The following is a 218,406-nucleotide window of genomic DNA, read 5'->3' on the forward strand; positions in this document are numbered from 1 at the left end:
TCTCGATAGGTGCTCTTGACAGAAATGACGTCTGTAAACATATGAAGATACAAATATTAAGAGAAGGAGATGGGAGATTTTTTAAAAAAGACACCGGGAAGAGATTTGCAATAAAGTTTTATATATCAATATATAGATATTTAAGAACAACTTCATGAAATAATCAAAAGGTGAGCGAGACCGTTTTTGTCAATTCTGCGTGCAGATGTTCTTATTTGCATGTTACAGAAGTTGCTTGAAGAGAACCCATCTCCCACAGCAAAACAGCAGTACAACAAAAAAAGAGAGAGAAAAAAAAGGCACCAGAAACCAATAGTTCATATTATAAAACGCTGGGGTTGAGAAACAATGAGATACGGGAAGATATTGAGGAGGAACCACGTTGTATTACTTGTACTTGTAAAGAAGTACACATTTTGGAAAGAGAAAAGGTTATCAACTGAAGCAAGACCAAGTAACAACACAAAACACTTGGGCGGATAATTCATATTTCGTACAATCAGGGAATGCAGTGCTCTTTTATACAAATAAATTAATATACTGTCATCAACACTTTATTCTTATCTAAAATCTTATGTACATATTTTTCTTTTACAGAATTGTATAATACTTTATCAAAAACTGGTTTGCAATATGAAAATGTATTTACAAATCATGATTTCAAAAAACACCCTCGCAGCTACTCCGGTCCCAAAAACATACATACTCACATGCACTCATTCTGACAAACATGCACACACACACACAATACAGAAGGCATTCTGAGAGGGCTGGGCAACAAAGTGTACAAAACGTTTCCAATATGGCTGTGAAATGAACACAAATACTCGCACACACACAGGCACACACACATATACACCCCCACTACACACACCTATTCAATCTGGCTCTTACCAAATCCTATTTCATCCCATCACCGTGATCGACAATACTACAATGGAGGGGACTCAGAAATTTCTATTTTCTGAGCGGATCACCAAGGTGCGGGAAAGGACAAAAGGAGAGGTGGACAAAAGACAGTTGTGTTTACTGACAGGAGAATCCAACCTGACTGAACCTCATTACTGTTTAAGGCCGTGTCCCAAATTACATCCTTTCCCCTACATTGTGCACTACTTTTGACCAGAGCCCTATGGGTCCTGGTGTAAAAAAAAAAGAGAGAGGAAAAAAAGAGTAGTGTACTATAAAGGGAATAGGGTGCCATTTAGGAAGCACCCCAAAAAATCTGCCACAGTGATGTCGGCCACCAAAATAGCTGACAGGGGCCTTTTGTCAGCAGTCGACCTCCCACTGACTGAGTGCCTCCTATATGAAAGCTCACATTGACATCTTCTCAAAGAATGAAGACAGGGGCATGGATGTTTGTGTTCGCGTGTCTGGTGTGTGTGTGTGTGTGTGTGTGTGTGTGTGTGTGTGTGTGTGTGTGTGTGTGTGTGTGTGTGTGTGTGTGTGTGTGTGTGTGTGTGTGTGTGTGTGTGTGTGTGTGTGTGTGTGTGTGTGTGTGTGTGTGTGTGTGTGTCTGTCTGTCTTTGGGGTGAGTGTAATGCTTGTGTTTGTGAAGGGCTAGTGAGTATGCATGCTGTGTGTAAATAGTATCTTCCTAGTGCAAGTGAATGTTTCTGTAGTTTCGTCCAATTTATGGAGTTCTGCCCTTGAGCTGTTCTTGTCTATTAATGTTCTGTATTATGTCATGCTTCATGTTCTGTGTGGACCCCAGGAATAGTAGCTGCTGCTATCTCGACAGCTAATGGGGATACTAATAGAATACCCCCTGTGTGTGATCTCTTGAGGGTGAGTGACTCTGTGTGTGTGTTGTACTGACAAAGAGAGTAGATAAAGGGGAAATAAAATCAACAATAACAGATGACAAATTCACCTGTGGCCATGGAAAACAGCTAAAAAGAGGAGAGGAGAATAATAGCCTAAACGATTCACCTCAGTACAACAACCCTCTAATTGCTTTTCTCAAACTGTTAGCTAAGCATTAGCCTGGTAGCCATTAGCCATATCTGGTTCTGCTTTAGCCTAGTTAAACATTAGCCTGGTAGCCATTAGCCATATCTGGTTCTGCTTTAGCCTAGTTAAACATTAGCCTGGTAGCCATTAGCCATATCTGGTTCTGCTTTAGCCTAGTTAAAGATTAGCCTGGTAGCCATATCTGGTTCTGCTTTAGCCTAGTTAAACATTAGCCTGGTAGCCATTAGCCATATCTGGTTCTGCTTTAGCCTAGTTAAGCATTAGCCTGGTAGCCATTAGCCATATCTGGTTCTGCTTTAGCCTAGTTAAACATTAGCCTTCTAGCTAGCTAATTCTGCTCTAGCCAACTCTGTTCTCATTATCATACCTAAAGGCTGGTTTTTAGTCCATCTATTGACATGTTGTTGCAGTGATATCATGAAAATTATATTTACAAACTTGGTTTGTTTGTATAAACACAAAGTTGACATCATGAGCATTATATTGTCACGTGATAGTGACTTAATTTCTATCTAAGCTGCCTTTCTCCCGAGGAGAGATTAATATTTGTTTGTTTGATTTGTCATACTCACACCTAGTCTGGAATTAGATTGACTAGATAGTCAGCTCAGCTAAAGTCATTTTAATTACAGGTTGAATTAAGCTGGCTACCAATTGCTAAACAGGATTTTTGTTGTTGTTGAGAATCTTTGGAGTCTTCACTCCCAACGGCAAAGAGACAAGGGTGCTCCATAACTCAACTTAACATATGCTCTACAAAAAAATACAGTCGTCCATAATATTAAATGTATATATATTCTGTATGCTAATGCAAGCTAGCTAGCTGTCAATCAGGCATTTGGAATTTATTGTCATGGCTGTGTAGCGCCATTGGCTCTATCTACTCGTGACAATGGACACTGTGGCAGGGTCAAAGTACAACTGTTTTCACCGTAGTGATGATCTACAGACAGTCAGCCTGAGTATAAATGAAATGTAGATTTGACCAGCAATACTTGCCGCATCCTAATTGTCTAGAGACATGTCGTAGACACACACAAAAGCCTTAACACGGATACTGTTAGCCACTAGCTAGACGTCTTCACTGGGCCTAAAAATCCAGCCTACCGTTAATTACTACAAAGGCTTCTCTCGCTAAGCCTTACGCTTTCTTTTGGATCCCAAAGCTGCCACAAAACTTTCTCAACGACCCTTTGCCCTGCTTGCCCTCTTGTAGCCTTTTAGGTTCAATAAGGATAACGTCAAAGAAGAACTGTAGAGAGTAGGCACACACACACACACACACACACACACACACACACACACACACACACACACACACACACACACACACACACACACACACACACACACACACACACACACACACACACACACACACACACACACACACACACACACACACACACACACACACACACACAACAACCTCTCTCAAACCTTTCACTCCACTCCAAGACAAAAGCCCTGACCAGAATAACAAAACACCATGACATCTTTAGTAATCGTGAGGTGAACGATAAAACGTGTTGAATGAATAGCTTAAAACTATACAGATTGTCCCATCAACTAAGGTGCTGCCCTCATTTTAAACCTCCCCCTAAAAAGCCAGAGAATGAGGATCTACCAGGGATATAAAATGGAGAGCATAGATTTATAACGTCAAGGGCAAAATGACTCTCTTGGAACTCCTCTCGGCCTTAAACGTGAGACAGATAGCACAGCTCAATACTGCTGAAATTGATCAAAAGTGGATGAAAACCAAACAACGAATTGGTGTCGACTCAGTTGCAACTCAAGTCCAGTGATCTAAATTCAATTGATTCAAAGAGAATTCAAGAACTGAATTGACAGGAATTCAAACTGAACCAACCCCAACTCTGACATAACATAAATAAACCTTAGAAAGTGTCAAACTGTCAATTTTGTGTGATGAATTGGCACAGCATGGTCCCGAATGGCTGGATGTGACGAGAACATAATTTGTCCATCCCTTGAACAAACTCAGTGAGTGACCCCTGACCTTGGTTCTGTGTGTGTGTGCATGTGGGTGCACCTGAGCAGCGGCCATCTTGAAAATTAACCCCCTGAGCAGCCATTTAGTCTAGTCTCCATCCTCCCACTTTTCCCACCTCACTTAGCCGTAGTGGCCAGCATAGGCTGCTCCGTGTACCAGTGAGTCCCCGGGTCGGGCATACTGCCACCTAGTGGTAGAGCGATAAACTGAGGGCATGTATTTCCGCCCCCGCCGACTACGCCACACCCCACTCCAACTGGGTACGGGTGATGCCCGTGCTGGCCGCTCATGCCACTGTCTGTCCGTCCGATGTGAATCTCGTCCTCTTCGCCCTCGCCTGTGGTCTTGCGGTAAACGGGGTTGTCAAAGTTCATACTCTTGGTAGAGTTTACACGATAGTTCCGCCAAACCAGGTAGACGCCAGTGCAGAGCAGACCGAAGACCACTGTGGCAACAATAGGAACTGCATGCGTTTAACACACAGTGGCAGGGGAAAGGGATGGGGGGACACGGGGAAGATGGAGGAGTGTTAATGTTGTCGGACCATGAGCATCGTGAGATGACAGGCACAGAGCGGAAGTATAGCAAATCAAGACATGCGGGTGGACAGAGGGGGAGGGAGTGAACTGGCCTTTTGCTGGGGATTTCTGTGCTAGGCTTGGTGGATCAATTGACATTATCATCAAGGAATAATCTCATAACTTCGAAGAGCATGGTTTGTAGGCAGGTAGCCATATAGTTGTCACAGAACTTCTGGAGCCAACTAGGGTATGTGTACCCGTGACCCCAAGCCAAGCCAGATGGGAAATTTCTGAGATCATGGCAAAACTGAGCTTGAGGCAGTATTCATGAAAAACAGTGGGAATTTGGACTTTTGGGCAGTGAAGTACGGTTTGTAACAGAGGAACCACAACTGTCCAGCACGCTTCCAGCAAGCTCATAAAACTGAGAATTTACTATAATCTTTTGGTGTTGTATATTTGACTAATACATTTAAGTAAGTATTGAGCGAGAAGTGTGTCTGGAAGCTAACATGACTTAATTTGCTACTTCAATATAATCTTTAGATTATATTTATATACTTAATGCAGAGGAGAGGCGTTGCCAGGTGAAGGGGGGCAACCCAAAAATTGCTGGGTTATTTAGACTGATTGGCTAATTCCCCGCTGACCTGTGTGCCCATCACCCTTGTCATTAGAAGGGCAGGAGAGACTGGCATTTCCCAAATGCCGTCAATATGCGGTCAGCGCCCCAGAAAAGAAGAGTAGCATAGGGTTGTGTTAAAAAAGAAATAAGTGTTTCTTATTGGACAAATCCATGTACTCCCCCACTGTTTCAGTCAGTATTATGCCATTTGGAATGCGTGTTTTCTGACTGCCTGCAATAATATATCCAAACAAACCCGCCTGCCACCATGGTTGTTTTGGTTGGAACGCACCCAACACACAATAAATGAATGGATATGCTGTGGCAGAATGTCAAGACACAGACACACAATGGTTTCTGAGTGGCCATGTCTCTAGGCATGGTCCCTCTGGTCCAAAATGAACCAGGATCAGTGGATAGTGTAGACAATAGACTAAATATAGCAAGCTTGGGTTCAAATACTATTTGAAATAATTGTAACTACTTTTATCTATGCCTGATTGAACATATATGGCTTAATGGACCCTCCATCTGGCACTCTAGGCAGGCTAGGGCAAACACTCAACGGTATTTGAAAGATTTAAAATACTATTTGAACCCAGGCATAGTAGGGAGTAGACTAAATATAGCTGGTCAGACAGGAGAAGCAGCCCCTGTGGGGGTACAGATAGAGGACATGTACTTACCTATAGGGATGACTACTCCCAGAACTGCCACTGTCAGGTTCTCTCCCAGGAGAAAATGCTCACTTCCAGCTACAGAGGAGGCGGCATGGAGGCAAGAAAAAGAGAGAGGGACATAGGAGAGAGAGGGCCATAAGATAGAGAGAGGGGAGAGAGAGAGGAGTGGGGGAGACAAGATGGTTAAAAAAAGAGTAAGGATGACAAAGGAGAGAGAGAGAGTGAGAAAAACCGATAGGGAGTGTCAGAGAAGAAAATAAAAGTGGGAGAGAGAGAGAGAGAGCGTGGTTAGCCCTGCTATTAGGTGTGTGTGCGTTTGGAACAGGGTTTCCATTAGGAAAATGTGGCACCAGACAACGTGACCGGGAAGATTGTAATTTACCGGCCATTTGAGAAATTTACCAGACCCATATGGATTGGGTTTGTAACCCATTAGGGTGTCCACCCACGGTGCTCAGGAATCCCATTTTGATTATGGTAATTCATCTTAACAGAACATGCAACTCCCTGTAATGAAATAGCCGATAAAACGTCAGTTTCTAACATTTGCCAAATTGAAATTTGCAGGAAAACACCATTCTAAACAGCGCACCTGATGAGAGCGGTTTCATATGTGAGAGAGATGAAAATCTCTGTTAAAAATGTAGAAAGAGTGGGAATCTAAAGATGAAACAACTTAGGAAAGGGACCATTTGGGGATGTTGAATTTCTGATTATCTTAATTCACCACGTCACCCCCACTAATAAGCTTGAGCTTCTAAGTCATTTTTTCTTCACCTCACGCAGTAAGTCAGCGAAGTCTGTTTTAATAACATCCATTGCGAATTATATTATATTAAAACTATAGTTCCCCAGAGTAGGCTATTGAATTTTCTTTCAACAATCTCCCCCTCAATAGTCACCCATCCTCGGTGTGAAAGAGCAATGGAAGTTATAGGCCTACTGCTGCATTGGCCAATAGGCTGTGAGTTCCATGCTCTCGTTTCTTTAGCTGCCAATGAATCACGGCGTATCAATGTGTCCATATGGCAGAGAGGCTGGAGATCTCAAATGAGTTGCATTTTTTAAACTTTTAGATTGGTATCAATTTAATTCAGATTTTTTTTACAATTAACCACATGACAATGATTTTGAGAAACGAAAAATGCGCATATGAAAATCATAAATGGCACGCAGATCGGTAGCAATGGTAGGATAATTGTAAGCTTCCCGGAGCTTGAAATTCACGTGTCGCCAATGAGGTCTTAATAAAAATAATTGCCTCCACGTTTCTATGATCGGATTTTTGGCAATAAGCAACTTTGAAGCAAGGCAAGACATCATCATAATATGAAAAAAAAAAACATTCAGGTTTCAAAGTAAGTATGTTTTCAGAACGCATACTGTCTCCAGCTCACATTACAAAGCGGTGGATGACTCTCTGATAGCCTGTCGCCTGCACTTGAATGGTGAATGGGGAGGCGAGCTTCAATTACCAGTTCAGAAAACAAAATAGTAGCTCTTTTTAATTGTGCACCAAAACTGTTTTTAACAGGCGATTGCATTTAGAATTGTTGCGCAATGAATGGGCTTATAAAAGCCCATGTTGAGGAGCTGCAGGAGAAATCCCACTCAAAATAGGCTCTATATGCTGTGCGTGTGTGATTGTTGTGTTGAATAAATAACATACATGACAACTAGCGAAAATACACACACAGGCCAATTGAATTATAAAAAAGTATGCAAATTAACCTATAGATCAAACGTATTTCCATCGACTGGTATTTCTATAAATTAATAAAAAGCATTATTTTGCATTGGGCAACACTTTTTGGGGGGGGCTTTTGCCAGGTAACAGAAACCCTGGTTTGGAAATTAAGCAGTATTTGGCAGGAGACAAAGAGGTGGTGGAAGAGGCTAAGCTTCATCAGATAACACTCTGGCTGTGCCCAAAATGTCACCATATTCCCTATATAGTGCGCTATATGCCCTGGTTAAAAGTAGTGCATATAGGGAATAGAGTGCCATTTGCTCCCATAATGTCCAGGAAATAGATGGTTTCTGAAATATGATCATGTAAAATTCAGGTGAACTGATCATTGTATCGCTGTAAACTGCTGGAAATCACACTTCCATGCTAATAGCTGTAGGTAATTATTTCAAATAATGTTCCCCTCTCCCTCATTGTCCTAACCAGTTCCAAATCTGACAGGAGGGCTAGAACATCAACAGGTCTACAAAGAGCTGGTTTCTGAAATATTAAATATTGCGATCTTGCTCAAGAACTGTAGGTAATTACTACAAATTCATGTCAATTAAACATAGTACACACACACACACACACACACACACACACACACACACACACACACACACACACACACACACACACACACACACACACACACACACACACACACACACACACACACACACACACACACACACACACACACACACACACACACACACACATTGATGGCCACTTGATGGCACTTACAGTGGTGAGAGAGGTTGCTGTCCTCCTTGATGACATTAGTGTCCCCAGACCCTACTGTAGTGGAGGTGGTGTGATCCAAACTCCGGCCATCTTTCTCCTTCACCTCTGCCCCAGGTTTGGCGACGAGGAGGAGTTCTGGGGTGCTGGAGGGGGCAGGGGTGAGGTGGCGGACCCCGGCATCTGCCTGAGACAACCCAGAAGTGGAATGGGAGTCCTCTTTGTCCTCCTCGATACTTGCCGTGATGATGGCTACCGAGCCGGTGGGGAATGGCGACGGTGTGGTAATAGTCTCATTTGCTAAAAGAACAAGGAAATAAAATTAGTTACATTACATCCTTGTAGGTATGCCATATCAACTATATGTAGCTGTTTTACAAGATTAGAACAGTAAGATCATCATAATAGAGTTTTACTCAATCAAACCTCAACTATGGAAAACTCCCGATGGCGCCGGAAGTACACTACATGACCAAAAGTCATGCTCGTCCAACATCTCATTCCAAAATTATGGGCATTAATATGGAGTTTGTCCCCCCTTTGCTGCTATAACAGCCTCCACTCTTCTGAGAAGGCTTTCCACTAGATGTTGGAACATTGCTACGGGGACTTCCTTCCATTCAGCCACAAGAGCATAAGTGAGGTCGGGCACTGATGTTGGGCGATTAGGCCTGGGTCGCAGTCGGCATTCCAATTCATCCCAAAGGCGTTTGATAGAGTTGAGGTCAGGGCTCTGTGTCGTTCAGTCAAGTTCTTCCACACCAATCTCGACAAACCATTTTTGTATGGACCCCGCTTTGTCATGCTGAAACAGGAAGAGCCTTCCCCAAACTTACCACAAGGTTGGAAGCACAAAATTGTCTAGAATGTCATAGTATGCTGTAGCGTTAAGAATTCCATTCACTGGAACTAAGGGGCCTAGGCCAAACAATGAAAAACAGCCCCAGAACATTATTTTTCCTCCACCAAACTTTACAGTTGGCACTATGCATTGGGGCAGGTAGCGTTCTCCTGGCATCCGCCAAACCCACATTTCTCTGTCGGACTGCCAGACGGTGAAGTGTGATTCATCACTCCAGAGAACGTGTTTCCACTGCTCCAGAGTCCAATGGCGGTGAGCTTTACACCACTCCAGCCGACACTTGCCATTGCACATGGTGATCTTAGTCTTGTGTGCGGCTGCACGGCTATGGAAACCCATTTCATGAACCTCCCGACAAACAGTTATTGTGCTGACGTTGCTACCGAGGCAGTTTGGAACTGTGAGTGTTGCAACCTGAGGACAGCCAATTTTTAATATGCAACGTGCTTCAGCACTCTGTGAGCTTGTGTGGCCTACCACTTCACGGCTGAGCTGTTGTTGCTCCCAGACGTTTCCACTTTACAATAACAGCGCTTAACAGCTGACCAGGGCAGAACGAGCAGGGCAGAAATTTGACGAACTAACTTATTGGAAAAGTGGCATCCTATGACGGTGCCATGTTGAAAGTCAATGTCTGTCTATGGAGATTGCATGGCTGTGTGCTCGATTTTATACAACTGTCAGCAACGTGTGTGGTTGAAATAGCCGAATCCACTAATTTGAGTATGTCCACATACTTTTGTATTTGAAGCGCGCCATATTGCTGTATGGGGCTGAATGGCACCACAAAATTGATTTTGTGATTGGTCTGTCAGCATGTGGTTCTGTGTTACGACAAATGTAGTAGTCAGAATGGATCAATATTTAAATTAAATATTGTAGCGAACTTAAAAATAATTCACAGTGGGGATCGAACTTGATCATAATAAACCAAAATGGGCGTCTTAAATATACATTTTCGCCTTTCTGGCAATCGTAATTTACATAGGCTTTCTAGGGCAGACCAAGGCTTTTGGCACTGAAAGGTTGCTACGCAGTAGCCGACCAGCAGAGGTCGTGACTCCTCACTCCAGATCGTATACCGGGGGTCTGCAAATCACACACATCAGTGGAAGCTGGTGTCACTTTGAAATGGAGGACAGGCTCATGGTAATGGTTGGAATGAATGGATGGTACCAAATGAGCCCATCACCCCTTTTCTCCCTCCACTAGCCTCCACTAACAGCCACCCACTGACACACACATTCTCACCTTGCACACAGCCCCGCATGTCGGGCCCCAGGTCCTGTCCTGTGGGACAGGCGCAGGTGTACTTGGGAGAGTGCTCTGTGATCTGGGGGGCTTTGAGACACAGGTACTCACAGCCACCGTTGGCCTCACTGCCCAAGTTACAGCTGTCTGGGCCTTAGAGAGGGAAATAGAGAAACACACAGTCAGAGACAGAAATACAAAAGGCCGTGTTTACACACGCATTGGGGTAAGGAGAGTCTCTCTAGCTAACTTTGACACCAAGCTAGATAAGCTAATAACCAACGTGCCAGGGGAGATCTGAGGAATTCCTTGCTAGTCGGCCTATGCATTGTTTGCTCTTTGGGGTTTTAAGCTGGGTATCTGTAAATCACTTTGCGGCTGCTGATGTAAAAAGGGACATAAAATACATTTGAAAGATTGATAATCCTGGCGAACTGTTCACTTATTCATATAATAAAAACATGAGACTACATAGTAGTTTCTGGTGTAACTGCACTGTTAAGATACACATGGCACATTTGATCTTTGTAAATTCTAGCTTCTTAATGTAATAATGTGATGGGTCTGTTACATGAGACCAGGGATTAATCTGTGAAGACCAGGTTGAACTAGTGTAGTTTGTGTGTTATATGGCATTTTAGTCATTTAGCAGACACTCTTATCCAGAGCAACTTACGGGAGCAATTAGGGTTAAGTGTCTTGCTCAAGGGGACATCAACAGTCGGCTCAGGGATTCGAACCATCAACCCAACACTCTTAACCACTAGGCTTCGTGCCGTGTGTGTGTGTGTGTCTCAAAGGATCACAGAGGAAGAACGACTCACACCTTGTGTACTCAGGTAAGGACATGTGTACAGTCATAGGGAGAAGTGTACTAGAAGCATTGCATAACACACACACTAGGGACACAGATAAACAACCAGAGACAACAAGCTCTTTCTTGTTCTTTCTCTTTCTCACTCTCAAACACACACACACACAAAGGTACACCGACAGAACAGAGAAAACAAGTTATTTTTTGTTCTCTTACTTGCTCACACACACACACACACACACACACACACACACACACACACACACACACACACACACACACACACACACACACACACACACACACACACACACACACACACACACACACACACACACACACACACACACACACACACACACCTTGGGGCTGTCGGAGTGGGTGGAAGACCACTATGTCGTGGGGGTCGTTGAGGTGCTCGGCCAGTGTGCTGACATCTTGGCCGGTTAGCCTGTTAGCGCTGTACACCGCCTCCCTCTCCCTGTCTGTCCAGTAGATACGGTCCTGACAGGGGGGAGAGAGATGGAAAGAGGGAATAAGAAAGACAAAAAAGGAGGAGAGGGAAGGAGGGAGGGAGGGATAAAGAGTAAGAGGAGGTGGATAGATAAGAGGCAGGAGAAAGGGAGGGGAGGCAATGAAAGCACAGTCAATTTTTTACGTCAATTAGCATTGTGTATAGGCATCTGTAAAAAAGAATGCAGAGTAGACAGACAGCAGTTTGTCGTCTCTCTCGCCTGATTTACAAAAGGCTGAGCTCGCTAGTACAAGACTTTTAGAGCGGCAAGCCAGAGTAAGGACTTCTGGAACATGCTGTTGTAAAAACACATTTGATTGTCAGACAAAACAGAACGACAGACAGACAGACTTCTCAAGCGATGTTACGTGAACAAGCGGTACTTTTACAGTTAACTGTCTAGCTATCGCCCTCTCTGCAGAAATCAGTGCTACCGTAAAGGGTGAGCATTCTCACTGCTCCTCCGTTGGGAGGTTAAACAAACTCTGACTGCAACCAGACGTCACCCTGTGGTTGTTTATTTCATTATATCCTGTCTGTTTACCGGAATGTTCCCCTAACGTTATCAGCCTTCGGGAAGATGCTGTGCGGAGGGGAGCTGGCATCGTTCCACGGTTGCTGTGGAAACCATGGGCTTAATCCCCATTAGAGTGCGGCGGCGAGACAGCACATCCTGTGGTACAGAAGTGTGTATAGGGTGAATGTGCGTGAGAGTGTGTCTGCATGTGCGCGTGTGTGTGTGTTACAATCCACTTAATAAAACTGAAGTAGAGCATGTTTAACAAAAAGCTAACATTGTCAAACAAGGTCAGTTAGAGTAGAAAGACATTTCCTCCTCTCACAAAATGGACAATAAGGACTGTATTATTAACCACCTTCCCGCAGAAGCTTTTTCTTACTGGTCTTACATTTGTAGCAGCTTTCAATAAGAACATATTTTCCCTTTTAGCTACTTACTGTACCAATGCAACAGAGGATTTGCACTTTTAAAAGTAGAGCTCTACTGTGGATTCAATTGTGCTGTGAAAAGCTCCGTTCCAATCCACCAGCAATGTTAGGAGAGTTAGGAGTCTCTTTAGGAATTTGCACAGTGGAATAGGCAGCAGGGTATATGTCATTACCACAGTGGAATAAGGCAGCTGGGTATATGTCATTACCACAGCGGAATAAGGCAGCGGGGTATAATGTCATTACCACAGCGGAATTAGGCAGCGGGGTATAATGTCATTACCACAGTGGAATAAGGCAGCTGGGTATAATGTCATTACCACAGAGGAATAAGGCAGCTGGGTATAATGTCATTACCACAGTGGAATAAGGCAGCTGGGTATAATGTCATTACCACAGTGGAATAAGGCAGCTGGGTATAATGTCATTACCACAGTGGAATAAGGCAGTGGGGTATATGTCATTACCACAGTGGAATTAGGCAGCTGGGTATATGTCATTACCACAGTGAAATAAGGCAGCTGGGTATATGTCATTACCACAGTGGAATAAGGCAGCGGGGTATATGTCATTCCCACAGTGGAATAAGGCAGCAGTGTATATGTCATTACCACAGTGGAATAAGGCAGCGGGGTATATGTCATTACCACAGTGGAATAAGGCAGCTGTGTATATGTCATTACCACAGTGGAATAAGGCAGCTGGGTATATGTCATTACCACAGTGGAATAAGGCAGCTGGGTATATGTCATTACCACAGTGGAATAAGGCAGCGGGGTATATGTCATTACCACAGTGGAATAAGGCAGCGGGGTATATGTCATTACCACAGTGGAATAAGGCAGCAGTGTATATGTCATTACCACAGTGGAATAAGGCAGCGGGGTATATGTCATTACCACAGTGGAATAAGGCAGCTGTGTATATGTCATTACCACAGTGGAATAAGGCAGCAGTGTATATGTCATTACCACAGTGGAATAAGGCAGCGGGGTATATGTCATTACCACAGTGGAATAAGGCAGCAGTGTATATGTCATTACCACAGTGGAATAAGGCAGCAGTGTATATGTCATTACCACAGTGGAATAAGGCAGCGGGGTATATGTCATTACCACAGTGGAATAAGGCAGCAGTGTATATGTCATTACCACAGTGGAATAAGGCAGCGGCGTATATGTCATTACCACAGTGGAATAAGGCAGCAGTGTATATGTCATTACCACAGTGGAATAAGGCAGATGGGGTATATGTCATTACTACAGTGGAATAAGGCAGCGGGGTATATGTCATTACCACAGTGGAATAAGGCAGCTGGGTATATGTCATTACCACAGTGGAATAAGGCAGCGGGGTATATGTCATTACCACAGCGGAATTAGGCAGCGGGGTATAATGTCATTACCACAGTGGAATAAGGCAGCTGGGTATAATGTCATTACCACAGAGGAATAAGGCAGCTGGGTATAATGTCATTACCACAGTGGAATAAGGCAGCTGGGTATAATGTCATTACCACAGTGGAATAAGGCAGCAGTGTATATGTCATTACCACAGCAGAATAAGGCAGATGGGTTATATGTCATTACCACAGTGGAATAAGGCAGCGGGGTATATGTCATTACCACAGTGGAATAAGGCAGCTGGGTATAATGTCATTACCACAGAGGAATAAGGCAGCTGGGTATAATGTCATTACCACAGTGGAATAAGGCAGCTGGGTATAATGTCATTACCACAGTGGAATAAGGCAGCGGGGTATAATGTCATTACCACAGAGGAATTAGGCAGCTGGGTATATGTCATTACCACAGTGGAATAAGGCAGCAGTGTATATGTCATTACCACAGTGGAATTAGGCAGCTGGGTATATGTCATTACCACAGTGAAATAAGGCAGCTGGGTATATTTCATTACCACAGTGGAGTAAGGCAGCTGGGTATATGTCATTACCACAGTGGAATAAGGCAGCAGTGTATATGTCATTACCACAGTGGAATTAGGCAGCTGGGTATATGTCATTACCACAGTGAAATAAGGCAGCTGGGTATATTTCATTACCACAGTGGAGTAAGGCAGCTGGGTATATGTCATTACCACAGTGGAATAAGGCAGCGTGGTATAATGTCATTACCACAGCAGAATTAGGCAGCGGGGTATAATGTCATTACCACAGCGGAATAAGGCAGCGGGGTATAATGTCATTACCACAGCGGAATTAGGCAGCGGGGTATAATGTCATTACCACAGTGGAATAAGGCAGATGGGGTATATGTCATTACCACAGTGGAATAAGGCAGCGGGGTATATGTCATTACCACAGTGGAATAAGGCAGCTGGGTATATGTCATTACAACAGCGGAATAAGGCAGCTGGGTATATGTCATTACCACAGTGGAATAAGGCAGCGGGGTATATGTCATTACCACAGCGGAATAAGGCAGCGGGGTATAATGTCATTACCACAGCGGAATTAGGCAGCGGGGTATAATGTCATTCCCACAGCAGAATAAGGCAGATGGGGTATATGTCATTACCACAGTGGAATAAGGCAGCGGGGTATATGTCATTACCACAGTGGAATAAGGCAGCTGGGTATATGTCATTACAACAGCGGAATAAGGCAGCTGGGTATATGTCATTACCACAGTGGAATAAGGCAGCTGGGTATATGTCATTACCACAGTGGAATAAGGCAGATGGGGTATATGTCATTACCACAGTGGAATAAGGCAGCGGGGTATATGTCATTACCACAGTGGAATAAGGCAGCGGGGTATATATCATTACCACAGTGGAATAAGGCAGCAGTGTATGTCATTACCACAGTGGAATAAGGCAGCAGTGTATATGTCATTACCACAGTGGAATAAGGCAGATGGGGTATATGTCATTACCACAGTGGAATAAGGCAGATGGGGTATATGTCATTACCACAGTGGAATAAGGCAGCGGGGTATATGTCATTACCACAGTGGAATAAGGCAGCGGGGTATATATCATTACCACAGTGGAATAAGGCAGCAGTGTATGTCATTACCACAGTGGAATAAGGCAGCAGTGTATATGTCATTACCACAGTGGAATAAGGCAGATGGGGTATATGTCATTACCACAGTGGAATAAGGCAGCTGGGTATATGTCATTACCACAGTGGAATAAGGCAGCAGGGTATATGTCATTACCACAGTGGAATAAGGCAGCAGGCTATATGTCATTACCACAGTGGAATAAGGCAGCTGGGTATATGTCATTACCACAGTGGAATAAGGCAGCAGTGTATATGTCATTACCACAGTGGAATAAGGCAGTGGGGTATGTGTTATTAACCACAATGGCTAAACAGGTTAGTAACATCTGAGGTTGGAGCAAAAACCTTCAGGAGGGTAGTTCTCTGGGAACAGGGCATCATCACCTGTCGCATAGCGAGAGCCAGTTCTTCAAATAGCTGGTCAATGCGTGGAATGAATTACGTTTTCTTATAAACCCAGGAATTGCGCAACATTTCTATATGCAATCCCGTGTGAAAAAAATATGTTTTAATTGCCTCTTTTCAAAAGAGGAGGATCCCAGCTATATTGCTAGGCTACTATATTTATTTCTCAATTTGGCATATGAGCACACAGATTACATGTCCCGTTTGATAATGGCCCATTGTATATCGAAACAAATTCCACACATATTATTTTGTATATGTAAAGACAAGATTCAATTGATGAATAGTCTGATAGGTGAAAATAGTATCGCTTGTGAATGAGAGACTGATGCCCAACCGTGTGCAGTCTACGGAGGCAATAAACAGAGCCCATACATTTTTTGTTGTTGACTTTTTCAAATTAGTTGCATCATGCAGCCCATATATGTTTTGATTTATAATAGGTTTGTATCACAACTAAAGTAGCTGAATAACTTTATATTAAGCATATAGGACCTGTTTACATTTACATTTACATTTAAGTCATTTAGCAGACGCTCTTATCCAAATGATCACTTTTTACAACCACTCAACAGCTGCTCAATGTGCACAATCGCTCAGAAATCCTTTGGGGAACAATATCCTTTATTTAATTTAGCTATGTTCAAATTGTATTCTTCTTACTCTAAAATAATATGAAATAATGGCATAAGCAAATCTTGTCTGCTGAATGAACGAGCCTACAGCCTAGGCCAGTGGCAAGGCATATAGCCAGATCAGTAACACAAGCCCAACTCCAGAATATGCTCTTCTGAAATATATATTCTTCATATCATAATATTTCTTAAGACCTGCCTAAAATAAATCATGGATTTTTTTGTGATGGCTTTATTATTGTGATGGTGTTTATTAAATGGATTTATTACACTTTTTAAAATGGTTCCTCAACTGGTGGCCTGCAGGATTTGATTTAACCCCCCAAGATTTCTGCACATTTTTTGTAATCAATTATTTTTTATTTTTTATTGTTGGACATAAAATAATATAAAAATCCCAGCATATCAACTCCAAGTGATTTTAATTTTGGAAATCTGTTCCAAAGTATTCCCGCATAATAGAGAGATATACTGAACAAAAATATGCAACATGCAACTATTTCAAAAATGTTACTGAGTTACAGTACATTTTTTTTAAACGGTATTGAAAATCATATCGGCGGTATTTCATAATACCCCGGTATACGGTATGAACAGTATATTGCCCAAACCGAGCGTCCACCTACGGGTCTCAGAATGAAAGAAAATGCACAGTGCATATAAGGAAATCAGTCAATTGAAATAAATGAATTAGGCCCTTATCTATGGATTTCACATGACTGGGCAGCGGCGCAGTCTGAGCCTGAGAGCCTGAGGCTGGGCCTGAGAGCCTGAGGATGGGCCTGAGAGGGCATAGGCCCACCCACTGGGGAGCTAGGCCCAGCCAATCAGAATGAGTTTTTCTCCACAAAAGGGCTTTATTACAGACAGATATACTCAGTTTCATCAGCTGTCCGGGTGGCTGGTGAAGAAGCTGGATGTGAAGGTCCTGGGTTGGCGCGGTTACACGTGGTCTGCGGTTGTGAGGCTGTTTGTGAGGCTATTCTCTGAAGCGACAATGGAGGCAGCTTATGGTAGAGAAATGAACATAACATTCTCTGGCAACAACTCTGGTGGACATTCCTGCAGTCAGCATGCCAATTGCACACTCCCTCAAAACTTGAGACATCTGTGGCATTGTGTTATGTGACTAAACTGCACATTTTAGAGTGGCATTTTATTGTCTCCCGCACAAGGTGCACCTGTGTAATGATCATGCTGTTTAATCAGCTTCTTGATATGCCACACCTGTCAGGTGGATGGATTATCTTGGCAAAGGAAAAATGCTCACGAACAGGGATGTATCTTGGCAAAATTTGAGAGAAATAATATTTTTGTGCATATGGAACATTTCTGGAATTGCTTATTTCAGCTCATGAAACATGGAACAAACACTTGACACGTTGGGTTTATATTTTTGTTCAGTATATGTGATGGTATACAAATGTAAGCAAGGTATAAAATTGTTATGTTTTAGTCTAATATTATATCTGTTTGGGCTTCTTGCCGTCAATTTTCAGTCCCCAAATTATTAGTAAATATGTTCCGGCCCCCTGACCATCCGCAAAATAGAAAGTTGTGCCACAGCTGAATTTAGTTAATGATCCCCGATGTAGACGTTCCAAAGTTTCATGACCACCGCAGCCCTACATGGGAGCAAGCAATTGCACCACGCACAAACACATGCTGTGTATGCATAAGCACACACACATCACATAGACAGACACTTCCCTCTGGCCCACCCGTTACCCAGCTGCCAGCCTGTCTGTGTGCGATATGACTAGGGCCAGCAGTAAAACTTTAATCTGGGCGGATGCCAGTGTGTCAAAGCTGTGCCTGCAGTGTGTGTGTGCATACGAGCATCTGTGTGTACGTGCAATAATCTGTATGTGTGTACATCAATATGCATGTGTGTGCCAGTGTTGTGGCCCTGACTGCAGTGTGTGTGTGTGTGTGTGTGTGTGTGTGTGTATATATGTGCCCACGCACTTGCATCTGTGTGTGCCAATGTTGTGGCCCTTGCCTACAGTGTGTGTGTCACTAACAAAAACAGAGCTCTGTGGGCAGCTCTCAGCTCCCTCTCCTCTCCACTAACTCCTCTGTTTATTCCGCACAGTCTGTCGTCCCAGAGGGGAAGACAAAACAAACACAGCAGTCATAGACTAAACACACACCCGCGCACACAGCAGTGGGAGACGAAACACAGACATCAAGCGCTGCGCGACACAGCGCGGCTAATGATAGCTCCGTCAGTCAGCGTTACACCATTCAATGACTTGATTGTCTTTCCGCCTGGGGTCCCTAGTCTGCATAGGTCAATAAGGACAGTCAAGCAATGAAAGACGTACACAGTAAAAAAATAAAAATAAATCTAACGTGTGTTGATATTTGTTTAGGAGAAGATAGCATCCCAGGGTAACGATCACTCCGTCTGTGTAGCGCCATTAATTACTTAATGGCTGTCTCTACTTCTGTCTCAGGAGGGTAATGGGGAGGGTAATGGGGACAGTCAAGTCGGAAATTAATGATATTTGAAAGACATTAAAAAAATGTGTCTAGATATTGAATTAGGAGGACATGGTACCTACAGTATATTAGCATGTTTGAGCTTCATGTCAAAATCATCCTTAAGGCCTCCCGAGTGGCGCAGTGGTCTAAGGCACTGCATTGCTATGCTAGCTGTGCCACTAGAGAACCTGGTTCGAGTCCAGGCTCTGTTGAAGCCGGCCGTGACCGGGAGACCCATGGGGCGGCGCACAATTGGCCCTGCGTCGTCCTGGTTAGGGGAGGGTTTGGCCGGCAGGGATGTTCCTGTCCCATCGCACACTAGCGACTCCTGTGGCTGGACCGGGCGCAATGCACACTGACATGGCCGCCAGGTGTGTACGGTGTTTCCTCTGACACATTGGTGCGGCTGGCTTCCTGTTTGAGTGGGTGTTGTGTCAAGAAGCAGCGTGGCTTGGCTGGGTTGTGTTTCGGAGGATGTACGGGAGTTGCAGCGATGGGACAGGACTATAACTACCAATTGGATACCTCAAAATAGGGGTAAAAAAAATCACAAGTTGATTGTATAGCTCAATGAAGTTACTTATGGATGATTTAGACATGATACGCAAAAATGCTAATAATGCTAATATATTTGTGCAACAAACACAAAAAAGTTAGCATTTGAAACAGTGGCTTGGTAAACAAAACCAAAGCATGGATTGCTGTCATGCATTGTCCATAGATTGCTTCAAAGTTCAATGCAGATGTTTTTATATCAATATCAAATCCTTTCTGGGTAACAATTAAGTGCTTTACTGTGATTCTACAACAACAAAAACCACACAACAACAAAAATAGCTTCTTGGCAAAGCTTAATTTCTCAATAAATAATTTAGCTAGGAATGTCTGAGCGGGGATGGGGAAAACTGAAAACTAGCTGTTATTGGCAGAGAGGTTTGGAACATTCTTTCTTATTTGTCTATTAATAACACCATACCAAAGCGCCATCCCACCAAAACAGGCTGAATTTTCAGCTTTTACAATTTCACAGTATTATTCCAACCTCATAGTATGGAAATGTATATAAAACTAGTTGACTGCACTGGGCCTTTAAGGAAACCGATGTGTTATTTTGTAATTTGGGGGAACTACCCCTTTAACTTTTGTAGCTTGTATAATAACTATTGGCGTTACACAAATAGTTATTGTGTACCCTGGCTGATCCTAGGATAAATGGGACAAGGGTTGCAAAATTCTGGTAACTTTACAAAAATTCTCAGGTTTTCCAGAAATCCTGGTTGTAGGATTTTGATTTCCTGCTCTTTCCTTCCTAATTCCGGTAATCTTCCAACTGGGAAACATGGGAATTTTGGGAAAGTTACGATAATATGCAACCCTAACTGAAAGTATATAATTGAATAGACAATTAATTGTCAGGCCTTCATTTCCCATCTTAACCCACATAGATCATTTTTTATGACTTTATTTTTCCAGAATAAAGTTCTCTCTGCCCCTTCCCCTCTCTTTTCACCTCTCTCCTACCCTTCCACCCTCTATCTGTGTCTACAACTTCTCATCAGCCTTTATTTCAGCTCATTAAAAGCATTTCCACAGACACCTAGCTTATTCCTCTGCTCGCTCAACCCTTCACTCGCAAGATGTTCCCATTAGAGCGGCACACACCGGCAAAACCACACACACACACTCTCTCACCTCAAACACGGCCAGTGCGTAGGGGTGTCCCAGTCTCTCTGAAGAGGACAGGTGTGTCCGGCGGTGAGCCCCGTTCAGGTCCACGCTGGAGATGAGGTGCAGCTTGGAGTCCACCCAGTACAGACGTCTGTTGGCTACATCTGATACACACACACACACACACACACACACACACACACACACACACACACACACACACACACACACACACACACACACACACACACACACACACACACACACACACACACACACACACACACACACACACACACACACACACACACACACACACACACACACACACACACACACACACACACATTGATGGCCACTTGGGCAGACATAAAGCTCTGAAAACACTGTTCATTATAATATTTAGTCAAACAATCAATTGGGGTTATATCAAGAAGTTTCAACTCGAAGGAGATGAGTTATCAACTGTAAAAGTCTAAGTTCACTATGTAACAAAACTAGTGAAAACCAAACCAAAACAAAGCAAGAAACTAAGGAAAATCACTTTACAGATGGACTGTATTATCATTGTTGACATTGGAACTGCTAAACGCAGTTATTTTGACTGCTACTTTTCCAAAATAAATCTATATAACACATCGTCAGTGTTAGAATCTTAATATCACACACAGAACTGGAGTTATAACCTTCCATTTTTTGAACGGTTTTCCCCCATTGACCCTCCTTTTCCCAACAGTTCGGCCTGCTCCGCTCCTTCTCCCCAGCTGATAATCACGCCCATAACTGCCTCGATACTGATCCTAAAGTATCCCAAAACTCATTTGAACCAATATAACAACAGATGAAATAAACGAGGTCAAGTATGATGTGGGAGAAAGGGAGAATGGGTGAGTTGTTGAGCGAGGGGAAGCGAACGATGCCTAATGATGTAATCACCAATTGTGAATGAAGAACAGGGCGGGCCATTCTATTGCATTGGTATACTCTAATCATAATCTCTAAATGGCATGTACCCTATATCAGTCCACCAATCCAAGTAGTCTTATCAGTCTACTCTGACCTACTTGGAGTAGGCTACACAGTGAGAGCATGCGTAACTGTACATGCCGAACAGCTTTCAACACCTGGGAAAAGATTCACATCGGGCAGAAGGTGAGCGAGTATAGGAGAATGCCGGTGATGAGGCTTGTAGAACCTGATGTTGTTGGCAAGGGGAGAAATGTCACCATGGGCAATTTCTTCACCTCATTGTCATTGGCGAACAACTACTGCAAAGAAAACAAGCCCAGTCGGGCACCATGAACAACGTGAGATGGGAGAACCCTCCCTCTGCAAAATAAGGCACCTGCACAGCGGAAAACTGGAGACTATTAAGTAAAACAAGCAAACAAAGGTCTGTTAAAGTGCCAAGCAAGTGACAGTTACAAAGAATGTATCAACTGTTAGGACAAGGGATAACAGATCAATTTAATCCAACTGATTCCATTGCGCAAAGATGCACTCAATGTAAGCACGAGCTGACAATAACAATAATTGACAGTTTTTTACTACTGTCATATTGACACATTCAATATAATTCATTATAATGCCAGAGCATGTGCAGACCAGCTGGTTGGTATGTTTATAGACACATTCAATCGCTCCCTATCCCAGTCTGCTGTTCCCACATGCTTCATGATGGCCACCATTATTTTATCCCCCCAAGAAGGCAAAGATAACTGAACTAAATGACTACTACACTCACTTCTGTAATCATGAAGTGCTTTGAGAGACTAGTCAAGGATCATGTCACCTCCTTACCGGCCACCATACCACCCCGTAGCACCTCCTTACCGGCCACCATACCACCCCGTAGCACCTCCGTACCGGCCACCATACCACCCAGTAGCACCTCATTACCGGCCACCATACCACCCCGTAGCACCTCCGTACCGGCCACCATACCACCCCGTAGCACCTCTTTACCGGCCACCTCCTTACCGGCCACCATACCATCCCGTAGCACCTCCTTACCGGCCACCTCCTTACCGGCCACCATACCATCCCGTAGCACCTCCTTAACCGGCCACCTCCTTACCGACCACCATACCACCACGTAGCACCTCCTTACCGGCCACCTCCTTACCGGCCACCAGACCATCCCGTAGCACCTCCTTACCGGCCACCTCCTTACCTACCGGCCACTACACCACCCTGTAGCACCTCCTTACCGGCCACCTTCTTACCGGCCACCATACCATCCCGTAGCAACTCCTTACCGGCCACCTCCTTACCGGCCACCATAGACCCACTTCAATTTGCATAAAGCCCTAACAGGCCCACAGACGACGCAATTGCCACCACACTGCCCTATCCCATCATGTACAACAGGAATACCTATGTAAGAATGCTGTTCATTGACTACAGCTCAGCATTCAACACCATAGTACCCACCAAGCTTAACATCAAGCTGGAGGCCCTGGGCCTCATCCCCACCCTGTGCAATTGGGTCCTGGACTTTGACGGACCGTCCCCAGGTGGTGAAAGTAGGAAACAACATCTCCACCTCACTTACCATCAACACTAGGGCCCCACAAGGGTGCGTGCTCAGCCCACTCCTGTACTCCCTGTTCACCCATGACTGCGTGGCCATGCATGCCTCCAACTCAATCATCAAATTCGCAGACGACACAACAGTATGGGGCTTGATTGCCAAAAATGACGAGACAGCCTACAGGGAGGAGGTGAGGGCACTCGGAGTGTGGTGTCAGGAAAACAACCTCTCACTCAACGTCAATTACCAAAAATGACGAGACAGCCTACAGGGAGGAGGTGAGGGCACTCAGAGTGTGGTGTCAGGAAAACAACCTCACACTCAACGTCAACAAAACAAAGGAGACGATCGTGGACTTAGGAAGCAGCAGAGGGAGCACCCCCCTATCCACATTGAAGGGACAGCAGTGGAGAAGGTGGAAAGTTTTAAGTTCCTCTGTGTACACATCAACGACAAACTGAAATGGTCCACCTACACAGACAGTGTGGTGAAGAAGGCGCAACAGCACCTCTTCAACCTCAGGGGGCTGATGACATTTGGCTTGTTACCTAAAACCCTGACTAACATTTACAGATCCACAATCAAGAGCATCCTGTTGGGCTGTATCACAGCCTGGTACGGCAACTGCTCCGCCCTCAACCGCAAGGCCCTCCATAGGGTGGTGCGGTCTGCACAACGCGATCACTGGGGGAAAACTACCTGCCCTCCATGACTCCTATAGCACCCGATGTCACAGGAAGGCAAAAAATATAATCAAAGACAACAGCTACCCGAGCCACTGCCTGTTCACATCGCTACCATCCAGAAGTAGAGGTCAGTACAGGTGCATCAAAGCTGGGCCATCTATTTTGTGAAGTGCACCAGTCCCTCCTGCAGCACCCCCACAACATGATGCTGCCACCCCTGTGCATCATGATTGGGATGGTGTTCTTCAGCTTGCAAGCCTCCTCCTTTTTCCTCCAAACATAATGATGGTCATTATGGCCAAACAGTTCTATTTTTGTTTCATCAGACCAGAGGACTTTTCTCCAAAAAGTACAATCTTTGTCCCCATGTGCAGTTGCAAATTGTAGTCTGTCTTTTTTAGGCGGTTTTGGAGCAGAGGCTTCTTCCTTGCTGAGCGGCCTCTCGGGTTATGTCGATATAGGACTCGATTTACTGTGGATATAGACACTTTTGTACCTGTTTCCTCCAGCATCTTCACAAGGTCCTGTTGTTTTGGGATTGATTTGCACTTTTTGCGCAAAAGTATGTTCATCTCTAGGAGACAAAACGCGTCTCCTTCCTGAGCGGTATGACAGCTGCGTGGTCCCATGGTGTTTATACAAGCGTACTATTGTTTGTACAGATGAACGTGGAACCTTCGGGCATTTGGAAATTGCTCCCAAGGATGAACCAGATTTGTGGAGGTCTTGGCTGATTTCCTTTGATTTTCTCACGATGTCAAGCAAAGATGCACTGAGTTTGAAGGTAGGCCTTGAAATACATCCACAGGTACACCTCCAATTGACTCAAATGATGTCAATTAGCCTAACAGAAGCTTCTAAAGCCATGACATCATTTTTATGGCACAGTCAACTTAGTGTATGTAAACCTCTGACCTAGTGGAATTGTGATACAGTGAATTATAAGTGAAATAATGTGTCTACAAACAATTAGAAAAATTACTTGTGTCATGCACAAAGTAGATGTCCTAACCGACTTGCTAAAACTATAGTTTGTTAAGAAGAAATTTGTGGAGTGGTTGAAAAACACGCTTTAATGACTCCAACCTAAGTGTATGTAAACGTCCGACTTCAACTGTATTTTATACCATCTATCGCACCTTGCTGTCGCGTGTGCTCCCTCTCCGGCGTCTAGGTCACCAGGCTGCTCGTTAGGGCTCCCACCTGTCACCAGCGTTACGTGCATAATGACACTCACCTGGACTCCATCACCTCCTCGATTACCTGCCCTTTAAATGTCACCCCCTTTGGTTTCTTCCCCAGTCATCATTGTAGCTGTCTCATGTCGGTGTGCTGTTTGTGTTACTTGTTTTGTTAATTCATTCATTCAATGTATTCACTCTCGGAACTTGCTTCCCGACTCTCAGCGTACATCGTTACCCTTGCCTATGAAGCTCGGCCATCGCTCATCCATATATTTTTTTGTACATATTCTCATTCACCCCTTTTAGATTTCTGTGTATTTAGGTAGATTTTGGGGAACTGTTAGATTACTTGTTAGATATTCCTGCACTGTCAGAACCAGAAGCACAAGCATTTCGCTACCCTCACATTAACATCTGCTAACCATGTCTATGTGTCCAATACATTTTTTATTTGAATATCTTTGTGCTGATTTTCACTATTTATCAAGGTCACTTGGCACTCATAATGTTTAGGCTACTGATATTTTCATCATTCGACCATGCGTCCCGGTGATTTTTATTTTGTCGTAATAAGAAGCTGTTACCGTGTTCCAACACATATGCATTCTGTTTCATCGTTGTAACAAAGGCACGCCATGAATAAAATTGATTGAACACTTGAATGTTGTGTTTTTACAAAAAGCCCTCATAACACAATGAAAATTCTGTTGCGTTATAAAATAATAATATTAGTATTCTAATGTTACCCAAGGCCTTATTATTTTTGCGATAGCATATATGAAATGTATTAATTACACTGTTAGAGTGTTGCAGTCACAATGACTGCTCATTAGGTTGAGGCCCAAGGGTTCTGGTGTTAAAAGGTTTCTAAGGCGCACAGATATCGAGGAAAAAAATATTTTTAAGCTCGCTTGAAAAAAACATATTTTATTGTTAAAACCAAAGCATTTCAGCAAAGGCTTTCAACAGGGTAAATCTCACGCGGCGCCTCCTCTTGACAACGCTTCGTTCCAACCCAACGCTTCGCGTGAAATTTGCATAAAGTAGAGCAGAGCTGAACTTTTTCGACCACTCCACTAGCAGGATTCTCACCGCTTTACCTTCCTACAAGCCCCCGCATATCTCGCTGGGGGCAGAACTTCTAATGCCGAATTTGTTGTTGGTGAAAACCCACTGTAAGGCGCTCACCTAAAAGTGGTGTTGTGTAAACCCCCCCCCCCTCCCTGTGTGTGCGTGCGTGTGTGCGTCTGGGTCTGCCTGGATCTGTTTGTGTTTGTGTGTGTGTGTGTGTGTGTGTGTGTGTGTGTGTGTGTGTGTGTGTGTGTGTGTGTGTGTGTGTGTGTGTGTGTGTGTGTGTGTGTGTGTGTGTGTGTGTGTGTGTGTGTGTGTGTGTATATGTGACCATATATGCGAGTCTGTGTGAGAGTGTGCGCGCCGCGCCCTCTTACCTAGGGTGATGCCGTTGGGCCACTCAATGTTGTCGGACACCAAGACCTGTCGGTCCACCCCATTCATCCCAGCCTTCTCAATCTTGGCCCGGGTGCCCCAGTCAGACCAGTACATGAACCTGGGGAGAGGAATGGTGGTCCTCTGTAGATCAGTTGGTAGAGCGCTTGCAAAGCCAGGATAGTGGGCTGATCCCCGTGACCACCATTAGGTAAAATGTATGCCTGCATGACTAAGTCGGCTTGGAAAAAAGCATCTGCTAAATGGCCTATATTATGATAGTCTAGGGAAACCAACACGAAATCAAGCTGTTTACTGCTGTATGCTTGTTTACACAGACATACATAATCTCTACATATTGACAAACATTCACATCGGTGTCCAACTCATGTTCGTTCGTCCTCATTGACGACAATGACAATGTTAAAACATATCACAAGTACAGTGACTGTGCTGACCACTGGTGAGGTCATATCTGTGCCTGTAACACTCTGTGGCGCAGTGGACATTATATATTACTGGTGGAAGTTCTGCCAGAGCAGGAGCTCGTTTTTCACCTGTGCTCTTGTCTTTTCAACATGGCATTGTTGGCCTTCTTGATTCACGAGGTGGTTGCACCAACATGACCACAAACCAACACACAACCCCCCACACTTACCCGTGCTGGGGGTCCAGGGCTATGGCTCTGGGCTCGCTGAGTTCCGTGTCCACCAGCACCCTCCTCTTGAGGCCGTCGTAGGCCGAGGCCACCGAGACGGTCTTGTGGCCCGAGTCGGTCCAGTAGAGGTTGTGCTGGACCCAGTCTAGGGCCAGGCCCTCGGGGGAGAGGAGAGAGCCAGAGTCCACCAGGGTCATCTGCTGGGACGGGACACTGGCCTCCGGGATCAGAGCACTGTGGGAGAGAGTGTGTGGGAGAGAGTGTGGGAGAGAGTGTAAAAAGAAAAGCTTGTGAATCACACTCAAAGACTTGCACCAGCTACCTCGAAAGTAAGAGCCAGGATTCAACGCAGATAGATAACCTGTGCACTGTGAATCAATTTTAAAGGAGATTTAAACTTGAGAAAACGTCAGACTGGTAACGGTCTGCCAGAGGAGGTTTATATCCCTGCTGAAGACACTTTTATAAAGGTTATTTTACATGTGTGATTTTAATTAGCCATCTTTTATTCAAATCAGTTCTTTAAATATGCAACAAGTATTTTGTTTCATTATGTTGAGCGATTTTCTTCGAACAAATTAAGTTCCAACTGTAATGTTGTGTTTGCCGAAACATAATAGATTTACCGGTAGGGTTACTAGGGCTACTCGCTCTCAAAACATGAAAAGGAAAAACCAATTAAACTTCATTTAATGCCACAATATAATAACCTGTTTATGTTTTCCCTATAAACAATAACTTACTTTTTGTTTCAAATATTTTTATTAAACACACACAAGAATGGTGTATAGGTATACATGACAGGTATACAATTCTTATCTAAACATAAAAGAGCATACAGGAACAACAAGACCCAGAGTTCTGGGTGCAGAACAAATAATACAGAACACGACATACAAAACAAGGACACGTAGAAAGAAAGAGGGAAGATGTCCCCCCTATCCCCTATTTCCCCCCTCCCAACTGCTCGGGTGGTAGGGCCAGCACACGCTGCCCAAAGGTAGATAAAAATTTTACCATTGAGAGTGCGTTAATAAGTACAAATTCACAGCGCCGACTCGTCCAAGTAGGAGAGGAAAGGCTGCCAGATTTTATCAAATGTAGATAATTTATTGTTCAGAATATATCTAATTCTTTCTAAGTGTACAGTGTTTGCCAATTCACTGAGCCATAATTTGGTAGAGGGCGCTTCCCTCCTTTTCCAAAACAACAAGATTAGTTTTTTTGCCGAGATGAGACCATACGAGATTAGTTGTTTTTGGGGGTTGGTTAATCTGTTTAGGGACTCAGATACTCCCAGGATTATCAGAAGCGGGTCTGGATCTATTGAAGTCTCCAAAACTTCAGAGAGGATCCTAAAAATTCCACACCAATAACCATGCAAGCTAGAGCATAGGGCAAAGCAGTGGAGTAGTGTACCCTGCGTGGCCTGACATTTATCACATGTAGGGGATGTATCAGGAAATATCCTATGCAGTTTAGTTTTGGAATAGTGTAATCTGTGTAATACCTTGAATTGTATGAGACGATGTCTGGAATTAATGGAGCATGTGTGGATATACTCCAAGCTCTCTTCCCAGTCTGCCACTGAGATGTCAGTCCCTAGTTCTTCCTCCCATTTTGCCTTGATGGCATCAGTAGAAGGTGTGCTAACAGATTGAAAAGCATCATATAGACGCGATATCAGTTTATCTGAGGTGGGGCATATTTTCATGCATCCGTCAAACATGGAAGGTTTAGCATTCTCAAATGTTGGGAGGTGTTTTCTAACGTAGTCTCTAATTTGTAGGTATCTGAAAAAATTACTTCTGGGAAGATTATAAGTTTCCCTCAGCAGCTCAAAGGAAGCAAAGGTCCCTTCTATGTATAAATCCCCTATGGTGCTTATCCCCAACTCTCCCCATCTCTCAAAGGTGTTATCAAGGTTAGAAGGGGCAAAGGACGGATTCCTGGCGATAGGGAGCATGAATGACATTGGTCTGAGCTCAAAGTGGACTTTAATTTGCTTCCAGATTCGGACTGTGCTATGTATTATAGGATTGTTACAATAAAGTGACATCTCCAGATTGACAGGCGACAAAATCACAGCACCAATAGAGAAGGGGTGACACTCCTCCCGCTCCATACTAAGCCAGCTGGATGCCGGGAGTACGTCATCCAACAGAAACGTAACAATGCGGAGGTTAGCGGCCCAGTAATAAAATATAAAATTTGGGAGAGACAATCCTCCTTCCATCTTGGATTTACAGAGGTGTTTTTTACCTATCCTGTGTGTTTTATAATCCCAGATGAAAGGGTTGATAATTGAGTCCAGTTGTTTATGAAAGGATTTAGGTATGAATACTGGGATGTTCTGATATAGGTAGAGCAGTTGTGGAACAATAACTTACTTTTGATACTACCCTAATAAAGTTGTCAAGGTTTGACGTGGTGTGGCTATTAGTAGGATTAGCTACTGCAGGCCTATGGAGGCAGAACGCATCAGCCCTCCAACTGGCTCCGACAGTTGAACTTCAGGTGAGGAGGAATGTTTTAGGCCTACCAGAGTTACTCCTTTAATCTAACAATATAATATATCAAAAACAAGTTAGCTTCCTTTTGGATGTTTTAGCTGTATAGCGGACGCTTGTTGGTATTGGGAACATATTGCTGGCACATCTCGATCTTTCTCTTGGTCTTTCTAGGGCGAGGAGTAAGCTTCTCTTCCTTTATATATTGCAATATTAATATCATACAGCGGATGCCTTAGCTTATAGGCCTACATGCAAGCAATGCCCTGATGAATAAAGCGCTTAAATCTCCGAGGGGGGCAATTCATGTTTCAGGAAAGTAAAAACCAATAAAACAATAGGCTATAAAGTTTTGAATATGCTACACACATCGAAACACAACACATACTTTTGTTGTTGTTATACGCAATTTTTAAGGACATGTAACTGTGGATCATTTGGACAATATTGCTTGTTTATTGACGGCACTGGCAGCACCCAGTCGGCGGTTTATTTCGCTCTTTCGTTCTTCTCTCAGATCTGAAAGGGTCTCTGGGATCCGAAACCAGCACGGGTCTGTTTGTGTCTTATTATCAACAGCCCTCTTCAGAACGGGCCTGACTGTCCTCGGGTTCATTCTGAGCGGGTCAGAATGAATATCGGGTCAGGTGGGAAAGCCAACGATCCAATTCAGAACAGACTTAACTTTTTGGACCCGTGAAGACCTCTAGTGCACAGGTCAGTAATCTGTGTTGGTTTGAATCTCTGCTTCAATTGCTGATGGTCCTAGTGGTGCCAGTAACAGTGACACTTGTGGCTGGCCATGGCTTAACAAAATAAATTAACCTTGCGTTAATTTCAAAGGGTTCATCTCACAGTCAGTCTCTGTAGGTGAGACACTGTATCCAGAATAGCAGCTGTCCACACAGGGAGCTGTCCTACAAGCTAATGACTGGGCACTTTTACAACAGGGGAGATGAGTATAGGTAATGCATATAGATTCCAGTTCTCTGATATACTGTCCCAATTAGCACACTCCCATGTGGGATAAGAGACACCAGGTAGAGGTTAGAGAGGTATGAGTTCATTAAATGTGACTGGCTCCCACCCAAGTAGGAAAAAAATGATAATATAAGAATTTACATAATCCACTAGATGAATCCATATTAATCCAATCCATCTGTGTTGAAATGCGTTCAGATGAACAACTTTTGAAATATATTTATTTTTCAAGACGAAACAGTTTCAAAAACAAAGCAATCCTAAGAGGTGATTGCATAAGGACATTAGTGAGTGAGGGAGCGAGTGATTGTCCTTCCCAAAGTTCATAGGTTAACTATCCGGAAAGGGGTCAGATTTTTTCCCCTCAAAGTTCCCAGGTGGGAATCAGGAGGCAATGCTTCAATTGGAAATCCGCCAAGTAGAATCTCTGAAAAACCTGTGAACTTGGGGAAAGTTTCAGGAAATGTAAATTGCAACCCTAAGGTCAAGTGTCAGAACCAGTACCTGTAGATGTTGCGGTGGAAGCGGTCGCACCAGAACAGGCGGTTATTGGCCACGTCTATGTCAAGCGCCACAGCGTTTTTCTGGGTTGCCAGCACCTGGCTGTAATCCTTCTTCACTGGGTCCACCCGACGGATCTCATGGCGGTTGGTGAACATCAGGTAGGGAGACTTCCCTGTAGAAGGGAAAGTGGAGAGGTCAACTTATTTCAGCCATTTTCTATGGCCAGAATTCAAATTCTATGGCCCATCTTCCTGGGCTCTTTCTACGGAAGGGGTAAGAAAGTATTCACACCCCTTGACTTTTCCAATCAAATCTCCTTTTATTTATCACATGCGCCGAATACAACAGGTGTAGAACTTACAGTGAAATGCTTACTTACAAGCCCTTAACCAACAATGCAGTTTTAATGAAATAAGAGTTAATAAAATATTTACTAGATAAACAAGTAAAAAAGTAACAATAACCGAGTCAATGTGTGGGGGTACAGGTTAGTCAAGGTAAATGAGGTAATATGTACATGTAGGTAGGGGTAAACAGTGAGTAGCAGCAGTGTAAAATACAAATAGTCAAATTGATTAATTACGGCTCAGGGGTAGCAGCTGTTAAGTAGCGTTACCCAGAAAGACTTACCCAGAAAGACTCACAGCTGTAAACCATTCTACTGCCAATGTTTGTCTATGGAGATTGCAAGGCTGTGTGTTAGATCTTATACACCTGTCAGCAACGGGTGTGGCTGAAATAGCCTAGTCCACATGGCGTACATGATACGCAAGTGCACACTGTATAGACGCTTGCCAACAAAAAACCTCAAAAGTTAGTGGAGCAGGATAAAGAAACATCATCTAATTAAACCACACTACTTTCCTATCTAGCTTTAGCGACAGAGAGACGTATTTACATTCGGAATCAATCTAATTACGCTCACATGCCCTCAGGGTACCAAGGTGAGTCACAGCAGTTTAGCTCATTACAACAAATTATTTCTAATAGCGTGACATGAGTACCTCCCCAAAATAACAATGCCAAGAGGGTCATTTCTGTCATTCCTGTCTCCTCAGAAAATAATCTCCAAAAGCTTGAAGAGAGAGAGGAATTGAGAGAAGAGGCCATGTTTCCTTTCCTAATTGGAAGGAGTGGGAGAGTTACACACAGCGCTGATTCACCGACTAAAGACGCAGCGGTGTGTGTGTGTGTGTGTCAGTGAGTGCGTGAATGAGTGAGTTTGTGAATGAGTGAGTGAGGGAGTGTGACTAAAGTAGCAGCGGGTCCCTCAAGCCTGTCGACTGCTGTGATATTACTCTCATTAAAATGCACTAATATCATTCAGCATGGCTGGGCTGTGTGTGTGTAAGTATGAGAGTGTGTGTGTGTGTGTGTGTGTGTGTGTGTGTGTGTGTGTGTGTGTGTGTGTGTGTGTGTGTGTGTGTGTGTGTGTGTGTGTGTGTGTGTGTGTGTGTGTGTGTGTGTGTGTGTGTGTGTGTGTGTGTGTGTGTGTGTGTGAATCAGTAGTCATACTGACACTAGTTAGGTGTTTTAGATGACGTTCGAACCCAGGTGCATGAAAAGACAATGAGGAGCAACAAGATAATTCCGAGGAAAACGTAAGTGCTTCTTTGTTATCAAAAAAACAATATGGCATTAAAACCTTTATATGGGTGCTAAGGGTGTCGTTTCTTTCCTGAAATACAGAAACACCTAATTGAACCTCTTGGGTGCTTGTTGATGCAGCAAACAGAGAGCGGATATAACCTTATGATCTTTCTGTATAAATATTCAATTTTTTTCTCCAGCTCCTGTGCCACACATCCATAGGCACTAGATCTCAGGAGAATGGATATGAACAACGCTGAAAGCTCCACCTTGCTATCTGACAGTCTAGGTGGAATTTGAACCATACTGCTTACACCTATCCAATTCTACATGAGTGCTTAAGGGGTATGGGCTAGGGATCGGTTTGGGGTTCATCTCTTTTCCTCCTCCCTCCCTCCCTATCCCCCTTCCCTCCCGCTGTCACTCACCCTCTGCCTTGCCGGTCTTGGTGACGGGGTCCATCTCATAGCCTTCGTAGCACTCATACTTGATGTCTCTACCTCCCTCTCTCTCTCTCTCTCTCTCTCTCTCTCTCTCTCTCTCTCTGTCTCTGTCTCTGTCCTTCCCTTCATTCCTTCCTCCCTCTGCTTCAACCCTCACTCTCTCCCTTCCCTCCCGCTGTCACTCACCCTCTGCCTTGCAGGTCTTGGTGACGGGGTCCATCTCATAGCCTTGGTAGCATTCACACTTGAAGTCTCCCTTGTAGTTGATGCAGATCTGGCTGCAGGCGTTGGGGCTCTCGCACTCATCAATGTCTGGGGTGGAATGGAAGAGGGGGTTATCAATCACACAGGACTCTAATGGTGGAGGTGTGTATGTTGGTTGGTTGGTTCTTATATCCTTGTGAGGACCTAAAATCCCCCAAAGTCCCCATAAGGATAGAAAAAAAAACAAGCACAATCCTCCCTCGTGGGGACATTTCCCATGTCCCCATGAGGACAAAGGCTATTTTAAGCTTAGGGGTTGGGTTCAGGGTTACAATTAGTGTTGGGGTAAGGAGTTAGTGGTTAGGTTTAGGGTTATGGGTTAGAGATGGAAACACATTTTAGGTCTCCACGAGGACAGAATAACATAATGTGTGTGTTTGTATGTGGGTGCAGTTCTGAATTTAATGTGGGGGGTCAAAGAGCTGTCACCTTGGACCGACCAGATCTCGCTTGGTAAAATAAAAGGTGATCAATCAATTGTGTGGCTTAAAAGCTGTACTTTGAAGAGAGAAATTGAAATTCAAAAAGGGAGGTGAAAACACGAGACCGTATCTGTGGGTTCAAGTATTCACATTTAACAGATAACAGTCCAACTTAGAGTGAGATGGAGAAACGATACTGATAAAAAAGGAATGGAATTTCAAGAAGGGGGTATGAAGGTCACGGTACTATTTATGTGCGTGTGTTTATACTGTGCTGTGTGTGTCTATACTGTACTGTGTGTGTCTCTCTGTGTGTGTGTGTGTTGACATCTGTATTCTGTCGTATGTGTGTGTGCACGCTCTCAATATTCACCTCCACATGTCCTCTTGTCCAGTAGCTGGTACCCGGTGGGACAATGGCACTCGTAGCCGATTGGTCGATCCAGGCAGATGTGAGAGCAGCCGCCATTGTTGAGCGCGCACTCGTTGAGTCCTGGGAGACAGAGGTCAGATATAACCACTAAGAGAGGCCTTTTAGCACCTGGGTCATGTCCATTCAGCACCAAACGATAGAAAACGGACTGAAACAGCGATGGACTACTTGGACTTAACACTTTTTCTGGTGTGTGCCCAAGCGAACACAACCATGACAGTAACTGAGAGAGTGGCCCAATTCCATTTCTCAGTCTCCGTGCAGTCGCTCAGCCCACTTGCTCAGTTCTACTCCACGGAATCTCCCTCGAGTTCCGAAGGAGTTAACACCATCCTATGGAGTGCCCTTAAAATAATTTGTTTGGAAGCTTCTCAGCATCTCTGATCCTCCACAATGCCCAGCTTTCTCCTCTCCTCTTCGGTAAAAACCCAATCAAATAGCTGCCAGTCAAGTTGCGCTCACATGTTCCCGCACTGTTTTGAAGTAGGACTGAGCGAGAGAAGGAAGCGAATGAATGAAAGCATTCAGGAAGTGAATTAGGCATAATTCAATAAAACATATTAAATTTATCACCAATTAAACAATCAAGGATGGCTGAAAAATACTTTCCACCAATAACGGCAGATCAGTGAATAACAGCGTATCCCAGCGGTTTCCAAACTAGGGGTCGCGTGATCTGAAAATGGGGTTGAGGGAGAATTTCCAAAATCATGATATCATATATATATATATATATATATATATATATACACACATACATACATACATACATACATATACATACATATATATACATATATATACATATATATATACAGTGCCTTGCAAAAGTATTCGGCCCCCCATTTCAGGCTTCAAACATAAAGATATAAAACTGTATTTTTTTGTGAAGAATCAACAACAAGTGGGACACAATCATGAAGTGGAACGACATTTATTGGATATTTGAAAAAAAAAATACAAATCAAAAACTGAAAAATTGGGCGTGCAAAATTATTCAGCCCCTTTACTTTCAGTTCAGCAAACTCTCTCCAGAAGTTCAGTGAGGATCTCTGAATGATCCAATGTTGACCTAAATGACTAATGATGATAAATACAATCCACCTGTGTGTAATCAAGTCTCCGTATAAATGCACCTGCACTGTGATAGTCTCAGAGGTCCGTTAAAAGCGCAGAGAGCATCATGAAGAACAAGGAACACACCAGGCAGGTCCGAGATACTGTTGTGAATAAGTTTAAAGCCGGATTTGGATACAAAAAGATTTCCCAAGCTTTAAACATCCCAAGGAGCACTGTGCAAGCGATAATATTGAAATGGAAGGAGTATCAGACCACTGCAAATCTACCAAGACCTGGCCATCCCTCTAAACTTTCAGCTCATACAAGGAGAAGACTGATCAGAGATGCAGCCAAGAGGCCCATGATCACTCTGGATGAACTGCAGAGATCTACATCAGTCGTATATTGCACAAATCTGGCCTTTATGGATGAGTGGCAAGAAGAAAGCCATTTCTTAAAATTATCCATAAAAAGTGTTGTTTAAAGTTTGCCACAAGCCACCTGGGAGACACACCAAACATGTGGAAGAAGGTGCTCTGGTCAGACGAAACCAAAATTGAACTTTTTTGGCAACAATGCAAAACGTTATGTTTGGCGTAAAAGCAACACAGCTCATCACCCTGAACACACCATCCCCACTGTCAAACATGGTGGTGGCAGCATCATGGTTTGGGCTTGCTTTTCTTCAGCAGGGACAGGGAGGATGGTTAAAGTTGATGGGAAGATGGATGGAGCCAAATACAGGACCATTCTGGAAGAAAACCTGATGGAGTCTGCAAAAGACCTGAGACTGGGACGGAGATTTGTCTTCCAACAAGACAATGATCCAAAACATAAAGCAAAATCTACAATGGAATGGTTCAAAAATAAACATATCCAGGTGTTAGAATGGCCAAGTCAAAGTCCAGACCTGAATCCAATCGAGAATCTGTGGAAAGAACTGAAAACTGCTGTTCACAAATGCTCTCCATCCAACCTCACTGAGCTCGAGCTGTTTTGCAAGGAGGAATGGGAAAAAAATTCAGTCTCTCGATGTGCAAAACTGATAGAGACATACCCCAAGCGACTTATAGCTGTAATCGCAGCAAAAGGTGGCGCTACAAAGTATTAACTTAAGGGGGCTGAATAATTTTGCACGCCCAATTTTTCAGTTTTTGATTTGTTAAAAAAGTTTGAAATATCCAATAAATGTCGTTCCACTTCATGATTGTGTCCCACTTGTTGTTGATTCTTCACAAAAAAATACAGTTTTATATCTTTATGTTTGAAGTCTGAAATGTGGCAAAAGGTCGCAAAGTTCAAGGGGGCCGAATACTTTCGCAAGGCACTGTATATATATATATATATATACAGTACATACACTACATGACCAAAAGTATGTGGACTTCGAATGTGTCATTCCAAAATCATGGGCATTAATATGGAGTTGGTCCCCCCTTTGCTGCTAGAACAGCCTCCACTCTTCTGGAAAGATTTTCCACTAGATGTTGGAACATTGCTGAGGGGACTTGCTTCCATTCGGCCACAAGAGCATTCGTGAGGTCAGGCACTGATGTTGGGCGATTAGGCCTGGCTCGCAGTCGGTGTTCCAATTTATCCCAAAGGTGTTCGATGGGGTTGAGGTCAGGGCTCTGCACAGAATCGTCTAAATGTCATTGTATGCTGTAGCATTAAGATTTCCCTTCACTGGAACTAAGGGGCCTACCACTGTGCTGCGAGGCCTACCACTTTGCAGCTGAACCGTTGTTGCTCCTAGACATTTCCAATTCCCAATAACAGCACAGTTGACCGGTGCAGCTCTGGCAGGGCAGAATTCTATGAAACGACTCGTTGGAAAGGTGGCATCCTATGACGGTGACACTTTGAAAGTCACTGAGCTCTTCAGTAAGGCCATTCTGCTGCCGTGTCTATGGAGATTGCATGGCTGTGTGCTCGACTTTATACACCTGTCAGCAACGGGTGTGGCTGAAATAGCCAAATCCACTAATTTGAAGGGGTGTCCACATACTTTTTTTTATATATGGTGTATCATAATATCGTACTTGTATCTCAAAATCATTGTAATTTGGTTAACCTTAAAAATCTAAATTGAAAATAATTCAAATCTAAAAGACAAAATTCAACCACAGAGCCACCTTGCATAATGGGAAATACTAATAATAATAATGGGAAACTTTGACCCTCCCACGGTGAATGGCTACACTATGAAACCACAGACTACTGCAGAGACTTTGAATTTACCAGCCGCAATTGACATGTGTTACGGCCGCCGTCGGAATGAGACCAAGGCGCAGGATACATCTTTCTTTATTTTAGATGAACACCAAAAAAAAACGATAAACGACCGTAACGTTCTGCAGGCTACACAGTAACTGAACAAAAACAAGATCTCACAAACACAGGTGGAAAACATGCTGCCTAAGTAAGATTCCCAATCAGAGACAACAGTAGACAGCTGCCTCTGATTGAGAACCATACCTACGCCAACAAAGAAATAGAAAACTAGAATGCCCACCAAAATCACACCCTGACCTAATGAAATAGAGAAATAAAAAGGCTCTATAAGGTCAGGGCGTGACAATATGGTGAAAAAATTGTGCGGGGAGAAACTCAGATCAGTACCGTAGTCAGATAACACTGTTAAACGAAGAATTGACGCTATTGCTAGCAATCAAGAGGAAACTCTGAGTGAATTGACTCAAAAACCTCCCCAGCTCATGCTCTCCAAATGGTGAGGGCCTAAATGTCCTTGAATTTGTTGACGATAAACAGATTCCATATGGGATCGAATGCTTTTTCACAGATGGGGCTCCATCTATCACGGCCTCTGCACTCTAGTTATGAATGAGCCTCCCTCTGCCATATGGACGCACTGTATGATACCCATACAATTGGCGGCAAAAGAGCTGGGCACAGAACTCCGAGATACTGCAGCAGGTAACTTCGACTGTAAACTACATCTAACTACATCCACTGCGCTAGAGGTGTTTGTTTGCAATACTATGTGGAGGTATGACGCCAGAGAGCATGATGATGTTTTATTTCACACAGGCTTGGTGGTTATCGAGGGTGGTGGGGTAGGGGGGGGGTTGAATAAAAGATCTGGTTGACTTTCTGAGTAAAGAAAATAAAAGTACAGAAAACAGCATCAGTAAGTGTCCCACACGAGTGATGACTGCTCACCTCCAACGCTTGGGAAAGCACTTTGGGACGGACCTACTGTGATTCTGGATCAGTTGACATGCCAGTGAGTGGAATCAAACAGCTGACCGGGCTGTGGTGACCGAATGCTACAGACAACGCATTCATGGGTCACTACAGTGGAGTTTTGGTTCCTGACTCAAAAGGGAATACCCTGCCGTCTCCCTCTGAGCATAAAAACAACTGGGAACTCAGAACTGGGAAATCGGGAATCTCAAGACTTCAGTGCGTTCACTGAACTGATCACTTTGAAAGGCAATCCAACTCGGGAACTCAGGCCTCTTTCTGGAGCTCTGACTTTCCGACCTAAAGGTCACTGACGTCATGAGTTGACCTCGTTCCCGGTTGTTTTGAAAGCACCATACAACTCATGGTAGGCTACTCTTTTGCCGGCTCTTATCTGTGTGAAGCTGGATTCAGTACTCTGGTCTGCATTAAAACCAAAAAATAAATCACGATCCAGGTTGGATGTGACAGCGGAGATGAGGAGCACACTGTCGACCATCTCATGAGTGGCGGTGAGACAAAAGACATTGACTGCCAGAGCCCCAAATAAAATAAAAAGTAAAAATTAGCTGTTAATTACATACTTTGTTTTTCATATGGATGGGTTCGCGAGAATTTTCATATATCAAAATGGAGTCGTGGGCCAAAAAGGTTTGGGAGGCCCTGGGCTATAGCTCAAGGAAAAGAAGAAAGACACATCACAATCAATTTGTGAGAAGCCAGTCTCCACCTAGTGTGTGTGAAAGGTGTTCAATTTGGGAGGTGACCACTAAATCACTCCTCTCTATCCACGAGAGCTGGTTTGGAAAGCTGTCACAGTTTTCACACTCAAGTAGCCTCAAAAGGACCATCCTGTCACACACACACACACACACACACACACACACACACACACACACACACACACACACACACACACACACACACACACACACACACACACACACACACACACACACACACACACACACACACACACACACACACACACACACACACACACACACACACAACAGAAACACCGCTACAAAGTGTCTTAATAAGGTGTTGGGACACCACGATCCAGAACAGCTCCAATGTACCTTGGCATAAATTCCACAAGTGTCTGGAACTCTATGGGACAGATGTGACACCATTCTTCAACGAGAAATACCCTCATTTGTTGATTTGTTTGATGGTGGTGGAAAACACTGTCTCAAGCACCACTCCAGAATCTCCCATAAGTGTTCAGCTGGGTTTAGATCGACTGAGCATATGGTTTACATCATTTTCATTCTCATCAAACCATTCAGTGACCACCCGTGCCCTGTGGATGGGGGAATTGCCATCCTATGGGGGGCATAGCCATGGTAGCCAAAATAATGGCCTGCCCAACATTTTTATACATGACCCTAAGCATGATGGGACGTTAATTAACTTGAGAATCACACCTGTTTGGAAGCCAGTGCTTCCAATACACTTTGTATCCCTCATCAAGTGTTTCCATTATTTTGGCAGTTACCTGTATGTGCACACACACACACACACACACACACACACACACACACACACACACACACACACACACACACACACACACACACACACACACACACACACACACACACACACACACACACACACACACACACACACACACGCACACGCACACGCACACACACACACACACGCACACTTTCTCTCTCTATCCCTTTTTTTTTTTATCTCCCTCCCTCCATCGGCGCTCCTCATAAGTTCACCCCGGAGATAAAAGCAGCATCTGCCCGTGTTCAAATGAGAAAGGCTGTATCAGGAAACAGCATTCAATCAATATTTGTGGTTAATAGGCTTTTCTTTCTAATGGAACGGTAAAATATCAAATACATAAAAACACACGCCTGAGCGCACCGAGAAATACACTCCGCTTTATTTTTTCAGCGTTAAGGTTGAGGGGAGTAAATTGGAGTAAATTGGGGCCCATTATCCTGGCCGCTGTGTGTGTGTTTGTGTATGTGTGCTTATAAATATGCGTATAAATGTGTGTGCGTGTGTGTCATGTCTGTGTATACATGTTTGTGTGAGTATATAGGTGTGTGCGTGTGTGTGGTTTACGGCATCTGTGTTTTGGTGTGTCTACCGTATGCTGTATAAACGTGAGTGTGTTTGCTGGGCTGCTCCGCTTTAAGGGGAACATCTTGCCAGTGAAGGGTTGAGCGAGCACAGGGATGAGCTAGGTGTTTGTGGACACGCTTTTAATGAGCTGCAATAAAGGCTGATGAGACCCTGAGTCGGAGAGACAGAGAGGGAGAGATGGAGAGAGAGGAAAAGGAGAAGAGAGAGGGGGAGGGGCAGAGAAAGAGAGAGATGGGGCAGGAGAGGGGGAGAGATGGAGAAAGGGAGAGGGGGAGGAAGGGAAGAGAAAAAAAAGAAGAGAAAAGGAGTTAAAAAGAGACGAGACAGACGGAGAGACAGAAAAAAGAAAGAGAGAAGGAGAGAAGGGAGAGGAGCTCCCTTTGGGATTTCTGTTTCGGTTTCATACTTTCTCCTTCCTTGCCCTTCCATTGTTAACTCCCCTTAACCTCTACCTCTACCTCCCCTTCCCCCTCTCCTTCCCCCTCTACCTCCCCTTCCCCCTCTACCTCCCCTTCCCCCTTTACCTCCCCTTCCCCCTTTACCTCCCCTTCCCCCTCTACCTCCCTTTCCCCTTTAACTCCCCTTTAACCTCTACCTCTCCTTCCCCCTCTACCTCCCCTTCCCCCTCTACCTCTCCTTCCCCCTTTAACCTCTACCTCCCCTTCCCCTCTACCTCCCCTTCCCCTCTACCTCCCGTTCCCACTTCACCTCCCCTTCCCCCTCTACCTCTCCTTCCCCCTTCACCTCTCCTTCCCCCTTCACCTCTCCTTCCCCCTCTACCTCTCCTTCCCCCTTCACCTCCCTCACTTCCCCTCCCTCTCCTTCCCCCTTCTCTCCTTCCCCTTCACCTCTCCTTCCCCCTTCACCTCTCCTTCCCCTCTACCTCTCCTTCCCCCATCACCTCTCCTTCCCCTCTACCTCCCCTTCCCACTTCACCTCCCCTTCCCCCTTCACCTCTCCTTCCCCCTCTACCTCTCCTTCCCCCTTTACCTCCCTCTCTTCCTCCCCTTCCCCCTTTGCCTCCCCTTCCCCCTCTACCTCCCCTTCCCCTCTACCTCCCTCTCTTCATCCCCTTCCCCCTTTACCTCCCCTTCCCCCTTTACCTCCCCTTCCCCCTCTACCTCCCCTTCCCTCTACCTCCCTCTCTTCCTCCCCTTCCCCCTTCACCTCTCCTTCCCCCTTCACCTCCCCTTCCCTCTCTACCTCCCCTTCCCCCTCTACCCTCCCTTACCCTACCTCCCCTTCCCACTTCACCTCCCCCTTTACCTCTCCTTCCCCCTCTACCTCCCCTTCCCCCTTTACCTCCCCTTCCCCTCTACCTCCCTCTCTTCCTCCCCTTCCCCCTTCACCTCTCCTTCCCCCTTCACCTCCCCTTCCCTCTCTACCTCCCCTTACCCTCTACCTCCACTTCCCCCTCTACCCCCCTTACCCTCTACCTCCCCTTCCCACTTCACCTCCCCCTTTACCTCTCCTTCCCCCTTCACCTCTCCTCCCCCTTCATCCCCTTCATCTCTCCTTCCGCCTCTACTTCCCCTTCCCCCTCTACTTCCCCTTCCCCCTCCTCCCCTTCCCCCTTCCTCCCCTTCCCCCTCCCCTTCCCCCCTTCCCTCTCCTTCCCCCTTCACCTCCCCTTCCCTCTCTACCCCCCTTACCCTCTACCTCCCCTTCCCACTTCACCTCCCCCTTTACCTCTCCTTCCCCCTTCACCTCTCCTCCCCCTTCATCTCTCCTTCCGCCTCTACTTCCCCTTCCCCTCTACTTCCCCTTCCCCCTCTACCTCCCCTTCCCCCTCTACCTCCCCTTCCCCCTCTACCTCCCTCCTTCCTCCCCTTCCCCCTTCACCTCTCCTTCCCCCTTCACCTCTCCTTCCCCCCTCCCTCTACCTCTCCTTCCCCCTTCACCTCCCTCTCTTCCTCTACCTCTCCTTCCCCCTTCCCTCTCCTTCCCCCTTCACACCTCTTCCTTCCCCCTCTACCTCTCCTTGCCCCTTCACCTCCCCCTCTTCCTCTACCTCTCCTTCCCCCTTCCCCCTTCACCTCTCCTTCCCCCTCTACCTCTCCTTCCCCCATCACCTCTCCTTCCCCTCTACCTCCCCTCCCACTTCACCTCCCCTTCCCCCTTCACCTCCCTTCCCCCTTCACCTCCCCTTCCCTCTCTACCTCCCCCTTACCCTCCTACCTCCACTTCCCCCTCTACCCCCCTTACCCTCTACCTCCCCTTCCCACTTCACCTCCCCCCTTTACCTCTCCTTCCCCCTTCACCTCTCCTCCCCCTTCATCTCTCCCTTCCCCCTCTACTTCCCCTTCCCCCTCTACTTCCCCTTCCTCCCTCCCTCTTCCTCCCCTTCCCCCTCTACCTCCCCTTCCCTCCCCTTCCCCTCCCTCTCCTTCCCCCTCTACTCTTCCCCCCTTCCCTTCCCTCCCTTCCCCCTTCACCTCCCCCCTTCCCTCCTCTACCCCCTTACCCTTCTACCTCCCCTTCCCACTTCACCTCCCCCCCTTTTACCTCTCCTTCCCCCCCACCTCTCCTCCCCCTTTATCTCTCCTTCCGCCTCTACTTCCCCTTCCCCTCTCTTCCCCTTCCCCCTCCCCTACCTCCCCCCCTTCCCCCCTTCCCTCTCTACCTCCCTCCCTTCCCTCCCTTCCCCTTCCTCCCTTCCCCCTCCCCCCTTCACCTCTCCTCCCCTTCCCTCTACCTCTCCTTCCCCCTTCACCTCCCTCTCTTCCTCTACCTCTCCTTCCCCCTTCACCTCCCCTCCCCTTCCCCCTCTTCACCTCTTCCCCCTTTACCTTCCCCCCCTAACTCTCCTTCCCCCTTCACCTCCCCCTCTTCCTCTACCTCTCCTTCCCCCCTCACCTCTCCTTCCCCCTCTACCTCTCCCCTTCCCCCCTCTCCCTCCCCTTCCCCCTTTACCTCCCCTTCCCCCTTTACCTCCCCTTCCCCTCTACCTCCCTCTCTTCCTCCCCTTCCCCCTTCACCTCTCCTTCCCCCTTCACCTCCCCTTCCCTCTCTACCTCCCCCTTACCCTCTACCTCCCCTTCCCCCCTCTACCCCCCCCTTACCCTCTACCTCCCCTTCCCACTTCACCTCCCCCCCTTTACCTCTCCTTCCCCCTTCACCTCTCCTCCCCCCCCTTCATCTCTCCTTCCCCCTCTACTTCCCCTTCCCCCTCTACCTCCCCTTCCCCCTCTACCTCCCCTTCCCCCTTCACCTCTCCTTCCCTCTCACCTCCCCCTTTACCCTCTACCTCCCCCCTCCCACTTCCCTCTACCTCCCCTTCCCACTTCACCTCCCCCTCCTTCCCCCTTCATCTCTCCTTCCGCCTCTACTTCCCCTTCCCCCTTTACCTCCACCTCTACCTCCCCTTCCCCCTCTACCTCCCCTTCCCCCTCTACCTCTCCTTCCGCCTTCACCTCTCCTTCCCCCTTCACCTCCCCTTCTGCCTTCATCTCTCCTTCCCCCTCCACCTCTCCTTCCCCCTCTACCTCTCCTTCCCCCTCTACCTCTCCTTCCGCCTTCACCTCTCCTTCCCCCTTCACCTCCCCTTCTGCCTTCACCTCTCCTTCCCCCTCCACCTCTCCTTCCCCCTCCACCTCTCCTTCCCCCTCTACCTCTCCTTCCCCTCTACCTCTCCTTCCCCCTCTACCTCTCCTTCCCCCTCTACCTCTCCTTCCGCCTTCACCTCTCCTTCCCCCTTCACCTCCCCTTCTGCCTTCACCTCTCCTTCCCCCTCTACCTCTCCTTCCCCTCTACCTCTCCTTCCCCCTCTACCTCTCCTTCCCCCTCTACCTCTCCTTCCGCCTTCACCTCTCCTTCCCCCTTCACCTCCCCTTCCCCCTCTACCTCTCCTTCCCCCTCTACCTCTCCTTCCCCCTCTACCTCCCCTTCCCCCTTCACCTCCCCTTCTGCCTTCACCTCTCCTTCCCCCTCCACCTCTCCTTCCCCCTCTACCTCTCCTTCCCCCTCTACCTCTCCTTCCCCCTCTACCTCTCCTTCCCCCTCTACCTCCCCTTCCCCCTTCACCTCCCCTTCCTCTCTCCCCTGTCTCCAGGGATTTGGAGGTGTGTAGTCCGTGAGAAATCCGTGGCCCAGCAATTTACAGACTTTCAAAATTCGATCTATGAATCCTATCAGTCTGGTTTTGACCTCACCACCCGTATACCTCACCACCCGTATACCTCACCACCCGTATAAAAGTCACTAATGCCTCATTACTTGTTATTACTTATTACCACGACACTCTCTCTATACTAATGCTTCTCAATTTAAGCTCAGCCTTTGACTATCACATTCTCATCAGGCGCCTAGAGACAAATGTTGCTCTTCAAGGTCAGGCGCACTCTTGGTTTCCCTCCCATCTGTCAGACAGACTCCAATTTGTGCAATTAGATAATGAATCCTCGCCCATAACCAGTGTCAGATTCGGCGTACCTGAAGGGTCGGTTTAGGGAGCGTTATAGTTTTCATTGCACATGTTACCCCTAGGAGATGTAATTTACAAAATCAAAATCCATTTTCATTGTTATGCTGATGATACTCAACTATGAAATATGAAACTTGCAGAACCTAAATTTCATACAAAACATAAATGACTATTATTTAACAACCCCATTGTTAAAATAGACGGCCCGCACTTACACTTGACTCTGACCGCTCTCTCCTTCAACACCCACACGAAAAACATTTCCAGAGGAACCTACTTTAATTTACCGATGCCGTACTGGCCACCCACACCAGCGGTGGGTTTGGCACCGAAACGAGACCGCATAAGCTGAAAAGAGCCCCATTACGGACTGTAAAATAGGGTGGCGGATCTTTGATGTTATGGAGCTGTTTTGTTTCCACTGGTCCCGGGGCCCTTTTTTTATACCCAGTACAAGGACATTTTAGCCAAAAACCTTGCTAGCACAACTAGGCTTGGGTCGCTATACCGTTTATACCGTACGCCGGGGTATATCGGAATACAGACAGTATGATTTTCAAAACAGGGGTGCGTGCTACACCACTGCTTATGACTAACGATAAGTTAAGTAGAACTATAGTAAATCTAAGATGTGTCAAATGAATTGTGTCCACCTCAGGGCTCCAGCTATGCATTTGATTTGCTAACTTGCTAGCTAAGTGGCGAGATGTCAAGATCAAGCTTCTTGACGACAGCAGAGGCATTCAATCCCATCATGTATCAAGGTTCCTGTTGCCTAAATTGTTTTGTCCCCCCCCCAAGAAATACAAAATAACAATTATAATACTTCATTATTTTCTAAATAAATAGCGGCCCTAGTGTGTACTTCCGGTTATACCGTATACCCTGGTATAATACTGAAACGGTATGACGGTATGAAAATCTAGATACTGCCCAAACCCTAAGCACTATTACTAAGCACAACCATTCAACAACTTTGGGAGGGCAAACATGCCAAATAAGTTAAAGAAATGCAATTGAAGCCAAAAAAGCACAGTCAAAGAGGAGAATAATTACTCTGTCAAGGAAACTTTTTTTTTTTTGTTCTTAAGAATTAGAGGCATAATAAGACAAAATAAACCTTGGTCAAAAGCAGTGCACTATATATAGTAGAGAATAGGGTGCCGTAAGCTCTACAACAATCAGGGAAATTAATAATTAGGCCAGGCGCTACACCACGAGGCACAATTAGGCCAGGCGCTACACCACGTGGCACAATTAGGCCAGGCGCTACACCACGTGGCACAATTAGGCCAGGCGCTACACCACGTGGCACAATTAGGCCAGGCGCTACACCACGTGGCACAATTAGGCCAGGCGCTACACCACGAGGCACAATTAGGCCAGGCGCTACACCACGTGGCACAATTAGGCCAGGCGCTACACCACGTGGCACAATTAGGCCAGGCGCTACACCACGAGGCACAATTAGGCCAGGCGCTACACCACGAGGCACAATTAGACCAGGCGCTACACCACGAGGCACAATTAGGCCAGGCGCTACACCACGAGGCACAATTAGGCCAGGCGCTACACCACGAGGCACAATTAGGCCAGGCGCTACACCACGAGGCACAATTAGGCCAGGCGCTACACCACGTGGCACAATTAGGCCAGGCACTACACCACGAGGCACAATTAGGCCAGGCGCTACACCACGAGGCACAATTAGGCCAGGCGCTACACCACGAGCGCCTGTATTTTATTCCTTACCCAGAGAGAGGTGAGATACAGGGAGCGTTACAAAAGGAAGAGACAGAAGACAGTATCTTTGCTTCTCTCACATGTACCTCTATTCTCCCTACAGCAAGGCTGACACAGAGCAGTCAGTACCTTGCTAGCTGCTTTGCCTTTGTCTTATGCAGGCCTGTCATCTGAAGGCCATGTACTGTCAAGGAAACTTTTTTGTTGTTGAAAGAATTAGAGGCAATAATAAGACAAAATAAACCTCTGACGTGTTTGAATCCTTTGACTGTAATGTGATTTGTGGATTCAAACAACGTATTTACAATGTGTGTGTGTGTGCATGTGTCCTTACCACACTCCTTCTTGGGCTCATCGGAGCGGTCCTTGCAGTCCTTGACGTTGTCACACACCTTAGCGCTGTCGATACACTCTCCGTTCCTACACAGGAACTTCAGGGGCCCCTCACACTTCGTGGCTGTTGCAGGAAGAGAGACAGGGAAATAGTTTTACGACAGACAGGTAGCCAGGAAGACATACACAAAGAAGCAGTCAGACAGGCACAGACAGACAGACAAAAGGTCAGCCAGACATAAATCCAGCCAGTCAGGAAGTTGGCCAAGCAGCCAGCCAGCCAGTCAAACAACCAGACAGATAACCAGCCAAACAGACAGCCATCCACACATCCAGCCCGAAATCCAGCCAGCCAGCCAACCAGCCACACACACACAGCCAGCCAGCTATCCAGTCATCCACCCAGCCAGCGAGACATTCAGTCATCCATCCAGCCAGCCACAGACAGACATATGACCGATATCCTGCCCCGAGATGGAAGCCAGAGTAGAACCCCCCAGTCGCCATTAATTCCCTAGCCCAGACATGAAACTGCGTTCCTACCGTTGACACAGCCTGACTCGTCACTCTGGTCAGGACAGTCATGGACCTTGTTACACTGCTTGGTGCCGTGGATACAGGAGCCATCCCCACACTGGAATTCATCTGGGCGGCACGTCAGCAGAGCTATAGCACACACACATCCACACACATGGACATACCCACACAAAAGGACATACCCACACATGGACATACCCATACACACACAGACGGACACACACACGCACGCACGCACGCACGCACGCACGCACGCACACACACGCACGCACACACGCACACACACACACACACACACACACACACACACACACACACACACACACACACACACACACACACGGACATACCCATACACACACAGACATACCCACACACACGGACATACCCACGCACACACGGACATACCCACGCACACACGGACATACCCACGCACACATGCACATACCCACATGCATTCATGCGCACAGATACACACACGGACCCACACACACAGGATGGAGAGAGAGTTGGATGAAAATGAGCATTGAAACGAGGCTACAGGGAAAGAGGAGAAGATCTAAAACAACATACAGTTTCTCCTATATTCATGTATATTCATTATGTAAATGTATGCACTCAATACTACTGTAAGTCGCCCTGGATAAGAGCGTCTGCTAAATGACGTTAATGTAAATTTAGCAGCGGTGGGATCTGATTAAGGCCCACTAATCTAGTGCTGCACCACCACGAAAACACACTCTCATACACAGGCCAGACTGCGGCCGGGGGATGCCTCTCCACATTATTTAATCATACTGTAGATACTGTACCAATAGTAGAATCCGATAGCTCAGAGTGGCTTTGCAACACAACAACAGAGTTGTGGGTGGCTGTTTTTCTCCTATCATTGTTTAATCTTCATTTGTCTTTCCTTGAAAAGGTTGGTTGAACAGGACCTAGATGTAACATCCTGCATGGAAAAGAATCGAGCCTAGGGGAAACACTGCATTGTGGGTTGGATTCCTGTATATGGGCAACACACAGAGAATACAGTTTACACATACAGTACACTGTCCTACTACAAGTAACTCAATGGATATGTGTGCTACATCGTAATATAACAACAGTGTAGCTTGAACTCGTTCTGACAGGACTTACTTTTGGAATATGTGCGTATTGGTATTGAATAGCTAGATATCGCTGCACTGTTGGAGCGTGAAACATAACCATTTCGCTGCACCTGCGACAACATCCGCAAAACTGTGTACGCTAAACCACTAAACTTGCTGTGGCCAAAAGGGACACACGGAGACAAAGCGATGTCATTCGCCCTAGCTCTGGCTTTCTTGTCAAAACTGAAGACCTCATTATTATTCAAAAGCCTGGGCCACATAACAGTGAATAGTATATATATGTGTGTGAGTTACCAGTCACTTTGAATAATGCTACAAGCCAGTGATTGTGTGGTGGGCCAAAAGCGCCACAGAGACACAGCGAGCGTTATGATCGTTCTCCCCAGCCCTGGCTTTCTTGTCAAACCCGAGACCTCGATATTATTCAAGGGCTTTTAAACGCTCAAGGACATTCATGGGTTGCCTAGCAACCAGGGCCGGTCATAGCTGCGTGAAGTAAGGGTCCTGAGGGTACTGCAGCACCCCCTGAAAAAGCTGGGTTAAATATAAATATGATTTTTTTTTAAGTCCTGAATTAGCGGAACGATATACAGTAGTTGTCTGTAGCGCAGGCAACATACACTTTCTGCCACTAGATGTGAAATGATACGATGACTTTGAGGTTAAAGTGCAGACTGTCAGCTTTAATTTGAGGGTATTTTTGAGGTATATTTTCAATCATATCGGGTGAACCGTTTAGAAATTACAACACTTTTTCTGCATAGTCCTCCTCATTTTAAGGGACCAAAAGTATTGGGATCAAATTCACTTATATGTGTATGTATATGTGTAAAGTAGTCAAAAATGTATTCCTAGCACACAAGGATTACATCAAGATTGTGACTCTACAAACTTTTTGGATGCATTTGCTGTTTGGTTTGGATGTATTTTCATATTACATGGTTCCCAATAGAAATGAATGGTAAATAATGTATTGTGTCATTTTAGAGTCACTTTTATTGTAAATAAGAATAGAATATGTTTCTAAACACTGCTACGTTAATTTGGATGCTACCAGGATTACGGATCATCCTGAACTAATTGTTAATAATGATGAGGGAGAAAGTTACAGGTGCACAAAAATCATACCCCCCTAAAATTGCGAACCACCCCTGTTATTGTAATTGCGAGAATTTAGTCATCTGGTATTGCCCCCTTCTAGCTTGTTTCTGGTCACAGTGGCTTAAAAATCACAATAGTCACTTAAAACAAACCCTACAAAGAGCACCGCTGGACGATTTGCAGAGCCATAGTCAATAAATGAATGTAATAATAATCTTAGCAAAAATATTTGTCTTAATTTACAATCTGTGAACACCATTAGAAATCAGAATTGATGCAAGACATCCCAGCACAGTTGAAAAATCTAAAGAAAATGTTAATAAAGAGGGGGGTCTGTGGACATAGGTGGGATTGGCTGAGATTAGCTGAGGGATGGGATTAAAACGTCATGATCTGTAATAGTTAAGACCGAAAACACCATGTATACCATGTAAAGTGCCTCCGTAAAGTATTCAGACCCCTTGACTGTTTCCACATATTGTTAGGTTACTGCCTTATTCTAAAATGTACTACATAGTTTTCCCCCTCATCTATTGACATAATGACAAAGCAGAAACTGATTTTTAGACATTTTTGCTAATTTATGATTTTTACATTTATTTTTATAATATCACATTTACGTAAGTATTCAGACCCTTTACTCAGTGCTTTTTTGAAGCACCTTTGGCAGCGATTACAGCCTTGAGTCTTCTTAGGTATGACGCGACAAGCTTGGCACACCCGTATTTGGGGAGTTATTCCCATTCTTCTCTGCAGATCCTCTCCAGCTTTGTCAAATTGGATGGTGAATGTTGCTACACAGCTATTTTCAGGTCTCTCTAGAGACGTTCGATCGGGTTCAAGTCTGGCTCTGGCTGGGTCACTCAAGGACATTCAGAGACTTGTCCCAAAGCCAGTCCTGCGTTGTCTTGGCTGTGTGCTTAGGGTCGTTGTCCTGTTGGAAGGTAAACCTTCGCCCCGGTCTAAGGTCCTGAGCACACTAGAGCAGGTTTTCATCAAGGATCTCTCTGTACTTTGCTCCGTTCATCTTTGCCTCAACCCTGATGTTGCCACCACCATGCTTCACCACTGGGATGGTGCCAAGTTTCCTCCAGAAATGACGCTTGGCATTTAGGCCAAAGAGTTCAATCTTGGTTTCATCAGACCAGAGAATCTGGTTTCTCATGGTCTGAGAGTCTTTAGGTACATTTTGGCAAACTCAAAGCAGGCTGTTATGTGCCTTTTACTGAGGAGGGGCTACCGTCTGGCCGCTCTACCATAAAGGCCTGATTGGTGGAGTGCTGTAGAGATTGTTGTCCTTCTTGAAGGTTCTCCCATCTCCACAGAGGAACTCTAGAGCTCTGTCAGAGTGAGCATTTGTTTCTTGGGTCACCTCACTGACCAAGGCACTTCTCCCCTGATTGCTCAGTCTGATTGCCAGCTCTAGGAATAGTCTTGGTGGTTCCAAAATGATTCCATTTAAGAATGATGGAGGCCACTGTGTTCTTGGGGACCTTTAATGCTGCAGAATTGTTTTGTACCCTTCCCCAGGTCTGTGCCTCGACACAATCCTGTCTCGGAGCTCTACTGACAATTCCTTCAACCTCATGGCTTGGGTTTTGCTCTGACATGCACTGTCAATTGTGGGACCTTATATAGACAGGTGTGTGCCTTTCCAAATCATGTCCCATTAATTGAATTAACCACAGGTGGACTCCAATTAAGTTGTAGAAACATCTGAAGGATGATCAATGGAAACAGAATGTACCTGAGCTCAATTTCGAGTCACATAGCAAATGGTCTGAACACTTGTGTAAATACGGTATTTATGTTTTTTATTTTTTATAAATTTGTATAAAAACCTGTTTTCACTTGGTCATTATGGGGTAGTGTGTGTAGATCTCGGATTATTTTTTTGTATTTAATCCATTTTTGAACAAGGCTGTAACGTAACAAAATGTGGAAAAAGTCTAGGGGTCTGAATACTTTCCAAAGGCACTGTACCTTTTAATGTATATATCAAACTATATTTCTGTCATGTAATACTGTGTATGAAAGTATCATGTATGTAAAATGTATGAATAATGTATAAAAAACACAAATAAATAAAATGTTACTTTTGTCCTCTGAAAAGTGTGGATGGGCCAATAATAATAATAATTAATACATAAATAAAAATGTAAACACGTGACTGCCTGCTTGACAATGTCTTAGCCAGTTGTGCCACCGAAAAGGTACCAATTCGATAGCGTAGAGGAAAGTGAGGTTACGGTTAGGGAGTGAGGTTACGGTACCATTTCGTTCTGTTACACATGTCTGTATATGAGTTTTGCTCTGAATTGTAGTGTTTTTGCATGCATGTATGTGTATGTACAGGCGTGTTCACACTGTACTTAGCTTGAGGAGCAGCACAAAACTGAGCCGTTGCTATGGTTACCCAAACAGGCAGAGCAGGGGCAGTGAGGAGCGGGAGACAGACAGAGACAAGCAGCTAACTAATGGAGGAAGTTACTGCAGTGAGGAGCGGGAGACAGACAGAGACAAGCAGCTAACTAATGGAGGAAGTTACTGCAGTGAGGAGCGGAGACAGACAGAGACAAGCAGCTAACTAACGGAGGAAGTTACTGCAGTGAGGAGCGGGAGACAGACAGAGACAAGCAGCTAACTAATGGAGGAAGTTACTGCAGTGAGGAGCGGGAGACAGACAGAGACAAGCAGCTAACTAATGGAGGAAGTTACTGCAGTGAGGAGCGGGAGACAGACAGAGACAATCAGCTAACTAATGGAGGAAGTTACTGCAGTGAGGAGCGGGAGACAGACAGAGACAAGCAGCTAACTAATGGAGGAAGATACTGCAGTGAGGAGCGGTAGACAGACAGAGACAAGCAGCTAACTAATGGGGGAAGATACTGCAGTGAGGAGCGGTAGACAGACAGAGACAAGCAGCTAACTAATGGGGGAAGTTACTGCAGTGAGGAGCGGGAGACAGACAGAGACAAGCAGCTAACTAATGGAGGAAGTTACTGCAGTGAGGAGCGGGAGACAGACAGAGACAAGCAGCTAACTAATGGAGGAAGTTACTGCAGTGAGGAGCGGGAGACAGACAGAGACAAGCAGCTAACTAATGGAGGAAGTTACTGCAGCGAGGAGCGGGAGACAGACAGAGACAAGCAGCTAACTAACGGAGGAAGTTACTGCAGTGAGGAGCGGGAGACAGACAGAGACAAGCAGCTAACTAATGGAGGAAGTTACTGCAGTGAGGAGCGGTAGACAGACAGAGACAAGCAGCTAACTAATGGAGGAAGTTACTGCAGTGAGGAGCGGTAGACAGACAGAGACAATCAGCTAACTAATGGAGGAAGTTACTGCAGTGAGGAGCGGGAGACAGACAGAGACAAGCAGCTAACTAATGGAGGAAGATACTGCAGTGAGGAGCGGTAGACAGACAGAGACAAGCAGCTAACTAATGGGGGAAGTTACTGCAGTGAGGAGCGGGAGACAGACAGAGACAAGCAGCTAACTAATGGAGGAAGTTACTGCAGCGAGGAGCGGGAGACAGACAGAGACAAGCAGCTAACTAATGGGGGAAGTTACTGCAGTGAGGAGCGGGAGACAGACAGAGACAAGCAGCTAACTAATGGAGGAAGTTACTGCAGTGAGGAGCGGGAGACAGACAGAGACAAGCAGCTAACTAATGGAGGAAGTTACTGCAGTGAGGAGCGGGAGACAGACAGAGACAAGCAGCTAACTAATGGAGGAAGTTACTGCAGTGAGGAGCGGGAGACAGACAGAGACAAGCAGCTAACTAATGGAGGAAGTTACTGCAGTGAGGAGCGGGAGACAGACAGAGACAAGCAGCTAACTAATGGAGGAAGTTACTGCAGCGAGGACAGGGCTTGAACGTCGGTCGTGGGTGTGTGTAGGACTTGGGCTTTAAATGTAATGCCCATGCAGGACTCTACATAGATTGAATGTCACATTGGTTGCGTGTTGTGTTTGTCTGTTAGCCCATGGTTTAGAAATGCTCGCGTGAATATGGGATAAGTCTGAGGCTGGAGCATAGGAGAGCCTGAGGCTAAGAATAATGCAGTGTAATAATGCTTAATATGTATCTAAGCGAGAAGAAAATAACATTTCCATTGACTTACGACAATCCGCCTCGTCCGATTTATCCTTGCAGTCCGGATCCCCGTCACATTTCCACGCCAGCTTCACACACTCCCCGTTGGCGCACCGAAACTCCTCCATCGTACAGTTCATCCTGCGTCGCGATTGCGACCCTTCACTCCCACAACGCTCCGGCCACTCGTCAGAGCCGTCTGGGCAGTCTGGGTCGCCGTCACAGCTCCACATGACAGGCACGCACTCTGAGGTGTTGCAGCGGAACTCGTGCGGACCACAGGTGGTCGTCGGCGAGTAGCGGGAGGAGCATTTTAGTTCGTCAGAGCCGTCGTCGCAGTCGTCATCGCCGTCGCACACGTAGACAGGTGCCAGGCACTTGCGGTTGGCGCACTGGAATTCGCTTTTCGGGCAGGACTTGGCGTCTAGATGAGAAGAGGGGAGGGAGATATGGAGAGAGAGGTCAGCTAGAGGTCAGCTAGAGTGAGAAAATCAACTGCTGATCGTGATATAAGGCACACAACAAGACAGAAATACCTAGCGCACACACCTCCGCTCCATGGTAGACCTCTATCTCTCTATTCTCTCGCTCTCTCACAGTCAAGAGTCAGAGAATTACAGACATCCCATCACTCCTACAGTCTCTGGTTGTGTCCCAAATGACACCCTATTCCCTATGTAGTGCACTACTTTTAACCAGAGCCCTAGGGGCTGTTGTCAAAAGTAGTGCAGTACATAATAGGGTGTCACTTGGGACACACTTCTTTATCTCAGAAAACTCACTGAGAGCCCGAGCTTTGATATTCATATAGGCTACAGGGAGTTTCTCCCTGCTGCTGCTGTCGGCCTGGGTTTATTCTTAAAGGGGATTTAGGTCTGGGCTATGTTCATTAGGGCCCATCTTAGGGTCCAATATTTGATTTGAAAATTAGCCTTTTTTTATTGAACAAGGTCAGAAAATACCTCCCTGTTTCACTTCGGTTTGGATAATTGTTTCCCGTTTCATCCCTAATGAACACGACTCTGGGCTGCTGTCTTAAGCATTCTGTTCTGTGTGACAAATGACAGGGGGGAGAATACAGCATGCAAATAAAATGTCATTCGTCAAATGGAGACATTATATTTAGGATTTTAGTGACTCATTTCCACCCGCAGAGTTTAAACAGTGTGTGAGTGTGTTTGTGTGTATGTGCGTGTGTCCGCCCACTGGTACATCCGTACGTATGTTGACTCAACGTTGTTTCCACATTATTTCAATGGTGCACTGTATCAATGTCGATAACATTGATAACATTGAGCATTTTTTAAATCTTGCCTTTAACCAAGCATTTAAAGGCATGGCTTCAACGTTGAGTTAATCCCACATCGAATTAATGTTCATTCACAACTGTATCTCAACCATTAACACGAGAACTGCTAAAAGCAGTCAGTTTCACTACTCATCAAAGTCATTTTTTTATTACTCTGACATTTTAAAGACATGCCCCCCAGTAGGGCCTGCTCTGCTCCTCCTCCCGACAGTAGGGCCTGCTCTGCTCCTCCTCCCGACAGTAGGGCCTGCTCTGCTCCTCCTCCCGACAGTAGGGCCTGCTCTGCGCCTCCTCCCGACAGTAGGGCCTGCTCTGCTCCTCCTCCCGACAGTAGGGCCTGCTCTGCTCCTCCTCCCGACAGTAGGGCCTGCTCTGCTCCTCTTCCCGACAGTAGGGCCTGCTCTGCTCCTCTTCCTGACAGTAGGGCCTGCTCTGCTCCTCTTCCCGACAGTAGGGCCTGCTCTGCTCCTCTTCCCGACAGTAGGGCCTGCTCTGCTCCTCTTCCCGACAGTAGGGCCTGCTCTGCTCCTCTTCCCGACAGTAGGGCCTGCTCTGCTCCTCTTCCCGACAGTAGGGCCTGCTCTGCTCCTCTTCCCGACAGTAGGGCCTGCTCTGCTCCTCTTCCCGACAGTAGGGCCTGCTCTGCTCCTCTTCCCGACAGTAGGGCCTGCTCTGCTCCTCTTCCCGACAGTAGGGCCTGCTCTGCTCCTCCTCCCGACAGTAGGGCCTGCTCTGCTCCTACTCCCGACAGTAGGGCCTGCACTGCTCCTCTTCCTGACAGTAGGGCCTGCTCTGGTCCTCCTCCCGACAGTAGGGCCTGCTCTGCTCCTCCTCCCGACAGTAGGGCCTGCTTTGCTCCTCCTCCCGACAGTAGGGCCTGCTCTGCTCCTCCTACCGACAGTAGGGGAAGAGGAGCAGTAGGGGATGCGAACGATGCCTAATGATGTAATCACCAATTATGAATGAAGAACAGGGCGGGCCATTCTATTGCATTGGTATACTCTAATCATAATCTCGAAATGGTATGTACCCTATATCAGTCCACCAATCCAAGTAGTCTACTCTGGCCTACTTGGATGGCACGGCTGTACTCTGTGAAAGGAGGCTCCCGTCGCTGTGTACTTGGCTGCTATCAACGCACACATGTTGTTCAAGCAGTGCATCGAGAACACCGTGCCCAGTCTGGCATATGGGCTATTTAAGAGACATATGAGGGCCAAGGCAGCAGCAAAGATTCCAGGCGAGCCTTTGCTCGAGCCAAATTGCACACAGCTCCCAAGGAGGAGACAGTGCCAGGTGGCCAGATGCACAAAGAACAGAACCCACAACATCTGTGTAACCTGCAAGCGACATGTTTGTGGGAAGTGTGTCAGGCAAGTCAGAGTGGCGAAGATTTCTGTCAGCTGTTAGGGCAAGGGGATAACCGCTAAATGAAATGCCACTGATGCCATTGCGTGAATACGCAGACCATGTAAGCACGAGCTGACAACAATTGACTATTTTTGACTGCTGTCATATTGACACTTACAGTTGAAGTTGGAAGTGCCCATACACCTTAGCCAAATACATTTAAACTCAGTTTTTCACCATTCCTGACATTTAATCCAAGTAAAATTTCCCTGTCTTAGGTCAGTTAGGATCACCACTTTATTTTAAGAATGTGAAATGTCAGAATAATAGTAGAGGGAATGATTTATTTCAGCTTTGATTTCTTTCATCACATTCCCAGTGGGTCAGAAGTTTACATACACACAATTAGTATTTGGTAGCATTTCCTTTAAATTGTTTAACTTGGATCAAATGTTTCAGGTAGCCTTCCACAATCTTCCCACAATAAGTTGGGTGAATTTTGGCCCATTCCTCCTGACAGAGCTGGTGTAACTGAGTCAGGTTTGTAGGCCTCCTTGCTCGCACACACTTTTATAGTTCTGCCCACAAATTTTCTATGGGATTGAGGTCAAGGCTTTGTGATGGCTACTCCAATACCTTGACTTTGGTGTCCTTAAGCCATTTTTTCACAACTTTGGAAGTATGCTTGGAGTCACTGTCCATTTGCAAGACCAATTTGCGACCAAGCTTTCACTTAAAGGGTAAAAAAAAACACGCCCTGTTAAGAACTATTTTTTAAATTGTTTTTATGTTTTATATATATTGACTTTCAATGTTCATGTATGCATAAATAAGACCTTATAGATGCCAAGTCTTGGACATGATATGGATTCAGTTTTTTATTTTTGTATTTTTATATATATTGACTTTCAATGTGGTTTCAGTTTTTGCATACATTGAAAGTCAATATATATATATAAAAAAATTAAAAACTGAAACCATATCATGACCAAGACTTGGCATCTATAAGGTCTTATTTATGCATACATGTAAGCATTGTGTTTACTTGATAGCTACCTACACAAATAGCTAGCTAGAACAAAGTGTTAATAAGATAAAGTCATTAAAAACATTAAAAGTAATACAAATAAGTTCTCCAGTACTGACGTCTTGAGATGTTGCTTCAATATATCCACATAATTTTCATCCTCATGATGCTATCTATTTTGTGAAGTGCACAAGTCTCTCCTGTAGCAAAGCAACCGCACAACATGATGCTGCCATCCCCATGCATCACGGTTAGGATGGTGTTCTTCGGCTTGCAAGCAATCCCCTTTTTCCTCCAAACATAATAATGGTCATTATGGCCAAACAGTTCTGTTTTTGTCTCATCAGACCAGAGGACATTTCTCCAAAAAGTACGATCTTTGTCCCAATGTGCAGTTGCAAACCGTAGTCTGGCTTTTTTATGGCAGTTTTGGAGCAGTGGCTTCTTCCTTGCTGAGCGACCTTTCAGGTTATGTCAATATAGGACTCGTTTTACTGTGGATATAGAAACTTTGCACCTGTTTCCTCCAGCATCTTCACAAGGTCCTTTGCTGTTGTTCTGGGATTGATTTGCACTATTCGCACCAAAGCACGTTCATCTCTAGGAGATAAAAGCGTGTCTCCTTCCTGAGTGGTATGACGGCTGCGTGGTCCCATGGTGTTTATACTTGTGTACTATTGTTTGTACAGGTGAACTTGGTACCTTCAGGCATTTGGAAATTGTTCCCAAGGATGAACCAGACTTGTGGAGGTCTACAATGTTTTTTCTGAGGTCTTGGCTGATTTCTTTTGATTTGCCCATGATGTCAAGCAAAGAGGCACTGAGTGTGAAGGTAGGCCTTGAAATACATCCACAGGTACATCTCCAATTGACTCAAATTATGTCAATTAGCCATTCAGAAGCTTCTAAAGCCATGACATAATTTTCTGGAATTTTCCAAGCTATTTAAAGGCACAGTCAATTTAGTGTATGTAAACTGCTGACCCACTGGAATTGTGATACAGTGAATTATAAGTGAAATAATCTGTCTGTAAACAATTGTTGGAAAAATGACTTGTGTCATGCACAAAGTAGATGTCCTAACCGACATGCCAAAACTAAAGTTTGTTAGCAAGACATTTGTGGAGTGGTTGAAAAATGAGTTTTAATGGCTCCAACCGATGTGCATGTAAACTTCTGACTTCAACTGTATATTCATTATAATGCCCTTATTGCTATTGTGCTGATTTTCACTATTTATCTAGCATACTTGGCGCTTATAGTGATGTTTAGGCTACTGATGTTTTCATCTTTTTACTTTGCGTTTTGCCGACCATACGTCTTTGTGGTTGGGGTATTTTGTCAAAAATTGTTTTCCAAAAAATAAGCTGTTTACGTGTTCCAACACATATTCTTTCGGTTTCATAGTTGTAACAAAGGCAATCCACTAATATAGAACGCCGCAGCCCGTCTGGTGTTCAACCTTCCCAAGTTCTCTCACGTCACCCCGCTCCTCCGTTCTCTCCACTGGCTTCCAGTTGAAGCTCGCATCCGCTACAAGACCATGGTGCTTGCCTACGGAGCTGTGAGGGGAACGGCACCTCAGTACCTCCAGGCTCTGATCAGGCCCTACACCCAAACAAGGGCACTGCGTTCATCCACCTCTGCCCTGCTCGCAGACGACACCAGTGGTAGGCAGTGGTAGACTGATCACTGACAACGACGAGACAGCCTATGACGGGGCTGTAGTGGAGCAGGTTGAGATCTTCAAGAGCCTTGGTGTCCACATCACCAACAAACTAGAATGGTCCAAACACACCAAGACAGTCGTGAAGAGGGCACAACAAAGCCTATTCCCCCTCAGGACACTAAAAATATTTGGCATGGGTCCTGAGATCCTCAAAAGGTTCTACAGCTGCAACATCGAGAGCATCTTGACTGGTTGCATCACTACCTGGTATGGCAACTGCTCGGCCTCTGACCGCAAGGCACTACAGAGGGTAGTGCGTAAGGCCTAGTACATCACTGGGGCTAAGCTGCCTGCCATCCAGGAACTCTACACCAGGCGGTTTCAGAGGAAGGCCCTAAAAACCCCATCCACCCCAGTCATAGACTGTTCTCTCTACTATCACATGGCAAGCGGTACTGGAGTGCCAAGTCTAGGACAAAAAGGCTTCTCAACAGTTTTTATCCCCAAGCAATAACACTCCTGAACAGGTAACCAAATGGTTACCTGGACTATTTGCATTGTGTGCCCCCCCTCTTTTACGCTGCTGCTACTCTCTGTTTATCATATATGCATAGTCACTTTAACTATACATTCATGTACATACTACCTCAATTGGGCCGACCAACCAGTGCTCCCCGCACATTGGCTAACCGGGCTATCTGCATTGTGTCCCGCCACCCACCCACCATCCGCCAACCCCTCTTTTAAATTACTGCTACTCTCTGTTCATCATATATGTATAGTCACTTTAACCATATCTACAGTACATGTACATACTACCTCAATCAGCCCGACTAACCGGTGTCTGTATGTAGCCTCGCTACTTTTATAGCTACTTTTATAGCCTCGCTACTTTTATTTTTCACTGGTCTTTTTACTGTTGTTTTTATTTCTTTACTAACCTATTGTTCCCCTAATACCTTTTTTGCACTATTGGTTAGTCAGCATTTCACTGTAAGGTTGTATTCGGCGCACGTGACAAATAAACGTTGATTTGATTTGATGAACTGTATTAATTACACTATTAGAATGTCAGTCAGAATGACTGCTGGTTAGCTTGAAGAGTGGTCCCTCGAGGCCCAGCGGTTCTAGTGTTAGAGAACATTGAAATAACATCTGTTCCCATTGAGTTAAGTCTGGTTAAGGGCCTACTTTATCATGACAATCTCAGTGATACTGGCAAGAGCAGTGTGCAGGTTTTTCATTCCTCAAAGATTTCATTGGATTATTCCCACGCACCTGCAACAAGCCAATTCAGTTTGTGCGAGTGCTGTTATTTTCTCACGCATTTATTGACTGAGAATCATTACAGTACATGACTTGCTTTTTCAGAGTAGGCTTACCAGGCCATACCAGTAGCTAAAGAAGAGAGAATCAAAGAGAGACTTATTTTTTCATTCTAATAACCGCTTATTATCAAGCTGACTGCTGTAAATGAACCTCCTCTCGCGGAATGTGGGAACAGAACACCATGATCATCCTGTATATTATACCCATATGTGCAAATCACCATGTGTGTTCCATTACACACACACACACACACACACACCCACACACACACACACACACACACACACACTGCTTAATGAATTAATTTAGCTAAGGCCACAGATGAGGATTATCACACATTAAACTACACCCACTGCACCACTGATAGAAACAGGAAAATCAAATCATATTTTGGGATTCGGCTGAGCTGCAGGCTTCATCTAATCTTCATCGATATTAAACCACAGCGTTCCATTTGAATTTGCCGTGTCTTATCAGTACAAATACACACATGTACGTGCGTGCGCGCACACACTGAATCAGTACACACAGACACATCATGCGCAACCTAGCCCCACTTATCAACTAATTTGCAGTTAAATTATTAAGGAGACTCGATAAACATGCATATTACACATGGGGAGGCCCATTAGTGAAATACATTAGCATTTCCTGCTACATCGGTAGAGACATAATTTCAGTTGGGGCCTGTGGTAAAAACATTTAAAGACTTCTGACAGACTTCCCTTGGCTTTTGCCTATGGGCTCAGAGTAACTTTAATACCTGTACATGTTCTTGACTTTGAAGGATCATGATCCAATCGGAATGTGACATCATCCCCAGCCAAACGTGAAGGGCGTGTCTGTGGTGTGACCCGGTTCTCTATTTCTGATTGGACGAGGAGCCACAGTGATGGGGGGGGGGTAGACGGCTGCCTCCATCCATCCACCTTACCCCTACGCACATCAATCCATGTCACGAGGTTAAGCGACGTTTGTAACAGATGGCATTCATAGATACTAGAATCCTAAGCACAATTGTCACACTATTACTCATGGAAATACTAACTCCCCAAGGACCATAGAGCAAAGTGCTACCCATCGAGTCCTCCATAGGCCTTCTCTACAGGAAGGTCAAGTTACATCCTGAATGGCAGCCTAGTTTCTTGGTAGTGCATGGGGCTCTGGTCAAAAGTAGTACACTCTATAGGGAATAGGACACAGCCCAGCCATATGGGACACAGCCCACATCTCAGGCGGTTTAGAGAGGCCAGCCCTTCACCGGGGAACGACTCAGCAGATGACCTTTCGACTAATGCCACAGACACATTTACACAGCAAAACAGTGTGATAATGGAGAGGGAGAAGTGGACGCTGGGGAGAGGAGGATGAGAATGAAGGGGGAGATTGAGGAGAGAGAAAAAGAGAGATAATAGACGAGATGGGAGAGAGATAATACAGGGGGAGAGAGAGAGAGACAGAGAAAGGATATAGAATACAGTAGAGGAAGAGAGGAAAGAGTGGAAGGATTTTTTTCCACAGTGATGTCAGTATTATTATGACCACACGTACAACTTGCTACCAGGAGTATGATGGATGGAGTGAGAGATAGAGGAGAGAGATAGAGGAGAGAGATAGAGGGGTTTTTTCAGCTTCGTGATTTGTTGGGAGAATTTTCTTGAGAGAAACTTCCCTGGAACCATTTATTTTCCATTTTTTAAGTTACCAAGAGAGTCCGTCATTAATCCCAGACCCAAATCACTGCTGTTGTCAGGGATTGGGAGACTATTTGACTGTGTACTGTAGGGTTGCAACAAATAAATCCCCGGGTTTTACAGAAATCCTGGTTGATAAATTCCTGGTTCAAGACGGAATAAGCAGGAATTGGAATTAATAGGGAATATTAAGTTACTAGAACTTTCCAATTTATGTAACACGAAGTCAGATAAATTGGCTAAACTAACTCCTAGATATGATCAGGGACAATGCTAGACAAGATTGTTGAGATAAAAAAGCATACTACAATGGTTCCTCCTTTCAAAGTTGCGAGCTTATGCCACGGGACTTAGAAGTCATTTGTGGTTTAGTACGGTACCCTGCATCACCGCTTCATTGCTCCAGACCAGCGCAAGGGGGAGTTAGAGCCTTGATTATGCTTTTGGGTCCCAAGGCGCTACTGTGTCTCTAACTGACAATGAATGGGCGACATAAACCTAAATAGAAACTGATAATTGTGCACGACTTCAGTATTACTTACTAAAACTGTTGTTACACTAACATTGTTATTCTTTTATTTTGCTAGGATTATTTTGCTCTCACTTTATTTAGTACTGTAGGCCACTCCCAACCAGTCACATTGTACAGCGCCTGAGTGGCGCAACGGTCTAAGACACTGCATAGCAGCGAAAGCTGTGTTGGCTGTCCATTCAGCCACAAGAGCATTAGTGAGGTCCGGGCACTGATCTTGGGTGATTAGGCCTGGCACGCAGTCGGCCTTCCAATTCATCGCAAAGGTGTTTGATGGGGTTGAGGTCAGGGCTCTGTGCAGGCCAGTCAAGTTCTTCAACACAGATCTCGACAAACTATTACTGTATGGACCTCGCTTTGTGCACGGGGGCATTGTAATACTGAAACAGGGCCTTCCTCAAACTGTTGCCACAAAGTTGGAAACACAGAATCGTCGAGAATGTCATTGTATGCTTTAGCATTAAGATTTCCCTTCACTGGAATTAAGGGGCCTAGGTCAAACCATAAAAACAGCCCCAGACCATTATTCCACCTCCACCAAACATTACAGTTGGCACTAATCATTGGGGCAGGTAGCCCAGATTACTTCGTCAAACCCAGATTAGTCCGTTAGACTGCCAGATGGTGAAGCGTGATTCATCACTCCAGAGCGCATTTCCACTGCTCCAGAGTTCAATGGTGGCGAGCTTTACACCCCCCCACTCCTGTTACGTCTGCTGCCGCTCCCCCTCTCTGGCTCTTGAGGTTGGGAGAGAGATAATACAGGTGGGAGAGAGAGAGAGAGAGAGAGAGAGAGATAGAGAAAGGATATAGAATACAGTAGAGGAAGAGAGGAAAGAGTGGAGGGATTTTTTTCCACAGTGATGTCAGTATTATTTTGACCACATGTACAACTTGCTACCAGGAGTATGATGGATAGGGTGCTTATCATTACACATCAGCGCTTCATTGGACTCACCTGGACTCCATCACATCACGTTAATGGTGACTCTTTCCCGAATCAGCATTAACGTCGTTATGTGTCCCTTGTCCAGACGCTGTTCATGTTTTGTTTCCTGTCTGTTTACTCATTAAATATTCACTCCCTGTACTTGCTTCTCATCTCCTAGTATCTGTCCTTACAACTCCAGCCGATGCTTGGCATAGCGCATGGTGATCTTAGGCTTGTGTGCAGCTCCTCGGCCATGGAAACCCATTTCCTGAATCTCCCGAAGAACAGTTCTTGTGCTGACATTGCTTCCAGAGACAGTTTGGAACTCGTTAGTTTCAACTGAGGACAGACGGTTTTTATGCACTACGCGCATCAGCACTCTGTGGTCTCGTTCTATGAGATTGTGTGGCCTACCACCTTGTGGCTGAGCCGTTGTTGCTCCTAGATGTTTCCACTTCACAATAACAGCACTTACAGTTGACCGGGGCAGCACTAGCAGGACAGAAATTTGACAAAGGCGACTTGTTGGAAAGGTGGCATCCTATGATGGTGCCACATTGAAAGTCATTGCACCTACCCGCCTGTCCAACATCACTACTCTGGACGGCTCTGACTTAGAATACGTGGACAACTACAAATACTTAGGTGTCTGGTTAGACTGTAAACTCTCCTTCCAGACCCATATCAAACATCTCCAATCCAAAGTTAAATCTAGAATTGGCTTCCTATTTCGCAACAAAGGATCCTTCACTCATGCTGCCAAACATACCCTTGTAAAACTGACCATCCTACCAATCCTCGACTTTGGCGATGTCATTTACAAAATAGCCTCCAATACCCTACTCAACAAATTGGATGCAGTCTATCACAGTGCAATCCGTTTTGTCACCAAAGCCCCATATACTACCCACCATTGCGACCTGTACGCTCTCGTTGGCTGGCCCTCGCTTCATACTCGTCGCCAAACCCACTGGCTCCATGTCATCTACAAGACCCTGCTAGGTAAAGTCCCCCCTTATCTCAGCTCGCTGGTCACCATAGCATCTCCCACCTGTAGCACACGCTCCAGCAGGTTTATCTCTCTGGTCACCCCCAAAACCAATTCTTTCTTTGGCCGCCTCTCCTTCCAGTTCTCTGCTGCCAGTGACTGGAACGAACTGCAAAAATCTCTGAAACTGGAAACACTTATCTCCCTCACAACTACCTCTTTCCCAACTGTATTTAATTTATTTATTTATTTTGCTCCTTTGCACCCCATTATTTTTATGACTACTTTGCACATTCTTCCATTGCAAAACTACCATTCCAGTGTTTTACTTGCTATATTGTATTTACTTTGCCACCATGGCCTTTTTTGCCTTTACCTCCCTTCTCACCTCATTTGCTCACATTGTATATAGACTTGTTTATACTGTATTATTGACTGTATGTTTGTTTTACTCCATGTGTAACTCTGTGTCGTTGTATCTGTCGAACTGATTTGCTTTATCTTGGCCAGGTCGCAATTGTAAATGAGAACTTGTTCTCAACTTGCCTACCTGGTTAAATAAAGGTGAAATAAAAAAATAAAAAATTGAGCTCTTCAGTAAGGCCATTCTACTGCCAATGTTTGTCTATGGAGATTGCATGGCTGTGCACTTGATTTTATACACCTTTCAGGAACAGGTGTGGCTGAAATAGCCGAATCCACAATTTTTTTATACCCTCAAAGACAAGGTGATTTTCTGTTCAGTCGCCTTTAGTATTGGGACGATAAACAGTATGATTAAATCTAAAATCATGATATTTGACATTGGCGATATTTCGTGAAGTGCAAGATAATATATCAAGATGTGCAAAACTATGTAGAATATTGGCCTGTTAATTGGCTCACTGTCACACTGACCATAGTTTGCATTGTTTGTTTCTATGTTTTGTTTGGTCAGGGTGTGATATGAGTGGGCATTCTATGTTGTATGCCTAGTTTGTCTGTTTCAATGTGTTTGGCCTGATATGGTTCTCAATCAGAGGCAGGTGTTAGTCGTTGTCTCTGATTGGGAACCATATTTAGGTAGCCTGTTTTGTATTGTGGGGTGTGGGTGATTGTTCCTGTTTCCAGTGTTCCTGGTTTTGTGTTCCAGTTATGGGACTGTTTCGTCTTTGTTCATTTTGTCGGTTTATTGTTTTTGTTCGTTGTTAAAGTATTCTATTAAAATGGATAATCATCACGCTGCATTTTGGTCCTCCTCTCTTTCGCCCGACGAAGAACGTTACACTCACAGAATAAAACAAACAAAATGTAGTCAATTAGTTTAGACCCACAAAAATTACTGACATTTTGGTTAATTGCTCATCACCATGTCATACACACTCCCCTACTCTACTACCCAGAGATCCCATGCGACAGCCGTGTTCCTTGCTCGTGAGAGGACCTCAGAGCCTGCGTGTGTGAGTACAGGGCAGCGCATTTACCTTGCTACAGTTGACTGGACAGAGGAGCTCAACTTTCTCTTTAGGGGACTGCTGCCTGCTTAATGTTATGTAATGTGTGTGAGAGAGAGAGAGTGAGTGAGGGAGAGAGAAAGAAAGAGACGGACGGAGGGCAGGATTCGACTTAATGCATTATTTAACATGTGGATGACTCAATTAGCGAAACTCCTTGATGCAATTTACTTTTTTAAGCTGACTGGATGAAGTGCAGAGAGCTTTGCTAGGATTGGGATGGCTTCCAAGAGGGAGCACAACTGTCTCTAGGGTCTCAAGGCCCCAGACTCTGTCATGGAGGGCAAGGTTGTTGGAATGTGTATGTTTGTGTCCGTACTATTGAAGTTCTCTCTAAGCAGGATTAAACCATAGCCGGTCCACGTACTCTTGTCAATTATTGACTTGTATTTTGGGGCCATTGTCGGTAAAGCATGAAACTCAAGCAAAACAAAACAAGCTTATTTTTATACTATTACAAATATCTATGCTTACTAACCCCGTGTGTATGCTGCTTGTGTCTAGTGTCTATGTATATAATAATAATAATATATGCCATTTAGCAGACGCTTTTATCCAAAGCGACTTACAGTCATGTGTGCATACATTCTACGTATGGGTGGTCCCGGGGATCGAACCCACTACCCTGGCGTTACAAGCGCCATGCTCTACCAACTGAGCTACAGAAGGACCACCTACACATGTCCATGTAAAAGACAGACTTATAAGATAGACATTACTTGCATTTTGAATCTATCACAGTTTAGTCCTGTATCTTTCCGAAACAGAACAATCTTCTTGACCCTAACCAGTCACGCTTCAAGATGGATCCCTCAACTGAGACCACTCTCCTCTGTGCCAGGGAGGATCTCCACACGTCCAAAGCTGACTCTACTCTGTCCTCCTAGATCTATCCGCTTTCTTCGACACCTTGAACCATCAGATCCTCCTCTCCACCCTCTCAGGGCTGGGCGTCTCAGGCTCTATCAGATCCTCCTCTCCACCCTCTCAGGGCTGGGGTGGAGAGGAGGATCTGATAGAGCCTGAGACGCCTCTCAGGGCTGGGCATCTCAGGCTCTATCAGATCCTCCTCTCCACCCTCTCAGGGCTGGGCGTCTCAGGCTCTGCACACTCTTGGATTGCATCCTACCTGGCAGGCCGCTCTGACCAGGTGACGTGGAAAGGATCTATGTCTACACCACATGCTCACACTACTGGTGTTCCCCAGGGCTCGGTTCTAGGCCCCCGGCTCCGTCATGTCCTCATGGTCTCTTCTATCATTGATATACAGATGACAATCAACTACCTTTCTCCTTCCCCCCTTCTGACACCCAGGTGGTGACACGCATCTCTGCGTGCCTGGCCAACATCACAGCTTGGATGTACAGTATATACATGAGATGAGTAATGTAGGGTAGGTAAACAAAGTGGCATAGTTTAAAGTGGCTAGTGATACATGTATTACATAAAGATGCAGTAGATGATATAGAGTACAGTATATACATATACATATGAGATGGGTAATTTTAGGGTATGTAAACATTATATTAAGTGGCATTGTTTAAAGTGGCTAGTGATACATTTTTTTAACATCAAAGCCGTCTTTGTATCAAAGATAATTGCGTAATTATCGTATTTTGCCGTCCTAACGTAGTCTTCACTAGCCAGCTAGCTAACGTCCACTGATTAGCTGCACTGGAAAAACTATTACACTCAACTGAACGACTTGATTAGTGTAGTGTTAGCTAGCTACATAGCTGTCTTTGCTGTCTTCGTATCTTCGTTCCAAGATAATTGTGTTGTTTAGGTTTAGAGTGTGTAGTCTTAGAGTGATTATCTTAATTTACCGAGGTTAGCTAGTCAGCTATTTGTCGTCCTTAACGTAGGAGACTCTGCTAGCTAGCCAACAGCTAGCCAACAGCTAGCCAACGCTAGCCAACGTCTACTGAATAGAACTCAACAACCCGGTCGCATTCACAGGTAGTATCACATTTTCATTTCATTTCATTACAGTACAACGGTTTGATTTGTTTGATCGTAGCTAGCTACATAGTCGTCTTTGTATCAAAGATAATTGTGTAGTCTAGAGCGATTTTCTAGGTTAGCTAGCCAGCTATTGTCGTTCTTTTACAAGTACAGCTCCCGCTCAGCCCAGTCAAAACTGTTCGCTGCCCTGGCCCCCCAATGGTGGAACAAACTCCCTCACGACGCCAGGACAGCAGAGTCAATCACCACCTTCCGGAGACACCTGAAACCCCACCTCTTTAAAGAATACCTAGGATAGGATAAGTAATCCCTCTCACCCCCCCTAAGTTTTAGATGCACTATTGTTAAGTGACTGTCCCACTGGATGTCATAAGGTGAATGCACCAATTTGTAAGTCGCTCTGGATAAGAGCGTCTGCTAAATGACTTAAATGTAAAATGTAAATGTTTTAACGCAACGTAACGTAAACAACACTACTAGCTAGCCAGCTAGCCCCCGAATAGCAGCACTGCAGAAACTATTACACTCAACGGAACGACTTGATTAGTGTAGTGTCAACAACGCACCCACTGCCAGCTAGCCTACTTCAGCAGTACTGTATCATTTTAATCATTTTAGTCAATAAGATTCTTGCTACGTAGCTTAACTTTCTGAACATTCGAGACGTGTAGTCCACTTGTCATTCCAATCTCCTTTGCATTAGCGTAGCCTCTTCTGTAGCCTGTCAACTATGTGTCTGTTTATCCCTGTTCTCTCCTCTCTGCACAGACCATACAAACGCTCCACACCGCGTGGCCGCGGCCACCCTAATCTGGTGGGCCCAGCGCGCACGACCCACGTGGAGTTCCAGGTCTCCGGTAGCCTCTGGAACTGCCGATCTGCGGTCAACAAGGCAGAGTTCATCTCAGCCTATGTCTCCCTCCAGTCCCTCGACTTCTTGGCACTAACGGAAACATGGATCACCACAGACAACACTGCTACTCCTACTGCTCTCTCTTCGTCCGCCCACGTGTTCTCGCACACCCCGAGAGCTTCTGGTCAGCGGGGTGGTGGCACCGGGATCCTCATCTCTCCCAAGTGGTCATTCTCTCTTTCTCCCCTTACCCATCTGTCTATCGCCTCCTTTGAATTCCATGCTGTCACAGTTACCAGCCCTTTCAAGCTTAACATCCTTATCATTTATCGCCCTCCAGGTTCCCTCGGAGAGTTCATCAATGAGCTTGATGCCTTGATAAGCTCCTTTCCCGAGGACGGCTCACCTCTCACAGTTCTGGGCGACTTTAACCTCCCCACGTCTACCTTTGACTCATTCCTCTCTGCCTCCTTCTTTCCACTCCTCTCCTCTTTTGACCTCACCCTCTCACCTTCCCCCTCTACTCACAAGGCAGGCAATACGCTCGACCTCATCTTTACTAGATGCTGTTCTTCCACTAACCTCATTGCAACTCCCCTCCAAGTCTCCGACCACTACCTTGTATCCTTTTCCCTCTCGCTCTCATCCAACACCTCCCACACTGCCCCTACTCGGATGGTATCGCGCCGTCCCAACCTTCGCTCTCTCTCCCCCGCTACTCTCTCCTCTTCCATCCTATCATCTCTTCCCTCCGCTCAAAACTTCTCCAACCTATCTCCTGATTCTGCCTCCTCAACCCTCCTCTCCACCCTCTCTGCATCCTTTGACTCTCTATGTCCCCTATCCTCCAGGCCGGCTCGGTCCTCCCCTCCCGCTCCGTGGCTCGATGACTCATTGCGAGCTCACAGAATAGGGCTCCGGGCAGCCGAGCGGAAATGGAGGAAAACTCACCTCCCTGCGGACCTGGCATCCTTTCACTCCCTCCTCTCTACATTTTCCTCCTCTGTCTCTGCTGCTAAAGCCACTTTCTACCACGCTAAATTCCAAGCATCTGCCTCTAACCCTAGGAAGCTCTTTGCCACCTTCTCCTCCCTCCTGAATCCTCCTCCCCCCTCCTCCCTCTCTGCAGACGACTTCGTCAACCATTTTGAAAAGAAGGTCGACGACATCCGATCCTCGTTTGCTAAGTCAAACGATACCGCTGGTTCTGCTCACACTGCCCTACCCTGTGCTCTGACCTCTTTCTCCCCTCTCTCTCCAGATGAAATCTTGCGTCTTGTGACGGCCGGCCGCCCAACAACCTGCCCGCTTGACCCTATCCCCTCCCCTCTTCTCCAGACCATTTCCGGAGACCTTCTCCCTTACCTCACCTCGCTCATCAACTCATCCCTGACCGCTGGCTACGTCCCTTCCGTCTTCAAGAGAGCGAGAGTTGCACCCCTTCTGAAAAAACCTACACTCGATCCCTCCGATGTCAACAATTACAGACCAGTATCCCTTCTTTCTTTTCTCTCCAAAACTCTTGAACGTGCCGTCCTTGGCCAGCTCTCCCGCTATCTCTCTCTGAATGACCTTCTTGATCCAAATCAGTCAGGTTTCAAGACTAGTCATTCAACTGAGACTGCTCTCCTCTGTATCACGGAGGCGCTCCGCACTGCTAAAGCTAACTCTCTCTCCTCTGCTCTCATCCTTCTAGATCTATCGGCTGCCTTCGATACTGTGAACCATCAGATCCTCCTCTCCACCCTCTCCGAGTTGGGCATCTCCGGCGCGGCCCACGCTTGGATTGCGTCCTACCTGACAGGTCGCACCTACCAGGTGGCGTGGCGAGAATCTGTCTCCTCACCACGCGCTCTCAACACTGGGGTCCCCCAGGGCTCTGTTCTAGGCCCTCTCCTATTCTCGCTATACACCAAGTCACTTGGCTCTGTCATAACCTCACATGGTCTCTCCTATCATTGCTATGCAGACGACACACAACTAATCTTCTCCTTTCCCCCTTCTGACGACCAGGTGGCGAATCACATCTCTGCATGTCTGGCAGACATATCAGTGTGGATGACGGATCACCACCTCAAGCTGAACCTCGGCAAGACGGAGCTGCTCTTCCTCCCGGGGAAGGACTGCCCGTTCCATGATCTCGCCATCACGGTTGACAACTCCATTGTGTCCTCCTCCCAGAGCGCTAAGAACCTTGGTGTGATCCTGGACAACACCCTGTCGTTCTCAACCAACATCAAGGCGGTGGCCCGTTCCTGTAGTTTCATGCTCTACAACAGGGGTGTCAAACTCATTTCGCATCGTGGGCCACATACGGCCTAGGGAGATGTCAAGTGGGCCGGACCATTAAAATTATACCATACTCTGCTATAAATAACCAAAATATCATGTCTTTCCTTTGTTTTGGTGTAAAGAAGCACAAGAACATTAGGAAAATATTGAAATTTAATGAACTATCCTTTTACAAAACATTTCATGAAACACCTCATATTTCCTTAGACAAATGTGCAATTTACTTTTATCATTCACAAATATGCATTGCAACTGATCCCACTGATTGTACAAAGGCACAAAACTTTAATTGGTACTGAAAAATATAGTAATGCACTTTAAGATTAAATGAGACTTTTAAAGAAAGGAATTTTTAAACCACTTACACATACGCATATAAAATCTAAATGTAATCCCTGCGTACACCTTACAAACTAAGGAGAGTGATTTTAAATGTGTAATGAAGAAAGTGTTCGCCTGTCCTGTAAATCTGTAAACTTCATACATGAAACATACATACACATACAATACATACTGAAAATTTATGGAGTTGTATGAACAGTAGAATTCCATCACACAACTTTTGTTTTGAAGCTGCTGACTAACATTAAAGTGCACATTTTTTAAATCACCACAGTAAGGATTCATCTTCACAGAGCTGTATTCTTTCAATGCAAACAGAATCTAAGGCAGCATTTTAAAGGTGTTAGTCTAGTCTGGACTTGTATTTGTACCTGAAACTTGGCATCTTTTGGCCTGTACAAGTGCATCAACACCAGGTGTCATGTCCTGACTAGCTGTCACTTTCAGAATGTCATTTAAGTGCTTGTTTGTGAGCCTTGAACGCATTTTTGTTTTATTGATATTCATCACTGAGAAAATTTGTTCACAAAGGTAGGTTGTCCCAAACATGCACAAACTTTTAGCAGCCAGGGCTGTTAATTTGGGGTACCCTGTTAGTAGATACTGATAAAATCTGTCCAGACCTACAGAGGCAAATTTGCCCTTCAAATCTGCATCACACTGCAAATCAATTATCTCTAGCTGAATTTCGACCGGCAGATCAGAAGCTTTAACTGTGAAAGGTGAGCGAAAAACTGAAAATTCTGTCTCAAGTTCACCAAATACCTGAAAACGTTTCTCAAACTCCCGCAGTAGTCCTGCAATTTTGTCTTTGTACCGTTTCATGTCCGCATCAGGTCTGGTCACACACACATCTCTCAGACAGGGGAAATGAGCAGGGTTGCCATTTGCCAGTTGCATCTCCCACAAAGTCAGCTTCAACTTAAATGCATGTATGTTGTCAGAAAACTGTGTGACAACTTTTTGCGGCCTTGCAACATTTTGTTCAGATTGTTCAAGTGTTCAGTAATATCAACCAAGAATGCAAGGTCCCGTAGCCATTCCTGAGATTGTAATTCCAACACCGGTTTTCCTTTTTCTCCATGAACTGTCCGATTTCCTCTCGTAGATCAAAGAAATGCCTCAGCACAGCGCCTCGGCTTAACCATCTCACTTCAGTGTGGTATGGCAGGCTGTGGGTAATGTTGCTGTCGCTGAGAAGTTTGTCAAACTGACGATGGTTCAGACCTCTGGACCGGATGAAATTTACAGTGCGAACAACCACCTCCATGACGTGGTCCATTTTCAGCGACTTGCAACACAATGCCTCCTGGTGCAAAATACAGTGAAATGTCCAGAAACGATCTCCTCCATTAAGGGCTTGTACTTTGTCTTTGAACTTTGTCGCAACACCTGCTTTCTTTCCGACCATGGATGGCGCGCCGTCTATAGCCAGGCTGACAGCGGGACCAGTCCACTCCAACTCTGTCCAATGCAGCAACGACAGAGCCGAAAATGTCCTCGGCTGTTGTGGTGTCCATCATTGGCACCAACTTAAGAAACTCTTCAGTAACAGTCAATGTCTCATCAACTCCTCGAATAAATATGGCCAGTTGGGCCACGTCTGTGATGTCAGTGCTCTCGTCAATTGCCACGGAAAATGCAATAAATGACTTGACTCTCTGTTTCAATTGACTGTCTAAATCTGCCGATAGTTCCGAAATCCTCTCTGCTATAGTATTCCTCGTCAGGCTAATATTGGCAAAAGCTTGTCGCTTCTCGGGACATACAAGTTCAGCCGCCTTCATCATGCATCGTTTAACAAAGTCACCGTCGGAATACGGCTTCGATGCTAATGCTATTTCGCTAGCAATTAGGTAGCTGGCTTTTACCGCTGCTTCACTGACTTCTCGGCTCTGGATGAAAGTTGACTGCTGTTTCCTCAGACCCGCCAGCAATTCGTTAATCTTATCTCTTCTCAGTTGTCCTTGCAAGCCGTCATATTTTTCGCTGTGATGAGTCTCGTAGTGGCGTCGAATATTATATTCCTTCAATACCGAAACTTGTTGCAAACACACCAAGCACAAAGGTTTTCCGTGCATCTCTGTAAATAAATAGGACGTGGTCCATTTTTCTTTGAAAATTCTACACTCCTTATCTACTTTTCTCCGTTTGGATAACGACATTTTGGCTAATGAGGGTGTAGCGGAGAGGTAGAGACCAAGGTATTAACAACGTCGTAACAAGCAGCAGATGGCGCATTGATACCGTCTGCTGTTTTCAGTCTGTCTCAGTGATGCGGCTTGTCTTCTACTCTGATGGAAAGAGTGCGCCCCTTAGCGGATAATCCATGAATTGCAGCGAATTAAAAATATTAATTCCATGTCTTTTATGCATTTTTTCCACTTTCAAATTATCCTGCGGGCCTGATCGAACCTCCTTGGGGGCCGGTTCCGGCCCGCGGGCCGTATGTTTGACACCCCTGCTCTACAACATCCGCAGAGTACGACCCTGCCTCACACAGGAAGCGGCGCAGGTCCTAATCCAGGCACTTGTCATCTCCCGTCTGGATTACTGCAACTCGCTGTTGGCTGGGCTCCCTGCCTGTGCCATTAAACCCCTTCAACTCATCCAGAACGCCGCAGCCCGTCTGGTGTTCAACCTTCCCAAGTTCTCTCACGTCACCCCGCTCCTCCGTTCTCTCCACTGACTTCCAGTTGAAGCTCGCATCCGCTACAAGACCATGGTGCTTGCCTACGGAGCTGTGAGGGGAACGGCACCTCAGTACCTCCAGGCTCTGATCAGGCCCTACACCCAAACAAGGGCACTGCGTTCATCCACCTCTGGCCTGCTCGCCTCCCTACCACTGAGGAAGTACAGCTCCCGCTCAGCCCAGTCAAAACTGTTCGCTGCTCTGGCCCCCCAATGGTGGAACAAACTCCCTCACGACGCCAGGACAGCGGAGTCAATCACCACCTTCCGGAGACACCTGAAACCCCACCTCTTTAAGGAATACCTAGGATAGGATAAGTATTCCCTCTCACCCCCCTTTAAGATTTAGATGCACTATTGTAAAGTGACTGTTCCACTGGATGTCATAAGGTGAATGCACCAATTTGTAAGTCGCTCTGGATAAGAGCGTCTGCTAAATGACTTAAATGTAAATGTAAATGTAATTTCCATTATTAAAGTGGATGGAGTTGAGTCAGTATGTTGGCAGCAGCCACTCAATGTTAGTGGTGGCTGTTTAAAAGTCTGATGGCCTTGATATAGAAGCTGTTTTTCAGTCTCTCGGTCCCTGCTTTGATGCACCTGTACTGACCTCGCCTTCTGGATGATAGCGGGGTGAACAGGCAGTGGCTCGGGTGGTTGTTGTCCTTGATGATCTTTATGGCCTTCCTGTGACATCGGGTGGTGTAGGTGTCCTGGAGGGCAGGTAGTTTGCCCCCGGTGATGCGTTGTGCAGACCTCACTACCCTCTGCAGAGCCTTACGGTTGTGGGCGGAGCAGTTGCCGTACCATGGGGTGATACAGCCCGACAGGATGCTCTCGATTGTGCATCTGTAGAAGTTTGTGAGTGCTTTTGGTAACAAGCCAAATTTCTTCAGCCTCCTGAGGTTGAAGAGGCACTGCTGCGCCTTCTTCACAACGCTGTCTGTGTGGGTGGACCAATTCAGTTTGTCTGTGATGTGTATGCCGAGGAACATAAAACTTACTACCCTCTCCACTAATGTCCCTTCGATGTGAGGGGTTCTGGTCCCCACAACGATAGCAAAACCAAAAACACATACACACTATTAAAGATCTGAGGCCCCTGGACGTATTTAATTCGAGCTCCGGTCGATGCTGGCAGGCAATCAATTATCATCTACTACAGACCAGGTTCGTTATCACTGTGGTGGTGTGGTATCATACTCTCCATGTCCTCGGGATTCCCTCAGGGTTTACAGGCTACACTACTGTAGTAGGCTACTTACGATCACTGATTTCCCTGACCATGTCGCCAGGTCATCATTGGAAGAACCTAGTCAGAAAACGAAACGGTAGAAATGATACCTATTATTAAATCGAAGATCTACTGTAGCATCAGATTACCCGACCAGTATAACTCCCAATCCTAATATTACAGCATCCGTATTCTGAAGTCCTTCCGTACTCAGTCCTCAGACAACACTTGACTGCCAAGACCGAGAGGGACTTTTGTCTGAAAACTGACAACTGACGGAGTTTTGACAATAACGTGAGATCCGTCTGACAACTGAGGGAAATCCTAACATGGATGCCACACCACATACTCTACAAGCCCAGCAGTGTTTGAGCTCTAGGGGAGGCAGTGGCCACTGGCCTGAAGTCATCACTGAGAGGCTTAGTCTGGAGGGGTCAATGGAGAAATCAGAATGAGAAAGAGATTAGAGCAGGCTAGAAGGGCTCAATGGAGCCGGGCTGACTACAGCTAAAAACTTAAGAAGGTATTACAGCGAAAGTCAGTGGGATCTCGTAATGCTAGTGGGTGTGCCATTTTCAGTCAACCATTAGCTCCTTTAGCGAAAGGAGTGTTATGGGCAAAGTGGCATAGATGTATTTTACACAGACCTTGGATCAAATACGGTTGAATGTGGCGTGATTGTACTTGCCTGGTGTAATGGGACCAGTAGAATAAAAGCAGAAACACAAACCATGCCCATCTAGCTAAATAAAAAAAACTAAGATTTCAAATAGTATTTGAAACCAGGTCTATTTTTGAATATTCTATGATGTACTGTAGTAAATGCATGCTCACAGACCATATCTGCGAGGAGTAAATAGTTGTTTTGATTTCCAATTTGATGAAATATAAATTGAGCGAACGCTGTGAAGTCACGCAGCAGGTAGCCTGGGGCGACAGGTAGCCTCGTGGTTAGAGTGTAGAACTAGTAACCAAAAGATTGGAAGATCAAATCCCGAGCTGACAAAGTAAAAATCTCTCATTCTGCCCCTGAACAAGGCCATCGTTGAAAATTGTTCCTAACTGACTTTCCTAGTTAAAAATAAGAACACAAGAACCTTGGGGACTCAAATGATACCAGGGAAACATACAGCATTATTTCCTCCTTCTCTCTGCTCTTTCCCTCATCTGGGGAAAATAAGACAGGGTTTCTCCAAGTGTAGCTTTCTGCGCGCACGCCACGGCGGCACACAATCTTCAAAGTCCAAACATTCAGCCTCCCGTGGTGCTTTCGCTTCAATCAATTTTTCCCGACATGCGGGAGAGAAGAGGGCACGAGAGAAAAGGAGAAGTCAATTCTTCACGCAGCTGTGTAAAGTAGGGCAGGAGTGTAGTCACGGCGGGGTGTGTGTATGAGTGTGCGGAGACGCACCAGGGTGGCACGTGATTAGGTAAAGAGGAGGGCGATGTCATCATCCATTGTTGATGGATTGGCGCTTGCACCATGCAAAGCTGGGTCAAGTTTAATGGGTGGCTCTTCCTACCGCTACGATTGCGATAAGTCATGGAAGATACCAACGCTCTCGCCGGCCGCCAAGGGCAAATTCTACACACACTGATTCTCATACTTGATATTGAATTGCAACCTTTGATTTGTGCATCAAAGTCTATTTATTTTTCTCAGCAGAGCTGATTTATTCATTAGCCCCCGTTTCCATCGATAGGGGATGCGTCCCAAATGGGACTCTATTCCCAACACAGAGCACTACTTTTGAGTGGCCCTGACAAAAAGTAGTGTTCTATGTAGGGAATACGGTGCCATTTGCGATGCCCGAGAAATCTCAAGTGCTGCACACCGAGCTGTCGTGTCCTCCATCGTCAGAAGATAAGCATACGGAGAAAAGAAACACCAAAAAGCCAGATATGGAGAAGATAGGGATCTCTAAGAAGAAAACACTTTAATGTCACACCGTAGTGGCCTATTTAAAATACATAGAATTGTAACATGGCGACAATTGTTTAAACCCAATTCTGAGACAAGGGTACTGCCGCAGAATGGCATACATGTTCAGTCAGTACTGAATTTAAAATTAAATTAAATTAATATTTTTTGGGTCACTGGCCTACTACACACAATACCCAATAATGTCAAAGTGGAGTTATTTGTACAAATGAATTCAAAATGAAAAGCTGTTATGTCTAGAGTTAAGAAGTACTCATCCCCTTTGTTTTGGCAAGCCTAAAATAGTCACATAATAAGTTGCATGGAATCACTCTGTGTGTAATAATAGTGTTTAACGTGATTGTTGAACGACTAGCCCATGTCTGTACCCCACACATACAACTATCTGTAAGGTACTTCAGTCGAGTAGTGGATTTCAAACACCGATTCAACCACAAAGACCAGGGAGTTTTCCAATGCCTCTCGAAGAAGGGCACTTTTGCTAGCTGCACAACAAGCAGACATTGAATATCCCTTTTTGAGCACGGTGAAGTCATTAATTACACTTTAGATCAATAAACCCAGTCGCCACAAAGATACAGGGGTCCTTCCCAACTCAGTTGGCGGAGAAGAAGGAAACCGCTCAGGGATTCCAGCGTGAGGCCAATGGTGACTTTAAAACAGTTACAGAGTATTCAACTCTGGCTGTGATAGGAGAAAACTGAGGTTGGATCAACAACATTGTAGTTACTCAACAATCCTGACCTAATTGACAGAGTGAAATGAAGGAAGCCTGTAAAGAACACAAATATTCCACATGTAAAACATGTGGCAAAGCAATTCACTTTTGTCCTGACTACAAAGTGTTATGTTTGGGGCAAATCCAATACAACACATTACTGAGTACCACAACATAGTGGTGGCTGCATCATGTTATGGATATGCTTGTAATGCGAGTATGCCAGGATAAAAAATAAACAGAATGGAGCTAAGCACAGGCCAAATCCTAGAAGAAAACCTGGTTCAGTCTGATTTCCACCAGACACTGGGAGATGAATTCACCTTTCAGCAGGACAATAACCTAAAGCGTAAGGCCAAATATACACTGGAGTTGCTTACCAATAAAACTGTGAATGTTCCTGAGTGGCCGAGTTACAGTTTTGACTTAAATCTGCATGAAAATCTATGGCAAGACCTGAAAATGGTTGTATTTTACCATACACTTTGACAAAACAGAATATTTTGTGTAGATCGTTGACAAATAATGACAATTAAATTAATTTAAATCCCACCTTGTAACACAACAAAATGTGGAAAATGTCAAAGAGTTTGAATACATTCTGTGTCATGTTTGTCATTTATTATCATGTCTTGTCCCTGTGCTCCCCATGCTATTCGTTTCCCTCTGCTGGTCTTATTTGGTTCTTTCCCTCCTTCTATCCCTCTCTCTCCTCCCTCTCTCACTCTCTCGCTCTCTCTTCTCTCTATCGTTCCGTTCCTGCTCCCAGCTGTTCCTATTCCCCTAATCATCATTTAGTCTTCCCACACCTGTTCCCGATCCTTTCCCCTGATTAGAGTCCCTATTTATTCCTTTGTGTTCCGTTCCTGTCCCGTCGGTTCCTTGTATTGTATTCACCATGCTGTGATTGCGTTTCGCCCTGTCCTGTCGTGTTTTTGCTGTGATTGTGTATCGCCCTGTCCTGTCGTGTTTTTTGCCTTCATCAGATGCTGCGTGTGAGCAGGTGTCTCTGTCGACTACGGCCTGCGCCTACCCGGCGACCTGCAGTCTGTGGCCGCTTCTCCAGTTATTTCCCCTCTACAGTCTAGAGGATTTCTGTTATTCCCTGTTTGGACTTAAATAAACTCTGTTTCTGTTAAGTCGCTTTTGGGTCCTCTTTCACCTGCATGACAGAAGGAACCGACCAAGGAATGGACCCAGCGACTTCAGACGCTCGTTACACTGCCGTCGAGATCCAAGGAGCCATGCTCGGCAGACACGAGCAGGAATTGTCTGCTGCTCGCCATGCCGTGGAGAACCTGGCCGCTCAGGTTTCCGACCTCTCTGGACAGTTCCAGAGTCTACGTCTCGTGCCACCTGTTACTTCCTGGCCTGCCGAGTCTCCAGAACCTAGGGTTAATAACCCACCTTGCTACTCCGGGCAGCCCACTGAGTGCCGCTCCTTTCTCACGCAGTGTGAGATTGTGTTCTCTCTCCAACCCAACACATACTCTAGAGAAAGAGCTCGGGTTGCTTACGTCATTTCACTCCTTACTGGCCGGGCTCGAGAATGGGGCACAGCTATCTGGGAGGCAAGGGCTGATTGCTCTAACAAGTTCCAGAACTTTAAAGAGGAGATGATTCGGGTTTTTGACCGTTCAGTTTTTGGTAGGGAGGCTTCTAGGGCCCTGGCTTCCTTATGCCAAGGTGAACGGTCCATAACGGATTATTCTATTGAGTTTCGCACTCTTGCTGCCTCTAGTGAGTGGAACGAGCCGGCGCTGCTCGCTCGTTTTCTGGAGGGACTCCACGCAGTGGTTAAGGATGAGATTCTCTCCCGGGAGGTTCCATCAGATGTGGACTCTTTGATTGCTCTCGCCATCCGCATAGAACGACGGGTAGATCTTCGTCACCGGGCTCGTGGAAGAGAGCTCGCATCAACGGTGTTTCCCTGCTCCGCATCGCAACCATCTCCCTCCTCTGGCTTTGAGACTGAGCCCATGCAGCTGGGAGGGATTCGCATCGCGACTAAGGAGAGGGAACGGAGGATCACCAACCGCCTGTGCCTCTATTGCGGAGTTGCTGGACATTTTGTTAATTCATGTCCAGTAAGAGGCCAGAGCCCATCAGTAAGCGGAGGGCTACTGGTGAGCGCTACTACTCAGGTCCCTTCATCTAGATCTTGTACTACTATGTCGGTCCATCTACGCTGGACCGGTTCGGGTGCTACATGCAGTGCCTTGATTGACTCTGGGGCTGAGGGTTGTTTCATGGACGAAGCATGGGTTCGGAAACATAACATTCCTTTCAGACCGTTAGACAGGCCTACGCCCATGTTTGCCTTAGATGGTAGTCATCTTCCCAGTATCAAGTTTGAGACACTACCTTTAACTCTCACAGTATCTGGTAACCACAGTGAGACTATTTCTTTTTTGATTTTCCGTTCACCGTTTACACCTGTTGTTTTGGGTCATCCCTGGCTAGTATGTCATAATCCTTCTATTAATTGGTCTAGTAATTCTATCCTATCCTGGAACGTTTCTTGTCATGTGAAGTGTTTAATGTCTGCCATCCCTCCCGTTTCTTCTGTCCCTACTTCTCAGGAGGAACCTGGCGATTTGACAGGAGTGCCGGAGGAATATCATGATCTGCGCACGGTCTTCAGTCGGTCCCGAGCCAACTCCCTTCCTCCTCACCGGTCGTATGATTGTAGTATTGATCTCCTTCCGGGGACCACTCCTCCTCGAGGTAGACTATACTCTCTGTCGGCTCCCGAACGTAAGGCTCTCGAGGATTATTTGTCTGTGTCTCTTGACGCCGGTACCTTAGTGCCTTCTTCTTCTCCGGCCGGGGCGGGGTTCTTTTTTGTTAAGAAGAAGGACGGTACTCTGCGCCCCTGCGTGGATTATCGAGGGCTGAATGACATAACGGTTAAGAATCGTTATCCGCTTCCCCTTATGTCATCAGCCTTCGAGATTCTGCAGGGAGCCAGGTGCTTTACTAAGTTGGACCTTCGTAACGCTTACCATCTCGTGCGCATCAGAGAGGGGGGACGAGTGGAAAACGGCGTTTAACACTCCGTTAGGGCATTTTGAGTACCGGGTTCTGCCGTTCGGTCTCGCCAATGCGCCAGCTGTTTTTCAGGCATTAGTTAATGATGTTCTGAGAGACATGCTGAACATTTTTGTTTTTGTCTATCTTGACGATATCCTGATTTTTTCTCCGTCACTCGAGATTCATGTTCAGCACGTTCGACGTGTTCTACAGCGCCTTTTAGAGAATTGTCTCTACGTAAAGGCTGAGAAGTGCTCTTTTCATGTCTCCTCCGTTACTTTTCTCGGTTCCGTTATTTCCGCTGAAGGCATTCAGATGGATTCCGCTAAGGTCCAAGCTGTCAGCGATTGGCCCGTTCAAGGTCACGTGTCGAGTTGCAGCGCTTTTAGGTTTCGCTAATTTCTATCGGCGTTTCATTCGTAATTTCGGTCAAGTTGCTGCCCCTCTCACAGCTCTTACTTCTGTCAAGACGTGTTTTAAGTGGTCCGGTTCCGCCCAGGGAGCTTTTGATCTTCTAAAAGAACGTTTTACGTCCGCTCCTATCCTCGTTACTCCTGACGTCACTAGACAATTCATTGTCGAGGTTGACGCTTCAGAGGTAGGCGTGGGAGCCATTCTATCCCAGCGCTTCCAGTCTGACGATAAGGTTCATCCTTGCGCTTATTTTTCTCATCGCCTGTCGCCATCTGAGCGCAACTATGATGTGGGTAACCGTGAACTGCTCGCCATCCGCTTAGCCCTAGGCGAATGGCGACAGTGGTTGGAGGGGCGACCGTTCCTTTGTCGTTTGGACAGACCATAAGAACCTTGAGTACATCCGTTCTGCCAAACGACTTAATGCCCGTCAAGCTCGTTGGGCGTTGTTTTTCGCTCGTTTCGAGTTTGTGATTTCTTACCGTCCGGGTAGCAAGAACACCAAGCCTGATGCCTTATCCCGTCTGTTTAGTTCTTCTGTGGCTTCTACTGATCCCGAGGGGATTCTTCCTTATGGGCGTGTTGTCGGGTTAACAGTCTGGGGAATTGAAAGACAGGTTAAGCAAGCACTCACGCACACTGCGTCGCCGCGCTTGTCCTAGTAACCTCCTTTTCGTTCCTGTTTCCACTCGTCTGGCTGTTCTTCAGTGGGCTCACTCTGCCAAGTTAGCTGGTCATCCCGGTGTTCGAGGCACTCTTGCGTCTATTCGCCAGCGCTTTTGGTGGCCGACTCAGGAGCGTGACACGCGCCGTTTCGTGGCTGCTTGTTCGGACTGCGCGCAGACTAAGTCGGGTAACTCTCCTCCTGCCGGTCGTCTCAGACCGCTCCCCATTCCTTCTCGACCATGGTCTCACATTGCCTTAGACTTCATTACCGGTCTGCCTTTGTCTGCGGGGAAGACTGTGATTCTGACGGTTGTCGATAGGTTCTCTAAGGCGGCACATTTCATTCCCCTCGCTAAACTTCCTTCCGCTAAGGAGACGGCACAAATCATTATTGAGAATGTATTCAGAATTCATGGCCTCCCGTTAGACGCCGTTTCAGACAGAGGCCCGCAATTCACGTCACAGTTTTGGAGGGAGTTCTGTCGCTTGATTGGTGCGTCCGTCAGTCTCTCTTCCGGTTTCATCCCCAGTCTAACGGTCAAGCAGAGAGGGCCAATCAGACGATTGGTCGCATACTACGCAGCCTTTCTTTCAGAAACCCTGCGTCTTGGGCAGAACAGCTCCCCTGGGCAGAATACGCTCACAATTCGCTTCCTTCGTCTGCTACCGGGTTATCTCCGTTTCAGAGTAGTCTGGGTTACCAGCCTCCTCTGTTCTCATCCCAGCTTGCCGAGTCCAGCGTTCCCTCCGCTCAAGCGTTTGTCCAACGTTGTGAGCGCACCTGGAGGAGGGTGAGGTCTGCACTTTGCCGTTACAGGGCACAGACGGTGAGAGCCGCCAATAAACGCAGGATTAAGAGTCCAAGGTATTGTTGCGGCCAGAGAGTGTGGCTTTCCACTCGCAACCTTCCTCTTACGACAGCTTCTCGTAAGTTGACTCCGCGGTTCATTGGTCCGTTCCGTGTCTCCCAGGTCGTCAATCCTGTCGCTGTGCGACTGCTTCTTCCGCGACATCTTCGTCGCGTCCATCCTGTCTTCCATGTCTCCTGTGTTAAGCCCTTTCTTCGCACCCCCGTTCGTCTTCCCTCCCCCCTCCCGTCCTTGTCGAGAGCGCACCTATTTACAAGGTACATAAGATCATGGACATGCGTTCTCGGGGACGGGGTCACAATACCTAGTGGATTGGGAGGGTTACGGTCCTGAGGAGAGGAGTTGGGTTCCGTCTCGGGACGTGCTGGACCGTTCACTCATCGATGATTTCCTCCGTTGCCGCCAGGATTCCTCCTCGAGTGCGCCAGGAGGCGCTCGGTGAGTGGGGGGTACTGTCATGTTTGTCATTTATTATCATGTCTTGTCCCTGTGCTCCCCATGCTATTCGTTTCCCTCTGCTGGTCTTATTTGGTTCTTTCCCTCCTTCTATCCCTCTCTCTCCCCCTCCCTCTCTCACTCTCTCGCTCTCTCTTCTCTCTATCGTTCCGTTCCTGCTCCCAGCTGTTCCTATTCCCCTAATCATCATTTAGTCTTCCCACACCTGTTCCCGATCCTTTCCCTGATTAGAGTCCCTATTTATTCCTTTGTGTTCCGTTCCTGTCCCGTCGGTTCCTTGTATTGTATTCACCATGCTGTGATTGCGTTTCGCCCTGTCCTGTCGTGTTTTTGCTGTGATTGTGTATCGCCCTGTCCTGTCGTGTTTTTTGCCTTCATCAGATGCTGCGTGTGAGCAGGTGTCTCTGTCGACTACGGCCTGCGCCTACCCGAAGCGACCTGCAGTCTGTGGCCGCTTCTCCAGTTATTTCCCCTCTACAGTCTAGAGGATTTCTGTTATTCCCTGTTTGGACTTAAATAAACTCTGTTTCTGTTAAGTCGCTTTTGGGTCCTCTTTCACCTGCATGACATTCTGAAGGCACTGTATCTCTTCAATAACCAGAAAATGTCATTTTTACAGCTGTTTAATGCTGGCGATTCAGTGCTTGTTTTCTCACATGAACTGAAATGGAGCAAAAAGTTTAGAATATTAGCAACCAGGAAATGAGTGATTTCCACAAAGTCAGAACAGCCAACCGAGAAGTCAATAGGCGAATGTCACAGCCAATCACAACACTGGTGGGTAAGTAATACTGTGAAACACTATCATTCCACTATTAGCACCAGATATACACAGTGTACAAAACATTCAGAAAACCTTCCTAACATTGAGTTTAACCCTGCTCCCTTTGCCCTCAGAACAGCCTCAATTTGCCAGGGCATGGACTCCACAAGGTGTCGAAAGCGTTCCACAGGGATGCTGGCTAAAGTTGACTCCAATGCTTCCCACAGTTGTGTCAAGTTGGCTGAATGTCTTTTGGGTGGTGGACCATTCTTGATACACACAGGAAACAATTGAGCATGAAAGACCCAGCAGCGTTGCAGGTCTTGACACATTCAAGCTGGTGCGCCTGGCACCTACTACCTGGTTAGTCTATGTCATGGAAACACTCCCGGGTGGCGCAGCGGTCTGAGGCACTGCATCTCAGTGCAAAAGGCATGACTACAGTCCCTGGGTCGAATCCAGGCTGTATCACATCCGGCAGTGATTAGAAGTTCCGTAAGGGTGGTGCACAATTGGCTCAGTGTTGCCTGGGTTTGGCTGGGGCGCGGTTTGACAGGTAATGCATCCTATTGATTCATTTTATGTCTCAAAAGACAACTGAGCAGAACACCTTATAAAAGCTTTTTCCCCCTTCTATTTTCAACATAGTTTTCCATACAAAAATCAGTCAGGCACTTTGGCAGTGGGCCGGACTGCTGCCCGTCCTTAGCGTGAGGACACCTGTCTCTGCCAATAAGTCGCTTCTATGGCCTTCGATTGACAGCTGTCCGTTACACTCACCGGCGGCACAGTCCTCCTCGTCTGACCCGTTCTCACAGTCCGTTCGCCGTCGCATCGCCACGACACTGAGACACACTTGTTGGTAGAGCCGCCGCAGTCAAACTTCTCCGGAGGGCACGTCTGTTTGCCTGGAGGAGGGAGGGAAGGCAGAGATGACTTGTTAGGCTGCGTTCCATTCCAACACCCTCCCCCTGCTGCCCTCACTCACTCCACTTTGCAGACCTGAGGCGACTGAGTAGGTGTAAGTAAATTTGGCCACCGAGTTACTGCTACATTGCTCATCACCATAATACCAGATTTGTGTATCAAGAGAGCGAGCCCTTGTATCCCCTTGGGCCTATAAAACGCAATGCTGAAGCTATCAACATGATGCTTATATCTATCAAATCCTAGGTCTAGGTTGTAGAGGCTAGGTGTCGATATGGAATTCTATCCAATCCACTCATAACTACAGGAATGTCTCGGGTGTATGTAAGGGGCGAGGGGTCTAAATGGAATTCAGCCCTAGTATCTTCATGGACCTACTGTCTATAAACAAAACAACATCCCCATCTCAGTGACACACATTCAGAAGCACAACCACTCAGCCAACATATTTTGTTTTCTAGCCTCAACCCTAGAGACATGACAAGAACATTTAATACATCAAATGTACAGTTGGCCGCAGTGTGAAAGAGAACACTGGTCCCCCAGCTCACAGCCTCCTCCATCTTCCCCTCTTTCCAGCCCAATCTGTTGGTTGGTGTATTTGGCACGGCGCCGTTTGATCCAGATTACTCAGCGTTTAGTATCAAGCCCTGCTGCCGTTAATTATACATCTCTGCTTACAGTACATACAGCCGGCTGGATTTAAGCCGTTTACACAGTCGCCCCGAATCGAATCAACGAAGAAAACAAATCTGGTGGTAATTTGATTTGGTCTTGTTTTCGAGTGTGTTAGATGTTAATAGTGTCCCAACCTTTTATTAGCTTGTCATAGTCGAACTGAGGGCTGGTTTAGCAGGGTCTCGGATTTTCACGCAATGCACAAAAAAGGCAAAAAAAAAGCATTGGAGATGATTAACGATTAACGAAAATGATTAACAGTATGATGGTATACATGTACTATACATAATGTATTTTAATTTGATCAAATACAATTATTTATTTCATGGTGGTAAAAAGCAAATAGGAGGACTATCTACAGTTGAAGTCAGAAGTTTACATACACTTAGGTAGGAGTCATTAAAAATACATTTTCAACCACTCCACAAAATGTCTTGTTAACAAACTATAGTTTTGGCAAGTCGTTTAGGACATCTACTTTGTAAATGACACAAGATTTTTTTTACAACAATTGTTTACAGACAGATTATTTCACTTATAATTCACTGTATCACAATTCCAGTGGGTCAGAAGTTTACATAAACTAAGTTGACTGTGCCTTTAAACAGCTTGGAAAATTCTAGAAAATAATGTCATGGCTTTAGAAGCTACTGATAGGCTAATTGACATCATTTCAGTCAATTGGAGGTGTACCTGTGGATGTATTTTAAGGCCTACCTTCAAACGCAGTGCCTCTTTGCTTGACATCATGGGGAAATCAAAAGAAATCAGCCAAGACCTCAGAAAAAAAATTGGTTCATCCTCGGGAGCAATTTCCAAATGCCCGAAGGTACCACGTTCATCTGTACAAACAACAGTACGCAAGTATAAACACCATGGGACCACGCAGCCGTCATACCGCTCAGGAAGGAGACGCATTCTGTCTCCTAGAGATGAAGGTGCTTTGGTCGAAAAGTGCAAATCATTCCCAGAACAACAGCAAAGGACCCTGTGAAGATGCTGGAGGAAACAGGTACAAAAGTATCTCTATTCACAGTAAAAACGAGTCCTATATCGACATAACCTGAAAAACCGTTCAGCAAGGAAGAAGCCACTGCTCCAAAACCGCCATAAAAAAGCCAGACTACGGTTTGCAACTGCACATGGGGACAAAGATTGTACTTTTTGGAGAAATGTCCTCTGGTCTGATGAAACAAAAATAGAACTGTTTGGCTATAATGACCATCGTTATGTTTGGAGGAAAAAGGGGGATGCTTGCAAGCCGAAGAACACCATCCCAACCGTGAAGCATGGAGGTGGCAGCATCATGTTGTGGGGGTGCTTTGCTGCAGGAGGGACTGGTGTACTTCACAAAATAGATTGCATCATGAGGTAGGAAATTATGTGGATATATTGAAGCAACATTTCAAGAAATCAGTCAGGAAGTTAAAGCTTGGACGCCTACGGGTCTTTCAAATTGACAATGACCCCAAGCATACATCCAAAGTTGTGAAAAAATGGCTTAAGGACAACAAAGTCAAGGTATTGGTGTGGTCATCACAAAGCCCTGACCTCAATCCTATAGAACATTTGCGGGCAGAGCTGAAAAACTGTGTGCAAGCAAGGATGCCTACAAACCTGACTCAGTTACACAAGCTCTGTCAGGAGGAATGGGTCAAAATTTACCCAACTTATTGTGGGAAGTTTGTGGAAGGCTGCCCAAAATGTTTTACCCAAGTTAAACAATTTAAAGGCAATGTTACCAAATACCAATTAAGTGTATGTGAACTACTGACCCACTGGGAATGTGATGAAATAAATAAAAGCAGAAATAAATCATTCTCTCTACTATCATTCTGACATTTCACATTCTTAAAATAGAGTGGTGAACCTAACTGAACTAAAACAGGGAAGTGTTACTCTGATAAAATGTCAGGAATTGTGAAAAACTGAATTTAAATGTACTGTATTTGGCTAAGGTGTATGTAAACTTCTGACATCAACTGTATATAGGGCAGGTAATCAAGGTGGTGATGGAGTCCAGGTGAGTGTCATTATGGGGCGAGGAGAGGGACAAAAGCTATACTGTTACACTGGCAATACTAAAGTGCCTATAAGAACATCCAATAGTCAAAGGTATATGAAATAAAAATGGTATAGAGAGAAATAGTCCTATAAATACTATATTAACTACAACCTAAAACCTCTTACCTTGGAATATTGAAGTCATGTTAAAAGGAACCACCAGCTTTCATATGTTCTCATGTTCTGAGCAAAGAACTTAAACGTTAGCTTTCTTACATGGCACATACTGCACTTTCTTCTCCAACACTTTGTTTTTGCATTATTTAAACCAAATTGAACATGTTTCATTATTTACTTGAGGCTAAATGGATTTTTATTGATGTACTATATTTAAGTTAAAACAAGTGTTCATTCAGTATTGTTGATATTGTCATTATTACAAATAAATGTAAAATACTTAAAAAAAATAATAATAATAAATCGGCCGATTAATCGATATCAGGTTTTTTAGTCCTCCGATAATCGATATCGGTATCGGCGTTGAAAAATCATAAATCGGTCAACCTCTAGTCAATGCAGAACATTTCAAGAACTTTGAAAGTTTCTTCAAGTGCAGTCGCAAAAACCATCAAGCTCTATGATGAAACTGGCTCTCATGAGGGCCGCCACAGGAATGGAAGACCCAGACTTACCTCTGCTGCAGACGATAAGTTCATTAGAGTTACCAGCGTCAGGAATTGTAGTCCAAATAAATGCTTCAGAGTTCAAGTTACAGACACATCTCAACATCAACTGTTCAGAGGAGACTGTGTAAATCAGGCCTTCATGGTCGATTTGCTGCAAAGAAACCACTACTAAAGGGCACCAATAATAAGAAGAGACTTGCTTGGGCCAAGAAATACGAGCAATGGACATTAGACCGGTGGAAATGTGTCCTTTGGTCTGGAGTACAAATTCCAGATTTTTGTTCCCAACCGACGTGACTTTGTCAGACCGGTGTGGGGGAGCGAATAATCTCTGCATGTGTATTTCCAACCATAAAGCATGGAGGAGGAGGTGTTATGGTGTGGGGCTGCTTTGTTGGTGACACTATCTGTGTTATTTAGAATTCAAGGCACACTTAACCAGCATGGCTACCAGAGCATTCTGCCGGGATACGCCATCCCATCTGGTTTTGGCTTACTGGGACTATCATTTGTTGGGTCAATGACCCAACACACTTCAAGGCTGTGTAAAGGCTATTTAATCAAGAAGGAGAGTGATGGAGTGCTGCATCAGATGACCTGGCCTCCATAATCCTCTGACCTCAACCAAATTGAGATGGTTTAGAATGAGTCAGACCGCAGTGTGAAGGAAAAGCAGCCAAGAAGTGCTCAGCATATGTGGAAACTCCCTTTTCAAGACTGTTGAAAAAGCATTCCAGTTGAATCTGGTTGAGAGAATGCCAGGAGTGTGCAAAGCTGTCATCAAGGCAAAGGGTGGCTACAAAAGTGGGGTAGATGGTGAGGTTGGCCGGCCAGCTGGTGATGCTGGTGACCAACTCATGCTGGTATGATGGTGACCAATTTATGCTGGTGCTGCTGGTCACCAGTAAAAACACAGCGCAAGCTGGTCAACAGAAAAAACACAGCACTAGTCACCAGCATTTTTTTCAGCGGGGTACATATAATATTAATAGATTAATTACTGTGAATTAAACCGTTTGATCCAGTTAGAAGAAACTGACCAATCACATCAGTCAGGCAGGAGTGATTTATCCATCTACAACATAAAACAGTGAAAGGAGATACCTATGGGTCAAAATGGACTGCTTAAAAAGTACACACCATACTTTACCGACAAATGTGGACATACAAACCAAAACGAAGGCCACACTTCCCTCACGTCATAGAAACTTCAGTGAACTTCAAATTAAGTTCAATGAGCCAACTCCTTTACGACAGATTATGAATTCCTTACAGCTCCCATGTCATAACGTTGAGTCCTCGTTTGTCACTCCAGCGGTAAACAACTGAGACACAAATGTCACTCTGCCTCTGAGTAATTGTTGTTTACGAGGCCTATATGGCCCCCTTCTCCGACAAAACACATTAGCCACAACTTTAGCGGCAGCTTGTGGAAGTCACCGGGGTTTAGCGTAATCTAATCAATCACTACCTTGTTGTTTAAGTGTCGTGAGCCACTTTGGCACGCAGTTGGTATTTGATTCAGTTGTGTGCGTCGAAGGGGGATTAAGTGTGTAGTTCATCAAAGGGCGATCGGTTAGAGGATAGAACAGCTCTATCCACTCTTTCTTTCTCTCCCTGTCACTCTCTCATTCACCCTCTCTCTCTCTCTCTCTCTCTCTCTCTCTCTAACTCTCTCTCTCTCTCTCTCTCTCTCTCTCTCTCTCTCTCTCTCTCTCTCTCTCTAACTCTCTCTCTCTCTCTAACTCTCTCTCTCTCTCTCTCTCTCTTGCTTGCCACCGTATCTTGCTTTTCTGATTCAACACAAGGCCTTCATCCAGGCCTCTGCCCATTCACCCCTCCTTCTCTCCTCCCTTCATTATTCTCCTCTCTGCCGCTCAGTATGGAGGGCTTTGATTTTGCTCGAGGATAAGAATTGAAAAGGTCATTTGGCAGTGCGTGTCTGTATCACAACCTCATTTTTACTCTTTCTCTCTCCCCTATGTGTCACCCACTCCTTCCTCATCTCTCCTTCCCTTCGTCTTTCTCTTCCCGCCATTGAGCGGTTCTCATTTTGGAATTGGTAAATCTCTGTGTCATGCTGCACTCTTAGGACCTCATTCATTTCTCTATTGCTCTGGGTCTGTATCACCGTTACTCCACTAAAATCCACTCATCTCATTTGCCCTTTGTCTTGCTCGCTCTCTTATCACCTCCTCTCCCTCTCTCTTTCTCTCGCTTTCTCTGTCTCCCTCTTTATTGTATTAGTAAATATATCAGTGCCATACTGTGCTCTCTGAGTACTTAGGCTACCTTGTTTTGCAGCTATAACACCCAGGGCCCAGGTCAGCGTTTCTCTAGGGGGCAGTTGGCGGATACGTCAGGCCCCACCACTCAACCTGCCTCCCCTGGGCACCAGCTGCTTCCCTCACCACCGAGCGACCTTCACACATTCAGGCCAGAGTCACACCAACACACACTGCCTCTAAGTGAATGTGACTTGGTGATGGGCCATGTTAGGGTTTGCAAAATGTCGGCATTTCCTTTCTGATGGCTGGTTTGAACAGATTTAGATTTCAAAGGAAAAGCATCGATCAAGGCTTCCGGTGCATTGCTTTTCACAGATCCAATCAGTGATTACTTCTAGTAAGGAAGGAAGGAAGGAAGGAAGGAAGGAAGGAAGGAAGGAAGGAAGGAAGGAAGGAAGGAAGGAAGGAAGGAAGGAAGGAAGGAAGGAAGGAATCAAACAGGAACATGGTCTGTGATTTAGAGAGAGATGACTGAGCACCATCATCCACAATGTCTAAACAGCATTGATCATCTGGCACAGTGGTTAGAATTTATAAGTCTGATTTCTGCTCAGCTGCTTTAACTGAAAGCTTAGAACATTGCTTACTGAAATTGGCATCTGATCTAAGCGCACTGTGAGGTTTTTTTTCTCCATTTTAGTATAATCTTCCAGCACCGTAGTTACTTTGCTGGCTGTGCGGTAGATTTGTCAGAAATCTGATTTAAACACCATCTGTAGATTCATTGCGACAGATGCCTATACCAAAAGAGTGCCAAATATCACTGAATAAATCCTCGTTTGGCTTTTTTCTTCAAAATAGCTAGATTTCAACAGCACCTACAGTTGAGGTCAGAAGTTTACATAAGTTCACAATTCCTGACATTTTATCAGAGTAAAAATTCCCTTTCTTAGGTGAGTTAGGATCGCCACTTTATTTTAAGAATGTGAAATGTCTATAGGAATAATAGTAGAGAAAATTATTTATTTCAGCTTTGATTTCTTTCATCACATTCCCAGTGGTTTAACTTTGATCAAATGTTTTGGTAGCCTTCCACAAGCTTCCCACAATAAGTTGAGTAAATTTGGCCCATTCCTCCTGACAGAGCTGATGTAACTGAGTCAGGTTTGTAGGTCTCCTTGCTTGCACACAATTTTTCAGTTTGGCCCACAAATTTTCTTTGGGATTGAGGTCAGGGCTTTGTGATGACCACTCCAATACCTTGACTTTGTTGTCCTGAAGCCATTTTGCCACAACTTTGGAAGTATGCTTGGGGTAATTGTCCATTTCAAAGACCCGTTTACGACCAAGCTTTAACTTTCTGACCGATGTCTTGAGATGTTGCTTCAATATATCCACATCATTTCCTACCTCATGATGCAATCTATTTTGTGAAGTGCACCAGTCCCTCCTGCAGTAAAGCACCCCCACAACATGATGCTGCCACCCCCGTGCTTCACGGTTGGGATGGTGTTCTTCCTCTTGCAAGCATCCCCCTTTTTCCTCCAAACATAACAATGGTCATTATGGCCAAACAGTTCTATTTTTGTTTCATCAGACCAGAGGACATTTCTCCAAAAAGTACGATCTTTGTCCCCATGTGCAGTTGCAAATCGTAGTCTGGCTTTTTTATGGCGGTTTTGGAGCAGTGGCTTCTCAATTGCTGAGCGGCCTTTCAGGTTATGTAGATTTTGGACTTGTTTTACTGTGGATAGAGATACTTTTGAACCTATTTCCTCCAGCATCTTCACAAGGTCCTTTGCTGTTGTTCTGGGATTGATTCGCACTTCTCACACCAAAGTACGTTCATCTCTAGGAGACAGAAAGTCTCTCCTTCCTGAGTGGGATGACGGCTGCGTGGTCCCATGGTGTTTATACTTGCGTACTGTTGTTTGTACAGATGAACTTGGTACCTTCAGGTGTTTGGAAATTGCTCCCAAGGATGAACGAGACGTGTGGAGGTCTACAATGTTTTTTCTGAGGTCTTCGCTGATTTCTTTTGATTTTCCCATGATGTCAAGCAAAGATGCACTGAGATTGAAGATTGGCCTTAAAATACATCCACAGGTACACCTCCAATTGATTGAAATTATGTCAATTAGCCTATCAGAAGCTTCTAAAGCCATGACATAATTTTCTGGAATTTTCCAAGCTGTTTAAAGGCACAGTCAACTTAGTGTATGTAAACTTCTGACCCACTGGAATTGTGATACAGTGAATTATAATTTAAATAATCTGTCTGTAAACAATTGTTGGAAAAATGACTTGTGTCATGTACAAAGTAGATGTCCCAACCGACTTGACAAAACTATAGTTTGTTAACAAGACATTTGTGGAGTGGTTGAAAAATGAGTTTTAATGACTCCAACCTAAGTGTAATGTAAACTTCCGACTTCAACTGTATGTCACTCCCTTTGGTTTTTTCCCCAGTCGTCATTGTTTCTGTTTCATGTCTGCGCGTTGTTTGTGTTTCTTGTTTTGTATTATGTCGCATCTATTTATTAAAACACTCACTCCCTGAACTTGCTTCCCGACCCTCAGCGCACATCGTTAAAGCAGCGGTGTATTTGATCTATTGCATGTGCCAGCACCCACAGCACAAGCCTCCCTCTTATCTGCGAGTGAAGTGAGTTCGGAAAAACTGGATGCTGATACATGCTGATACATGTATCTACAGTACACAGAGTGTGAACCTTGAAAACACGTTAACTACAGTAAAGTGCATTCAAAGAAAATCTTCACACACATACTGCCACACACGCACACACCCTCTCACCCGACTGAAATGCACATCTTTACGTAACTAAAATCCCCTCCGTTATTAAGTCAATAAAGTGTGGCAAAGCCTTATTACTCATTCCCCCTAACAGTGGAAAATCTCAATGGAGTTGAAACTCAATATCTACAAAGAGACTGGATGAGGCTGTTTTCATTAAACTCCCTCCTCAGAGAACGATCCATAATCCTCTGTGGTTATGTAATTTAAATGGGCCAAAATGAGGAAATAATGCAAGAGGTTTAAAAAATCCGATGTCGATCAATAGAGAGGATTTGTATCGTGTGAAGGATGTGTCTTCAGGTATTGCAGGTTTATTCCGGAAGCTGCACATTGCGACCTCTCCTATATACAACGGTGGATTCTTAAATTCAGCAGGCAAAGCTGGGTACGATGATAAAACATGCCAGTGTTTCTTGACTGCATCTCGCACTTTTCACGAGTTCAAAGTATATGTAGTTGTGAACATTACAGAGTAATGCCAAAGGGGGAGGAGTTGCAGTCTACTGCAGAGATAGCCTGCAAAGTAATGTCATACTTTCCAGGTCCATACCCAAACAGTTCGAACTTCTAATTTTAAAAATGAATCTCTCCAGAAATAAGTCTCTCACTGTTGCTACCTACTACCTCAGCTCCCAGCTGTGCCCTGGACACCATTTGTGAATTGATCGCCCCCCATCTAGCTTCAGAGTTTGTTCTGTTAGGTGACCTAAACTGGGATATGCAGTCAAACGACAACCCCTAATCAAACGCACCCTAAAACACTTCTGCGAGCAGGCCTTTCTATAATCGACCTGGCCCGGGTATCCTGGAAAGATATTGACCTCATCCCATCAGTTGAGGATGCCTGGTCATTCTTTAAAAGTAACTTCCTCACCATCTTAGATAAGCATGCTTGGTTCAAAAAATGCAGTACTATGAACAGATTTAGCCCCTGGTTCACTCCAGACCTGAGTGCCCTCGACCAGCACAAAAACATTCTGTGGTGGACTACAATAGCTTCGAATAGTCCCCGCGATATGCAACTGTTCAGGGAAGTCAGGAACCAATACACGCAGTCAGTCAGGAAAGCAAAGGCCAGCTTTTCCAAGCAGAAATTTGCATCTTGAAGCTCTAACTCCAAAAAGTTCTGGGACACTGTAAAGAACATGGAGAACAAGAGCACCTCCTCCCAGCTGCCCACTGCACCGAGGCTAGGTAACACGATCACCACCGATAAATCCATGATAATCGAAAACTTCAACAAGCATTTCTCAACGGCTGGCCATGCCTTCCTCCTGGCTACTCCAACCTCGGCCAACAGCTCCGCCCCCCCCCCCCCCCCGCAGCTACTCACCCAAGCCTCCCCAGCTTCCAGAATCCAGATAGCAGATGTTCTGCTGAAAGAGCTGCAGAACCTGGACCAGTACAAATCATCTGGGCTTGACAATCTGGACCCTCTATTTCTGAAACTATCCGCTGCTATTGTCGCAACCCCTACTACCAGCCTGTTCAACCTCTCTTTCATATCGTCTGAGATCCCCAAGGACTGGAAAGCTGAAAGGGGGGAGACACCCTGGACCCAAACTGTTACAGACCTATATCCATCCTGCCCTGCCTATCTAAGGTCTTCGAAAGCCAAGTCAACAAACAGATCACTGACCATCTCGAATCCAACCGTACCTTCTCCGCTGTGCAATCTGGTTTCCGAGCCGGTCACGGGTGCACCTCAGCCACGCTAAAGGTACTAAACGATATCATAACCGCCATCGATAAAGGACAGTACAGTGCAGCCGTCTTCCTTGACCTGGCCAAGGCTTTTGACTCTGTCAATCACCATATTCTTATCGGCAGATTCAGTAGCCTCGGTTTTTCTAATGACTGCCTTGCCTGGTTCTCCAACTACTTTGCAGACAGAGTTCAGTGTGTTAAATCGGAGGACATGTTGTCCGGTCCTCTGGCAGTCTCTATGGGGGTGCCACAGGGTTTAAGTCTTGGGCCGAGTCTTTTCTCTGTATATATCAATGATGATGCTCTTGCTGCGGGCGATTCCCTGATCCACCTCTACGCAGAAGACACCATTCTGTATACTTCTGGCCCTTCCTTGGACACTGTGCTATCTAACCTCCAAACAAGCTTCAATGCCAGACAACACTCCTTCTGTGGCCTCCAACTGCTCTTAAACGATAGTAAAACCAAATGCATGCTTTTCAACCGTTCGCTGCCTGCACCCGCACGCCCGACTAGCATCACCACCCTGGATGGTTCCGACCTAGAATATGTGGACATCTATAAGTACCTAGGTGTCTGGCTAGACTGTAAACTCTCCTTCCAGACTCATATCAAACATCTCCAATCGAAAATCAAATCTAGAATCGGCTTTCTATTTTGCAACAAAGCCTCCTTCACTCACGCCGCCAAACTTAACCTAGTAAAACTGACTATCCTACCGATCCTCGACTTCGGCGATGTCATCTACAAAATAGCTTCCAATACTCTACTCAGCAAACTGGATGCAGTTTATCACAGCACCTTATACCACCCACCACTGCGACCTGTATGCTCTAGTCGGCTGGCCTTCGCTACATATTCATCGCCAGACCCACTGGCTCCAGGTCATCTACAAGTCCATGCTTGGTAAAGCTCCGCCTTATCTCAGTTCACTGGTCACGATGGCAACACCCACCCGTAGCACGCGCTCCAGCAGGTGTATCTCACAGATCATCCCTAAAGCCAACACCTCATTTGGCCGGCTTTTTCTTCCAGTTCTCTGCTGACTGTGTAACTCTGTGTTGCTGTCTGTTCACACTGCTATGCTTTATCTTGGCCAGGTCGCAGTTGTAAATGAGAACTTGTTCTCAACTAGCCTACCTGGTTAAATAAAGGTGAAATAAAAATGTAAAAATTTAACAAAAACATTACAGAGTGTTCTTTAGCTTTAGCTGGTCTTTTTTGTAGCAGTTAATCTTGTGTTTTCCCCAATGCCAAATTTAGAGCTTCATCCACGTTGTGGAGAATAGCCTCTTCTTAGAAACCTATTGTGCATCTCCGCTGCTTTTCCTAGATAGTCCTGAAAATGATTTGTTGCAAGTTGGGGGGGTCACACTAGAGGTCTACCGAATATGATTTTTCAACGCCGATACCGATTATTGGAGGACCAAAAAAAGCCCGTACCGATTAATCGGCCCGATTTAAGAAAAATAAATAAAATATATTTGTAATAATGACAATTACAACAATACTGAATGAACACTTATTTGAACTTAATATGATACATCAATAAAATCATTTTAGCCTCAAGTAGATAATGAAACATGTTCAATTTGGTTTAAATAATGCAAAAACAAAGTGTTGGAGAAGAACGTAAAAGTGCTATATGTACTATGTAAGAAAGCTAACGTTTCAGTTCCTTGCTCAGAACATGAGAACATATGAAAGCTGGTGGTTCCTTTTAACATGAGTCTTCAATATTCCCAGGTAAGAAGTTTTAGGTTGTAGCTATTATAGGACTATTTCCCTCTATACCATTTGTATTTTATTAACCTTTGACTATTGGATGTTGTTATAGGCACTTTAGTATTGCCAGTGTAACAGTATAGCTTCCGTCCCTCTCCTCGCTCCTCCCTGGGCTCGAACCAGCAACACAACAACAACAGCCACCACATCGAAGCAGCATTACCCATGCAGAGCAAGGGAAACAACAACCCCAAGGCTCAGAGCGAGTGAAGTTTGAAACGCTATTAGCGCGCGCTAACTGGCCAACCATTTCACTGCGGTCACACCAGCCTCATCTCGGGAGTTGATAGGTTTGAAGTCATAAACAGCGCAATGCTTGACGCACAACGAAGAGCTGCTGGCAAAACGCACGAAAGTGCTGTTTGAATGAATGTTTATGTGCCTGCTTCTGCCTACCACTGCTCAGCCAGATATTTAGATATTTGTATGCTTGTATGCTCAGTCAGATTATATGCAACACAGGACACGCTAGATAATATCTAGTAATATCATCAACCATGTGTAGTTAACTAGTGATTATGATTGATTGTTTTTATAAGATAAGTTTAATGCTAGCTAGCAACTTACCTTGGCGGCAGGTAGCCTACTGGTTAGAGTGTTGGACTAGTAACCGGAAGGTTGCAAGATCAAATCCTTGAGCTGACAAGGTAAAAAGCTGTCGTTCTGCCCCTGAACAAGGCAGTTAACCCACTGTTCCTTGGTCATCATTGAAAATAAGAACTTGTTCTTAACTGACTTGCCTACTTAAATAAAAGGTACAAAAAAATGAATATGGCTGGAAAAAAACTTGCTAAATAGCGATTTCTGTAAATTAACAAAATAATATGCACAATCGTTTGTCTCTACATTAACTAACATATTCCTCTCAATTGTACATTTATTGCTTGACTTGTTATGACGTTATAACTACATACATTTGCTTCCCCGCAATGTTTTGTCAGCCATCTTTGCTGCAGTCACCAGGGACGGGTGGCACGCGTCAAATTCGTCATTGGAACCACTCGATACCACTCGGTCATATAAAAAGCTTGGCACCCAAATGCATAACTCCCCCTTGTGGTGATCTGGAGCAATGAAGCCGTGAAGCTGGGTACCTCTTAAGTCCCGTGGTGTAAGCTCGCAACCTTTAAAGGAGGAACCACTGTATACATGAAGGGAAGTATACATGTTTTGATGGTCCTCCGTGATTCAACCTTACCTCGCTAGGAAATCAATGAGGTCTGGCATTTCACGTGAATCTCCGCAGATAGCCATTCATTTCTCAATACTTTTGAGTAACCCACTTGGCCTAAATCTTCAATGTGACAGTGTAATGCTACTTTAGCGTGTGATTGCGAGCCCACTCATTGCGCTACAATGATCTGGGCTGGCACAGATCTAGGGCCTGTCTCTATCTATCTCAGTGTGTGTGTCTATGGATGTGAATGAGGCAAAGATGAAAGAAAACTAAATAGAAAGAGAGAGAAGACACGCAGCATGCCTCAGCTGATCAAGCTTCAGCGTAATTGGAGCGTGACGGAAGGTGTGTGGGCTGTATGTTAATGAGCATTAGCAGATGTAAAACAGAGACTCCACTATCACTGCAAACATAGGTTTCTGTCTGGCACCAACATAAGAGAAATGCACACTAATGCACGATTTGTAGTATGTCAGGTCAAGATTTCTTGCTAAATGGCGCTATTAATTCATTCTCAAAGTTCTACTGAATGTCCATCAAAATCAGTTCACAGCATTCGCTAATAATGTGCTTCTGTCACAGCAGGTTGATCAGTTCAACAAGGAGATGAGAGAAAAATGTTATTTTGATGAAGAGACGTTCACTATGGTGATGTGAACAGGTTTCCTGGCTCTCGCGGCACTATTTAGTCGCTCGCTTCTCCATCCATTTTAATGCGTCTGTGACAGCAGGGGCTGCTCTCAGAGCCAGCTGTGAGGATCTACTAACTGACACCACAGCAGCCATTAGGAAGTCCTAATTTGGACACCATCATGTGGACTACAGACTGTGTTGAAAAGGCCAGCCCTTTAGTAAGCAGTTTCAGCACCCCTGAACTAGTAGTTTGTTGTACTTTCCCAACACCCTTACAAGTCCCCCCACTTGTATCCACTAATAACGGTCTGCTATTCCCGGTGCACCTCACTGAACCCCGCTTTTGCCATTAGAGTGAGATCGTGGTCAGAAGAGAATGGACTATTCCTAAAGAGTATCTGTATTTGACTTGTATAAGTACAGTGACGTGTCATTGCATATTTAGTTGGGTGTTGCCTAGGCAGTTCAGATATTTACCGTGTTTGTAATATTTATAGAGTAATGTTCATGTGCATCACGCTACTGCTAGCCAGCTAAGCCGAGATGTTAGCTAGTAATGCTAGCTCGTTAGGCCTGGTGTAACTCACGTATAATTTCAGGGGGAATACTATTCGGTTCATAGTCTGTATATGCTCATAGTCATGTTTATAGACATTTACAACCTTTTTGTAGCCTCATGCAACCATGCACTGTATGTAGCCCTAGTAGTAGCATGTATGTAGCCCTAGTAGTAGCATGAATGTAGCCCCAGTAGTAGCATCCAGATGGTCATTGGCAAACTTCAGACGGGACTGGACATGCGCTGGCTTGAGCAGGGGGACCTTGCGTGCGCTGCAGGATTTTAATCCATGACGGCGTAGTGTGTTACTACTAATGGTTCTTTGAGACTGTGGTCCCAGCTCTCTTCAGGTCATTGACTAGGTCCTGCTGTGTAGTTCTGGGCTGATCCCTCACCTTCCTCATGATCATTGATGCCCCACGAGGTGAGATCTTGCATTGAGCCCCAGACCGAGGGTGATTGACCGTCATCTTGAACTTCTTCCATTTTCGAATAATTGCGCCAACAGTTGTTGCCTTCTCACCAAGCTGCTTGCCTATTGTCCTGTAGCCGATCCCAGCCTTGTGCAGGTCTACAATTGATCTCTGATGTCCTTACACAGCTCTCTGGTCTTGGCCATTGTGGAGAGGTTGGAGTCTGTTTGATTGAGTGTGTGGACAGGTGTCTTTTATACAGGTAACGAGTTCAAACAGGTGCAGCTAATACAGGTAATGAATGGAGAACAGGAGGGCTTCTTAAAGAAAAACTAACAGGTCTGTGAGAGCCGGAATTCTTACTGGTTGGTAGGTGATCAAATACTTATGTCATAAAATATAATGCAAATTAATTACTTAAAAATCATACAATGTGATTTTCTGGATTTTTGTTTTAGATTCTGTCTCTAACAGTTGAAGTGTACCTATGATACAAATTACAGACCTCTACATGCTTTCTAAGTAGGAAAACCTGCAAAATTGGCAGTGTATCAAATACTTGTTCTCCACACTGTATGTAGCCCTAGTAAATTTTCAACAGCGCATTCAATGACAATAACCTAGCAAATTACATTGGTTGTCACTCAACCAATAAAGCCTAATATTGCACAAGCCATTTTACAAACATTTGAATGCTGAAGGTGAAGCCCAGCCTACCTCTTTCTGGCACAGGGCACAGTTTGACTAGGCTACTGATAATGCTTGGGTTGTTGGGCATGCAAAATGTCTTGTTGATCAATGACTGTCAACACAGTTACGTACTTAGTTCAACACTGAAGGAGAGGACACATCAGTTGTCACAAAAGATGAGAGGTATTTTCGGGAAGGTAGAAAGAAAGTCATATGAGAAAAAAATGTGTGAACTGGTGATTTGTAATGTTTACAGCGATTTTATGACGCATGCATGCTACATTTGAATCAGTTTTGGGTCCCATGGATCGATGCACTCTCTTCTTAAACATTTGAACCGGGGACCAATACAATCATAGCCCTGCATGGGCACGAGTGTGCCGGTTCTGGGGATGGAGGCCGGTTAGGTTCTCCCTGTGCAGGGGCAGCAGGCTCCATGGCTCTGAGAAAGTGTATTCCTCATGCAAAGTGTATGCTAGCTAGCGTTCGCCATGCGGTTAACAATCTAGCTAGTTAGCACACTGCTAACCGTGATTTCTTTGGTGTAGCTAGCCTTGCATCGAGTTACATGGGTTAGATTAAGCCCTTTGTGTGGTTAGCTAGCCTTGCAACAGACACTGTTTGATAGTTTACTTCGAGCTTGTGGTCATGCCCAGGCATATTCCATAGTGAGACAACAAAAAAACACTGTTGATAAAGAGGCCCAAAGACTGAATTTTTCAGACAAAAGCTTTGGGCGTGAATCCCAAAGAATTGACCATTGACTGAAATGCTACATGAATATAAGAAATATATGATTTTTCGTGATCTGTATCTCCTTTCTTCATTCTTTGTTCATGAGATACCGACCCACTACCTGATAAAGCGGTACAAAATTAGGAGAAAAAAAATGTCAAATATAAATTAGATTTTTCCAATTCCTTTTCTGTATTCAAATTCATTTTTAATAACATGCACTATTGTAGGCCAGCCCAGCCCCAGAAGTGACTCTTATCAACTACATTCAAGAATTTGCTGTGTTGTCTTAGGAATTCATCATTCTCTGTGTTGGTTTTGCCAACCCCCACTGTCACACCTCTGAGAAGCAGAGGTTACATCATGTAGCTCTGATATCTGACTGGAGATAACTTTACAGAAATACTATTGGTCAACAACTCAGGTTTTGAATCCAATCAACTCAGATGCTTATAAAAGGGTCTAAGATTCATTGTTCATTCTCTTATTTGTCCCTGACCTGCTGTAGTGAGATACTCTTTCTTTCTGTCTCTCCACCCAATGGACTTTTGGGGCAAGGCCTTTCAGGTTATCATTTCTCTCTCTCTCTCTCTCTCTCTCTCTCTCTCTCTCTCTCTCTCTCTCTCTCTCTCTCTCTCTCTCTCTCTCTCTCTCTCTCTCTCTCTCTCTCTCTCTCTCTCTCTCTGACCATGCTTAGAATTGTGCCTTGTAGTAATGCATGTTAATGCATTGTAACTTAACCTTAATGCTTTGTATGTGAATCCATTTGTTTAACAAAGTAATAAAACACACTTGGATTTAGAATTCCATGCTTAGACATTTCTTCCTTGCCTATTACTGTAACTCTACCATAGTCTCTTGCATAATGCTATTTATCGTTATGGAGTCGGATAAACAGGCTAATAGCCTAAATGCTTCGTCTTATTACGAGTCGCATTTGATGAATTTATAATATACACATATAAAAAATGACCACCTACTACATAATGACAAACTTTGTAGGCCTGTGCAATCAACCAATGGTTCACCAACCACAAGATGAAAACATGGTGCCAGTGTTGTAGTATTCAGGTTGCTATGGTCTAAGTCTTGATCCCCCCCTTGGTCTTGGTCTGGACTCAGCTGGAATACCTGTAGTCTCAGTCTTGACTCTGATAAAACGAATAGTTTTGGTCTCGGTCTTGACACGGAGTAGAACCCATCTTGGTTCCCCCTGGAATATCTCAGTTCTCAGATTTGACTCGGACTGAAATAGCTGTGGTCTCTGTCTTGAACTGGACTTGAAAGGCTCCAGTCTCCATCTTGTCTCAGACTTGAATAGCTCTGGTCCCTCTTGAATTGGACTCGCTGAAGGCGGTCTCGTCTACAACTCTGGTTGGTACCAGAGAAACCAGTGCTGACGGATAAATGTCAAATCAGATGAACTTAGAATAACATCTTAATGTCATTCCTCTAAATGACCTGCTTGAAAAGACAAGATAACGATCTTGTCTCAAGTCCACACTGCTTCCCACGACTCAGAGGAAAACCGACTGCGATGGGGAAACGGAATAGTTCAGAACCCCTTTGATCTCCCATTTCCCAATTCCCACACCTGTGGCCCAGCTCAGTCCAGACAAGCCGAAAAACGTCTCCTCCTCCCGGATGAGCACAGTCTCAGTCAATCTGACACAGCCTAAACGGAAGTGTGAAAGTGTTCCCCCTTTCCCCCTCCTACTCTAAGAGCTTGGCATTAATCAGGTTACACCTCTGCCTCTCTCCAACATCAGACGCTAGTGTCATGGGGAAGTGTGTGGGCGAGGGGAAGCGAGACGAGGCAAGGGCCCTGGCTGGATGCGTGAGGGGGAGGTGGCTGAACCGGTGCCTGAGTGGAGTAGCAGGGGAAATTATAAATGACGGGTCTAGGTTTCAAGAGCCAAATTAGATGCTGACTGTCTGGCTGGTGCATCGGAGCGGGGAGAAGCTGCATGATATTCAAATGGGGCGTGAGTGTGAAGAATAGACCTGTAATTAAATCGGCCTGGCCTATTAGCCTCTCAAATGCAGAGGTATGATGATCTGGAATGTTAGTTGGTTAGGACCTCGTCTTCCCTCTGGACCTATTTATGAATGATACTTTGGTACCAATATCTCGGGAAATGACGCTCAATGACTCGCTGAGCAGAGTGAGGTAGAGGGATAGAGTGGAGAGGAAGAGAAGGTAGGGTCAATTCTGAAGCACTGGATGGGTAAATATACTGAACAAATATATAAACGCAACATGCAAACATTTTTTTTTTTACTGAGTTACAGTTCATATAAGGAAATCAGTCCATTTTAATGAATTCATCAGGCCCTAATCTATATATTTCACACGACTGCGAACACAGATAAGCATCTGTTTGTCACAGACACCTTAAAAAAAAGGTAGGGGCGTGGATTCAAAAAACAGTCAGTATCTGGCATGACCACCCTTTGCCTGACATCTTCTTCACATAGAATTGATCAGACTGTTGATTGTGGCCTGTGGAATGTTGTTCCAGTCCTCTTCGATGGCTGTGTGAAGTTTCTGGATATTGGCGGGAACTGGAACACACTGTCATACATGTCGATCCATAGCATTCCAAACATTTTCATTGGGTGGCATGTCTGGTGAGTATGCAGACCATGGAAGAACTGGGACATTTTCAGCATCCAGAAAGTGTGTACAGATCTTTGCGACATGGGGCCACGCATTATCATGCCGAAACATGAGGTGATGGTGGAGGATGAATGGCACGACAGTGGGCCTCAGGATCTCATAATTGCATGCACCCTCAAAACATAAGACATCAATGACATTGTGCTGTGTGACAAAACTGCACAATTAAGGTGGCCTTTTATTGTCCATGGCATAAGGTGCACCTGAGGAATGATCATGATGTTGAATCAGCCTCTTGATATGCCAAACCTGTCAGGTGTCTGGATTATCTTGGTAATGGAGAATGCTCACTAACAGGGACGTAAACAAATGTGTGCACAAAACTTGGGAGAAATAAGCTCTTTGTCTCACCCTGATCTGCTTCACCTGTCTTTGTGCTTGTCTTTACCCCCCTCCAGGTGTTGCCAATCTTCCCCATTATCCCACAGTGTATCCCATGTGTTCCCCTGTTGCCAGTTTATTTTGTTTCGTGAAACCCACCAGCGGTTTTCCCCTTGCTCCTGGCTGTTCTAATTCCTGTTATTTTGTGTTTTCTTGACCCTTCTGCCTGCTCTGACCCTGAGACTGCCTGCCGTTCTGGACCTTTTGCACCCTATCTGGATCACTGACCTCTGCCTGCCTCTGACCTGTCGTTTTGCTCGCCCCTGTAGTAGTAATACACTTTAACTTATGTCACTGTCTGCATCTGCGTCTTACCTGAAACTTGCTACTTTTTGTGCGTATGTAACATTTCTGGAGTCTTTTATTTCAGCTCATGAAACATGGGACCAACACTTTACATGTTACGTTTAGATTTTTGTTCGGTATAGATGGTTGGGTGATCACGTAAGGGTGGTTGAGTTGAGTTTAGGGTGGTTGGTTGAGTGACTATGGATAGCTTGGTACACTTGGAATGGACTGGTGGAATGACAGAATGGGGAAACGTTGAGTGTTTGAGTTAGGTGAGTGTTGCTGGGTGACTGTGAATGAAGGAAATCATTAGCGTTGAGTCGACCAAGTCAGCTCAGACTTACTACAGGTGGCGTCTGCCTCATCTGAGCCGTCGGGACACTCTGGTTCCCCGTCACAGCGCCAGCGGCCTGGTACACACTGGCCGTTTGCACAGGCAAACTCTGCCGGGGCACACGTCTTCCTGGCTGCTCAGAGAGAGAGAGAGAGAGAGAGGGAGGGAGAGAAGAGAGGGATGTTGGGAAGACGGAGTCACTGGTCATTCGTTCATTACCACCACCCCCCCAGCTCTTATCGAACTCATCACGCATTCTCTCCTACCCTCTGTCCGTCTCTGAGAGCATCTAGTCTAATCCTAGCTCCAGGTCTTTCCACGCGGTGGAAGACAAGTGGATGCTGAATGCTAAATGCTGTGTGCTCCGGGTTATACTGAAGCTTAGTTTTCTTTGTTCCAGACATGGTTATCGAAATAGACGATGACTGTACACAGCCATGGACGGATAGAAAGCAAAGGTCTTACTCTTTCAGAATGGAAATATTCGTGGAGAGAAAAGACTGAAAGGAAGACCCATACAGATAGACATAGCTCACACCAGACCTGGGATCAAATACTATTTGAAATGTTTCAAATGCTTTTTGGGGACTTTTCTATTGGTTCCATTGCAACAGGCAAGCTCAATCGAACACAATTTAGTAGTTGAAATTATTTCAAATGGTACTTGAAACCAGGTCTGATTAACACATAGTACAGCCCAGCCCTGCAGATCACCATGGTGATGAGCCGACCCAGCAGACTGGCTGTATTACCGCCAGAAAGTGTTCGCCACCTGTAGTGACGGCACACGCATGGCAACGAAAATGCAAACACAGCCAATACAGAGGTCAGAGCCATTCCATTTCCCTGGGCCATTACTCCAACAGCAATGGGACTGGCAGTGCAGTTCGTCTAATAAAATATAACCGTAAGAGACTCTCAGTCTAGCTTCCTGGTGTCATTACACTGGACACTACTTTTCAAGAGGTAGGATTATATTTTGGGGTTGTTGTTTCTCTTCACAGATATGAAAATGAAGCAGAGTCTCTCTCTCTCTCTCTCTCTCTCTCTCTCTCTCTCTCTCTCTCTCTCTCTCTCTCTCTCTCTCTCTCTCTCTCTCTCTCTCTGAAAACTCAACCAGTTTTTGCTCATCAGAGGAGGAAAATTATGTAATGCCCTGCTGTGTGCATATCCTACTGTTGGACTGTTCGGAACAACCGTTGCGTGAAAAATAGCTGAAAATGTGTTGCCTCCCCGAGCTAACGATAATCGTTCACACTGTTAGGAATAACAAAGAGGTAGAACATCTTTTGAAACACTGTAAAAGCATAGACAAAGACCTTTGTCTGCTGGGTATTAAATTGTCCCACCTCCCCTTCTCTGTCCCATTCCCTCCCTTAGTCCACAAGTAGGGCTGGCACAACTACCGTATAATCGGAATCAACGATTATGGTTGAAGACCGTCATGAAAATAAACTAACCGTCATAACCGCGTTTTTTGGTGCTGTGTGGAACGAACAGATGATTGACGCAGATGACTAACGCCAGCTTGTGCCATCTGTTTCGATGGACTCTCTCCTTTTTAACTAGGCTAGGTTTAAATGTAAGGCCCATATATATATATATATATATATATATATATATATATATATATATATATATATATATATATATATATATATATATATATATATAGATAGATATAGAGAGAGAGAGAGAGAGAGAGAGAGAGAGAGAGAGAGAGAGAGAGAGAGAGAGAGAGAAATGAGATGAGTGGATTTGAGTGGAGAAACAGTGGTGATACAGACCCAGAGCAATAGAGAAATGAATGAGGTCCTAAGAGTGCAGCATGACACAGAGATTTACCAATTCCAAAATTAAATGAGAACCGAGAAGGTTAATCTAGTGTTGGGTTCTAACTTGAAATATATTTATTCCTGCCACTATATAATCACTTATTGACTACGTTACATGTATGATCTGTGTCAATGAAGGGTGAATAAGGGATGTGTATGGAAAGTCATTGAAGGAGGCGAAGCGCAACAGTTAGTCTCTGATAAGGCAGGCCAGCTGCTGAACTAGGGAAGAGAGAGGAATTCAGCTCGAGGTCAAGTCAACAGATGAAGTGAGAATAAACCTCTGGGAGGGGGGCCAGAGGGGCCCACCCCAAAGACCCTCCTACTACAGTCCTATCTCACACACACACACTTCAACGCCCACGAAGGTTCTAGCATCAGGCAGGGCCACGACTACACCAGGGAGATGAACCAATTAAGTTCCTACCCACGCATGCACCCACACACCCACCAGAGTTTCAGTCAGGAAAATGTGGCACCAGACATTTGACCGGCAACATTTTAATTTACCAGACATTTGAGAAATCTACCAGACCCATATACATTGGGTGCGTCACCTGATTAGGGTGTCCACCCACGGTGCTCTGAATGACAGAAATCACATTTATATTATGGTAATTCATATACAAATAAAAATGCAAGTAGAGGATGCAACGACGTGCGAATTTGTCCACTTTGAAGATGTTAGAATAAGTGTCCTCAGCCAATAAGGCGAGTAACAAACAGCAAAATCACGAGCATATGTCAATCTACTATCCCCGATGGTGGAAAAGTTGACCTATTCTATTGGTCAGCTTGTCGAGAAAGCTGACCAATTCAAAACAGACTCAGGGACAGTTGTGGGATGATAGATCACAAATTCATACAACCAGTAGGCCTAGGCTACTAAAATGCTGATAAACTATTATTTCTTCACATCATAAGCGCTGCAGCGCGCACAAGGCAGTAGGCTAGGCGTGAATGTTCGTTCCACAATGAAATTAGGTGGGAAAAAGTGCACCACACACGCAAGCGGTTTTATGTGACAGAGATTCAAATATATATATATTTGTTCAAAATTTTGAAAGAGGCTACTTTGAAGCAAGGTAAGACCTGCCTCATAATATGTATTAAAACGCTCAGGTTTCAAACAATTAAGTAGATGTTTTCAAAGTGCACACTGCCTCCAGCTCATTGCAGAGTGGTGTGTGGTGCTGATGAAGCCTGCCTTCCGTTGCCGTTGGAGATGCTGCAGCAGAGGCTCTCACGCTGTGTGACAGATTTTCCGCTCAAAAGCTCTGTGTCTGTATGCTGTACGCGTGTGATAAATAAGACACATAATGAATATACTGTACACACGAGCCAATTTAATTCCACTAAATTAAGCAAATCAACCTATAGACAGATAAGCATGACCAGTCAAATGTATTTCCATCAATGAATAGGCTAAAAAGCATTATTTCGCAATGGGATCATTTCTATTTCTCCCGGACTATTGGCCAGAGGCAATAATTTAGCGTCTTTTCTATTTATTTAAAAATTGTCCAAAAGCCAGCTATTGCCAGCTAACGGAAACCCTGACTCACACACACATTTTTCTCACGCCTTTGTTATCACTGGGTGCTGTGATGTGCACAGCAGTGATGACGGTTGTGTTCATCACAGAGGCACACTCACACACACACACACACACACACACACACACACACACACACACACACACACACACACACACACACACACACACACACACACACACACACACACACACACACACACACACACACACACACACACACACACACACACACACACACACACACACAGCAACACCCTCCTCTCCCCATTGGTTTTCTTCTCCTGTAAGCAGTCTATGGACAAGGTATGACAGAAATCTATGCGTTGGTTTAGTTTCCCTGGCACTGTTTCGGCATGCTAACATTTAACAAAAGTCCCATGACTTGAATGGGATTTGTGCCACAAATTGCAAAAACGTTATCATGTGGAAACAGTGCCAGGCCAACTCAACCAAAGCATGCTTTGCTTTCATACCTTGTCGTACAATGACATTTTTGTCAGTTGAGTGAACTATCCCTTTAATAGGTAATGCATCAATAAGCACATTCTTTTGAGCATCAGAAGAAAAATGGCCTCATTAGCCGAGAGTAAATTGGGGAAGTGTTGTCTGAGCAGGAAACATAATGGCTCCTGTTAGGCACCCTCAGCGGCATTGTCAGAAATCAGAGAGCAGTGTGACGCGACTTCCGCTTTTGGACGTGCGCCTCGCTGTTTACAGTCCCCGGTGAAACATATAGCGGATGAGCAACGGCACGTTTGCTAGCTTGGCCTCTGAAGTGGTTTCCATCCAGAATAATAATAATAACAAGGTAGGAAAAGTACCCGATTTTCAAACTTGGGTAAAAGTATAGATACTTTAATAGAAAATGACTCAAGTAAAAGTGAAGGTCACCCTGTAAAATATTACTTCAGTAAAAGTAAAAAAATATTTGGTTTTAAATATACTTAAGTATCAAAATTGTAATGTAATTGCTCAAATGTATTTAAGTATCAAAAGTAAAAGTACTAATCATTTCAAATTCCTTATGTAACGCAAACCAGATGACATTTAATTTGCGGCTAGCCAGGGGAACTCTCCAACACAAACGAATCATTTGTGTTTAGTGAGTCCGCCAGATCAGAGGCAGTAGGGATGACCAGGGATGTTCTCCTGATAAGTGTATGAATTAGACAATTTTCCTGTCCTGCTAATAAGTCTTCAAAATGTAACGAGTACTTTTGGGTGTCAGGGAAAATGTATGGAATAAAAAGTACATCATTTTCTTGAGGAATCTAGTGAAGAAAAAAGTAAAAGCCGTCAAAAATATAAATAGTAAAGTACAGATACCCCAAAACGCTACTTAAGTAGTACATTCAAGTATTTTTACTTAAGTACTTTACACCACTGCAAGGTGACACTCCATCTTAACTCCTCCACATTTACTCGATTGGTTTAACAGTGAAGAAGATAACCTCGCCTGCCAGTTTGACCAGTAAACTTTCCCAAAATTCCCTGTTTTTTGGAAATTCAGGAATTTTGGAGAAAAAAACGGGGATTTGTTTTTATTTGCTGAATCTCGTGCAATGCACACAAAAGATTGACATCTTGTGGCATTTGAAGCTAACCTACTCCCATCCATAAAATATTTTTTGCTTGAAACCCAATCGCTGCACAGTGGCCCTAGTTGCGGAAAAGGGATTGTTTACTTTTTGGCACACTTTGTGACAACCACTGATGTAGGCTAAAACTGGTTAATAAATACATTTAATTGATTTCAATGAATGGTAAACAATTGGATTTCCCAATACTATTTCACCCAAAAGCCAGTGGTTCCAAACGAACTGCAATCGAAAAGGGTCATTATTCAGCCAGTTGAACCAACTGTGACAAAAATTCCATATTGATCCATTCCTATTGTATTGGTTTTACTCATTCAATTAGGGAAGAAAGTGGAGACAGACAGACAGTTGCTCAGTGGTAGTGGATTACTTATTGACCTGGACACAGAAAACTGTTGCGAAGAGACACGGTGGCTGTGTTTACAATTTTGATTTTTTTGCTACTAACTGCATTTTGACCAGTCAGATCAGATCTGTTGATCAATTCTTGTCTTGTTGTTTTTTTGTTCTGTGTTGCTCTATTTGTATGCTATGTCTTGCTTGTCCTATGTTGCTCTGCGTGTGCTCACCAATTGTATATATTCTAATTGTTTTTAATAACCTGCCCAGGGACTGCGGTTGAAAATTAGCCGGCTGACTAAAACCGGCACTTTGACTGAAACGTTGATTAATGTAAAAATAAAATAAACTCAAACTATTGCCAATAATTGGGAAAATTGAGCTACCTGTGTAAACACAGCCAGGGACTCGGGTGACATTATCTTCTCCGCTGGTTCTGCTGTGCATTTGAACATTCGTTAGCTGGAGTCCTGGAGCATGCCTACCCGTTTAAACAAAGATCCAATACGATGCTCACAATGATAACACACCATTGGTCTACTGACTAGCTGAATAGGGGCATCAGCACTTCTATCCCAGAGAGACATCAGTAAACTGGATACAATGCCATAACATGCTAGGGCTAGGATTTCTTCAAGACCAAGTGACCCAACGAAGCAAAACTTTGAACCCTTGTTGATGAGGTCATCGGTGGTCAAATTCCAGTCATGTCGTTAGGAAATACTCCCGGTTCTCGGTAAGAACCATTCGTGGCCTATAATTATACCCTATAAGTTCAGCAAGCTAAGCCTGATTTAAGACCCCGAGCTTTAACCCATGGGATTCCTCCTCAGTAGAGCATGGCCTACAGAGATCAGGGATGTGTGCCATTTGGCCATTTGATCAGAATGTGGTCATACTGTAGCTCACCTGACAGATATGATCAGAGGATATGTGAGTGAGGAAAAAAGCACAATGCTCCCTCTGAGCCACACTGACATTTGGGAGTAGCCTTTGATTTATTGATCTCCTTTCAGGTTTCACTGCACATTTTCTATTTATGGTGAACTTAGGCTACCCTGATCTCCTCCTCCACGGACACACACACAAAGAAACCACATCAAATACATAAAACACACAACAAATACACAGTACCCACACGCACATAACAAATGCTCTCTTTCACACACACAAACTGAGGTTGGGCGGTATCAAGATTTTCATGCTGTCATAGTGTTTCTGTACCATACCGGGGTATACAGTATTACCGGATGTGCACACAAGGGGCGCTATTTCTATTATTATATATTTTTTTCCTTCTTGGTATTAAAATGTTTTACCGTCCGTATTTCGAAATACCTGGATAGACGGTATATTGCCCAAGCTTAATACAGACTCACCCACACTTCAGTACAGTTCCGGTAGTTTCACATCCCTGCCCCTTAGCACCATTAAAACCCATCCACGCGGCTGCCCTCAGCCTAACTGCGGCTTTCTATGCTGCTACCTTACTCTGTGTCAACTCTGTGTGTCTATTATCACGCCACACAATACGCCCCACAGTCTAAGCCTCACAACTGCACACCAGGAGACAGAAGATCAAGTCACATCTCTGGAAGCTCTGCGAGAATGGAGCGATGAGAGAGAGCAAACGAGAGGTTGCGCTGTAGAGTATAGGAACACAGAGATGGGTGGAATGATTGATGGATTTAACTGACCGATATAGAGCCACCAGCAGCCAGAGACTAAACATTAGACTCTATCGGCTAACATCAGTTAAGACAGACTAGTCATATTGGCGAGAGGAGATAAGTAACCGTATGTACTGGGCTGGCAACAAAAACAAATACATGGATGAAATGAATGATTGATTTATTGGACCAATGTAAAGCAGTAGGCAGCCTGGAGCCAGATGAGATGGTGCAGCACATCAGTTAGGTTAGTCATAGCAGTTCGGTGTGTGAACAACAAACACTCGACAACCATCTACAGCTCTGAAACGGCAGCATAACACCAGTGCAACATTGATGAAATGCCATCCAGTTAAACTACAACTGCCAGAGAGTCTAAATTCAAGACGCCTTAGATTCTCCTTGAATAACCTTTTGTTTGAAATAGCGGGTGGGGCGGGGGTGGGGGTTGTGGAGAGTCTGGTATTAGGCGGCGGGGGAGTTGCTTCAATTCTCCTTCACTGCTGTTTTCAAAATCTCTAGAAAGGGTCATGCGGTGACACTATTTTCCTCGGCTGCCTCCAAATCCCGCTTTCATTAAAAAGTGAGAAGGAAAATAAAATGATTCCGCAACACATCTGTTGGGTGGGATGTGGTTTTCGGGGTTTGAAAATGTGTTAAGAGGATTCATTTCTCTGTAATACTGTATGTGTGTGCATCTCTGCAATATTCACACAGAAGCCAATAAAGTAGACTTCTGTAGTCATTTCTCGATAATGAATCAATATTTCTCACGTTAAAGTGATAGTTCAATTGCAACATAAGATGGTTCCTTACCCTGAAAGTAGTCTATGGGCCAGAGGGGCATAATCATCTAAATATTCTGATATAACTTTTTATTTGTTAGAAAGATAAGCTTGAAATTGGTATGGTCTAATTGACGCAACAACCAAAAACAAATATCTAACTTTAGATTTTTTTTAAATGAACCAGAAAATCATATATTTGTGGTAGTTGTCAAAGTAAGCTAGGACAACCTGTTTTGTACTATCCTCTGAGGAGCGACTGTAATCCATAGTTCAAATGTTTTGGGCTACCCATTGACACCAATTGCTACTTTTGCATTATTGACCAAAAAACGAATGGAACGAGAAGCAACATTAGTGTGTTCCAAATGGCCATTCATTAGCCTCTAAGTAACATCTAATCATGTAATTGAGTGTTGAAGAAACAATCTGAACTGTGGCTAACCCCATAGACTACTTTCAAGTGGGAACAAACTCTCACAACTAACATTGTCATTTGGGTGAACTATCCCTTTAAATGAATGGAAATCTTGTAACCTGAAGGACCAAACTAATATTTGGCTTGCAGCACTGCACTAGGTGCCTCCCAACTAAAAGGATACACAAGCTGCCACTACTCTCTGTCACCTGCATCTTTAGCCATTAGGAAAGGTGTCACGCTATCCGAGTGAACATTTAGGGGAGATAGGGAGTACCATACACAGCCTAACAGCTGAAACCTTATCTGGTCTGTTCAGCCTCACATCCAATACCACTCAACCATGATCTACACACTATCTAGGGAGACACATTTTCAGCTGCTGTCATACCCAACACTATAGTAGTCATTGCCCAATGGACTGAAAACGGAGAATTCTCTCAGAATCAGTACACAGATATACCATTGAAAAAGCTATTTTTTTCATAGTGACATGTTATATTATTTATCTACACTGAACAAAAATATCAACGCAACATGCAACAATTTCAAAGATTGCACTGAGTTATAGTTCATATAAGGAAATCAGTCAATTTAAATAAATAAATTAGGCCCTAATCTATGGATTTCACATGACTGGAATACAGATATGCACCTGTTAGTCACAGATATCAACAACAACAAAAAAGTAGGGCCCTCGATCAGAAAACCAGTCAGTATCAGGTGTGAACACCATTTGCCTCATGCAGCGCCACACTTCTCCTTCACATAGAGTTGATAAGGCTGTTGATTGTGGCCTGGGGAATGTTGTCCCACTCCTCTTCAACGGCTGTGCTAAGTTACTGGATTTTGGCGGGAACTGAAACATGCTGTCGCACACATCGATCCAGAGCATCCTAAACATGCTCAATGGGTGACATGTCTGGTGAGTATGCAGTTCATTTTCAGCTTCCAGAAATAGTGTACAGATCCTTGCAACATGCTTTATCATGCTGAAACATGAGGTGATGGTTGGATATAATGCCACATTCTCTAAAACGACGTTGGAAGCGGCTTATGGTAGAGAAATAAACATAACATTTTCTGGCAATAGCTCTGGTGGACATTCCTACTGTCATCATTCCAATTGCACGCTCCCTCAAAACTTGAGACATCTGTGGCATTGTGTTGTGTGACACAAAACGGAACATTTTACAGTGGCCTTTAATTGTCCCCCAGCACAAGGTGCACCTGTGTAATGATCATGCTGTTTAATCAGCTTCTTGATATGCCACACCTGTCAAGTGGATGGATTATCAAGACAATTATCTTCGCAAAGGACAAATGCTCACTAACAGGGATGTAAACAAATGTGTGCACAAATGTTGAGAGCAATAAGCTTTTTGTGCATATGGAGCATTTCTGGGATATTTTATTTCAACTCATGAAACATGGGAACAACACTTTACATTTTGAATTGATATTTTTGTTCAGTGTATTTCCTCAGCTGAAAGATCAAGAACATGAAAGCCCTAGCTCAGTTCAATTCGACCAGCTTTTAATGGCTATTGATACATATACAGTATTATTCATATTCTTTTCACAGTTCTGTTATCTTAATCAAATACCACGGCCGAGAGATCAAGAACATGATGTAATATGAGTTCACAGGCCATGGGGCAGAGCACAGAGAGAGCTGGCAGCCCCTGTAGAGAGATCTCAAGGGAGAAAACTAGAGGCGTGAGTTTACAGTAAAACACAAAACTAGCAGGTCAATTAATTAAACACACACACACACCATTACATACTCTTTGTTATGTAAAATAAAACTATACTGGAATTTAGAGCATCAAAACCCCACACTGTCTAAATGCTTCCTCATCTTCAAGCGCGCGCAAACGCACACACACTCATTGCCCAGCAAAGTGTATTCATCCACAGCCAAGCTCCAGTTGGATCAGTAAAAGACTCATTTTTTCAAAGGGACCAAACAGAAAAGAACAAGTATGACTCAGACAACTGGTATGTGTCCCAAATTGCAACCCTTTCCCTATGTAGTGCACTACTTTTGACAATGGTCAAAAGTAGTGCACTATGTAGGGAATAGGGTGCCACTTGGCACGCAGGCCTACTGTTTCAAAGGGAGATTATTGAAGATTAATGAGGACAAATTCCCACAGCTCTGATGATACTCAGATTGTTGACTAGGCAGTCTCTTTTGGCTTCAGTCAAAACACAGAGGCTTCATTATACTGATGATCCGTATCTTTCTGTCAAAATCATTACAGCACTGGGGACCAACTTTATGTTGGTGTGTGTGTGTGTGTGTGTGTGTGTGTGTGTGTGTGTGTGTGTGTGTGTGTGTGTGTGTGTGTGTGTGTGTGTGTGTGTGTGTGTGTGTGTGTGTGTGTGTGTGTGTGTGTGTGTGTGTGTGTGTGTGTGTGTGTGTGTGTGTGTGTGTGTGTGTGTGTGTGTCATCCACCAAAGCGTAGCACCTCCACTTGGTTGACACCGCTGCAGTCACTTCTCTCACAGTAGTAATCCATCATAACTACACACACTAGACTAAATTGAATCAATAATCAAAAAAAACAATGGATAATACAATGACGATACGACAAAACACCGTAACTGAGACCCATTAAGGAAAGAGGCTATCAAAAGAACTGCCCATAAAGATACACAGAGTCTGGGCAGTAGAAAATAGTAGCTGTGTCGCAGCACTTATATACTGGCCAGACAGTGGAGGCTGACACAGAGGAGCTACGGTGAATCAGATAGTGGACTACGGCCATTTGTTATCAGAACACATGATACAGCTCTTGATACAGAGTAGAGAGTACACAGAACAGTTAGGGCATAATTGCACAACAGGTACAATGATTTATTACCTGTTCTAAGCACATTTTTATTTTTCATTTAACCAGGTAGGCAAGTTGAGAACAAGTTCTCATTTACAATTGCGACCTGGCCAAGATAAAGCAAAGCAGTTCAACACATACAACAACACAGAGTTACACGTGGAGTAAAACAAACATACAGTCAATAATACAGTAGAAAAATAAGTCTATATACAATGTGAGCAAATGAGGTGAGATAAGAGAGGTAAAGGCAAAAAAAGGCCATGGTGGTGAAGTAAATACAATATTGCAAGTAAAACACTGGAATGGTAGATTTGCAGTGGAAGAATGTGCAAGGTAGAGATAGAAATAATGGGGTGCAAAGGAGCAAAATAAATAAATAAATACAGTAGGGGGAGAGGTAGTTGTTTGGGCTAAATTATAGACGGTCTATGTTCAGGTGCAGTAATCTGTGAGCTGCTCTGACAGCTGGTGCTTAAAGCTAGTGAGGGAGATAAGTGTTTCCAGTTTCAGAGATTTAAGTAGTTCGTTCCAGTCATTGGCAGCAGAGAACTGGAAGGAGAGGCGGCCAAAGGAAGAATTGGTTATGGGGGTGACTAGAGAGATACAGTGGGACAAAAAAATATTTAGTCAGCCACCAATTGTGCAAGTTCTCCCAATTAAAAAGATGAGAGAGGTCTGTAATTCTCATCATAGGTACACTTCAACTATGACAGACAAAATGAAAAAAAAAATCCCAAAAATCACATTGTAGGATTTTTAATGAATTTATTTGCAAATTATGGTGGAAAATAAGTATTTGGTCACCTACAAAGAAGCAATATTTCTGGCTCTCACAGACCTGTAACTTCTTCTTTAAGAGGCTCCTCTGTCCTCCACTCGTTACCAGTATTAATGGCACCTGTTTGAACTTGTTATCAGTATAAAAGACACCTGTTCACAACCACAAACAGTCACATTCCAAACTCCACTATGGCCAAGACCAAAGAGCTGTCAAAGGACACCAGAAACATAATTGTAGACCTGCACCAGGCTGGGAAGACTGAATCTGCAATAGGTAAGCAGCTTGGTTTGAAGAAATCAACTGTGGGAGCAATTATTAGGAAATGGAAGACATACAAGACCACTGATAAGTTCCCTCGATCTGGGGCTCCACGCAAGATCTCACCCCGTAGGGTCAAAATGATCACAAGAACGGTGAGCAAAAATCCCAGAACCAGACGGGGGGACCTAGTGAATGACCTGCAGAGAGCTGGGACAAAAGTAACAAACGCCTACCATCAGTAACACACTACGCCGCCAGGGACTCAAATCCTGCAGTGCCAGACGTGTCCCCCTGCTTAAGCCAGTACATGTCCAGGCCCGTCTGAAGTTTGCTAGAGAGCATTTGGATGATCCAGAAGAAGATTGGGAGAATGTCATGTGGTCAGATCAAACGAAAATAGAACTTTTTTGTAAAAACTCAACTCGTCGTGTTTGGAGGACAAAGAAAGCTGAGTTGCATCCAAAGAACACCATACCTACTGTGAAGTATGGGGGTGGAAACAACATGCTTTGGGGCTGTTTTCTGCAAAGGGACCAGGACGACTGATCCTTGTAAAGGAAAGAATGAATGGGGCCATGTATCGTGAGATATTGAGTGAAAACCTCCTTCCATCAGCAAGGGCATTGAAGATGAAACGTGGCTGGGTCTTTCAGCATGACAATGATCCCAAACACACCGCCCGGGCAACGAAGCAGCGGCTTCGTAAGAAGCATTTCAAGGTCATGGATCTCAACCCCATAGAAAATCTTTGGAGGGAGTTGAAAGTCCGTGTTGCCCAGCAACAGCCCCAAAACATCACTGCTCTAGAGGAGATCTGCATGGAGGAATGGGCCAAAATACCAGCAACAGTGTGTGAAAACTTTGAAGACTTTTTGACCTCTGTCATTGCCAACAAAGGGTATATAACAAAGAATTGAGATGTTATTGTTATTGTTATTGACCAAATACTTATTTTCCACCATAATTTGCAAATAAATTCATTAAATCCTACAATGTGATTTTCTGGATTTTTTCTCTCTCATTTTGTCTGTCGTAGTTGAAGTGTACCTATGATGAAAATTACAGGCCTCTCTCATCTTTTTAAGTGGGAGAACTTGCACAATTGGTGGCTGACTAAATTCTTTTTTGCCCCACTGTATACCTGCTGGAGCGCATGCTACAGGTGGGTGCTGCTATGCTGACCAGCGAGCTGAGATAAGGGGGGACTTTACCTAGCAGGGTCTTGTAGATGACCTGGAGCCAGTGGGTTTGGCGACGAGTATGAAGTGAGGGCCAGCCAACGAGAGCGTACAGGTCGCAGTGGTGGGTAGTATATGGGGCTTTGGTGACAAAACTGATGGCACTGTGATAGACTGCATCCAGTTTGTTGAGTAGAGTGTTCGAGGCTATTTTATAGATGACATCACCGAAGTAGAGAATCTGTAGGATGGTCAGTTTTACAAGGGTATGTTTGGCAACATGAGTGAAGGAGGCTTCGTTGCGATATAGGAAGCCGATTCTAGATTTAATTTTGGATTGGAGATGCTTAATGTGAGTCTGGAAGGAGAGTTTACAGTCTAACCAGACACCCAGGTATTTGCAGTTGTCCACGTATTCTAAGCCAGAGCCGTCCAGATAGTGATGCTGGACGGGCGAGCAGGTGCGGGCAACGATCGATTGAAAAGCATGCATTTAGTTTTACTTGCGTTTAAGAGAAATTGGAGGCCACAGAAGGAGAGTTGAATGGCATTGAAGCTCGCCTGGAGGGTTAACACAGTGTCCAAAGAAGGGCCAGAAGTATACAGAATGGTGTCATCAGCGTAGAGGTGGATCAGAGACTCACCAGCAGCAAGCGCAACATCATTGATGTATACAGAGAAGAGAGTCGGTCCAAGAATTGAACCCTGTGGCACCCCCATAGAGACTGCCAGGGGCCCGGACAACATGCCCTCCGATTTGACACACTGAACTCTATCAGAGGAGTAGTTGGTGAACCAGGTGACAACTTTTTTGAGTGTGTATTGCAGGAAGCAAATTTCTACTTGAAAAAGCTAGCCTTGGCTTTTCTAACTGCCTGTGTATATTGGTTTCTAGCTTCCCTGAAAAGTTGCATATCACGGGGGCTGTTCGATGCTAATACAGAACGCCATAGGATGTTTTTGTGTTGGTTAAGGGCAGTCAGGTCTGGAGAGAACCAAGGGCTATATCTGTTCTTGGTTCTAAATTTCTTGAATGGGGTATGCTTATTTAAGATGGTGAGGAAGGCATTTAAAATGTATTTTAATTTTAAATAATCCACATGAGTCTTTATGATGTCTCATTGTAAGGCTTAGATTTATAAAATGGTCTCTATGTAGGACATTTTCAACTGAACCCAAATGGCTGGTATTTAGCTCGTCAGGATCATTATGATATGATAATAAGACATTATAAGAGGTCATACATGCTTGTGACAAGTCTCACAATGCCGTATAAGCACAACATTATGCATTAACGATGTACACCAATTCCTTCCAGTAACCTGTTAAGTTTGGTTTTGTTGCCAGATCTGGTTTCTTGACACAGGTTTTACACTGTGAGTTCCATGTAGTCATGGCTCTATGTAAGTACTGTGTGTTTTCCAGAGTCTGTTCTGGACTGTGAAGAGACCCCTGGTGGCTTGTCTTGCGGGTTATGTATAGATTTTACACTGTGCATGTAGAATTCGAGTCAACTCCACTCTATTGCACCTCAGAGGAAAGCAACGGACGATGCTTAGTATTTATTAGGATCCCCATTAGCTGCTGCCGAGTGTTTTGTGTGTGTCTTTCTCTTCACAGTCTACATTGAAGCTGTGAGGTGTTGTTTTATTAGTTGTTTTTTTAAATCAGATTTTACTGCTCGCTTGAGTTACTTGATGTGGAAGAGAGTTTCATGTAGTCATGGCTCTATGTAGTGTTTCCCAGTGTCCATTCCGGACTTGTGGACTGTGAAGAGACCACTGGTGGCATTTCTTGTGGGTTGTGTATGGGGGTCTGAGATGTGTGTTAGCTGTTTGAACAGACAGTTCAGTGCCTTCAACACATCAATACCTCTCACAGAGACAAGTAGCGATGCAGTCAATCTCTCCTCTACTTTGATTATTTTTTTATTTTTATTTTACCTTTATTTAACCAGGCAAGTCAGTTAAGAACATATTCTTCTTTTCAATGACGGCCTGGGAACAGTGGGTTAACTGCCTGTTCAGGGGCAGAACGACAGATTTGTACCTTGTCAGCTCGGGGGTTTGAACTCGCAACCTTCCGGTTACTAGTCCAACGCTCTAACCACTAGGCTACGCTGCCGCCCCATTATGCCCTAACATATATGGGCGTCACAACGGATCACCGTGTCGGGTGGTCGGCTAAATAAACCACTGCAACTGGAGGTTAGCCTTTCGCCCTGGTTTTCGAGTGATCATCTACTGTTCCACTGTGCTCTCAGAGAATGACTGCAATAACACAGAGTAGACACACACAGAAAGGGAGAGACGCACAGAGTTAGACACACACACACATGCGAACAATCCAAGCAGTCAGTGGCTGAATCCCCAATCAACAGGAGGGACCCTAAAGACTGAAGAAAAGCCAGATAGCTGGAACAATGAACATTGAATATAGTTATTATGCATTTCCCCATTGCCTACTCCAGATGTGAATTACCATAACACCGATACCGCCCACGGGTTAAAATCCCCAATTTCAGATCAAATCTGCCACCAGCTAAAATGCAGCAGTGTAATTAAGGCACTTGCTTTAGGGGCCAGCTGCTGCTTGCCAATGAGCATAGGCTAGCTACTCGTAAACACACACGTGCGCAAACACACACACCAACATGTTCCATTTGTTTTGTCTTTTTTTCACAATCACCTGGTTTCAATTCCCTAATTACATGTTGTACATTTTCCCTCTGTTTCCCCCATGTCCATGTCGGGAATTGTTTATTTGTAAGTACGTGTGCTATGTGTTACTGGTGCGCTACGGGTTTTGTGTTTGTGTTTGTTGTTTTGTATGCCATTAGTTTTATATATTAAACTGCTCCGGCTATTCACCAAGTTCTGCTCTCCTGCGTTTGACTTCCCTGCCACCAGTTACGCACCCCTTACCCAGGCTAGCTAAAGATGCTAGCAATATCGGCGCATTCATCGTGACGCATTCTTCATGACGTCTACTGTGGAAACTGACATAATTGGAAAACACCTCTACGTTTACCAGTTATTGAGCAGTGCCAACAATCACATTCTGAAAGCTAATTGCCCAGCTCATAATGCCTGCAAGCACGCCTGTGATCAGCGGTCCGTGGATATTGAGACAATTGTTTTACAGATCTACAGCCACTTATCAGTATCTGCTTCCCGACACTGAGTGGCGTGAAATTCTGTGACATGTTTGCACACAATGGCTCTCTCTTCATCCAGCTGTCGATCGTCTTCATCCAGCTGTCGATCGTCTGGCCAGCTCTTACATCATACTTCAGGTCCCTTAGGAAGACCTGTCCTGTGGCACTGAATAATATTTTTTAGTATGAAGAAAAAACGGAAGCTGATGAGATTTATCTGTGCATTTTCCACAAAGTGGGTGTGTGTTTTTGACCGACTCGTAAAAAATCTGGACGAAACAACGCTCTGCATCACAGATGTTTACGAGGAAGTCAAACAGTTCCAACATTTAAGTTGCTTCAGCTGAAACAGGACAGTTTTTTCAAAGTAGACCAAGCAGCTGATGGTCAAACAATTGTCATCACAAAGGTCCAAGCAGCAACAGGACTTTGTGAAGTTCTATGACACTGTCATTACATACATGACAAGTGGTTTGATTTCTCACCAGAACATGTAATGGTGAAACTGATCGGCCTCTATGAGGAGCTCTCCTTCACTGACCTGGAGCAGGTGGTGGTTGCCCTCAAAATGAGAGAGACAGTCAGTATGGACCAACTCTATGAAGAGTTTTGTGCTAGCCGAGAGGAAATACAGAAAGCCAGACAGGATACCACAAAATCCACCAGTGAGTAGGTGGCAGTTTTCCAAAACCTCGGGAAAGCCAACTTGATCAACATGTACAGGATTATCTCATTTGTCGTCAGTGTGCCAGACTCAAATGCCTTTGTAGAGAAGATTTTCTGTCTGATGACCATTAAATGGTCAGACTCAAAGAAACCGATGTAGCACAGAGCTGATCAAAAATGAACTTCATATTACTGGGAACTGTGATTTGTCATGTGATGACTTCTCTCTGGCTCTGCAAGAGGAGAAAGGACTGCTGGAATTAGTCAAGAGTAGCAAAAAAGATGTAGACTTGGTGAGTGACTCATGCCCCTCTTTTCCTCTTTTGCATTTGAAAAGTAGTTGTTTTTTTGCTGTAAAGGTCCAAATTGTGATTTCTTTGATAATTTATTTTGAGGTTTATTCACATAAGTTTACATAATGATACAGTTTTAGTAAAGCTTTAGGCTAAATGGAATATACAAATGTTTTGCCTTTCCAATTGAATAAGAATATACACTGTATATTAATTCATTCACACAACACCATACCCACACCGCCGTGGCACCGTGCACTGGCACGCAACCTTTTGTCCCTTATTTGGTTGTGAAAAAGTTGGCAACCCTAGCTGCACGATATGGGCAAAACATTTGGAATACAGTGGGCACTTGGAATGCAGTTTTGCTGGGCATGACTACAAATTAAAAAGTAAGGGATGAGATGGTTGTGACAGTAGGAACCAAAGTGTTGGTCAGTATTTCCGAGGGCACCCAAATTTCGATTTAAATAGATAGGTACATTCAGACAAAGATTTTAGAATATTCTTCACTTTTTCCACTCTGATTAATAACAAGCTGTTGTACTCCACCACTGGTACCAGTCTGTATTTGAGGAAAAGTTTGCTAGCAAGATTTGCCCTATCTCAGTGGAGCATTAGGTGCTACCACACATGTCTTAGGCACATTTGCAGCTTGCTAATTCCAACTGCTAATGTTTTGCAGATAGCAAATTACACAAACGAGTAGTAAAAATAATAGAACACGTGAATTTATATTAAGAAGAAAAGTGGAATGCTATGTAGTTCTTGTTGGGGGAAAAATATATTGTTTGGACATACCATCAACGCATGCAGAGTGAATCCCGAGCATTAGGAACTGTCTGCTTGAGTGACAGGGGGCGGGGCTTGGTGTGTGTGGGATTGGGAAGCGTCCAAAAGAGGAGCGACGGAGTAACTGTAACTGGCGATACAGACAGCTAAGTGGCGTGTCAAAATACTGCAGCCTCTTGCAATATGGATATTGAGCATGTCAATAATCACAATTTTGATTGAAATACGATTAAAGGTGCAGCCCTAACATACACACACACACACACACACACACACACACACACACACACACACACACACACACACACACACACACACACACACACACACACACACACACACACACACACACACACACACACACACACACACACACACACACACACACACATAGGCAAAGTGCTTTTCAATAACCCAGGCAATACCCCAAAGAACAAGTAAACACCCAATACCTGAAAAAAAACATCTCTCAGTGACGATGGTCTATGATGAAATTCAGCAAGAGCAATACAGCACTGTCTGTCTGTCTGTCTGTCTGTCTGTCTGTCTGTCTGTCTGTCTGTCTGTCTGTCTGTCTGTCTGTCTGTCTGTCTGTCTGTCTGTCTGTCTGTCTGTCTGTCTGTCTGTCTGTCTGTCTGTCTGTCTGTCTGTCTGTCTGTCTGTCTGTCTGTCTGTCTGTCTGTCTGTCTGTCTGTCTGTCTGTCTGTCTGTCTGTCTGTCTGTGCTCATGCGCTAATGCAGTTATTGTGTTGCTCAGTTAATCTGTTGGAATGAAAAGGGAAAATGGGCGTTGGACCTTAGAGGGTTTAGCTTAGATAGATTTAGCCGATCGTAGATCTGTACCGAGGGGAAACTTTGCCCACAGCATACTGTATATAAGGGTAGTCGAGGGGTAGTCGAGGGGCCAAGGCCTAGCATATGTACTGTAGGGTCTGTAGGATTGTTGTTGCTAATGAGCTGGAGAGAAGCTGACTTATTAGGCTACTCCATCTCAATGATCAGTAATTTAACTTTACACATGCCCTTTCACAACTGTCACGCTGCATAAATATCCTACGTCACACCACTTTGCAGGTGTGTGTGTGTACCTGTGTTAGCATGTGTGTGTGTGTGCGTGCATGTGACTGTGCGCCTCTGTGTGTGTGCTCCCACAGTACACATGTCCATCTGTCCGTGAAAATGTTCAGAGGATGCAAATGTGTATGTTTGGTGTTATAATTCCATGCCGGCACGCTGCATATGATGCTCTTTGATCACAGCTTTGATGGTTTTCTGAAGCGTGCAGGCATAAACCGAGGTGGATTCATTAAAAGCTAAGCACATTGGTAATACATCAAAGTGTTGGCATCTCCACTGACCTCAACGAACACAGGAGGGAACCTGCTTCATAAACTGTTCCATAAACACTAAACAGTCCCCCAGTCCTCCATGTGACAGCAATAGAAGGCAGGCCTGGGTATTCAGCAGACCAGGGTTTTCTTTCAAACAGCGGAGTTTGATTGAGCTTGTCAGGCTGGCTCAATGGAACCAAGGGAATAGTCAAAAAAGTGCAAACCCCGGCCATCTGGCACTACTGGCAAGCTCAGTAAAATACGCAAAGTATTTGAAAGAAAACACATACTGTTTGAACCCTGGTCTGGTATCCTTAGAGTCAAAGGTTTTTACTAGCTAGGTAAAAGTGATGCAATATCTGAATATCAAAAGTCAAAGTAAGTACTTATCTGGTATATGGTGGTTTTAAAAAGTGTGTGCCTAATATTCAGTATCCAGTATCTCACTTTTCACTAGTTTCAAACTACTTTCTGGTAGGGAAGGAGGGATTAAAACCAGTGTCAAACATTGAGCCTACATGATGTTTGGCATCTACACACCTACAGTACACCTTTAAGCCAGCAAGTAGGTTGACTTGGCAATAGTATCGCTTTCTGTCAACAGGAGACTCCAATCATGACTGAGAGACAGCAAACAGACACTTCAAATAGCCTAGAACTAGGGCAGTAGACTAGAGGTACATCATGCGTCCCAGATGTTCCCCAGCACTAGGTAGACATCTGTTCCCACTGTATCAGACCCTCCCCTAAAGATGCTCTGCTCGGCTCGCCCTCTTCCCAGGTGAAAGGGGAACTACTACTAGCCTGGAACTAGGAGAAGACGACCTACTACAAAGCACAGCATTTGGCCACATGGGCTTTTGTTACTAAACCCACCCCTTGTTTCTGAGAGGATACTGATTAGAGTGTTTATTTTTCTTCAACATGGCTTCAATTGGTTTCAATTGAAATGTTTGGTTAAATTGGCGCTGGATGTTTAGTTGGGGGCCTTGGGCACCCTGCCTGGAAAATAATGTGGGTAGGGGAAACACTGCAGACAGACATCCATTGTTTATTTGCTAGGGCTGAGTCATATGGCCAAAATATCAAAGCACTGTATTTTTTCTCATTTTTGATGGTATGACGGTATTTTATGTTTTTGAATACAAGTACAAGTTCTATAATACAAGTTCTAAATTGGCTTTATGAGTAGTGCATGACCCTAGGGTGGAAACACATACATTCTAAGTGATTTCAATGGGTCTTTCTGCATTCTGATTGTTTTATACTGTTCAATTCAACTTTAACCCCCCAAAATATTCAGCATTTTCATAAATGTACGCTTTTCCTGCACTCATTTGAGGTCATTTCCACACTGCCACGTAGGGCTGCACGATATTGGCAAAATAAATCGAGGCCTTATTTTTAACCAAATGTTATTCTTAACTAAATGCAATTGCGAGTTGACTTGCAATTTAGATCAAAACACTTGGGTGAACTGTTGGAATCATGGAAATATAACGATTATTACAATTATATAGTTTGAATATAATTGTGGGCACTTAGAATACAGTGTTGTTTGACATGACAATGAATGAAAATGTTATTGTGATAGGGTATAAACCAAAGTGTTGCTAAGTGTTTCCTAGGGGGCCCTATAATCTTTGGTTACATTAAATGTTTTCTCTTAGCTATTTCATGTAGCTAACATATTCATGCTTCACCTAATCCTTTTTGGTTTATAAGATACTGTTACACAAACAACATGCTGATTTAGGCCTACACCATCACTGGTATCATCAGGCTGTATAGCTAGGTATGTTTGCTCTGACTCAGTACATTTAATAGCTAGCTACCCAGCTATCTAGCAATTAGCATTAGCAGCTAACACGATTTAGCCACAACTTGCTAAAAAAATACAAACTAGCTTTTTGCTGATGTAAAAAACACAAACTATTACTGAGCTACATTTCATAGAAGGAAATATGTCAATTGAAATGAATGTATTAGGCCCTAATTTATTTTTCATATGACTGTTCAGGGGCGCAGCCATGGGTGGGCCTGGGAAGGCATAGGCCCACCCACTTGGGAGCCAGGTCCACCCACTGGGGATCTAGGCCCAGCCAATCATAATTATTCTTTCCCCACAAACAGGCTTTATTACAGACAGAAATACTCCCCAGACGAACCCGCAGGTGAAGAAGCTGGATGTGGAGGTCCTGGGCTGGCGTGGTTTACACGTGGTCTGCGGTTGTGAGGCCGGTTGGATGTAATGCCAAATTCTCTAAAATGACGCTGGAGGCGGCTAATGGTAGAGAAATTAACATTAAATTCTCTGCCAACTGCTCTGTTAGACATTCCTGCAGTTCGCATGCCAATTGCATGTTCCCTCAAAATGTGAGACATCTGTGGCTTTGTGTTGTGTGACAAAATGGCACATTTTAGAGTGGCCTTTTATTGACCCCCAGCACAAGGTGCACCTGTGTAATGATCATGTTTAATCAGCTTCTTGATATGTCACACCTGTCAGGTGTATGGATTAAATGCTCACTAACAGGAATGTAAACAAATGTGTGCACAAAATTTGAGACAAATAAGCTTTTTGTGCATTTGGAGAAAAAAATATTATTTTTCTTTCAGTTCATGAAAAATTGGACCAACGCTTTACGTGTTGCGTTTATATTTTTGTTCAGTATAACAGTGTAATTATAGAATGCTTATACGTTTATATTACGACGCAAAGTGGAGACAGCAACAATGCTGCTTTGACCACGCAGACTGAAAGCAAGTGTCTCTTGGTCGAGCAACAACAAATGTGCTCCTTGAGTGACGGGGTGGGGCTAGGTCTGTGTGGAAAGCGGCATGGAGAGAGTGAGAGGGAGCGGTGAGAGATGTCTCAAATTTTTAAAAATTATTTAAAAAATGGATATTACGTACGGCGTATCACATTTAACAAACCATTCAAACATTCAAAGGTAAAGTAAAAACCCAAACCGGTCGTGCATCAATACTGGTATATAGTCAAATACGGTATACCGTCCAGCCCTATTTTATGCTCCCCATCGATGATGACAGGGTTATGGCCATAATGTACAGCCAAGGATTATACACTATGGAGATGGACATATAACAAGCCTGAATCCTGTTCTGCTCTATGTACTGTAGCGTAAGTTTATGATATAGTCCAATTTACAATACATAGACCTCCTTTTCAGTGTAACCTTTATAAACGTTTAAGTCTCATAGAGATGAAAATAACATTTCAAGAGAGACCTGGTGAAGATAGCAGCAGTCGGCAACCTACAGTATATCTTCAATATAATATAACCTCAACCGAACCATCCTCAGGAACGTGCCATTCTTGTCCAATCAACCACATCTGCATCCACAACAAAAACACCAAAAACACCAAAAACATACCCTCCAAAATCAATGGCACTGCAGTAGTCCTGTGCTCTCCTGCTCACCGTCACCCAGCTTTAGTTAGTTTATCCTGCCTTTGAAACCAATGGTTGGCCCTAGCAGTTAGAGCGTTGGGCCAGTAACCGAAAGGTTGCTGGTTCGAAAACCCATGCCGAAGAGGTGAAAAATGTGTTAATGTGCCCTTGAGTTAAGTACACTAATTTACTCCAAGGGCATTGTACTGCTATAGCTGACCCTGGAAAACAACACATTTCACTGCACCTATCCGGTGTATGTGTAACAGTATAACTTTCGTCCGTCCCCTCGCAGGGCTCGAACCAGGGACCCTATGCACACATCAACAACTGACACCCAAAAAGCATCGTTACCCATCGCGGCAAAAAAGCCATCGTTACCCATCGCGCCACAAAAGCCGCGGCCCTTGCAGAGCAAGGGGATCAACTACTTCAAGGCCTCTGAGCGAGTGAAGTCACCGATTGAAACGCTATTAGCGCGCACCACTGCTAACTAGCTAGCCATTTCACACCGGTTACATATGTGACAATGAAACCTTTGTTTTTGTTTTATTAAGCGTTTTTTCGGGATCCGAAAGTCCGAACAGAGTCAAATATATATATACAGTGCCTTCAGAAATGATTCATAACTTATTCTACATTTTGTTGCGTTAGATCCTGAATTCAAAATAGATTAAATAGATTTGTTTTTGAAAAGAATCGAATATATTGAAAATTAAATACAGAAATATAAATGTACATAAATATTCAAACCCCTGAGTCATTACTTTGTAGAAGTACCTTTGGCGTTTTTACTCTGTAAATTAGATTAGTATTGTGGAGTAACTACAATGTTGATCCATCCTCAGTTTTTTCCTATCACAGTGTTTGAAAGTCCCCTTTGGATTCATGGTGAAATCCCTGGGCAGTTTCCTTCCTCTCTGGCAACTGAGTTAGGAGGGAAGTCTGTATCTTTGTAATTACTGGGTGTTTTGATTCATCATCCAAATTGTAATTAATAACTTCACCATACTTAAAGGGATATGGAATGTCTGCTTTTTTATTTTTACCCATCTACCAATAGCTGCCCTTCTTTGCAAGGCATTTGGAGAAACCTCCTTGGTCTTTGTGGTAGAATCTATGTTTGAAATTCACTACTCGACTGAGGAACCTTACAGATCATTTTATGTGTGGGGTACAGACATGAGGTAGTCATTCAAAAATCATGTTAAACACTCCATTTTGTTGATTCCTGCCTACAGACAGAAACTAAAACAAGAAGCTCCCGCGCTGAGGTCTGTTCAACGCTGGTCCAACCAATCTGATTCCACACTCCAAGACTGCTTCCATCACGTGGACTGGGATATGTTCCGTATTGCTTCAGAAAACAACATTGACGAATACGCTGATTCGGTGTGCGAGTTCATTAGAATGTGCGTTGAAGATGTCGTTCCCATAGCAACGATTAAAACATTCCCAAACCAGAAACCGTGAATTGATGGCAGCATTCGCGTGATACTGAAAGCGTGAACCACTGCTTTTAATCAGGGCAAGGTGTCTGGTAACATGACCGAATACAAACAGTGTAACTATTCCCTCCGCAAGGCAATCAAACAAGCTAAGCGTCAGTATAGAGACAAAGTGGAATCTCAATTCTACGGCTCAGACACAAGAGGTATGTGGCAGGGTCTACAGTCAATCACGGATTACAAAAAGAAAACCAGAACCATCACGGACCAGGATGTCTTGCTCCCAGGCAGACTAAATAACTTTTTTGCCCGCTTTGAGGACAATACAGTGCCACTGACACTGCCCGCAACTAAAACATGCGGACTCTTCTTCACTGCAGCCGATGTGAGGAAAACATTTAAACGTGTCAACCCCATCGCAAGGCTGCAGGCCCAGATGGCATCACCAGCCGCGCCCTCAGAGCATGCGCAGACCAGCTGGCTGGTGTGTTTACGGACATATTCAATCAATCCCTATCCCAGTCTGTTGTTCCCACATGCTTCAAGAGGGCCACCATTGTTCCTGTTCCCAAGAAAGCTAAGGTAACTGAGCTGAACGACTACCGCCCCGTAGCACTCACTTCCGTCATCATGAAGTGCTTTGAGAGACTAGTCAAGGACCATATCACCTCCACCCTACCTGACACCCTAGACCCACTCCAATTTGCTTACCGCCCAAATAGGTCCACAGACGATGCAATCTCAACCACACTGCACACTGCCCTAACCCATCTGGACAAGAGGAATACCTATGTGAGAATGCTGTTCATCGACTACAGCTCGGCATTTAACACCATAGTGCCCTCCAAGCTCGTCATCAAGCTCGAGACCCTGGGTCTCGACCCCGCCCTGTGCAACTGGGTACTGGACTTACTGACGGGCCACCCCCAGGTGGTGAGGGTAGGCAACAACATCTCCACCCTGCTGATCCTCAACACTGGGGCCCCACAAGGGTGCGTTCTGAGCCCTCTCCTGTACTCGCTGTTCACACACGACTGCGTGGCCACGCACGCCTCCAACTCAATCATCAAGTTTGCGGACGACACAACAGTGGTAGGCTTGATTACCAACAACGACGAGACGGCCTACAGGAAGGATGTGAGGGCCCTCGGAGTGTGGTGTCAGGAAAATAACCTCACACTCAACATCAACAAAACTAAGGAGATGATTGTGGACTTCAGGAAACAGCAGAGGGAACACCCCCCTATCCACATCGATGGAACAGTAGTGGAGAGGGTAGTAAGTTTTAAGTTCCTCGGTGTACACATCACAGACAAACTGAATTGGTCCACCCATACAGACAGCATCGTGAAGAAGGCGCAGCAGCGCCTCTTCAACCTCAGGAGGCTGAAGAAATTCAGCTTGTCACCAAAAGCACTCACAAACTTCTACAGATGCACAATCGAGAGCATCCTGTCGGGCTGTATCACCGCCTGGTACGGCAACTGCTCCGCCCACAACCGTAAGGCTCTCCAGAGGGTAGTGAGGTCTGCAACACGCATCACCGGGGGCAAACTACCAGCCCTCCAGGACACCTACACCACCCGATGTCACAGGAAGGCCATAAAGATCATCAAGGACAACAACCACCCGAGCCACTGCCTGTTCACCCCGCTATCATCCAGAATTATGTCAAATATATCACTAGCCACTTTAAACAATGCTACCTAATATAATGTTTACATACCCTACATTATTTATCTCATATGTATACGTATATACTGTACTCTATATCATCTACTGCCTCCTTATGTAATACATGTATCACTAGCCACTTTAACGATGCATATATATATACTGCACTCAATACCATCTACTGTATCTTGCCTATGCCGCTCTGTACCATCACTCATTCATATATCTTTATGTAAATATTCTTTATCCCCTTACACTTGTGTCTATAAGGTAGTAGTTTTGGAATTGTTTGATTCAATAATTAAGACACACAGATGACTAGAAGGAGTCCAAACGCAATTGATTTGATTGTGCTGGGCCAGGCTCAGACTTCAAATCAAAGCAAATTACATTTTATTGGTCACATACACATGGTTAGCAGATGTTAATGCGAGTGTAGCGAAATGCTTGTGCTTCTAGCTCTGACAGTGCAGCAATAGCTAACATGTAATCAAACAATTCCACAACAACAACCTAACACACACAAATCTAAGTAAAGGAATAAGAATATATACATTTACATATGAATACACTACATTTCAAAAGTTTGGGGTCACTTAGAAATGTCTTTGTTTTTTAAAGAAAAGCTCCTTTTTTGCCCATTAAAATAACATCAAATTGATCAGAAATACAGTCATTGTTAATGTTGTAAATGACTATTGTAGCTGGAAACGGCTGACTTTTAATGTAATATCTACATAGGCTTGCAGAGGCCCATTATCAGCAACCATCATTCCTGAGTTCCAATGGCACGTTGTGTCATCTAATTCAAGTTTAGCATTTTAAAAGGCGAATTTATCATTAGAAAACCCTTTTGCAATTATGTTAGCACAGCTGAAAACTGTTGTCCTGATTGAAGAAGCAATGGCCAGAAACAAAGAACTTTCTTCTGAAACTCGTCGGTCTATTCTTGTTCTGAGAAATGAAGGCCATTCCATGCGAGAAATTGCAAAGAAACATAAGACCTCGTACAACTCTGTGTACTACTCCCTTCACAGAACAGCGCACCCACTGCCAGCTGGCCTACTCGTACAACTCTGTGTACTACTCCCTTCACAGAACAGCGCACCCACTGCCAGCTGGCCTACTTCAGCAGTACTGTATCATTTTAATCATTTTAGTCATTAAGATTCTTGCTACGTAGCTTAACTTTCTGAACATTCGAGACGTGTAGTCCACTTGTCATTCCAATCTCCTTTGCATTAGCGTAGCCTCTTCTGTAGCCTGTCAACTATGTGTCTGTTTATCCCTGTTCTCTCCTCTCTGCACAGACCATACAAACGCTCCTCACCGCGTGGCCGCGGCCACCCTACTCTGGTGGTCCCAGCGCGCACGACCCACGTGGAGTTCCAGGTCTCCGGTAGCCTTTGGAACTGCCAATCTGCGGTCAACAAGGCAGAGTTCATCTCAGCCTATGCCTCCCTCCAGTCCCTCGACTTCTTGGCACTGACGGAAACATGGATCACCACAGACAACACTGCTACTCCTACTGCTCTCTCTTCGTCCGCCCACGTGTTCTCGCACACCCCGAGAGCGTCTGGTCAGCGGGGTGGTGGCACCGGGATCCTCATCTCTCCCAAGTGGTCATTCTCTCTTTCTCCCCTTAATCATCTGTCTATCGCCTCCTTTGAATTCCATGCTGTCACAGTTACTAGCCCTTTCAAGCTTAACATCCTTATCATTTATCGCCCTCCAGGTTCCCTCGGAGAGTTCATCAATGAGCTTGATGCCTTGATAAGCTCCTTTCCTGAGGACGGCTCACCTCTCACAGTTCTGGGCGACTTTAACCTCCCCACGTCTACCTTTGACTCTTTCCTCTCTGCCTCCTTCTTTCCACTCCTCTCCTCTTTTGACCTCACCCTCTCACCTTCCCCCCTACTCACAAGGCAGGCAATACGCTCGACCTCATCTTTACTAGATGCTGTTCTTCCACTAACCTCATTGCAACTCCCCTCCAAGTCTCCGACCACTGCCTTGTATCCTTTTCCCTCTCGCTCTCATCCAACACCTCCCACACTGCCCCTACTCGGATGGTATCGCGCCGTCCCAACCTTCGCTCTCTCTCCCCCGCTACTCTCTCCTCTTCCATCCTATCATCTCTTCCCTCCGCTCAAACCTTCTCCCACCTATCTCCTGATTCTGCCTCCTCAACCCTCCTCTCCTCCCTCTCTGCATCCCTTGACTCTCTATGTCCCCTATCCTCCAGGCCGGCTCGGTCCTCCCCTCCCGCTCCGTGGCTCGATGACTCATTGCGAGCTCACAGAACAGGGCTCCGGGCAGCCGAGCGGAAATGGAGGAAAACTCGCCTCCCTGCGGACCTGGCATCCTTTCACTCCCTCCTCCCTACATTTTCCTCCTCTGTCTCTGCTGCTAAAGCCACTTTCTACCACGCTAAATTCCAAGCATCTGCCTCTAACCCTAGGAAGCTCTTTGCCACCTTCTCCTCCCTCCTGAATCCTCCGCCCCCTCCCCCCTCCTCCCTCTCTGCAGATGACTTCGTCAACCATTTTGAAAAGAAGGTCGACGACATCCGATCCTCGTTTGCTAAGTCAAACGACACCGCTGGTTCTGCTCACACTGCCCTACCCTGTGCTCTGACCTCTTTCTCCCCTCTCTCTCCAGATGAAATCTCGCGTCTTGTGACGGCCGGCCGCCCAACAACCTGCCCGCTTGACCCTATCCCCTCCTCTCTTCTCCAGACCATTTCCGGAGACCTTCTCCCTTACCTCACCTCGCTCATCAACTCATCCCTGACCGCTGGCTACGTCCCTTCCGTCTTCAAGAGAGCGAGAGTTGCACCCCTTCTGAAAAAACCTACACTCGATCCCTCCGATGTCAACAATTACAGACCAGTATCCCTTCTTTCTTTTCTCTCCAAAACTCTTGAACGTGCCGTCCTTGGCCAGCTCTCCCGCTATCTCTCTCTGAATGACCTTCTTGATCCAAATCAGTCAGGTTTCAAGACTAGTCATTCAACTGAGACTGCTCTCCTCTGTATCACGGAGGCGCTCCGCACTGCTAAAGCTAACTCTCTCTCCTCTGCTCTCATCCTTCTAGATCTATCGGCTGCCTTCGATACTGTGAACCATCAGATCCTCCTCTCCACCCTCTCCGAGTTGGGCATCTCCGGCGCGGCCCACGCTTGGATTGCGTCCTACCTGACAGGTCGCTCCTACCAGGTGGCGTGGCGAGAATCTGTCTCCTCACCACGCGCTCTCACCACTGGTGTCCCCCAGGGCTCTGTTCTTGGCCCTCTCCTATTCTCGCTATACACCAAGTCACTTGGCTCTGTCATAACCTCACATGGTCTCTCTTATCATTGCTATGCAGACGACACACAATTAATCTTCTCCTTTCCCCCTTCTGATGACCAGGTGGCGAATCGCATCTCTGCATGTCTGGCAGACATATCAGTGTGGATGACGGATCACCACCTCAAGCTGAACCTCGGCAAGACGGAGCTGCTCTTCCTCCCGGGAAGGACTGCCCGTTCCATGATCTCGCCATCACGGTTGACAACTCCATTGTGTCCTCCTCCCAGAGCGCCAAGAACCTTGGCGTGATCCTGGACAACACCCTGTCGTTCTCAACCAACATCAAGGCGGTGGCCCGTTCCTGTAGGTTCATGCTCTACAACATCCGCAGAGTACGACCCTGCCTCACACAGGAAGCGGCGCAGGTCCTAATCCAGGCACTTGTCATCTCCCGTCTGGATTACTGCAACTCGCTGTTGGCTGGGCTCCCTGCCTGTGCCATTAAACCCCTTCAACTCATCCAGAACGCCGCAGCCCGTCTGGTGTTCAACCTTCCCAAGTTCTCTCACGTCACCCCGCTCCTCCGTTCTCTCCACTGGCTTCCAGTTGAAGCTCGCATCCGCTACAAGACCATGGTGCTTGCCTACGGAGCTGTGAGGGGAACGGCACCTCAGTACCTCCAGGCTCTGATCAGGCCCTACACCCAAACAAGGGCACTGCGTTCATCCACCTCTGGCCTGCTCGCCTCCCTACCACTGAGGAAGTACAGCTCCCGCTCAGCCCAGTCAAAACTGTTCGCTGCCCTGGCCCCCCCAATGGTGGAACAAACTCCCTCACGACGCCAGGACAGCGGAGTCAATCACCACCTTCCGGAGACACCTGAAACCCCACCTCTTTAAGGAATACCTAGGATAGGATAAGTAATCCCTCTCACCCCACCCCCCCCTAAGTTTTAGATGCACTATTGTTAAGTGACTGTCCCACTGGATGTCATAAGGTGAATGCACCAATTTGTAAGTCGCTCTGGATAAGAGCGTCTGCTAAATGACGTAAATGTAAATGTAAATGTAAACAGCGCAAACTGTCTGTAACCAGAATAGAAAGAGAAGTGGGAGGTCCCGGTGCACAACTGAGAAAGAGGACAAGTACATTAGAGTGTCTAGTTTGAGAAACAGACGCCTCACGAGTCCTCAACTGGGAGCTTCATTTCAAGCATGGTCGAGGCAATGTGATGGTCTGGGGGTGCTTTGCTGGTGGTAAAGTGGGAGATTTGTACAGAGTAAAAGGGATCTTGAAGAAGGAAGGTTATCACTCCATTTTGCAACACAATGCCATACTCTATGGACAGCGCTTAATTGGAGCCAATTTCCACCTACAACAGGACAATGACTCAAAGCACAGCTTCAAACAGACCCCAAACATTTGAATGGTAGTGTATATGGATGAGCAATGATAGAGCGGCATAGGCAGGATGCAATAGATGGTATAAAATACAGTATATACATATGAGATGATTAATGCAAGATATGTAAACATTATTAAAGTGGCAATATTAAAGTGAATAGTGATCCATTTATTAAAGTGGCCAATGATTTCAAGTCTGTATGTATGCAGCAGCCTCTCTGTGTTAGTGATGGCTGTTTAACAGTTTGATGGCCTTGAGATAGAAGCTGTTTTTTAGTCTTTCGGTCCCAGCTCTGCAGACCACACCACCCTCTGGAGAGCCTTGTGGTTGTGGGTGGTGCAGTTGCCGTATCAGGCGGTGATACAGTCTGACAGGATGCTCTCAATTGTGCATCTGTAAAGGTTTCGGCTTTACTTCCGGGTTGGAGCGAGCGGTCGCATCGGCACTTCGCTCCACAGGTAGTATAACTTTTTCATTACATTTCATTATAGCACAACGGTTTGATTTGTCTAATCTTAGCAATTTCTTCTTATCTAGCTACATAGCAATCTTTGTATCAAAGATAATTGCGTAATTATCGTATTTCGTCGTCCTAACGTAGTCTTCACTGCTCTGCCCAGCAGCTAGCCAGCTAGCAAACGTCCACCGATTAGCTGCACTGTAGAAACTATTACACTCAACTGAACGACTTGATTAGTGTAGTGTTAGCTAGCTACATAGTTGTCTTTGCTGTCTTCGTATCCAAGATAATTGTGTAGTTTAGAGTGTGTAGTCTTAGAGTGATTATCTTAATTTACAGAGGTTAGTTAGCCAGCTATTTGTCGTCCTTAACGTAGGAGACTCTGCTAGCTAGCCAACAGCTAGCCAACGTCTTCTGAATACAACTCAACAACCCGGTCGCATTCACAGGTAGTATCACATTTTAATTTCATTTCATTACAGTACAACGGTTTGATTTGTTTGATCGTAGCTAGCTACATAGCTAGCTACATAGCCGTCTTTGTATCACAGATAATTGTGTAGTCTAGAGCGATTTTCTAGGTTAGCTAGCCAGCTATTGTCGTTCTTTTAACGCAAAGTAACGTAATCAACACTGCTAGCTAGCCAGCTAGCCCCCGAATAGCAGCACTGTCGAAACTATTACACTCAACGGAACGACTTGATTAGTGTAGTGTCAACAACGCAGCCACTGCCAGCAAGCCTACAAAGTCAACAACGCAGCCACTGCCAGCTAGCCTACTTCAGCAGTACTGTATCATTTTAATAATTTTAGTCAATAAGATTCTTGCTACGTAAGCTTAACTTTCTGAACATTCGAGACGTGTAGTCCACTTGTCATTCCAATCTCCTTTGCATTAGCATAGCCTCTTCTGTAGCCTGTCAACTATGTGTCTGTCTATCCCTGTTCTCTCCTCTCTGCACAGACCATACAAACGCTCCACACCGCGTGGCCGCGGCCACCCTAATCTGGTGGTCCCAGCGAGCACGACCCACGTGGAGTTCCAGGTCTCCGGTAGCCTCTGGAACTGCCGATCTGCGGCCAACAAGGCAGAGTTCATCTCAGCCTATGCCTCCCTCCAGTCCCTCGACTTCTTGGCACTGACGGAAACATGGATCACCACAGACAACACTGCTACTCCTACTGCTCTCTCTTCGTCCGCCCACGTGTTCTCGCACACCCCGAGAGCTTCTGGTCAGCGGGGTGGTGGCACCGGGATCCTCATCTCTCCCAAGTGGTCATTCTCTCTTTCTCCCCTTACCCATCTGTCTATCGCCTCCTTTGAATTCCATGCTGTCACAGTTACCAGCCCTTTCAAGCTTAACATCCTTATCATTTATCGCCCTCCAGGTTCCCTCGGAGAGTTCATCAATGAGCTTGATGCCTTGATAAGCTCCTTTCCTGAGGGCGGCTCACCTCTCACAGTTCTGGGCGACTTTAACCTCCCCACGTTTACCTTTGACTCATTCCTCTCTGCCTCCTTCTTTCCACTCCTCTCCTCTTTTGACCTCACCCTCTCACCTTCCCCCCCTACTCACAAGGCAGGCAATACGCTCGACCTCATCTTTACTAGATGCTGTTCTTCCACTAACCTCATTGCAACTCCCCTCCAAGTCTCCGACCACTACCTTGTATCCTTTTCCCTCTCGCTCTCATCCAACACCTCCCACACTGCCCCTACTCGGATGGTATCGCGCCGTCCCAACCTTCGCTCTCTCTCCCCCGCTACTCTCTCCTCTTCCATCCTATCATCTCTTCCCTCTGCTCAAACCTTCTCCAACCTATCTCCTGATTCTGCCTCCTCAACCCTCCTCTCCTCCCTCTCTGCCTCCTTTGACTCTCTATGTCCCCTATCCTTCATGCCGGCTCGGTCCTCCCCTCCCGCTCCGTGGCTCGACGACTCATTGCGAGCTCACAGAACAGGGCTCCGGGCAGCCGAGCGGAAATGGAGGAAAACTCGCCTCCCTGCGGACCTGGCATCCTTTCACTCCCTCCTCTCTACATTTTCCTCCTCTGTCTCTGCTGCTAAAGCCACTTTCTACCACGCTAAATTCCAAGCATCTGCCTCTAACCCTAGGAAGCTCTTTGCCACCTTCTCCTCCCTCCTGAATCCTCCTCCCCCCCCTCCTCCCTCTCTGCAGATGACTTCGTCAACCATTTTGAAAAGAAGGTCGACGACATCCGATCCTCGTTTGCTAAGTCAAACGACACCGCTGGTTCTGCTCACACTGCCCTACCCTGTGCTCTGACCTCTTTCTCCCCTCTCTCTCCAGATGAAATCTCGCGTCTTGTGATGGCCGGCCGCCCAACAACCTGCCCGCTTGACCCTATCCCCTCCTCTCTTCTCCAGACCATTTCCGGAGACCTTCTCCCTTACCTCACCTCGCTCATCAACTCATCCCTGACCGCTGGCTACGTCCCTTCCGTCTTCAAGAGAGCGAGAGTTGCACCCCTTCTGAAAAAACCTACACTCGATCCCTCCGATGTCAACAACAACTAAAGCTAACTCTCTCTCCTCTGCTCTCATCCTTCTAGACCTATCAGCTGCCTTCGATACTGTGAACCATCAGATCCTCCTCTCCACCCTCTCCGAGTTGGGCATCTCCGGCGTGGCCCACGCTTGGATTGCGTCCTACCTGACAGGTCGCTCCTACCAGGTGGCGTGGCGAGAATCTGTCTCCTCACCACGCGCTCTCACCACTGGTGTCCCCCAGGGCTCTGTTCTAGGCCCTCTCCTATTCTCGCTATACACCAAGTCACTTGGCTCTGTCATAACCTCACATGGTCTCTCCTATCATTGCTATGCAGACGACACACAATTAATCTTCTCCTTTCCCCCTTCTGATGACCAGGTGGCGAATCGCATCTCTGCATGTCTGGCAGACATATCAGTGTGGATGACGGATCACCACCTCAAGCTGAACCTCGGCAAGACGGAGCTGCTCTTCCTCCCGGGGAAGGACTGCCCGTTCCATGATCTCGCCATCACGGTTGACAACTCCATTGTGTCCTCCTCCCAGAGCGCTAAGAACCTTGGTGTGATACTGGACAACACCCTGTCATTCTCAACTAACATCAAGGCGGTGGCCCGTTCCTGTAGGTTCATGCTCTACAACATCTGCAGAGTACGACCCTGCCTCACACAGGAAGCAGCGCAGGTCCTAATCCAGGCACTTGTCATCTCCCGTCTGGATTACTGCAACTCGCTGTTGGCTGGGCTCCCTGCCTGTACCATTAAACCCCTACAACTCATCCAGAACGCCGCAGCCCGTCTGGTGTTCAACCTTTCCCAAGTTCTCTCACGTCACCCCGCTCCTCCGCTCTCTCCACTGGCTTCCAGTTGAAGCTCGCATCCGCTACAAGACCATGGTGCTTGCCTACGGAGCTGTGAGGGGAACGGCACCTCAGTACTTCCAGGCTCTGATCAGGCCCTACACCCAAACAAGGGCACTGCGTTCATCCACCTCTGGCCTGCTCGCCTCCCTACCACTGAGGAAGTACAGTTCCCGCTCAGCCCAGTCAAAACTGTTCGCTGCTCTGGCCCCCCAATGGTGGAACAACCTCCCTCACGACGCCAGGACAGCGGAGTCAATCACCACCTTCCGGAGACACCTGAAACCCCACCTCTTTAAGGAATACCTAGGATAGGATAAGTAATCCCTCTCACCCCCCCCCTTTAAGATTTAGATGCACTATTGTAAAGTGACTGTTCCACTGGATGTCATAAGGTGAATGCACCAATTTGTAAGTCGCTCTGGATAAGAGCGTCTGCTAAATGACTTAAATGTTTGTGAGGGTTTTAGATGACAAGTCAAATTTCTTCAGCCTCCTTCACCACCCTGTCTGTGTGGGTGGACCATTTCAGTTTGTCCGTGAAGTGTACGCCCGGATAGGAGGGTGTTCCCTCTGCTGTTTCCTGAAGTCCATGATCATCTCCTTTGTTTTGTTGACATTGAGTGAGAGGTTGTTTTCCTGACACCACACTCCGAGTGCCCTCACCTCCTCCCTGTAGGCCGTCTCGTCGTTGTTGGTAATCAAGCCTACTACTGTTGTGTCGTCTGCAAACTTGATGATCGAGTTGGAGGCGTGAATGGCCACGCAGTCATGGGTGAACAGGGAGTACAGGAGGGGGCTGAGCACGTACCATTGTGGGGCCCCAGTGTTGACGATCAGCGAAGTGGAAATGTTGTTCCCTACCTTCACCACCTGGGGGCAGCCCGTCAGCAAGTCCAGGACCCAATTGCACAGGGCGGGGTTGAGACCCAGGGCTTCAAGCTTAATGATGAGCTTGGAGGGCACTATGGCGTTGAATGCTGAGCAGCAATAAACAGCATTCTTACATAGGTATTCCTCTTGTCCAGATGGGATAGAGCAGTGTGCAGTGTGATGGCGATTGCATTGTCTGTGGACCTATTGGGGCGGTAAGCAAAGTTGGTCTAGTGTGACAGGTAAGGTGGAGGGGATATGATCCTTGACTAGCCTCTCAAAGCACTTCATGATGACAGTATTGAGTACTACGGGGTAATAGTCATTTAGTTCAGTTACCTTTTTGGAGCATGTGGGGACAGCAGACTGGGATAGGGAGAGATTGAATATGTCCATAAACACACCAGCCAGCTGGTCTGCACATGCTCTGAGGACGCTAGGGAAGCCGTCTGGGCCGGCAGTCTTGCGAGGGTTAACGCATTTAAATGTCTTACTCACGTCAGCCAAGGAGAAGGAGAGCCCACAGTCCTTGGTAGCGGGCCGCGTCGGTGGAACTGTATTATCCTCAAAGTGGGCAAAGAAGGTGTTTAGTTTGTCTGGAAGCAAGACGTCGGTGTCTGTGACGTGGCTGGTTTTACTTTTGTAGTCCGTGATTGTCTGTAGACCCTGCCACATAAACATCTGCTATCTGAGCAGCTAACCGATCGCTGCAGCTGTACATAGTCCATCGGTAAATAGCCCACCCAATTTACCTACCTCATCCCCATACTGTTTTTATTTATTTACTTTTCTGCTCTTTTGCACACCAGTATCTCTACCTGCACATGACCATCTGATCATTTATCACTCCAGTGTTGATCTGCTAAATTGTCATTATTCGCCTACATCCTCATGCCTTTTGCACAAAATGTATATAGACTTTTTTTCTTGTTTCTTTTTTTCTACTGTGTTATTGACTTGTTTATTGTTTTCTCCATGTGTAACTCTGTGTTGTTGTCTGTTCACACTGCTATGCTTTATCTTGGCCAGGTCACAGTTGTAAATGAGAACTTGTTCTCAACTAGCCTACCTGGTTAAATAAAGGTGAAATAAAATAAAAAATTAAACATACATCTCGTGTCTGAGCTGTTGAATTGTGACTACACTTTGTCTCTATACTGAAATTTCACTTGTTTGATTGCCTTGCTGAGGGAATAACTACACTGTTTGTATTCGGCCATACTCCCAGTCACCTGTACATTGTTAAATACGGTGGTTCGCGCTTTCAGGTTTGCGCGAATTCCGCCATCTATCCACAGTTTCTGGTTAAGATATGTTTTAATAGTCACAGTAGGTACAACATCTCCTATGCACTTCATTATAAACTCACTCACTGAATTAGCATATACGTCGATATTATTCTCTGAGGCTACCTGGAACATGTCCCAGTCTGTGTGATCAAAACCATCTTGAACAGTGGATTCCGACTGGTCAGACCAGCGTTGAATAGTCCTTAGCATGGAAGGGAGGAGCAAAATGGAGTTGTGCTCAGATTTTCAAAAAGGAGGGCAGGGGAGGGCCTTGTATGCATCGCGGAAGTTAGAGTAGCAGTGATCCAGTGTTTTACCAGTGAGAGTGCTACAGTCAATATACTGATAGAATTTAGGTAAACTTGTTCTCAAATTTACTTCGTTAAAATCCCCAGCTCCAATAAATACAACCTCAGGATATACAGCTTCCAGTTTGCAGAAAGTCCAATTAAGTTCCTTGAGGGCTGTCGTGGTATCGGCTTGAGGGGGGATATACGCGGCTGTGACAATAAACGAGGAGAATTCCCTTGGGAGATAATACGGTCGGCATTTGACTGTGAGGAATCTAGGTCAGGGGAACAAAAGGACTTGAGTATGTTGCTACAATTACACCATGAGTCGTCAATCATGAAACATACACCCCTGCCCTTCTTCTTCCCAGGGAGATGTTTATTGCTGTCGGCGCAAAGCACAAAGAATCCAGGTGGCTGTACCGACTCCGACAGCATATCCTGAGAGCCATGTTTCCGTGAAAGCAACCCTTGCCCTAATTTTGACTGCCATGTTATCTAGAGACTGGACATTAGCGAGTAATATACTCAGAAGCGGTGGGTGGTGTGCGCGCCTCCGAAATCAGACCGGTGGAGATGTTTTAGGTCAGCCTCTGGAATCAGTTCAAATAGGTGGTCCAGACAAAGGATCCGCTTCGAGAAAGTCGTGTTCCTGGTCGTAGCGCTAGTAAATTGAAGTTGCTCTGATATACAAAAGTTCTTCCCGGCTGTACACTTAAGATTTTCTGGGCTAACAGAAAGAAATAATACATAAAAAAATAAAATACTGCAAAGTTTACTAAGGACTAGAAGCGAGGCAGCCCTCTCTGTCACTGTGTGATTAGCACCATTTGTCTCTCCCCCCTGCTGCAGCGACCACCACAGAACATCAACAGTGTTTATCGCACTGTCCATCTTGCCGAAGCTACAACATAACTGGTTCTGTTATCAAATTCTCTAATTTGTTTAGGAAAAACAATTCTATTCCCTCAATGTTTGGTTGCTCAGGAGGTAAAGGGGAAATCCGATGTGTGGAATAAATTTGACTGGTTGTGGAAAATACTGGAGATCAAGAAAAATAAGTTAAGGAGTATGCACTGCGTGCATATTATATGTGCCAAACATGTGTTCTTAGATTACAATGTACTTTTTCTGACTGTTTAGAATATTGTAAACATTGTAATAAATTATAAACGGCAAACTGTTGAGCGTGAAAAACCCAGAAGCGTTGCAGTTCTTGACACATTCAAACCGGTGCACCTGGAACCTACTACCATACACCGTTCAAAGGCACATTCACCCTCTGAATGGCATGCGCACACAATCCATATCTCAATTGTCTCACGGCTTAAACATACTTCTTTAACCTGTGTCATGTTTTGTCATTGATTATCATATCTTGTCTCTGTGCTTCCCTTCTATTCGTTTCCCTCTGCTGGTCTTATTAGGTTCTTTCCCTCTTTCTATCCCTCTCTATCCCCCTCCTTCTCTCCCTCTCTCGCTCTCTCTCTATATCGTTCCGTTCCTGCTCCCAGCTGTTCCTCATTCTCCTAACTACCTCATTTACTCTTTCACACCTGTCCCCTATTTTGCCCTCTGATTAGAGTCCCTATTTCTCCCTCTGTTTTCCGCTTCTGTCCTTGTCGGATCATTGTTTGATGTTTGCTGTTCTGTGTCCTTGTTCCGCCCTGTCGTGTTTTTGCCTTCTTCAGATGCTGCGTGTGAGCAGGTGTCTATGTCAGCTACGGCCTGTGCCTTCCCGAAGCGACCTGCAGTCTGTGGTCGCGTCTCCAGTCGTTCCTCTCTACTGACGAGAGGATTTCAGTTTTCCTGTTTGTATTTTCCTGAGATAATTTCCAGGATTATCGTTTTTGTTAAAGACTGGAATAAAGACTCTGTTTCTGTTAAGTCGCTTTTGGGTCCTCATTCACCAGCATAACAGAATGATCCGACCAAGAATGGACCCAGCGACTACGGATTCTCTCTACTCTACTGTCGAGTTCCAGGGAGCGATTACGGGTTTTTGATCGTTCTGTTTTTGGGAAAGAAGCTTCCTGGTCCCTGTCTTCCCTATGTCAAGGTAATCGATCCATAACGGATTACTCTATAGAGTTTCGCACTCTTGCTGCCTCCAGTAACTGGAACGAGCAGGCGTTGCTCGCTCGTTTTCGGAGGGACTCCACGCTAAGGTTAAGGATGAGATTCTCTCCCGGGAGGTTCCATCCAGCGTGGATTCTTTGATTGAACTCGCTATTCGCATTGAACGACGGGTAGATCTTCGTCACCGAGCTCATAGAAGAGAGCTCGCGTTAACTGTGTTCCCCCTCTCCCCGACACTACCATCTTTCCCCACTGACTCAGGTGTTGAGCCCATGCAGCTGGGGGGTATTCGCATCTCGACTAAGGAGAGGGAACGGAGAATCACCAACCGCCTCTGTCTCTATTGCGGTTCCGCTGGTCATTTTGTCATTTCATGTCCAGTTAAAGGCCAGAGCTCATCAGTAAGCGGAGGGCGACTGATAAGCGCTACTACTCTGTCCTCTCCGTCAAGTACCTGTACTACCTTGCCGGTCCATCTACGCTGGACCGGATCGGCAGCTTCCTGCAGTGCATTAATAGACTCTGGGGCGGAGGGCTGTTTTATGGACAAAGCCTGGGCTCGGGAACATGACATTCCTCTCAGACAGTTAGGGAGCCCACGGTCATGTTCGCCTTGGATGGTAGTCCTCTCCCCAGTATATTATGTGAAACACTACCTTTAACCCTCACAGTATCTGGTAACCATAGTGAGACCATTTCTTTTTTGATTTTTTGTTCACCTTTTACACCTGTTGTTTTGGGTCATCCCTGGCTAGTGTGTCATAATCCTTCTTTTGATTGGTCTAGTAATTCTATCCTTTCCTGGAACGTTTCTTGTCATGTGAAATGTTTAATGTCTGCTATTCCTCCTGTTTCTTCTGCTCCCTCTTCACAGGAGGAACCTGGTGATTTGACAGGAGTGCCGGAGGAATATCATGATCTGCGCACGGTCTTCAGTCGGTCCAGAGCCAACTCCCTTCCTCCTCACCGGTCGTATGATTGTTGTACTGATCTCCTCAAGAAGCGTTTTGCATCCGCTCCTATCCTTGTTGCACCTGACGTCACTAAACAGTTCATTGTCGAGGTAGACGCGTCGGGGGTGGGCGTGGGAGCCATTCTGTCCCAGCGCTCCCATACTGACGATGGGGTCCACCCTTGCGCGTATTTTTCTCATCGCCTGTCGCCGTCGGAACGTAACTATGATGTGGCTAACCGCGAACTGCTCGCCATCCGTTTAGCCCTAGGCGAATGGCGACAGTGGTTGGAGGGGGCGACCGTTCCTTTTGTCGTTTGGACTGACCAAAAGAACCTTGAGTACATCCGTTCTGCCAAACGACTCAATGCGCGTCATGCTCGTTGGGCGTTGTTTTTCGCTCGTTTCGAGTACTAAGAACACCAAGTCTCATGCTTTATTCCGTCTCTTCAGTTCTTCTGTAGCATCTACCGATACCGAGGGGATTCTCCCTGAGGGGCGTGTTGTCGGGTTGAATGTCTGGGGAATTGAGAGACAGGTCAAGCAAGCACTCACTCACACTCCGTCACCGCGCGCTTGTCCTAGTAACCTTCTTTTCGTTCCTGTCTCTACTCATCTGGCTGTTCTTCAGTGGGCTCACTCTGCCAAGTTAGCTGGCCATCCCGGCGTTCGGGGTACGCTTGCTTCTATTCGCCAGCGGTTTTGGTGGCCTACTCAGGAGCGTGACACGCGCCGTTTCGTGGCTGCTTGTTCGGACTGCGCGAAGAATAAGTCCGGTAACTTTTTTTCTGCTTCTGCTCCTGGCCTTGCTGGGTCTCAGTCTGTCCCCAGCCACCGCATCTCTCCTGCCCTTGCTGTGTCTCAGTCTGTCCACAGCCACCGCCTCTCTCCTGTTCCTGGTCTTAGCCTTGCTGTGTCTCAGTCTGTCCCTAGTTGTTACTCTCCTGGCCTGTTTGGTCCTGATTGCTCTAACGCTTACAGTTCTCTACCCGTGTCTCATTTTTATAAGAGTAATAGCCCTAGATTCCCTCTTCATCGTCTCCCGTTACGGTCCTGAGGAGAGGAGTTGGGTTCTTTCTCGGGACGTGCTGGACCGTTTGTTGATTGATGATTTCCTCCGTTGCCGCCAGGGTTCCTCCTCGAGTGCGCCAGGAGGCACTCGGTGAGTGGGGGGTACTGTCATGTTTTGTCATTGATTATCATGTCTTGTCCCTGTGCTTCCCTTCTATTTGTTTCCCTCTGCTGGTCTTATTAGGTTCTTTCCCTCTTTCTATCCCTCTCTCTCCCCCTCCCTCTCTCCCTCTCTCGCTCTCTCTCTCTATCGTTCCGTTCCTGCTCCCAGCTGTTCCTCATTCTCCTAACTACCTCATTTACTCTTTCACACCTGTCCCCTATTTTGCCCTCTGATTAGAGTCCCTATTTCTCCCTCTGTTTTCCGCTTCTGTCCTTGTCGGATCATTGTTTGATGTTTGCTGTTCTGTGTCCTTGTTCCGCCCTGTCGTGTTTTTGCCTTCTTCAGATGCTGCGTGTGAGCAGGTGTCTATGTCAGCTACGGCCTGTGCCTTCCCGAAGCGACCTGCAGTCTGTGGTCGCGTCTCCAGTCGTTCCTCTCTACTGACGAGAGGATTTCAGTTTTCCTGTTTGTATTTTCCTGAGATAATTTCCAGGATTATCGTTTTTGTTAAAGACTGGAATAAAGACTCTGTTTCTGTTAAGTCGCTTTTGGGTCCTCATTCACCAGCATAACACAATGTCTGCTGTGTGGATCGAGCAGTCAACAAGTCGAGCAGTCATTTGAAAGAGTAAGAACATTTCAGCGAGACAACTCAAAAGGCAAAATCCATTAAACCCAAGATAATGGAATTCATTGCCCTTGACAATCAACTCTGTCGTGGATGATGTTGGCTTTCACCGACTGGTCGAGCACTGGTACACCGGTTTTCCTTTAAAATAAAAGTATGTCCTTGACAGTGATTCAAATTAATACACAAAGTAGAATTATGCCATTCTTTAATTTTCTAGGCTAACCGCAAAGTCCACTATTGTGGCTAATCCTTATTGTGGCTAGCTTCACATAGATGGGTCCGACCACCATTAATAAAATAAATTAGGGTATAAATGATATATTAGGGTTATTTTAGAAGATGACACCTAGCTATATAGTTAGCTAGCTAACTATAGCTACTGAAACAGATTATGTTGCGTTATTTGACACGTCAAATAGTGTTATATAGTGTCTTTTTTGACACGCAAAGACCCAAACGGCATTCCATAGAGATCCTGGTTGAGAATGAAACGACTGAACAAATGAAAAATGAAACAGCACAGCAAGTAAGTGAAAGAAATAGGTTTTGATAGGGTTTTGCTGGTAATGGGGACAAACGTAAATGCCAACAAAATAACTTTTTGGTCAGTGCGGTGTGTGTGTGTGTAACCTTTATTTAACTTGGTAAAGTCGGTTAAGAAAAAAATCTTATTTACAATGACAGCCCAGACAACGCTAGGCCAATTGTGCCCGCCCTATGAGACTCCCAATCACGGCCGGATAGGATACAGCCAGGATTCGAACCAGGGACTGTAGTGACCCTCTTGCACTGAGATGCAGTGCCTTAGAACGCTGTGTCCATGTATGTGGGTTATCTATTTAACTGTACCAGCACCAGCCAAAAATATCATATCGGTGCATCACTAGTGGCTACTTTGAAGAATCTAAAATATATTTTGATTTGTTTAACACTTTTTTGGTACTACATAATTCCATATGTATTGTTTCATAGTTTTGTTTCATAGTTTTTCACTGTTATTCTACAATGTAGAAAAAAGTACAAGTAAAGATAAACCCTTGAATGAGTAGGTGTGTCCAAACTTTTGACTGATACTGTATGTAGAAAATATAATATAATCTTTGAGAACTAACAATCCCCAAAATAAAAGCTAGACAGCCAGGGAAAATTGAAAATTCCAAAAACACTGAATTTAGCAGTATTGATTTTGTTATATTTGAGCAAAAGAATAGAGAATTATCCATGGCAAAATGCATAGAATTCCAGGAAAATAGCTTTAAAACTGCAACATCTTCTCTCAGCTCCATAGAATAATGTGTAGAATTTCAGGAAATTGGCTTAAAAATGCAAATATTTCTCTACACCTCCAAGATCGAGGGCTCAAAAATGTTCTCTAAAATTCAGCCACGCCAACCAGCTGATGTGTCCATTGCCACACCCACCACCCAAACCCCTTGTTGATCCAGAAAACCCCAGATCTCATCTCCCCTCTTGGCTTCTCTCTCCTCTGTCTACCTCCAACTTTTTTTTCTTCTCTTTTCTCATTCCCTCTTTCTGTTGTGATCAGCGTCATATTCAAGGGGGTCCCTAACATGTCCGAACCCGTTCTGTGGGATGGGTACTGGAGGGTGCAGCGATCAATAGAACGAGCTCACACTGTGTGTGTCCTTCCTCTTTTTTGTGCCTCTCCATGCGTATCGTGTGTGTTTGTGCAGTGTTTCAATTTCTCTATGTGTGTGTGTGTGTTCCTAGCTGCCAGAGTACAGTGGCCAGCAACATTGCATTAACACCAATCCACCTCCGGGCTGAGCTCAGCTCAGCTTTGATCACAACTCGAACGGACGTCAAAACTCCCTCTTTAACCAGAGAACACATTTTTTTTTAAATACTGTGAAACTATTTGGTATTAAATTTTATCTTGAAGACAATGTTAATTTGCTTTGACTCTAGTGTTCCATTTGTACATGTGCATTTGCGGGACACAACAAAAAAGAAACCAAGCCCGTAATTCATCCCCATGCAACGTTCAATGTGGAATTGTTAATCCATTCAGAAAATTCCAAAGAACATGCCGAATAAACTAAATTGAATGTCTGTATAGCGAAAAGACAGATTTCGGTTTGTAACCCTAAAAATATTGTCTTTCAATATTATTGCTGGTACTACAAAATCTACTACTGACGCATACACTAAAACTGTATTTGTATCATTATGTGCTACTAATACTACTACTGATGCTAGGCTACTACTACGTCAACGACCACTACCATTGCCAAAGCTGCTACGACTGCTATTATTGCCATTAATACTACTAATAGGGTAATAACTACCCAAACTACTGTAATAAGAGTTGTGGTTGTTATTCAGTTTAGTCACAACAAACATGGGATAAAAGGTCTATGTACAGTGTATCTCTACTTAGCCATAATCTCTGTCTTGACAGTTTAGCCTGTGACAATACCATTAGCCCGTGACAAAGCATTAACATATTCACAGCTAGCCAACTTTCTCTCAACGTCTCTCGATCACACTTTTGAGGAATGTATTACCTTTAGCGACCGAGGCCAGGCAAGAAGTGACGCCTCCGAGCTGTGGTTGGTTATGGGGTAAGGAAACGAGTGGGCAGACGGTGTGAGTTCATGGCTCTGACTGACTGCCAGCCCAGCGATTGAGCAGAGTAAACCATAGCCGAGCGGATTGACTGAGCAGAGTAACCTTAGCTGAGTGGAGTGACTGAGCAGAGTAAGCGCACCATACAGGCTTCTAATATTCTAATCCAGCCCTCTGTGGGACTCAGTGACACCTAGGCTATGTCCCAAATGGCACACTAGTCCCTATATAGTGAACTAGTGTTGGGCCATATTACCATAGTATCTTCTATCGACAATAATTGACAGCCATAGTCGATGGTGACATTGTGATGTGACAGATGATGGTTTAGCCTATTTGAACTTGACTGGTGCCGCACAGTAGGTCTAAAAACAGAGCCGGGCAGCACACAGCAGGGCAGAACATGAGTGACATTAAGAGTAATCTGCCTGTTCCTATTTACTATAGCCTATTTCAATAAATAGCCTATGTTTTACAGGCCTACATAATGCAAAAGAGGAATGTAGGCTAGACAGAGTGGAGAATTCCACCAAATCTGCACAAAATCTCCAGTCAGAAAATATTGTCTCCCTCTCTCTCGGATGCATGTAGCCTATTTTTTTACAACAGACACTCGTTATTGTGTCTAGCTGTTTTAAAAGTGTAGGCTATATTCCTTGTCTCTCCATTCAATATGAATATGACTTTGGGCTAATACGCTTTCATCTAACAAAGTTCCATCCTAAAAACTTAAGCTAGCAGGGACTAATAATGAGAGAGAACAAACAATATCAATGGCATGTAGAAAAATGGAATGATTTAATCAAGTTTAATTATTAAATTATGTTTAATCAGTTTAAGCTTATTAAAAGATAAATGATCCGTGCAGGGTGGAAAAATCTCTCCATGCAAGGTTAAAAACCAAATGGCCAATAACCTATCCTTCTACTAAGCCTATCATAAAAGCTTTAAGACAAATTAAAGTTATGAACAGTAGCCTATTTACAAAATATTCTAATAGCCTAAGAAGGTCTAATCATCCTAAAGTTGCCGCATTCAAAAAGTTGGAGATATAGACCAGGGGTTCCCCAAACTTTTTTAGCCCACGGCCCCATTTTGATATTTGAAAAATCTCGCGAACCCAATCATATGAAAAAAAATATGTAATTAACATCCTATGTTCATTTTTTTATTTGGTGCTATGGCAGTCAATTGAAAACCATTCTAACATTATTTCTGATTATCTTTTCAACTCACCATCACATACTTTTAATGTGAGGCTTTGACAGTGAAATGCAAATTAGTCTGAAATAATGTAACTTCTCACCACCACTAATGAGATGGATGTGCTTAATGCATGTCGCATCGGAGCTTCACAAGTCAGGGGGCGTGGTCGACAGTGCGCACCTCATCTCTGCTGTCACATCCAACCTGGATCGATATGTAGTTTTAATGCCGACGAGAGCACGTCAGTGATCTTCAGGTCAGAAAGTCAGAGCTCTAGAAAGAGGCCTGTCAACTTAGCAAGGATGACAGTCAAACAGATTGGGAAGTAGGTCCCAAAGTGCTCTTCCAAGCGTTGGAGGTGACCAGTCATCACTCGTGTGGGACACTTATTGATGCTGTATTCTGTTAGAAACATGCACAGCCGAGGGAAGGAGGCATGGTTCGCTTTTGAAAGACTCTCTTCAATAAGATTCTTTCCTATGAATCCACTGATTCGGTCACTCATCTGTAGAATGTTTTTGTATTTCCCTTGAATGCTTGCATTAAGCTTGTTCATTTTCCAAATAGGCATGGAGACACATTTTCCTTTCCATACACAGAAAGTCAACCAAGTCAGATTTTTTTTTTACATCCCATTGTTAAGGATAACAGTTAGAATCTCAATGCGAAAAATCTTTCCAACACACCCCCTCGATGTGAAATAGAACATTGTCATGCTCTGATCCCATATCTCCACATAATTTTTTCGAACAGGTGTTTGATGTAGTTTGTTGAAGCACCTTGCGCAGCAATTACAGACAAGAGTCTTCTTGGGTATGACACTACAAGCTTGGCAGACCTGTATTTTAGGAGTTTCTCTCATTCTTCTCTGCATATCCTCTCAAGCTATGTCAGGTTGGATGGGGAGTGTTGCTGTACAGCGATTTTCAGGTCTCTCCAGAGATGTTAGATTGAGTTCATGTCCGGGCTCTGGCTGGGCTTGTCCCGAAGCCACTGCTGTGTTGTCTTGGCTGTATGCTTAGGGTCGTTGTCCTGTTGGAAGAAGAACCGTCGCACCAGTCTGAGGTCCTGAGCGCTCTGGAGCAGGTTTTCATCAAGGATCGCTCTGTACTTTGCTCCGTTCATCTTTGCCTCGATCCTGACTAGTCTCCCAGTCCCTGCCGCTGAAAAATACAACCAAAGCATGATGCTGTCACCAACATGCTTCACCGTAGGGAACGTGCCAGGTTTCCTCCAGACGTGACGCTTGGCATTCAGGTCAAAGTGTTGAATCTTGATTTCATCAGACCAGACAATTTTGTTTCTCATGGTCTGAGAGTCTTCAGGTGCCTTTTGGCAAACTCCAAGTGGCCTGTCATGTGCCTTTTACTGAAGAGTGGCTTCCATCTGGCCACTCTAGCATAAAGACCTGATTGGTGGAGATGCAGAAATGGTTGTGCTTCTGGAAGGTTATCCATTCTCCACAGAGGAACTCTAGAGCTCTGTCAGAGTGAACATTGGGTTCTTGTTCACCTCCCTGACCAAGGCCCTTCTCCCCCGATTGCTCAGTATGGCAGGGCAGCCAGCTCTAGGAAGAGTCTTGGTGGTTCCAAACTTATTCCATTTAAGAATGATGGAGGTCAATGTTCCTGGGGGACTTCAATGCTTCAGATTGTTTGGGTAACCTTCTCCAGATCTGTGCCTCGACACAATCATGTCTCAGAGGTCTACCGACAATTCCTTCCATCTCATGGCTTGGTTTTTGCTCTGACATGCACTGTCAACTGTGGGACATTTACATTTACATTTAAGTCATTTAGCAGACGCTCTTATCCAGAGCGACTTACAAATTGGTGCATTCACCTTATGACATCCAGTGGAACAGCCACTTTACAATAGTGCATCTAAATATTTTAAGGGGGGAGGGGGTGAGAAGGATTACTTTATCCTATCCTAAGTATTCCTTAAAGAGGTGGGGTTTCAGGTGTCTCCGGAAGGTGGTGATTGACTCCGCTGTCCTGGCGTCGTGAGGGAGTTTGTTCCACCATTGGGGAGCCAGAGCAGCGAACAGTTTTGACTGGGCTGAGCGGGAACTGTACTTCCTCAGTGGTAGGGAGACGAGCAGGCCAGAGGTGGATGAACGCAGTGCCCTTATTTGGGTGTAGGGCCTGATCAGAGCCTGGAGGTACTGAGGTGCCGCGTTCCCCTCACAGCTCCGTAGGCAAGCACCATGGTCTTGTAGCGGATGCGAGCTTCAACTGGAAGCCAGTGGAGAACCTTATATAGACAGGTGTGTGCCTTTCCAAATTGAATTTACCACAGGTGGACTACAATCAAGTTGTAGAAACAGCTCAATGATGATCAATGGAAACAGGATCCACCTGAACTAAATGTCGAGTCTCATAGCAAAGGGTCTGAATACTTGTGCAAATAAAGTATCTGTTTTTTTAAACATTTTTTAATTTGTAAACATTTCTAAAAACCTTTTTTGACTTTGTCATTATGGGTTATTATGTGTAGATTGCTGAGGGGAAAAAACATTTTTTCTAGAATAAGGCTGTAATGTAATAAAATGTGGAAATAGTCAAGGGGTCTGAATACTTTCCGAAGGCACTGTAGGGAATAGAGTGCCTTTTGGGACGCAAGCTTATAGGAATAGAATTACTAGAACGGGAAAAGCCTTTCAGACCATGGTACTTTGAATGCACCCCTCATGTGTAGTTCTAATTCTATGGTGACACTCCAGCTGAAGGAGCTGCTATTGTGACAGTTAGGGCTGTGGCGTTCATGATATTTTGTCAGCTGGATATTGTCATGCAAAAAACTGCCAGTCTCTCGGTGACCGTTAATTAACATAAGCAAGTTTAGCATCTCCAGACCTCTACGTATACAAGTTCCGTTCAAGCCGCTGATGTGCACCTTTGTAACATCTACATTTAAAAAGTCTAATAAATCAATTTAATATACACCATCATGGCCTCCCGAGTGGTGCAGTGGTCTAAGGCACTGCAACACAGTTGCTAGCCGTGCCACTAGAGATTTCGATTCAAGTCTCTGTCGCAGCCGGCAGCGACTGGGAGACTCATGGGGCAGTGCACAATTGGCCCAGCGTCGTCCAGGTTAGGGGAGGGTTTGGCCGGCAGGGATGTCCTTGTACCATTGCACTCTAGTGACTCATGTGTTGGGCCGGGCGCATGCACGCTGACACATGGTCGCCTGGTGTACCGTGTTTCCTCCTCCGACACATTGGTGTGGCTGGCTTCCGGGTTAAGCAGGCATTGTGTCAAGAAGCATTGTAGCTTTGTTGGGTCGTGTTTCAGGGGGACGCATGGCTCTCGACCTTCGCCTCTCCCGAGTCTGTACGGGAGTTGCAGGAATGAGACAAGACTGTAACTACCAATTGTATACCACGAAAAATGGGTAAAAGTGTTTTTTTAAATAATAAAATAAAGATTACAAAAAATATACACCATCACAATAAATCCATTATTTACTTTAGTCAGGTCTAAAGAAACATGATATGAATAAAATATGAGTTGCTCGACTGTATTATATCTGGCTATGCTCCATGCCATAGGCTGTAGACTTGTTCATTTAGCAGACAAGATATGCTTATAAGTCCCGTACCATTATATTATATTATATGATTTTATAGTAAGGAGATTATAATTGAACTTAGCTGAATAAAATAGAAAGGATATTTTTCACATTCCAGAGAATCTGTGCATATGAAGTGGCTATGTTGAGCATAAAAGTGATCATTTGAAACAGGTCCTATAAACTAGATTAAAGTTACTTGTCAATTTTTGTTCTGAATGATGCAAACCTAAGAATGTCTTAGAAATCAAAACATATATGGGCTGCATGATGCAACTATAGTCTACTGATGACTTGAGAAAGCCGGAAGAAAAGCATGCGCTCTGTTCCTTGCCTCAGGCTGCACAGCTGTTCTCTCATCAAGTGATCCTATTTTCACCCATCAGACTTCTCAATTTAATCTCGTCTTTACTAAGATGTCAAACTAGTTTCAATTTCAGAATGGGCAGAAACGTCAAATGGGCAGAAACAGGGGCAGGGGGGAAAAGGCATGTCATCCGTTTGCACTCGAATAACTAATGGCGGCAGCAGGCTTTCACACCTGTATTTACCCACAGGTCTGTTTTTCAGTGATGCCAGATAGACAACGTCGGTTTTATAGAGGAGCTGTGCTTAATATGAGCAGCTGAGAAATACATTTAAGAAGACTTATTTCACTCCACACATCAAACACTGTTTGAGGAGCATGCTCTCGCTGACCGACAGGTGATATTCTGCCCAAACTCTTTATGCTACGGGGCTCTCCAACCCTGTTCCTGTAACTACCCAGTGCTTCATTTGGGAAACCAAGTGAAATCTGTTCAGGAACATCGATAGCATCATGATTGTAAGCTAACTGTAAGCCGCCCTGCACAATCAATGAACCAACAGCATCGCCTAAGGCTATACTTTCTCTCCCAAACTCATGGATAGACATTTGGGAGTGTAGTATAAGGACACCAGTCCATCCAGTATGCATAGTAATACATTCCACACTCAAAGGCGATTACTCAAATGTGTTTCATTTTGGAGTATAGGCTAGACCAATTATGTACCAAATACATCTTAAAATCAGTTTTGTTTTATGTTTTTCGGGCCATGTGTAATATGCAATATGCTATGTATTGTATAACAGCGGTTTTTATTCTGGTTTTTTTCGAGCTTGGAATTTATGCCTATGGATATTTTTTGAATGAAATCCTCAACTTAGAAAACGCTGTCCATTTCGTTGTGTTTGGCATCAAAACAACATCCACCACCACCATGTTTTCCACTCAGTTTCAACCTGCTGTTGAACTTCTTCGAATTGATCATCACAGTGAGGTGAGTTTTAAAAGCATGATAATGTTTTGATGATAAGTGTTTGGTGTGATGTTCGACCGCATTTGCATTGATGTCAGAGTGTTTAGAGGGACAATAGAGCCCTGAGTACCAGGCCATTAGCGACCCAATAGTCATTAGGGTACTACAAAGGCATGTCCTGAGTGCATACGGTCACATGGAATTTGACTGCGGTCATGACTCCTGACTGCCAGTGTGCCGGTAATACGGTCTGTCATGCAGGTGAATGAGGACCCAAAAGCGACTTGGCGAAAACAGAGTCTTTAATCCAGTAAAGTATTTCTACAAACATAAGACATAATTCCACTCGTAATGACGAGAACAGACTGGAGACTCGATCAAGAACTGCAGGTTGCCTCGGGAAGGCACTTGAACCTAGCAGACTCAGACACCTGCTCTCCACGCAGCATCTGAGGGAAACACGACACGACAGGGCGATACACAGACACAGCACGGTGAACAATAGACAAGGATCCGACAGGACAGGAACGGAAAACAAGGGAAGAAATAGGGACTCTAATCAGGGGAAAAGATAAGGAACAGGTGTGGGAAGACTAAATGATTGATTAGGGGAATAGGAACAGCTGGGAGCAGGAACGGAACGATAGAGAGAAGAGAGAGAGGAAGGGAGAGAGAAAAAGGGGAACGAACCTAAAAAGACCAGCATGGGGAAAATGAACAGAAGGGAAAGCATAATGACAAGACAATCTAAGACAAAACATGACACGGTCACCAGACTAGCCCTAGTGACTATTGAAAGTCAGAGACTGCCTTTGAACCACTCCTAATGCAGCCTGCAATTTAAATGTCAAACTTCACACCATATCAAAGGGGCCAAGAGGAATTATCTATAACTAGTATTATAGGCTAGAATTAGGGCATGCGTATTCCCCAGTTAATTCAGGTGCTCATGAAAAACTCCTGGTTTGGCTTTGATTGATGACCCTTTACTTAACCATCACAAATTGGCCAATGAATGAAGTTTTACACCAAAGCGGGGCAGCTTTTGTACCATTTACTCCGAGGGAGTGCTTCTGATTCCGAATGCAGTTTTATTCCTAGAATTAAGTCAAAAAATGAAATCAACCCATCGCAAACCAAATAAGCCCATCAAAACAACACACAGGCCAGTGCAGCCAATCGGATCATCCATCCTCGCGGTTGTTCTGCTGTGGATTAACGAGAATGCCAGCTGAGGCAAAAGAAACAAGTTTTCCCCGCAAGCGGAACATCAACTAGCAGTGAGCTCTGAGTGAGGAGCAAAAAGCAGAGTATTTGGTATGTGTGCATACATCCCTCTTGTGTTAGGCCCAATCTGGCTGACAGAAGCTGTCTGACTGTATCCCTGTGGTTCAGACTCGGGAGTCTCCCCAACAGGCAGACTCGCTCTACAGCGACTAACCCAGATCCAACATGTGTCTTATCGATCTCATTCTCTGACCTTAACCTTGCTGCTCACCCAGCAGACTGCTTCGACATTGGAAAAACAATATAAATACATTTACTGTATCTATCGCTATAGGGAAATCTAACTTGTTAATGATTTCTTAAACAGTATAGTAGCAGTCTAGCACTATACGATACAGCCTAGAGGCACACAGCAGGTATGCTACACAAACCTAAATAAAGATGAGCTGTGACAGTCAGGTCGTGTAATGGAGTTGACATGACGTGTCTATTGGGCCTTGTCCCCAGCTTCTGTTCTCTGTCTACTTATCATTTGGCAAAGTGTTCCTACTTTCTAGCAGTCCCGCTGGTGCCTCCAAGGGAGATACATCCGAGTAGCACTTATGGAAATGATAGCACATCTGGTACTACTGTATCCCCATTGACTGGAGAGTGGAATAATGTTATTTCCACAACCTTCTATCAACGCCAAGCTGCCAATACATGAAAACTTTGTGTTGGGGTTTGACTAATGGTTTTGCGATGCAATAGGAACACAATAACACAAGGCTTTTGAGGGCACTAGCAATTCATAGAAAGTCAGTTGTGGTCTGACACAAACCGACAAACGGGCCTTGTCACCGCCGAGTTCCAGGCGACGGCTATTAGGATAGCCAATCACAACCAATCTACACTTTAGCTTTGGTGTATTATTAACAATTTACGATGCTGTTTCAATGCTGAAGCAAAGCAGAACCGAAATGCAATGTTTTTCAAGGGAACGTGTAGCTCCTACATGTGACTCAAATAATAACCCCAACCCCCCAAATACATTTTTAAATTGTGTCCTTTAAAAAATGCCAGAGACGTCTGAGGGCACTGACATTCAAGGCTAAAAAAAGGCTAATGAAGCAATTAAACTCCCATTCCCACCAACAAAAGGGGGTGAACAGTGAAAAGGGCATAGAGGGAGCTAAACTGTGCCAGCGTGTGTGTGCGCATGCACACATTTCTGTTTATGTGTGTGCGCGACGGTCCGTTTGTGTGCTCATTTTAATGAGCCCAAGCCCAAAAAAGACCAAAAGACTGTGCTGTTATCCAACAAGCTACATATGAAAGGCCAGGGGTAGAGGCAAGCCTAGTCCTGGAGAGCAGCAGATACTTCATGTTTTTGATTTAACCAATCTGGAAGGGGAAAGGAAGGATACCTAGTCAGTTGTACAACTGAATGCATTCAACTGAAATGTCTCTTCCACATTTAACCCAACCCCTCTGAATCAGAGGCCAGGTTTCTTGAATCGAGGCAATCACTTAACTGATCAATTAGCTCAGTTAGCCAGGAGCGGTGCCTCTACTAGTTGGAACAAAATCCTGTGGCATTCTAGGAAAAGGTCATTGCACATTACGCACGACAGAAAAACAGAAAAGCCCATTGACCCTCTTGGTAACTAAATTAATCAAGTGTGGACTGTATTACTGTACATTAGATGGATTATTTTATTTATCTATTTTAAATTGTTATATTTAGTAGGCCAACGCATTAACCTTTGATAATATTTCCCCTAAGGTTCTGGCCTGCTTATTACGTCCTCTTTCTCTCTCTAGTCACCTAGAGAGGGGGCGGCAGCGTAGCCTAGTGGTTAGAGTGTTGGACTAGTAACCGGAAGGTTGCGAGTTCAAACCCCCGAGCTGACATGGTACAAATCTGTTGTTCTGCCCCTGAACAGGCAGTTAACCCACTGTTCCCAGGCCGTCATTGAAAATAAGAATGTGTTCTTAACTGACTTGCCTGGTAAAATAAAAAATAAAAAATTGTTGCTTCATTCATTCATTTCTTCCTTCCTTCCTCGCGCTCAACAGTTAAATGAAATATGTTTCGTTGACACAATGATATTGTTACTTTTTATTTTAGTCTACTTGGTAAATATTTTCTTTCTCTTGAACTGCACTGTTGGTTAAGGGCTTGTAAGTAAGCATTTCACGGTCAAGTCTACACTTGTTGTATTCGGGGGCATGTGGCAAGTAAAGTTTGATTTGATTGGGATTTGACATGCTTGAGTAATATAGGACTAGAATAAGATGCAAACGGCGTGCACGTCTCTTCACAAAGATTGAATGGTTATGGGTCTGCACAAATAACTGCTACAGGACCTCACGCGTTCTCTTCTCTTCTTTCAAAATCATCAGTTATATTCTGCTGTAGAGTAAGCTTGCATCTCTCTTCCAATGCTCTATTAGTATAAGAACTGCAACAACAACAAAAAATCCAACAAGCTATTCTAGTCCAACTTTTCCTGGACTCCACAAGACCTAAAAGAATGAGAGAGGGCAGCAGAGAGCAGGTGCATATTGAGCAGAAGAACAGTGCAGAGGCTATATTTATTGCCTGAAGAGGTAGGCTAGGACATTGATACATGCACTGAGTGTACCAAACATCAGGAACAACATCCTAACCCTTTTGCACTCAGAACAGCCTAAATTTGTCGAATTGACAAGGTGTTGAAAGTGTTCCACAGGGATGCTGGCCCCTGTTGACTCCAATTCTTCCCACAGTTGTGTCAAGTTGGCTGTATGTCCTTATGGGTGGTGGATACACACGGGAAACTGTTGAGCGTCAAAAACCTAGCAGCATTGCATTGTTCTTGACACAAAACGGTGTTCCTGGCACCTACTATCATACCCCTTTCAAAGGGACTTACATTTTGTGTCTTGCCCATTCCCTCATCGGCAGACTCGACAGCCTTGGTTTCTCAAATGATTGCCTCGCCTGGTTCACCAACTACTTCTCTGATAGAGTTCAGTGTGTCAAATCGGAGGGTTTGCTGTCCGGACCTCTGGCAGTCTCTATGGGGGTGCCACAGGGTTCAATTCTTGGACCGACTCTCTTCTCTGTATACATCAATGAGGTCGCTCTTGCTGCTGGTGAGTCTCTGATCCACCTCTACGCAGACGACACCATTCTGTATACTTCCGGCCCTTCTTTGGACACTGTGTTAACAACCCTCCAGGCAAGCTTCAATGCCATACTACTCTCCTTCCATGGCCTCCAATTGCTCTTAAAAACAAGTTAAACTAAATGCATGCTCTTCAACCGATCGCTACCTGCACCTACCCGCCTGTCCAACATCACTAGTCTGGATGGCTCTGACTTAGAATACGTGGACAACTACAAATACTTAGGTGTCTGGTTAGACTGTAAACTCTCCTTCCAGACCCATATCAAACATCTCCAATCCAAAGTTAAATCTAGAATTGGCTTCCTATTTCGCAACAAAGCATCCTTCACTCATGCTGCCAAACATACCCTTGTAAAACTGACCATCCTACCAATCCTCGACTTTGGCGATGTCATTTACAAAATAGCCTCCAATACCCTACTCAACAAATTGGATGCAGTCTATCACAGTGCAATCCGTTTTGTCACCAAAGACCCATATACTACCCACCATTGCGACCTGTACGCTCTCGTTGGCTGGCCCTCGCTTCATACTCGTCGCCAAACCCACTGGCTCCATGTCATCTACAAGACCCTGCTAGTTAAAGTCCCCCCTTATCTCAGCTCGCTGGTCACCATAGCATCTCCCACCTGTAGCACACGCTCCAGCAGGTATATCTCTCTAGTCACCCCCAAAACCAATTCTTTCTTTGGCCGCCTCTCCTTCCAGTTCTCTGCTGCCAATGACTGGAACGAACTACAAAAATCTCTGAAACTGGAAACACTTATCTCCCTCACTAGCTTTAAGCACCAACTGTCAGAGCAGCTCACAGATTATTGCACCTGTACATAGCCCACCTATAATTTAGCCCAAACAACTACCTCTTTCCCAACTGTATTTAATTTATTTATTTATTTCGCTCCTTTGCACCCCATTATTTTTATTTCTACTTTGCACATTCTTCCATTGCAAAACTACCATTCCAGTGTTTTACTTGCTATATTGTATTTACTTTGCCACCATGGCCTTTTTTGCCTTTACCTCCCTTCTCACCTCATTTGCTCACATTGTATATAGACTTGTTTATACTGTATTATTGACTGTATGTTTGTTTTACTCCATGTGTAACTCTGTTTCGTTGTATCTGTAGAACTGCTTTGCTTTATCTTGGCCAGGTCGCAATTGTAAATGAGAACTTGTTCTCAACTTGCCTACCTGGTTAAATAAAGGTGAAATAAATAAATTCACCATCTGAATGACACACACAATCCATGTCTCAATTGTCTCAAGGCTTAAAAATCCTACTTTAACCTGTCTCCTCCCCTTCATGTATACTGATTGAAGTGAATTTAACAAATGACATCAATAAGGGATCGCTTTCACCTTGAGCTAGATGGTGCTGGCTGCCGTTTTATGGGCTCTTAATCAACCGTGCTATTTCGTTTTGTAACTTATTTTGTACATAATGTTGCTGCTACAGTCTCTTGTGACCAAAAACAGCTTCTGGACATCAGAACAGCGATTATTCACCTTAAACTGGACAAATCATTTTTCTTTAATGAGTCGGACAAGAGGGAATTACTCCAGACAGCAAAACAGTCCCTCAACCCTGTCATTCGCAGGAAAAGGAGATGAATGTTTCCCGGGAAGGAGATCGTGGTAACAGCTGAGGATCCGGCGAAGATGGGCTAATCTTCCTTTGCCATCGGTACTATTGACCAACGTACAATCACTCGATAATGAATTGTACGAACTACAAGCACGTATATCCTACCAACAGGACATTAAAAACTGTAATATCGAATGTTTCACCAAGTTGTGGCTGAACGACAACATGAATAACATACAGCTGGGGGGTTATACACTGTATTGGCAGGATAAAACAGCAGCCTCTGGTAAGACAAGGGGTGGCGGTCTATGTATATTTGTAAACAACAGCTGGTGCACGCTATCTGAGGAAGTCTCAAGGTTTTGCTCGCCTGAGGTAGAGTATCTCACGAGAAGCTGTAGACCACACTATCTATCTAGAGAGTTTTCATCTATATTCTTCGTAGCTGTCTATTTACCACCACAAACCACTGCTGGAACTAAGACTTCACTCAATGAGCTGTATACGGCCATAAGAAAACGCGGCCAGAAAACGCTCATCCATAGGCATCGCTCCTAGTGGCCGGGGACATTAATGCAGGGAAACTTAAATCTATTTCCACCAGCATGTTAAATGTACAACCAGAGGAAAAAAAACTCTAGACCACTTTTACTCCACACACAGAGACGTGTACAAAGCTCTCTATCACCCTCCATTTGGCAAATCTGACTATAATTCTATCCTCCTCATTCCTGCTTACAAGCAAAAATGTAAGCAGAAAAGCAACAGTGACTCTGTCAATAAAAAAGTGGTCAGATGAAGCAGATGCTAAGCTACAGGACTGTTTTGCTAGCACAGACTGGAATATGTTCTGGGATTCTCACGATGGTAATGAGGAGTACACCACATCAGTCACTATCTTCATCAACAAGAGCATCGTTGAAGTCGTCCCCACAATGACTGTACGTACATACCCCAACCAGAAGCTATGGATTACAGGCAACATCCGTACTGAGCTAAAGGGTAGAGCTGCCGCTTTCAAGGAGCAGGACTCTAACCCGGAAGCTTATAAGAAATCCTGTTATACCCTCTGAAGAACCATCAAACAGTGTCAATATAGGACTAAGATCGAATCGTGCTACACCGGCTCTGACGCTCGTCAGATGTGGCAGGGCTTACAAACTATTACAGACTACAAAGGGAAGCATAGCCGAGAGCTGCCCAGTGACACGAGCCTAACAGACTAGCTAAATGACTATGCTCACTTCAAGGCAATTAACACTGAAACATGCATGAGAGCATCAGATGTTCCAGACGACTGTGTGATCATGCTCTCCGTAGACGATGTGAGTAAGACCTTTAAACAAGTCAATATTTACAAGGCCGCAGGGCCAGACGGATTACCAGGTCGTGTACTCCAAGCATGCGCTGACCAACTGGCAAGTGTTTTCACTGACATTTTCAACTTCTCCTTGTCTGAGTCTGTAATACCAACATGTTCTAAGCAGACCACCATAGTCCCTGTGCCCAAGAACACTAAGGTAACCTGCCTAAATGTCTACCGACCTGTAGCACTCACGTCAGTAGCCATGAAGTGCTTTGAGAGGCTGGTCATGGCTCACATCAACACCATTATCCCAGAAACCCTTGACCCACTACAATTTGAATGCCACCTCAACAGATCCACAGATGATGCAATCTCTATTGCACTCCACACTGCCCTTTCACACCTGGACAAAAGGAACACCTATGTGAGAATGCTATTCATTGTCTACAGCTCAGCGTTCAATACCACAGTGCCTTCAAAGCTCATCAATAAGCTAAGGACCCTGGGACTAAACACCTCCCTCTGAAACTGGATCCTGGACTTCCAGACGGGCCTCCCCCAGGTAGTAAGGGTAGGTAACTACACATCCGCCACACTGATCCTCAGCACACCCGGGCCCCTCAGGGGCACGACTCCGACACCATCATTAAGTTTTCCGATGACACGACAGTGGTAGGCCTGATCACTGACAATGACGAGACAGCCTATAGGGAGGAGGTCAGAGACCTTAGTGTGGTGCAAGGAAACAACTTCTCCCTCAACGTGATCCGACTGGAATATATTCCAGACAAAGGAGATGATTTTGGACGCCAGGAAAAGGAGGACCAAGCATTCTCATCGGCAGTGCTGTCGTGGAGTTCCTTGGCGTCCACATCACCAACAAACTAACATGGTCCAAGCACACCGAGACAGTCATGAAGAGGGCACGACAAAACCTATTCCCCCTCAGGAGACTGAAAAGATTTGGCATGGGTCCTCAGATCCTCAAAAGATTCTACAGCTGCACCATCGAGAGCCTCCTGACGGGTTGCATCACTGCCTGGTATGGCAACTGCTCGGCATCCGACCGCAAGGCACTACAGAGGGTACTGCGCACGGCCCAGTACATCACTGGGGCCAAGCTTCCTGCCATCCAGTAACTCTATACCAGGTGTTGTCAGAGGAAGGCCATAAAAATGTTCTAAGAATCCAGCCACCCTAGTCATAGACTGTTCTCTCTGCTACCGCACGACAAGCGGTCCTGGAGCGCCACATCTAGGTCCAAGATGCTTCTAAACAGCTTCTACCCCCAAACCATAAGACTCCTGAACTTCTAATCAAATGGCTACCTCCCCCTTCTACGCTGCTGCCACTATCTGTTATTATCTATGCATAGTCAGTTTAATAACTCTACCTATGTGTACATATTACCTCAATTACCTCGACTAACCAGTGCCCACGCACATTGACTCTGTACCGGTACCCCCTGTACATAGCCTCACTATTGTTATTTTACTGCTGCTCTTTAATTATTTGTTACTTTTATTTCTTGTTTTTTTAGGTATTTTTCTTAAAACTGCATTGTTGGTTAAGGGCTTGTAAGTAAGCATTTCAATGTAAGGTCCACCCACACCTGTTGTATTCGTCTCATTTGACAAATACAATTTGATGTGATTTGATTTGATTCACCTGGTCAATCTGTGTCACGGAAAAAGCAGGTGTTCTTAATTAATGTTTTTTTATACTCAGAGTAGTGTTTTATTTTCCATTAATTTTGGTTCTTTTCCATTAATTTTGGTTCTACCTTTTTTTCTAACAGGGTACTTTCTGAATAGACTGTATATACTGTATGTCTATATTAATCTTTTTTGGATGCAATTTGATTTAAAGAAACACCAATTCGAGTGATATCCTGTTTTAAAACTCTGTGGCTGCAATGATCCCCGAAAGACAGATGGAGATGTATAAATTACACATGCATTCAGATATACAGTATTAGTCCTAATATTACTGTAGCATAGGCTATGCTGCAGAAAATGTAGCATACCTGTCACAAGAAAAAACGTTTCCAGCTTATGAGATGATACGTGCATTGTGAACTGCGCTCCATACTGAGATGCGCTGTCTGTCCCCACCCTGATCGATCATGCTGATAGCAGAGCAAAGAAGACCGCAGAGAAGCCAGATTTTGACATCGCATATAGACCTAATTTAACAGTTCTATTTCACGTCATGCTGTTCATAGAAACAATGTATTCTATTTTACCGGTTTTCCGCAATTATTTATCCCGGGAAACGACTGTGGGTATGGGCGGGACATCTCAGTAACCCGGTTTCCCCAGTTTCCTCTATTAAACCCTAGTGTGTGTCTGTCTGTGTCTGTGTGTTTGTGTGTGTGAGTGTGAAAGTTGTTGTTTGTGATGCCTGCCCCTGCCACCCCTATTAATACCCTCTCCTCTCTCTGTGAGGACACACTAATCTCCCTGCAGCATCACGCCCTAATCTGAGATAATAGCTGGACTTAAGCCGCAGATTCCTTAACGATTACATTAGAGGACTGACTAACTCGGACACAGTGCCAATAGTCCAGGGTTGAACACGACATACAGACACAAGTACAGACAAACACACACAAACACGTTCGTGCGCACACACACACATACATGAACATGTACACACAGACTGACTCACAAACTCACTCACATGATAGACACACTCACATAGATACACAGAGCAAGACAAGGATACTGACTGACACATACCTCTGAGAGCTTGTCTTTCACACAGAGAAATCCCACGGTAACAGAGTGACGCTGATACTTACTTTTTCACTTTAAAATGTATGCCAAGCAAAAACCATTGATTGCAAAGTTTAACAAACCATACACCTACATGGAGCAGTCTACTTTTAACAATTGCCACTGAAAATGTCCTAAAAAATATTTACTTGGGGAACAGCGCCGATGCAAAGTTTGGTTACAGAATGACAGTAAAATCCCCCTTAGGTTTTCTTATGTGACCACGTTTTTCGGAATCTCCTAAATATCTAGTCCGAATTAAGATTCGAAGATGTCTGCAGAAAGAATGGGGTGTCAGCTATGACATGATACCTTGAGTTTCCCCAAAATGTATTTTGGTTATTGAACTACAGTAAGTAAAGAGGATCAACAGCCGGTAACAGAATGACGGTAACAGAATGACCTGTACATAGCCCACCTATAATTTAGCCCAAACAACTATCTCTTTCCATACTGTATTTTATTTATTTATTTTCCTTTGCACCCCATTATTTTTATTTCTACTTTGCACATTCTTCCACTGCAAATCTACCACTGCAAATCTACGCACAGCATTAAGATTGCCTGCAATGACAACAAGCTCAGTCCGATGATGCTAAAGAAAAGTAGAGTAGTTCAGTCCAGTATATTACATTACACTGCAATCTACTCATGTGTGCTCTACTGTACTCCACTGAACTATATCAGGGTTTCCGTTAGCCGGTAATAACCGGCTTTTGGCCAATACAAAAATATGAAAAGCCTCTAAATAAATTGGCGCCGGCTAAATGTTTCGGGAGAAGAAAAAAATCACGTTAATTGATGGAAATACCAGTCGATGTAAATACATTTGATCGGTCATGCTTATCGGCCTATAGGTTAATTTGCATAATTTAGTGGAACTAAATTGGCGCATGTGTATTTTCATTAGTCGTTATGAAAAAGCATACAGATAAAGAGCCTATATTTGAGCTGAAAATCTGTCAGACAGCACAAGAGCCGCTGCTTTTATGTTTTTTAAATTAACTAAGTGTCAGGATTTGGCCAGGGTTGTTCCGGTTTTTGGTCACTAGATGCCCCCATTGTGCCTTTTGACCTTTTGTTTTCCCTTGATCCCCATTATTATTTGCACCTGTGCCTCGTTTCTCCTGATTGTATTTAAAGCCTTTGTTTTCCTCAGTCCTTTGCGCTGGTGTTTGTATGTTAGCACCCAGCCCTAGTACTCTGTGAACTCTTGTTGATCCCGGTGGACTCTCTTGTGGAGGTTTTTTGAGGCTTTTTGTGCTATACCTTCCACCTTGTGGATTTACCTTTTTTGTCTTGGAGGATTACCTTTGTTCTTGTGGAATTCCTTTTGAGGTTGTGGAGTTACATGTTTTCCTGAAGAACTTCACTTTTTACATCATTAAATACACCGTCTCAAGTACTGCTGTGTCTGCCTCATCTTCTGGGTTCTGCCAACTATTTGTGGCTCAGTTGGTTAAGTGACTGTTTCTCACTCCGGAGACCTGGGTTCGTAACCGGGTCCTGACACTAAGCAAGTCAGTTAGGAACAAATTCTTATTTACAATAACGGCCTACCCCGGCCAAACCCTAACCCGGATGACACTGTGCCAGTTGTGCGCTTCCCTATTGGACTCCCAATCACAGTCTGTTGTGATACAGCCTGAAATTGAACCAGGGTCTGTAGTGATGCCTCTAGCACTGAGATGCAGATGCTGCGCCACTCGGGAGCCCCCTGCTACAGCTACTCACACAGCTCGTTCGTTGCTGCTGGAGTGAAACATGCTTTTATAAGTCCAATCATTGTGCAAACAATTCAAAATGCAATCCCGTGTTAAAACAGTTTTAATGGCCACGATTAAAAATAGATATTATTTTGTGTGGTGTGCTTTTGGCAACTGTTTTCCTGCAAATTGTATTATGGAACGAACATTTGCGCGTAGCCCACTGGCTTGTGCTGCCCTGCTCATATTTGAAGAACTCACAGTTACAACATTTTAAGCTAACCTGATCTGTTGCATTGCTTTTTTAAAGTTTTGGTTTATGTAGCCTGGGCCTACTGGTTGTATGAATTTGGGATCTATCGTCCCACGACTGTCCCAGAGTCTGTTTGGAATAGGCTATTTCATTCTCGTACAGAACGACAAGCTGGCATTATGTCCAACCGGCCTCACAACTGCAGACCACGAGTAACCACGCCAGCCAAGGACCTCCACATCCAACTTCTTCACCTGCGGGATTGTCTGAGACCAACCACCTGGACAGCTGATGAAACTGTGGGTTTGCACAACCAAATCATTTCTGCACAAACTGTTAGAACCCGTCTCAGGGAAGCTCATCTGTGTGCTCGTCGTCATCACCAGGGTCTTGACCTGACAGCAGTATGGCGACGTTACTGACAGTGGGCAAATGGTCACCATTTTTTGTTTTTTGGGGGAGGTGGGCCCCTAGCAGAGACATTCAATCCCCTCCTGGATCAAGATCCCTGTTGGCTAAATTGTTTTGCGCGTCCCTCCCCAAAATTATTTATATTTATAGGGACGGCCCTTCAAATTAGCGTATTCTGCTATTTCAGCCACACCCATTGCTGACAGCCTTGCAATCTCCATAGCGAAACATTGTCAGTAGAATGGCCTCACTGAGGAGCTCAGTGACTTTCAATGTGGCACCGTCATAGGATGCCACCTCTCCAACAAGGGAGTTCGTACAATTTGTGCCCTGCTAGAGCTGTCCCGGCCAACTGTAAGTGCTGTTATTGTGAAGTCGAAATGTCTAGGAGCAACAATGGCTCTGCCGCAAAGTGGTAGGCCACACAAGCTCAAAAGAATGGGACCGCCGAGTGCTGAAGCATGTAGCACGTACAAATCGTCTGTCCTCGGTTGCAACACTCACTACCGAGTTCCAATTGCCTCTGGAAGCAACGTCAGCACAATAACTGTTTGTCGGGAGCTTCATGAAATGGGTTTCCATGGCTGAGCAGCCAGACACAAGCCTAAAATCACCATGTGCAATGCCAAGCGTCAGCTAGAGTGTTGTAAAGTTTGCTGCCATTGGACACTGGAGCAGTAGAAACACGTTCTCTGGAGTGAATGATCACACGTCACCGTCTAGCAGTCAGATGGATGAATGTAGGTTTCGGAGTATACCTGGAGGCGCTACCTGCCCGAATGCATAGTGCAAACTGTAAAGTTTGGTGGAGGAATGGTCTGGGGAGGTTGTTCATGGTTCGGGCTAGTTCCAGTGAAGGGAAATCTTAACACCACAGCATACAATGACATTCTAGACGATTCTGTGCTTCCAACTTCTATGGCAGCAATAGGGGGACAAACTCCATATTCATGCCCATGATTTTGGAATGAGATGTTGGATGAGCAGGTGCACACATACTTTTGGTCACGTAGTGTATATATATATATATATACACACATACATACACACACACACCGTATAACCCGGAATGGTACAGAAACGGTATGAAAATCTGGATACTGACCAATCCTAGTGGATAACCCAGGTTACCCACCCAATGCAAATGGGTCCAGTAAATTTCTCAAATAATTTGATAAATTAAACTGCTTCTGATCAAATGTCTGGTGCAACACAGAAACCATGAAATATAATCTACTTTTCTTTACTCTACTGCACTCTACTGCACTGTTCTCTACTGCAACTGTGTTTTGTGACTACTATGATTTCCCATTGTGGCTAACTCAAATCAAATCAAATTGTATTTGTCACCTGAGCCGAATACAACAGGTGTGGACCTTACAGTGAAATGCTTACTTACGAGCCCCCAACCAACAATGCAGTTTCAAAAAATACAGATAAGAATAAGAGATAAAAGTAACAAGTAATTGAAGAGCAGCAGTAAAACAACAACAGCGAGACTATATACAGGGGGTTACCGGTACAGGGACAATGTGCGGTTTCACCGGTTTGTTGAGGTAGTATGTATATGTAGGTAGAGTTATTGAAGTGACTATGCATAGATGACAACAACAGAGAGTAGCAGCGGTGTAAAGAGTGTGGGGGGGGGGGGGCAATGCAAATAGTCTGGGTAGCCAATTGATTATATGTTCAGGAGTCTTATGGCTTGGGGGTAGAAGCTGTTAAGAAGCCTCTGAAAAATAAGCATTATTGTGTTCTAACTACGCGCTATTCAAAGTGCTCTGAAACAAATTAAGGGACATTAAGGGACAAACATTGGCACATTCTAAGATCGGATGATAGTATTGGTAATGTGTCGTATTCTAGCGGGGCAGAAACCTCAGAGATCAATTGGTAAACTCTGATTTACCACAACAAAGAGTGAATTAAAAGTATGTATCTCGTATCTCATCGTAGCACCATTAGGTGCAAAAACTGGACTTACCCTGTTGCGGCCCACTTTTTGGAAGAAAACCACTGGATTTCGTCTCTACGATATTTTGGCATCGAACGTGTCACCCTCCCTAAGAGAGGGGGAGACTTTTATTGTTTAAAACGAGAGGCTGCCTGGATCTTTAATTTAAAGACCCTTGCTCCCTTCGGTCTCAACGTAGACTTTGATCTGAAGCCATTCTTGTGATGATTGTGATTTTGCGATTGTAAATGTTTGTAGGCTTATGTAGCCAAATTGTATCTATGATCGTACGCTATCCATTTATGTTTTTTTGTATGCTATTTTAAGATATGAGAATTAACCAATTATATCAGGCCACACCCGGCCATGATTACAGACACCTGTGTGTGTCTTTTGACACTACATAAATGAGTCATCCAGCAGTGTTTGTCATTATACCCTGATGAAGACAGCCTGTCGGTCGAAACGTTGGACAGAAATATTTTTGCATCTGAGCTCCTAGAGTGCGCGGTTCTCCTCTATTTCTTTTTAAGTCTTCCACTCCGCTAGCCAGCACCACGCCTAAATAGGTGTGCGTTTCTTCCGCCTCAAGAAGCCTTTTGGACCTAGACTTGGTGCACCGGTACCGCTTGCCATGCGGTAGCAGAGAGAACAGTCTATGACTAGGGTGGCTGGAGTCTTTGACAATTTTTAGGGCATTCCTCTGACACCGCCTGGTATCGAGGTCCTGCACGGCAGGAGGCTTGGCCCCAGTGATGACCTTCAAGTCAGCTTCGCTGGGAGAGTGGCAGTGGAGAGCACACAGATGGAGCTTTCTGGCACTGTAACCCTTGGGACCATACGGTGTTCACAGAGAGCGTTGTACACCAAAATGTCATTTAGGAACCGGTCCAGGACCATATAGGGGACTTAACATCTTCCTATAAACTTCACATTTTGGTGCTCATGGGTCCTTTTACGTGGAAATGACCAACAGGTACAGATGACTGACCCCCAGATAGAGCTAACGCAGATCTCTTGGGCCGAATTACTGCTGGCTTTTTGGCACAAGCCAGACTGACTTGGGAACAGATTAGTTGGAGATACTGCAGGAGAAGTCAAATGTATTGTGTTCTCTAAAAGCCTTCCTTCGGTAGGACTGACTGAGCAACCTCTTTGTTTAAGTGGAAAAGATTCCCATAGGCATAAGAAAAGACAGGCATTCTGTTTAACAGTGTATAGAACTCAGCTGTGTTTTATAGGCTATTTCATTCAACATTTATTCATCCAGACGAGTTGGTTAAGAGCAAATTGTTATTTACGACAGCCTGGTTTCTAAATAGCTGAAATGAGGGGCAATGAAAACACTTAATTCCATTGAGGGATTATCATTTTCATACATCTGCAAAAAAAATACAGAGATGATTAAAAAAGCGTTTGTCAGAGACACAAACCTCCCGAACTCTATGTCTCTCTATGACTGTTGTCTTACCATCACTCCACCTTAATCCCTAGTTGTCACCCACCTCCTTTCTCCAACATCACACTTCTCTCACTTACACATCCACTTTACCGTCAAATCCATCTCTTTGTGGTGTACTCTGTCTCACATCCCTGCGCGTGCATAGACGTAAGACACACACATCCAACCTGTTTCCTTTCAAATGCTTTGAGTGTTTGATTAAACCTGCCTGGAGTGCCGGAGGGGTGGGATTTTTCAGTGTTGTGACTATTCCAGCCAGGCAAGCTCAAACAAGATGTATCACTGTCACTGATTATTTGCAGAAAGTATTTGGAAGAGAGTAAAAAAAGTATTTGGACATAGACATCAGACATGCAGATTCAGAGACACACACCATTCCAAATAATATAAAAAATGATGAGGCTGAATACGACCACTCATGTATTGACTGTGATGTCTATGGCTCTCTCTATTGCGTTGTGTGGTGGATGACAGCACACAGGAGAGACTCACATTATGACGCAAGTATAAAAAGAACCCTGTCGGTATGTCTCAGTCTCACAGCATCCCCAAGGCTTACGACAGGCCGGGGAGGAACAGAATGTTAGTGGAGCGCCATTGAGCACTGACAACACACAGTGGCAACAGCAGGAAGGAAAGAGACTTGGAGAGATGGCTTCAACTGTAGTATGCCTTTAGGGTCTGGAGCGTGAAATATGAAGGAGAGGAGAAGATGTAAGGAAGGAGGGAGAGGATGAAGGGAGAGAGGGAGGGAACGAGGAGAGGAGGCAAATTGAAGGAGAAAAGAGGGTTGGATTGTCCTCAAAAACGCTATCCTCACAGAAATTCCCTTCAACCAGTATTCTCTCCCACAGTATTCTCTTCTAAGTTTTTTCACAGTGAAAATCCTAGGGAGGCTTTTAATTTGAACAGTGAAGCAGTTCTCTCCCGACATCATTAGCCTATAGCGAATCATTAATAGAGTTTAATAGGATTTCAAAATAGTGGGTTCTCTGCTCTTTTCTTAAAAATGTGAGGGGGCTTTAAAATTGCAAGCAGGGAATAGTAGGTGATAGATAGGTGAAACTGTAAAAACATAAAACAAATCCTAGTTAAAGCCTGCTTGCTTACTGTTACCTTCGGTAGGCCTATATGGGATTTTATTCATCTTCTTGTGCGCGCACACACACACACACACACACAAACTGTATGCTAAAGACCACAAGGTTACCTGAAAAATGTACTCTGCAACTTGTCACCTGACAAAGATACCACTGGGATAGAAACATTGTCTGATATGTGTCTAAACAAAATTCAGACATTACCTTTTCATACAGGTAAATATACAGTTGAAGTCAGAAGTTTACATACAGTACACCTTAGCCAAATACATTTAAACTCAGTTTATCACAATTCCTGACATTTCCCAGTAAAAATTCCCAGTCTTAGGTCAGTTAGTATCACTACCTTATTTTAAGAATGTGAAATGTCAGAATAATAGTAGAATGATTTATTTCAGCTTTTATTTATTTCATCACATTCCCAGTGGATCAGAAGTTTACATACACTCAAATAGTATTTGGTAACATTGCCATTCAATTGTTTAACTTGGGTCAAATGTTTTGGGTAGACTTCCACAAGCTTCCCACAATTGTGGGTGAATTTTGGCCCATTCCTCCTGACAGAGCTGTTGTAACTGAGTCAGGTTTGTAGGCCTCCTTGCTCACACATGCTTTTTCATTTCTGCCCACACATTTTCTATAGGATTGAGGTCAGGGCTTTGTGATAGCCACTCCAATACCTTGACTCTGTCGTCATTAAGCCATTGTGCCACAACTTTGGGAGTTTGTTTGGGGTCATTGTCAATTTGGAAGACCCATTTGCCATTAAGCTTTAACTTCCTGACTGATGTCTTGAGATGTTGCTTCAATATATCCACATAATTTTTCTGCCTCATGATGCCATCTATTTTGTGAAGTGCACCAGTCCCTCCTGCAGCATAGCACCCCCACGACATAATGCTGCCACCACCGTGCTTCACGGTTGGGATGGTGTTCTTCGGCTTGCAAGCCTCTCTCTTTTTCCTCCAAACATAACAATGGTCATTATGGCAAAACTGTTGTATTTTTGTTTCATCAGACCAGAGGACATTTCTCCAAAAATTATGATCTTTGTCCCCATGTGCAGCTGCAAACTGTAGTCTGGCTTTTTTATGGCGGTTTTGCAGCAGTGGCTTCTTCCTTGCTGTCCGGCCTTTCAGGTTATGTCGATATAGGACTCGTTTTACTGTGGATAAAGATACTTTTGTATCTGGTATCTGGTTCCTCAACAGGTTTCTTCCAAGGTTTTGGCCTTTTTAGGGAGTTTTTCATAGCCACCGTGCTTCTACACATGCATTGCTTGCTGTTTGGGGTTTTAGGCTGGGTTTCTGTAAAGCACTTTGAGAAATCAGCTGATGTAATTAGAGCTATATAAATACATTTGATTTGTTTTATTTTGTACTTGTTTCCTCCAGCATCTTCACAAGGTCCTTTGCTGTTGTTTTGGGATTGATTTGCACTTTTTGCACAAAAGTACGTTCATCTCTAGAAGACAGAATGCGTCTCCTTCCTCAGCGGTATGACGGCTGCATGGTCCCATGGTCTTTATACTTGCGTACTATTGTTTGTACAGATGAACGTGGTACCTTCAGGCGTTTGGAAATTGCTCCCAAGGATGAACCAAACTTGTGGAGGTCTACAATTTTTTTTCTGAGGTCTTGGCTGATTTCTTTTGATTTTCCCATGATGTCAAGCAAAGAGGCACTGAGTTTGAAAGTAGGCCTTGAAATACATCCACAAGCACACCTCCAATTGACTCAAATTATGTCAATTAGCCCATCAGAAGCTTCTAAAGCCATGAAATCATTTTCTGGAATTTTCCAAGCTGTTTAAAGGCACAGTCAACTTAGTGTATGTAAACTTCTGACCCACTGGAATTGTGATACAGCGAATTATAAGTGAAATAATCTGTCTGTAAACAATTGTTGGGAAAATGACTTGTGTCATGCGCAAAGTAGATGTCATAACCGACTTGCCAAAACTATAGCTTGTTAACAAGGTATTTGTGGAGTGGTTGAAAAACGAGTTTCAATGACTCCAACCTAAGTGTATGTAAACTTCTGACTTCAACTGCAATATATATATATATATACAGTGGGGCAAAAAAGTATTTAGTCAGCCACCAATTGTGCAAGTTCTCCCACTTAAAAAGATGAGAGATTCCTGTCATTTTTATCATAGGTACACTTCAACTATGACAGACAAAATGAGAAAAAAATCCAGAAAATCACATTGTAGGATTTTTTATGAATGTATTTGCAAAATATGGTGGAAAACAAGTATTTGGTCAATAACAAAAGTTTATCTCAATACTTTGTTATATACCCTTTGTTGGCAATAACAGAGGTCAAACGTTTTCTGTAAGTCTTCACAAGGTTTTCACACACTGTTGCTGGTATTTTGGCCCATTCCTCCATGCAGATCTCCTCTAGAGCAGTGATGTTTTGTGGCTGTTGCTGGGCAACACGGACTTTCAACTGCCTCCAAAGATTTTCTATGGGGTTGAGATCTGGAGACTGGCTAGGCCACTCCAGGACCTTGAAATGTTTCTTAAGAAGCCACTCCTTCGTTGCCCCGGCGGTGTGTTTGGGATCATTGTCATGCTGAAAGACCTAGCCACGTTTCATCTTCAATGCCCTTGCTGATGGAAGGTTTTCACTCAAAATCTCACGATACATGACCCCATTCATTCTTTCCTTTACACGGCTCAGTCATCCTGGTCCCTTTGCAGAAAAACAGCCCCAAAGCATGATGTTTCCACCCCCATGCTTCACAGTAGGTATGGTGTTCTTTGGAAGCAACTCAGCATTCTTTGTCCTCCAAACACGACAAGTTGAGTTTTTACCAAAAAGTTCTATCTTGGTTTCATCTGACCATATGACATTCTCCCAATCTTCTTCTGGATCATCCAAATGCTCTCTAGCGAACTTCAGACGGGCCTGGACATGTACTGGCTTAAGCAGGGGGACACATCTGGCACTGCAGGATTTGAGTCCTGTGTTACTGATGGTAGGCTTTGTTACTTTGGTCCCAGCTCTCTGCAGGTCATTCACTAGGTCCCCCTGTGTGGTTCTGGGATTTTTGCTCACCGTTCGTGTGATAATTTTGAACCCACGGGGTGAGATCTTGCGTGGAGCCCCAGATCGAGGGAGATTATCAGTGGTCTTGTATGTCTTCCATTTCCTAATTATTGCTCCCACAGTTGATTTCTTCAAACCAAGCTGCTTACCTATTGCAGATTCAGTCTTCCCAGTTGGTGCAGGTCTACAATTTTGTTTCTGGTGTCCTTTGACAGCTCTTTGGTCTTGGCCATTGTGGAGTTTGGAGTGTGACTGTTTGAGGTTGTGAACAGGTGTCTTTTATACTGATAGCAAGTTCAAACAGGTGCTATTAATACAGGTAACAAGTGGAGGACAAAGGAGCCTCTTAAAGAAGAAGTTACAGGTCTGTGAGAGCCATAAATCTTGCTTGTTTGTAGGTGACCAAATACTTATTTTCCATCCTAATTTGCAAATAAATTCATTAAAAATCCTACAATATGATTTTCTGGATTTTCTTTCTCATTTTGTCTGTCATAGTTGAAGTGTACCTATGAAGAAAATTACTACAGGCCTCTCATCTTTTTAAGTGGGAGACCTTGCACAATTGGTGGCTGACTAAATACCTTTTTACCCCACTGTATATATATATATACACACACCTTTTTAAATACCACCAAACAATTGGATGTACATATTTATTTCCTTGTGAAGCGCCGCATGGGTTCCATGAACCATTGAACCAACCCACATCAATACCTGCTGTCTATCATGATGACGCTATAGAGAAATGGGGAAAGAAGTCTAAAAAACATTTTGGAACGCATTTTGGAAGGTTACCCTGAGGCGGCAGGGTAGCCTAGTGGTTAGAGCGTTGGACTAGTAACCGGAAGGTTGCAAGTTTAAACCCCTGAGTTAACAAGGTACAAATCTGTCGTTCTGCCCCTGAACAGGCAGTTAACCCACTGTCCCTAGGCCGTCATTGAAAATAAGAATTTGTTCTTAACTGACTTGCCTAGTTAAATAAAGGTAAAATAAACTAATTATCGTTTTCAGAAAACAATACTGACTGATTCTTCATGAATCCAAGACGAGAAAATACCACTATTTTGGGGATTTCCATGAGATTTACCCATAGAATGGTCCTTTGGAGGAAGGATTGTTGACATATTTCTGACATTTGTATCTAAATGCGAAATTGAGAAATTATTTATCAAAGGTGGCATATTTATGAGATTTTGGCCTTACCCAGGCCTCATTTAGGATGCCACAATGTTTCATCTGTAGGTGCTACAAAGCAAACACTGGTGTCATAGAAGACTTTACAGCTTGATCTGTAATATGAGTGGTATTGTGATTTCAATAGAAAACAATTACAAAAAAAATTTAATATTGAAAAATATAAACATGAATATTGAAAAATCCCCCCAAATTATTTGGTAAATTTTCTATATATTGTTGAACATAATATACTCCACAGCATATCAAAGTTCCAGAGTGGGATCTCTGATACTTTTAGAGTTATGATCCATTTTGTAAGCATTATCACCAGAGTGAGTGTGAAAATGGATTGAAAATGGTCGCCCTCTGCTGGTGATTTGTAAGATCAAATCAAATCAAATCAAACTTTGTCACATGCGCCGAATACAACAAGTGTAGACCTTACCGTGAAATGCTTACTTACAAGCCCTTAACCAACAGTGCAGTTCAAGAAGAGTTAAGAAAATATTTACCAAATAGACTAAAGTAAAAAAACAAGAATAAAAAGGAACACAATAAGAATAACGAGGCTATATACAGTGGTACCGGTACTGAGTCAGTGTGTGGGGGTACCTAGTAGACCAAGTATGATAACTGCTGGTGGTGAAGGAGACCAGACTACAGTGTTAAAGAGGGTTTACCCAAAAGGGCTTTGTAGACGAACCCATACAAATGTGTCTTTCTGCGCATATAAAGTGAGGTCCAACCTACCATTTGCTACAATGTGAAACGGTGGGTGAGTGACTTGGCATTTGTAATAAAGCGCAAGGATGCATGATAAACAGAGGCCCGTCTCTGTAAGATGGAGGCGGTTGCATGCATAAAGCTCTGCCTTATCTCAGCTCACTGCATAGCAGCATAGCACCATAGCAGTACCCACCCGTAGAACGCACTCCAGCAGGTATATTTCACTGGTCACCCCCAAAGCCAAATCCTCCTTTGGCCTCCTTTCCTTCCAGTTCTCTGCTGCCAATGACTGGAATGAATTGCAAAAATCACTGAAGCTGGAGACCCATCTCCCTCACTAACTTTAAGCACCAGCTGTCAGAGCAGCTTACAGATCATTGCACATGTACATAGCCCATCTGTAAATATCCCATCCAACAACCTCATCCCCATACTGTTATTTATTATTTAGTTCCTTTGCACCCCAGTATCTCTAATTGCACATTCATATTTTGCACATCTATTACTCGTGTTTAATTACTCAATTGTAATTATTTCACCACTATGGCCTATTTATTGCCTACCTCCCTTATCTTACCTCATTTGCACACACTGTATATAGACTTTTTATCAATTGTATTATTAACTGTATGTTTGTTTATTCCATGTGTAACTCTGTGTTGTTGTTTGTGTCGCACTGTTTTGCTTTATCTTGGCCAGGTCGCAGTTGTAAACGAGAACTTGCTCTCAACTAGCCTACCTGGTTAAATAAAGGTGAAATATATATTTATTTATTTATTTAAATGCATACACAACAAGTCAACATAATAAATTACATAGAGAAAAGTGGCCTTAACTGTAACAGTTTTCTTGAGTTGAAGGAGAGGCGGACCAAAATGCAGCGTGGCTACTTGTATACATCTTTAATAAAGATGAAAACACAAACAGTATACAAAAACAATAAACGTGAAAAAACCTAAACAGCCTATCTGGTGCAAACAAACACAGAGACAGGAACAATCACCCACAAAACCCAACACCAAACAGGCTACCTAAATATGGTTCCCAATCAGAGACAATGACTAACACCTGCCTCTGATTGAGAACCATATCAGAAATAGACCAACCATAGACCAAACATAGAAATAGACTAATTAGACATGTAACATAGAATGCCCACTCAGATCACACCCTGACCAAACAAAACATAGACACATACAAAGCAAACTATGGTCAAGGTGTGACATTAACAAGCTTCTTTCTAGCCATAAATGGGAAGCATGACTTTTTACAAAAATAAAAACCTAATTTAAATGTAAGCTTTGTCACAAGATTATCCACATGAACAATGCATAGACAATAAACAGAGAGTAGCAGCAGTGTACACAAGGGAGGAGGGGTCAATGTAAATAGTCCAGTGGCCATTTGATGAATTGTTCAGCATTCTTATGGCTTGGGGGTAGAAGCTGTTGAGGAGACTTTTGTCCTAAACTTGGCGCTCCGGTACCGCTTACCGTGGGGTAGCAGAGAAAACAGTCTATAACTTGGGTGACAATTTTTAGGGCTTTCCTCTGACACCGCCTATTATGTAGGCCCTGGGTGGCAGGAAGCTTGTCCCCAGTGATGTACTGGGCCGTACGCACTACCCTTTGTACCGCCTTACGGTCAGATGCCGAGCAGTTGCCATACCAGGCGGTGATGAAACTAGTCAGGATGCTCTCGATGGTGCAGCTGTAGAACCTTTTGAGGATCTGGGGATCCATGCCAAATCTTTTCAGTCTCCTGTGGGGGAAAATGTTTTGTCGTGCCCTCTTCACGACTGACTTGGTATGTTTGGACCATGATAGTTTGTTGGTGATGTGGGCACCAAGGAACTTCAAAGATGTGCAATGATACAGGTAAAAGGAGGACTGTGATTGGTTACATTTCCTACTATGTCTATTTATCTGTTTAAAATGGGCCACAACTTTAAAACTAGCAGAGATCCCACTCTAGAACTGGATATGCTCGTAGAGTAAAGCTGGGTCCGATAAACCAAAAATGATCGACAACGACCATACTGATCGCTTATCGCAGGCATTTTGCTGATTTTCTTCATTACGATAAGTAGCATATACTAAAGAAATGTGAAGTTTTAAATGAAATACGTTTGCTAATATGGGTGATGTTAATGGAACAATTGACGGCTACAACCATCAAACTAGTAGTAGTGGTTTAAAGGATCATTAAAAAAACTGTTGACGGACTTAAGTGATAATGCCCTCGAAGCCTGTGTTTGGAGGATATATTGGCAGTTTGCTGGCCCTTGATTTCATCTAGGGCCTAATGCCAATATATCCTCCAAACACTGGTTTCGAGGGCATCACTTTTATACGGGTTACCAACATATTCAAACAATGATTGACATATTTTCATAAAAAACATATAATTTCATCCTTACACGAGATATAGTCCCGACACAAATCTAAGGTTGCTGCCCAAGCCGGTTGGTCGTTCGTTCGTTCTATCGGTTTGGTTGCCAGACATGAGACACAGTCATTAAGTATTTTTGTTCTGTATCTATGGACGCGTCCCAGTCATTCGCAACCCAGTTAAATAAAGGTTTAAATGAAATAAAATAAAAAAACACAAATAAATAATATGATCCAAATAAGGCTGTAACATAACAAAATGTGAAAAAAGTCAAGGGGTCTGAATACACTATATCAGGACAGGAGGAAATACAATCTGAAAGGCTTTTAGTTGTTTGGCTGTCAGAAGACAATGCAAACCTGAACCATTGAACTGTTGTCGGTCTATATTATGACTCAGGAGAAAATAGAGGTGGAAATACATTCTGAATAGCTTTTGTTTTTAAGTTGTCCGAAATTAATACTGCAAACGTGGAACCAACCACATGACAGAAGGCAATGCATTTCTAAAAAGCGTTCATTTTTGCGGTCGGAACAGAAGACAGTGCTGTCAACGTGGGTAAATAAATCATCTCTTTGTCCCCAAAGCACCACGGGGATTGAGTGCTGCATTGGGACACAGCAACACTGCAGCTCCAAAGTCATGACTAACCTCTGCCGCCAATCAAACTGGTGCCCCCACCCAAAATAACTTCCTGATATAAGCGGATTGTGGTGGGTATTGGGTGAAGTGTTTTGGCACAGAATAAGAAGAGACCACATCCAATCGGAGACTTGGTGTGCATCCAAAATAGCATCCTATTTCCTATATAGGTCTAGTGCTTGTCAAAAGTAGTGCACTTTACAGGGTATAGGGTACCATCTGGGATGCACACCTGGTATGAAGAAAGAAGAAATAAACAAACGGTGGTGAGAAGAAGGAGAGTCCAAGGTTTTTTTACCCCACTTTGCCTCCAAAAGACAAGCCTGGATTTATCTTAGCTATAAAAATAGAGCAAATAGACCAGGACTCAAACTTAGGCTAACTGTTGTTCTTGTCCATTGTTCGTACTTATACAAGACAAGCACTGATATTTGTAGATAGAAGCAATTTCTTGTAAATCAAATCAAAGTTTATTGGTACATACACGTGGTTAGCAGATGTTAATGCGAGGGTAGCAAAATGCATGTGCTTCTAGTTTCGACAGCGCAGTAATCTAACAAATTCACAACGACTACCTTATACACACAAGTGTAAAGGGATGGAATAAGAATATGTACATAAAAATATATGGATGAGCGATGGCCGTGCGGCATAGGCAAGACGCAATAGATGGTATAGAATAGAGCATAAACCTAAGAGATTAGTAATGTAGGAGATGTAAACATTATTAAAGTGCCATTATTTAAAGTGACTAGTGATACCTTTATTAAAGTGGCCAGAGATTTGAGTCTCTATGTTGCCTGCAGCCTCTCCATGTTAGTGGTGGCTGTTTAACAGTCTGATGGCCTTGAGACTGATTGTGATATGTGGTTGCTTGACCTACCATAGTTGAATTTACTGGTTCGTAAGTTACTCACAATAAGAGCGTCTGCTAAATGACTCAAATGTAAATGTCTGTTTATAGACAAACAGAACTGTTTCAACCTGACATGGACAATGGAGAGCCTCCCTCTCCTGGTGTCGATATCAAAACATGTTATATTCATGAGTAGCCTATTGTTGTTGGAATAGGCCTAGACATGGTATAATCTGCCATCTGGATGACAACCCAATAAAAGAAAGGAAAAGAGTGCGGCCAGCGAGATTTTCAAGGGACGGTTTAAAAGAATACATGGGAGAGACAAACTCAGCGTTCCATATGGAACCCTATTCCCTTTATAGTGGGCCGTGGTCAGAAGTAGTGCACTACAAAAGGAATAGGGTATCATTTGGGACGCATCCTGGGAGATATTGCTATATTAGGCACCATGTCAGGGTTGGCACAAATATGACTTCAGAATGCTATACAGGATTCCTTTGTGCGATCCACAGTGCTGTCAACCTGTTAGAAGATGAGAAGAGTGTCTCTGCATTATAAAATTCTGTCCGAGAATGGAATAACTAAGTTACGTAACAACAGAGCATATCACAATGGTGTTGTGGTATTGCATATTAACTAAATTGATTGTTTGAATTTTTTCATAATTCAGAAGCAGAAAAATAAGCTGTGAGTGCAAAATGTGCCAATAATGCCAGTGTGTGTGTGTGATTGGGGCTTGCGCACGTATGCCTGAGTGTGTGAGATTATGCATGCAAGTGTGTGTGTCAGTGTGTGAGGGTTTGTGAGGGGGGGCCAGTCAGTGGGGTCTATGGAGCTAGGATGAGAGTTGGAGGGCATGGGATTAAGAGAGAGTGGGGTGTGCTTTGGGGGAGGACTGGTGGGGGATGGAGTAGCAAGAGGAGGATGGTGTAGTGGTGGAGAAGATGGTGGGGGATGGAGACTAGGAACAGTGACAGACTAGCATCAGTACCACCATCAGATGGTTGGTTTGAGAACGCACCTGTCTGTCTACCCAAGGGAATGGCCATATTCCTAAGAAATGCAACGCTTTATTCAAGCCAAAGGAACACAGAACAGATTCCTTCAAAGTTTCACTCAATCTCCAACATACACACACAGCACTTTATACAGTATAAATGCACAATACTGGACACGCACACACAAACATTTTTCAAACATGACGCAGCACAGTAGTTCTTTAACCAGAACATTAGTAAGAATCACTCCAAATAATTGGGCAGTAGTTTCTGGAATGGCTTTGCTCTCTGAAACATCTCAATTCTCCCCATTCTCTCCTTCTGCACAAAATAGGTTTGAAACTACGGGATGTAACAATTCACCTATAAAGTTCGGTCCACGGTCCAAATGTTTAAGACAAGAGTGCATCAGTCCACAAGACACCAAACTGATCCAAATCTAGCATGCATGTCAGAAAATCGATTCAAACATTGCGAATCGCCTGATCACTAAAATGATTTTTTTTTCATATTACTTTTTCCCTTCCTTCCAAAAAGACATCTTTTGTGATAACTGATGCTTCCTCTCCTTCAGTGTCGATCTAAGCACGTAACTGCGTTGACAGTCATTGATCTACAAGTCATTTTGCATGCTGAACCCCAGGCTACAGTAGTAGCCGAGACAAACTGCGCACTATGCGCAGCAAGAGCTGACCAAAAAGAGGTATATTCCCGATCTTGCATATCTGCACGTTCAGCATTCAAATGCTTGTAAAATGGCTTAGGCAATATTAGGCTTTACTAGTTTAGTGTCAACCACTGTAATTTGCTACGTTATTGTTTTTCCAATGCGCTGTTGAAAATTGTGTTTTACCAGAGTTATAACAAACTATTATATTCACTATATGACCAGAAGTATGTTGAAACCTGCTTGTTCAAAGTCTCATTCCAAAGTCATGGGCATTAATATGAAGTTGGCCCCCCTTTGTTGCTATAACAGCCTCCACTCTTCTGGGAAGGCTTTCCACTAGATGTTGGAACATTGCTGCAGGAACTTGCTTCCATTCAGCCACAAGACCATTAGTGAGGTCCAGCACTGATGTTGGGCGATTGGGCCTGGCTCGCAGTCTGCGTTCCAATTCATCCCAAAGGACTTCGATGGAGTTGAGGTCAGGGCTTATGTGCAGGCCAGTAAAGTTTGTCCACACCGATCTCGACAAACCATTTCTGTATGGACCTCACTTTGTGCACGGGGGCATTGTCATGCTGAAACAGGAAAAGGCCTTCCCCAAACTTTTGCTACAAAGTTGGAAGCACAGAATCGTCTAGAATGTAATTGTATGCTGTAGAGCTAAGATATCCCTTCACTGGAACTAAGGGGCCTATTTTTTTTATTTAACCTTTATTTAACCAGGAAGGGCTCGAACCATGAGAAACAGCCCCGAAACATTATCCTTCCTCCACCAAACAGTTGGCACTATGCATTTGGACCATTAGCCTTTTCCCAGATTCGTCCGTCTGACTGCCAGATGGTGAAATGTGTTTCCACTGCTCCAGAGTCCAAAGGCGGCAAGCTTTACACCACTACACCCGACGCTTGGCATTGCGTATGGTGATCTTAGGCCTGTGTGCGGCTGCTCAGCCATGGAAACCCATTCCATGAAAGCATTCCAGGTGAAGCTGGTTGAGTGAATGCCAAGAGTATGCAAAGCTGTCATCAAGGCAAAAGGTGGCTATTTGAAAAATCTCAAATATATTTTGATCTGTTTAACACTTTATTGGTTACTACATGATTCCATAAGTGTTATTTCATAGTTTTAATATCTTCACTATTATTCTACAATGTAGAAAATAGTACAAATAAAGAGAAACCCTTGAATGAGTAGGTGTTCTAAAACTTTTGACCGGAGTGTGTGTATATGTATATATATGTATATGTATATGTATGTATGTATGTATATATATATATATATATATATATATATATATATATATATACACACATACACATACATATATGTATATATATATATATATAGGTTGTTGTTTTTTTATGGCACACAAGACACCCGTCTGATTCACACTGATCTCAGTGAACTAATCCATTGCGGAGGCCGAGACTAATCCATTGCGGAGGCCGCAGGGATGGAACAGTCCAAGAAGAAGGGGAGTGTGGCTCTGGAGAGAGATGTGCACAGAATGCACTCTCTCCCGCCAATTTGTGCTCAGTCATTATTTCATAACTTCATTGTGTGAATTGTTTGCATTTGTGTCTATCAATTCCCCATTAAATACTGTATATCAACAGTAGTACTTTTACCATTAATTCCTATAATTTGTCATCTACAATGTTTGCTTGGTTACGGTCATTTCTGTTAATTGCAATCAATATATTATTATTCCAGTCTTTTACCTTTCCCATTGTCAGAGTGGACATGTTGTTTGCAGAGTAAACAACCAATCCTACACGTGAGAAACGAGAAACACGTTTTTGTTTATTTCATTCCATTTACAAGTTTTGTCAATTTAGTCATTGTCTTTTGTTTGGAGTGCTCCTATCAATGTTTAGTAAGGACGCGGACCTGATTACACATAGTGGTAGGCCCATAGGCCACCTGGCCTGCACGCAAATTTAGGAATATAAATGTGCCGATTTGGGGATCTGATAGTATTTCTGACTGGCTTAAAGCATCACCACTAATGAGCTGTAGAGCTTTTCAAAGTAATGTTTTCTTCACCTCAAACAGCACGAAAGCAGATTTTTTTACATCCATTGAGGATGACAATAGTTCCTCAAAATATTTAACAAATCTTTCCAGGTCTCTCCCTTTCAATAACCGCTCAGCGTGAAATGGAAAAAATGTAATGCTCTGATCCAGTGGAAACGTCCTAAATTACCTGATGACCTGTTATCCCTTGCACAAATAACCTACAGCTGTGTCTGTCCTGAGCTCACTGGTGCGGAAAACTCGAGGGCCCAGAATATTTTATCCAATGTTGCAAGTTTGCTGGCCGAGCTTTAGCCGGACCTAAGAGAATAAAATGTTTACAGTTTGTTACAGACTGGCCATGCGTAGCCAATGTGATTCATTTACATTTACATTTAAGTCATTTAGCAGACGCTCTTATCCAGAGCGACTTACAAATTGGTGCATTCATAGGATATTTATTTTTATCAGGATATTTTCTACCTGCAGATGGCACTGTTTTTATTTTGTTGGCTTTATGTACACTATTTTTACATAGATATTAATGGCAATAGAAGCAACGTTTTAGATTTGATTCATTTTCATTTATATTTAGATCGAATTTTGATTAACCACATGACAACTAGTTTGCGATACGAAGTTGTTATAAATTAAATTAAACTGTTAATGAAAATGTGCATATGAAAACCATAACTAACACACAGATCAGTAGAAATGGTAAGATAAATTGGCATTCCACATGAAGCAGGTTGCCGACTCCTCGTGTAGCCTATTACTGATCCTTTCAGGAGAGTGGTTGGGTCAGGTTAAGGTTTTTTCCTTCTGGTTATCTTGATCTCTGGCTCGCTCTTGAGTCATTCGTGTCTTATTTAATCAAACAGTGTGCTTAAAGAATCAGACTAGCTCAATGCATATGGCTGACTTGATTAAAACAAAGGGTGTGTCTATATATGGAAAAATACACGTTTAAAAAATGTAGACCAATCGATTGGTCAAAAGAACAGATGACTTTTGGACTACCAAGAATTGTTGTGACGGACAGCACGACAACAAATGTTCGTAAAACCGAATCGCATCTATTTGTTCCTCTAACAAACCGAATTGCACTGAAACATTTCACACTAAAACGTATTAGTCCTGCACATGTACCGTTGAAGTCGGAAGTTTACATACACATTAGCCAAATACATTTAAACTCAGTTTTTCACAATTCCTGACATTTAATCCTAGTATAAATTCCCTGTCTTAGGTCAGTTAGGATCACCACTTTATTTTAAGAATGTGAAATGTCAGAATAACAGTAGAGAGAATTTATTATTTCAGCTTTTATTCCTTTCATCACATTCCCTGTGGGTCAGAAGTTTACATACACAAAATTAGTATTTGGTAGCATTGCCTATAGCTTTCCACAAGCTTTCCACAAGCTTCCCACAATACGTTGGGTGAATTTTGGCCCATTCCTCCTGACAGAGCTGGTGTAATTGAGTCAGGTTTGTAGGCCTCCTTGCTCGCGCACGCTTTTTCATTTCTGCCCGCACATTTTCTATAGGATTGAGGTCAGGGCTTTGTGACGGCCACTCCAATACCTTGACTTTGTTGCCGTTAAGCCATTTTGCCACAACTTTGGAAGAATGTTTGGTGTTACTGTCCATTTGGAAGAGCCATTTGCGACCAAGCTTTAACTTCCTTCCTGTCTTGAGATGTTGCTTCAATATATCCACATAATTTTCCTTTCTCATGAAGCGATCTATTTTGTGAAGTGCACCAGTCCCTCCTGCAGCAAAACACACCCACAACATGATGCTGCCATCCCCGTGCATCACGGTTGGGATGGTGTTCTTCGGCTTGCAAGCCTCCCCCTTTTTCGTCCAAACATAACGATGGTCATTATGGCCAACAGTTCTATTTTTGTTTCATCAGACCAGAGGACATTTCTCCAAAAAAGTGTGATCTTTGTCCGCATGTGCAGCTGCAAACCATAGTCTGGCTTTTTTATGGCAGTTTTGGAGCAGTGACTTCTTCCTTGCTGAGGAGCCTTTCAAGTTATGTCGATATAGGACTCGCTTTAATGTGGATATAGATACTTTTGTACCTGTTTCCTCCAGCATCTTCACAAGGTCCTTTGCTGTTCTAGGATCGATTTGCACTTTTCGCAAGTACGTTGAGCTCGAGGAGACAGAACATGTCTCCTTCCTGAGCGGTATGACGACTGCGTGGTCCCATGGTGTTTAAACTTGCGTACCATTGTTTGTGCAGATGAACGTGGTACCTTTAGGTGTTTGGAAATTGCTCCCAAAGATGAACTAGGAGGTCTACAATTTCTGGGGCTGATTTCTCTAGATTTTTCCATGATTGTCAAGCATAGAGGCACTGAGTTTGAAGGTAGCTTCTAAAGCCATGACATTATTTTCTAAAATTTTCCAAGCTGTTTAAAGGCACAGTCAACTTAGTGTATGTAAACTTCTGAACCACTGGAATTGTGATACAGTGAATTATAAGTGAAATAATCTGTCTGCAAACAATTGTTGGAGAAATTACTTGTGTCATGCACTAACCGACTTGCCAAAACTATAGTTTGCTCACAATAAATTTGTGGAGTGGTTGAAAAACAAATGTTAATGACTGCAACATAAGTGTATGTAAACTTCCGACTTCAACTGTATCTACACTGAACAAAAATATAAACGCAACATGTCAAGTGTTGGTCCCATGTTTCACGCGCTGAAAGAAAAGATCACAGAAATGTTCCATATGCACAAAAAACTTATTTCTCTCAAATGTTGTTTAAATTTGTTTACATCCCTGTTGATGAGCATTTCTCCTTTGCCAAGATAATCCATCCATTTGAAAAGGTGTGGCATATCAAGAAGCTGATTAAACAGCATGATAATTATACAGATGCACCTTGTGCTGGGGACAATACAAGTTCACTCTAAAATGTGCAGGTTTGTCACACAACACAATGCCACAGATGTCTCAAGTTTTGAGGGAGCATGCAATTGGCATGCTGACTGCAGGAATGTCCACCAGAGCTGTTGCCAGATAATTGAATGTTGCATTTATATTTTTGTTCAGTATAGATACGTATCGAATCGTCTTGAAAGGGAAAGATGCACATCCCTATTGGAAACATTTATATTCCTCTGCCCCACATTACCCCTTTGTCATTACCTTCATTACACCATACAGTAAACACATCTTATGTTTAGACACTTAAACACTTTCTACATTTATCTCAATATCAAATAATTTCTGTGTTACAATTAAGTACCTTACCGTGATTGTTTTCCATTGCAATTTGCCCAAATAAATAAAAATAGCTTATTTTGCTAAGAGCGATTTCTCAAGCAAGAATTTTACTAGGACTGTCTGGGAGTAGTCTGAGTTGGGAGGGGAAAACTGAAAACTAGCTGTTATTGGCAGAGGTTTGGAACTCTTTCTTATTGGTCTATTAACCGACCAGGCAGGCCAAAACTCTATCCTACCAAAAACAGGCTGAAATTTCAGGTGGCCTTTTCAAACAGCCCTTACACTAAATTATCATATTTTTCACAATTTCACAGTATTATTCCAACTTCATAGTGTGGAAATATATATAAAACACGGGAAAATCATGTTGATGACTGCATTGGGCCTTTAACATAGACAAAATGCATACACTGTAGTATGCTGTCGAACCATCACACAATTGGAAATTCATCTTATTATACAATAGCCTCGAAAAGGGGATACTCTCATACAGTACAAGTAGCCTACATGCATTCTTCTTTAACATACAGTACATGTATTCATTTGATTATTCCCGACCTTCATAGTAAAGCCTAGTCCTCTGAAAACCTAGCCTATTTGAAAAGGGAGTAATTCTCCAATATTGCAAGGGTCTTGGCCCATTGAGAGCAGGTCAACTGTGTGAGGAATGAGGATGATGGCGACAATCTGGCTAACAATAAGGCAATTCAATCAGCCTTATCCGTGGGCTCACACAGATATGGCACACCACACGCAGCAGCTAGTCACCATAGTGAAGACTTCAAACTAAAAGAAAAATGTGATGCCATTTTGAAAGTGTCATCATCAAATAGCAGGTGGCCCCTGCTAAAAGCATGTTGGTAGCATAGTCATTTACCTCGATTAGGTGTCAAAGGAAGGCCGTAAGGCCCAAAGAGTCCAGCCACCCTAGTCATAGACGGCTCTCTCTGCTACCGCACGGGAAGTGTTACCGGTGCCCCACGTCTGGAACCAACAGGACCCTGAACAGCTTCTACACCCAAGTTCACTGCTAAATAGTTATTTAAATTAACGAGTAGCTACACGGACTATCTGCATTGAACCTTTTCGCACTAACTCTTTTGACTCACATTTGCTGCTGTTACTGTTTATTATCGATCCTGTTGCCTAGTCCCTTTATCACTACCTATATGTATACATCTACCTCACTTACCTCGTACCCCTGCACAGCAACTCGGTACTGGTACCCTGTGTACATAGCCAAGTTATCGTTACTCATTGTGTATTTAATCCCTGTGTTATTATTTTTCTATCATTTCTATTTTTTCGCTCCCTCTGCATTGTTGTGAAGGGCCCATCAGTAAGTGTTTCACTGTTAGTCTACACCTGTTGTTTACGGAGCATGTGACAAATACAACTTCCAGAAGTATTTGCAAAGCTGACATTTCCAAAATGCAACCCACCCAAACGTAACATTCCGTTGTACAGCAGGATTCAAGTCAATTACATGTCAGTCCAGTCAACTTAGGAAGTAAACAGAAATTTCAACGTTCCTCTATGAGAAAAATGTGGTTTACCTCCTGAATTCACAGAATTGAAAAGGAATTGAAGCCACCAGCCCTGTTGGACAGTAAAGAAGGAGAAAATGGGTCCACCAGACCGATGCCCTTAATCTTTAATAGAAAATAACAAAGAACAAAAAAAAACGATAACAAAAATGTCCCACACAGTATCGCGGGTGTGGAACAGTGACACATTAATCTTTTAGGGAGACGAAGAGAGAAGCTCCAAATGACCTGTTTTCACTGAGGCCTGAGGACTCAACCTGCTGGTGTCACTGTCAGAGACGAGGGGGCAAGGATACCAAGCGGCCTCCGGAGACTGGCTTTATCGCCACAATAGATCTAAATGCTCTACAAAGTGTGTGTGTGTGGGTCAATGGAAGCTGCTGAGGGGAGAAGGGCTCATAATAATGGCCAGAATGGAGCGGATGCAATCCATTCCAGCCATTATACTCTATTCCAGCCATTATACTCTATTCCAGCCATTATACTCTATTCCAGCCATTATACTCTATTCTAGCCATTATACTCTATTCCAGCCATTATACTCTATTCCAGCCATTATACTCTATTCCAGCCATTACACTCTATTCCAGCTATTATACTCTATTCCAGGCAAGGGTTTTTTCAGCTGTTCATGCACACTACAAGCGGAGGCTTGGAGATGAACTCTACACCCCTTCGTTGGCCATTGGTCAACAGTAGGGATTTTTCAATTACCGTAATTTCCGGACTATAAACCGCTACTTTATTCCCACGCTTTGAACCTTGCGGTTTATACAATGACGCGGCTAATTTATGGATTTTTCCCGCTTTCACAAGATTCATGCCGCCAAAAAACTGAGCACCGTCACATAATGTGACGTAAAATCGAGCGCGCTCAAACTTCCCATCATTCTGATTACGGTAGTAATTTTGTCACCCTCATCATGGCAAAGACACAGAGAAATGCATATGATGCAGCTTTCAAGTTGAAGGCGATCGATCTGGCTGTTGGAAAAGGAAAGAGAGCTGCTGCACGGGAGCTTGGCCTTAATGAGTCGATGATAAGACGTTGGAAACAGCAGCGTGAGGAACTGACTCAAAAAAAAGACAACAAAAGCTTTCAGAGGGAAGAAAAGCAGATGGCCCAAAGTATTTGCAGCCACTCGACATCAGTGTAAATCGTGCATTTAAGGTGGCGCTCCGTGTTCAGTGGGAGGCTTGGATGACAAGTGGGGAGAAATCCTTCACTAAAACAGGCTGCATGCGAAGAGCAACTTATGGTCAAGTCTGCCAGTGGGTCCTGACAGCGTGGAGCATTGTCAAAAAATCCACTATCATCAACGGCTTTCGAAAGGTTGGACTGCTGAGTGTTGAAGGGGCAGCATGAGCTCAGCGGGGTATTTGCCTCCGGATGAAAGTGACGAGAGCGACAATGAAAACGATCCAACATCGGATGAAGCAATTCTGAGGCTATTCATCTCCGACACCGAAGGAGATGACTTCAGTGGTTTTAGTGCACAGGAGGAGGAAGATAGTGACCAAGTTCATTTGTTTCAATGTACCGGTAGGCACCTGCGGCTTATAGACATGTGCGGCGTATTTATGTACAAAATACATATTTTTTAATAATTCAGTGGGTGCGGTTTATATTCAGGTGCGCTTAATAGTCCAGCAATTACGGTAAGTGTTTGTTGTCATTCAACGATTGATGACTCGTTTTCATGCACATTTTTTTCATTTGAGAAATAGATGTAAAACTGCACAACTAAGATCTCGGCAAAAACGTCCAAATTAATGAAAGATTTATTGAATTATTTTAGATTAATTGGGACGATTTGGAGGAAGTGTATCCTGGACAAACATTACTATTGCTGCTTTTTCTCATTATTCAAGCAAAGGTCTTTTAAGGCAGCACGCAAGCACGCCAAACCGAAACATGCAGAAGCCTTAAGACAGACACAAAGGAGAGAGAAGAGCGAAAGATAGTGAAAATGTGTGTGCGCGTGCGTGTTTGTAAGAGAGGGAGACAGAGAGAGTTGTGCACAGAGTGGGTACCAGTAGGAATTTCTCTTGAGCCACAATTAACCCAGAGAGACAAAAGAGAAACGCATGCCAAGAGTACAACCAATGTTTTTGTTTGTGCTTCTCCTGAAAATATAGGACACGGGCTGGGTACACAAAGAGCAAGGGGATTGGAATTCTATTATTTTTTCAGAGGGAGTCTGACAGGATTCTGGATAACTATCAAAGCTCTATAGGCTCTCATAGGCAGCTATATACTATCTGTCAGCTGGTTTCTCTGTGTGGGTGGGAAGAGATGGGAAGATGTGCTGTCCAATCATCGTTCACGCCTCCACCACAAATTGCCCCTGAGGCCTGAGAACCAAACATAGCACCACTGCCCTAAATGAAAAATAGCCAGGAACTCTCGACAGAAGGAGTTAAATCACCTGCACACAAATCGGGCCCATCATGCCAAATAGTGTCCACCTGACAAAAAGTGTCCCCAACCCCCGCGTCACAAGGGAATTCGATGAGCTCTAGCTTCTGTTGCTAGGGCAGTTTCTAGAACTGGCAAAATTATGACCGGCCTACGTAATGAACCAAAGCGCCCGTTGCTTGCCTCTGTAGCGGTCGTGGAGGACGGAGGACGCGGAGGACAGTTCTAGTTTTATTTCACCTCATAAGCGCTCGCTCGATCAGCGCAAATTTACTAACTTAAAATCGCTCTCCAAGGACAGTGTTTTGAGGGTGACTACCTGCCTGCTACCTACTGCTTCAGAAGACTGAAAAGACTGGATAGACAAAACTTTCTTTCCCACATGTCGCTAGTACCAGTCAAAAGTTTGAACACACCAACTCATTCAAGGGTTTTTCTTTATTTTTACTGTGTTCTACATTGTAGAATAATAGTGAAGACATCACAACTATGAAATACCACATATGGAATCATGTAGTAACCAAAACAGTGTTAAACAAATCTAAATATATTTTATATTCTGCAAAGTAGCCACCCTTTGCCTTGGTGACAGCTTAATATCAAATAGAAAATACATTTTGATTTGTTTAACACTTTTTTGGTTACTACATAATTCCATGTGTCATTTCAAAGTGTTGATGTATTCACTGTTATTCTATAATATAGAAAATAGTAGAAATAAAGAAAAACCCTTAAATAAGTAGGTGTGCCCAAATTTTTTGACTGGTACTCTGTCATTATATAAGAAAATATTGTTAAATAGGAATAAATATTGACATTGCTAGCTACTCAGCCTGCCTAGTCAGCTAGCTAGCCAGAAAGTTATATTTAGCTAACGTTAGCTAGCTAGCTAACTGTTATTGTTCCTTTCTGTTTGTATGTAGCTTGCACTTTAATGGCATCCCTCGGGGAGTTTTAATTTTATTTTCTAACCAGCCAAAAGTACTATGAAGGTACCAGTGATCTCGACAAGAGGCGCAACATTCGTAGGGGGGCAGAGAAATTCACAATTCAGGGAAACGTTAAGTAGTTAACTATTATTAGATCACTGGAAGGATTTAGTTTACAGCCATTTTTCAATACTTAGCCATCTACAGTATATGTCTATGTCATATTGAGGTATCTAGCTATAAGTTAACCCAGATCAAACAAATGGATTAAGCAATAGTAAGCAACTATGGTCACACCAACTGCCCTTAACTAGTTGTCACACACACACAGAGACAGAGAGAGAGAGAGAGAGAGAGAGAGAGAGAGAGAGAGAGAGAGAGAGAGAGAGAGAGAGAGAGATAAAGCCCTTGAATTGAATTGAGAGAGAGAAACAGACTGACAGAGAACAAAAGTAAGTGAGAAAGAGGATACAAGTGAGAGACAGAGAGAAAGAGAGAAAAACAGAAAAACAGAGAGAAAGACAGGGTGGAGATGTTCGTCAACTTTAGTATTTCAACAACCAATGTCTTCCAACTTGTTAGGCACATGAACAATTGAAGTCGGACGTTACAATTCACTTAGGTTGGAGTCATTCAAACTCGTTTTTCAACCACTCCACAAACTTCTTGTTAACAAACTATAGTTTTGGCAAGTCGGTTAGGACATCTACTTTGTGCATGACACAAGTAATTTTTCCAACAATTGTTTACATACTCCAAGTTGACTGTGCCTTTAAACAGCTTGGAAAATTCCTGAAAATTATGTCATGGCTTTAGAAGCTTCTGATAGGCTAATTGACATCATTCAACTGAAGCTGTACCTGTGGATGTATTTCAAGGCCTACCTTCAAACGCATTGCCTCTTTGCTTGACATCATGGGAAAATCAAAATAAATCAGCCAAGACCTCAGAAAAAAATTGTAGACCACAAGTTTGGTTCATCCTTGGGAGCAATTTCCAAATGCCTGAAGGTACCACGTTCATCTGTACAAACAATAGTACGCAAGTACAAGGACCACGCAGCCGTCATACCGCTCAGGAAGGAGACACATTCTGTCTCCTGGTGATGAACGTACTTTGGTGTGAAAAGTGCAAATCAATCCCAGAACAACGGTAAAGAGCCTTGTGAAGATCCTGGAGGAAACCGGTACAAAAGTATCTATATCCACAGTAAAACGAGTCCTATATAGACATGACCTGAAAGGCCGCTCAGCAAGGAAGAAGCCGCTGCTCCAAAACCGCCATAAAAAAGCCAGACTACGGTTTGCAACTGATGATTGGGACAAAGATCACACTTTTTTGGAGAAATGTCCTCTGGTCTGATGAAACAAAAATAGAACTGTTTGGCCATAATGACCATCATTATGTTTGAAGAAAAAAGGGGGAGGCTTGCAAGCCGAAGAACACCATCCCAACCATGAAGCATGGGGGTGGCAGCATCATGTTGTAGGGGTGCTTTGCTGCAGGTGGGACTGGTGCACTTCACAAAATAGGTGGCATCATTAGGGAGGGAAATTATGTGGATATATTGAAGCAACATCTAAAGACATCAGTCAGGAAGTTAAAGCTTGGTCACAAATGGGTCTTCCAAATGGACAATGACCCCAAGCATTCTTCAAACGTTGTGGGAAAATGGCTTAACGACAACAAAGTCAAGGTATTGGAGTGGCCGTCACAAAGCCCTAACCTCAATCCTATAGATGATTTGTAGGCAGAAATTAATAAGCATGTGCGAGCAAGCAGGCCTACAAACCTGACTCAGTTACACCAGCTCTGTCAGGAGGAATGGGCCAAAATTCACCCAACTTATTGTGGGAAGGTTGTGGAAGGCTACCCAAAACGTTTGATCCAAGTTAAACCATTTAAAAGCAATAGATTTGTGTAAATGATATGACAGAGGTGTCCCGGAGCCCATTACACAGCAGGATGGGGTCATCACCATATTGTTACACCTACTTGAGCCCCATCAGATCAAACACTGAAAAAATAGAGTAGGGGGTTAAGGGACTTAATTTTAAAAATGAAAAAAACTCACAGCCTATACCTTGACGTGGTGAGGGCTTTCAACTAAACCAGGCCCATGATATTGAAAATTAAGTAGCCTTTGTGTTTGCTTTTTCATCCCGCCAACTCTTTTCCCTTTACTCTGCTTTTGATCTCCAGGGGTTCTGCCATGTTTCAAGACGGCGAGGAGACAAGACGATGACCAGCTTGAGCAAGCTTCAAGCCCCCCTTTCGAGACTGGCTGCCTGTCGATTACAAGTGACAGGAAGAAGTAGCACCTGCTGTCTCTTGATTCTGTCTCTTCCATCATCCTTCAACTCTTTCTCCTCTCACTCCAGATGAAATTCTGCATCTAGTGACATCTGATTGCAGAACAATCTGCCCACTCATCCCATCCCTTCTCCATCTCTGGAGACCTCCTCCCATTCCTTCTCCATCTCTGGAGACCTCCTCCCATCCCTTCTCCATCTCTGGAGACCTCCTCCCATCCCTTCTCCATCTCTGGAGACCTCCTCCCATCCCTTCTCCATCTCTGGAGACCTCCTCCCATCCCTTCTCCATCTCTGGAGACCTCACCCCATCCCTTCTCCATCTCTGGAGACCTCCTCCCATCCCTTCTCCATCTCTGGAGACCTCCTCCCATCCCTTCTCCATCTCTGGAGACCTCCTCCCATCCCTTCTCCATCTCTGGAGACCTCCTCCCATCCCTTCTCCATCTCTGGAGACCTCCTCCCATCCCTTCTCCATCTCTGGAGACCTCCTCCCATCCCTTCTCCATCTCTGGAGACCTCACCCCATCCCTTCTCCATCTCTGGAGACCTCATCCCATCCCTTCTCCATCTCTGGAGACCTCCTCCCATTCCTTACCGCCCTCATCAACCCCTCTGGTGTAAAAAATGACAGACGGATATCCTTTCTTTTTTTGACTGCCATTTACATTATTGCATGTCTAATCGAACACTTAAATCAATCAATACCTGATCTACCTGTAACCTGTGTGTTTGCTTGTTTTCATCTCGGTCCCCTTCTCTTAACCCCCTAGAGTCGATTGACGCACCTGTTTCACAAGGCTCTTCACTCTTTCACAAGCTGTTCACTCTTTCACAAGCTGTTCACTGTTGTAAATTGTAACATAGCCCGTGATGGTAATTTGTTAGTTCAACATTATTCATTGTTGGCCTAGGACCGACAGTAGGTACATATATATTCAACCACAAGGGTGTGTACTGATGAGCCATGTGAGATATATATATATTTTTTAAATAATCATAATAGAGTTTCAGTGTAGACAAGACAAGCTCAAAATAAAAACATGCCAGCCAGACAAGCCAGAGTATGAATCAAATCGATGTGCATATGAATGGAGTGGAAATTAGCTGACTTTGTGATCTGTAAGGTAAGCAATATTAACATGTCAAGCGAATAGCCGTTTCCTTCGCTATGTCCGAAACATAGCCACTTTTAAGACATGGATTTCAGGTTGATGACATGTTAACAAGGTACCCAAAAGTAGTTTTCATCTTATTAGCTCAACAAAAGTTGTTTCAGCAGCTAAATTGTCACAGAAATCTGATTTGTTTACATAGCGTGGATTTTTTTTTAAAATTGTGGCTGTAATGATCTCCAAAATTCAACGCATTAGGTCATCACACACCGCTGATATAGCAACGGACGCTAATACGGACGCTAATAAAATATCGATTCCCATTGTGATGCAGGGAGGACACTTTTTTGGAAGGTGGACACTGTTTGGCATGACAGGCCCCTCGAGCATCCCCTCCCTATCCACCTGTTCTTTCAAACATTAAGGGGAATGGTTTACATGCAAGGCACTAGCCACCCGATTCAACATAGCTACTGTGGAGAGTAGAATTAACGTTACTTGCTTTTAACATTATCTGACATAGGCATACATTTTTATGGTGATAGAACGAGACCAAACCACCATAGTCTACAAAATAGCGTGGAATAAGGAGCCCCTTCAAAGCCTTCAGAGAAGGCCTAAGGATTTATAAATAAATGTCAAATAAAATGTTGTGTTAATTTCTATTTCATCTTTACAATCAATTGTATGATCTTCTGATTTCATCGCTTCTGTTTGTGTTGGAAAGACAAGGGTTAATACTGATTTATATCCAATCAGGATTTATTTTCATTGGTGGTCTATGGGTAGAAAAATCTAGCTCAGCCAGCCATTGGCTAGACCTTCAGAAGCTAGACAGAAGGCCTCTGCCATCAAACTCTATTAGAGCAGAATTTTGGAGTGACAGTGCAATGAACCAATCACATTTTGACTTGTAATTGGTGGGTCTGTTAAAAAATATTCTAATGGAAATTAAATGTCTATTGGTGCTTTCAAGACAACATGGAACTCAAAAAATATAAACAAGGTCAAAATCATGACATCAGTGATCTTGAGGTCAGAGCTCTAGAAAGAGGCCCGAGTTCCTGAGTTGGAAATCTGAGTTTGATGACAGTTCAAAAAATAATCATCCCAGTCGGAGCTAGTTTTTGGCAGGATTCCCAGTTTTCTTGTTTGACCAAAACTGTCTCTCCTTCAGCGCTATGGTGTGCACAGGTATTACGGTCCCTGTCCTTTCAGCACCACAAGCCCTGTCACCTTAGATGTGACACTTTTGCTGTCACTTTTGGTGATAGTGGTGTTGGCCTACCATAGGTTGTGTAAAAAGTGTGTTTTTTGTTTTGCTGGTCCAATTATTTTATGCTGTGTGTCACATGTTGTGTCCGTGCCTGTTCTATCTCTGTTTGTGCGGCAGCCCAAAGCGCGGCCAGGCCTGTTTGATTCATTCATAATGTCAAAAAGCATTGTTCCTCCTTCACTATAACTAGAATGTTCCATCTACAGAAGATATGTTGGGCACATTAAGTGATGCTATGTTTTCTTCTTGATTTTGGAGTTTGATACAAGGTATTGGAAGATTTCTGATCCCTCTGATGGTCCTATAGTCACAGTTCTCCACCGCCACCAAACGTGCCAAAAAGTCACTATTATTCTGAGTAGACGAGTCATGGTCTGTTTCTCAAGTGTCCATGTGTGTTTTTAGAAATTGAAAAGTTGCCTAAGTGTCACGTGTAGGCAATTTGAAGGCAATGTCAGACATGATTATGAATTGTTTTACTTACCACAGTTTTCCTCGTCGCTGTTGTCTGAGCAGTCGTCATCATCGTCGCACCTCCATATGGTCGGTATACACCTTTTGTTATTGCACTGAAACTGACCATCCTCACACTCTTCTGCCACTGCTCCTGCAATGTTGGAAAAAACATCAATAATACGCGCACATCCCGCCATCCACCTAACACATGGGCTCAAACTGTAATTTGCTAATGAATGCCTATGATATGCCGCATATTCAGCCAGTCAGTCAGTATTGAAATAGGATTCCGTTATGAGCGTCACTTTGGGCTGTTGTTTTGCTACAATAAGACACATAACCCACTTGGCAAACTGGTTGAATCAACGTTGTTTCCACGTAATTTCAACAAACAAAAATAAATGTGATGACGTTGAATCAACGTGGAAAACTGATTGGGTTTGAAAAAAGTAATCATTGTAAGGGAATTTCGTTTTTTTCACACAACTTCTCACCTAAATGCAATGACATGGTACCTTTTTTGTTTGTTTATTTCACATTGATTTCACGTTAGTTGACATTGACAACTCAACCAAATGTAAATCAAAACTAGAAGTTGAACTGATGTCTTTGCCCATTGTGAGGACCGATTGTAAGGACCGATTCTGTCATTTATAATTATAGCATTTTAAAAGGGAGTGGGCGCACGTTAGGCCTAACCATCGTATCGTTACAATGAAACAAAGATTAATGTAGCCTAGGCTACTACCACCTATGTTGTAATTATATGGATGCTCTCACATCCAAGGAACACATGTCAACATTGCCAAGTAAACGCTGACGCACACATTTCCCATACATTTTCCCATAAATGTTCATAAAACATACAGTTTAAATTACCACAATTTGTATTGTGATATTTTCATTCAGTTCCACTAACAATGAGTGGTTATCCCACACCGTTGCAACAGTAGGCTAGCGCATGAAATCATTCGCTATCATCCGGAGGAGACCGCGTTAGGCTGGATCCCTCTCCGTTTAGCTCATTACCGGCATACTTTCATCCGATTACCATCATTTTAAGGATCGAAGAAAATAGGACAAACCTTTTGAGGGATGAAGTTTCAGGGCTAACAAATGAAAGAGCAGTAGTTTCCTTATATCCGTCCACATTTCTGGGAGGAGGTGATGGAGCTCATCCACAAACAAAGCCTGACCTAGTATCCGTTCCTCTAGCGATGCGACAGTGGTACTTCACCGAACTAAAACCTCTCTGGCAATTTGAATCAGTGACGATGGCGTGTATGGGCGGGAATTGTGCTCGTAAAAATACTGTCGAGTACAATTATTTTTTACAATGTGCTTCACCGAGCCAAAACATTGGCGGGAATTGCCGAAAATATTGAACTTTGTTTTACACGCGCCAGTAGGCAGACAAATATGAAGATGCATTGACCAAGAACTCGTTATTAGGCTACAGTAGCCTATTCTGTTTGCAATAGATGAAAGCAATATATTTCCAAAGTTTTAAATGATTAACTTCACAGTGGACGTTCAGAACAAAGCTCTCACCCGAACAACAGGTCTAAGGTTGAATTAATATATTTTACTAATTGGAGTCCCCTGGAAAACACAGACCAAAACTAAGGTTCCTCCTACCACAATAATACGCAATTAAAAAAAAAATCATTAATTGAATGTCTAATTTAATATGTTCTGAAAAATAATTGTATGTAGGCCAACACATAAATATTTAAGCGAGAGAAACACTTCCCTGGGGCACACACACGCACACACAGAGCGAGCGAGATATACGCAATCACATCTACCCAGCCAGATTATTTGTGGGGGGCGCATGATAGGCAGTTAAGTGAGGTAGAGGAAGGTGCTAGGCAGAGGAAAATAGTTATACAAATAAGACATGGGACTTGTTTAGCACTTTAAAGACCCAAAATCACTTTACAATTGTAGAAATAAAATAAAAAAACAGGAGTCAAAATTTAACATCAGACGAAACAAAAAACAAAGAGAGGGGTCAGCTCAAGAAAGGGAAAGAGTGTGACGTACTGTATCAGTGTATGAGGAGGGTAGGATTTGGGTTTAGATGCAAACCCGGTTTAGGGTAAGGGGCGAGATTGGGGGGCTTTAGGACCCTGAAAGGTGGTGAAGGACTCAGAGTCACAGATGGCTGAAAGGAGGGACTTCCAGAGACTAGGAGCAACCCTGGTGAGGTCCCTGTCGCTGAAGCTTTGGAGCTTCGACGTGGGGATGTGGGTTGGTAGGGGAGAAGAAGGTCTGAGAGGTAAGGAGGTGCAAGGTGGTGAAGGGCTTTGTAGGTACGAAGGAGGATATAGTAATCAATGTGTTGAGAGCCAGTGGTGTTCACAGAGAACATGGGTGACGTGCTGCCAAGACTGAGTGTGGTGAGCTGCAGAGTTTTGAACAATTTGGAGCTTATGGAGGCAGTTTGAGTTGATGCCGGAGAGTAGTGAGTTGCATTAGTCAAGACGGGAGGAGATCAATGCATGTATGAGGGTTTCAGCGGCAGAACGGGAGAGGGAGGGCCTGACTTTGGCAATGTTGTGGAGGTGGATGAACCATCTATCCTGTGGTGGTCAAAAGAGAGGGTGGTGTCTAGAACGACGCCAACGTTGCCTGTGTGGGGGAGGGAGACACAGTGGTGTCGTCAATGGTGAGGGTCTTAGCTTTGTTGAGGGTGGATTTGATGCGGGTGGATTTGAGGAGTAGGAGTTCCATTGTATCACTGTTGAGGTTGAGGACGTTTTGCTGCATCCATGTATTTATCGCAGAGAGGCAGGATTCAATGTGGGTCAGAGGTGGGTTGAGGAGAGATTTGGTGCTGAGGTAGATCTGGGCGTCATCTGCATAGCAGTGGAAGTCAAGGTTGACGTGATAGAGGATCTGGCCAAGAGAGGGAGAATGATCGGTCAATGGTGAGTTTATTTTGGTGTCTTGTCCTTGAAAAACTGAAGGAAGGAGTACAGAAGGTGTTGTAAATGAGGTTACGAAGGTTAAATAATTTTGCACCTGCAGGTGTTCAAAACACGTCTAGACCTGTTTACCAAAAACACTCAATTTGGGCATCTTTTAAAAAGGGTCTGCGAGTCCCTAAGTGACTTTGCTGTCCCCACCTGCGTGCATAGTTACAGAATCGATTCCCTTTTGACACTTCTATATCCTTTTAACAACCCTAGTCTTAGTAGACTATTCACCAAACAATTATGCAAAATAATACTCCTCGGCTACAGCTAGGTAATGGCCACATATGAGTGAACAGCACTACTACTTCCCCTCATTACCCACCATGAATCTGTTATTGGTCTTGCCCAACACAATGAGGTTGCTGCACTGTGGCAAAAAAAAGTGCAATAATCCGTATCTACAGAACAAATTATGCTGTCAGTCAAATCTAGGGCACGACCATTGCTGACAGCATAATACGTCATTTTAATGGAGATGAACTGAAGCGGAACTTATATTCTAGTGCTACAAAAAAAATTAAACTGAGTAGATTACAGAGGAGAGTGCTTGGCAAAGAAAAATACAATAACTGACTTCAAGACCTCCATGGAAACCTGCTCTCGCCCCAGTGAGCAGAAGCAGAAATTGGGGGCCTGAATATCACTGATTAGGGGTGTCTCATTCTCCACAGCGCTATGGGCAAGAGGCATCTGTTCCCTTGCCAGCTGAGAAATACTGGAGGACTGTACTCTAGACCTCTTGAAAGGTACATGCACATGATCTTCAATATTTTTTTATTTTTTAAAAGTCAGTTAAGAACAAATTCTTATTTACAATGACGGCCTACCCGTGCCAAACCCTAACACGGATGACGCTGGGCCAATTGTGTGCTGCCCTATGGGACTCCCAAACATGGCCAGTTGTGATACAACTTGGATTCTAACCAAGGTCTGTAGTGATGCGTCTAGCACTAAGATGCAGTGCCTTAGACCGCTGCGCCACTCGGGAGCCCAATATAAGGATAAGTGAATTATAATCATTCTCAGACAAAGATGATGTTACACTTGTTGTCACCGTCTGAGTAATTTAAGTGTTAAAATAAAAAATAAATCACTGTCAGGTTTAAGGTGTAATGCTTAGTTATGTAATAGGCATGGGAACACCACAGGCAAAGTTTGGATGCAAAAACATGCAAATGTATACCTAAATATAAATAGTCTCAAACCTGTAACCCCACTCATAGAACAGAATTGCTGGCCACAGCACAACCGAGAATGATAGATGGCACAATGTTGTGAAATCACTTGGAATTTGTAAGTGTCAGAAATTCACTAGATCAAATTGGAATCTCATCTACTGAAGATAACGCAAACGGAATTTAGTTTTCAGCCAATTTGCCGCCGAGAGTGAATCAAGATTGAATGAAAATGCATTTGGCACACAAAGAATTAAGTAGGAGGCACTACATAATATATATTGTGTGTGTGTGTGTGTGTGTGTGTGTGTGTGTGTGTGTGTGTGTGTGTGTGTGTGTGTGTGTGTGTGTGTGTGTGTGTGTGTGTGTGTGTGTGTGTGTGTGTGTGTGTGTGTGTGTGTGTGTGTGTGTGTGTGTGTGTGTGTGTGTGTGTGTGTGTGTGTGTGTGTGTGTGTGTGTGTGTGTGTGTGTGTGTGTCTGGTTTTATTATCCTTGTGGGGACCAGAAGTTCTCAAAAGGATAGTAAAACAAGGAAAATTCAATTGTTGTTTTTCAGTGGCAGGGACTGGGAAACTAGTCAGCATCGAGGCAAAGATGAAGGGAGCAAAGTACAGAGCGATCCTTGATGAAAACCTGCTCCAGAGCGCTCAGGACCTCAGACTGGGTTCACCTTCCAAAAGGAATACGGCCCTAAGCACACAGCCAAGACAACGTAGGAGTGGCTTCGGGACAAGTCTCTGAATGTCCTTCAGTGGCCCAACCAGAGCCCGGACTTGAACCCGATCAAACATCTCTGGAGAGACCTGAAAGTAGCTGTCCAGCGACACTCCCAATCCAACCTTACATAGCTTGAGAGGATCTGCAGAGAAGAATGGGAGAAACTCCCAAAAAACACATGTGCCAAGCTTGTAGCATCATACCCAAGAAAACTTGAGGCTGTAATCGCTGCCGAAGGTTCGTCACCAAAGTACTGAGTAAAGGGTCTGAATACTTACGTAAATGTGATATTTCCGTTATTTATTTTTTACTAAATTGGTAACAATTTCTAAAAACCTGTTTTTGCTTTGTCATTATGGGGTACTGTGTGTAGATTTATGAAGGAATGTTTTTTTCCTTCATAAATCTGCACACAATACCCCATGATGACAAAGCAAAAACAGGTTTTTAGAAATGGTTGCCAATTAATACATTTTAGAATAAGGCTATAATGTGAATAATTGGACACACCTACTCATTCAAGGGCTTTTCTTTATTTGTACTATTTTCTACATTGTAGAATAATAGTGAAGACATCAACACTATGAAATAACACATGCAACTACATGCGACCATGTAGTAACCAAAAAAGTGTTAAACAAATCAACATATATTTTACATTTTCAAAGTAGCCACCCTTTGCGTTGATGACAGATTTGCAAACTCTTGGCATTCTCTCATAGCCCTATTTGGTAAAAGACCAAGTCCATATTATGGCAAGAACAGATCAAATGAGCAAAGAGAAATGACAGTCATTTGTCTTGAGTCTGCACAACTCTGCCAGGACCTAGGATCAAGGGAGACACTCAAGTGTTTTAGTACTATATCTCTTGACACATTGATGAAATAATCATGGCCTCTAAACTTTCAAGCTTCATACTGGACCCTATTCCAACTAAACTACTGAAAGAGCTGCTTCCTGTGCTTGGCCCTCCTATGTTGAACATAATTAACGGCTCTCTATCCACCCGATGTGTACCAAACTCACTAAAAGTGACAGTAGTAAAGCCTCTCTTGAAAAAGCCAAACCTTGACTCCATTCCTCTCAAATTTGAGAAAAAGCTGTTGCGCAGCAACTCACTGCCTTCCTGAAGACAAACAATGTATACGAAATGCTTCAGTCTGGTTTTAGACCCCATCATAGCACTGAGACTGCACTTGTGATGACCTTTCAATGGCGTCAGACCGAGGCTCTGCATCTGTCCTCGTGCTCCTAGACCTTAGTGCTGCTTTCGATACCATCGATCACCACATTCTTTTGGAGAGATTGGAAACCCAAATTGGTCTACAAGGACAAGTTCTGGCCTGGTTTAGATCTTATCTGTCAGAAAGATGTCAGTTTGTCTCTGTGGATGGTTTGTCCTCAGATAAATCAACTGTACATTTTGGTGTTCCTCAAGGTTCCGTTTTAGGACCACTATTGTTTTCACTTTATATTTGATCTCTTGGGGACGTTATTCGAAAACATAATGTTAACTTTCACTGCTATGCAGATGACACACAGCTGTACATTTCAATGAAACATGGTGAAGCCCCAAAATTGCCCTCGCTGGATGCCTGTGTTTCAGACATAAGGAAGTGGATGGCTGCAAATGTTCTACTTTTAAACTTGGACAAAACAGAGATGCTTGCTCTACGTTCCAAGAAACAAAGAGATCTTCTGTTGAGTCTGACAATTAACCTTGATGGTTGTACAGTCGTCTCAAATAAAACTGTGAAGGACCTCGGCGTTACTCTGGACCCTGATCTCTCTTTTGACGAACATATCAAGACTGTTTCAAGGACAGCTTTTTTACTTCTACGTAACATTGCAAAAATCTGACATTTTATGTCCGAAAATGATGCAGAAAAATGAATCCATGCTTTTGTCACTTCTGGATTAGATTACTGCAATGCTCTACTTTCCGGCTACCCGGATAAAGCACCAAATACACTTCCGTTTGTGCTAAATACGGCTGCTAGAATCCTGACTAGAACCCCAAAAATTGATCATATTACTCCAGTGCTAGCCTCCCTACACTGGCTTCCTGTTAAGGCTAGGGCTGATTTCAAGGTTTTACTGCTAACCTACAAAGCATTATATGGGCTTGTTCCTACCCATCTTTCCGATTTGGTCCTGCCATACATACCTACATGTACGCTACGGTCAGAAGATGCAGGCCTCCTAATTGTCCCTAAATTTCTAAGCAAACAGCTGGAGGCAGGGCTTTCTCCGATAGAGCTCCATTTTTATGGGAATGGTTTGCCTACCCATTTGAGAGACGCAGACTCAGTCTCAACCTTTAAGTCTTTATTGAAGACTCATCTCTTCAGTAGGTCCTATGATTGAGTGTAGTCTGGCCCAGGAGTGTGAAGGTGAACGGAAAGGCACTGGAGCAATGAACCACCCTTGCTGTCTCTGCCTGGCCGGTTCCCCTCTCTCCACTGGGATTCTCTGCCTCTAACCCTATTACAGGGGCTGGGCTGAGTCACTGGCTTACTGGTGCTCTTCCATGCCCTCCCTAGGAGAGGTGCGTCACTGACGTGGTCTTCCTGTCTGGGTTGGCGCCCCCCCCCCCCTTGGGTTGTGCCGTGGCAGAGATCTTTGTGGGCTATACTCTGCCTTGTCTCAGGATGGTAAGTTAGTGGTTGAAGATATCCCTCTAGTGGTGTGGCGGCCGTGCTTTGGCAAAGTGGGTGGGGTTATATCCTGCCTGTTTGGCCCTGTCCGGGAGTATCATCGGATGGGGCCACAGTGTCTTCTGGCCCCTCCTGTCTCAGCCTCCAGTATTTATGCTGCAGTAGTTTGTTTCGGGGGGCTAGGGTCAGTCTGTTATATCTGGAGTATTTCTCCTGTCTTATCCTGTGTCCAGTGTGAATTTAAGTATGCTCTCTCTAATTCTCTCTTTCTTTCTTTCTCTCTCTCGGAGGACCTGAGCCCATGGATCATGCCTCAGGACTACCTGGCATGATGATCCCTTGCTGTGCCCAGAGTACCTGGCCATGCTGCTTCTCCAGTTTCAACTGTTCTGCATGCGGCTACGGAACCCCGACCTGTTCACTGGACATGGTACCTGTCCCAGACCTGCTGTTTTCAACTCTCTAGAGACAGCAGGAGCGGTAGAGATACTCTCAATGATAGGCTATGAAAAGCCAACTGACATTTACTCCCGAGGTGCTGACCAGTTGCACCCTCGACAACTACTGTGATTATTATTATTTGACCATGCTGGTCATTTATGAACATTTGAACATCTTGGCCATGTTCTGTTATAATCTCCACCCGGCACAGCCAGAAGATGACTGGCCACCCCTCATAGCCTGGTTCCTCTCTAGGTTTCTTCCTAGGTTTTGGCCTTTCTAGGGAGTTTTTCCTAGCCACCGTGCTTCTACATCTGCATTGCTTGCCGTTTAGTGTTTTAGGCTGGGTTTCTGTACAGCACTTTGAGATATAAGCTGATGTAAGAAGGGCTATATAAATCAATTTGATTTGATTTGACAATGACCCAACACACCTCCAGGCTGTGTAAGGGCTATTTGACCAAGGAGAGTAATGGAATGCTGCACCAGATGACCTGGCCTCCACAATCCTCCGACCTCAACCCAATTGAGATGGTTTGGGATGAGTTGGACCGCAGAGCGAAGGAAAAGCAGCCAACAAGTGCTCAGCATATGTGGGAACTCCTTCAAAACCGTTGGAAAAGCATTCCAGGTGAAGTTGGTTTAGAGAATGCCAAGAGTGAATCAAACTGTCATCAAGGCAAAGGGTGGAACTTTGAAGAATATAAAATGTTATTTCATGGTTTTGATTTCTTCACTATTCTACAATGTAGAAAATAGTAAAAATAAAAGAAAACCATGTCCAAACTTTTGACTGGAACTAATTTTTATATATATGACATTGATCGTCCTAATATTTCTATATTTCTTAATTCCATTATTTTACTTTTAGATTTGTTAGTATTGTTGTGTATAGTTAGATATTACAGCATTGTTGGAGCTAGGAACACAACCATTTCACTACACGCGCAATAACATCTGCAAAATATGTGCATGCAACAAATACAATTTGATTTGACTTGATTTGATTTTATCAGCGGAGGGACGGTGAGAGGCAGCCTCAGCGTCGCTCCCGCCCTCCTCTCAGACTGACCATCAGATTCAGGCCATCGGTCTCTAAAAAAACAAATGATTATGCTCACTCAGCAGTGGCTCACAAGTAATATAACAAATGATCTATTACCAGTGTGATCATATTCCAATTTCTTTCAAAATATAATTTCCAAATGGTCTGAGAAGAACAACAATGGCAGGGCAATTCCAAGCATAGCCAATATGCAGTGATAATGTATTGGCCCTATAGCCTACTGCACAAATGTTCTATAGAACTGTTAATTAGTTAATGTTGCATAGGCACGTTATTTAAAAAAATATATATAGTATTTTACCCTGTGTCTGTAGTAACGCCTCAAGCACTGCAAAGCAGTGCCTTAGACCACTGCTCCACTCGGGAGGACAGGCTTATGTTTTTTAAGTCATGTTTAAAAACAATCTGAGCGGTAGATCTCGGCTTACATTTTGACTCAGAAAGTTATCTTGACACAGAAAATGTGACCACTGGTGTAGATGAAGGGGCGAAGACAGGTTAAAGAATAATTTTTAAGCCTTAAGACAATTGAGACATAGATTGTGTGTGCGTGCGTGCCATTCAGAGGGTGAATGGGCAAGACAAAATATTTAAGTACCTTTGAACGGGGTATGGTAGGTGCCAGGTACACCGGTATGAATATGTCAATAACTCCAAGGCTGCTGGGATTTTCAAGATCAACAGTTTCCTGTGTGTAACTAGAATGGTCCACCACCAAAAGCGTTGGAGTCAATATGGGCCAGCATCCCAGTGGAACGCTTTCAACATGTTGTAGAGTCAAAAGGGGGTGCAACTCAGTGTTAGGAAGGTGTTCCTAATGTTTTGTACACACAGTATATATCCAGTGCATTCGGAAAGTATTCAGACCCCTTCAATTTTTCCACATCTTCTTATGTTACAGCATTACTATAAAATTGAATAAATCGTTTTTTCCCCCCTCAACATTCTACAAACAATACACCCTAACGACAAAGCAAAAACAATTTTTTTGAATTTTTGCAAACGCTTTAAAAGGAAAAAACAAACAAACATCGCATTTGCATGTATTCAGACCCTTTAAGTACTTTGTTGAATCCCCTTTGGCAGCGATTACAGCCTCGAGTCTTCTTGGATGTGAAGCTTCAAGCTTGGCACACCGGTATTTGTGGATTGTCTCCCATTCTTCTCTGCAGATCCTTTCAAGCTCTGTCAGGTTGGATGGGGGGGCGTCGCTGCACAGCTACTTTCAGGTGTCTCCAAAGACGTTTCATCGGGTTCATGTCCGGGCTCTGGCTGGGCCACTCAAAGGCTTATCCCGAAGCCACTGGTGCGTTGTCTTGGCTGGCGCTTCCCCAGAACTGTGCCTCGACACAATCCTGTCTCGGAGCTCTACGGACAATACCTTTGACCTCATGGCTTAGTTTTTGTTCTGACATGCACTGTCAACTGTGGGACCTTATATAGACAGGTGTCTACCTTTCCAAATCATGTCCAATAAATAGAATTTACCACAGATGGACTCCAATCACATTGTAGTAACATTTCAAGGACGATCAATGGAAACAGGATGCACCTGAGCTCAATTTCGGGTCTCATAGCAAAGGGTCTGAATATATATAATATATACACACATATGGAAAGTGAAAGAGAGAGCGCGAAAGTGTGAGTGAAAGAGATGTTTGTCAGTCGATTCCAGCAATGTAGAATTCCCAGAGGGAAGAGCTACAAAATGTTCTTACAAAATGCATTTAAATATAGCAGCCGGGAAGGTTTAATTTAACAAGACAGAGCTGCATACAGATAAAGACCGTCTGGTTACATTAAAAGGATATGTCTGTGGCTACACAGTGTGTGGTCATTGTGATTCTCAGTGGTGACAAAGGCAAATCACTAAAATGGATTGACCTGAACGAAATCACTGGACAGGAACCAAAATAAGGCAGTGTACATAATACTAATGCAAAAAACTCTTCAGATGAGTACAGCATCTTATGTGGGGAAAAAAACATTCTGATTTGAAATTATACCTCTGTCTAGTGCCATAATATTAATAATAACTGGGTAGGCTGGAGCTATAACAAAGCTCTTCCCACAGCCTATACCAACAGTATTGTGGCAGAGGCTGGAAATGCCAATGCCTCTCTCAGCTGAGTTGCCAATTAGTTACACTGCATATGTCACCTCATATCCAATCAATGATGTGCCATTCTGCCAGAGAACACCATGGGTCCTGTTTGAATACTCTGAAAATGCTTCCTTCCTTCCTGACATGACATAATAGGTGAACGCTATGAAATGGAAAGCTTACTTGCACCAATCCAGTATGTCAGATCAGATCACTTCAATGAAGGAAAGAAGGAATGATTAATTGATGAGTACTGGAACAGGGCCCATGTACCATATCATGAAACACATTATTTAATAGCAGCAGCATACCCACAGCACAACTGCAACTGTTGTTATGAGGTTGGATGCACTTAATCTGGGTAAACCAAAAAGTAGTGTCACGTAATTTGGTCAGTTGCATGATTAACTTTGTTAGAAATTGAGAGTTACAGCGGTTTGCGAAGTCTCCACCCTTGCAAAAGGAAACTCTCAGCCAAAGCTCACATTTCTGCTAAGCACTCGAAGCGAAGAACAAGCGCAAAGCACCCGAAGCGAAGCAGTTTAAGCACTGCCTTTGCCCAATCCTGATATGTCCATACAACCAGTGACAAAAAAACAAATACTGGAAATACTGCATCTCGTTATCTCAATTTTGTGTGGTTATCCTTCAATATATTCTTGAGACTTGTCCAGAGGGAATTGTTGATATGTTGTACATTTTATATTCTATACTGAACAAAAATATAAATGCAATGTATAAAGCTTTGCTTTATAGCTCATGTTTCATGATCCCAGAACGGTTTGGAACGCACAAAAATGTTACATCCCTGTTAGTTAGCATTTCTGCTTTGTCAAGACAATCCATCCAGGTGTGGGATATCAGGAAGCTGATTAAACAGCATTATCATTACACAGGTGCACTTGTGCTGGGGACAAAAAGAGGCCACTCTAAAATGTGCAGGTTTGTCACACAACACAATGCCGCAATTTGCCGCAATGCCGCAATGCCGCAATTTGCATGCTGACTGCAAGAATGTCCACCAGAGCTGTTGCCAGATAATGTTATATTAATTTCTCTACCATAAGCCACCTCCAACTTCATTTTAGAGAATTTGGTAAGACGTCCAACCGTCCTCACAACTGCAGATCAAGTGTAACTATACCAGCCCAGGACCTCCACATCCGGCTTCTTCACCTACAGGTTTGCCTGAGACCAGCCACCCGGACAGCTGAGGAAACTGAAGAGTATTGATGTCTGTATTGAGCCCTTTTGTGGGGGAAAACTTTTTGCAATTGTCTCAGACTGCCTGCCCAGTCATGTGAAATCCATGGATTCTGTTCTAAAACATTTACTCAAATTGACAGATTTCCTGATATGATCTGTAACTCAGTAAAAGGGTTGAAACTGTTGCATGATGCGTTTATATTTTTGTTCAGTATAGATACAACTTTTTTTAAACGTGCAAAAAATGTATTCAGTGTTTTACAGATAGAAATATGAAAAAAGCATGTATCCACAAGTTTGTTTGTTTTATTCACTGCTTTAGCACACTGCCAACCTGGATGTCTTAGCCGTGTCTGAATCCTGGCTTAGGAAGGCCACTAAAACCCCTGAAATTTCCATCCCTAACTATAACATTTTCCAACAAGATAGAACTGCCAAAGGGGGCGGAGTTGCAATCTACTGCAGAGATAGCCTGCAGAGTTCTGTCTTACTATTCGGGTCTGTGGCCAAACAATTTAAGCTTCTACTTTAAAAAATCTACCTTTCCACAAACAAGTCTCTCACCGTTGCCGCTTGCTATAAACTGGAACATGCTGGGACACCCCGGCCATCATACAATCTAAGCTTGATGCCCTCAATCTCACACAAATTATCAACGAACCTACCAGGTACAACCCCAAATCCGTAAACACAGGCACCCTCATCAATATCATCCTAACCAACCTGCCCTCCAAATACACCTCTGCTGTCTTCAACCAGGATCTCACCGATCACTGCCTCATTGCTTGCGTCCGTAATGGGTTTGTGGTCAAAAGACCACCCCTCATCACTGTCAAACGCTCCCTAAAACACTTCAGTGTGCAGGCCTTTCTAATCAAACTGGCCAAGTATCCTGGAAGGATATTGACCTCATTCCACCAGTAGAAGATGCCTGGTTATTATTTAATTAAAAGTGCTTTCCTCACAATCTTAAAGCATGCATCATTCAAAAAATGTAGAACCAGAAACATATGTAGCCCTTGGTTCTCTCCAGACGTGACTGCCCTTGACCAGCACAAAAACATCCTGTAATGTACTGCATTAGCATCGAATAGCCCCCGCGATATGCACCTTTTCAATAAGCATTTTTCTACGGATGGCCATGCTTTCCACCTGGCCTACCCTGGTCAACAGCCCTGTTGCCCCCACAGCAACTTGCCCAAGCCTCCCCATTTCTCCTTCACCCAAATCCAGACTCCAGACGAGCTTCAATGCCATGCAACTCTCACGTTAAGCATCTCCAATCAAAAATTAAATTTAGAATCTGCTTCCTATTTCGCAACAAAGCATCATTCACTCACGCTGCCAAACATACCATCGTAAAACTGACTATCCCACCAATCCTTGACTTCGGTGATGTCATTTACAAAATAGCCTCCAACACTCTACTCAGCGAATTGGATCCAGTCTATCACAGTGCCATCCATTTTGTCACCAAAGCCCCATATACTACCCACCACTGCGACCTGTATGCTCTCGTTGGCTGGCCCTCGCTTCATATTTGTCGCCAAACCCACTGGCTCCAGGTCATCTATAAGTCTTTGCTAGGTAAAGCCCGCCTTATCTCAGCTCACTGGTCACCATAGCAGCACCCAACTGTAGCACGTGCTCCAGCATGTATATTTCACTGGTCACCCCCAAAGCCAATTCCTCCTTTGGTCGCCTTTCCTTCCAGTTCTCTGCTGCCAATGACTGGAACTAATTGCAAAAATTTAAGCACCAGCTGTCAGAGCAGCTCAAAGATCACTGCAACTGTTCATAGCACATCTGTAAATAGCCCATCCAACTACCTCATCCCCATACTGTTAATTGTTTTTCTCCTTTACACCCCAGTATCTCTACTTGCACATTCGTCTTCTGCACATCTACCACTCCAGTGTTTAATTGCTAAATTGTAATTATTTCGCCACTATGGCATATTTATTGCCTTATCTCCCTAATCTTACCTCATTTGCACACACTATCTAGACTTTTTTTCCTATTGTGTTATTGACTGTATGTTTGTTTATTCCATGTGTAACTCCTTGTTGTTTGTGTTGCACTGCTTTGCTTTATCTTGGCCAGGTCGCAGTTGTAAATGAGAACTTGCTTGGGGCGGCAGGGTAGCCTAGTGGTTGGAAGGTTGCAAGTTCAAATCCCCGAGTTGACAAGGTACAAATCTGTCGTTCTGCCCCTGAACAGGCAGTTAACCCACTGTTCCTAGGCCGTCATTGAAAATAAGAATTTTTCTTAACTGACTTGCCTAGTTAAATAAAGGTAAAATTAAAATAAATAAACAACTAGCCTACCTGGTTAAATAAAGGTAAAATAAAAAATCTGCTCTGAGTAAATCCAGTCCTGGAGTATTTTAACAAAATGAAACCAAAATACTTAGGCTGACTTAATCCAGTGTCCTGAAAATGGATATGCTAGATATGCAAATATTTATTGAGATAGTCTCATTGGCATATTTCAATCCAATATTTACGAACATTTTTTTATTTTTTATCATTCCCAGTCAGATTGAGCTTTATTTTCACGACTTCACCATTTATTTTCTGTATTCAGGGTTCACTCAAACATCGTTTTAACAACAATTTGATAAAAGGACTGTCACACCCTGACCTTAGTTATCTATGTTTTATGTATTATTTTGGTCAGGTCAGGGTGTGACGAGGGTGGGTATGTGTGTCTAGGGTTTTTGTAGATCTATGGGGTTTTGGTATGTCTATGTTTATTGTAGGTCTATGGTGGCCTGAATTGGTTCCCAATCAGAGGCAGCTGTTTATTGTTGTCTCTGATTGGGGATCATATTTACGTTGCCATTTTCCAGTTTGGTTTTGTGGATTATTGTCTATGTGTAGTTGCATGTCAGCACTCGTGGTGCATAGCGGCACGTTCGTTTTGTTAGTTTGTTTAAGTGTTTTTCGTTAAAAAAAGAGGAATGTATTCCAATCACGCTGCACCTTGGTCTCATCGTTATGACGAACGTGACAAGGACTATCAAACAACAATACATAATAATCTAATAATTTGGTTCATTAAGGTAATTCACAAACAAAAACAATTGTATATAAAAATCATATGAAGCAATATTATGCCTATTTTTGACAAGGGAAGGGAAAGGAAATACAACAATGCATTCAACTGAAATGTGTTTTGCTGCATTTAACCCAACCCCTCAGAATCAGAGAGGTGCGGGAGGCTGCCTTAATCAATGTCCACGTCATAAGCACCCGGGGAGCAGTTGCTGTTGATGGTTAACTGCCTTGTTCAAGGGCAGAATGGGAGATTTTTCCACTTTACCGGCTCTGAATTCAAATATAATCACATATTTGTTCACGGTTTTGTTTATCTCCACTCATAAGGAACAAATGTGTTCTTGCTCAATCGGTTTAGCTGTATTACGTTCACAGAAAAAAATGTTGCAGTGTTCATGACTAAATTTGTAACAGAAAATCAATGCTGCTGTTATTACCTGTTCGTAACAACTGTTGATGCCCTTAATTAATGTAAAAGCCTGTGATTTGAAGCATTTTTGTGTAAAGTACAAATAAGAAGAATATACCTGAATATACCTGCTTTGTTGTAAAGCATCTAGGTGCTTCTTGTGACTCAGTTGAATGTCATATGGTCGGACCAGTCAAACTCAACACTTCCAATTTCTTTGCATAACAGGGACTTTTTTGGACCAGAAGATAATCTATATGCATTTATTGTTACACTGCAAAAACAGTAGTGCAGTGTCATTGCTAATATTCAATTTGTACATAAGGAATACCTTATAGTTTTAAGATGACATGGTCATTTTAGCCAGATCTGTGTGCTTACTGCTCTCAGTATTTATTAATTAAATTATGTATTGATTCTTATTCAGACTAGCGGAGGGAGCTTCCTTTTTTAAGGTAGCTCGAGACGAGTCACTTTCTGGGATCAACTTTCACTATAACAGGGCTGGCACTGTCTATCAGTCCCCTATAGATTGCGTGCTCTGTCCATAATAAGTCTCTATAGAGCAAGTTAAACTCTAGTAACCCATCATACATTGTTACTTTATCAAATCTAGCAACCCATTTTACTATTAATTTCTCTTCACTTTTTGCACCACTTACGTACATCTACGTGTGGGTGTACAAGTTGTATATTATAATTCCTATAGTTACTTTATCAAACCCCGAGTAACCCATTATACTCATCTTCACAAATTCCTCATTTACACTAGTGTTCCATTCATTCATTTCATATCTCCACATACAAAATCCCTATATAACTTTAGAAATCAACATCAATGCTTACAGACAATTGTCATTGGGGCTTAGGTATTCACATCCACACCACTCCATGTGATTCTTCAACGATTCCTAAATGCCTACAATAACCTTGTACTATTATCAATGGTTTTCAGACCAAGTAGACTTTATCGTTATATCCTATGTAACTTCCTATATATATAAAACACCCCATGCTCAATAAAACCTCATGCTGGTAGTCCCAGACTACGATGGGCAGTAGTGGACGGAACCCCTAGCTAACGTTGTAGCTCAAACAGAATTGGTTGGGGTATTCATTCAGGCACGCACCTCATTCACTCAGTACTTAATAGTAAGAATATCTCTTATCAAAATATCAATTGTTTTTGTTTGCTTATAGCGTAATACTGCTCATTCAATGCTGTCTTAGTGCCAGCCTCAGTCTGTGGTGGTATGTAAAACAGCTACGAAAATACAGATGAAAACTCTCTAGGTAGATAGTGTTATCTACAGCGGCGTTTGGTAAGACAAGGGGCGGCAGACTATGTCTTTTTTTAGTAAATAACAGCTGTTGCACAATATCTAAGGAAGTCTCGAGCTATTGCTCACCTGAGTTAGAGCATGAAAAACATTTTTATTCCAGACAGGTGCGCCACGAAAGTCAGAAATAGCGATATAATAAATGCCTTACCTTTGAAGATCTTCTTCTGTTAGCACTCCAAAAGGTCCCAGCTACATCACAAATGGTCCTTTTTTTCAATAAATTCCTTCTATATATCCCCAAAAACTCAGTTTAGCTGGCGCGCTTCATTCAATAATCCACCGGTTTCCCTCCTTCAAAATGCATACAAAATTAATCCCAGATAAACTACCAATAAACTTTTCCAAACAAGTCAAACAATGTTTATAATCAAACCTCAGGTACCCTAATACGTAAATAAATGATACAATTTAAAACAGAGAATCGTTATTGTTTTTACTGGAGATAAACAACAAAGAACACGCTCTCATCCCCGCGCATGAAAACACTACAGCCAAAATGGGAGCCACTTAGAAAAACTACAAATTCTAGCTAATTTTTCCAAAACCAATCCTGAAACTCTTTCTAAAGACTGCTAACATCTAGTGGAAGCCATAGGAACTGCAATCTGGGAGGATTTCGCCTCATAATAGACATCACAGCCATTGGAAACAGTGGTAGGCTGAATTTCATTTTTTTGGGATGGTTTGTCCTCTGGGTTTCGCCTGCCATATCAGTTCTGTTATACTCACAGACATTATTTTTTAACAATTGTAGAACCTTTAGAGTGTTTTCTATCCAAATCTACCAATTATATGCATATGCTTGCTTCTGGGCCTGAGTAACAGGCAGTTTACTTTGGGCACACTTTTCATCCGGACGTCAAAATACTGCCCCCTAGCCCAAAGAGGAAAACTACTTAGGGCTAGCCATTGTAAGTTCAGAGTCACTTGCCCCAACAGTACTTGTGTGCTGGAGGCAAGCGAAAGCTCGGGAGAGAAGGAGGAGTGTGGTGAGGGTACCTGTACCAGACAGCGGGAGACAAGCCAGGGCAGATCACCATGTGGAATCCAAGCAGCAGTGCAGCAGGCAACGGGAGTAGGTGTCACACCCACTTGGGAAAAGCTTTTATTTCTGTAGGCAGATTTCTTGTAGAAAATGGCAGTGGAAGGTCTCTGAACAGCGGGAGGGGTCTTCAAAGTTCTCTGGATTTGGGTGGGGCAGGCTGCCAGAGACTCCTGACAATTGTTGGGCCCAAAGGCCTCGAACACCTCTCACGTCACACGTCAGTGCTAATTGAAGTTGTATCTGGACTGTCCTAGCAAGCCTGGCAGCCATAACTTAACATTCAGTCACCATAAAGTAAAATATATCATTGTAATGTACCTTTTTTCTTCTTCTTTGCTTTCAAAATAGCATCAGACCAAACACTATTCACTCAGTTCCAGGTTGGATGGTGTCCTCAGGCCTCTGCTGTTTGTTTGCCAGAGCCATCCACATATAGCTTGGAAAAAGATATCCTTGGTAGCAGTTATCCCTCCAGGTAATTTTGTCCATAATGAGGTTGCAGGTTTGCAGTTTTGATCTGGAGCAAACTGCATGCTGTGGAGGGTAGCATCCTGCACATATCCCTGCCGAAAAATCCAAGTTTATCTAACTCCAAATCTATCCTTTGTAAAAGACATGTTGAAAAATGTGAGAACTCACATGCAGCTGTGTCTCTCACTCTCTCTCTCTCTCTCTCTCTCTCTCTCTCTCTCTCTCTCTCTCTCTCTCTCTCTCTCTCTCTCTCTCTCTCTCTCTCAAACCCTAAAAAAGTTACAGCTGCAATATTGAGAGCATCTTATCTATCTGCATCATTATTTGGAATGGCAACAGCACCAACCTCGATTGCATGGCGATACAGAGGGTGGTGCGGACAGCCCAGTACATCACTGGGCCGAGCTCCCTGCCATCCAGGACCTCTATATCAAACAGTGTGAAAGGAAGTCCCGGAAAGTCATTAAAGACTCCAACCAATGAAGCATAGACTGTTCTCTCTGCTTCCGCATGGCAAGAGGTCCCGGTACATCAATTCTGACACCAACAGCTTCTATCCCCAAGCCATAAGAGTGCTAAATAGCTAACAGAATGGATATACGGACTATTCGAGTTGACCCTTGTATTTATTTCTCTCTGTACACTCACAGGACTCTACACACTCATGCACACTGACACTCCAACACACAGCAGGCACATGTGTATATTCACTACACTCACACACAATCATAATTTACACTGATGCTACTCTGTATATCATATATCCTGATGCCTAGTCACCTTACCCCTTTACATGTACCTGCAATATTTGGACTTTCCTAGAACTGTTTGTGCTGTCATGCCAACTCCTTTGCTCAT

At 44.2% G+C, this 218,406-nt stretch overlaps 1 pseudogene; it reads right to left on the reverse strand.

The window, feature by feature from the left end:
* Positions 1 to 4,110: 4,110 nt before the first annotated feature.
* Positions 4,111 to 200,083, reverse strand: LOC124010250 (annotated as a pseudogene).
* Between the last annotated feature and the right edge of the window lie 18,323 nt (positions 200,084 to 218,406).

Source organism: Oncorhynchus gorbuscha, linkage group LG22, assembly GCF_021184085.1.
Source record: "Oncorhynchus gorbuscha isolate QuinsamMale2020 ecotype Even-year linkage group LG22, OgorEven_v1.0, whole genome shotgun sequence".
Taxonomy (NCBI): Eukaryota; Metazoa; Chordata; class Actinopteri; order Salmoniformes; family Salmonidae; genus Oncorhynchus; species Oncorhynchus gorbuscha.